General features: G+C 39.7%; 1 protein-coding gene and 1 long non-coding RNA gene across 6 annotated transcripts; one reads left to right on the forward strand and one right to left on the reverse strand.

The window, feature by feature from the left end:
- The first annotated feature begins 31,052 nt into the window (after nt 1–31,052).
- LOC131258340 (alpha-mannosidase I MNS5) lies at nt 31,053–204,943 on the forward strand. Of its 5 annotated transcripts, XR_009178064.1 has the most exons (17): nt 31,053–31,339; nt 46,315–46,357; nt 46,798–46,863; nt 46,978–47,039; nt 73,522–73,621; nt 73,790–73,972; nt 94,810–94,858; nt 94,940–95,119; nt 95,344–95,464; nt 121,482–121,563; nt 121,671–121,756; nt 135,662–135,762; nt 150,931–151,072; nt 151,200–151,350; nt 177,025–177,239; nt 177,597–177,810; nt 204,778–204,943. XR_009178064.1 is itself a non-coding variant. In XM_058259594.1 (16 exons), exons 1-16 carry the CDS (start codon nt 31,068–31,070, stop codon nt 177,598–177,600), a joined length of 1,857 nt encoding a protein of 618 aa, XP_058115577.1. In that variant the 5' UTR covers nt 31,053–31,067; the 3' UTR covers nt 177,601–177,993. The 5 variants fall into 5 exon arrangements, 4 of the variants coding, with proteins under 4 accessions (XP_058115577.1, XP_058115576.1, XP_058115579.1 ...); XM_058259594.1 differs by lacking the exon at nt 204,778–204,943 and having other exon boundaries at nt 177,597–177,993; XM_058259593.1 differs by lacking the exons at nt 177,597–177,810; nt 204,778–204,943 and having other exon boundaries at nt 177,025–177,496.
- LOC131258341 (uncharacterized) lies at nt 97,172–98,423 on the reverse strand. The gene is made up of 2 exons (XR_009178065.1): nt 97,537–98,423; nt 97,172–97,368 (listed from the first exon to the last, which is right to left on the reverse strand). It is a non-coding gene; the product is annotated as an uncharacterized LOC131258341 (long non-coding RNA).
- Nucleotides 204,944–288,358: the final 83,415 nt, after the last annotated feature.

Consider the following 288,358-nt stretch of genomic DNA (forward strand, 5'->3'; position numbering starts at 1 on the left):
TAGTATTCCTCATCCAGCTATATAGCTGCTGTATGACGTCATCAAGTTCTGTGGGTCCCGCATGAGGGATGTGTTAAATCCCAACTGTTCATCTGGGACCCACCTGATGTATGGATCTCATCCACGTCGTCCGTCCAACTAGAAGGTGAGACCCACCGTGGTATATGTGTTTTATCCTCACCGTCCATCTAGACGATGAGATCCACTATGACGTACGTGTTTTATCCACGTCATCCACCTGTAGACGGTGGGCCTTACCCCTGATGCATGTGTTGTATACACGCCGTCCATCTGTGGGGCCCACATGTGTTGTATGTGCTTTATTAGCACCGTCCATCCATGGAAGGTGGGTCCCCAACATGATATATGTGATTTATTCCACGCCGTCCACATCTAGACTGTGGGGCCCACCCTACACGTGGGGCCCCTGCATGATGTAAGTGTTGTATCCTCACCGTCTACGTGGATGGTGGGGACTGCCTCGATGTATGCATTGATCCACACAGTCTATCAGGTGGACCACACCGTAAAACCAGTGAGGGATTGAACGTCTACCATTGAAACCCATTTAGGGTCCCAGAAGTTTTGGATTAGTATGAAATTTGTTTTTCCACTTAATTCAGGTCATTGTGACCGTATGAACAGATTGGATAGAATTAAACGTGATGGTGGGCCCCGGTCCGGTGAATTGTTTAACAGCGAGAATCATCATCTCCACTGTTATTTGTGGTATGGTCTAGATGATCTTTCAATCATCATCTTCGCTGCTATTTAGGGTGTGGTCTAGATAATCTTTCGATATGATTCATTTTTGGGAAATGCTCTAAAATAGATGAATGGTGTAGATGGACTGGCTAGGTCGGTGGACCCATTGGTGCGACCCATGTGATGCAGTCCACTTAATGTATATGTGGCCCATGCGATGTGGCCCACTTGATGTATATGAGGCCCATGTGATGTAGCCTATTGTGATATGTGAGGCCCATATGATGAGGCCCAATGTGAGGTATGTGAGGCCTATGTGATGAGGCCCGATGTGATGTATATGTGGCCCATATGATGCGACCCACTTGATGTATATGAGGCCCATGTAATGCGACCCATTGTGATATATGAGGCCCATATGATGAGGTCCAGTATGATGTATGTGAGGCCTATGTGATGAGGCCCGATGTGATGTATATGGGGCCTATGCAATGCGGCCCACTTGATGTATACGAGGCCCATGTGATGCGGCCCATTGTGATATGTGAGGCCCATTATGTTGTATGTGAGGCCCTTATGTGATGCCATGGGCCCCACTATATGTTTGGCCCTATGAGGGCTACTCCTTGGGAGTAATGTTGATTGAATGTCCACATTGTTGGGCAATGATGGTTAAATGTCCACATTGTGACCTTTCATTAGGCCTCGTTAGGCTCATTCTTGATATGAGTAGGTCGTCTAAGCCTATCCTTGACATGAGGAGAGTACATCATCATCATATAATATGCTTAGTATAGCTCCACGATCCATACCCATAAGCATCATATGTATGCTTGTTATGAGGAGTGATTGATCACAACACAAGCCATTGGGCGGATTATTGCATGACTGGATAATAGGACTCATACATCTAGCATTTTGTGATATGACCATTGTACGCCCTAGCGACATCAGGGCCGTAGCCTTCACAGACATGTCGTGGGTGGCCAGATGGGACACTGAAATTTTTTTTCCACATAGGGTGCCATAGATGTCCCTGGGTGAAAGTTCTTAAACTCTCTTAGTACCAGAGGATGCCCCAACGTCTAGACCGAGTGGATATATATGAGCGCATGATGGCCGTATACCAGTAGACCGTGTGTCCCACTATGTTGTGGTCGGTTGGGAGGGGGTGTGGCCTTAGCCGCCTGAGGGAGTACGCAATGTTAGGTTGAGTCTGACCAGCTCATAAATGAGTCCGCTATCAACGAGCCGGGCAGATATTGGTAGGCGGATAGTGAGGTCTCTTCCACTTATCCAGTTGTACGCTTAATGGGGCGGCAAGTGGCGTGGAGTATACTAGACCCCGGTGATGATCCCAGAGACGTACGGTACTGATATGTGGACTTATTGAGCAGGAGTTGCATACTCAGCATTTTACTCATTCATTCTTTCATTTAATACCCACTCGGGCTGGTGGTACGTAACTAATTGTTATGTGTACCTTCATAATGGCTAGGATTTCGGTTAGGGCACACGACCAACCTGAGATCAGGAGTTTACCACATTGAGTTTGGCTATCCAAATTTAGGTATGAGATTGGTTTGGATAGAAGCCCCTTGTGATGGACCCCATAGCCTGCGATACTACGTACTATCATCCCGACTTCATACTCCAGCTTGGTCATTTCATTCGTACCACATATTGCATTGCATCCTCAACACATAGCATTTGGTTTACTATTCTTTTGTATTGCATAGCCTGAATAATGTTAATGGTATATGGACTTGCCAGGATCAGTATATTGCATTACATTTGCAGCATATGACATTATGGGTTGCTATGTTTCTGCATTTATATGGCCTAAATGAGGTTGAAGGTATTCGTGGACTCGTCAGGATTTGCATATTGCAATGTATCCTCAGTATATGAGATTTGGCTTACTATGTCTCTGCATTGCATAGCTGATCTACATTGCTTCCTCAGTAAATAATATTAGCTTATTATGTTTTTGCATCATATAGCCTAGATAAGGCTGATGGTATTTATGGACTTGCCAGCATGTTTCCACATTACTCTAATATTACATTCTGAGCACCCTTACCTTGCGCACACGCTTACACTACCCTCTAAGCTTTATATAAGCTTATGCATGATAGATGCGTGCAGGTGGCGTTAGGTCGCAGCAGCGTTGAGCTTGGAGTGTGCAGCTGTCTTCTGGAGCTTTGATTTTCAACATATGTATTTCCGTTTCAACACTGTATTCAACTGTTTATATTAGTGGATATGTGATGATGATGTTGCCTTTGTGGTTTGGGTAGACTTGTGGTTATGCTTATTACGAGATAAATGTACGTTCGAAAATCCTCCTTATAGGATCCCAAGATCAGAATCTAGCGTATGGGCGCTGGAAGCCGAGAATGGGGTACTGCGAAGGCTATCGGCTATCAGAAATTTTGTGAGCCCGGTTTCCGAGTTTGGGGCGTGACACAGATTTTCCATATTGAAGAGCGTCATGCAGTATGAATTCCACACACGAGCTAAAATTATGATAGCCTGCTATGTGTTAAACAATTTCATACGAACCGGACATGAGTCTAATCTACATGACGCTAGTATATCTTTTGCTGATGGGAGAGTAACCCAACACTGCATGAGGTATCAACGAATGATGAGAGGCAATGGTTGCTGCGAGTTACTCAGTGGGAGAAGGATGCTTGGATTCAAGTGTGCGATGATATTGCAACTTGAATGTGGGCGGGCAGATGTGCATCAGAATAGTAGGAATATATAGTGAATTATTTTAAGTTATTTTATGCAATCTTCTATACAATATGGACGCTAGTTAGTTGCATCTACTATTAAGTACTTGTCAATAGAATTATGGTCTTCTAAAACTTTGAAATATAATTCCGAATTAGTATGTTCAATATCTAATCATTCTTGCTTTGGTCATGTAAATTCTCATTGATCAGGGTTGACATTAGCTAAACTTCATCTACACTTGACATGTGCTGCATGCGTAGGTGGAATGACAGACTTCTGGTCTAATAATACATCGATACCAACACAATCACCAATTAAAACACCAGTGGTGCAAACTCGATGTTCCCCATGTGGGAAGACAGTGAAATCCCTCGTCGAGCCTCTATCCCGAGCACCAAAAATCAAATGGACAAGATCTATGGATTAAGTTCTTTTCGACACGTTGCTCGAACAGGTTGCACTGGGACGTAAAGCTGATAATGGTTTCAGGCGGGAAGCCTACCAAGCAGTTGCTGGAGAGGTCACAAAGCATACAGATATAGTTGTCAACTGGCAGAACGTGCAAAACCGGCTGAGGTTTTACAAAAGAGAATATAACGCCATGAAGGACATGCTGGCAGTCAGTGAGTTTGGATGGGATAACGAGCAAATGGTGGTTACGACTCCTGATGAAGTATGAGAGGAATACCTCAGGGTAAGATTTACAGAAATAGAGTTTACAGAACAATTTCTCCCATTATTCATGATTTAATGACGCTTAAATAATATCTACTTTATGCTGACTTACAACAATCTTTTATGGCTGTAATCTCACCCGCGCGCTAAAAGACTCTGCGAAAAAAGAATCAATAGAATGGAAGACCTTGCGGTTATTATCGGATCCAATCAGGCTACGGGACATTATGTGCAAGGAAGTACGGGTATGGCCGAATCATCCTCTCGGATTCAACAAGATCTAAATGAGGCCTGGAGAGACCTTGAAGATGATCTTGACGATACGATTAACCTCTCAGAGGATAACGTAGCAGACTCAACAAGGATCAATCACTTTTCATCGGATACTCCTTCGATGGTGAAAAGGCTAAGCTAAAAGTCCTAGAGGGGGGTGAATAGGACTATGCCAAATTTAAATTTAAATACGGAATTAAGAAAGAACTAGAACAAGATAGCACTTATCAATCCCAAATAGCAGAAAAAATAGCAACCTCAAATGCACAAGTATTGAGAGATTGATACAGATGTTGTTCTAAGGACAACCTTATACCAAAAACCAATGGCTTATGGTAGGACAACCTGATTTCTAGAACGGTCTATGTATCAAAGTCCCAAACCAATACAAAGGAATAAAGAATAAAACAGAAATAAATATCTACTGCTATTACAACATCACCACATGTGCAGAAAATAAATTACAATCATTCACCACAAATACATAATAATAAACATTCACCACAACTCCAGCAATTATAGTAGTTCGCTTGCATGTACACCAACCGTTAGAAAACAGCCACACAACTACTTCACTCCCAATATCCTCACCCACGGGATATTGGCTTTCACTATGAAATAGGTTTCCTTCACAATTGTGTTTTCAAAGGGCTACTATAATTAAAAACCCCACTCACTGAGATTTTCTAGCTATCTCAGTTAAAATAAAAAATGAAAGATTTTCTAGCAATCTTACAAACCAAATATAGAAAATTGAAATGTACTTATCTAAAGATTCTTCTTCTGATGAAGCCCGGTAGAACCAATTTGATGTAGATGTTCAATGTCCAAACTCACATATGAAAGGGTTCTTAAGTCTAAATGATTTTTAGAATAAATCAACCTAGGTTAGCTTGATTTGATTTTGATCTCAAAAAGGGTAAAATCAATATTCTCTTTTCAAAAGAAATAGAATTGGATAGAGATCACAAAATCAAATGCAAAACAGATATTAAAAGAATCTTAAATACTAACTGATTAGCTTCTCAAATGTGGGGACAAGTTTTCTCAGAGTTATGACTTGAATATCTTGGAATGAATTGAAAAGCTCTGAAAATCATCCTCAATTTATAGGCAAAAATACTGTTCACTCGACTGGCCTAGTGGTTAGCTCGACTGGTCGAAGGACCAACAGCATTTCAAAAATTCTGACGCGATGGGATAAGATTGCTACTCGATTGGTCGAGTGGCCTGCTCGACTAGTCGAGCCCTACACTCGACTGATCGAGTGGGACCCAAAAATGTTGCTGGACTTTGACTCAAGCCTGCTCGACTGGTCGAGTACTGTTTACTCGACTGGTTGAGCACTGTTTACTCGACTGGTTGAGTAGTCTTTAGGACTGGTCGAGGATCCAACATAAAATTTTAAAATTTCATAATAAACCTTGGACTGGTCAAGAGAATTCTTAGACTATTCGAGCCAGTACTTGGACTAGTCGAACCATGACTAGGACTAGTCGAAAAATGACCTATAAAATTATCAAATGACCTATGATATAAATGCAAATTGTATGACCTATCCTAAGGTCAATCTAGGGTCAAACAAACCTTATTTATGAGATGGAATCATCACATATCATTCTCTTGATGTAGTTGAAGCTTGAAGACTTGATCTAGTACTTGAACTTCTTGATGTTGTTCTTGAGTCTCTTGATCTTGTACTTAAACTTCTTGAACTTGAATTTAAACTTCTTGCACTTGTATTTGAACTTCTTGATCTTGTACTTGAATGTAGGCAAGGATGACATGGAGTTGATCTTACGGTAACAACTACACAAGATACAGATTCCAGAGGTTTTGACACTACAAAATTTGACAAACTTAGAAGCTAGATAAGATAACATTTATAGATGGAAAATCGCGACTCCCGTGGCACTCCTGCTCGAACATCCGATTCTGATGGAGCCGAGGTGAGACCGTGTAACACCCCGCACTTTTGATACGCGGGTGTTACCATTTAAACCCGTAATAATGGATGTTAACACTCGACTAAAAGACAACTTAAATCCAACCAATGCAGGATGGGACTCCCAGTCATCATTAAAGCCATCCATCAGGGGTCGTAGGAGCCGAGTTGAACCCGACATCAGTCAGAAGGGTAAACTCAACAAACACCTCAAATTAAAGCAGCTTTATAGATCACTTAATCAAGTCATGTTGGGACAATGCACTTACCATCAAATCTTGAGGATTAATTAGTGGCCAAGTAAGCACTCAAAGCCTCTCAAACCCCTGTTTAGCCGTCAAAACAAAGTCTCAGACCAATTTGACCATTGGGTCAAGATGTATGAGTCAAACAAGGCCTGAAATGTGCAACACGACCCACTTGGGCCTCACATTCACCCCAAGCTGGGCTAGGAACCCTACATAGGGCTCCTAAGGCAAATGGATGGAGTGGATTTATCACAAACATCACAGTGGACCCCACACAAGGTGCGAGTGCACCCAGGGTACTCCTGCATGAGGTGCACCGCTTGTGTCAAGCTAGTCAAACCATCTTTGACCGAGCTTCTTTGCAAAATAGCGGAACTCTCCCGCTAACGGTCATTTTTAATCAGTCTTTGGACTGCACCCAAAGTGGCCCACCCTGGCCACTATCTGGACGATCTGAACCGTCCATCTTGCTCATGGGTCCCGGATGACCAAAACCTTATAGGCTTTCGGGCCCATGCAAAGAAATAAAGAATCTGGATTGGAGCCGACCAAGGTTCACAAACGACTAAGATCCTCAAATTGTGGACCATCGGGGGCCAAATGAGCGGTTCAAAGCCAGTTTGGCCAGGCAATCCCAGCCGTCCACTCGCCATTTGGAATCGTTTCTCACTGCCAGAAACAACCGAACAAGGGCATGCACCAAGAGAAAGTAAAAAGGAGTTTTCCCATTTCGGGAAATGGTTACTGACGCATCTCTGGTCATCCCCTGGGCCACGTGGAGCCATCCTAACCCTTCACCTCAGGGTGGTACGAGATGGTGCGGAGAAATGTCTCTTCTCACGAGAAAATGGCGAGAATTCGAGTTTCTCATGAGATGAAGTGAAACGCACGTTTGAGGGCCAAAAAGTGGGCCCCACGCCAATCAAAGGCCCCATCTGGTCCGCCCAAATGGACCAGATCACACTAAAATATACTAGGGGATGGTTCGCTATTAAAGGCCACTTCATCTTCTCTGTTAAACCATCTGAACCATGATCACAAGAAAGGCCCCACCAAGGTTTAAAAAGCTACTTTTATGGTGGGCCAGGGCAGCAGCAATCCATCCTCATGGTTGGATGGACCCCAAGCATAATAGTTTTTCAAAAAAGGGCCCTTACAAGAGGAGTTGAAATCTTAACCGTCGGACGTCTCGCTCTCCTGTTTATAAAAGGATCATTGTTGCTCTCGGATTGCACACTAGAGCTTAAGAGAGAGAGAGAGAGAGGAGAGAATGAGTGAAAGAGAGGGAGAAGAGATCGGCTGGGTGACTTGGTGCTGCACTGCACCAACTCAGTTGCATAGCTCGGTCTGAGTTAGGTTAGTGCAAACCAGCAACCTCTCCTTTCCGAGTTCGGGCGCCGGCGAAACGAAGAAGATTACTACCATTAGGTAACGCCCAACCTCCCCTTCATTTTCCTTCATCCAACGGCATGATGATGTGGGAGTTCCGGTCGACTAAGGTTAGAGGCCATGTAGTGGGCCAGACTCCGTTAGTAACGCTGGGACTGAGCTCTTTCTTTGGGCCATTCGTTTGCTGGGTCCCAGCCAGCAAACCGAGCCGTTTCGAGGGCCACAATCTTAGCTGAGACCAGGCCAGGAGTCATGCCAAAATCGGGCCTCGGATAGAGCTAGAAACCAGCCCTCAATCTAGACTGAAACGACCTTTGGTGGGTCGTAAATGGAGCTGCAACAGGACTCAGATGGGCCTTGATTTAGACTAAAAGTAGGCCTCAACTAGGCTTGATTCAAAGCCTCGGTCGGGCCTTGAATCAAGACTAAATCAAGCCTCAGCTTGGCCTCCAAATTTGAGCTGAAAGTGTCCATCAGTCATGCTGAAAGTGGCCTTTAGACAGACTATGAAAATGGATCTTTAGTGGGCCATGAATGGCATCGGAATCAGGCCGTGTAATGGTTGAAATGTGAGCTGAAATCAGCCTCAACTGGGCCAGAAATTTAGCAGAAAACGGGCCCTTAATTTAACTGTGCAACTAGTTGAAGACATACCTCAAACAAGGCCCTCAATATACCCTGGTAACGACCTTTCAACTGGGTCGAGATCTGCCCCAAGTCAAGGCCAAAAATCAGATCGTTCTTGTAACATCTCGGAAAAATCCGTATAAGGACCCGAGTACCACCTCAGGCAGAAATCACCTAGGACCAAAACCTTTAGAAATTAGGTTAATGTTAGCAAGTATTAAACTAGAGTGCTTATGAAATTAGCACTAATCACTTTAAATATGATTTGCAAGACCCAAACCATACAGTATCATTGACGCTACGTTACCTTGAAATCTAGAATCTATCCCTAAACTCGGTTGCTCTTGGGAGCATACCGAAACTCCGTGTCGGACCTGGACCGCACGTCAAAAGTCTGATTACCCCAAAACTATATGGATATGATGCATTACTGGACTTGACAACCCCCTTGAAAATCAAGTCTTAATTGTGTCTAGAAATGCACAACTTGAGCCCGGAGCGAAGTGTGTGAGAAACGTGAAAATATTTAGAAATAAAATTTGAATTTAAGAAATCTGAGTCGTGTCACTTGTGTGCCAAATTTAAGGATTCAGAACATCAGAATCTAAACCAAATACACCCTCAGATCAGGAGAAATGTCCTACACATGTCAGCATACTTGTGACCTTGATCGAGTGAACGTGACCATTGAACGAAAACTGGTTCACCACGACTGATCTACAAACCCGATCGGAACGAAAATTCAGCCTGACCTAGATCCATGATCAGGGAGCTTAAGTCTAACCGCACGTGGAAAAGGGGCCACCAAAAGTGCTCCGTTGGACTGGAACAGTTCATATTTGGATGTAACCTAAGTATACCTTAGCCCTTGGGCCATTCCCATCAAACCTGGGCCTATATAAGGACCTTAAACCCTCTCTATCTCACCCCATACGAATTTGAGAAACGATAGGAGAGAGAGAAGAGAAAAGAGAAGGGAAAAGAAAGAAAGTGAGAGTGAGAGTTGGAGATTCTTCCTGGGATCCGATCCCGCTACTCCACGCACTCAACCGCCATTCCTGTATCGCTATACAGGTGATTTCGACTTTGTACTTAGGTAAGAAAACCTAACCCTAACTTGTCTTAGGATTTTTTACTAGTATAATAGATGAATTAGCTAACCTATTCCCTGTTATAGGTTATTGTGGTGCCGTAGACAAGACTTAACTTTTAAAAATGAGTTCGCTACGAGTCTACCTGTGAAAGGTGCGGACTATAAATGTTTAGGTTATGGTTTTCAAAGCTTTTAATGTCACTTAATGATTTATGACTGACTTGAATTGCTATCACATGCTTAGATACGTTGTTCCCGCACTTTACACATATATATGAACTATGTTGAATATTGTGTATTCTTGTGTTTATTGAAATGTTTGTATGTGTATGGATTCTGGATATGGATTTGTCATCATTAAATGTTGTAGACATATGGTTGAAGTACATGTGACAATTCCTTAGTTAAAGGATTTGCCTTAATCGTGCTATCACCAACATACGTCATGTATGTTGGAATATGTAGTCTAAGTGTTTGTAAAAATGTCTGAATGAACAAGTGTATAATAAATTATACATTATATGGGCGTTGAGAAGAGATTCTCAACTATCTTAATGATGTGTATGATTTCCTCCATATAACTTACATTCTTTGTCTGTTTTACTTAGGGATTACATATATGTGAATTCATGTTTAAGTTGAAATCCATCAAATGCTCATATGCTAGTATGATTGGAATTATTGATCCATTACTATTCTGATTAGCTTGTATGATTATCTGTTATAATTGAATGTGTTTAGAACTATGGAATAGTTCAGGCAATCGGTAACAGGCACTGAATAGGTGGCTGAGGTTGTTTCACCACATAGGACGTGATTGATGAATCCGAGCCATACTTAGGATGTTGGCAGTGGTTAGGCCACACAGAGTGATTACGCACTTCATGTCTATCAACTCAACGTGCGCTCATACTAGTCGAGCAGTGAACATACATAGTGACCCAATGTATGTTCACTATGTATAGACGCTAGTGCTTGAATCTAAGGTATCAAACTCACCAGTGAAAACCCCTTTAAACCTTGGTACCTCGATCCACTAAGACTCGTGAGCCGAATACGATGGTATGTGACACTGTATTCGAGCTATCGGCCTACACTGATAAGGTGATGAGCCCTTTGTAGTGACCTCGAGCGTACCCTAAGATTGCGTAGACGCGACGAGCCCTTACATAGCAACAGGAGTACACTGGGCCTGCATTGATAAGGTGATGAGCCGTTTGCAGCGACCTAGAACCGTAACATCATATGAGATTTACTAGGATTGATGACCCTAGATTGGATCATCGTTTGGGAATTGATATAAGGGAGGTACCCTAGCTTCCCAATCCTGCTGTATGAAAAGGACTAATAAGAACTTGGTAATCACGTTCATGCACTGCACTGCATATGTCGTTTGGCGTTGAGCAAAGCACTGAGAAAGTGACTGACATGCGCGACCGTTAGATGAAGATCGCAGAGGGAGTGCAGGCGAGGGCATGCATCATTTATTCATACTATTCTTGCATTAATCAGAGTACTTAGGAATGTTTGATTGTATTGTTTTATCATTACTGCTTGACTGAATTAAGAACATGTTAACTTTTGCTTTATTATTTCACTGAGTTGATCACTCACTCCCAAGTTACGGGACGGTGTTATACACACCAACTAGATTCTGTCTTAGCTACAGATGGAGACCCGACTAATGAGGTAGAGGCGAACTTCATAGACAATGAGGATGCCTTCTCATATATGCAGTATTCAGGTGGGTTTGCATAGATCGTTCTGATCGGCGGGGCTTTAGGGTTATACTTGTAATCGACGATTACCTTTTTGACATTTTTGTAATTTGAAACAATACATGTAATTATTGATCTGGCAATGCATACATACTTTGGGGACCTATACTGAGTTATAACGCTATACATATTTGAGTAAGTCTTCCGCTTGCGTATTACAACTGTCCCTAAATTATGTATTACTGATTTGGCTTAATCTTATTCATGTTTTATGCACCAATACAGACAACATTTAATCGTCATTAAATATATTGCATAAGTGATGCGTTGGAACTCAGGAGTTGGACTTCTACTTGACCCCGATTTTCAGGGCATTACAAGTTGGCATCAGAGCATGATTTGGATTAAACCAGACCTGGGTTATGGTCACACGACGTACGCTGACGCATTTCGACCTAGGTGGGTGCGAGAAAAATTTAGATACAAGCTTAGGATTTTCAGTTTCGCAGATTGGCGAAAGTTACCGAAAACGATCACTGAGAACGGGTCCGTACACATCCACGATCGCTTGAGACGACCCCGGATCATCCCTAGACCATCAATCGATGGGTTTAGACCATGATTTACCCAATCCTAGCCTTCAACAATCGAGAAAATACGTAGTTACATCAGAAATTAATCGAAATGACCCGAAACGACTCAAAACGGAGTCGGGGGCCAAACGAAACACTTTCAGGGGGACCCGGGGTGGGTCCCACATATTTTTAAAGTCCAGGGTACAGGAGGACCTCGCCCCATCGGCGAGCTATCGCTAGATAGTCCAGAGGTCGGCGTGGACCTCGCCGGTTCCGTGAGGCCTCGCCGGCTAGCGGGCCTGGTTGGGCGGGCCGGTTCGGGCCGATGCCCCTAAGGTGCTGTGTGGCCCACTGATGCATATTAGGTTGATTTTAAACCCTTCAAACACACCTCCCCTTCATAACCTACCCCTCCAAGCTTTCCTTTTTCTTCAAAAACTTTTGTATCTCTCTCAAATCTCTCCTCCATTCACCCATTTCATCATTTTTCTTCAACACATACACCCTCCCACCATTTTTCATCAAAACCCTCTCCTATCCCTCTCTTTTCCTTTGATTTGAGAGCACAAATCCCTCATTTGTGTCCCACATACCTTCAAGTTCAACAACCCTTCCTTTTTCCACCTATCTTCTCCTTTTCATGGCCTTGTTCGAGCTTGTGACGACTATTTTCTCGATTTCAACGCTTCTTTCTCTCATGGGGAAGAAGAGGACTCCTACGGATGAGGTCGGGCCTAGTCGCCCTACTCATTCAAGGAGGCCTAGAGGCGCCACTACTAGTGCTAATGTTGATCGGGAGATACAGACCAAGCAGGAGCTTGATCCCCAGGCTCCCCATGAAAGCATCCTCCTAACGAATATGCCTCATGGGAGATTTCAGGGTCGCAGGGTCCTCTTTGAAGCTCATATGGATGAGAGGCTCTTTGGGCAGTACCTGGTGATGGACCGCCTAGTTGAGGCCGGGTGGGGTCCTGTGTTCGAGGGTGAGTACCGTGCAAATGTGGGCACAGTCTGAGCCTTCTACGCCCACATTCGAGAGCCTACGTTGGAGCCCTTGCAGTTCAAGATCTCTGTTGGTAGAGATTGGGATATCACAATTGATGCTGGGTTGATAGCTCGGCTTATGAAGATGCCGCTTGGTGAAGTGCATGCAAGCGAGAAGAATTTGAAGAGTGTACGTGAAAGGGATAGCCGCATGTGATTCCTTTGTGGACAACTGGCTCGTTGGAATCTGAACAACAGTCTCCTAGCAACTAATATGATGAACGACTTTCGCCTGCTCCACCACATCTTCACGTGAAACCTGTACCCTAGGTGGAGCAACCGCAGCGAGTGCACCCGTCTGATGGTAGATTTCCTATACCAAGTGGGGTAGGGAGAGAAGCTGTGCATGCCTAAGCATGTTCTGCGACAGATAGTTTTTACCGCACGCTTCACTAGAGTGTCTGATTCGCTTCCATTTGGCCGACTCATATGCAAGATTGCACGTGAGTTTGGCTATAGACTTGGGGCGAAATTGCCGGTGTTGACCCATTACATCAATGAAACTACTCTCAACCAGATGAAAATTAGGCTACGGTAGCGACAAGCTCGCCCTGATGAAAGTGAGGACGAGACGGCTAGTGACGAGTATGAAAAAGAGGAGGAAAGCATAGATGAGATAGAAGAAGAACAGGAGGAAGAAGTGGAGGCTCAGGACACAGATGAGAGCTCCCCACCTATGGCAACAGGGCATGACCCTGATCGGGCTACTAGGGAAGCCCGCTTAGCTCGACTTGAGGAGGGCCAGGCTGCCTTACAACAGGAGATTATCGATGTTCGGGCCCTTGTGAAGCACAAGTTTAAGAAGGTGACTTACACCTTGAAAACTATCCTGTGTTGCCTGTAAGATAAGGGCGCCCCTCCTCCGTCGCCAGACTCGGATGTCTAGCCATCCATGCCGTTGCCCAGTAGTTTGTTTTGTTGTTGTCTTAGAATGTTTGCGTTTTAATGTTGATGGACCTAGTAGTATAGTAGGTAGGAAGTGTGTTTGTGTTTGGCAGTTGCTTTATGTTTGTAGTCTTGCTTCGTAATAGCTTATATGTGTTTCCTACCATGATTCATGTAATATGTATTTCATGTATTGTGACAATTTTGGTAAATAAAATGCATGAAGTTTCTTTAAACTGTGTGCAAATGCTGTGTGGTTAAGGTTATGAGCATGCTGAATCTGACTTCAGTTGCACCCTATGTTGTAGATAGGGAATGACACCTAAGGCCACATGGAGTACAACACAGCTCACTCTTGGCGATTCATTTGACGGGGCACCTCCCCTGAGCGATAGCCATACGGACCCTAGTTTGGGCCCGTCTCCCTCTGACACCATGCCGGACTCTCAGTCGACCACTGGCTCCACCAATGGGCCTACACCTGTTGTGCCATCGGTTCCAGAGCAGAACCGCGCGTCCTCCTCTAAGCCATCTGTACCTCAGTCGGCTCCCCCTACTGATAGGTTGGAGCAGATGATGTTGTTGATGCAGCAGCAGCAGGCACAGTAGCAGCAGCAGCAGGCACAGCAGCAGCAGTAGTTTTTGGCTACCATGGCTGAGATTTTTGCCCAGAGCATGGGTATGGCTTCGCCTGCTCCATTCATACCCCCTGCTGGGAATGCAGGTGCCAGCGGCCACTTTGAGCGATTCCAGCGCTTACAGCCCCCTACCTTTGCGGGTACTCACAGACCCGAGGAGGCCGAGTATTGGCTTGACCACATCTCTAAGATGTTAAAGCCACTGCACTGCACAGAGCCCGAGCAGGTGCAGTTGGTCACCTTCATGTTTGAGAAGGAGGCCAGCTTATGGTGGGATAGTGTCCTCCGTATTGTTGCGGTCGGACATATGTGGACGTTGACAGATTTTGAGACCCACTTCCATGAGAAATACTATCCCGTCACCTATCGCCACGAGAAGAGAGTGAGTTCCTTCACCTTCGACAGGGAGGGATGTCAGTGGCAGAGTATGAGAACAGGTTTACAGAGTTGGGCAGATATGCCTCGTTGATTCTAGCAGATAAGTCGATGCGTATACGGCATTTTTCTGAGGGCTTGCGACCAGATATCCGCTCGAAGATGTGCTGCGCTAGCATACCTAGCTATTCTGAGCTAGTGAACATGTCCATGAGAGCTGAGCAGGACAGGAACAGGCAGTCCCGTATGTGAGCACCGATGGCTCCTAGGTTACGACCAGAGATTCAGAGCAGACCATTCCTCGGGAAGAGGCCACGGTCAGATTCACCGCCGAGGCTGATGGCTTCACCTGCCCCTGTGAGGTGACCTAACATGTGGTGTGCCTACTGCAAGAGGTTAGGCCATACAGAGGTAAATTGCTTCACCAGGATGAGGGATAGCGGCTTCTCACCGTCCCAGAGGGTCAACTGCCCACTTCCCCAGGTTATATTGGCACCACCTCTACGCACGGCACCAGCTCATCCATCATTCCGGCCACCTATACCTTAATCTAGGCCGCCTCAACAGCCTATAGTACCTCAGCCCAACCGTTTTCAGCAGGCTCGAGTGCACTCACTTATAGTTGAAGCATCAGAGGCAGCACCTACGCCAGCTTATGATGTTACGGCACATATCCAAGGTACTTCAGTCTTTTTATTAGTGGACACCGGGTCCACTGTCTCTATCATATCGTGCGCAGCAGTCAAAGGGCTAGGGTTGGAAACTAGTCCTATGGTTGGGGTGAGAAATCTTACCGTCACAGGGACTTTCTCGGATGCTACCAAGATCTATAAGGGATGTTCGATAGATGTAGGGAGCGGGATAGTGCTCCTCGACTTGATTGTCACCCCATTACATTATTATGATGTCATTCTTGGTATGGATTGGCTCATAGAGATGAAGGTAGAGTTGATTGTGATTGTAGAGTGGAGACAGCCTATGGACCAGAGGGCACGACCTTTACTTTTCCGGTGCAGGTCAGTTGGCCCTATCGCATTGATTGTTATGCTTCTATGCTGGAGGACGCTCATGGTCCAGCGCTTCAGAACACTCCTGTGTTCCAACAGTTCTCAGACGTGTTCAGGAAGATACCTGGACTACCCCCTTAAGGCGAAATTAATTTTACAATCGACGTAGTGCCTGGTATGACACATGTATCTCTTCCGACCTATCGCATGGCTCCGTGTGAGATGGAGGAGCTGAGGAAACAGATCGATGATTTGTTGGATGCAGGTTTTATACGACTCAGCGTGTCTCCATGAGGAGCGCCCATGTTGTTTGTAAAGAAGAATGATGGATCTCTGCAATTATGTATTGATTATCGCAGATTGAACCAAGTGACGGTAAAGAACAAGTATCATTTGCCCAGGATAGATGATCTGTTCGATCAGTTGAAGGGGGCAAGGTATTTCTCGAAGCTTGACTTGCAGTCGGGGTATCACCAGTTGCGCGTCAGGGATGAGGATGTGCAGAAGACGGCCTTCAGGACCAATTTTGGACACTATGAGTTTCTCATAATGTCGTTCGGCCTTACGAACACATCAGCCGTATTCATGGATGTGATGAACAGGGTATTTCGGCCATTTCTATTCCGATTCATCATCGTGTTTATTGATGATATCCTGATATACTCTAAGAGCCGGGAAGAGCATGAGGAACACCTGCGAGCAGTCTTGGATACTCTGAGGAAGAACCAATTGTTCGCCCAATACAAGAAGTGCGACTTCTGGAAAGAGGAAGTCAAGTTTCTGGGACACATGGTGTCCAGGGAAGGGATAGCTATGGACCTCGCTAAGGTAGCTGCAGTTCTGGACTGGAAGCAGCCCAGTTCGGTTACCGAGGTGAGGAGTTTCCTTGGTTTGGCAGGTTACTATCGACAATTCATTCAGGATTTCTCGAAGATAGCTAGACCTTTGTCTCAGTTGATACGGAAGGATCTGAAGTTCGCGTGGAATGAAAAGGCGGAAGCAGCCTTTCAGGAGTTGAAAGACAAGTTGACGTCCGCCCCTATACTAGTATTGCTAGAGCAAGGGGTCAAGTATACGATATACACGGACGCGTCTTGCGTCGGTTTGGGCGGTGTTTTGATGCAGAAGGACAAGGTTATTGCTTACCTGTTGCGGCAGTTGAGGAAACACGAGGAAAACTGCCCTACGCACGACATTGAGTTAGCTGCCGTCATCTTTGCCTTGAAGATCTGGAGGCATTATCTCTACAGAGAGGAGTTCGAGCTCTTTTGCGACCACAAGAGCCTCAGATACATATTCACTTAGCAGGACCTGAATATGAGGTAGGGACGATGGATGAAAACCTTGAAGGACTTCAAGTTCGAGGTCTCTTACTATCCCGGTAAGGTCAACCTTGTGGCAGACGCACTGAGCCGCAAGAAGGCATTAGCGTTTGCGGCTGATGATAACAGAGTGGGATATGGTAGAGTTTTTGCGAGACTTTGAGTAGAAGCTCATGGTGGAGGAGCCGTATGAAGGCATCGCATATATTCAAGTACAGCCCCTCATTGATGAAAGCATTATCGCAGCTCAGGCAGATGATGAGCTGTTAGCGACGATGAGAGGGCAGATTAGTGCAAATGAGGACTCGGAGTAGAGGGTTGGTACGGATGGGGGCTTACATTACCGTGGCCGCCTATGCATCCCAAACCTCCCTGACTTGAGGAAGGAAGTTCTTGAGGCCGCTCACGATTCACGAATGACTATGCATCCAGGCAGTACGAAAATGCATCGTGACATGAAGAGGTCATACTGGTGGGACAATATGAAGGCTCACATAGCAGATTACATGTCTCGTTGTCTCACTTGCCAGCAGGTCAAGGCAGAGCATCACCGACCTCCTGGTTTGCTTCAGCCCATGCCCATAGCTGAATGGAAGTGGGACTTCATCTCTATGGATTTCATCTCAAGGCTACCGAAGACGAGGAAAGGGCATGATTCCATTTGGGTGATCGTGGACCGGTTGACGAAATCAGCTCATTTCCTCCCTATCAGAGTTTCAAACTTTGCAGACGAGTTGGTCAGATTGTACATCAAGGAGATTGTACGTCTACATGGAGTTCCCTTGGAGATCATGTCGGATCGAGACATGCGATTTACATCTATCTTCTGGACTCGCATCCAGGAAGCGATGGGTATAAAGTTGAAGTTCAGTACCGTGTTCCACCCACAGACTGAGGAGCAGACGGAACGGGTGAATCAGATTCTGGAGGATATGCTGTGAGCCTGTGTGCTGGATTTCAAGGACAGTTGGGATGACTGTCTTCCTTATTCAGAGTTCGCCTATAACAACAGCTTCCAGGTAAGTATTGGCATGGCTCCTTATGAGGCACTATATGGGCGTCCATGTAGGGCACCGCATTGCTGGGCAGAGGTTGGTGAGAAGAGCTTGATTGGCTTGGAGTTAGTTCAGGCGACTTCAGAGAAAGACGACATTATCAGGCGCTGACTTCTGACAGTGCAGAGCAGACAAAAGAGCTACGCCGATACGAGGCGGCGACTGCTAGAATTCGAAGTCGGAGATCATGTGTTCCTTAGAGTTTCCCCTATATAGGGAGTCCTTCAGTTTGGCAAGAAGGGGAAGCTCACGCCTCGATTCATTGGCCCATTCCAGATACTTGATCGAGTGGGTGCGGTAGCGTACCGCCTTGCTTTGCCCACACTACTTGCGGGCGTGCATAACGTGTTTCATGTTTCTATGCTGAAGAAATACGTTCCCGATCCTTCCCACATTATCAAATGGGAGCAGGTCCAGTTGAGTGAGGACGCTACTTATGTACTGAGACCGACGCGTATCCTAGACAGGAAGGAGAAGGTGTTGCGCAGCAAAGTTATTCCACTTGTGAAAGTGCTGTAGACGCATCACACGGAAGAAGAGGCTACTTGGGAGACAGAAGCCAAGGTTCGAAAGAACTACCCTCAGATTCTCGAGGAGTACGAAAGGGTACTAATTTCGAGGATCAAATTTTTCTTTAAGGGGGGTAGATTGTAACGTCTCGGAAAAATTCGTACAAGGACCCGAGTACTACCTCAGGTAGAAATCACCCAGGACCAAAACCTTTAGAAATTAAGTTAATGTTAGAGAGTGTTAAACTAAAGTACTTATGAAATTAGCACTAATCACTTTGAATATGATCTGTAAGACCCAAACCGCGCAGTATCATTGACGCTACGTTACCCTGAAATCTAGAATCCATCCTTAAATCCGGTTGCTCTCGGGAGCACACTGAAACTCTGTATCGGACCTGGACCGCACGTCGAAAGTCCGATTATCCCGAAACTATACAGATATGACCGCATTACTGGACTTGATAACCATCTTGCAAATTAAGTCTTAATTGTGTCTAAAAATGCACAACTTGAGCCCAGAGCGAAGTATGTTAGAAACGTGAAAATATTTAGAAATAAAATCTGAATTTAAGTAATCTGAGTCGTGTCGCTTACAGGCCAAATATAAAGATTCAGACCGTCAAAATCTGACCCAAATACACCCTTAGATCAGGAGAAATGTCCCACACATGTCGGTGTACTTGTGACCCTGATCGAGTGACCGTGACCGTTGAACGGAAATTGGTCTGCCATGATTAATCTACAAACCCGATCGGAACGAAAACTCAGCCTGACCTAGATCCATGATCAGGGAGCTTAAGTCCGACCGCACATGGAAAAGGGGCCACCAGAAGTGCTCCGTTGGACCGTAACAGTCCATATTTGGATGTAACCTAAGTATACCTTGGCCCTTAAGCCATTCCCATCAAACCTGGGCCTATATAAGGACCTTAAACCCTCTCTATCTCACCCCATACGAATTTGAGAAACCCTAGGAGATAGAGAAAAGAAAAGTGAAGGGAAAAGAGAGAAAGTGAGGTGAGAGTTGGAGATTCTGCCTGGGATCCGATCTCGCTACTCCACGCACTCAACCGCCATTCCTGTATCTCTATACAGGCGATTCTGACTCCGTACTTAGGTAAGAAAACCTAACCCTAACTTGTCTTAGAGTTTTTGACTAGCGTAATAGATGAATTAGCTAACCTATTCCCTGTTATAGATTATTGTGGTGCGGTAGACAAGACTTAACTTTTAAAGCTGAGTTCGCTGCGAGTCTACCGGCGAAAGGTGTGGACTATAAATGTTTAGGTTATGGTTTTCAAGGCTTTTAATGTCAGTTAATGATTTATGACTGACTTGAATTGCTATCACATGCTTAGACACGTTGTTCCCGCACTTTACACATATATATGAACTATGTTAAATATTGTGTATTCTTGTGTTTGTTGAAATGTTTGTATGTGTATGGATTCTGGATATAGATTTGCCATGATTAACTATTGTAGACATATGGTTGAAGTATATGTGACAATTCCTTAGTGAAAGGATTTGCCCTAATACGTGCTATCACCAACATATGTCATGTATGTTGGAATATGTAGTCTAAGTGTTTGTAGAAATGTCTGAATGAACAAGTGTGTAATAAATTGTATGTTATATGAGCGTTGAGAAGAGATTCTCAATTATCTTAATAATGTGTATGATTTTCTCCATGTAACTTACATTCTTTGTCTATTTTACTTAGGGACTACATATGCGTGAATTCATGTTTAAGTTGAAATCCATCAAATGCTCATATGCTAGTATGATTGGAATTGTTGATCCATTACTGTTCTGATTAGCTTGTATGATTATCTGTTATAATTGAATGTGTTTGGGACTACGGAATAGTCCAGGCAATTGGTAACAGGCACTAAATAGGTGGCTGAGGTTGTTTCGCCACATAGGACGTGATCGATGAATCCCAACCGTACTTGGGATGTCGGCAGTGGTTAGGCCACACGGAGTGCTTACGCACTTCATGTCGATCAACTCAACATACGCTCGTACTAGTCGAGCTCGTCAAGTAACCCGATTGACCCGATGTATGTTCACCATGTATGGACGCTACTGCTTGAATCTAAGGTACCAAACTCACCAGTGAAAACCCTTTTAAACCTTAGTACCTTGATCCGCTAAGAGTCGTAGCCGAATACGGTGGTATAAGACACTATATTCGAGCTGTCGGCTTACATTGATAAGGTGACGAGCCCTTTGTAGTGACCTCGAGCGTATCCTAAGACTGCGTAGAGGCGACGAGCCCTTACGTATCAACAAGAGTACACTGGGCCTGCTTGATAAGGTGACGAGCCCTTTACAGTGACCTAGAACCGTAACATCGTATAAGATTTACTAGGATTGACGACCCTAGATTGGATCATCGTTTAAAAATTGATATAAGGGAGGTACCTTAGCTTCTCAATCCTGCCGTATGAAAAGGACTAATAATAACTCAGTAATCACACTCATTACATCGCACTGCATGTGCCCCGGGTTGAAGAGCACAGAGGGAAGAAAACACGTCGCGACCGTAAGATGGTGTCGCACGAGGGAGTGTAGGTGAGGGCATACATCATTTATTCATACCATTCTTGCATTAATCAGAGTACTTAGGAATGTTTGATTGTATTGTTTTATCATTACTGCTTGACTGAATTGAGAACATGTTAACCTTTGCTTTATTATTCCACTGAGTTAATCACTCACTCCCACGTTACGGGACGGTGTTGTACACACCAACCAGACTGTCTTAGCTGCAGATGGAGACCCGACTGATGAGGCAGAGGCGGACTTCGTAGACGATGAGGATGCCTTCTCATATATGCAGCATTCAGGCGGGTTTGCATAGATCGTTCTGATCGGCGGGGCTTCAGGGTTATACTTATAGTGGATGATTACCTTTTTGACATTTTTGTAATTTGAAACAATACATGTAATTATTGACCTAGCAATGCATACATACTTTAGGGACCTTTACTAAGTTATTATGCTATACATATTTGAGTAAGTCTTCCGCTTACGTATTACAACTGTCCTTGGATTATGTATTGCTGATTTGGCTTAATCTTATTCATGTTTTATGCACTAATACAGATAAAATTTAATCATCATTAAATATGTTGCATAAGTGATGCGTTAGAACTCAGGAGTTGGATTTCTACTCGACCCCCGATTTTCAGGGCGTTACAGTTCTAGGCCATGGTGTAGGCCAAAAATAGCAGCAAAAATGCTGAGATCAGTCTCAGTTCTGGGCTGATGCAGCCCCTGGTTTAAGGCATGGGTTGGGCCAAAGGATTGCCATCGTTTAGGCCAGAGATTTGGGCTAAGATTCGGGCCAAAACCAGCCCCACAACTGGGTTATGAGCGAACCTAGTTCCAGTCCGAAAGGACTGGGCCGAGGTCAGTACTGTTGAGCTACGATCTGGGCCTGAACTCAGCCACACCACATTGAAAAGGGTGGGCCGCACCTGAGTTTGTAGCTCAGTGGGCCGCACCACACTAGGGCAGTGGGCCCTGTACATTTCCAAAAGGGGGCCACACCACATAACAGTGGGCCTCACCTTAAATCATAGTAGGCCTCACCTTAGATCACTATGGGACCAGTCAGGCCTTGATTTGGGCCACAATCTGGGCCGTGATTGGATCACACACCTGGGCCAGAAACGGCCCAGTCCGACTCAGACATTTGGGCTTATATTGGACCCAATATCGGGGCCTAGTTCAGGCCTAGTCCGGTCCTTAGCAAGGGGTGATTTTGGGCCCCGACTTGGGCACTTGTTGGACATAAGTCTATTGGGCCTGGTCACCTTGAAACACACCCAAATATTTATGGGACTCTTCAAACCCACATCACTTCATTGCATTAGCCTTGGGAATATTTGTCTATAACCTTAGGTGGTCATTTGCGTAGTTTGGGTCACAAGGTGTACATGGGGACGCGGATAGGAACGGTTATATGACCCTTCAAGGTGATGAGTTTCTCCTTGGGCTTTCCATCTCTAAGTTAGCTAAACATAGCATACATCAAATTGCTATCACTAGCTTAAGGTCCTAATAATTGTCGTGAATTTCTAAGTTCTATTAACTGTCCTATCTCAAATTCATGATTGATGTATTATGTTCATACTACATGCTAGGCTCATATGTTGGTTAATGAGTACCATTCATGAATAATGATCGTTATTCTTATGTTTAGTATTGTGTTGCTTTATAGTTGGTACTATAGTCTCATAATGACACATTAAAAATTTTACCACCATTATGTAATTCTATGCACCTTCATATAAGAACTTATGGTTGTGAGTCGCCTTAATATCTAACTCACAATACTATGCGTGGAGAACTCCACTATTGTATGTGAGCCACACTTGGGATGTAACTAGACGGATTGTGTGGAAAATAGGGCCCATGACTTAGTGTCATTTTGATCAAAGGGTTTTATTTAACATCCCAAGGTGGAAAACCACATGAGCCAGGGATGGTGGTTATGGGACACTATGCCCGAGATGTTGGCCTACGCTAGGTGACGAGCCCCCCGTAGTGACCATTGAGTTACTTAAAACGGCTGATTGTAATTGGAATAATAATGGTTTGGCTAATCATGCATTCATAGCATATTGGCGATGACGGGTGACTAATTCTGGATGTTGTAACATGTGCCATTAGCATCATTAGGGTATTATTTCGTTAGCTCCCAGACCACCGTCTATCGACCTATTTGTCTAACTGGATGAGCATTCCCAGGTCAATGATTGCATGGGTGACGAGCCCAAGTCCGAATGGATGAGCATTCTCAGGTCGTTAATTGCATGAGTGACGAGCTCAAGTCTGACTGGATGAGTATCCCTAGGTCGATGTGCATTCATACATCCATTCACTTAATTAAGATCACATCCTATCTATTTTAGAATGTTTTACTATTTTTCTTTAAACTATGTTTGTTAAGGCGGCGATGTGAAATCTTGAGGGGAATTTACACTGAGCTAGCCACTCATTCCTCTAATATCCAACCATACAGAGTATGCAGGTGTAGATAGAGAGGATGGCAGCACTGGTCCTAAGGGCCCGATGGTGGAGCCTGAAGATGGATATTATGAAGATGAGCCGCAGCAAGAAGCAGCTGATTACTTTGGGCTTAACCAGTAATAGTAGCATTTCTTACGTTTGATTTGATACATTGATACTCTTAAAATTTTGTACTATGGCCCCCAACTGAGTGGGCCAAATATTCAGATTTATATGATATTATCCATTCTTACTTATGCTATCACACTCTGATTTGATGTTTCTGCTAGTTTTCTGATTTATTAATTCTTGGGTTTCTGGAATGAGTCTCGTACTTGGGTTTTAGAAACCGGGGCGTTACAGACCGCATCAAAGAAACTTATGCGGCCTCCTCATCCCTGTGATGTACTCGACACCTCTCTTAAGACGGTTGCAGAGGCTATACGTGATTTTGGTCTAGGTAAAGAGGTGAATTGCACTAGCAAAGTACTTGATGTTTTGGAAGAGGTGCAAGGGTTGACCAACTCAGAGTTTATCGAAGTTGGTCAGCTGTTGAGTAGGGACGAGAAGCTGGCATCGTTCTTTGTCAGTCTTCGACCTGAGCACTGCGTCGAGTGGTTGAAGAAAACACTCCGTAATAACTTTAAGGATGCAGGTGTTGGGTCCGTTTGATAGGGAGTGGTCCCTGATTCTATTGATCTGTTTGTTTGTGGACTTATAATAACTTTTTTACATTGATGCTGATTTGTTTTTTTTTGGGACTGGTATATTTGGTATACAGTGTATACCAAAGTGACTGATGTGGCAATGAATACTTTGGGTTATTTAATATCTTTAATAGATGTAATCACATGCTTGCTGTGTGCACATTAAGACGGGTAGGACCACACACTTTGTTTGGAGAAAGGGTACGTACTTTGAACTTTCTTAATACATTTGATGTTAGACACTAATTTTCTGATATTGGTTGGACATTTATGCATAATTTTTAAATGCTGTCATATTAAAATACATGAATCTTATGCCATTAATGGACATGTCAATGCAGATGGCAAAAGAAAAGTACTACATTGTACTGGTGGGGCGTCAGCTGGGCATATATTTGTCATGGGACAACACTAGATTAAAAGTCGAGGGATACAGCAGAAGCAGACATCGAGCTTTTAGGAATTGGAAGGAAGCTACTGCATGCTGGGACAATCACTTCGATAATATCAGTGCACAGTCGGGACTTGGATGAGGATCTCATGCGGGATATGTTGCCGCATATTCTGACGAGGTTGACATCCATCATTCATCATCTTCGTCTATCCAACAGTGACCCGGGCCATGATTTCTAGAGCCATGTCGACTGATGATCCCGCCTCGTCTTTTTGAGAGAGATCTTGTGGACTTCTGATTGCCATCTTAGTTATTTTCTTTGCGTTATTTATTATTTTTAAATTCTAGGTATTAGTGGTTCTATACTTAAATTGAAGAATACATGTTTTGAATTGTTTCTATATGGTCTTCGATTTGATCACATGGGTAACCATTGGCATGGTCACTTGTTTAGTTTGGGCTACTTCACCTTGACTTTAATTATATCTCGACTCACTGTCATTTGGTGTGATCCACTGGATATGTGGACATGCTACAGGTGAATGTTTTTTAAATGTGTACCCGATTCTTCTGGTGTGGTCCACTGGGTATTTGGACGATAAGAATTTTTTTTCCTAACTTCTCATGCTATAACCGGGTAGTTATATTGGACGGTCCATATACCGCAATCTTTATGGCTGCACCACTTCATTTATGGACCTGGTACACGCCCATATGACTATAATGCCCCATATTGAGAATGGCGTGGTCCATTGTATATCTGGACCAGATTCTTTTTTTGTGTAGGATGCCAAGTCATCCTTGCATTAGATATATTGGACGGTCTGGATGACACTGTTTCAGTTTGTGCGGTCCATTGGACGGCCTAGATGACACTATTTCACATGACTGGATACATCGTACCCCTCATTCGGTTGGTATTTTATCAATCCAAATCTCAATCCTGGGATTTTAGAACTAATATCCAAACATTCCATGGGTTTTCGCCCAATGGATTCATACCATCCCATGCCACATCTAAACAAACTCACTTCCGTGATCCTAGGATATTGCAAATGACCCAAATAGACCTCTTGAACTTGTCTCGAGATATAGCAATGCCATGGATCTTATACCAATCCATTGACATCACCATCATTACCTTAAAAATTCATCCCATCCCTCTTAATCCCGTTCAATCCGGCCGGCTAAATAGGCCCTTTAGTAGTTGGAGCAACCACAATTTAGGTTCTCAAGTAGTTGAAGTAACCACAATTTAGGCTCGTAAGTAGTTGAAGCAACCACAATTTAGGCTCGTAAGTAGTTTAGAGCAAGTAGGGCTTATGCTAGCTGGCCTCTGTAACTCTTATGAGTTTGTTGAACCACCGCTGCCTGAGGAATTCACTTACCACAATCCATAGAGAGGGGCCCATTGAAGCTGCTAGAGCGGTTAGTAGATTTCGCATGATTTGATTTGAATCAATCTTAGGATGGCCCAAAATAGAATTCAATTGGCCCAAGAATCCTTTGGCTAGCTGGAGACAGGATTCGGCTAGCCTATGATTCATGAAAGTCAAAATTTCGCATTACTGGAAACTTGACTTGGGTTGCTCTCGGGCTGACCCGAGATGGTTCTGCTAGCTGAAGACAAGGTTGGGCTAGTTGACCAACCCTGAATTTTATTGTAAAAATGCAATAAGTTACAACTTAGAAAACCATTGAGATGTACTTTAACCTAGGGTCTTTCCTAAGGTATTTTTTACTCGTAGGTTGGTATATAATGGATTCTTCCGAGACTTCTAATCTTGAGATGTTGAGCGGCAAATTAGTCTTGAAATGTTGAAGTGAGCTGAAGTTCCATACAATATATGTTTTGTCTACGAAATTTAACAATCTACTTGTGTGCTTAAAACATTAGCACTTACAATATATAGATATTCTAATCTCTGACATATGTTTTTGATTGAAGCAACATGATTATATATTTTGATTTCATGTAAACTTGAAAACCTAAATATTTAGGTGTGATATGATCCCACATAGTTGTTATTCTTAGCCTTGCTTAGACAGTTTTGCAGGGCACAAGATTTAGTTGAGAAGTAGTGCAAAGCGAAGATCAAGGCTTAGTTGATTTCAAGTGTTCATTATATCAAAAAATTATATTTAATCATTCAGTACACTAAATAGTTGATTTCCAATTAATGTTGTAAATCATTAACATTTGATTGTAATTAAATTTTCTTTTATTTATGGTAATTGTATCTAGTTGAGGATGATTATAATTTGTTATATAAAAAAATCGAATAATTATAGTTCATGGGCCTAAGATTCGGGTTTTGAGTATTCTATTCAAGTACCTGAATTTTGGGGTGTGACATCTTGAGAGGTCTTCAGCCATTCCCTTTTATGGGGATGGATAAGACCTCCGACCAATGTCGTTAGAAATATTGCTCGAAGTGGGTATAAGAGTGAAAACCATGATGAGCAACACTTCCCATGGCATTGTCGGCACAGTCGTTTGTGTACGTCCTAGGCTATCATGATCATCTCAGTTCAAACACTCTGAAGATGAAGAATTAAGGACGAAGGAATGTCCAAAGCCACGGTATATGACAATCTGCTTTGGTTTTACATTCTAATCAAGGGTTTCCCCAAAGATGTAATTAAGGGTCCATGTCAAACCACAATATAGGATATATACACCCAAACATCAATGAAAGCCACCCAGTTTGACTTTCTTTGGGAATGTGACGGGTAGACACTTGCATTCATAAACAATAGACATTGGAACATCCAATAAACTATGGGGAACAATGGTAATCCCCTCATGCAACCAAGCCATCCAAAAGTCCTTGCATTGAGTTATCCTTCTTCCATGCCTTGTTGGCTAATTGACTATATGACGCCATTGCCTCTCATTGTTAACCCATGACACCAACTGGGGCTATACGAGACGTCTAACTCCCTATAGCCAACAGAGAGGTCAGAGTGTTACCCCTTGTTAGTTAATATTGCGCTTGACATAACGAGCATGCTATCCAAATGTCCTTGGCACAATTCCTTAGCAAGCAAATACACTCAACTCACAAAACACAAATTTTGCATCGACAAGGGGCAATCTTGTATTCCCCTTCCAGTCTTATGTCGACTAGCATTCAGATGCACAAGCAACATTCCAAAATATGAAGCATGTATGACTGCTTTTAAAGGAAGCCATCATCTTGGGCATGAAGAAGATGTGGGTTTTTGTTAACTCGTAACTCATTGTCAATCAAGCAATCAATGACTGGAAGACTAATGATGAGAAGTTTGTCTCGTATCAAATCTACTTAGAAAATATGATTGAGGAATTCAATGAGATCAACTTTATGTATGTGTCTCCCTCGAAGAACCAATTTGTCCATGCTCTTGCCACTATCACTTCCATGATAGAGATTCCAAGAGGCGCTGCACAGTCGGTTAAGAAGACTTGACATTCTACCTAGAGATCGAGGAAGTCAAAGTGCCTCGTAAAAATCACTCGTGGTACATAGACATCAAGCAATATCCCGATCTTATTCCGAAGATCAAACACCTTTGAATTTTTAAACCATTTAACGTTTAACTATAGAGTATACAATCATCGATGGTATCCTTTACAAATGGCCTTCCATCATATTCTATTGCGATGTGTGGATAAAACAAAGTATACAATCATCAATAGACAAGTACTTATTAAATGTAGTTGCAACATATATTAACTCTAATCAAACCTTTTAATTTGTGCAAAACCTTGTCTCTAACATACCCTTTGAAGATCAATTTGTTTGAGCAACCCTATTCTCCGATTAATGGTCACATGTTTAAGTAAAAAAGTAAACTTTATTGGAACTGGTAAAACTATTTCAATCAAAAGCGGATCACAAAGTAATTAACCATTTGTATGATCCTTCTATAGAAAGAACAAAAGGTATGTTGTTGCCATTTTGAAACAATTAAGGATCACAAAAGTAATATCTAATCTCAATGATTCACAATAAAGATAAAGGATATTGGAATAAGAAAATGTCATTTTCAATTATCTCTGTAACTAGATTAGAATGAGAAAGGAAAATAGATTTTAGATGAGATAAACAAAAGAAGTTAGAGACGGCTCAAGAAATGCCTATGGATTTCTTTTTCAGCTCTTTGATAATTATCCAACTTGAGTTATGAGTATGAATGAAAATTCTTTTTTCTTTTTAGAAGGATTTAGGAAAAACAATAAATTCAAATCATAATCTAATTGATGATTTTATGGATCCATTTGCCACTATATATATAAATTAGAATCATTCTTTTTTGAGTTGTACGAGGAGAAATCTCCTATAGGTTTATAGGGGGCATTGTTCATCAATATCCATCTCAATGAGCTATCTTTTAAGAAAAGAACATATAATTTATTTTTTTTAGTCCAGTAATTTGATAGCCCCATAATCAAATAAGCACGAGTTCTGGTTCATGGTATGCCTGAATTGGTACCTATAATTTGGACTGATTAATTTGAGTAATTCCATTTCAGATTTTATTACTTGGGCTGAACGTGTTGCACCACCCACAGTACTATGACTCACTCGACTCTTTTATCAGTTGAACAAGTCACCTGAGTTACTCGAAAACTCAGTCAGACCGTACCAAGTGTGGTTTACTTTTAACTTCCACCAAATCTACACCTATTTTGATTTGGTGGGCTTAAAAAATGAGCAAACTGGGGTGACGCCTGAGTTGACTTGGCTGTGAATTGGCCAACCTTACTTTTAAATCGTGACTGACCCTTCAACATAGGAGTGAATTCATTACACTAGTGGCCAGCTGCCCCCTGGATTCCTCTTCATGTGTGGTCTGCATATAAAAATGAGTCTTAGGTAGAGACCGGGCAAGAAGGGTTTTACGAGCCCACCCCCAACAACAGGACAACATGAAAATAGTAATTCTGCCCCGTAGGCTTATCTTTTGACTTCAGCATTAAAAAAAAGGACGACAGCTCAAGTAAAGGCCGCAGTACTCCATGACCTGGAAGTGCCCAATGCAGTTTGGCTGGTGACCTCAGCTATGTGTGCTCCACCATGTTGTATGCGTTTTATGCATGCCGCCCATCAATTTTCTGGCTCATTTTAGGGCATGAGCCCAGAAATGAGGCAAATCCAACTCTTTGTTAGACCACACTACCAGAAGCATATTAAATGAGGCAAATCCAACTCTTTGTTAGACCACACTACCAGAAGCATATTAAATGTCTACCATTGAAAACTTTTTAAGGATTAGAAGTTTTAACTCTTTGTTAGACCACACTACCAGAAGCATATTAAATGTCTACCATTGAAAACTTTCTAAGGATTAGAAGTTTTAACTCTTTGTTAGACCACGCTACCAGAAGCATATTAAATGTCTACCATTGAAAACTTTTTAAGGATTAGAAGTTTTGGATCATGTTGATATTATTATTATTTTTTCACTTTGCCAGGGCCTGTGTGACCTAATCAAAAGAGTGGAGGTCAAATGAGAATTTGGATGATCTGATTGCCACACGCAAGAACTTTTTGTTTTCCTACATTATAATTGGTCCAAGTTATCACTACATTGTAGCACTACTTCATTAAATACAATTTGTGATAATGTAGCTCACTCATATTGCGACAAATAAAAAATCTTGTTTATGCCAAGCAAGAGACTTCGACTCATTAAATATATATTACAGTAGTGGGAATTAGAAAGTTTTTAAGCCTGGATATTCAGGGTCCACCCATGTTTTGTATCTGCTTTATTTTGAGGCTCACTCAGAATGGATGAACAGCATGGATAAAACATGTACATCGTGGTGGGCCCAGAGATTTGACACGTCGCTAGCCAAACCGTGTCCGGAAGGGCCGGCCACGAAGGAGCTCTCTGGACCTCTCTGCCTGCCTCTGCCTGCGTGTGATCTGCACCCACAATAACGCCAATTCACTCATTATATGGGTCACAAATATGATTCGAGCCGGCTGCTGTCGATTGTTTTTCGGTTTTTCGTTTTTCGTTTTTATTTTTATTTTTAATGGCTCGCACGGCTGGTTTCTCGATTGGGTGATATTCGAGGTGGGGCCTAACCTTCCAAACGGTTTGGATGTTGTGCATACATGAGCCCTGCACTGGACACGTTAAAACGACTCGCTTTTATCCATCATTCAAAATCCAAGCTCTCCTCTTCGTCTCCGCCCTCTCATCCTTCGTCTGCTCATCTCTCAATTCCTCTCCCTATCGAACTCTCAGGGAAAATGATGCCAGCTGGACTTGGGATGTGGGCTTTCTTTCTTCTCGCCATCTATTCCACCACCGTCTCTAACGCCTCGCACATCACTTCCAGAGAAGCTGCTAGAAAGAAGATCATGGGCGAGAAAGTCCGGAAGATGTGAGTACAAAAATAATAAAGAAAGAGCGGAATTTGTTAGCAGCTTCTTCATGAATTTCATCCCCTCTCTCTGCCTCTCTCTTCTCTGAGCTCTCTTTTCTTCTGTGGTTTTTTTTTTTTCCCCCCTTTTTTCGGCCAAAGAGGATTTTGATGTTTTGCGGTTTTCAATTGGTAATTTCTCTTCTGGCTTATTCAGAGATTTTATTGATTCTGCTTATGGACAGATGCAAGGTGGAATTTTAGCCAAGCTAACTTAGAAACTAACTTAGATTTCATTTCAGCGAAGGAAATACTGAAGAACAATCTTGGAACTCGTATAATTCCAAGCTAATCCAACACTGAAACCTTTTGTAATCTGATCCAATTGGTTTATTTGTGGATCCAATGTGATGACATTGCTGACATGATTTTTTCCCCTTTTGTTAAACATCATATTCCACCGGTTATTTGCTCATGTCCAATCTTGTATGATCTTGGAATCCTTTGGGAAGGTGACTCAACATGCGTTAGGGCCCTTTTGGGTGCACTTCTTCAAAAGGGAATTTCCAGATTGCTTTTTCGGTGGACTCACCAAGATACTGTCTGATTGGTTTTTGACAAGTCAGTGTTTTAGCACCCATTTTTTCGAGCGTGAGATGAGAGGGGGGTTTGCAAAGTCCATTCAAATGCACATCATCAACTGCTACATGGATGATAACGGTATTTAGTCTTCAAACACCCCTTTGGATGGTGCGACCAAATGGGCCCTTAAAATGGTATTGGTACCAATATTGTATTATGCTGTTTAATGCTTGAACTAGAGCATTTTTATTGCACATTTGTAAAATCATAAAATGGTATCTCCATTATTTTGTATTCTTTATTTGACCTGGGGATGTGGATCCTCAGGTCTATTCTACATTTATTTATATCCCTGAACTAATGAGAATGTGCCCTCGAGTTCCTATAAACTCTTTTGTTAGCATGCTTCCGTCTTTTTTCATTTTGCTTCGGGGTTTGTTTAGAATTTGTTGAAGTCCCACCTTATGCTCGGACATATTTTTCTTGTGATTCCATAATGGAACAAAACATGCCTCTCTACCTTTTCCATGAAATCCCTCATTGGTGGAAGTGATGAACTTTTTAATTAGACTTTAGAAAATGGTCATCATATTTTCTGTGGTATAATCAGGTGATGAACTAGGGATTTTTCTTTTTGGTTTCCATTTTCACACGAAACATCCTACTCAAAGTTGTTGTCCTTAAAGGCTTTTGTGGTAGTTAATAAATCCTTTCCTCTTCAACGGATTAGGCTGTAGGCAATGTTTGAAGTATCAGTATCGCTACAAGTTTCATTGGCCAGGGATATGGAAACCAGTGTTTTAAATATCAACGATATCAGCCGATATATCCCACGATATATCTTGTATCCCACCTGCGTGATACGAAATGCACAAGTAGTGCCGATATATCCCACCTATTTGATCCAGTGAGCATTTCAATTTTCGATCCATGTTTTTGTTGTAAATCATGTTAAACTAGTGTTAAATGGTTACAAATCTATGATTCTTCATGTTTTCCATCAAAAATCATGGATTTGGAACTTCAATTTCGAGATTTGTGGGAGATGGGTCAAGTTGCGGAAAATTGAGAAAAATCAAAATTTCTCAATTTCTCACAAGTCAGTTGCAATCTTTGTATCCAAACACAAAATTAAACATATATTTAACATAATCTAGTGATTCTTCTTTTGCTTTTGAATGTATTACTTGTGTTTCCATGCATGTCTTCTTACGTTTATAAATTATATGAATAGACTTTGAATATACTTGCATCAGTTCAGTTGGAAAGCAAATATATTAGGACCCCATATAAAGGAAACCCCTATTAATTGTACTTTTTTTGTAATGTTTTGATTTCTAAGTGTGTATTGATGTCTTTTTCAACAATCCCTGAAGTTCCAGTGAAAAATTCGACCAATTTCCCAATGTTCCCATGTTTCCCAACAACAGCAATACATTACATGATACAACCGATATATCCCATGCGATAACCGATATTTATCCGTGTCCCAAGTGTGCGATACTTTACGCGATAACGATATTTAAAACATTGATGGAAACAATATTGATATCGCCAATAATATCGTCGATAATCGGAAATACAGGAAAGCATCGAGGAAACATGGAAAAACAATGGAATTTTTCAGTGAAACTTCAGAAGATGCTAAAATACACATATTTGTATATTTAGGAATTAAAAAAAATTGAAAAAAGAATGCATGCATAATTAGTTTCCATTTGATAGGGGCCTAAAGCATGTGCTATTGTAAGAAATTAATTCAACCATCCCATCCATCCCATCTATACATCCAACCATCCCATCCAACTATCCCACCCAACCATCCACCCAACCATCCATCGATATTCTAGAATATCAACAACACACTATATTTTGATGAGAAATCGTCGACAACTAGAAAGGAAACGAATTGTGGTCTTGATATCACCCATGTTATGATCAATGTTCGAGTTGTTGGTATCGCCACAAGTTTCGCTAGTTGTAGATAAATATATAATATAGTTATTGCTGATAATATCGCCGATAATCGGAAATGCGGGGAAAACAGGTGAAACATGGGGAAAACAGAGGAATTTTTCAATGAAACTTCAGGACATACCTAAATACACATATTTACATATTTAGGAATAAAAAAATTACAAAAAGAATCCATTACACAATAAGTTTTCATTTAATGGAGCCCAAAAAGCACGTGCTGCTGTAAGAAATCACTCTAGTAACCAAAATGAGTTTATTGTTGGTATCGCCACAAGTTTCGCTAGTCGTAGATAAAGATATAATATAGTTATTGCTGATAATATCGCCGATAATCGGAAATGCGGGGAAAACGGGCAAAACATGGGGAAAACGGTGGAATTTTTCAATGAAACTTCAGGACATGCCTAAATACACATTTACATATTTAGGAATAAAAAAATTACAAAAAGAATCCATTACACAATAAGTTTTCATTTAATGGAGCCCAAAAAGCACGTGCTGCTGTAAGAAATCACTCTAGTAACCAAAATGAGTTTATACACATGCAACTAGTATACAATAGTTATTATCTGAGTATGAGATTGGTGGACATTTATTGGATAGTTAAGATGAATAAATCCAACGGTCCTAGTTTCATAAAAAAGCATCTATGAAATGGGATGGTTTTAACAATCTGTCATTGGGGTAGTGACGTAGCTAGAGAGGGTTGCTCATTCCATTCAACTATTTCTTAATAAATATATGTCACATGTACAATTTTGAGGGCCCGCCCATGAAGAGTTACATGTAGCCGGAGTATAATAAAATTCCTATTTTAAATCTCTCTGTTTGCAAATAAGGGTAAATAGGTCTTCTTGCCCTCACATCCTGTACGTGGGATCCACCATGAAGATTGTGAGAAATCCACTCCGTCCATTTGTTTATCTAGTTCATGTTAGGGCTTGAGCATAAAAATTAGACAAATCCAAAGCTCAAGTGGACCTATTTACCCTTATTTGCAAACAGAGAGATTTAAAATAAGAGTTTTATTATACTCCGGCTACATGTAACTCCTCGAAATTGTAGGAAAAAGTGGGTAAGAAAATGCCTACCGTTGAAACCTCCCTAGGGTCCATTGTGATGTTTATATCCCATCCAGACCGTTTGTAGGGTCATTCCTATTGAGACGAATTGAAAACACAATAATACTAGCCCCAGCAAAAGGACCAAAAACTTTTGTAGCCCCAAGAATGTTTCAATGGTGGATGCTTAATCCACACAGATTCATGTCATGCAGCCCACTTGAGCTTTGGATCTGCCTGATTTTTGGGCTCATGCCCTAACATGCTATGAAAAATGGATGAATGGAGTGGATTTCTCACAAACATTATAGTGGGGCCCACCGACTGGTTGCACATAAGGTCGGACACTGGTAACAAGGAGCGAGGCTTGGCTGATACATGGAACCAATGATTTGGGAGGTTGAGAGTTGAGATAGGGAACCAATGTGTGTGGGACCTTGATTATAGGGCCCACCTCGATGTTTGCATTGTATATCCACACCTGTTTTGCCACCTTATTTTAGAGGATTGTCCCAAAAATTAAGCAGATCTAAAATTTCAGGTGGACATGGACCACTCCACTTGAAACAGTGGTCATTGACTATCAAAAACCTTTTGTGGGCCACAAAATATTGGATCAAGCTGATAATTGATTTTTTCCCCCCCTTTCATCCAAGACTGTATGAACTTATCAACAGGTTGGATGGTCAATAAACATTATGGTGGACCCTAAGAAGTTTTGAATGGTGGCCGTTCAACGGCCACTGTTTCTTCTGGTGTGGTCCACTTGAGATTTGTATTTGCTTCATTTTTTAGACCATTCCCTAAAATAAGCTATAAAAACAGATGGATAGCGTGGATATGCAATGCATACATTGAGGTGGGCCCTATAGAGTCCCACCTGCTAAGTAGGTTTTGCGGTCGTAAGGAGGCACCAGAGGAGATTAGGTGTGGGTAGGCTTGAGCCAAGACAGTGCCACACTTATGGTGGGGCCCACCTTGATGTATTTATTGTATATCCATGTCGTCCACCCATTTTTACAATTCATTTTAGGGCTTGACCCCAAAACTAAAGCAGATTCAAATCTTAGCTTGACCATCACATAAGAAACAGTTGTAATTGACCATTAAAACCTTCTCATGGGTCACAAAAGTTTTGGATCAACTTGATATTTGTACTTTTCCCTTCATCCAGGTTTATGTGATCTTATCAACAACTTGGATGACAAATAAGCATTACGGAAACATTACAGTGGGCCATAGGAAGTTTTTAATGGTGGAGCTTCAACCACCACTCTTTGTTAGAATGTAGTCCACCTAAGATTTCGATCTGCTCCTTTTTTTGGATATGCCTTATAATGACATGGAAAAACCTATGGACGGCATGGATTTACACTAAATACATCAAGGTGGGCCCACAGTGGGGGCCACACTGTCTTTAGTAAAGTTGCACTCGCACTGAATCCACTCCTTAAAGCGAGAGAGAGCTTTCATTTTTACGAAAGTCTCTCGTCTTCTCTAGAAAACGTGCAACGATAATGTGATTTTGATAGTTTTTTTTTTTTTTTTTTTGTGAAAAATCCGAAAATCTCTCTAGAAATTTATCCAATTTTTCAAATCTGAACCAAAATCCCCGTAATTCTCGCTGAAATCGGGTTCCCTTTCAAATCTATTATCTTTGAAGAAAAGAAAAGGTTTTTTTTTTTTTTTTAAAGGTTTTTCTTATCGCCGAAAATTCGACGTTCTCGACAACGATTGGCCCACCAAATCCAGCTAAAAGCCACTTCCGCAAATCTTGAGAAAAAATAGGTAAGAGAATTTTTCTGTAATTTTTTTAATATTTATTTTGAATCTTTGTAATGGTAGGAAGAAAATTTCGACGTCAACTATTTTTTTCTTCAATAAAATCGAAAATATCGCCAAAATATCGACAATATTTTGTATAGAGACAAAAAATTGGTGTCTCGGTGTTGCCAGTGCAGTGGCACAGATATTATTGGCGATAATTCAATAATATTGCTGATAATTTAAACACTGGTTACGATAACGATAATATCGCGATATTATCGATATTAATATCAACAAATTGAACACTACATAAAAGTCCATGAGACCATAAAAAATAATTGAAATGGGTTTTTTGTTTTTTAATAAACATATTTTTGGTGATATTGATACATCGATGATATTATCGAAATTTCGCTAATACGCTAGCGATACAAGCGACACCTGGAATTTACAAAATCGAAAATATTGGTGAAATATTAGTGATATTGATACATTGGAATACAAGCGACGCCTGGAATTTACACAATAAAAAATATTGGCGATACTTAGCAATAGCTGGAATTTTTTATACTACTGGTGTTATCGGTATCGCTTTATCGCTACTAGTGTTATCTGTATCTTCGGGCTGTAGATACGGATAATATTAGGGATATTTTGATAATATTAGGGAGATTTCGAACGATGGGTGTAGGAATACTAGTGGATTGATGTGGTAAGGTAGCATGGCGACTAAGATTTATGTCGTGTTGAACTTCTCACATTGGTTCATTTGGGAACTCATTAGGAGTAGGATCTTGAAGATAGATTGATTATCTGATGATATTTTCTTTGTCCTCGTTGCTCATTGCTTTTCCCACTACAGCGTGAAGCAAATCATCTTGTCTTCTTCAACAGATGGTTGCTTTTTTGTTACTTTCATTACTTGTCTTCTTCAAGCCTCGACTTCTTACTGTCTCTTAACTGCTTTAAGGTGGCAATCCTCCCATCTTTTTGGAATGTATTGTGATTTGTGTTCCATTTGATTGAAGAATGGCACCAATCCATAACTTGATCAACAATCACTGTGTTGATCAACGGTGGGCTCTTTACATGGGTAACGTGTGATGCATGCATAGGTTGAGTGTAAGATCTCTTAGCAGCAGTAATGAAGAAGAAGAAAGAGAGGAGAAGAAGGAAGATAGGTGAGCGAAAGAGATGAGAAACGGTGGCAAGGGGAGAGGCTTTGCTTGGACGCAAAACCTAATCTCTTGCTTATTATATAGCTTGCAATACGTGTGCAAAAAGTGTATCATGATTGATCCCTTTTAACGTGGGTTGGGCTTAGTATACAAAACCTATTCAACTGCTTTCAACAACTTATTCATCTTTGCGCAAAACTTATTCAACACTCTCCCTCAAGTTGGAGCATATACATCTATCATGCCCAACTTTTTACAAATATTTAAACCCTGTAAGTGCTCCAAAGCATTGTGGAAGATATCTGCCAGTTGCTCGTTAGTCAGAACATGTTTTGTGACAACTTTCTTAGATACAATCTTCTCTCTAATGAAAATGACAATTTGCCTCTATGTGCTTTGTACATTCATGAAAGATAGGATTGTTGGCTATGCTTGACGTTGCTTGATTGTTACAGTAGAGAGTCATAGGTTCTCCATTAAAGAGTCAGAGTTCCTAGAGGAGAGATCTTACCCATAGCAGGTCACAAACAACATATCCCATAGCATGATACTCGGCTTCTGCACTTGATCTGGCAACCACAGTCCGCTTCTTGCTTCTCCAATTTACTAGATTTTCTCTGACTAAGGTACAACATCCAAATGTGGACATTCTATCTAACACAAAGCCTATTCAATTGGCGTTTGCATAGGACTCAACTTTGAGATGTCCATGGGATTTGTAGAGAAGGCCATGACCTGGAGCATTCATCAAATACCAAAGGATACGTACATATGACAACATCCCAGTGTTGAACTTTTGGTTGATGCATAAAGGGGCTTACCACTCCAACAACATATGAGATGCCAGGGTGAGTGATAGTTAGATAGTTAAGTCTGCCAACTTGTCTCCTGTCCTATACCTCTTTGGGTCTTCAAATAGTTCTCTTTAATCATCAGTTATTTTTTTGATTGGATCCATTGGGATATCACAAGGCTTGCACCCCAACAATCTCGTTTCTTCCAACAGGTCCAACACCTACTTCTCTGAGACAACGTTTTTCCAATTGTGGATTTGGTCACCTTGATTCCTAGAAAACGCCTTAGAAGACTAAGGTATTTAGTCTAAAATTTTTCTTTGGCATGGTGCTTTATTTTTGATATGCCAACCTTATCATCATTCATGCTAATTAGATCGTCTACATCGACAACTAAAACCACCATGCCTCTGGATGTTTGCTTCACAAACACAGAGTGATCCAAATGACACCTGCGAAATCCAAAAGCTATCAATATGTGACTAAACTTCTCAAACCATGCTCTGGGAGATTGCTTGAGTCCGTAGATCGTCTTCTTGAGTTTACACACTTTTCCTTTACCCCCTTGAGCAACAAACCCAAAAGGTTGCTCCATGTACACTTCCTCAGTCAAGTCACTATTAAGAAATGCATTTTTAAGTTTAATCGATAGAGAGGCCGTGATTTGTTTGCTGCCATAGAAAGTAAACTCGGACAAAATTTAGTTTGGCTATTGGAGAAGAGGTCTCCTCATAATCTAGTCCGGTAGTTTTGTTGTAGCCTTTAGTAACCATCCGTGCTTTGAGAAGCATTCAATGGAGGGGGGCATTAGGCATTTAATTGTGTATACCCTCCTACAACCAACTATTTACTTTCCAGGAGGGAGAGATACCAATGTCCATGTTCTAGTTCGATGCATCGTGAACATCTCTTCCTCCATGGGTTTCCACCACCTAGGATGTGCTAGTGCATCATGGTATGTGGTGGGAATAACCTCACATGAAAGGGCTAAAATAAAGGCTTTGGAAGTAGGAGTCAAACGATAGTAAGAAACAAAGTTGGAGGGAGGATGAAAGGTACAATCAATACCTTTTTGGAGAGCAATTGGTAAATTGATATCTGATCAACAAGCCTCAATAAAAGAGGATGTCGGTGGTATGTGAGTGGAGTGTCTCTTCCTCGTCACATTGAGGCATTGGAACAGGATTAGTAGTTGGAGAGAGTGGGCTCCCAATGGTTTTGGAGTTGGAAGGAGCAATGTTGTTAAATGCGACCACATATTCGCATATGCGAATTCCCATATGCATATCGCATATGCTAAATGTGCGAGGATATGCGAGCGCATATGCGAAGTATGTGTTTGCATACAACATATGTGATCACACATTTGCCAATCGTTGGCACATTATTTTATTTATTTATTTTGCAAAAAAATGAACTATAGTAAGTAGTGTACTTTGTAACTGTAAGTTGTGTAACTATATTGTTGAATGTGACTTAGTGTTAGGGTAACTAAGTTGTGACTTATAACTTGTAAGTAGTGTTAGTGGTATAGTGTATAAATAATAAACGTTAAGATGTAACTTCAAAATTGTATTTGCACAATAAATAGGTTATTTGATTGTTTTGTTACTTAACTATATCGTTGAATGTTGAATTTGACGTACTTCATTCATTTTTTAACAAGTCAAAAACTAATTTTATATATGTAAAATTAGTATATTAGTTATTTATTAACTTAGGGATGTTTCTCCTAAGTTCTTATATTTTCCTACGTTTTTTTTTTCAAAATTTCCCCTTATTTTTTGTTTTTTTAATTTTAAAAAATAAAAAAATATGCGACCGCATATGCGATTGTGCGATCACATATGTGCACAGGCATATGTGACTGCACAAAACCGCATATGCGGTTTGACAACATTGCGAAGGAGATCATTGGACATTAATTTCTCACGAGAAAGTTCAGAATAATAAGGTGTATTTTCGAAGAAAGTAACAGCTACACTGGTTTAGAGGCGGCTGGGCGACTAGTAGTCGGATCATAGCACTTGTAGGTTTTCATTAGCGCTGCAACATAGCGTGTAGCGTATGCTACGTAGTGTAGCATAGTGAAAACGCTATGTAGCGTATGCAAGTAGCGTAATTCCCTAGTAGCATAAGCTACAGGGTATGTAGCGTATGCTACAGTGCATGTAGTGTACGCTACATGTAGCTTGGATAGCGTAAGCTACCTGAAATCTCATTTTTAAAGTGTTTTTTCTATGCTAGTTTAACACCTATTTTAAAATGGTGATGACTTTTACCTATGACACATGACACTACATTAAACTAATCTGGACCATCCAAATTGTGGTCTATACCATGAATTTTTGATGTTTCAATAAATAAAAAAGAAGTCATACTTATGGATGTCTAAAGGTGAAGAGAGAGAGAGAGAGAGAGAGAGAGAGAGAGAGAGAGAGAGAGAGAGAGAGAGATTTTGTATGGAAATAAGTGGTTGATGATCCAAATTCGTTGTCAAGAACTCATAGAAATTATGCATTTTGTAAATTTTATCATATGTTCTATTATTTTAATTAAAAAGATTAAGGATTGTGTAGCTTATGCTATATGCTATAGAGGGCCAAACGCCATGCTATACGCTACACACTATTTAAAACACTGACTTTTACCCCTTTTGTGTCCGAGAATAGCCAAGAAAAACACATTCAGTTGCTTGTGCGTCTGGTTTGTCGAATCATGGATAATTTTTCTAGACAAATGCAGTGCAGCCAAACACATGAATAGGCAAGGAAAATAGTGGGTCAATGTTAATTGGACAGAGAATGGAGTTTGGCCATGAAGAACATTTGAGGGCTGCCTAATAATTAAATAACAGGCAGTAAGGACTATGTAACTCCAAAAGCATTTTGGAACATGCATGTAGGTCAAGAGAGATTGTGCTACCTCAAGAAGGTGGTGATTTTTTCTTTCTGCTACACCATTATGTTGGGGCGTGTAGGTGCACGAGGTTTGATGGGTAATGCCAGCTGAGGCCAAACACTCATGGGATGGTTTAGATAAGTACTTTAAAGCATTATCAGTTCATAGACATTAAATTTCTATTTGAAATTGAGTTTTAACCTCAGTATGAAATTTTTTAAACATGTTAAACACCTTTGCTCCATCATCCATCATAAAAACCCATGTCATACAGGAAAAATCACCAATAAAAAGTAACGAAGTTCCGAAGTTATGCAAACTTGGGACCTTAATAGGACCTTACATATCAGAGTGAACGAGAGAGAATGGTGTGTAGAACGACGACTGATAAGTCTAGGCATATAATTAGAGTGATAATGTTTCGCTAATTGACATGCTTCACAGTCTAAGGTAGTAACATGTGACAAATTAGGTACTACTAGAGGCCACCCAACTCGCACCCCCCACTAATCATTGCCTTTGTGTTGAGGTCCTGAAACACGCAAGGTGAGGGATAAATGGTTATGGAATAGTTCAAATGTTTAGTCAATGGACTCACAGTGAGTAAACTAAGAGGGAATTTGGGGACAGCAGATGGTAAGGACATGTTTTTGCTTGGAGTGATTACTCTTTTCCCAATGACAGTGGATAGGGAGCCATTGGTAAGAGAAACTGGAGGATACTGAATAGATTCATCAACTGATGTAAAGAGAGATATATTACCTGTCATGTGATCGGTGACCCTTGAATTAATCACTCAAGGTGATGAACCATAGGATGCGGTTAGAGCATTACCTGAATTTGTGAAAAAGGTGGTAGAGGAAGGTAGAGACTCAGTAGTTGTAGTTCTTCTTAGAAGCTTTTCTAGATCAGTATGAGAAATCACCACTAAGTCTGTAGTGCCTGCTGGACTGTCATGTATAAGGTTGGGCCCTAGCTTTGTGAAGTAAATTCCAGCATTTTCTGATGGTTCTTTTACAGTAGACACAGAAGCAAGGCTGCTGGCTTTGTCCACTAGACTGGAAATCCGTAATTTCCAGTCACAGATTGGAGAATTTATGGCCTTAGTAAACAATGGTAATCAATGGATCCGCAGTGCAGCAATAAGATCTGTAAGTTCATCAAACCATGCAGCAAACAACGTATACTGGAGCAATACAATCTGCAGTGTAATAATAGCCAACAAAAAGGAGAGGGTAGCAGCAATACCATCAGTCTTTCAAGTGGGGCTTATGAACAATAACCAAAGTGCCGATCACAATGTGCTGATCAATACCGTCTCTCAATTTTCTGATCACAGCAATAATAATAGCCACCGAGCCAATAGTAAGAGTGAATCTCAACTAGAGATGAAATGTGCCACAGCCTGGATGATCAGTGTCAGCAATGAGCCATAGTCCGGAAAGGGTGAACAGTGGTGGATTAATGGCAGTAACACTGGTCACGCTGGGCCAGATGATTAACGCTGGGCTACCTCAGCAATGAACAACAGTAACAGCAACAACCCGGACAGTCACGTAGTGATCAACGATCACCACAATGGCCTTAAATGAAAGGCCCACAACAACCTACTGATCACCGATTACTTGATCAGATGATCCAAACAGCAGCAGCAACCTACTGATCAACAGCAGCGGCTATCAATCTCAACACAATCACGATCACAATGACCAGGGACAACGCACCAACATAGGGTGTGTGGACAGCGATCGCTATGACAGTTTCAGAAGCAGATTGACACAAACAGCAGTGGCAAATTGATCAGAAACAATTAGAAGAAGATTGGCATAGAGGATGATGCTGATCACAGTGTCTGTTCGAGGCGAATGTTGCACAGATGCAACAGTAGTAGCATCTCCAACAGCCGATCAGCAGAAATAGCAATCAGTAGCAGAAGCAACTGGCCACACCATGAAGCAGCAGCAGCAGTGATCTTGGAAGAGATCCCAACCAGATCTGGATGTAGCAGCGATCTTGGAAGAGATCTCAATCATATCTGTTTCGACAACCCAATTGGTCGTAACAACTTACACAATCAAATCAATGGAGAGCAGATTTTCTTCTTCACCATTAAATGATCATATCTGGTCCTTGTTTCGCTCTGATACCATGAAGAATGGCACCATAACCCGATCAGCAGTCCACCATGCTGATCAACGGTGGGCCCTTTATATGGGTAGCATGTAATGCTACCCATATTATTGAAATATCACCGATATTATCCCTATCCATATTATTGAAATATCGCCGATATTATCCCTATCTCCAGCTTGATGACACCAATAACACTGGTAGTGATATCGATAAGAGTGGTAGTCTCAAAAATTCCAAGTACCAACAATTTATCACTAAGTATCACCAATGTATCGATATCGCCAAAAATATATTTATTAAAAAACTTTCCATTTCATTTTTAAAATTTTTATGGGCGCATGGTTATATGCATTGCTCAAATTGTCGATGATAATATCAATCATATCGCAATATTATCATTATCGCAGCATGGGAAATGTTGAGACCACAATATTTCGTTTCCTTTCCAGTTATCGATGATTTCTCTGTGAAATATCGTGTTCTTGATATTGTGAAATATCGATTGATATTTGGATGAAAGGTTGGATAGATGGGATGGTTGGACTGATTTCTTATGACAACACATGCTTTTAAGCCGCCATTAAATGAAAACTTGTTATGCATGCATTTTTTTTTGCAATTTTTTATTATTATTCCTAAATATGCAAATACGCGTATTTTAATATCTCCTGAAGTTTCACTGAAAAAATCCATCATTTTCCTCATATTTCCCCTCATTTCTGGTTCTTGACGATATTATCAACGATATCGGTATTGTTTCCGTATCCCCAGCCAGCGAAACTTATAGTGACACCGATACTTTGAACACTGCCCGAGTGTAAGATCTCTCAGCAGCAGCAATGAAGAAGAAGAAAGAAGGAAGAGAAGGGAGATAGCTGAGAGAGATGAGAAACGGTGGTGAGAGGAGAGGCTTTGCTTGGATGCAAAACGCTTGGATGCAAAACCCTAACCTCTTGCTAATTATATAGCTTGCATTACATGAACAAAACATGTATCATGTTGGACCCTTTTAATGTGGGCTGTGTCCAATATACAAAACCTATTCAACTGCTTTCATCAACTTATTCATCTATGTGCAGAGCTTATTAAACAATGTCATGTATCATGTTGCAATTCTATTTCTAGGTATGGCATGCGTCTCTCCGTATGGAATCTTCAAATTCTATAATGATAAAAAAGTTCACCAAACTATGGGCATTGATGAGAAACCTGTTATCTGATTCGTTGATGTGATCTTATATGTTCATGGATGCCTTCTGTTTTTCAAGTTAATTTTTAAGAGATTTTATGCTAGTTCCTGGAAAAATAAGCTATAAAATCGGAGGTTTACCAAGCAGTATATTTCCAAAATAAGAGCTTATTTTTTTTTAGAATAAGCAAATAAGCTCTTATTAGTAGAGATGCCAAACGGCCCCTAAGTTTGTCTACCATCTCTTTCAAAACAATTTTTTTTTGGGTTATATTGTAGTCAGGAGTCACATGCATACGTACCCTCTAAGAATGCATACTTTCCCTCTACTAAAGACTCGAGTAGGGAGATGTTTCTTTGAAGCCAGCCTTTTTCAATCCCATCCATTGTGAATTGCAAAAGTTCATCTATGCATTTATCATTTTTCTAAATAAGTTTGTGAATAGTCTGCTGGAAGTCTGGAACACATGCTCTTGAAGCTTCTCCTTCATAACCTCCTACAACCAGATTGATGGCCGACTCAATCATTTCATGATTCTTGCGAGCATTGACATCAAATGAGGTGTTTTTGTTGATCATTTGGGAGCACTCTCCTTTTCCAAGACTTCTAGCTCTGTTCCCTTGTTAGAACTTGAGGTGATTCACTATGCCAAATCTGTCATTCATTTTCTTATTTGAAGAGTTGAGTGGCCTTGGTTTGTCCGATCTTTTTCTCACTTGTTCTGTAGGCCTTCTACTTTGAGGGCTTCTCTGATATCAAAATCATTCTTGGAGGGAGGGAAATTGCCTATTGTTTGGCTTGCCAAGTGAAGGAGGCACTCGGGTTTTTTTTTTTCTTTGTTCTTTTTCTTGCCATTTTGAAGCCATGCTTGTTGTTTTATGGAGGAAGATAACAGCAGAGCCAGATATGTTCATTTTTAGCTTTCTTTTTAATGTAGATTGTGATCTGACCAACCCCAAATTGCTTACAGAAAAAAGGAAAAAAATAAAAAGAGGAGTCTCCATTCTGTGTCTTAATTAATTATTCTCCGACCACTGAGGGACCCAAGATCATGGTGGCCTGGCCTGATGTACATGTACTCCATGTTGGTGCTCATGGGATGCTACTGTTTGTAAATGGTACCAAAGTCAACTCCATTTCCAAATTGCATTGCTTTTAGTCATTCAGTAGACTCCTAGTCTCTCTCTCTCTCTCTCTCTCTCTCTCTCTTGTTTTTATTTTTGGATTTGGATATGAGTTCCTAGGTTAGAAGGAGATCGTGATATGATTCAAGGGCAGTAAGGTGTAGTATCCTACGGTCTCGGGAAAGTGCATGTCAGTAGTATCAGTAGTGGTCTTTTGTACCATCTCTTTGTTTAATTAAGAGCAGTGGATCTCTTTCTTTATAATTCTGTCCTTTCTATTCCTTTTCAGGTTTTACCATGCATATGACAACTACATCACTCATGCATTTCCGGTCAGTAGCAGCTCCATAACTATCTTGCTGTGTTTTTCAATGAGAAATGCTGATTGGCACGCTCCTTTTGATATTAGTTCACATCAGGATACATATGCACATGATATATCCACAAGCTCACCATATATGGGAAATGGCCCAAAAATCAAGCTGGTTGGAAGATCCTAACACTCGATACTAGGAAAAAAAATGATCCCCACCCTCTTTTTGATCCCTGTCTCAGTGTAGTGCTGAGGATTGTCCGATCTGCCCGATTTATGGCTCCCGGCTCTTATATTGTGGGACCACTGGATTAGCCATCTGAATCTTGTAAACATGTAGCACATGTCCCCGTGGTATATATTTGCTAAAATGAATGCAATGAGTTCTGTAAATAGCACCACTTCTCGAATTTCTTGTTCTTGTGTGTTGGGTTAATTGTTGATTCTACTGCCGTGCAGCATGATGAGTTAAAGCCCCTTACAAAGACTTACACTGACTCTCTTAGTGAGCTCGGAAATCTGAAGGTGTTCTTTTGACAACTTATCTAGCACCTGCTGATGAAGTGAAATGATATAGTTAAGAAAAAGAAACAAAAAGATTTTGATGTTTTGATCATCTGCCTGTTTTCTCATTTTCAGCTTGAACACTTACCCCAGAACTATAATGGATCAGCCTTGACACTTATTGAGTCATTGTCAAGGTACACCATCCCTCAAGGGAAATCTCAGAATGTTAAGTTCTGGATGAATTTCTATGCACTTTGTTTCTTAGATCAATCTCAGTTCAACTACATTCATTTTTCTTAAATGTTTCGACAAAAACATGTTTGGTTTTAAATGAGTTCTAGTGACAAGCTTCAATGTTGCTTTAATAATATGCTTCATTAGTAACCGCTAAAGATTCTCATTTCTTTGTACCAATGTCATTTTGTGCAATTCTGGACACTGCTTATGTAGTTATACCTACTGCCTGCATATGTTCAAACGTGAACTTAGGTGCTCCAGTTGAAGGTTGAACATGCATATCAGAAAAACATGTCTTCGACGGGACATATTGCTAGTGCCTCCCCCTGGTTCAAAATATCAGTTTCTTTGTCAACCTGTAGTTTTTTGAAAGATAATGAAATTTATTGAAGAACCCACTGGATGACAGGAAAATAATACAAAGTAAAAACGAATTCGAAACAAAGATAAAAGATCAACAACTTTCAATGCATGAACGTAAAGGGGCCCAGTCCAAAACAAGACCCTTGATTTTGTGCATGACCTCTTCCACCATGAAGCTTTCAGTACAAAAGCATCAATTATACATTCCCTCCATATGTACCATAAGGAAGCCATAATAAAGAGCCTCCACATGGCCTTTCCAATCTTCCCAACGCCTCCCCCGTGCCAAGCCCACAACAAGTCGACAACCGTCTCCAGCATCAGCCAATGGTATGAAGAAGCACCAAAACAGACTCCCACGGTTTGTGGGCGAACGGAAAATGAATGAATAGGTGATCGATCGACTACGTGTTCTTCATGCATTAAGGGCAAATATTTGGAAGGATCAAGGATCTCCTTTGAAGATTATCCACTATGAGAACTCTCTTTCTCCCAACTAACCAAATAAATGCTGCTACTCTTGGATGGGCACCGTAAAACCACTGAAGGAAAGGGTGAGAAGGGCTGGAGTAACAAGGAATATCGATGATCAAACCATACTACGAGCAAACCAAAAATCAACCCGAGCTACGAGCGGACCATATCATCGAGTCAAGGAGCCGAGGATCAGGAATCACGTTCTTCAGACATTCTAAAAGTGCAGCAAAGTTCAATATCTCATCTTCCACCATGTTCCTACGACAAGGAGGACTCCACACAACTGCCCCGCTGTTAAAGAGGTAACAATCGGCAACCGAAATGAACTGGTTTGGAGCGTGAAGAGCCAATATGGGAAATAGATCCTAGAGTTTCTAGTCTCCGCACCAAATATTAATCCAAAAATGAATGTGACGACCATCTCCGAGGGCAAAAGCCACCCCTCTACGAAATACGTGTTCAATCGACACAATGAGCTTCCAAATACCCAAGGTGCTGTATAAGGAAGATCTCTTCACATACCACCCTCCCTCTTGATAGTCGTACTTGGATGTTATAATCTCCCTCCGCAGTCTCCCAAATTATGAACCAAATATCCACAACCATTTTCCAAGGCGAGCAAGATTTATGAACTCCCAACTTTTTTTACCTGGCCCCTTCTTCATCAATTGGCTTGCAAACTTCCTCCCATCTAAGCAAGTGAAATTTCCTGTAATTGGAGGCTCCCTTCCAGAGAAAGCCCCTTCTCATCTTTTCAAGTTTCGTTAAAACCGCCTTTAGACATTTGAACAAAAACATGAAGTAAATTGGCATATTGGCAAAGGAAATTTTTATGAGAAGAATCATCACTCGATAATCTATTAAAGTGAAGATTATCCAGTTTTGGCCTATTCCACATGTGCCTCGACAACAATTCCTCGAAAAAATTAATAATGAAATCACAAATCTTTTTTATTTCCACAATCTTCTACAACTCTCACCATCAACGTCAAGGTTGCCAATCCTATTGCTACGTGTCGGAGCGCTCACTATACCATGGAAGAAATGAGTATTTTTCCCCCTTTCTTAAACCAAGCTGCTCTAGATCTTTAATGCTACTTGATTTCTTCCTCTTTAGAACTATTAATATAATGCCCAAGTAAAATAGATCTCCTCTCTATCTTCTTTCGAAAGACATCCGACTTCTTCCAATTATTCGAAATCGTGAATTTGCATGGCCAAATTGTTGAACTCAGCCTCTCGGGTCCCAAGCATCTCCTTCTTCCAATTCTTGATCTTTTCATTCAAGAGTTTTAATTTACGAGCAAATCTGAAACTAGCGAACCCATCCTTAGCCAGAGAAACCCACCAATCGGCAATCAACTATTTAAATCCCTCTATTTCAAGCCAGGCCGACTCGAACCGAAAAGTCTTTGGTCACCAATCCTCGATAGGGGTCTCCAAAACTATGGGCCGATGATTAGAAATGGTTATAGGAAGGCCACTTTGGTTGACCAATATGAATTTCTCCAACCAATCCAAACAGTCCCCCCCTCTCTCAGTAGACCCACTAGTTCATGTCAAGCAACCTATTTTGAAAACCCTATCATGCTGGGAGTGATTCGCCCTCCAGAAGATCTCTCATGAAGACTGAACGATATTAATATCGCCACCGACACACTAGGGACCTTTGTCTAACATTGTTAAGCTCCACCCCAAAATTGATCTCTCAAGCTAATGAGAGCACAAACCATACACGGCTAAGAAAATCCACTTAAAACTTGAAGAGACCTTTTGTAGCTCCACGAACATAGAAAAAACACTAGCCAGACAATCAATTTTCCTCCAAACCTCGGAGTTCTAGGCCACAAGAATGCCCCTTGCTGATCCAATTGCATCATCAGTCACCCATTCCTTCTTAATCCCCCATAAGGAATCAAGCATGCCTTTGTCAACAGACTTTAAGTTTGGTCTCCTAAAGGGTGATAATATCTGCCTTTGATTTTCTACAAATCTTCTTAACCTGAGCTCTTTTGAGCTTACACCCTGAACCCCTAATGTTCCATGAAAGAATAATCATTGGTAATGAACCTTACCCGTTCCCACCCTCTTGCCTCCACTTGCTGATTTGGTAGAGTCATAATTGATGGAGCACTCAAGACTCAGAAGCTCCCTCCACCCCTTTGGTGGCCTTCTAGCCTTTGACACTTGTACTTTCTCCTGCCTAAATGCACCTTTTGCTTGGACAAATTGATGGAAAGCGATTACATATTCATTGCGGGCCTCGAAAGACATTCCGATCATACCCCCAACCCTTGCCAAGACGACCTTTGACCAACAAAATTGTTCTTTAGAGATACCACTCTCCCCTTGCTGGGATTTCACACACTTTATACCCGTGCCTATATGTTTCTGGCAAATCAACTCAGTTCCAGCTCGTGACTTTTTTGCGCATAGCGGGGTAATGAAGACGGCTTCGTCAAGTAAAGTCTCAGTTCGATCGTTTACTGCTGTGCAACTGATCTCCCTCCAAAGACTGCCATCAACTGCTGGTTAACAACTATCAATTCCCTAATAGGTGAGGACGAACCAAGTTGCTTATTGACAGTGCATGCTTTTTCGTGTTCGTTGAGGCGTTGTGGAAGGGGGGCGGTGTGACGCTTCGATTCTTCAAGAACAACTGCAAGGTAGTGGGGAGATCTTCACACTCAATGATCGCAACATGGGGATAGGGGTTTTTATAAACATTAAAGACCTCCACATGTTTTTGAAAAGCACACGAGCTGGAGAAGGTGATTTTTCCGCACTTGACGGAGATAAAATAATAGTTAGAGACGTGTTAGTCTCTTCAACTCCATGTATCACCATCTCATGCGAGAGGCTCAAACCTTGGGACCACGAGTCGACATTAAAATAACCCCTGATGCCCAGTGTTCGAAGTATCGGTATGGCTACAAGTTCTGCTGGCTGTGGATATGTAAACAATATCGATATTGCTGATAATATCGTTGATAACCGAAAATGCAGGGAAACATTGGGTAAGACATGGGGAAAATTGTGGAATTTTTCAGTGAAAATTTGGGAGATGCTAAAATACACATATTCGCATATTTAGGAATAAAAAAAAGTGCAATAAAAAATTGCATACATAATAATTTCCCATTTAATAAGGGCCTAAAAGCATGTTTTGTTGTAAGAAATCAGTCCAACATGCCATCCATCCCATTTATCAATCCTACCATCCATCCAATCATTCAACATTCCATCCAAACATCCATAGATATTTTAGAATATTGACAACACATGATATTTTGCCAAGAAATCATTAACATTTGGAAAGGAAACGAAAGATTGTGGTCTCGATATTGCGTATGTTGCAATAACGATAATATCGCGATATATTCGATATTATGACCAACAATTTGAACATTGCATACAACCATGCACCCATAAAAAAATTGAAATGGAAATTCTTTTTGATAAACATATTTTTAGCGATATCGATACATTGGCAATATCATTGAAATATTGCCGATACACGGGTGATACAATGGACACTTAGAATTTACATAGTTGAAAATATTGATGATACATTGGCGATACAAGCGACACCTGGAATTTACACAGTCCAAAATCTTGGTGATACATTGGCGATATTTAGCGATACATCGCCGATACCTAAAATTTCTGATACTGTTAGTGTTATTAGTATCGCTACTAGTTTTATCAGTAACACCTAGCTGGAGATACAGATAAATCGAGGATATTTTGATAATATCGGGGATACTTCAAACAATGCTGACGCCAGAAGGACAACATGACCATTTCCCTCTCTCTCAGTAATGCACGTGACCACCCACCCCCTCTCCTTCAATCCCGATCCGACACGCATGATGCTTGTCTACCGCAACGTTGTCAGAGTAACTAACACGTGATCCGCCATCTTCCCTAACGCTGCTACCATGGCTCACCTCTCATCTTCCACCCTCCCGCTTCCTCTAGATCTCCCCCCATCTAAGTGGTTGTCCCATGCTATCTTCTTTCTCGACCCAAAGATCCAAAATCTCTTCATTGATCGCGAGTTTTTTTTTTTTTTTTTTTTGTTTTACACACACACACACACTCCCACACACTCACGCTATAGTGGGATTTCACCACCTATGGATACTCGAACCCTTGACCGGGTGTTGAAACTCCTCGATTGCGAGCTTGACCTCCCTTGGATTAAGGGGAAGACCATTTCTTCCTCATGCAGATACAAGCCACCCTAACTGCATCCCTTTCTTCCATCGCAGCATCCACGAGGATCACCTCGCCCAAACAAGAACCCATTACTGAGAGGATTCCCGAAACTATGAACCACACCTATTCATGCCCAAAATATGAACAATACACCTACCTTTTAAGCTGCTTCAATGGCTTGTCTTTGTAAATGGATCCAACCATCAAGACATGGTCCATGTCCACCTTCGGGCTTAGCCAAATCCAAACCTTCATTGCAACAAAGGGTCTAATTGTATAGGAGTCCGTGGCTACACTGCAACCCTCCTTGAACCATGCCTTAACCATTGGCAATGTAGCGTTTGTTGTCATTTTTGCCAGTAAGGATCACTGGAACAAGGGAGAAGTCCATGTCTTCTTGATAATGTTCGGCCTGACACGGACCATTTGATCTTCACTGGCTTCCTCCGTCCATATCCATCTGTCCTCCCCTAGATTCCTTTTCCCCAACTCAGGAGATTGCAAGATCTCTCTCACCTCCAAATCCTCCAATCCTCCTCTGGCTCAAGTAATGACTGTTTTATTTCGGCTCAAGGTCGGACTCAGGAAGAGACTGCGAGACCTGCTTCCCTTTTGCAACAACACCTCCAAATGAAGTGGTATGAACTCCCCTTCCATGGCCAGAATGCTCAACCCCACTGCATTTCTCCCCACTTGCACTAACTTATGTCCTCTTCCCGGATCGATCCTACTTCTGAGACATTTCTCCACTTCTCTGTTTTTGACTTCAGGATTGAACTGGGCCTTTTGAATGAGAAGTTTCTTCCCCTTGAAGCTCTCCTCGTGTAGGATGTGGACCGCCTTCTCTACCTCGGTCTCCGTGCTCATATGAAGGAAGGCAAATCCTTAGTAAGAAGATGACGCTCTATCCTGGGGAATGACCACCTCCATAACCACACCAGCTCTCCCAAAAACCCTAGACAAGTTGATGGGGAGCCACTCCTTTGGAAATCCAGTGATGTAGAGAGTTAGATATTGAGAAAGCTCCGAGTGGTATGTGTATCTCAGGCCAGGCCTCTTCCTTTTCACTTCTGTCCAACCTTCAAAGTCACCATCGTCCGGCCTATCATACCTGCCCCCACCTCCTGAAACAGTTTGTTTACCGTTGACCTCCAACAGGCGACCAACAAGTGTGACTTCGACATCTTCCTGGAAGCCTCCCATTTTCTGCCTTTCTCTTCTCCTTTTTTCTGCCATTCTTGGTTAATGAATAGTTGCACCTTGCATGACGCATGAAGCGAAGCTGCAACCAATTCGAGTGTGTGAGCGGGGAAGCGTCTGTTTCAAAATGTTTTCAAGTATAAAAAGGTAGGCAGTGGGAACGCAAGTCACAGAATGTGATTCAAAGCAGGAGTGGCACTTAGAATAACCATGCAACTAACGTCAAGCTCAGATCGCTGCAATTAATGCAGATTTTGTAAACCAATTCATATAAGCTGAAACCATGCCTAAAAAAAATAACTATTCAGAAAATTATGAAAACAATGGAGGCTTCATGAAAATTATGAAAACAGTGGAAAATTTTGGCATCTCCAGTTCTGTTTCAGTGGGTCTAATATTGTTGAGTTGTACTAGAGATAATTGCTTGAGTGGATCTGAGTATATGAAATGTGCAGCATGAAGTTGAGACAAGTTTCAAACATAAAATTATGAGGCTTCTACATGCATATGTAGGACCATGAAACTTGAAACCATTCATACTTCTGATAAAATGGTCGCTGCTTGGGCCTTATACATGTTTGGATCCCACTTCCACCTAGAAACACACGAATACCATTTTCAAAACTACTACATAAAAAATTATCCTAACTCTATTTTCGAAGTGAGTGTATTGCAGCCCACTTTTCCAGATGTCATCCCTTGAATATGCTCCAACCTCCTCCCCCATTTAGCACATGGTTTATGTATCTTCTTGAACTTCTTGTCCAACACGTTATTAGCCTGTAAGATGCACTTGAATGGGCAAAAGAATCCATCTTTTGTTTGTTTAGTGTTTGCAATTTCACCATATTCTTCAAATGACCATCCCTAGCTTTAGTGAGAGTAAAAGTTGAATGAGTTAACATTGATATGTACAACAATTGGAGGTGCAAACCCATGTATAGGATGGTTTTGATAACTGTCTCAAAGTGTGTCATGACATAGGAACAAGGTATTAAAAAAAGGTAACTGTGGGAAACATTATGTGTTATGGGGCCAATACAGTTTTTTTAACCACTGGCTGTAGGCACTATTTCTATCATTGAATACCTTGTGTAGGAATCTAAACATCATTGAGAGAGAGATCTGACTGCTACCACAGGTGAACATGGGCAGTCCATAAATGGCCATGTAAAAGGCTCCCTCTATAAGAAGTCATCTCCCAAAAAGCACATGGAATTTTGGCAATGTTGAATGTACAGACATGCTGATCAACACAGGGAAGCTCCTGTGATGAAAAGATATAGAAGTCTCCCACCTTCCCTCTCCCTCCTTCCCTCGCTCACTTCCTCTCTACAGAGATTTGGGGGGCGGGGGTTGGTGGTGTTACCCTTACCTGCACTGCACATTGGAAAATCTCACTGTTAATGACTTTAGGCTATCCTGAGAGTTGAGATCCCATTCATATACGGATAGATTTATAAAAAGGTATTGCTCACTTTGAAACGCTTGCATGCCACAGTCAGGAACATCTAGAATTGTATTTCTGTACAAATTGAGTACGGCCATCATGACTTGTTAAAAATTCACTCAAAGTAGGTTCCATGCCCAATGTGAAATGGACCCATTACTTGTCAAATGAATTGTCATAAACATAACTGCTTGAGGTATTTCAAATGGTCAATCTAACCTATTAAACTCCTCATAATCAGGTTGCTTGTCACATGGTGGGAAACCTCATCCTTGTTCTGTTTTATTTTTTATTTTATTATTATTATTTTTTTGAAACAACGGTAATTTTATTTCTAAAGAGCCAAAGGCTCAGAGCTATACAAATATACAAAACTCGAGAAGATTAACTCACCCCAACATTCTGGGAACACACCCACTATCTTTGAAGATAAAGCCCATTCCATTGCTAGAGATTTGGCTTTGCTGAAAACCTGGTTGACCTGCCTCTTGCCATTTCTGAAACAATGCTCATTCCTTTCTAATCATAGAGCCCACATGCTTGCTAACAAACATAAATGGAATTTGGTGAAACCCATGAAATTCCGAACAATTTGCAAAAGAGCAATGTGGAAAAGGTGATCCACCGATTCCTCATCTCTCATACACATTAGGCAAATATTTGGTAGAATAAAGTTTCATTTGCGAAGATTGTCTATTGTAAGCACCTTCTTCCTACCCACTAATCACGCAAGAGTTGCCACCTTTGGAGGAGCACCATATCCCCTAATAAACACTGTTGAGCAATCCCCACCTCTAGAGATGAACTGACAAATGAGCATGTATAAAGATTTCACCGAAAACTCTCCAGACTTGACTTTTAGCCATTTGATAGAATCTGATTTTGAGATCATCGAAGATATCTTTGGCAACAAATCCAACAGACATAAATTCTGCAAACTCTTCATCATCCAGATTCCGCCTACATAGAGGAGCCCATACTATTATTTCTCCTTCTAGTGACAAATAAGTAGCAACCCTCAAATCCACTAATGCTGAAATCCCCGCCTATTGTGGAAAGAATTTGCTCAATTTTTGATCCCCTACCCATCTATCCTCCCAAAATCTAATATTCTTCACATTCCCCAATGTAAACTCAACTCCTTCCCAGACTGTGTTTTACGAGGCCATACCTTTCCATGATCATCCTTGTTATGATAAATTGTTATAAACACAAAGACATACACAACTATAAGGTCATTTCTTGAAGAAAGTAAACCCATCCTTTTAACATGGGGGTTTTACCAACGAAACAGTGAGATGTACTTCGTTTCAAAAGGAAACTAAAATAGGGGAAAGGAGGGTTTCAACTTGAAGGAGAATCAAGTTAAACAATCTGCTTAAGAAAGAAGGGAGACCACATCGTTTTTGAGATAAAGATTTTACCTTGAGGGCAAAATGGTAAGAAAGAAACTCGTAGAGTTGTGATATTATCATTTTGTTGCTAATTCTTCTTTCTAAAGGAAGAGCCTTCCGAAGTCAAATAATCATTTTTTTTTTCAGACTTCAATTTAGTGGAGGAAACTTTGCTCTAGAAGCTTTGAGTATATTCCCTATACTTATAATCTATGATGAGAAAAGGCTTTCTAGTTCTCGTTTTCTTTAAAAGAAAGTAAAAAAAGTTCTGTGCATCTTTACCAAATGGAACACTAGCTTCACCAAAATACAACATGCATTCTAGCCAGAGAAACAATAACACCATTGAAATGGAACTGACGAGGGCCCATTCGGATGTAGCAAAAGTTCTATCCCGTATAGCTTATAAAACATAGTGTTTTGTAGCTAGTTTGTCAACACTTTCTTTGTACAGTAGCCAAGATGGATGCCGACAACCTATCCTAAAAAATGAGGATAGCTTATCCTTAAAAAAGGGTGGGATAAGGTATCTTTGATAGCAATTCAGTATGGTACACCCTTGTGTATGTTGTTTTGTACACATGCATCTCTTGTGCCACAATTTTGATTGACGGGATGAGGGAGGGTGTAAATACAAAGCTAAATTTATGGAGAGGTTCTTTAGAATATAAATGATTTAAAATTAGTCGGACTAAAACAGAGTATATGGAGTGCAATTTTAGTAACAATAGAATTGGGAACGAGAATTGGTAAAGATTGTTGATCAAGAAGTTTCCCAAAATGACCACTTTCGATATCTTGGGTCAATAATTCGTAAGAGTGGAGAGATTGAGAAGGATGTTACCCATAGAAATCAAGCGGGATGGAAGAAATGGAGATGTGCTTCCAGAGTTTTATGTGATCGTCGTGTACCACTCAAATTGAAAGGGTAATTCTATAGGATGGCTATAAGACCAACCATTCTTTATGGGACAGAATGTTGGGTAGTTAAGGAACAACATGTCCCATAGGATGAGCGTAGCTGAAATGAGGATGTTGAGATGGATGAGTGGCAGGACAAGGAAGGATAGAATTAGAAATGAATGCATTCAAGGGAATTTCAAAGTAGTACCAATAGGTTAGAAGATGGGGAAAAGTAGACTTAGATGTTTGATCACATGCAATGGGACCAAGAACTGCACTTCGTACGAGTTGAAGGCTCTAACAGGGCAAGGGGAAGGCTTGAAAGGACATGGATGTAGGTAATAAGAAAAGACTTAATGACCCATGGTCTAGCTGAAGTTATGGCCATTGATAGAGTCGAATGGCGGAAAAGGATTCATGTTGCCAATTGCAGTTAATTGGGAATTAGGTGTAGATAATGATGATGATGGCATGTACGAATGTATTAACCTTCAAGCATCCCATGTGTGACATGTGCACGTGCGCCACATTTGCAATTGTCCATCTTCATTCTTCAAGCGCCCCACTTGTGCCACGTGTTCCAATATCAATCTTCAAGTGCCCCACATGTGACACCATCAATCTACCAGCGGCCCACATGTAGAACATGTTTGAATTTGCCAATATGCACATTTTCCAAATGTGCTGGATAATCCTCCTTATCCAGGGTGTTTGACAAATAACATGTAGGATAGGCGGTCCTTACTCATGCCTTGGTGGTAGACTCACAAAAGTTTCAACACGAGGTCATGGGTTTGAGCACCCGTTGTGGTGAAATCCCACTGTGGCGTGGGTGTGTGTGGGGTGTGCGTGCATGTGTAAAAAAAAAGGACAGGCTGTCTTGGTAGCCTATCTGGGATAAAACTTTTGTTGCCCTAAGGGCGCACCAATTTATCCAAGTGCTCACTAAAATTCAATTATTTTATGTTTTTAAAATAAATGTCTTATGTTTTGTTAACTCAACACTAGATCATGGATTTCCTCATAGATGGGTTTTCCTCCTTGAGGATAACATCTTATGATATGCTAAGGGCACACTAGATCATGATTATCTCATTGACTAGTGTTCCTTAAGACTTGACACCTAGAGTTGCTGATTGTGCTTTCAGTCCCTATAGTCATCTGTTAATTGCAGGTTACTGCATATTCCTCGTGCCCTCTCTAATCTCTTGCTATGCAAAGCAGCTGGCATTCTCATGCTCTAGAGTCAAAGCTGAACATCTCTCTTCCCTCCACCATTGCAGATACCACTTGGCTTCAATTCCTACTATGTTTTCCGTCTCTCTCTAAAAAATCCCTCGTAGTCTTGTTATGCGTTATTAACAACATTATTTTCAAATTTTCATGCACATGGGAGTGAAGCCTTTCTTTTATGCTAACACCAACCATTTTGAGACTTGGTATCTTTTTGGAGGAACTTCTCACCGGTGATGTGCATGATTGTTTGTCGTGGGGTACAAATTGCTAATGTCTTCATGAATGCACTACTTTATCTATGCGTGTCCAAAGGAAATGCAAGAGAAACAACAAATTCGAGGAAGAAACCTTTAGATTCGAGAGAAGATTTTCATTCAGCAACCAAAGGGTCTTGCACAAGCCTTCAAAGGGAAAAATAAATCTGCTGATGAAGATTACGCCGGCCCCTCAACAACATGGAGACAGGGTTGGACATAAGTGATTGGCAAGAAGAAACCGAGCCCACACCTTGGTTGTGTACCCAATGTATTGCCAACTATTTTCATTGAAAACTTCCTGTTAGCTTGCAGGAGAAGCAACTTCTATAACTGTTTGGCTGGTTCGTTCTCGTTGTGGAAGTTATTATCCCCCTGTGATAAGAAGATGGGATGGTTGTGGTTTCGCTTCTGTGAGGTTGTAGCCGGAAGAGGACCTTGAGAAAGTTGTTGCAGGAGTCCACGGCCGGACCGTTGAAGGAAGAATCTTGGTAGCGTAGAGGGCTTACTACGGCCCGGATAGAGCGAGGGTTTCCTCATCCATCATGGGGGATCGTCGAAAACTCCCCTTCTCAACAGAGGAGTTGGGCCAAGATATCTCTCATGACCAAGGTAAAAAGACTCGGGGGGTGGATAAACAAAGGGACAAACAACTACTAGACAGGGGCAAAACAAGAAGCATTTGGAGGCCCAAATCCTATGCAATGGTGGTCTTCGGCTCTGTAGGTCCTCCGATGGAGATAGAGGTAGCTAAGAAAGGGTTTTAGGATTATAGGCGGCCCTCGCAGGAATGGGCTTGGAAGGAGGTGCTTCAGGGGGGATTGTAAGTTTGTGTCAACCTTGAGATCCTCAATCGAACCAGGGGGCAGTTTGAATAGATCCTTATTGTCTTTACGAGACCTGGGATGACCCTGAGGGAGGTGTATATTTGGTTCAAAGCTTGCTATGGTTTGAAAGAGGACCTCATCGTTGAGCCTCTAGGTGTCAGTGAAAGCTAGAGTAGACCTTAATCAGATTTTAACTGCTAGAACTCTATTCAATTATGGCTCGGTGGTGGAGCTCGACAAATGGGTGGAGAAATCCTATTTTAGTGAGGCAGACATCTAGGATCTTCTTCTATGGGGTATACCTTTAGAGCTATGGGCTAATGAGGTTTTCATGACTGTGGGATTTTGCTTGGGAGTGGTGTTCGCAATTGACCTAGCCATTGTCAATGGTGAGGAAATTAGTGCGTCGAGGGTAAGTTGATTGCTCTTTGGATCGGGAAGGAGAAGGTAAGGTGATGGTAGGGGCGGTTAGGGAGTAGAGCTAGGGCGTGCCGTGTAGATGGGGTGATAAATGGAGTCGTAGAGGCGAAGAGGCTATTGCCGGAAACCTTTTCGTCGAAGTTGGTGGAGATGATGGTGTACAATCCACATACTCTTGCAGAGCTCGGAAGATTGATCGAAATCGTGTAGGAGGCACATGGCATCAATCGAAGTAGTTGGCGGGTACGTGTCTGCTAGGGGGTTTCGTTCACAAGCAGGAGGTGACGTGGATGTAGTAGCTCCACTTGTGGTGGAGGTTGATTCGGTTGGAAAAGTGCTTCTTTCTCAGGGTTAGAGTGAGGTTTTGGCTTCAGTTCGAGGATTCGTCGACAAGTAACAAGGAAGATGGTTGTGTTGCTTCGGACGGCAGGCCATGTGCTTCATTGGGAGACGAATTGGTGGGTCGGGAGAATACGTCTCTTAGAGATGGAGAGGGCGTCTTTCAAAGCGTCTTTTGATTTACTGCCTCAGCTGACCTCAGCTGTAGGCTTGGGTTGTTTTTTGGAAGTCAATCTTCAATTGACACATGGCTTAGAATCCCCCAATTGCAATGCTTTTTGCGCCACGTTTCTAGTCACATGAGTTTCATGCCTGACTTTTTTCGCACATGAGTGCGCTCGAATGCTCTTTCACCCATACCGACTATCCCCACACGTGATGCACTTCCTCTTTTTATCAATAATGGGCTTTTTCTTGATAGTTCTACACCTAATCCTCCAGATTCCTTGTAGAGGCTTCAACTCTTTCTAGGCTTGCTCTCCATGTCTTCTTCTTCTTCACGTTGGGGCTCCCTTGGTGAACACTTCCAGGCTAATTCTAGTCATGATCTAGTTGAAGTCCAGGACAATTTCTTCGAAGCAGAGGAAGCCTTCCAAGCAGTAGATGAGGTAGTTAGTGTGGAATGTTTCGATGATGCTCTTGATGTCACTTTGCTGCAAGTTGCTTGGCCCGTGTGGAGGATTCTACTCCATTAGGGGGTCTCAAGCCGATGTCAGAGAGCGAGTTTAGATGGTACAGAGATATGTTGGATAGAGTGGGGAGGTCAATAGGGATGATCTTTGGAGTAGAGGATGATGATGTTCACGAATTCATGAATTGTCAAAGAAAGGGGCCACGAGAAATTCTGCTATGTGATGCAACAGAAGGCTAAACAAAAGATGCCTAGGAGGTGGAGAGAACTGTTGAATCTGGACAGCTTTGTCAATTATGACACAAACAATTGCAGCACAGGAAGGGGAGGGGACTTCCTATCGAGTTTTAATGAAGGTTCTATGTTGGAATATTAGGGGGTTGGGAAGCCGAGACAAGAAAGCTTAAGTGAAAGAGGTTTGTAAGAAACACAAAGTTTATATCTTAGCCATTCATGAAACCAAATTAGGTGCTTTTGATGATGAAATCCTATTGTCGATTTCGGGAATAAAAAATAAAGGCTGGTTGCTTTGAACGTTGAAGGTTTTGTAGGGGGGTATAGTGGTGGCTTGGAATAAGGAAAGTTGGTGCATGGAAGATTTGCAAGTGGATTCTTTCTCGATATCAATAGTGTTCAAGGATACTTCTTCTCAGTTCAAATGATGGTTTACATCTGTATATATGGTCCTTGTATTCGAACAAGGAGACATCTGTTGTGGGCAGAATTGAACTAGATCAAATCTCTTTTCAATATGCCATGGTGTGTTGGGGGAAACTTCAACGTAATTAGGTTCACTCATGAAAAATCAATCAGAGGTCAAATCACAAGAAGTATCAGGGTAATGCAGGGGCATTTTCACACTGGGCTCGAGTGGGGTCGCCTGTGGGATGCAGGGGCACACTCGGGGTGGGTGACCCATGCGATTTGGGGCCCACGGGGGAGGTCTCGTGTTCGAGACTCCTTATCAAAGTTGATTAATCGCATTTCACACCGGGCTCGAGTGGGGTAGCCCGTGGGATGCGGGGACACACTCGGGGTGGGCGGCCCATGTGATTTGGGGCCCACGAAGGGGGTTCGGCCGAGGTCCTAACCCATGAGATAAAGGGATTAATTCACTATACTCTAACAGTTCGAGCTTTTAGAGCAAGTGGTTAATTGTCCTGCATCACAGGGGTTTTAAGGAGTGGGCCAACCAAAACAAAATGGTAGACATCCCGATGGGGAGCGTCAAGTTCACTTGGACAAACGTAAGGGATCTGTCGATCCTAGCTCTCCTTGACAAATTTTTGCTATCAGTGGATTGGGTGGAAAAATTTCCCCTCGTCGGTTTAAGAGGTTTACTGAGGACATGCTCAGACCACTGCCCAATTTTGCTAGAAGTAGAGGTAGAAAGTTGGGGTCCCAAACCTTTCCGGTTCGAGTTGGCATGGTTAGATGTGGACAATTTCAGGGAAATGATTAGCGAGTGGTGGCTATCCTTGAACATTTTCGGTATAGTGGCCTTCAGACTAGCGCATAAGATCAAACTCTTAAAATCTAAGCTTTTTACATGGAAGGACTTTATTGGGATTAGATCCGAAAAGGGTGACAATATTACTCGTCAGATCTGTGAGTTGGACATCAAGGAAGAAGGTGATGGGTTGTCTGAGGAAGATCGGAACATGCGACTGTTATTATTTATAGAGTATTCCAAAATTCTCGAAGAAGGGGAAATTATGTGGAGGCAGATATCCAGAGCATTATGGCTCAAGGAAGGCGACAAGAATACATCTTTTTTTTTTCCCCCCTCATAGTATTGCGAGTACACGAGTAAGAACCTATCACATTAGCAACACAGTGGTGGATGGGCATTACTTAGAAGAGAAGTCTGAAGTTTGTTCGACCATGGTCAAAATTTTTGATTCTCTCCTCAAAAGTGAAACCTGGAACATGCTCTTTTTGGACAACCTCTCATTTCCTCAGTTATCAGAGCTAGATAGTGAGTTGCTACAAAAACCTATTTGTGAGGAGGAAGTGAAGTGCACCCAAGATTCCATGGATGGAGATAAGGCCCGGGGTTTCGACGTCTTCCCAATAGCCTTTTTCCAATTGTTTTGGGACTTGCTTAAAAAGGATATGATGGATTTCGTTCAAGAATTTTGTCAGATAGGTAAACTTGCCAAAAGGATGGGGGCCACCTTTCTTGCGTTGATTCCTAAGAAAGGGAGCTGAGGTAATATCAGTTTTCCGGCCTATTAGTCTTATTGGGGGACCTTACAAGATGTTGGCTAAGGAGTTAGCTAATAGATTTAGACAGGTGCTTCCTATGGTGATTGTGGAGAATCAAGGGGCTTTTGTAGCTAATAGACTAATTCTGTACAATGCTCTCCTTGCTCATGGATGCATTGATTCAAGCATAGGGAGGGAACCAAAGGCGTGATTTGCAAGCTAGACCTCGAAAAGGCCTATGCAGTGTTCGAAATATCGATACTATCGGCCGATATATCGGCCGATATTATCGGTATCGCACCACGGATAGACGAAACACCCCCGATAACACCCGGAAGATACAAAAAATCCAAAACTTTAGATATCGTATAATATTATCGTCGATATCGTGCGATATATCGTCGATATCGTACGATACATTGTCGACATCGCCGATACAACCCACCCCGATTTAGATATCACGGTATTTCCGCCTCCATTATTGTCGAAAATCGACAAACAGAGTCACGGACAGTCACGGGTGCGTTTGCAGGGGACTCACAAGTCCCACTGTAGCCAACAACCCACGACGATAAAAAGCCGATGCCGTAGGTGGTGGAGAATAAAATTTTTTTTGAATTAGGAACAAAAAAAAAAGAGAGGGAGAGAGAAATCGGAGACATACCTGTAGCCGTAGGTTGTAGCAGTGATCGGAGGTGGGCCATTCGACAGGTAAGTAGCCTTCTCCCTCTTTCTTCGAATTTTTCTTGATATTTTCTTCAATTTCTCGGTTCCTTCGCTGATTGGAGCGTGCCTGTACGGATTTCTCGGCGATTCGGCGAGAAATCAGGCCGGATTTGAGGAAACGGAAGAGAAATCCTCTCCGGAACTCTCGCTACGTGAAGGAGAGGGAAAGCTCTTGCGACGGATGGGGAAAATGAAGGAGACGTGCGGGAGGGGTGAAACAGGGATCGGCGCATCGTGTGGTTTACTGAGCACGTTCTTATCGTACTCAGTAAACTCAGTTGGGCCCACCTGTAATGTATGTGGTCTGTCCATGCTGTCCATCTGTTTTCCCATCTAAATTTAGGGGTTTATCTCAAAACTTAGAGAGGGGCAGTGGATCATACCACATGAAATAGTGGTGAAACTGATTTCCACCGTTGAAACCTTTCTGGACCATACAGTGATGCTTATCAGTCATCTAAACTGTTAATAAGATCAGATAGACGTGGATGAAGGGAAAATATGAATTTAATATGGATCCAATCATCCAAGACTTCTGTGGCCAAAAAGGGTGTTTTAACGGTGGATGTTCAATTCAACTGTTTTGTAAGGTGTGGCCCATTTAAACATTATATATGGTTTATTTTTTGGCTAAAGCCTTGAAATTATCTAGTAAAATGGATGGACAGAGCAGATAATATACATAAATCGTGGTGGACCTCAAGAAATTTTTAATGGTGAACGTCACTCTCTCCACTGTTTTCTGTGGTGGGGTCCACTCGAGCCCTGGATCTGACTTATTTTTTGGCTTACGCCCTAAAATGATCTATTGAAATGGATGGATGGTGTGGATAGAAAAAATACATCATGGTGGGACCCACGCAACTTGGTGACGTCACTTGAGTAGCACGCATAAACAGGTTGGATAGTCCACGCAACAGCTGCGTTGGATTGTTGAATCTACCTCATTTTTGGTATTTGGTGTGGGCCGACCTATCATCCATACCGTTCATAACATCATTCCTACTAGGATGAACTGAAAACACAAATATTAGTCTGATTCAAAGTTTCTATGGCCCCACGAATATTTCAACTGTGGAAGTTCAGTCCTCACGTTTTCGGCCCACTTGAATATTAGATCCTGCTCATTTGTGGTCTCATGTCCTAAAATGAACTCACAAAATGGATGAACGGTATGGATTTCTCGTGAACATCATGGTGGGCCCCACTTAGGTTCCCGCGCAGGACTTGCTGTAAAGAAATCGGATTGCGTGCTGAGTTACTCAGTACGCTATTATCGTACTGAGTAACTTTGTTGGGCCCACCGTGAATGTATCTGGTCTATCCACGCCGTCCATACATTTTTCCATCTTATTTTAGGGGTTGAGACAAACATTTAAGCATACCCAAAGATCAAGTGGACCATATCACAGGAAACAGTTGGAATAATGATTTCCACCGTTGAAACCTTTATAGGGCCCACAGTGATGTTTATTTCTCATCCAACCTGTTCATAAGATCACAAAAACATGGATGAAGGGAAATCACAAATACAAGCTTGATCCAAAACTTCTGTGGCCCCCAAGAAATTTTCAATGGTATATGTTCAATTCACACTGTTTCCGGTGGTGCGGTCCAATTGAGGTTTGGATATACTTAATTTTTTGGTTAAAGCCCTAACATTATCAGGTAAAATGGATGGACGGAGTGGATAAAATACATAAATCAAGGTGGACCCCACAGAGTTTACTCAGTACGCAATCCGCTTCCTGCTGTAAAAGGCGAGCACTGATGCTCCTGGATTGTCTAGGAAAAAAGTGTGAAATTACTATTTTTCTGATGGTTTTTGGGTGAAACAAATGGGTAAAAAAACATCATTGTAGCTAAATGTTACTGATGTTACAGTAATAATTGGGAAACCACACAATCTGCTGATGTAATTTGGACAGATTCGAGGTCGTTTTGATATTTTCAAAAAAAAAGAAGAAAAGAAAAAAAAAAGGCGGGTACTTGGGTATTTAAAGGAGTATCTGATATGCGGCGGCAGTTTTACACTGCATACAACTCGTGTTTGATAATCCAAACCAATATTTTGTTGGAATCTACGGTAGATTGATATTTTATGAAAATCTTTTTGATTGGACAATCTTAACCACCTAGAAATGGATGGTTAAGAAGAGAAATAAATACCAATTGAAAGGTATGAATGTTGGTCGCTATGCCTTCAATCTTCCAATATGAGAGGATTTTGAAGCATGGTCCATCCAAATTGGGGCTCAGCATACCAATGGTCTGGCTTACTAGACCAATGGTCCCACTTGTAATAATTGAAAACCGGAGTATACTTCAGGTCACGTATCAAATCAAACGGTTGGACATGGTCCCAAATCCAGTGACCAAGACAAATTGGTTATCCTTTGTCTATAAATGCATTTGATTGGTCTGGTCCATCTTAAATATCCAATTCCATCCGTTGGTTTGGACTCCAATGTTGTTTCTGATCATCTGACGGCCACATTTTTTCAATGTTTAGATCATCAAATCAATGAGAATTTTTCACTATGGTCATCCACAATGGGGCCCACAGTGTGGACGGTCCAGATTGTTGTTTAAGCTTGCCAACTACAGATGCCTTCCAAAAGTAACCAAGGGCATATACCATAGTATAATCCATTTCATGATGCGAGATATATCAACTTTTTATATTAAATATGGTTACCTTAGGAAAAAAAAGGAAAAAGAAAAAAAAGAAAAAAAAAAGAAAACAAGTTTTTCCCATCTATTTTGAAAAAAATGCTCCAGCGCCTTCGGAGTACTGTAAGTCATAGTACTTCTAGTTGCACCATGATACTTGAATAGTCCAATCTATTGATCTGTACCATCCATTAGATGCACAATACATGTCATTGAATACCATGTAAAAATCACACCAATTGGGCAAATCTAAGCGTCCAATACCATGTAAGTGTGGATGGTGCTCTATGGACTATTCCTTAAAATAATCTAACAAAATGGATGAGTGTCATGGATATACTGCACATGCCCCAAGGTGGGCCCTAACAAGTACTAATATAATATTATTTTATAGATAAAATATGTCGGGAGGAAGAGGAGGTAGGCAACCTGATATAGGGTGGACGTACGGTCGGCCCATTCCCGATAATTGATTCGGGAGTATATGTAATTTGTGTGGCCATGTATCGAGGAGTGGTGGGGTAACCCGCTTAAAGGAGCATTTAGCGGGAGGGTATCGCAATGTTGTGGATTGCCCGAAGTGCCCACAGGATGTGCGAGAACAGATGAGGACCATATTGAAAAAAAATGTGAAGACAAAAGATGAACGACATGCACGGGAGAGGGAGATTAGGGAGGAGTTGGGGTGGCCACCATATGCAGGTGAGGATGATGTAGTGGATCTCGATAATGATAATGATCCCGAATACAGACGTGCAATTCAAGAGTCCATACGGGATCAGTGGGAGAGGGATCAGGATAGGAGGTGGGACACAAGTAGGCCTAGATTTGAGGGGTCTATCCATGAGCGTGGTGGGGGGAGTGGAGCAAGGGGGAGTGGAGCAGGGGAGAGTGTTAAGGGTGGATCAGGGGAGGGTAGTAGGCGGGGAGGAATATGGGGCATGGGCAGGAGTAGTAGCATGCGGGTACCGGATCTACCTTCAGATCCGAGGATGTACAAAGAGGCAGGAGGGACACAAAAGAAAATAAAGGAGATGTTTAGTGGAGGGGATGTGAGGAAAAAAGTTGAAAAATTTATAGCAAAATTTTTTATATACGATCAAATCCCCGCAAATGTCGTAGCAAGCCCGCACTTTAAAAATATAAGTGAAGTGCAGCCTGGGGGTGAGGGTGTGCAGCCTCCCACACCCGCCTAGATCATGGGGAAATACTTGGATGATGAACATGCAGAAATGAAGACATACGTTGATTCGTATCGGCTGTCATGGGAGATGTATGGCTGCACCGTCATGTGTGACGGTTGGACCGGACCGACAAAGATGTCGATTATAAATTTTATGGTCTATTCCAGGGGACGGGCGGTGTTCCTAAAGAGTATAGATGCGAGTAGTAAGATCAAGGATTTTAACTACATTTACAAACTAATGCACAACGTCATGCAAGATGTTGGGAGGAGAAATATTGTGCAGTTTGTTACGGATAATGGGAGTGCATTTGTTAAGGCGGGAAAGGATATTCAGAGCAAGTATCATATGTATTGGACTCCCTGCGCAGCCCATTGCATCGATCTCATGCTAGAGGCGATCGGGGATAGGCCATCGGTGAAGACTGTAATTACTGATGCACGGCTCATTACAAACTTTGTATACAACCACAGCTGGTTATTAGCCGCAATGCACGAGGTGTGGTGGGGATATAGTGTGCCCCGGAGCGACGCGATTCGCTACAAATTATATTGCCTTAAGTAGCCTTCTCAAACACAAACAGGGGTTATGAGAGCTTTTCGCCTCTCATGATTATGTAGAATGGAAAAAGAGGTTGACAAAAGTAACCTATAGAATTGAGGAGTTGGTGCTAGGAAATTCATTTTGGGATAAAGTGCGTGGTGTTGTGGGTATTATAGAGCCTATTTATGTGGTGTTGAGGATGGTGGACAATGAGACAAATCCGTCGATGGGGTTGTTGTATCCGTCTATACAGCTGATGAAAGCGGCTATCATGGTTAAAGCTCCCAATGCATATAAGTGGGTGCATGCAATAATAGACGATCGTTGGGAAAGGACGCTTTCTCACCCACTACATCAGGCCGGTAAGTACCTATATGGATTTTTTTTCCCATATGCAATAATAAATGAGGGTTGTATTGATGTGTATATGTTGGTTTTCAGCATATTTCCTAAATCCCAAATACCACTATAGCCGGAACCTCTTCGATGATAATTCATTAAAAAGGGCTGTGCATGAGGTGTACGATCACTTATTCCCCGACTGTCCAGGGAAAGGCACCTTTGTTAGTGAGGTAAATATGTTCCGCACTTACATTCTCCTTATCTTCATCTCAATCATTAAACACTTATTCTAGTTGCTATACACCATCAACAGATTGTTAAATTCTGCGACGCAGTTGGGATGTTTGGGTGTCACCCTGTAATGAAGTCAAGGAACGCCATGATGCCATGTGAGTCACTGTAGTAAACTTAACTTTTATATTATTTTGGAAAATCTAGGATAATGAAAGAATCTTATGATATGCAGGCGAATGGTGGTCCATGTATGGGACTGACTGTGAGGTTTCACAACGACTGGCTGTCCATGTGCTTGCACATACGGTGTCCTCGTCACCCTGTGAAAGGAATTGGAGTACATTCTCCCTCATACATACAAATAAACGTAATAGAATAGGGTATGAGAGGCTTCAGAAGCTAGTGTATTGTCACTACAATATGAAGTTACGAGAGAGGTTGCTCTGCTCGGAAAGAAGAAGAAAAGCACAGGAAGACCCACTGGACCTGATGACGGTCGGACAACATGCATATGCTGAGGATGCGGAGGATGACCTAGTTTACCAGTGGGTTAGGTCGGATGACTTGGATACCTCGGATGGGCGACCAGAGCCACATATTGCGGCAGAAGCAAAGACACAAGGGATTAATGTTGACAAACATGTGGAGCAGCAGAGGTCTCCTGATGAAGCATTCGACCCATTAACGAGGAGTCCGGAGGGCAGCCCGCGGCAGTCACTATCACGCAGGACACGTGGCGGGGAAACATTATCTGACACCGAGACTGAGTCAGAGAGATGCAGGAAATGAGTCCGGTGATGATGATGGCAGCGATAAGGGTGACGATGACTCTGATGACAGTAAGGATGATGATGATGATGATGGTGGTGGCAACAGGGATGGTGGCGACGCGGGTGGGAGTCAGGATAAGAGGCCTCTTAGTCCTTTTACCGGGGAGGAGAATTTTGATCATTCCACGCAGGACCCTGACCATGGTTCTCATCTAGGAGAACCACGACCTCGTCTTGTTTACAATAAAACATACACGCGTCAAAAGCTACTGCAGAAAAAGAAGACTCATAAACTTTCAGATTTTGAGGAGGAGCTGCTAGCAAAATGCATGAGGGACACAAGCGTTCGTGGCAAGCGAGGTGGCTCTAGATTTGGATCACGGACGAGGGAGGGGAGCTCGAGTTACAGGCCACAACATGAATCTGGATCACAAACACTGGAGAGTAGCTCGAGTTCTGTGCCACAGTATGGGCATGGATATGGACCTAGTGGATATGTGACGAGTGACTCCAGCAATTACGGCACATCATTTTTCAACCATGCTCAGGAGTTCACTTCTGCATATGGGCAGAGATATGAGCAGCAATATAGATATGACCAACAATATGGATATGAAGGAGCTTCATATGTGTCATTCCCAAATCCATATCAATTACAGACTGTGACGATTACGCAGTACCCACGGATGGGCGTATTGATTTAGTTCGAAGAGGATGAGTACCAGCGTTATGTCAAGGAGTATCTTAACTGGTACCACTCTACTATGACCTGGGCACAATATTGTCGATTTGTGGAGCAGCAGTACTATGCCCAGCCCCGTCGAGATGGAGATGATGATTACGAGCCACCGCGCAACTCTATGTGAGTCTAGACCACAACTAGTCCCCATCATTGATATGTATATTTATCAAATTTTACTTCTTCAGTTCGTATTTTGCTTTTCAATGAATTGGTTGTGTTTTCATACATGACTATGATATATTTATAAATATCATTCATTCAATTTAAATATAGTTGCATTAGTTCAGTTAAACACCGCATAACTTAGGACCCTATACAAAGGAAATTTATTATGTGCATCCTTTTTTTGAGATGTTATGATTTAAAAGTGTGTATTAAGGGCCTTTTTAACAATCCCCAAAGTTCCATTAAAAAATTCAACCATTTTCCCAATGTTTCCCCATGTTTCTCAAAAAGTGCGATAAACTATGCGATACAAACGATATATCCCGTGCGATAACCGATACGTATCTGTATCTCAAGGGTGCGATACATTGTGCGATACTGATATTTCGAACACTGGGCCTATGATCACGTGGGTTGGAGATTTTTGCTTTAGATAGTACAAAGGATTAGATGTGGTACCAAATGAATCAAATGGATGGAGGAGTGTATTTTGTCGTCTTCTTTTTCTGTGTTGGTTAACGGATCTCCTAAGGGACTTTTCAAAAGCTCGAGAGGTCCAAGACAAGGGGATCCGCTTTCTCTTTTTTTGTTCATTTTGGTGGCGGCATGCTCTCTAAAGGCCGAGAGGTGGGTCTTATCTCTGGTTTTCGTGGGTCAAGGACTGGATAAAGAATCTCTCACCTCCAATTTGCGGATGACACATTGCTTTTTTTTTCGGAAGTAGATGCAGCTATGATAGATAATCTTAGAAAATTTTGGGTTGTTACAAAGAAGTGTCTAGCCTCAAGATCAATATTCACAAAAGTGAGATGCTCGGCATTGGTCTCTCTCACGAAGAGACTTCTCTTTTTGGCAGCAAAGTGGGCTCTTTTCCATCAACCTACTTGGGTCTCCCTTTATGTGTGGGCACTCCTCCAAAGCATTTGTAAAATCAGGTGATTGAGAAATTTGAGTGGAGGCTGTCCATGTGGAAAAGGAGACGTTTAACTATGGCTGCTCGTGTTACTCTTATCAAGGAAACTCTCTCATTTCCTATCTACTTCATGTCATTATACAAGTGTCCAAAATCAGTTTTGTTGATACCTGACAAAGGAGGGATTTTCTATGGCAAGGAGTGGACAACAGTCACAAGTTCCGTCTTCTCAAATGGGAAGAAGTTCGCAAGCCGATCCATAAGGGAGGCATAGGTATAAGGGGACTTGGAATCCATGAATGAGGTTCTTCTTGGAAAGCGGCTATGGCGGTTCGGAGTTGAAGAAGGATCTTTTTGTGGAGAAAAGTCTTACAAGCCAAGTACGGTGTTGAAGCAGGGTGCTGGGAGACAAAAAAGATCCTTAGTTTGTCGTGCTTTGGGTATTTGGAAAGCGGTATTGTCAGTAGGCCATCTAGTCAAACCCAATGTTTCTTTCGCCCTTTGGTGTGGCAACCGTATTCACCCTGTGGACTATTGGTGCAGCGATGGCCCTTTTTGGAGGTGGAGTTTCCCTTTTTGGCATGCTTGTCCCCTGACAAGAATATAGCAGTGGCTAGTTACTTCTTTGCCAAGGCAGGGGGCGGGGTTTAGTGCCCTCCGTGTCGTAGGGCTCTAAATGATGATGAGGTGGACGATTTCGTAAGGCTTATGATGCGCCTACACAACATCTCCTCATCCCCTTCTTCCCCGAATAGCCTGACATGGAGCGCCTCCCCTTCTAGGATGTTTTCAGTTAAATCCCTCTACCAATCAATTCATCCTGCATCAAACGCGAGTGGAGGTGATATATTTTATGCCTTTTGGTCATATAGGGCTCCACCCAAGGTGGCTTCCTTTGTATGGTTAGCACATACTCATGATTGACAATCTTCAGGAACGGGCCATGATCCTCAAATGTTTGTCATATGTGCATGAGAGATGCAGAGTCCGTTGACCATCTATTTATTCATTGCGATTTTGGCATTTTGCCCACAAAATTTGGTCTCATTTGTTCAAGGTCTTCAGTTCAGCCTGGGTGATACCGTCATCAGTTCATCATCTGTTTAGGATGTGGCATGCTATGCAGCTCCCTAAATCTTTTCGGATCCTCTGGCGACTGTCTCTATTAGTTGTTCTTTGGAACATTTGGGGGGAGCGAAATGCTAGAAGTTTCTGCAACAAAGAATGTCCGTGGGAAGAGGTTATTTGGAAAATCAAGAGGGATATTTTGGAGTGGGCAATTTCATCTGCTAAAGTGGATTCTTCAGTTGTCTGTTCTTTTCTTCAGTTTAGCTAGTTATTTGGTGCCTTGTATTTTTTCCTCGGCTTGTTTTTCAAGCTGGTTCTTAATAAAATCATTTATTACAAGTCAAAAAAAGAAAAAGAAAAAAGAAAAGAAAAAAAAGAAAAAGAAATAAAAAAGAAAAAAGAGAAAAAAGAGAAAAAAGAGATTGTTTTCCATGGCATAGAAGCACGTCCATTGTCTCTTCAGATATTGTGAACTTGAAGGGGATTGTTAAGAGATGCCAAGGGTTTTTCTGTGTATGCAAGATTTGCTCGGTTGTGGAGAAGCTGATTAGTGCAGATAAGATTTTCCTAGGTGTAGATTAGGTTGAATAAGTTTAGGTGATGATTTGCTTTGGATCTGATGTCACCAACTCAACATCCTTACTTTCTTCCAGGATTGTACTGTGTAAGTACACTAAACATCTTCTGCAAAACAGTGAAATAGATTCTGCTTTCTAGGTTTGATTCTTTTCAAGTATTTCCCTTGTATATCTTTTTACCAATGACCTATATACTTCTCTCTCAGTGAAAGATTCCGGCACAACTAGTTCACATCGTATGCAGTATGGTGTTTCTATTAGCTAGTGGATATTTCATCCTAGATTTATGATCTTTCCTATATCTTGAGGTACTCATGTTTAATATGGATAGATGTTTTCTAGTTATTGTGATACACAAATATATTCTCATTTCCTCCAGCTGTTTCATGATAAATTCTATAAGATGAGGGCCTTATTTTGTGATGCATAGTGTGACAGTTCATATTCCAAAGTTATCTTCTTCGTATTTATTTTTGCCGAGACTTCATGATTGGCATAGAAATCATTGCCCAATAACATTTTATACCACAATAACTTTATATCAACATCAAGTAACTATACATTGTATATCTCTGCAGCCTTGTTGTATTGGGCAATGACACAGAGTTTGAAAGGGCTGTTCTTTGGCTTTCTGACAAGCTTACATTCAATGTTGATGCTCGGATAAATCTGTTTGAGGTATATTAATGGGACTCAGAATTCTTCCTAAAACTAAGAGAAAGTTTCATCTGGAATGATTTAGCTTGTGATTGGTAGTTACTGATTGTTATTGATCTTGCATGTTGAAGAAAGTTAAATAGACAGTGCTCTAATGTTCTTTTTGTCCCCCCTTTTGCAACTGTGTAGTGCAACATAAGAGTTCTTGGAGGGCTTGTTTCTGCTCATATTCTTGCAACTGATCCTTCAAACAGGTTGGTTCAAGGAATATACAAGAACCAGTTACTTAGCCTGGCTGAAGACTTGGGGCAACGTTTCCTATCTGCATTTAATACTCCCACTGGCTTGCCGTATGCATGGATTAATCTAAAGGTATTACCTAACAACATGCTTAGGTTAATCAGTAATTGACTTCCAAAACAATCTTTTATGTTATTATAATGTATTATTTGTTCGAGCTTCAAAAGAAAAGAATCTCAGTCGCTCTCTTGCAAGTTTATATCTGAGTCACCATTATAGCCTTGTGCAAACTAGTTTGGGTCATATATATATATATATATATTCTCATGGTCACTTGGCAAAAGTTCAACAACTGGATACCTACTTGAGATGAACTCACCTTTATCCAGGTTTTGGACCTGCTAGTGCATAGCTACCAGGTGGATTTTAAGCTTAAATCTGAATACTGTTGTCATTTTGGGATTTGTATAATGCCATGGAAGTATCGCAGATTGTGCCTAGCATGTTAGCACACTGATCTATCATTGAAGTTTCATAGACTGTGCCACACTTGTATTGGATAGTCTTATCACGGATGAGTCAGCCTATCCCCTAGTGCAAACACCAATTATGATCAATGTTCAAAGCATCGATATTGTTACATGTATTGATGACTGGCGGCACAAAAATATGTATCGCTATCGTCGATATAATTGTTGATGCTAAGAAAAATATTGCTGACCGAGGGAAACATTTGGAAAAAGGTGGAATTTTCTAGTGAAACTGGATGAGATGTCACAAGGCACATGTTTTCACATTTTGACATTTTGGCAATGTTGTCAAATTGCATTAGCTATCCTAACTGACTTTCCGAGTTTGTGCGCTTATGCGATTGCATAATCGTATGGGTGGTCGCACAGATCCCCCATACGACTTTTTCCTTTGAAAAATAAAAATATTGAAAAACAAGGAAAAATGGAAAAAAATTACAAAAAATGTAAAAAATAAAAAATACTAAGAGCGTAGGGAGTTTTTTTTTTTTTTTTTTTTTTATACGTATTTCATCAATATTTTGCTATATTTATTACATCTGTTAGACTATTAGAGACTGCAACAAGTTCCCTAACAATGTAGGGAAATAAATTAATGGTAAGTGGCAAAAGAAAAAAACTTTGGCGGTAATGGAATGGTACTGGGCAATTGTCAGTGGGGGTGATGCATGACCAGTGTTCGAGGAGGGATGAAAATCGACCGCGCAAGGAGGTAGCAGGGTCATAAACGATTGGGTAAGATGAATGGAAGGAGGTTTGCGGTCGGAAATCCAAATCGAAAACGAAACAGGCAATGGGAGTGTGCGTTCTAAATGAGTTTCGACACTTTTTGTTGTAGGATTTCCCAAGGGATGGATGCCAATAAACTTTGAGAGGGTTTTTGGGAGAGCTGGAAAGGTGATGGAAATCGTGATTCCGAGAGAATGAAACTCCTCGGTTCCATGTGGTTTTGCCTTTTTTCGGATGAGTTTGGAGGAAGAGGTGGAGAGAGTGGTGTAGATATTTGCGTGGAGAAAAATTCAAAGGGAGGCAACTTGAAGCGCGTAGGGCCAGATATGGGCTGGAGTAAAAAAAAAAAAAACAAACAGGGGAGGAAGATGGAAGGAGAAAAAACATCTGCACGCAGTTTGAGGTCGTTGAAATAGTTCAATCCAAACAACCATAAGTCGAAAACAAGATACCGTTTCAAATATGAAGGGCTTTGCAGTTCTGAAATCTTATAAGGATGCAGTAATGGAAAATACTTAGTAGAGGAGAAGATCAATATACAGAACATGGGTCTTCTTCTTTGCAACACGTGAAGGGTGTCTGGGGAGTGGCATTGGAGAAAGGGATGAAGGTGAGAATCCATGAAAATGTGTTGGAGGATTTGCTAAAATCATTTGAATTCTGTCTAGTGCTAAAATCATTTGAATTCTGTCTAGTGGCTACAGTGATGCCGGGAGTTTTGGAAGATGAAGTAAAAAATTGGCTTTCACAAATTTGCGGTGTTGATGCAGAAGACATGATAGTAAAGTTTCTGAAAGAGGACGTAATGTATATCTCACTATGCTCACAATTAGCAGTAGAGAATGTCTTAATGGCCTGTAATGAGAATCACGATGACACATTTAGGGGAGCACGAAAGTGGGAAGATTGGTCGGGAGTATGGGTGGGAGGAGGTTTGGTACCAAATATGGGTCCTATCATTGGAATTCTGGATCGGCAACGTATTCTTGGAGATTTGAGGCTATTTTGGATCAACGATGTTGATTGATGCCGGTTGGTATATTGTGACTTTCTTTTGGATATGTAAGAGTTTTGATTAGGAAGAGGAAAATCCAATTGGAGCCAGAGAAGATATGTATTATGATTGGTAAGGGAGGAATTCTCAGTGCTAATGCGGTGGGAGGAGTTGGAGAGGAATAAGGAACATGCTTCTTTCCAGTTGGTAATGGTGGAGGCTGTAGTGGTCGGCGAAGGTGCAAAAACTCGGTATGACAGCAGAGCACTGGATGAAGCAGGGCATGCTTGTCATGCGTTGGAGGGCTTTTATGTCTCTTTCAATGGATGTCAACGAAGAAATCGACACTTGGTATCGACATTCATTTCGTTGCAGATAGGGGAGGTGAGGTTGATGCTAGTATTGGTATGTCGACACGTGGTGGGGTGTTAAATGCAAAAGGAAAAGAGGTTGGAGTTGTAGCTTTCGAAGACGAGAGTTATATAAAGGAAGTAACGTGTGGAGGAAAGTCATGTGAGGAGAGTGCGAAGCATGTGAGTGAAGGGATGTTCATTGCCCATGTGGCTTTTCATTTACGTTGCCACATGTTCGAAGCGCCTCTCTCTTGCCTTATTTGAAAAAACAAGCAGTCAGCTAAAGATAAGTGCCTTCAAGTAGTTAGTGTGGAGGGGCAAATACAAGCTATGTTCTCGCTGACAAAGGCAGATGATGATGGGGAAGTGAGCGTCAAAGGAAAGAACATCCAACACTTTAACTCAAACTGTCAGCTAGCTGGCATGTCGTCGGAGGTGGAGGAAGCTGATGGTGGGGAGGTCATCATGGTTGAAGAAGGACAATTCTTGGTAAGGTATTAAACAACGATTATGTAATGTCCATTATGTAACGATAATGACACAACCGTTATGCGTTACGGGGCTGTAACGACGCCTCCCCAAAAACTGTTATTGTAACGGCCGTTACGAGGCCGTAACAGCTGTTACGCATAACAGTAAAAACAGGTTTTTTTTTTTAAAAAAAAAAAAAAATTATTAAAAGGGAGCCACTTTGTATCTTTTCTTCACATTTATCCTTTTTTTTTTTTTTTTGCTTTCTAAATTGATTTTGACTACTTTCAACCTATCTGTGAAGACTAAAACTTCAAATAAACAAAGTTTTAATGAGTCAAAAGCTCGAGTGGGCGTTGGGCCATTTTGGGGATTTTCGAAACAAAGGTTAGCACTTGTTTTTTCTTGTGATTTTGATGAGGACATCCGAGCACCAGTCAAAGTATGCTACAGGAGGAGGAGAGCCCCCATTTTTATAGGGCTAGGTGATGCATACATGGGGTTCTGTGGGTCCAATTCGAGTGCCTGGCCCGTTGAAGACCCCACATGCATGATTATGTGTAACGCCCTGAAAATCGGGGGTCAAGTAGAAGTCCAACTCCCGAGTTCCAACGCATCACTTATGCAACATATTTAATGATGATTAAATGTTGTCTGTATTAGTGCATAAAACATGAATAAGGTTAAGCCAAATCAGCAAAACATAATCCAGGGACAGTTGTAATACACCAGCGGAAGACTGACTCAAATATGTACAACTTTACAAATCAGTATAGGTCCCCAAAGTATGTATGCATTGCCAGGTCAATAATTACATGTATTGTTTCAAAATACAAAATGTCAAAAATGTAATAGTCCACTACAAGTATAACCCTGAAGCCCCGCCGATCAGAACAGTCTATGTAAACCTGCCTGAATACTGCATATATAAGAAAGCATTCTCATCGTTTGCGAAGTTCGCCTCTGCCTCATTAGTCGGGTCTTCATCTGCAACTAAGACAGAGTTTGGTTGGTGTATAAAACACCGTCCCGTAACGTGGGAGTGAGTGATCAACTCAGTGGAACAATAAAGCAAATGTTAACATGTTATCAATTCAGTCAAGCAGTAATGATAAAACAATACAATCGAACATCCCTAAGTACTCTGATTAATGCAGGAATGGTATGTATACATGATGCATGCCCTCGCCTGCACTCCCTCAGTGATCTTCATCTAACGGTCGCGCATGTCAGTCACTTCCTCGTGCTCTCTACACATCGCCAAACGGCACATGCAATGCGGTGCATGAGTATGATTATCAAGTTCTTATTAGTCTGTTTCATACAACAGGATTGGGAAGCTAAGGCACCTCCCTTGTATCAATTCCCAAACGATTATCCATTCTAGGGTCGTCAGTCCTAGCAATTCTCATACGATGTTACGGTTCTAGGTCGCTGCAAAGGGCTCGTCACCTTATCAGTGCCGGCCTAGTTTGTACTCTTGTTGCTACGTAAGGGCTCGTCGCCTCTACGCAGTTTTAGCATACGCTCAAGGTCACTACAAAGGGCTCGTCACCTTATCAGTGTAGGCCGACAGCTCGAATATAGTGTCCCATACCACCGTATTCGGCTCACGAGGTTGTGTTGCTCACTGGACACTACGGGGAGGCTCGTCACCCCAGCGTAGGCCGACAGCTCGACCACGGTGTCTCATACCACCATGCCCGGCTCATGAGTCTCAGTGGATCGAGGTACCAAGGTTAAAGGGGTTTTCACTGGTGAGTTTGGTACCTTAGATTCAAGCAGTAGCGTCCATACATGGTGAACATACATCGGGTCAATCGGGTTGCTTGACGAGCTTGACTAGTACGAGCGCACGTTGAGTTGATCGACATGAAATGCGTAAGCACTCCGTGTGGCCTAACCACTGCCGACATCCCAAGTACGGCTCGGATTCATTGATCACGCCCTATGTGGCGAAACAACCTCAGCCACCTATTTAGTGCCTGTTACCGATTGCCTGGACTATACCGTAGTCCCAAACACATTCAATTTTAACAGATAATCATATAAGATAATCAGAGCAGTAATGAATGCCTAATTCCAACCATACAAGCATGTGAACATTTGATGGATTTCAACTTAAACATAAATTCAAACATATGCAATCCCTAAATAAAACGGACAAAGAATATAAGTTACATGGTGGAAATCATACACATCATTTAGGTAGTTGAGAATCTCATCTCAACACCCATGTAAAGTACAATTACTACATGCCTGATCATTCAGACATTTCTACGAACACTTAGACTACATATTCCAACATACATAGATTAATTTACTTAAAACGTATATTATAGCAAATCCTTTCACACAGGAGTTGCAACACATATAACGATCATGTATTACCAAACATCCATTATAACAGGTACTAATCATAATTTCATATTCATTCAGACATTTCAAAAAACACAAGAATACACTATATTCAACATAGTTCATATATATGTGTAAAGTGCGGGAAACATTGTGTCTAAGCATGTGATAGCAATTCAAGTCAGTTATAAATCATTAACTGATATTGAAAGCCTTGAAAACCATAACCTATACATTTATAGTCTGCACCTTACGCCGGTAAACAAGTAACGGATTTGTTTTAGACACTCGGTCTTTGTCAACGGCGGATTGGCAACCTATAGCATGGATTAGGTTAGCTATTTCATAACTTACACTATCTGAAACCCTAAAACAGACTAGGGTTAGGTTTTTTTTACCTATGAACGGAATTGAAATCGCCTGTATAACGATACAGGAATGGTGGTTGAGTGCGTGGAATAGCGGGATCGAATCCCAGGAAGAATCTCCAACTCTCACTCTCACTTTCTTTCTTTTCCCTTCTCTTTTCTCTCCTCTCCCCTAGGGTTTCTCAAATTCGTATGAGGTGAGAGAGAGAGGGTTTAAGGTCCTTATATAAGCCCAGGACTGATGGAAATGGCCCAGGGCCAAGGTATACTTAGGTTATATCCAAAGGGCGTCTGTTTCAGTCCATCGGAGCACTTCTGGTGGCCCCTTTTCCACCTGCGGTCAGACTTAAGCTCCCTGACCATGGATCTAGGTCAGGCTGAGTTTTCGTTCCGATCGGGTTTACAAATCAGCCGTGGCAGACCAGTTTTAGTTTAACGGTCACGGTCACTCGATCAGGGCCACAAGTACACCGACATGTGTGGGACATTTCTCCTGATCCGAGGGTGTATTTGGGTCAGATTCTAACGGTCTGAATCCTTATATTTGGCCCGCAAGCGATACGACTCAGATTACTTAAATTCGGATTTCATTTATAAAGACATTCACGTTTCTCACACACTTTGCTCCGGGCTCAAGTTGTGTATTTCTAGACACAATTAAGACTTGATTTCCGAAGGGGTTGTCAAGTCCAGTAATGCGGTCATAACTGTATAGTTTCGCAGTCATCGGACTTTCGACGTGCGGTCCAGGTCCGATACGGAGTTTCGGTGTGCTCCCGAGAGCAACCGGGTTTAGAGATAGATTCTAGATTTTAGGGTAATGTAGCGTCAATGATACTGCACGGTTTGGTTCTTGCAGATCATATTTAAAGTGATTAGTGCTAATTTCATGAGTACTCTAGTTTAGCACTTGCTAATATTAACCTAATTTCTAAAGGTTTTGGTCATGGGTGATTTCTGCCTGAGGTGGTACTTGGGTCCTTATACAGATTTTTCCGAGACGTTACATTATGCATCTTTGAAGGCCCCACACTGGGAAGATGCATGTGGGCTACCTAGTCGGATAATTCTGACCGTTGGATCATCATCATTGGACATCTTGATCGTGGGTCACTAAATATTTTAGTTTATTTGGTAGTTGATATGTTTTGTTATTTTTTTGGTTTAGCTTATATTTTTGCTGAGATTAGGGAGTTAGGAACAAAATTTATTTTATTGAGCGTCTTTATGTGAAACTTTTTATCTGAGAGTGTCTTTTTGTAAAAAGTCTTTTATGAGACTACATAAGGCTTGGATGTCCACACCCTAGACATTATTGCATATGAAGTAAAAAAAATTCTCTTTTTCTTTGCTTTGTGATGAAGTAAAACCTCGTGTATGAAGTCTTGTGAAGCCATGGAGTGATTCCATCTTATCTTTCTTATTTTCTTCTTTCAAGGTAATATCTACACTTTTCTTTTCTCTCTCGCTACTTTCCTCAATATCTCTCAATCCTTCTCCACTCCTTAATTTTCTTTGTTTTCCCTAAAACCCAACCCCAATCTCCTTCAAAACCCATCTAAACCTAAGCTACTTACACCTAGGGGTGTACACGAACCGAGCTAGCTCGGTTAGCTCGCTCGACTTGACTCGAAAAAGCTCGATTCGACTCAGTTCAAAGCTGAGTTCGAGCCGAGTCAAGCTGATTTTTTGAGCTCGAAAATGAGTTCGAGCTAGCCCCAGCTCGAATCGAACACGGATCGAACTAGTTTGGTGACTCGATTACTTTGATATTGATGTTGCTCACCAAGTGTTTGATGAAATGACTCAACGAAGTATGGTTGGTAGCAAGGAAGGTATGTACATGAAATAAATACCCTTTTTTCTTGGTTTTTATGTTGCTTAAAGGTGTTTGATAAAATACCTTGAAAACCATTGCTGCTATTTCCCATACAGTGGGATTTTGAAGTTGCAGTCCAGGTGTTTGTGGAAATGCTGCACAGGCAAACTCAGCTTGAGGCTCGAACTCAGCTCGAGGCTCGAACTCGACTCGAACTGGTTTGAGCTGAGCTGGCTAGTCAGGCTCAAGGACTGAGCTGAGCCGAGTTCGAGCTGAGGTCAGCTAGTGGCCGAGCCAAGTTGACTTATTCATTTGCAATTTAGGTTCGGTCTGGGGATTTGGGGTTGTCAGTTGGAAGTTGTTACTTGTGGCGGTTATTTAAGTCTTGTAAATCTGTAAAGTGTAAGTGTGTTGTAGTTTTGTTTTTTTGTAAAGTAGTCTGGGGATTGTAATTTGTAACTTTTATTTTTTAAGAAGATGGTGGGCGGGGCTAACAAACGGAAAGTGGTTATATTTGGATGGCAGTATTGTGAGAGAGTCGGGGGGGTGGATTAATACCTGGAGGAATCATGTGAGCAAAGCAACATTTGGCACATAAAGAAGGATAGGTTGCAGGGTGCCCTAGCGTGCCAAAAGAAATAATGTTATTGATGCAGCAAAATTTGCAAGAGTCGAAGCAGAAAGAAAAGTATGATGTAGAATAGAAGATATGATGCTTTTGATGTAGCCCTTGATAAGATTTTCGGTTCTGGATTTGACTGCATAGGCGTTGGTCCATATGATATTGTTGAGTCCGGTGATGATTTTGATCGGGAGGTCACATTAGCATGGAGAGAGTGTGCGCACTGCCCACGCCGAAAAGATACATCATGACGTGTTCCTGTGGAAGATGTGGTTGGTGATGTGATAGAGCCCGAGAGGCTCTTGTGTGATCCAATTCTCTTTAGGAAGGAAATGACAAAATAGAAAAAAATCAAACAAATGTGGACCGGAATTGCAATTGAGAAGCTTGGGAGGGTAGCAGCCAAGCTATTTTACATGGGCAACATGCCTTCAATGTTGCCAACTCCTCATACTGGCAAGTGGTGATTGATGTAGTTGTGGAGGCAGACGGAGTGAAGGGATCCATAGCTCGTGACCTTAGGGGGAAGTGGACGGATGTAGAATATGAAGATGTAAAAGAGTAAGTCACCACCTTCAAACCCATTGGTAGACCAGAGGATACACTATTATGTGCAATGGTTGGACTAGCCCAACCAAACTTAGTATGATCAATTTCATGGTGTATTGCCACTTGGGTACAATATTTCATAAATTGATTGATGCATCGACTGAAATCAAGAATGCATATTATATATTCAGCCTTATGGATAGGATGGCAGATGAGATTGGAGAGGCAAATTTAGTGCAAATTGTGACCAACAATGAAGCAAAATACAAGGCAACAAGAAGAATGTTGATGGAATAGAGACAATTTATTCGGGCCATCATGTGCCGCGCACTGCATCGATCTCATCTTAGAAGATATTGGAAAGAGGAAGAATGTCATAACATTAGTTGAAAGGGGAAGGGAAGTAACAACATTCATCTACAACCATAACCTAGTCATTGCCATGATGACGAAGCACACAAAAGAGGAGGGAGCTTCTTAGGCCCGCGCCAACAAGATTTGCGACAAACTTTATAACCCTTCAAAGTTTACATGAGCATTGGGGAGAATTATCCGAGATGGTTTGCTTCACGAGATTGGCTCAATACAAAATACAGGAAGAAGACATCAGGGACACATGTCGATGTTGTGACAACTATAAGGGATAACGAATACTAGAAAAGTGTTGCAAACATCCTCAAAGTGATAGAACCGTTGATGAGAATCCTTCGTCTTGTCAAATTGGACATGGCACCTACCATGGGCTTCATCTACAATGCCATGGATAAGACGAAGCTTGCTATTTAGCGGGATTGTAAACACTATATGATTTACTGGAAGATGATCGACAAGCTTGGATGAAGCAGCTTCACCGTCATTTTCATTCAATAGGTAAATTCTTTGTTATACATTTATTATTCTCATCTTTGACCCATTAAATAAGTTAATGGATATTAAGTTCATTATTGTAATGTAAGATACTATTTAAATCCAAGATACAGATATGCTCAATCATATGTTGAGGACGAGAGAGGTTCGTATCGGGCTTAAGAACATGGTAAAAAGATTAGAGCCCCACTTAGGCAGATAAGGGCGTTGAATGAAGTATTGAGGTACACTATAAAAGTCTTTGGTCTTTACATATTGGTATTTAATTTCGTTATCTCCGCGCTTTGAAGTTTTAAAGTCTTTAATTTTGTAATATATGATGTATCGTCCACAGTTAGAAATATATACACCACGCCAGGGCAGTTTCTCCGATGCCATTGTACAAAAGGCAAATTGTTAGATTGCTCCAGCCTCCAGGTAATAGACTGACATGTCTACAAATTGTACAATCTAATGTAAGATTAGAGCCTGATAGTTTACTAATTAATATAAGTTTTTTTTTTTTCCTTGATACAGTTGATTGGTGGATGCATTATGGAGAGAGCTCTCAGGTCAATTGCAATCAAAGTTCTGAGCTGGACAACTTCTTTCTCTAGCTATTCATTCAAAGAATAGAATAGATTATAGACTAGGATGTTGGATCGCCTCGTTTATATGCATTACAACATGAAGCTGCGATTGCAGAATTCAAGGTGTGTGAATTTAATTGAAGATGACTTCTGTCGAATAAGCTCGGACCACATTTACAATGAGGATGACCTACTACTACCTTGGTTGGAAGTAAGAGAGAAACAAGTAGAAGAAGACAATGAAGAAATCAAGATCAATGATCCAGAAATACGCGCAATGCAGCAACAGAGTCGTGCAATTGTCTTGGATCCAGAGAGGTCTACACCTCCTCAAGAGAGGGTAAGTAGCAACAATAACGAAGAAACCGAGATGAATGATAGTGGCGACAATGATAATGATGATGCACCTACTGGTCTTGCTACTAGTGTTGTCCAAGCCACTGTACAACCATTTTTACATCATGAGGCCAACTAGCATCGACAGACTAGAGGAGGCCGCAGTATGAGTACATTGAGTCACGATACGTGTAGCCAGAACACAGGGGGAGCATCATGGAGAGGCTAGCACTAGTGGCACAACAGGAGATGGAGCACTTGGACATCAAATCGCTAGTGCTTATGGATATGGATATGATGAGTCATATGGGTATGGCCAATATACAGAACCTATTGATGTACATTTATGTTAGGCTAGTCTTGTTCGAGCATTACAGTCAATATATGGGTTATAAATATCCGTATCTGGATCCAAGCTCCACATTGTCCTAATCTCACTCTCAGTCTCAGTACGAGCAGGAACAAGGCCAATGATAGGGGTATAGGTACGATTATGGTGAATACGGGTCGTCATCTAACACTTATTCTTACCCAAATTTCACACAACAAATGCCTAGTGGTAGTGAGGATTGAGCTCATTCATCCTCGGGATTCCTTGATTTGGTCTTCCCCACAAGATCTGGTTACTATGGATATGCGGCTCCTCCACAGCCACAAACGCAGCCGCATCAGGACGACGATGACGTAGAGGTCGATCAACCACATGGAGCAAGGTTTTCTTTCTGGTGATGATTGGAGTACTTGATTGGTGTTGGTGGTATGTGTGATCGACACAAATGGTGTACTGTAAATTATCACTTTACAATAATAATATTTTTTTAATTTTCTATTTATAACACCTCGTCCCTTCTCCAATCCATTAACTTAATGTGTTACTTATATGATATCTTTATATTACATCCATGATCCATCATTATTTAATTGATACTAATATTATCTTATCTATATTGAATCATTGATAAAATATATTTAGGAAATGAAATATAGGAATGTTGCAGCCAATTAAAGACTGTCAGGTTTGTAAAATTAATAGACAGGCCAAGACAACATTTTCACCAAAGAGTGGACCCATCATAAACATATTGCAAATCAGAAAAGAATACATACATGCAATCCTCTTATTAAATGAGATTTCCCCATATTTTTTTCAAAATTTTCTGTAAAAAAATAAAATAAAAATCCAATTGTTATGGTGGGTGTAACAGTTGTTATCTGTAATGGTAACGGCAGTGCCTGTTATGGGTTCAGTTACCGTTACAGAATACCTTGATTCTGGGACCCTTTGGTGTACAATGAAGATTAGTGGCAAGCTTCTAGCTTGGCGGAGGCAGATAAAAATAGTCAGGGAAGAATCGAGCCCTGTGTACGGGTGACATCAGCAGAATGTTTTGAGGTTCAAGAAGTGCAACCGTTAGTAGAGGTAAGGGGATTAGGGAAATCAGGAAGAAAGGAATTGGTATAGGTGCTGCAGAGGTTTCATCAGGGAAGATGATGCAGGCTGGGAAGCACAAAAAGAAGAAACTAACAATGGCCCAGGGCATGTGATGCATAAAGGGGGTTACATATGAAATTGCTAGGCTAGTGGGTGTTACATTTGGAGAAAGACCAGTGGATTATGTCGACCTATTTTTATTTGTAGATGACAGAGGGAAACAGAGTAGGATATGGCTAGGATGGGAGTGGGAATGGGTGGAAGCAGGGATTATTTGGGTCTAATGGTTTGTAAGATGAAGATAGCTTCTTGGAATATACGTGGGTTGGGATGTCCGAAGAAAAGACTACAGATCATGGATTTGTGCAAAAAAATATAAATATAAATGGTTGCGTTACAAGAAACTATGATGTAGTCTATTTGGAGTAAAGAGGATGGTTCCCGGGACTTTTTTCGATGTCTTTGTTACTGAGAGGACTCGAATGGTTTTCACTGGATATTTATGGAGGTGTATGGACTAAATAAACTAAGGCTAATGCTTTAGTTATGGGCTGAGTTGGCGACATTTCGCAGTAAATGGCTTTTACCTTGGTGTGTGGGAGGGGATTTTAATGTGGCGAGATTTCCTAATGAAAAGTCAAATGGGGGCAGGATCAATCATAGTATGAAAGATTTCTCAGATTGCATAGAAAGAAATGAGTTGGTGGATTTGCCCATGGGTGAGGTAAAGTTTACATGGTCTAATGGGCAGGTGAGGCCTACGATGTCGAAACTTGATATATTTTCTTCTCTCCCCATAATGGATAGAGAAGTATCCGCTTGTTCACTAGAGAGGTTTGTCAAGACCAATATCAGATCGTTGTCCAATACTCCAATTATACTTGAGATAGATGTGGAGGATTGGGGTCCATGGCCGTATAGATTCGAACTCGGTTGGTTAGAAATAGAGGGATTCTCAGCTCTGATTCAAGAATAGTAGTCCTCTTTTCCGGCTTAAAGAAAAAACAGGAAGTTCTCTGTTTCACAAGTTAAAAAATGCTAAAGGGCAAGATTAATGGGTGGAAAAAAGTGTTGGGTGCTCGTGAGGCAGAATCGGCGAATCTATTTAAGGAAATCCAGTATCTTGATAGTAAGTAAGAGATTGGTGAGTTATCAGAAGAGGGTAGAGCGCGGAGGGAATTTCGAAGTGCAAAATATAACATGTGGTTGAGGGAATAGGAAATTAAATTAAGACAATGATCTCGGGCTCTTTGGTTAAAAGAAGGTGATAAGAACACAATTTTTCCATGCGACAGCAAGTGCTCGAGCTAGGGTGAACAAAATTAAATTGGTGGTAGTGGAGGGAGTAAATTTCGAAGGTAAAGATAAAGTGTGCTCAGCAATAGTTTAATTTATAAGCAACTGTTGTCAAAGGAACTGGTTACGTCCAAAGCTAGATAGTTTGTCTTTTGACACAATTTCAGAGAGGTGGAAGACTCACTTGCAAAAGCTTTTTCAGAAGAGGAAGTTAAGAATGCAATTGTTGAATTGGATAATGACAATGCACTAGGGCCGGATGTTTTTTCAATAGCATTTTACCAAAAATTTTGGGAGCTGGTGAAAAGGGATGTGATTGATTATGTTAATGAATTCTATGAGGAAGGTTTTATTGCCCCGAAGTTAGGTGTGGCATTCATTGCACTAATCCCCAAAAAAGAAGGGGCGGATAACTAAAAGGATTATAGGCCCATTAGTTTGTTGGGCGGGCCATACAAGATTTTGGCAGGCTTCAAGATTTGAACAGTAATTGGGGATGTCATATCTTCGTCTCAAGGGGCATTTGTGGTGGGCGGTAGATAGTGGACAATGCGCTAGTAGCGAATGAATGCATTGATTCAAGTAATAGGGGAGGCTTGAAAGGGGTGGTGTCCAAGTTAGATATTGAAAAAGCCTATGATCACATGGACTGGAATTTTCTCAATTATTTGTTAGATTGGCTAGGGTGTGGTGTCGAATGGAGGGCTTGGATTTGCGCTTTGTGGAATCAGTTAAGTTATCAATTTTGATTAATGTTTTCCCAAATGGTTTTTTCTCTTCTTCTAGAGGTTTTAGGCATGGAGATCCATTATCCCCATATTTGTTTGTGGTGTTGATGGAGGCCTTGATTAGAATGATTGATAGAGGAGCGGTCGTGGGCCTTATAAGAGGCTTCAATATTGATGACTTGGACTTTAATATTAACCATTTTCAGTATGCGGATGATACTCTTCTTCTGTGTGAGGCAAACAAAGAAATGGTGGACAATCCTCGTATGATAATTATTTGTTTTGAAGTGGTTTCAGGCTTAAAGGTAAACATTAATAAAAGCAAGCTATTGGGAGTTGGAATATCAAAAGAAGTGGTGGCATCTTTCACTAACCTTTTCTGGGCCTTCCACTATGCTTAGGTAAATCGATGAAACATCTATGGGACAAAGGTGGAAAGATTTCAAAAAAGTAAAAAAGAAAAAGAAAAAAACAGAAGAAGTTATCACAATGTAGAAGTAGGCAGTTATCATTGGGCGGGAGGCTTTTCGTAATCAAGGCGGCAATGTCGAATCTCCCGGTTTATTTTATCTCGTTATCGAAATGTCCAAAATCGGTGTTGACCAAATTAGAAAAAATAAGAAGGGGTTTCTTGTGGCAAGAAGTGGAAGGAAAGCATACTTTTCATTTAATGAAATGGGATGATGTGTGTAAGCAATGGGGTGGGGGGTTGTCACCGTTGTATATATCCTCTTTTCTATGGAAGTCAGTGGCGTCCATAAAAAATAAGGCATGGGAAGGGATAGGACTTTTGTTAGGTAATGGGGAAAAGATACGATTCTGGGAGGACACATGGGTGGGGGATAAAAAATTGAGTGAGGTGTTCCCTAGGTTAGCAAGGGTAGTGGTAGAGTGGAATGCCGTGGTGGCATGTTGCTTTCACATGTAAGGGGAAGAAGTTATTTGGTTACCCCTATGTAGAAGGAACCTAGATGAAGGTGAGTTAGAAGAGTTTATTGATTTGCTAAAGCTTCTTTCTAGGGGTTTGCCCAGTGCTCAATGAGTCATACTCGTTCTTGTGAAAAGAGAAATCTGCAAAGTTCTCAGTAAGATTTTTTTCAAGGTATTAAGTAGCGCAAGTAATACTAATGGAATTAGTCAGTCCACATATGTATGGCATTATGGTGCTCCTCCTTAGGTTGTGTCTTTCGTATGGTTAGTAGGATATAACAAAGTGCTAACAGTCGATAATCTTCTCAAGAGAAAGATGATTATTCCGAATGTCTGTGTGATGTGCTACCAAGACGAGGAAATGGTTAATCACCTATTTATACGTTGCCCATTTGCAAGAGCTTTATGGGAAAACTTCTTCAGGTTGTTTGATATAGTATTGGTGTCTCCACATTCCATTGGCCAACTCTTACTAATGTGGCATGGTTGTGTTTTTGGAAAAAAAAGGAAGTCTGAAGTGTGGTGGCTTGGCTTGCTCACGAGGATATGGTTCATTTGGTTGGAAAGGAACAATTGGTGCTTTCGGAATTGGGCAGGGCGAGCTTCAGAGTTGTTTCAGAGGGTAAAATCAAATGTAATGGATGCGATGGCATTAAAGGTCCTTCTACTTGGCTTGAGTTGTAGTTACCTTGTTGGGTCATTGTATATATTTGTTCTTTTTGGCTTTGGCTCCATAAATAAAATTTCCTCAAATGTAAAAAAAAGGGTTTACAAACAATTACTCAAATGAATACATATACTAAAAGAAATGAAAAAACAACATCAAAATTTTATTGATGTAGAGATACATTATGCAAGTTCAAAAAATAAAATAAAATAGGCTATACACATTGATCCCTCATCCATGTGGCACATCTCTACCATCATTGGCATCATCATTGTTGTTGCCATCATCATCAGAGTTATCTCCTTCTTCGATCTATGCTTCCTCTAAGTTTTGTTTCTTCGTCATTGGTTCCTACGAGTTGTTCAACCAAATTCATTGGTTGGTCATCTTCTTCTTGTATCTCCTTTAGCTCGTCTTCTTCCTAACCATGACTGTGACTCGCCAGCCTTCTCGCCCTTTGACTTGAACTCTCTGTAGGTGCTGATCCAAATGCCACATCTTCTACATGGGCCCACGTTCAAATTTGAACTATTACCACCTCGAACGTACTCTAGTTGTGCTCGTAATCGCTTGCAGAACATGTGAGGCCAAGAATTTTCATGGCCAGTTTCTGTAGTCCCAGATCCTTCTTGTTCGGGTCCACTCCATACATTCCCTACCAGTCAGCCGATTAAATAACAGTTAGAGTAAGTTAGACTCGACTTTGTAGTTTGTAAAAAAATAAATAAAAATCCAAGTTAAAAGTAATTAACATGTTTATACGTGGTAATTTCATAGTTCTATGTTGGATGGTTGTCGATTAAAAGTCCGGATATCCTATCATGTTCATACCTATTTGGAACCATTCTCTTCAAAACATAATGAAATCCTACCATATGCGTCACTTCCACCTCACTTCGATTTATGATAGGATTAAGGATGTAGGCAACCAAATACAAAGGAAATGACATTTGACTGCCCCATCTTGTTGTCAAAGAAGATGTCTTAAATCTTCTGGGTTGCTCGACCGGTCGAGTGGGTCGCTAGGCTAGTCGAGGCCATCTCGACTTGAAGTCCAGTGAGCACAGATTTTTGGTGTCCGGGCCGCTCGACCAGTCGAGGGGATGGCTCGACCGGTTGAGGGTGTCCCTCGACCAGTCGAGGACTAGGCTCGACCAATCGAGGTTACACATATTCCAGTTCGGATCTTGTGCGGACTGCGGAAATCTGAGGCGGTTTTGCAAGGGTGCGAAAGGGAAGTTTCCTAAACTATAAATAGGGGTCCCTAGGACTATTCTAAGGTATTCTAAGGCTTCCTAAAGGTATTCGAAAGGGTTTTAGGGTTATCAAAGGGTGTAGCAAGGGTGAGATTCGAGGTTGTTCGAATCGGGTAAGTCCTCTCTCTTTGTAATTGATGCTTTCATAGTGGAGATATGTCGCTTTGTGCCATGGTTTTTTCCCGAAAGGGTTTTCCACGTTAAATCTGTGTGTTCTCTTGTGTGTGCTTGGTGCCATTGGATTACTATCCTAGATCTAGATCTGTGTGGTTCTGCAGGCCAAAATCCCAACACATCTTTTATCTATTATATGTAATGCAAGCTTATAATCACGTTCTTTATAATTAAAGTGTTCCATAAATTTTGATATAGTCCTCTACTCTCCATCACATCATAAACATATCCCATTCCTTGCTTCTCATCATCGTCTACCAATCTAAACGAACCTACTAAGGGTTTTGAAGATTTTAATGCCCTTAGTACTTGTGTCTAGAACGATTGCGAAAGGATAATTTGTTGGTCTAGCTTTTCGTTGGCTTTCTTTGACCAAGGCTTGTTATTCCAATTAGTTGATAGTGCAAACCTTCTAAGCTCAGATTTTTTCGCACACAACCTCTGTGGTGCTAACGAGGCTGTTGCAAATCGGGCAAGGTATGTAAAAACAATTATGTGATGGCCGTGACGACCATTATGTAACGATAACAGTGGCCACCGTTATGCGTTACGGGGTCTTAACAACTATTATATAAAAAATGACCGGTTATGGCCCTATAATAGTCCAAGACGGGGCCGATACAAGTTTTTTGTTTTAGAGAGAGAGAGAGAGAGAGAGAGAGAGAGAGAGAGAGAGAGTAATGGCCTTTACGACCTTTACGACCCATATCATAGTTGTAACAGTGGTGGCTGCGACAACCACCGTTAATGTTATGGAATACCTTGAAATTGGTTGATGGTGGGCCAAAGTAAATTACAACGAATGTGTTTTCTCATGTTATGGAGTAGAAGGGCATGTTTGTACATAAATGTCATTATTTTTTAGCCCCAGCAATCACTTTAATATATAACCTACCTATATCCTCTAACATTAAATCTAAACAATGTGCTGCGTATGGAGTCCAAAATAAAGTCCGCCAACTACATAGGAGATTGCGTTGTTCGTGATAACTTGGACAACATATGCTTCTTTGATTTACTCAACTACACCCTTTAATAATTTAAATAAATATTCAACCATTTAGAAATGGGCCGATGCATCCACTGACTTAAAAAACATGGTCCCAGCTGGACAATTTATGAGAATGTTAATTAATGTCTGACGGGATCTATGGCTCCATCCATCGGCTATTAGAGTGCATTCATAAGTTTTCTACACGTCTTGAAGTTTATGTTGAAAGGTTGATAGTCGAATAAGGCCCATTGGGTGCAAGTCCATTAATAAGGTCCATTGGGCACAAGTCCATGTAATAAGGCCCTTAGGTCCTATTCATGTTTTTACTATTATAACAGTAGAGGGCTAGTGTTTTAATATACCCTAGGCATCTCATGTTCTTGCTTGCTCGCTCGCTCTCTCTCTCTCATTGTTTCTCTCTTCTTTCTTCTTCTTCTTCTCCTTGTAGCTTCTCATAGCCCCTCAAGATTAGGACCATGTAGCCATTTAATAGTTTCTAATAAATTCAACCTATGTTTTTAGGTAAGTCTCCCCTACTTTATTATATGAAGATGCCTTTAGTCTAGGTCTAAATTGACCTATTGCTTCAACTGTTACGTTGAAGTTTTTCAATTTTACTGTGTTGAAAGCAATACTGGCTTGGTATAACCATTTAGCAATGCATTTGATTATAATTTTCCTATATTTATTATTATAACGGTTTTCTAATGTTGTTTGAGTGAGTCCTTTACTCCTTTGGTTATCCATATCCTTGGGATGTGGTCTACACCATCTATCTAAGCTCATGAGGTCTTTTGGGTGCTAGTGGTCTAGAGCATTTAGTCGATATAGGGGTAGGGATAGAGTGATCATCCATGTCCAAATCAACATCAATATGTTCATTGACTTCTTGTTCTTTAAACTCTTCTCTAAGCACCGCATTGTTATGCCTTTTTATAGCATGTTTTTCTATGTACTCCATAATTTCCTTTGGATCTCTGGAGTAACATTGGGACGTGCTCTTGCATTTGATCTGGCATCTGTGTAAGGTGTTTGCTTCTGCCGTCTAATGCTTTTGGTACTTTACAAACCCACAAATGTTACATACTATGTTGGACTTTTCGGTAGTGCTATGGTGGTTCCCATACTTCCAACCAGGGCCATTAAACTTGGGTTTCAAAGAAGATTATTGGGAAGGAGAAAACATAATGATATTGATGTAATGTAATTAAATTGTTTAATCAATTATACCATATTGAAATCGAGGGAGCCATGATCCTTCTAGCTTTGTAGGAGGGAGAGACTTCTAGTTCTAGCCTGGTAGTTGTAGAATGTAGACTTGTAGGAGATGGAGCTTTCTAGCCTTGGATTGTAGGAGATAGGAGAGACAGAAAGATAGTCCTGATTTTTGAACTTGTTGCCTTGTAAGTTTTAAGTTGTAACTTGTCGGAGTGCTGGCCTTGTAACTTGAAAAAGATTCTTGAAACTTGAAAGAGTGTGAGTCCTGAATCTTGAAACTTGAAAGAGTGTGAGTCTTCTACTTAGCCTGGACATGAGAGAGAAGAGTAAGAGGGTTAAGAGAGAATAAGAGTAAGCATTAGAGTGTAAGAGAGAGTAAGAGAGTTTAGAGGGAATGAGTGTAAGTATTAGATTGAGAGAGAGATGAGAGTATTAGAGACAGTAAGAGAGTAATGTAGTTGTTTTTTTTTTTTTTTCGCGGGGGGGGGGGGGATTCATTCTAGTGTATACCTATCTACTATGTAGCACATAGGTATTGATACGTGGGTAGATTGTGACGGATGATATCCAGGCACTGTAAACTGTCCAAATTGTGAATCCCACTTTAGATGGTGAACAATATATTAATGTACTTATTTAAGTCCATGCATGTGGTGGATAATCGGGTGGGGCATACACCTGGTTGATGAATGATCTTATTTGACATAGGTGTGCCACCAAAAAACTTTGATTCACTGGAGGAGCATGGACCGGGCCAAGGCTAACCTCAGCCAGGCCCTAGCCTGGATGTAGGAGCATTTCTTCACGATGATCCCTTGTTCATTGTGCCAACTAGTTTTTGTGCACTCTGCTAACACAGTCATCGAGTACCATCACAACGTTATGCATGTACTACACTAGTACATGATCAGTTACGAACACCATTCTCATGGACGAGGATTTTCAGGTCCTATCTCTCCTGTTACATTAGCTTAACCGCATGCACAAGCCCTGATACAATATCTGTGATCGATTACATGGATCTAGCCATATGATGCATATAAGCATAATGTGCAAGATGCATTTGAATACACATGTTCCCAAATAACAACCATGTTGCATTGATTATATAAATTGTAGTTCAGATCATGGCTTAAGTGGGTACTTGATTGGCTTTCAAGGGCACAAAAACCAACAATGCAGCCATCACGTCATGTGATCTCTCCCTCGGCCTATTGGCACCAACTGCCTCATTCCATGTGCTTGTCTGTTGTTGATCATCACTTGTCCACTTTCAAATGCCATCTCTCTTAAGCCCATGAGTGTTACAACCCCTTCATAACCGTACTTTGATGCCACTTGTCATGCTCCAAGTACTTCCACATGCATAGACTGTGGAACACATACTCACATGAAATATAGTTCTAAAGAATCACTTTTATTAGACTATTCTAACCATCCTATACATTGCTTGGAAATGAATGGCTAGGTAAATGAAATCCAACTTATGGACAGATCATCCAATTGGCATGATCTTTGCATGGTTTCCCATGAAATATGTGCTTGACGTAATGGACTGTCCGGATTGATTGATTGGACTTCCCAAGTGTCCTGATGCAAATGGGAGTACTGTCTCATTTCTCTTTTTAAAGTTTCAGCATAGGATGTTGGTTTGTTTGTGTATGGGACTTTTTGACTTGATGACAATGTGAAAATTTTGGGATTGACAGTATGGAGTGATGGAGAATGAAACCACTGAAACAAGCACATCAGGATGTGGTGAGGGGGCTGACCATTTACAATCTAAGATGTAGTCAATATTCAAAATGCATGGCTTGCTGATTTCATTTCTGAATTCAGGTTCACTCATCCTTGAAATGGGAGCATTATCACGATTGACTGGTGACTCTAGGTATGAAGAAGCAGCTTTGCGTGCTCTTCGTAAGTTATGGAGCATGAGAAGTCCATTGAATCTCCTTGGCACAACACTGGATGTGGTCACTGGGGATTGGATCGAGTATTCTTCTGGCATCGGTGCTGGTACATTCTCATGCTTTCGATTTCTATATGACTAACTGACCACACTGAAGTTCATTTTGTATTACTTGAAGAAATGCCAGTTTCATGGCTCGTTGATTAAAGATTAGTCTTTTGATTCCTTTTGACATTCAAATGTTGTTGTGGTTGGAATTGGTTTTCTACTTCTCTAACCACTTAATAAATTTGGTAATTTGTACTGCTGTCTTCCATGTGATCTCTTGCAGGAGTTGATTCATTCTATGAGTATCTAATCAAAGCCTACATTCTATTTGGAAGGGAGGAGTTTTGGGACATGTTTCATTCAGCTTATCTTGCGGTGCAGAAATATTTCCGGCATGGTCCATGGTGCAGCACTGAGCATATCTCTTCCAGTTTGGGTGAATGTTTTTAGATTTCTGCTTATTCACTTTGTTCCATGAGCCACTTTCCTTTATTTCTTACTTGGCTTCAAATTTCCGAAGTACAATAAATTCTAAAACATTTTATACTTACAAAATATACTATTTGAATGTCTGCTAGTCTGAATTACAAATTTTAGAATTGAAATATGAGAGAAGAAATTCTGCTTATGCTAGTCGCTTGTAATCTCAAATTGGATGTTATGTCCATTGTTTGGGATACTTTGAAGAATGCAAAAATAGCTATGAGATTTAATTCTGGGTACTCACATTTTTTTTGCTTAGTATAAGCTGTCTTTGCGTAGTATGTAATGAAATTGGCAGATCCAATGTTGCAAATCAAAATAGTTGTTTGGTGATCTCAACCAGGAGTAACATTCATTATGTTCAGTTTCATAATCCTATCTTGTATCAAAGTAATTAGTTCCCTTGTCTCATTAATGTACTAATTTGGAGTAATCACCACCACCATCATCATCTAAGCCTCCTCATCCCAATTAATTGGGGTCGGCTACATGAATCCTATTCCGCCATTCCACTTAATCAAGGGCCAAACCTTTAGTTAGACCATAGGCCATCAAGTCTTTTTTTTTTTTTTTTTTCTAACTACCTCCATCTACGTCCTTTTGGGCCTTCCCCCTGACCTTTTCGAACCTTCAACTTGTACCAACTCACTTGTTCTAAGTGGTGAGGTTCTGGTTTCCGATGCACATGACCAGGCCATCTAAGTCTACTATCCCTCATCGTATTACCTATTGGTGCTACTCCTAGGTTCCCTTGAATGCATTCATTTCTAATTCTATCCTTCCTCGTCTTGCCACTCATCCATCTCAACATCCTCATTTTAGCTACACTTATCTTATGAACATGTTGTTCCTTGATTGCCCAACATTTTGTCCATAAAGCATGGCTGGTCTTATACCTATCCATAAAATTTCCCCTTCAATTTGAGTGTTACATGATGATCACATAAAACTCTAGAGCAAGGTGTGCCAAAACGGTTACGTATCGGCCGTTACGGCTGATACTTAACGGTAACGGTGGGAACCGTTACGCGTTCGGGGTCGTATCGGCCGATACCCGATTTTGTACCCGTATCGGCCGATACGGGCCCGTTACGGGGTGTAACGGCCGTAACGGGTTGTTACGGGCCTGTAACGGTATTTTTTTTTTTTTTTTTTTTTTCATTTTAAGCTCTGTTTTTGCTGTTTTTTTGAAATCTCTTGTTTCCAAACTGTTTCTCACTCCTTCTACTACTAATTTCGACCAACCTTGGCTAGGTATTTAAGGTAAAAACACGTTATATTACAGATTTTTTTGAATCAAAGCTCGATGGGCCATTTTTCAGAAATTCGTCAAAAATAGGTATTTATACTTTTTTTAATATGTTTTGCTGTTTTAATCATGTCATATGATGTGTTAATTATAGTAGAACATGTCAATGTGCATTTTACAGATTTGGGGTGCCATTTAATAATTTTTTTATTTTTTATTTTTATTTACGCATGAATTTTGGCCCCTTTTTTTAAAATTCAAAAAATCAATTTAATGGTTGTTTTGCTGTTCTAATCATGCCATTTAATGTGTTAATCATAGTAGAACATGTTAATGTGCATTTTACAGATTTGGGGTGCCATTTTATATTTTTTTCATATTTTTTTCTATTTACGCATTTATTTTGGCCTTTTTTTGAAAATTCGAAAAATCATTTTTTAATGATTCCTTTGCTGTTTTAATGATGCCATATGATGTGTTAATCATAGTAGAACATGTTAATGTGCATTTTACAGATTTGGGGTGCCATTTTATATTTTTTTCATATTTTTTTCTATTTATGCATTTATTTTGGCCCTTTTTTTGAAAATTTGAAAAATCATTTTTTAATGATTCTTTTGCTGTTTTAATGATGCTATATGATGTGTTAATCATAGTAGAACATGTTAATATGCATTTTACAGATTTGGGGTGCCATTTTATATTTTTTTAAATATTTTTTTCTATTTACGCATTTATTTCGACCCTTTTTTTGAAAATTCGAAAAATCATTTTTTAATGATTCTTTTGTTGTTTTAATGATGCCATATGATGTGTTAATCATAGTAGAACATGTTAATGTGCATTTTACATATTTGGGGTGCCATTTTATATTTTTTTAATATTTTTTCTATTTACGTATTTATTTTGGCCCTTTTTCTGAAAATTCGAAAAATCATTTTTTAATGATTCTTTTGCTGTTTTAATGATGCCATATGATGTGTTAATCATAGTAGAACATGTTAATGTGCATTTTACATATTTGGGGTGCCATTTTATATTTTTTTTAATATTTTTTTCTATTTAGCATTTATTTCGGCCCTTTTTTTGAAAGTTCGAAAAATCATTTTTTAATGATTCTTTTGCTGTTTTAATGATGCCATATGATGTGTTAATCATAGTAGAACATGTTAATGTGCATTTTACATATTTGGGGTGCCATTTTATATATTTTTTTTATATATTTTTTTCCTATTTTCGCATGAATTTTGGCCCTCAAAAATAATTGCAAACACCTAAATGTAAGATATTTTCATATTACATTCATTCTAATATATCTATCATTGATAGTAGATAGTTAGAAAATTAAATATATGAATTTTGTAGTCAAATTCAGGTTATCTGTTTCATAAATGCATTAGACAGTCCGATACAACTTCTCACCAAAGAGTGGACCATTACACCACCATAAACATGTTCCAATTTATAAATGAATGCATATTTGGAATGCTTAGAATATTCCGGATTTAATCCATATTTTTTCATATTTTTTTGGCAAAAAAAAATTTTGTGCCGTTACGAGCCGTTACGCCCCCGTATCCGTATCGGTTTTGGAGGTCACCGTTACGCCAACCGATACCGATACGGGACACCTTGCTCCAGAGGCACATCTCCATTTCTTCCATCTAGCTTTAATTCTATGGGCAACATATTTCTCGATCTTTCCACTCATGAATTATTGAGCCAAGGTATCAAAAGTGGTCATTTTAGGACACATCTTGGTCAAATCTTAACTAATAACTCATTTTCACTCCTATTACTAAAATAGCATTCTATGTACTTTGTTTTAGTACAAGTAATTCTAGATCTTTTAGATTCTAAAGCACCCCTCCGTAAATTTAGCTTTGTGTTGACGCCCTCCATCTTGTCAATCCAAACTATGTCATTTGCAAACAACATACATCATCGGATCCCATTATGCAAATGTGTCGTTAATTCATCCATAACCAAAGCGAAAAGGTATGTGATCAATATTGCTGACCCCTAGTGCAAGTCTACAATAATTAGGAAATCACTTCTCTCCATTGTCCTTTATTACCACTCCCTCATACATATTCTTAATCATGTCACCGTGTCCTCTTATCACTCCATTTTTCCGCAACACCTACCAGATTAACTTTCTAGGGACTCTATCTCATTTTTTCTATAAGTCAATAAAGACCATGTGGAGATCCTTCTTGCTTTCTTTATATTTCTCCATCAATTATCTATGTAGGAAAATAGCTTTAGTGGTAAACCTCCAAGGCATGAAACCAAATTGATTTTATGATACATTCGTTTCATGCCTGAGTCTCTGTTAATCACCGTCTCCTAAAGTTTCATATTTAATTCCATGATTGTTACTGCAGCTTTAAATGTCTAATTTATTCTTATAAATAGGTAACACGATACTTTTCCTCCATTCATCTGGAATTTTCTTCGTTCTTACAATCTTTTGAACAATTTTGACAACCAAAATAACCCAGATCTCCCATACACTTCCAAACATCTATTAATATACCATCTGGTCCAAGGGCCTTTCCTGTTTCATCTTTCTCAAAGCTTCTTTCACTTTACATATCCTAATCCTTCGAAATTAGTTGTGGTCTCCATTGTTATTTGGCTTTATGGTTGTTTCTATCCCTATGCTCCTAGAGTGGTTGTCATCTAACAAATTTGGAAAATAGCTTCTCCAACTTTCATTGATCTCATTGTACTTTACTAGTACCTTCAGTTATCTTTTTAATGCATCTAACATGATTTAGGTCCCTACCCTTCCTCTCTCTCATTTTTGCAAGTTTGAAGGTATCTTTCTCACCTTCTCTTATGCCTAATCTACTACAAATATCATCATAAGCCTTATGTTTAGCCTCACTACTTTCTTAGCAATCTTTTTTATAGTTTTATATTATTTAAAATATTTGTCGTTTCTAGTCCCCTGTCAGGCTTTGAAACATGAATGTTTCTCGTGAGCATATTTTTGTGCATCGTCATCCACCACCAAGTTTCTTTGTATGATTGGGTTTTCCTTCTAGATACTCTTCAAACATCTTTTGCCACTTTCTTAATGCACTTAACCATCTCATTCCAAATAACATTTACTTCTTCCTTGACATTCCACCTTCCTTCTTTCATTAATTTATTTTTGAATAACTTTGTTTTTCTTCTTTTAAATTCAACTACCTAGTTTTTGGACACCTATGAATTTTACTCCTTTTCTTCTATCTCTTAATGTAAATATCCATAACCAATAAATTTTGTTGTGCAGTTGACTCCCTCTTGTTATAACCTTTCAATCCTTACGTTTTGATTGTTTTGTTTTCCTAATTGGAATGGAATCTATTTGTCTTGTATATGATCCACTTTTGTAAGTTATCAAATGTTTGTCTCTCTTTTTAAAGTATGTGTTTTCTAGAGTTAGATTGCCATATCGAAATCAAGGATAGCATCCCCTATCTCATTTCTGCCCCAAAAACCATATCCTCCACATGCTCTCATATCCTATACTTTCTTTTTCTACATGACCATCCAAGTCTTCTCCTACAAATGTCTTCTCTCTTGCTCCTTGTTCAGATTTCCTTGCATTAGTCCATACATATATTCCTACAATTGTCTCTTGGTTCTATTCTTTAACCCTACCTATGGTGTATATTGACTAATAATATAAAGGTATAGAGGTAACCAGTGTTCGAATTATTGGTATCGCTACAAGTTTCGTTGTCCAGGGATACGAAAACAATATCGATATCGCTGATACTATCACTGATAACTAGAAATGTGGGGAAACATGGGAAAATTGTGGAATTTTTAGTAAAACTTTATGAGATGCTAAAATATACATATTTGCATATTTAGAAATAAAAAAAATGCAAAAAGAATGCGTACATAATAAGTTTCCATTTAATGGGGCCTTAAAGGCATGTGCCATCATAAGAAATCATTTCTACCATCCCATCCGGTCTATTTAACTATCCGACCATCAAATCCAACCTACCATCCAAACATCCATTGATATTGCAAAATATCAACAACGCATATTTCACTAACAAATCATCAAACAACTGGAAAGGAAATAAAACATTGTGGTCTCAATATCACGCATGTTGTGATAACGATAATATCGAGATATTATCAATATTATCAATGGCAAATTGAACACTGCATACAACCATGTGCCCATAAAAAAAATTTTGAAATGAATTTTTTTCCAACAAACAAAATTTTGATGATATCATTATATTGGCAATATTATTGAAATGTCGCCGATACACGTGATACAAGCGTCACCTATAATTTTCATAGTCGAAAATATTGGCGATACATTAGTGATATCGATGCATTGGCAATATAAGTGACACCTGGATCTACACAGTTAAAAATATTGGCGATACTTAGCGATATATTGTTAATACTTGGAATTTCTGATACTACTAGTGTTATCTCGCTGAGTTGGAGATAAAGATAATATCAGAGATATTTTGATAATATCGGGGATAATTCGAACAATGGCAGTAACGGTGGGAACCTTCACGCATTATGGGGCCATAATGGCTATTATTGAAAAAATGGCATTTAAAGGTGCTTACCAGCCTTTATTATTATTTTTTTAATTTTGGGAAATCAAGTTAGGAAAACTCTCCTATTACTTAGGGCAAAGCCTAAAAAGTTACAAGCGGGGCGAACCCCTAGGAGAAAAAAAGAAAAAGAAGCAACCCGCACCCTGGGCGCAAGGGAGAGAAGGGAAAGACAAAAAAAAAAAAAAGGAAAAAAAAAAGGAGAACGCCGAAGGGACAAGAGAACTCATAGCCCGAGCTAGGCATATGAGTAAACTGACAATCTCGATCTTAGCGATAATGCGGAGTGAAGAGCTCATGGGGTTAGCGGCAAGCTTAGAAATAGATGTACGTAAGTGGCCCGAAGCAATACCAGCACGGCTAGTGGAAGCAATCATAAAGGAGTGCACTCTAGCAAAAAGACGCATCTCCTAAGAGGAGTGAGGACCCACGATGGCTACAAGGCTCTGAATATTGTGCACCAGGATGCTAGTACCTGCAATATTAGCGGAGTTAAATTTAGATATGCCTTGAAATAGAGTTTGGAGGCACTTATCCTGAATACTTTGCATGCCCATATCTTGGACAATCCCCCAAATTGGGCGAGTAGAGGGTGGATCACAAAGGAATCCAACTTTAGTTCTAGAGATCTCAGCATAAGCAAGAGTCCAACACGGGTTAACTCGTTCTTGGATATTAGCTTGATGAATAGGCGTTTGCATGATGGAATAAGCTGTGGGGAGATCCCAAGCAACAGAAACTGCATTAGGAGCCTTGGCAGAATAGTTGACCCAAAAAGGAATAAGATCCTAGCTCTCAGATCCCAAACACTGTTTCTAAAGATGGTTTCCTTTGGAGTATGTATAATTCTTATTAAAGATACAATTTCTTAGAATGATCACACGTGTGACATGATCACGTGTGGTGATCTTGATTGGGTCCGGTCTTTATGTATTGGGGGATGTGTACATGAGCCTTTGGCTCTTTGGTAGTGGGTTTTTAACTATTAAGGGTATTCTTGCAATTTCACATTTTTAAGTGAAGGCCCTAATATGATAAAACAAGTGGTGGGACGTGTGGGGTTGCGAGAGCATCCCATTATCTCTCATTTTTTTCTCCTTTTTTGCTCCCTTTTTTTTTCTTTCTTTTTCTGCAAAATCAACATGGTATTAGAGCTATGTTGATTCATTTTTCTTCTTGATCTCACTTCTTGATCTTATTTTTCTTAAATTTTCATTCTCTCCGGTGGGAAACCCTAACGTGTTTGGGTCTGATGTAACCTAATCTCTTCCTATTGTACCCCTACGTGATGGGTAGTGAAATCGTGTTTAATAAAGGTGTGTAAGGCTTGCTTTTGCATTCTACTCGCGTGATGCGACAAAGTGGGACATCTTTCATCTACTGTGCAATCTACGACAGTTTTGAAGTATGGAATCAGATTTGAAGGCTCAAAATTCAAAAGTTTTATGAAGCTCTCCTTAATTGTGTGGATTGAGACAAATTAAAGCTTGGAAGTAGGTATTGATTTAGTAGGTCAGTTTGTTGAAGGATTTGTGTTCAAGAAAAAATTATTTGTTATTATTAAGATGGATTCTAAAAATGATCCCAAGAATAGTATTTTATCCTCATTGGATTTGGTGCCTCTCTAAACAATATCAACAAAATTGAATGGCATGAATTATTTACGGTGGGCCACATCTGTAGAAGTTTTTCTGACTGGAAAGAGAAAAGGTAAATATTTGACATCGCCTAAACTTAATATTGTTGTGACAGACCGATGACTGGGTGGTGGAGGATGCCCAAATTAGGGCATTGTCGTGGAATAACATGGAACTACATATCAGTGCCAATGTAATTCTCCTCAAGATCGCCAAAGATGTCTGGACACCTTGAAGGAGATGCATTTTGGTGAGAAAAACTTAATCCGTATTTATGAACTCTTAAAGAATGTATTCGCATTCTAATAGGAAGATAGAAGTGTGGGAGAATATTATTCTGTCCTACGCGACATGTGGGAAGAGTTGAATGTATACCAACTGTTGTCAATAGTTTTTGAGGTTATACTCAACGCAAATGGAGGAATTTCATATTGCTAAACTCCTCTTTGGCCTTCGACCCGAGTTTGAGCTTGTGAAGTCCCAGATTCTTGGAGGTAGTTAAATTTCCTCAGTGACAGAAGCGTTCGCCAGAGTTTAGATGACAACTGGAATGTCTACTCATAATTCCACCTCATTAGATCATTTGGCTTTTATCTCCACATCGGGCAGAGGTGATGGGGGAATTCGAGGTGGTCGTGGTCGCGGTAGTAGATTTGGAGGTGGCGGTGGTCATGGTCATGGCGGCAGTAATGGTCGTGGTCGCGGTAATTGTCATTGCACGCATTGTGGCCTCAACAATCATAATGTTGATTTATGCTAGGATTTACATGGGAAATTTGCTTGGGCTAATCAAGTCAACTCACTGGAGGATAGTTTAGAAGATTATGTATCCAAGCCTGCTACTCCTGTTAAGCTTAGTACTTTAGGTGACATAGTCACTATGTCCAAGGAAGAATATGCCAAGCTTCTGAAAAATCATTCCACTCATGCCTCTTCCTCCACTGCTACCCTTGCTTAGTCAGGCATATCTTGTCCTACATATTTTGAGAGTACTCCATGGATTATTGATTCTTGTGCTTTCGATCATATGATCGATAAGCGTAATTTGTTGTCCAAAGTAGTCCAGTCTTTCTCTATTTCATTTGTCACCCTTGCCGATGGTACTTCAACCAATGTATCAGGTGAAGGCACTGTGCGTCCCACATAAGATCTCTCATTGTCTTCAGTTTTGTATATTCCCAAGTTCCCGTTGAGCCTCTATAAGTAAACTAACCAAATTCCTTGATTGCTCTGTCAAATTTCATCTTTCTTATTGTGAGTTTCAGGATCTAAGGACGGGGAGGATGATTGAGAGGGCATGAATCTAATGTACTCTACTATCTCAAGAGTGGAATGACCGGAGTTGGAGCCGCATTGCAAACTAACATATCTCATCATCAATGGCATTCCAGGCTTGGGCGCCCATCTTTAATTAATTTGAAGAGTTTTGTCTCGTCTTTGTCCTATGCGTGTAAGTTAGAATGTGAAGCTTGTGAGTTAAGTAAGTATCGCATTGTCTTTTCTATCACATGAAGATAGAGTTAGTGATAAACCATTTTATTTGATACTTTTAGATGTTTGGGGACTCGTTCATATTTTTAATTTATCTAATTTTAAATATTGTCATCTTTGCGGATGATTGCTCTAGAATGACATGGTTATATTTGATGAAATATCGTTCTAAGGTGTTTTTGTGTTTTAAAGAATTTCATGCACAAATCTGAACTCAATTTGATGCTAAAATGTGTGTTCTAAGATCAGATAATGCCGAGTACACATTAAATATTTTTCATTCCCATCTCTGATCTTATGACATCATTCATTAAACGTCCCGTGGACACACTGCAACAAAATGGAGTTGCAGAGCATAAAAATCATCATTTGCTTGAAGTGGCTAGGGTATTATTATTGGACTTGAAGGTTCCAAAGAGTTTTTGGGGTGATGTCATTTTAGTTGCATGTTATCTTATAAATCGAATGCCCTCGTCAGTATTAGGCGGTAAAATTCCTTTCTGTCTTGTATTCCCAGCGTTCTCCTTATCTCTTCCTCTTAAATTTTTTGGATGCATATGTTTTGTACATTAATTTGATTATGTCTCGGATAAGTTTGAACCCAAAGTTGTAAAGTGTGTGTTTTTAGGTATTCAAATACTCAGTGTGGCTACAAATGCTATAATCTTATCACCCGTAGATGATATGTGTCCACGGATGTCACCTTTTTTGAAAATACTCCATATTTCTCAGATAATGGGAAGGCAGTACAACTTTTCAAAAAACTCTACCACCCTTGTGGTGACAGACACAAATTTACCTGGAAAGCAAGCCATCGAGTCACATCTAAACCCACCACCATTGCAAGCCTACTTTAGATGTTCTATGAGAGTACTGAAGTGCCTAGTAATTTGCTCTCCGCTAGTTTTACCAATCCCTTTGAATATCCTCCTCCTCAATCTCCATTAGACTTGCTGAATGAAACTGGTCAACCTAAAGCTATTCAACATGGTATATGCTTTTGTACTCTACATCCTCTGTCTAATTTGGTTTCCTCGAATGGTCTATCCCCTTCATTTCAACACTTTGCTTTGTCCTTGTTGTCTGTGTTTGTCCCTCGATCGTTTCAGGAGGCTCTTCATACTTGTGGGTGGAAAAGAGCCATGGAAGAAGAAATAGCTGCGCTTCATCAAATCCAAACTTGGACTTTGGCTAAGTTACCTACAAGCAATGTTTTACATATCGTTATCACGTAATGTATCTCACCCTTGGGATACGGATACATATCGGTTATCGTATGAGATATATCGGTTGTATCGTGTAATGTATTGTTGTTGTTGGGAAACATGGGAACATTGGGAAATTGGTCGAATTTTTCAATGAAACTTCAAGGATTGCTAAAAAAGACATCAATACACAATTAGAAATCAATACATTACAAAAAAAAATGCACATAATAGGGGTTTCCTTTGTATGGGGTTCTAATACATGCATTGTCCAACTGAACTAATGCAAATATATTCAAAGCCTATTCATATAATTTATAAATGTAAGAAATGTATGGAAACACAAGCAATGCATTCAAAAGCAAAAGAAGAATCATTAGATCAGGTTACATACACGTTTAATTTTGTGTTCTGATACTAAGATTGCAACTGATTTGCAAGATATTGAGAAATTTCGAATTTTCCAATTTTCCGCAACTTGGCCCATCTCCCCCACATCTTGAAATCAAAGCCTCCAAATCCATGATTTTTCATGGAAAACATGAAGAATCACATATTTGTAACCATTTGACACCAATTTAATGTGATTTATAGCAAAAAAATAGATCGAAAATAAAAAATTGCTCATCGGATCAAATATGTGGGATATATCGGCACTACCTGTGCGTTTCATATCGCATAGGTGGGATACAAGATATATCGTGGGATATATCGGCCGATATTGTCGATATTTAAAGCACTGCCTGCAGGGAAACTTGTAAGAGGGTGCAGATGGGTATATATGGTGAAGTACAAGTTTGATGGCACTGTGGATCATTTAAAGGCCTGGTTGGTGGCAAAAGGGTATATTCAGACTTTTGGAGTAGACTACTCTGAAACCTTCTCCCAGGTGGCCAAGCTTCATTCAATTTGTGTGGTGATCTCTATTGTTGCAAATTTGGACTAGCCTCTATATCAATTGGATGTGAAGAATGTGTTTCTTCATGGTGATTTGCTTGAAGAAGTATACATGCAGCAACCACCTAGATTTGTTGCTTAAGGGTCTGATAAAGTCTGTCGGCTAAGAAACTAAATTTATGGATTAAAGCAATCTCCATACGCGTGGTTTAACAAATTTAGTAAGGTGGTAATTCAGTATGGGATGAAATGCAGTCAGGCTGATCACTCAGTCTTTGTTGGGTAGAGTGAGACTTGCACTCTGGTTCTTGTTATGTACGTGGACGACGTCATCATCATTGGAAACGATGGTAAATGTGTATTTGAGTTGAAGAAGTTTTTATGGCAACACTTTTGTACAAAAGGATTTAGAGTATCTTCGATACTTTCTGCGTATTGAGGTAGCTTGATCAAAATTGGGAATTAATTTATCGTAAATGAAATATGTTATGGACATGTTAGAAGAGACAAGTTTACTGGGGATTAAGCTGGTTACAACTTTCATGGACACAAACTATAAGTTAAGTGCAGATGAAGGAGGCCCGTTTGATGATCTAGGCTGATATTGCCAATTGGTTGGTAAATTGATTTATTTAACCATGACACGAACGGATATTGCTTATGCAGTCAGTGTAGTTAGTTTATGCAAGCCCCTCGTGTATCTCGTATGGAAGCCGTGTTCCGCATACTTAAATAATTGAAGGGCGCTCCAGGTTGTGGAATTCTCTACAAACGAAATGGACACCTTAGACTCGAAGGATTCTCTAATGCAGACCAGGTTCGATCACCTTCAGATAGGCGATCCAACACATTTTATTATACCTTTGTAGTAGGTAATCACGTCACGTACACCCTTACGTATGTATCAGATGAAGAAGCGGGCCACGCCGATTTCCCTGTGGCTAGGCGAGTACCCATGATCGTGGTGAAGACCCCATGTGCATGTGCGAGCATCTGGAAGACCCTACATTGGGAAGATGCACATGGGCTCCTTAATGGAGTGATCCAGATCGTTGGATCGGAGGGGCGCGCCGATCGGGCCATTGGATTGCATGGATCACATGATCGGGCCATTAATCGTTGATCGTCCACATCAGTTTTAGACTTTATCATATTTTAGGATTTAGTTTTTTATTATTTTATATTCGGACACATTATGAGTGTTTAGTTGATTTTATTTAGACTAGGGCTAAAGTTCACAAGACGGATTTTTGTAAATTTTGGAACTTCTTGAATCTATAAAAAGAGGAGGGCGTGTGACCTCTTTTACCTTATTAAATTTCGTGATTAAAAAAAGAGAGAAAAGCTCTTGCTTTTTTCTCCCATCTTCATGCGATTTGAAGATACTTCCATGCGATTTGGAAGGAAGATTGGTGCGAGGCTAATCTTCATCAACGGAGGTGCTAGGTCTCCATCTATCCCAATGCCATCTTCTCTTTTCTTCCCCATCAAGGTATTTTCTTCAGATTCTTAATTCTCCCATCCCAAATCTGTCTTCTCCAAAACCTAACTTTTCCATACCCATCCACAATCCAAACCCTAACCGACCTAAATCCATCCTCCCACGCCACACGTGTGCCTGTATGGCCACACATGTGAATCACACCTGCCCCTTTTGGTTTCCCACCATCTTTATATCAAAACCCCTTTCTTCCATCCCCGAACCCTAACCCCTAAACCTAAAGTTCCTAATTTTCCTAATTTCCTAAATTACTCAAACCGTAATTTTCACCCTAGGTTGCATAATGTTTCCTATTTTGGAATAGACTATACCATATGCTAATTGGATGTCCCTACATCTATTAGATTCTAATTACTTTTATTTAATGATCTTGTGTTACGATGTTGGTAGCTTAGGCTAGGATTATGTATGATTTTCTTTTGATGTTAATGATATTTGTGATGAATATAGCGATGTTTGTGTTTTTTCATTAAATATCTTAATTCGGCTATTTGATCTCACTTGTTATCTAGGTCATGCATCGGTCCTGCATTAAATTTGGTATCAGAGAGCAGTTTTATCGTAAGGTCTGTCTATTGTTAATCCGTCTTTGTGGTGAAAATTTTCTACAGAAACCATTTACCCAAAATTTAAAAATCGTCTAGCTTTTGGGTACTCCGCGTGACCAGCTCTGTGAAGGGGACATATTTTGTTTAGGCAACCCTTTTTCTAGGTTTTATTGAGTCCCCATATAGATCTAGGGCATATAGGATTTTTGTGTCGCATCTAGGTTAAGATTCACATCAAGGGTTTCCTTTTAGAGTTTCCTTTTGTATGCCCATTCGTTCAGGATGTGGCTTTGGTCTACATCCCACTATGAATCTAAAGCAGATTGTCGAGGCCCTTAATGCTATCAATAACCGTCTACATCCCACTATGAATCTAAAGCAGATTGCCTAGGCCCTTAATGCTATCAATAACCGTCTGACAACTATTGAAGCGTACAATAGAACCACTTCCACTCAATTAACCGCGACCAATGCGCGCGTCAATCAGCTTGAGGCCTCCTTACAGGTAAACCCCGACATTGGGGAGGACGTTCAATCTCAGGCTGGAAATCAAGTTGATAGGCGAGAGCATGATCATGGCCAAGGTGTTGGCAGTGGTTGAGCATGCGGGCCACCACCACGTGAGAAGCGTTATGACCGTTATGATCAAGATGCACAAGTCATGAATGGTGTGAAAGTTGACGTCCCCAGTTTTGATGGTCGCTCGGACCTCAAAGCATTCCTTGATTGGTTGGTAGACATGGACCACTATTTTGAGTGGTATGAAATGTCTGATGCTCGTTGAGTGAGATTTGCTAAGATGAAGTTGGTGGGCTACGCCAAACTTTTTTGGACCAACATGGAGCGTAAAATTGAAAGGAAAGGAGAGCCCACGGTTGTGCATGGGGCCAAGATGAAAGAGGTCCTTATAGAAAAGTATCTTCCTTTTTCTTATCGTCAGAGGCTCTTAGACCAGTGGCAGGTTTTGCGTTAGGGATCCATGACTGTTCCAGATTACATCGCTAAGTTTGAGGAGTATATGATGCGATGTGACATTGAGGACCCGATGGTTACATTATCCAGATTTAGGATGGGCCTCCGATTTGAGATCCAACGAGAACTTTATTCTCGTGATGTTGGTACATTGGAGCACATGTATCAGTTGGTGCAAGACATTGAACACTACCTCAAGGCACCAGTTAGTAGGTGTTATGATTCTCGGGATCCAAGTGTCAAGATTTACTCTCAAGGGTCTAAGCCTAACATAGGGAGTCAGTCTAGGCCCCAAATTGGGTCCCAACCCAACCCTAGAGATGTCGAAGGAAAGGGGATAGCGAGTGCTAGCTCTAGGGGAGGTGAGCAAATGTAATGCTTCAATTGCCATGGGATTGGTCACTTTGCGCATTAATGTCCAATTGTCCATCGAAAGAGAGGAACAAAACCCTGGTAATTGACGATAGCGAGGAAGAAGGAGATGAACAAGGCGATTTTGAAGAAGAATTTTATCAGCCCAACATCAATGGTGCTAGTGATGAAGAAGTAGAAGGAGAAGAGACCATACCACTTATAGTAGTCAGGTGCGCCTTGACCAATGCTAAGGAGAATGATGATTGGTGTCGGACTACGATATTTTACACATGCAAAATGTGTAGAGAAGAATTGCAAGGTGATCGTCGATAGTGGTGGTTGTACCAATGTGGTCTCCACTAGCACTTTGTCCTGTTTGGGGTTGAAACCTAAACCGCACCCTCAGCCCTGAGTGTCATGGGTGGGATGCATCTTTCATACCTGTTACCCAGCGATGTCTTGTGCTCGTTAATTTTGGATTCTATTCAGATTCGCTGTGGTCCGATGTCTTACCTATGGATGTTAGACACACCATTTTGGGATGGCCTTGGCTATTTGACCACGATGTGTTGATATATGGCCGCTCAAATGTATGTTTATTCATGCATCAAGGGAAAAAATTATCTCTAGTTCCTCTCCCACCAAAAGGCAATGCGGTGAAGCAAACTGAGGGGAAGTCGGGTAACCCAAGGGATACGAGGAAATCCCAACCTAAGTCTCTCTATGTAATCAGCGCCAAGGAGTTTGAAAGAGAGAGGGAGTCTACGGTGGATTCGATGGGGTACGCCTTAGTGGCGAGAGAAATTACACCTGAGGTTAGTGTAGAGGGACCCCTTGAGGTGAATCCAATTATGGATGAGTTTCACGATGTATTTCCAGAGGACTTACTAGATGAGCTTTCACCCATGAGGGACATCTAGCATAGCATCGATCTTCTCCCTAGGTCGACTCTTCCAAACCTTCCTCATTATCGAATGAATCCTACGGAGCATGCGGAGTTGAAGAGGCAAGTAGATGAGCTCCTCAGAAAGGGTTTCATTCAAGAGAGCATGAGTCTGTGTGTCGTGCTGGCGCTTTTCATGCCCAAGAAAGATGGCACGTGGCAGATGTGTGTGGACAGTCGAGCCATCAATAAAATCATGGTCAAGTACCGGTTTCCCATACCATGTCTTAATGATATTTAGACACGATGGCTGGTGTCACGATCTTTTCAAAGATTGACATCGAGAGTGGATATCACCAAATACGTATACGCACAGGAGGTGAGTGGAAGACAACCTTCGAGACAAAGGATGGGCTAATGAGTGGCTAGTCATGCCCTTTGGCTTGACTAACGCCCCGAGCACATTTATGAGAGTGATGACCCAGGTGTTGAGAACCTTTATGGGTAAGTTCCTTGTGGTGTATTTTGATGACATTCTTATTTATAGTACATCAAAGGAACAACACCTCTAACATTTGAGGCAAGTTTGCGAGGTCCTCAGAACTGAAAAGCTATATGCTAACCTTAAGAAGTGTACATTTATGTCAATGAGCGTATCTTCTTAGGGTTCATCGTATCATCTGAGGGCATGAGAACGGACCCCGAGAAAGTCCGTGCCATAGTTGAATGGCTTGAACCGCGCAATATTCATGAGGTGTGAAGCTTTCATGGCTTGACAACTTTTTATAGGCGGTTCATTAGAGGATTTAGCTCCATTATGGCTCCCATCATGGATTACATCAAGAAAGGGGAGTTTGTATGGACTAAAGCTGCCTCTAAAGCTTTTAAGGAAATTAAGGGCAAGATGAGCGAAGCCTTTGTCATGTGCCTTTCAGACTTTTCTAAAGTCTTTGAGGTCGCATGTGACACATTTGGGGTAGGTACAGGTGGCATGCTCAGTTAGGAAGGGCACCTCGTTGCTTATTTTAGTGAGAAGTTGAATGTAACGCCCCGACTTTTCAGGACCCAAGTATATGACCCGTTTCCTAAAAACCTAAGTGTTAACCTAAGAAGAGCCAAATTTCATATATAATCTTTTTCTTTTATCAGAGTTAACAGATAAGTGTAGGATGGACAAGTCAGCATAAAGAAAAATTTTCATTTACATTTAGAATACACAAGAGGTTGCCCATAATGACTTCTACAAACCAATGTCTCCACATTGGCAATTACATGATTACTTACATGAGAAATTTAAAAACATCTAAAACATATAAACGAAAGCCGCAAGATCGCGCAGCTTCCTTGATAGGTACAACCACATATCCTTGGCCACCAAGACGTCACCTCATCAGTCTGAACCTGCATATCACTTAAGCCACCTGTGCTACCTGTACGGTTATATATTTGATGGATGAGTGGCCAACTCGGTGTGAATTCCCCTCAAGATTACACACCGCCACATTAGGTAAGCATAGTTATAAAACACAACATACAAAACAGTACATGATGCAAGTCTTATTAGATGCATGGATGTGTGAATGCAGTCACGCCTCGGGGATGCTCATCCGTGCGGAATTTGGGCTCGTCACCCATGCGAATCATTGACATGGGAAAATCATCCAGTCGGAACAATAGATCGATGGTCGGTGGTCTGGGAGCTAGCGAAACGATACCCCGATGATCCTAAGGGCATGTGCTACATCATCCAGAATTAGTCACCCGTCATCGCCAATATGCTATGGATGCATGATTAGCCAAACCATTATTAGTCCAGTTACAATCAGCCAATTTAGATAAACTCAAGGTCACGGCGGGGGCTTGTCACTAGCGTAGGCCGACAGCTCGGGCATAGGTCCCATAACACCATCCCCGGCTCATGAGACTACCATCTTAGGATGTTTAATGGAACCCTGTCGACTAGTGGTCAATCATATTATAGTATATGAGGCTTACCATCGCATGGTTGTACGGTATAAAACATCGAACCCATATAGGGAAAATACCCAAAACAAAGCCACATAGGGCGATATCAAAACAAACCACATAAGGCAATTATCAAAATAAGCCATATAGGACGAGTATCAAAACCATGCGATAAAAGACCATCCTTGAAAACCATTGGACACAACAACCCTGGATGGTAGGCCCACATCAATGGTCAATTTGAATCAACATTCAATAACCACTAAGCTGAATGTCCATTTTAATCACAACCAATCGGGTTACATCCCAAGTATGGGTGTACATTTATAGATGGGGATTTCCCACTGATGTACCAGTTTAAGCTCCATAAGCAATCCACAAATAATCCACAAGCATGAATAAATATGCAGGATAAACGTTAAGCATGAAATGTAGCAATTCAATTCCAATAATTAACACATCTGACTATGAAATGGAGATATCAATTTTAAATTAAAATAAGAACTATAACTTAGGCTAATGAGAAGATGGAAAGCTCAAGGGGAAGAATCATCACCTGTAGGGTAGTGTTTTCGAACTCGGTCCAAGCCTTCTTGTAGCCCAAGGTCGCTCAAGGAATCTCCTTAAAATTATAGTTTATGTTTGTCAGGTATTTCTACGGTTTTGTTCAACCAACAAGAAGGTTCAAAGGAATGCAACAACAAGGCCTTTTAGGCTTGTGCTAGGCCTACGATGTACTTATTCAAGCAAGGTGGTCCAACTGGGCTCAAGATCATCCTTACCAGGGGTTGAACTGGTCCTTACACATGGACCTCATATGTATCCGGTGGGCCCCATGGATGGGTTTGGGTTACACACAAAAGAAATTACTTCAATAGTTGTAAGCGTAACGCGTGTGTCATAGTACATTATCATCTTTTGGGGCACATGGCTCACTAATGGTGATTAGCATTTTCTAACACAACTCATTTGTTTAAATATAGTTCACGTGAATCGGCACTGTCCAATTGTAGTTCGGGTAATTCAATGCTGCTCAAATACGGTTCAGCACTATCCCAATCATTTCCTAGCATAGCAGCACTATCCAAACATTGTCCACATAAGTCAGCATTGTCCAAACGTTGTCCAGCACCGTCCAGCACAATTTGGACGGTGTGGATGAAATAAATACATCATGGTGGTGTGACTGGCTGGGATGGACGGTATTAATAAAACACATACATCATGTATGGGCCCGCTGAATTTGTTGACGCCATCACAACAGCTACATGCTGTTGGGGCCCACAGAACTTGGTGGCATCAATGCAGCAGCTAAAGCTGCTGGCTGCAATGGGCCCACCGTTCAAAGGCTGGACGGTGTGGATTAGAACAGATGATATCAAGGTGGGCGCCACACGCTACCATGGTGGGTCCACGTCCAATGAATGGAAGGTGTGTACAGGATACATACATCTCAGTGGGGGCCACACCACTGTCTTGACAGGTGGAAGGAGTGGGTATACAATACATACCCCAAGGAGGGCCCCACACAGATGGACGGAATGTTTAAAACATATACATCAAGGTGGCACCATGGCATCGTCCCAACGAATGGCGTGGATGAAGAACGGATTCATCAAGGTGGGGTGCCACCAGCCCACACGTGTCACGTGTGGGGTGGGCCCCAAGCGTCCAACGGACAGACTGTTTAAATAAAACACGTACATCATTGTGGAATCCCACGATCACGTCCAACAACTGGACGGCTTGGGATACATCGTGCCTTGCGATCAGAGCCATGGAATTGGCTTATGTATGTAGCAGTTTGTTGTGCAACGCTGGCCATCTGATCACAGAGGTGGGTCCCACGTGGGGCCCACCATATATATTTTATATGTGTATGTCTATACTATCTTATTTATTACTATTTTATTCTCATATATTTACTCTCTTTTTTTTTTTTTGTTAATATGTATAACAATCTTCCAGCACTGGACGGTTTGAACTTGGTGCGGCCCATTGTAGCTCAATGGTGCGGCCCATTGTAGCTCAATGGTGCGGCCCACCCATATTACATGTACATCTATATTATATTATATAAATAAAATATTGTTTTATTTGTAGAGTGCACGTCCCGGGCCTGCTGCCCGTTTTGGACGGCCCACCAATGTGCAGCCCGCATGATTTTCCTGCCCGTTTGGTGAGGCCCAACTGCAATTTGGTGAGGCCCAACATAGTGCAGCCTACCATTGTTGTCAACGTGCACAGCCTCCTCCCTACCTGCTGCATGCCGTTTTGAAGCCACTTCCGGCCCCGATTTTTAGCTCGATCATGGCCCACCCCTGGCCGTTTCTTTTGACCCATATCAGTGCCCAATGAAGCCACGGTGGCTGCCGTTTCTTTCTGCCAAGAAACGGCCTGAACAGGGGTGTTTTCACCCTGATTTTCGGACCGTTTCCAGTCCGATTTATGGGCATGCTGCAGCTCTTTTGCGGGCTATTTCTAGGATGGGTTTCAGCCCTTAGCTGGGGCCATTCTCATGCCATTGTTTGGCCCCAAACAGGGCCCGTACTCAGGCATGTTCGGCCTTAAAACAGGGGCGTTTTCAGGCCACGTTCAGCCGCAAAACAGGGCTGCATTCAGGCCCTGTTTGAGCTCTACCATGGATGGATTGTTGGCCCCCAAACGTGGCGCATACAGGCCCTATCACTACATGAAATGAGGAAGAAAACAGATAAAAGAAAAGAAACAAGAAGATGGAAGTTTTTGGGTCATTTACCCGGCCGAGCTCGGCTCCACTGTCCCTCTTTTCTTCCTCTCTTTCCTCTCTGCTTTCCCCTCCTCTTTTCCTTCCTTTCTTTTGGTGTGGGATCCTTAAGGCAACAATGCCCATTTATAGGCAAGGCAAAGCAGCCACCGACGGCTGTGCCAGCTCTCTTCAAACCATAAATGGGAAAGCCTCAGTTCCTACGTTAAGGCTCTTTCTAGCCATTTTTGGCAATGATGAGACCCTCCCCTAGCTGGCTCATGGAAGGCCTGGGTCCACTGGTTAATGGAAGGTTTGGCTTGTAAGAGAAGCCATCCGATTGTCATCTCCTTCGGATCTCAGCTGTTCGTGAAGGGAATGGGCGGTCCAAACCCATCTCACTCGTTCCTATGCACGGGCCCAAACCCCTATACGGTTTCGATCAGGGGACCCACGTGAGTGAAATGGACGGTTTGGATCGTCTGGAAAGTGGCCAGGGTGGCCCACTTTGGGGTTTGAAAATCCTTGGTTTCAAATGTTTGAAAATGGCGGGAATTTGGTTGTTTTGCAAAATGGGTTCGGTCAAAGCTTGTTTGACCGACTCACCTTATCCAGTGTACGTCATGCATATTATTGTGAGGTGTACACGCACTGTGCATGGCCCTGTAGGCGATGGTGGTGGCCCATCTACACTGTTCAATTGCTTCACGGGTCATTCCTGGCCGTCCTGGTCCACTTTGGGTCGATGATGAGGCCCAAGTGGACCGTTACACCTCTCGAGGCTGTATTTGGCCCATATAATGCGATCTGACGGTCAGATGGGCACGAGGTTATGTTTCAACGGTGGAACAAGGATTCAAGGATTTCCAAGTGCCTGGTTGGCCATAATTTATTATTCTAAGGTGGTTAGTGGATGCATAGTGTCGATGTGACTTAGTTAATTTTGTTGATAACTTGCTTTAATCTAAGGATTTTCTGACTTTTACCCTCCCGGCTGGTGTTGGGTTCGACCTGGTTCATTTGGAAGCGTGGTGGTTGGCTTTATCATTGAATGGGAGTCCCGACCTACACGTGCAAAGTTTAAGTTGTCTTGTTTAATCGTCTTTAATCCCTATAACCTGGGTCCTTAGGGGTAACACCCGTGTACCAAAGGTACGGGGTGTTACATTGAATGAGGCAAAGCAACGATATTCCACCTATGACAAAGAATTCTATGTGGTTGTCCAATCCTTGCACCATTGGCGGCATTATTTATTACCGTAAGAATTTGTCTTGTTCTTTGACCACGAGGCCTTATGTTACCTCAGTTCCCAAAAGAAACTAAACCCTAGGCATGCTAAATGGGTCCAATTTCTTTAGGAATACTCTTTCGTTCTTAAACATAAGGCTGGGGTCGAGAACAAACCTGCTAATGCCCTTAGTCATTGTGTGGCGCTACTCCAAAGTACGAGAGTGGAAGTGACTGGGTTTGATCGACTGAGAGAAGAGTATCCTACATTCCCAGACTTTGGTGAGTTGTATGTGTCACTGCGAGACAATCAGTCGACCGACAGTCGCGGGTTTGTCATTAGCGATGAGTTTCTATTTAAAGGTGACAGACTCTGCATTCCTCGTACCTCCCTCCGTGATTTCTTAGTTTGGGAACTACATGCAGGAGGGGTAGCTGGTCATTTGGGGAGGTGACAAGACTATTGCCCTTGTGGATGATAGATTTTATTGGCTAAGTTTCAAGCGAGATGTAGCCAAGATTATTGGGCAGTATGGGACTTGTCAATTGGCAAAGTAGATGAAGCAAAATACAGGATTGTATATGCCTTTGCCAGTACCCCATGCTCCGTGGCAAGATATTAGTATGGATTTCGTGTTAGGCTTACCAAAAGCTATCAAGAAACACGATTCCGTATTCGTGGTTGTGGGCCGTTTTTCCAAAATGACCCATTTCATTCTGTGCTCGAAAACGTCAGATACCTCCAATGTGGCTAAGCATTTCTTTGGGGAGGTAGTGTGTTTACATGGTCTACCTAAGACCATAGTATCTGATCATGATGTACACTTTATGAGCTATTTTTAGAAAACACTATGGCACATGATGGGGACAAGGCTTCAATTTTTATATGCCTATCACCTTCAAACAGACGGTCAAACTGAAGTTGTCAATAGGAGTCTTAGAAATCTGCTTAGATGTCTTGTGGGTGATCACATCCGAACTTGGGATACCGTTTTGCTTATAGCCGAGTTAACATACAATAGTTCCATCAATAGGTCCATAGGCATGAGTCCATTTGAGGTTGTGCATGGCGACAAGCCTAGGAAACCCGTAGATCTCATACCTATGTTTGTGTCCCATAGGCCATTTGAGTCCGCACATGAGTTTGCACGTCACATACATGAGTTGCATAGTGAGGTCAGGAATCGAATTAATGTAAGTAATGAAAAATACAAAACGTTTGTTGATTCTCATCACAGGTTTCATGAATTCTAAGTAAGAGATTATGTCATGGTTCGCATGAGGATTGAACGGTTCCCACATGGGGCTATTAAAAAGTTACAAGCGCGTAGCGTAGGACCATATAAAATAATGCAGAAATTGGGTCCTAATGTGTATATAGTAGACTTCCACCTACCATGGGAATTAGTTCTACTTTTAATGTGGATGATCTAGTACAATACAAGGGTCCTGCTACTTCACCTTTTGATCAATCCACAGACCATGATCTAGTCCCAAATCCATCCCCCTTACCTGACCAATCATCCGAGCCATTACCACCTTTACCTTCCTTGCCTGCTCGAAGCGAACAGATAGAAGACATACTGGAGCAGTTTCCACTCGACATGGAGGATTTCAAAAATTCCTTTTCAAGTGGAAGCACAGGTTGATCTCCGACAGTACATGGATTACAGAGGACAAGCCACAACATTTAAATCCAGACATTTTGAAGCGTTACAGGAGTTTTAGTCCGCCAGAGCCGAACTCTTCTCAGCCGAGGAGAGTTGATGAGGACATCATGTACACCCTTACGTACATATTAGATGAGGAAGCTGGCCGCGCCGATTTTCCTGCGGCTAGGCGAGTACCCGTGATCGTGCTGAAGACCCCATGTGCATGTGCGAGCATCTGGAAGACCCTACACTGGGAAGATGCACATGTGCCGATTTATGGAGTGATCCAGACCGTTGGATCGGAGCGACGTGCCGATTGGGCCATTGGATTGCATGGATTGCATGATCGGGCCGTTGATCGTTGATCGTCCACATCAGTTTTAGACTTTATTATATTTTAGGATTTAGTTTTTGATTATTTTATATTTGGACACATTATGAGTGTTTAGTTGATTTTATTTAGACTAGGGCTAAAGTTCACAAGACGCGGATTTTTGTAAATTTTGAAACTTCTTGAAACCTCTACCTCATTGAATTTCGTGATTAAAAAAAAGAGAAAAGCTCTTGCTTTCTTCTCCCATCTTCATGCGATTTGAAGATACTTCCATGCGATCTGGAAGGAAGATTGGCGCGAGGTCTCCATCTATCCCCACGCCATCTTCTCTTTTCTTCCCCATCAAGGTATTTTCTTTAGATTCTTAATTCTCCCATCTCAAATCTTCGTCTTCTCCAAAACCCAACTTTTCCATACCCATCCACAATCCAAACCCTAACCGACCTAAATCCATCCTCTCACGCCACACGTGTGCCCGTATGGCCACATGTGTGAATCACACCTGCCCCTTTTGGTTTCCCACCATCTTTATATCAAAACCCCTTTCTTCCATCCCCGAACCCTAACCCTAAACCTAAAATTCCTAATTTTCCTACCTTCCTAAATTACCCAAACCCTAATTTTCACCCTAGGTTGTATTAGGTTTCTTATTTTGGAATAGACTATAACCTATGCTAATTGGATGTCCCTACATCTATTAGATCCTAGTTTCTTTTATTTAATGATCTTGTGTTACGATGTTGGTAGCTTAGGCTAGGATTATGCATGATTTTCTTTTGATGTTCATGATATTTGTGATGAATATAGCGATGTTTTTGTTTTTTCGTTAAATATCTTAATTCGGCTATTTGATCTCACATGATACCTAGTTCATGCATCGGTCCTGCATAAAAAACTCTTATCATTTGATGGCTATTAAACATTGTTTAGCTCCACCTTTGACAAATAAGTGGAAACCCTAATATAATCCTGATTATCCCTTGCTTCTAATCCTACCTGTTTATTTCAATAAAACATAAAAAATGAACAATACCCTTTGAATCCTATCGTAGCTATGTAGATTTTTGTAAATTTGCATAACTCACTAAAATGGTATTGTAATCAGTGTGCTGAAACAGTCATGTAATGGCTTCGCTGTATCGGCCGATCATTTTATGCTATACGCCATACGGGCTTGAATCGCTGAGCCCAAAAAAACACACCGTAACAGTCGTTACAGGGCCACAAACGCCGTTACAGACCTGTAACGGTTGTAATGGGCAATTTAAAAAAAAATTACATCTTCTCTCTCTCTCTCTCTCTCTCATTATCTTTAGAGAAGTGAATACTAGCCTGCTTTGTGTCCATGTCAATGTGTTTAAGAAGTAAAACTAAAAGTCCACCCAACCAATTGGACTATAAGTTACGTTCATTTGGCAGATAACTTCCAACATTTTCTGTGTGGGAAGTCCACTTCATCTAATTAGTTTGCCCCATCACGAGCGTCACCTTTCGCAAAATTCAGGCATATCCACTTACCGAGTGGACCTAGCTTGAATTTTTTGCTACTTGTCAATGGCTAGAAATTTTTGTCTATGGTATGGCCCACCTAATGAGTAGACATGGATTAATTTTGCACTAGGTGGCCCTTCTTTTTGGGCCAATCTATTGGAAATGTTGGATTTCACATGCACCTAACTAGTTGGAAGTTATTTGCTACGTGGACTGTAGCTTGTTTTCTAGCTTGTTTTCCAACTAGTTTGACTTGCGAACTTCTCTTTTTCCTTATAAGATGCTCTGCTGGTGCATGAAACTTGATACAGTTGCACTAAAAATTTGTTCATGTGGCATGTATTAAATCAACCTAAATCTATGAAAATGTGGAGCTTGCTGTTGCTAATTCACAATTTCAAATGGGACCAATTTCATTTTGTTCTTACTTTGTATGATCCCAAAAACTGACCAAGTTGTGGAACTCTAAAAGGGGAACTGCTTCAACTAACTATATGATTGTTTATCTGATCAAGAATGCACATCAGGACAACTGATCATCTGTTGGATTAATCTAGACTCTCAATGTGGTTCACATCTTTAACTGGACAATTGGATAAACCATATCCTTGAACTGGACCGTTGGATGGGCCTTATCTGGGATTGATATTGATTGTTTTTCTGATCAAGAATGCACATCAGGACAACTGATCATCTGTTGGATCAATCTAGACTCTCAAAGTGGTTCACATCTTTAACTGGACAATTGGATAATCCATATCCTTGAACTGGACCGTTGGATGGGCCTTATCTGGGATTGATATCCTATCTAGAGGGCTGGTCTATGGTTGAACATTATGTGTAGCCATCTTGTTGTATCACTTTGCTCAACGCCAAATATGTCAACTAACAATTGCAGGGATAGTGTTTTTTGTAAAGGGAGGGGTGGGATGGAGAGCAGGTGGGTGGGAGAAATTGAGGATATGGTCTAGAGCCTCGATTTCTTTCCTAGACTATTTTCGTCAGTAAAAAACTGTTGCTTGGATTGTTAATGTTAATATCTCTATTATAATGTGATGGGACGTAATTGCCGAACAATCTTTATTGTCTGCCTAGATTCTGTGCTTGTTGGATTTTATGCTTCATGTGGCTCTCTGACTAGCATCACCTTGTTACTTTATGTTTTGTTCTTGAAGAATTGGTACAAACTGAATTATTGTGTTACTTAATTTCAGGTACCATGAAGCTGATATGAGGACAGGAAAGGCAACCTATTGGCAACTTACAAGCCTTCAAGCATTTTGGCCTGGTCTTCAGGCAAGTATTTGAATACCTAACTTCTTCCTGGATGTTTAAAAAGTTGTTTGCTCTGTCTCTTGACAAATATATATATTTTTGGTTTTGATCAATATGTTTCAAAACAGGTTCTTGTTGGAGATATTTCAGCTGCCAATTCATCACACCGTGAGTTTTTCTACTTGTGGGGGAGATTTGGGGTGCTTCCAGAAAGGTGAACTTGGTTTTAATGTCTTCCTTGGAAATGTTTCTTCTCACTTTCTGTGAAGAAGAAATTGTAAATCAATGGGTAACTGTGTATTCTTGTCTCACCAAATGATGATTTAGATAAACTTCTGATGTTGACTTGGAGATACATATTTAGTTGATGTAGCTTTATATAGTCATTTTCAATAATTACATTAGATTACATTACTGCCATTTTTAAATGCTTCCAACTTCCGCTTAGCAAAACTAAGAAATTTCTGCCAACAAGAATCTTCATGTTTTCTGTATTGCCTTTCACCTCAATTAAGCGTACAGGGCAGATTTTTTCTCTGCATTATTAAATTTGCTTTTTATTTTTTATTTTATTTATTTATTATTATTATTTATTATTTTTTTTTTTAGTACAAGAACATTCTGAGAGATCACACTTTCGGGATAGATAACAACAAATTTATTTAGAAGTTCACAACAAATTGAGAAAAGAATACAGCCTGAACTCAACTAAAAAAGAGAACAATTTGCAGCCTTTGCTGCATTTACATAGACGACCCAATCTAAAGCAAGACCATTAATTCTCCTAATGACCTCATCCATGCTTGCACACTCGTTCTGGAACTAGTGTCCATTCTGAGCTCCCCAAATAACCCAAAACATGGCAATGATGATTAGCCTCCACTTAGCTTTTCCAGCTTTGCCTACCCTTCCTGCGTGCCAAGCCCACAACAGGCCTTCCACTGACTTTGGCATCACGCAGTCGGTATGGAACAAACACAAAAAATGCTCCGAAGTTTGCGAACAAAAGGGCAATAAACAAAAAAGGTGATCAATCATCTTTGCTTTCTCCATATGCATCAGAAAGATATTGGGGATAACCAATGATTTGAACTAATGTCCTTTGAAGATTAGCAACTGTAATAACCCTCTTTTGGCTCGCTAACCAAATAAAAATCACCACACCGGGGGGGGGGGGACTAGAACCATTGATGAAACGAATAAGGCGGGCTAGAACTGCGACGTGGCTCACTAATCAAGCTGAAAAGGGATCTAATAAAGAACTTCCCTGAGCTATGCACCGACCAAATCATCGAATCCACATCTTAAGATGAAGGTTGTATACTCTTAAGGTGGTCCAATAACCCAACAAATTCAATAATCTCCTCACTCATCATATTCCTGCAGCAAAGAGGGTTCCACACCGCATAATCACCACAAGTAGAATAACAATCCGCCACAGAGATGAAACAATTGAGAGCAAGACGGGCCACTCTAGGGAAGAATCTTAAAGCGTTTGATCACCATACCAAATATCCACCCAAAAACGAATGCAATGCCCATTTCCAAGCGAGAAAACAACCCCCTATGATCCGTCACCTTTACTGCTTTCTAGATGCTAGAAGATCTACAAAGAGAAGGCCTCTTCACAAACCATTCTCCCAATCACCCTCTTGCATGCCCTACTTGCCAGTGATAATCTCCTTCCAAAGCCTTCCTGCTTCGGTGCCAAATCTCCAAATCCACTTTCCAAGAAGGGCTAGGTTTATATCATCTAAACATTGAAGGCCAGCACTAGTCCCTCCTCAATCGGCTTGCAAACCTTATCCCATCTAAGGAGATGAAACTTCTTAATATCCTTAGCTCAATTCTAGAAAAAAAAACCTCTTTTCAACTTTTCAAGCCTATCCAAAACCAATTTGGGACATTTGAAGAGAGACATGAAATACATGAGCATGTTAGAAAGGACCACCTTAATAAGAGTCAATCGACCTTCCAAGGACAAATACCGGCACTTACAAGTAGTTAATTTCCTTTCAATCCTTCAATAACCTTATCTCAAAGGTGCTTAGCAAGCTCCCAATGCAAAGAGGCAACCTTAAATACGTTGAAGGACCCATATTTGCATGTGATTGGTAGCAATACCTAATTGTTGCTTGATATGTATGAGGGAGGTAGAATCAATGGATCATCTATTTATTCATTGCGCTTTCACCCGAAAGGTATGGGAAAATTTTATCGCCTTTTTTTTTTGTATTCCTTGGGTGTTGCTAAGGTCTATGGTAGGAGTTTTGTTAACTTTGTCAGGGAGTGGTATAAAGAAAAAGGAAGTGATGGTGGCGATTCTATGGGTTATTTGGGAGGAGAGAAACTGGAGGTGTTTTCAAAACAAGAGTAGCTCGGAGATTGGCATAGCTGGCTGATGGGAAGGATAACACCCAAATGTAGGCACCTTCAATCTAAGCATGAGAACTACAAATAAAGTAGAAAGAGAAATCTAAATTTTTTATTCACTTCAAAGGTGCCTTGAGACTACTCATGTAAGGCCCTTAAATAGGCTCCTTAGACGTTTAGAGAAGGTACGTTCATAATGTCATTGCCAACCAATGACTTATTACAAAAATGGAAAAATAATAAAAAGATGCTCAAGGGATAAGAACGAATTTAGAAGATTTGGGTGATTGATTATTGCATAGCTAGCTGATTGATTTTGCATGTTAGCTACCTAAATAAAAGGCTTGGGCATCCTTATTGATGGGCCCACTATGGGGCTTGGGCCTGGTTCATGGTCTTTGGCCTAGTTTAGCCTGCATCAGTCCTCCTCGACGTGCACGAACTTGACTCTAGCGAGTTGATGGCCTAATATTGCTCATAGTAGTAGGATTTAGGCGCTAAAAGTTTGTAGCTATGATCCCTGTAGCATAGGGGAGAGGTCATCCTTGCCAACAAATGTGAAATTTTTGGCAACCACCTTGGTGCGTGGAGATGATCTAGTCATTGAGAACATCAATGATCGTATCTGTAGGTCACAAAAATGTTGAAAGCGTGATAGCTTGTTCTTTGATACAATCATCAGTATAGTGCTCACAATAGAGGAAAGATCTATTACATTAATAGTATGACTGATAGGTAAATCTGGTAGGAGATCTAAAACATAAGCATTGCCACCGATCTTCCTTATGATTTTGATGGTCTTGCATTGGTAACTGTTTAGGATGAATGCGAACCATAACCATGTCGCCTTTTGCAAATTTGATAAAAGAGCATCTTGCGTCTGCATATTGCTTATAACTTCCATTACTTGCGGCAATATTACGTTGAACTTCGTCATGGACCTACTGCATATGATGGATGAATTCATTACTTCTACGCTTTGTCTTGACTCGATGGGTAGAGGAACCAGATCGATTGGAAAACACGTGCGTATAACAGTTACTCCTTGAAAAGGTGACATCCTTGTGGACAATTTGACTGAGTTATTTTAGGCAATTTTAGCCATGGGTATTTCTAGGTCCCACATAGCTATATGATCACGTGCAAGACATTGTAATAAGTTGTCCAAGTAGCGGTTAACCACTTTCGTTTAACCACCGGTTTGGGGGTGGTAGGCAGTAGAGTACTGAAGCTTGGTCTTCGCAATGTTTTAAATAGCCGTAGTGTGTTGCGTATCGTTCAAGCGTCCGTATCGTGTAGCTTACATACTTCTATTTTCTAATTTAAAAATAGAAAAAATACGATAAATAGCAAGAATGTTCAAACAAGTTATAAATGATCATTTATCAAAAGCCAATCTACATATATAAACCAAATCAAATAATTATGACATCAACAACTTTCTAAGCAAACCTATACGCACGCCACAATGGTCCCCATGTGGGTCACACCATAGAAAACAATGCACATTCATCCATACACACACTACAACGGTCCCCACGTGGGCCACAACATAGAAAATAATGCACATCCACCAGTATGCACATCACAATCGTCCCCACATGAGCCACACCATAGAAAACAATGTAGATCCACCCATACAAACACCTCAGTGGGCCCCACGTGGATCATACCATAGAAAACAATGCATAACCACACATAAATAAACTCCAGAGTTTAAATTATCGACAATATTGTCGAATTATTGCCGATAATTTCGGTATTGCTGACCTCTTGAAACTGAAAACCCCATATTTTCTCTCCTGGATATCAGTGAGATTTTTCCAAATATCGCCGATTTTTTTTTTCTTCAAATTTTTGCACACAAAATCAAGTTGTAAATACTGGAAAATTAAAAAAATTAATTCAAAATTTAGAAATACCTCTTTCTTGAAGATCGAGAAGTGATTGGATGGTGGATCGAAAATGTTTGTTCAAAAGTATGTAATAACCCAAAAAATCCAGGATTTTGGCGAGCTTTTTTCCAATCTTGTTGGGATTTTCCATCGAAAACCGAATATGCGTTGCGAGCTTAAAGATGCTTTTGCGATTCTAGGTTAAAAAAATCGGGGTTCTCTTCCCCTTCTCTTTACAGACGCGAATTGAGATTTTAGGGTTTCCTTCTTTCCCTTTTGTTTATGACGCAAAAGAAATCGGGGTTCCTTTGTTTATGACCCAACTTAAGTTGCAACCTTGTATCCGTGCAATGTGTGTGACTCTGTGGGCTCCACCTCAATGTACGATTTGTATATCCATGCCATCCATTTGTTTTGCCAAGTCATTTTAGTGCATGCACCATAAAACGAAGTAGATCTAGATATCAGGTGGACCAGACCACAAGAAACAATGGTCATTGAATACCCACCATTAAAAGCTTCCTAGGGTCCACCATAATGCCATCTAAGCTGTTCATAAGGTCCCACAGACCTGGATCAAGGGAAAACACAAATATCAACTTGATCCAAAACTTTTCTGGCCCACAAAAAAGTTTTTAATGGTCCATGACCATTGTTTCTTGTGGTGTGGTCAGTGGTCCACCTAAGATTAGGATATGTTTCATTTTTTTGACCCATGCCTTGAAATGATCTGGAAAAATGGATGGACGACATTAACATAGATATGAAACACATACATTATGGTGGGCCCACGAACAAGTCCCACCCACATCTCTTGTTCAACGGCAACGTGCGAAAGCCTTTTGCAAGAACTTCATGCGGTGAGAGGCTAGGTGGGGCCGTGGGCGCCACTGTGATGTTTATTAGAAATCCACCCCATCCATCTGATTTGCCATATCATGTTAGGACATGGGCTAAAAAATGAGGCATATACAAAAATCAAGTGGGCCACATAACAGGAAACAAGTGGATAGGGAAATGCCTACCGTTGAAACCTACCTAGGCTCCTGGGCTCCATCGTGATTTTTATATGCCATTCTATCAATTCATAAGGTCATCCTTATTGTGATGAACTGAAAACGCAAAAATGTTAGCCTGATCGAAAACTTTTGTGGCCCTGCGAATGTTTCAAGGATGGGCGTTCAATCCACATTGCCACCATTTGGTCCACTTGAGTTTTGGATCTACCTCATTTTTGGGCCCATCTCCTAACATGATCTGGCAAAACAGATGGTTGGGGTGGATGTCTCAAAAACATCATGATGGGCCCCACAGTTTCTTGTGGCAGGAAGTTCATGCGACAATCTGCATGCGGGTTGCGTGAGTTTGGCGACAGTGGAACCAACAATGTGGCTGGGACCCTAATTGTAGGGCCCACCTCGATGCATGCATTGTACATCCGCGTTGTCCATCTGTTTTGCCAGCTTATTTTAGGGCATGGTCCCAAAAATAAAGTAGATACAAATTTTAGGTGGACCACACGATCCACACCACATGAAACAATGATTATTGCCCATTAAAAACCTTTTATGGACCACAAAAGTTTTGGACCAAGTTGATATATATATATATATACATTGTTCAAATTGTCGGCGAAAAATCGATAATATCGGCGATATTATCGGTGTCGCCAAGCCGGCGATACCGAAACCCCCTAGTTTCGTTTCTCTTCCAATTGTCGGCGATTTTTCGGCGATAAATAAAATTATCGACGATAAATAAAGTTATCGGCGATAAATTCGCTGTAGCTAACCCACCGAAAATTTTGGGAGTGCGTAAATATGAAAAAAATTTAAAAAAAAAATGAAGAAGATGAAAAATCATTCCGATCCATGTAAGAGGATATTTTCGATACCTTTAAAAGAGGATTCAAAATTTGGAGGTAGCACACCAGTCGATCGATCGTCGAAATCCGTGCGTTGTTCTTCCGTATGTAAAAAAAACTTCGATTTTTCCTTTTTTTTCTTCAAATAAATGAAAGATTTCAAAGAAGCGGCAATTTCGGCAAAGAATCTTTCATAGATGGGTGGATATTTCCTAAATTTTGGAGAGAATTTGAGAAATTTCAGGGATTTGAAGGATTCGAGGGCTTCGGAAGATTTTCCCCAAAATGGTTTCCCGCATCCGAAGCTCCCTTTCACGGGATGACCACACGTGAGACATGAAGTGCTCACTGCTCTGTGGGCCCACTATGATGTAATGTGTTTCATTTACGCCGTCCATTTATTTTGAAAGATCATTTTAGGTCATGAGCCGTTAAATGAGTCAGATCCACATTTCAGGTGGACCACATCAAAGGAAACAGCGGTGATTGAACGCTTACCTTTAAAAACTTTTTAAGGCCCACTGTAACGGTTATTTGCCATCCAACCATTTGATTAAGTCACACAGATTTGGATGAAGGGAAAACACAAATATCAGCTTGATCGAAACTTTTGTAGCTCCCTATGAGTTTTTAATGGTGGCCATTCAATAACCACTGTTTCCTGCCATGTGGTCCACCTTAAATTTGGATCTATCTCATTTTTTGTCTGATGCCTTAAAATGATCTGCCAAAATGAATGGACGGTAAAGATACACAACTGTTGATAAGGCCCTACAATGTTTATTTGACATACAACATGTTAAGAAGGTACACAACTGTTGATAAGATCACGTGACATTTATTTGACATCCAAAACGTGTTGATAAGGTATACAACTATGGATAAGGTCACGTGATCCTTGGGCCCATAATAATGTTTCTGTGATGTTTATTTGACATCCAACGTGTTGATAAGGTCACGTGACCGTAGATGAAGGGAAAAAAATAAATCTCAGCTTGATTCAAATTTTTTGTAGCCCATTAATGGACAATCGCCACTTTTTCCTTAAGGTAGGGTCTAATTGAAAATTGGATCTACTTCATTTTTTGCGGTCATGCCCTAAAATAATCTTAAAAATTGGATGGACAGCATGGATATAGAAGACATACATCAAGGTAGTCCCCACACTAAGGGTTACACCGTCTCATGTGAGTTTGCACCTAATCTTCATTAGAGTGTGTGACTTGGGTGTGACCCCAGAACCAGTGGCGTGGGTGCCTATAGGGCCCACTTGTTAAGGCGTGATTTAAAAAAATTAAGAAGATATAAATTACAGGTCTTCCACACTACAGGAAATAGTGGTTGAATGCCTACCATTAAAATTTTCCTAAGGTCCACAGTAATATTTTTTGACCATCTAAGCTATTGATAAGGTCAAACAGACCTAAACAGACTTGAATGAAAAGAAAAAAAAAAAAACACACACACACACAAATATCAGCTCGATCCAAAACTTATGTGGCCCACAAAAGGTTTTTAATGGTCATTAACCAATGTTTCCTATGGCGTGGTCCACACAAAATTTGTATCTACTTTATTTTTTAGTCCACACCCTAAAATAAGCCGGCAAAATAGATGAACGTCGTGGATATACAATGCATACATTGAGGTGGGTCCTACAATCAAGATTTAGACGATGACTACAAGCCACCTCATCACTCCATGTAAGGATGAGGGATGGCAAAAAAGGTATGCTTTGTTAGTTCATTTAATTTTACATATCTTAATTATTGTACTATAGTTGCATTTGTATTATATAAATTTATTTTGGTTACTATTTGAGTGATTTTTGTGACAACGCATGCCTTTTGGCCCCCATTAAATGGAACTTCTAATTTAATGCATTCTTTTTGCAATTTTTTCATTCTTGAATATGTAAATATGTGTATTTAGGCATGTCCTGAAGTTTCATTGAAAAATTCCACCATTTTCTCTATGTTTCCCCCATTTTCCCTGCATTTCCAGTTATCGGCGATATTATCAGCGATAACGATATTATATCTTTATCTCCGGCCAGCGAAACTTGTAGCGATACCGACAACTCGAACATTGTATATATATATATATATATATATATATATATATATATATATATATATATATATATATATATATATTCCCTTTCATCCAGGCCTATTTGACCTTATTAACATGTTGGATGGTCAATAGAAATTACAGTGGACCCTAGGAAGTTTTTAATGGTGGGCGTTTAATGCCTGTTGTTTCCTGTTGTGTGGTCCACTTGGAATTTTTATCTGCTTCATTTTTATGACCATACCTTGAAATAAGCTAGCAAAACAGATGGATGGTGTGATATACAATGTATACATCAGGGTGGGCCCTACAGTCAAGGTCCTACATACTGACACTACTGGTAGTGACACTGCTACTAGACGGTGCTCTGTGGGCCCTAAAATGAGTGAAATTGAACCATCCAAATTAGGTTGCCCTGTGTGGATGTGATGGTTGGATGGATGGATAGATTTGATGGGATGGATGGTTGGATAAATGGATTGATGGATGGATGTGATGGTTGGTTGGATGGATGTATTAGTATGAGCAGAGAATGACTTCAACGTTGTTGCCAACATGTTAAGCAGTGCCAGATAGGTGTGTGTGTGTGTGTGTGTGTGTGATTTTTAATTTTTTATTTTTTTTTTGTTTCGTTTATTTTTACATGTCTTAATTATTGTATGGTAACTGCATTTGTATTATATAATTTATTTTGGTTACTATTGAAGTGATTTCTTTTGCGTTACATGCTTTTAACATCTATTAAATAAAAACTTATTATGTAATGCATTCTTTTTGCAAACTTTTTATTCCTAAATATGCAAATACATGTCCTAAAGTTTCATTAAAAAATTCCATCGTTTTCCGTGTTTCCCCCTTTTTTCCCCACATTTCTGGTTATCGGCGACAAGCCAACAATGATATTATATCCTTATCTCCGGCCAGCAAAACTTGTAGTAGTACCGACAACTCAAACACTAATAAACACCACCTAAAAAAATGAAAAAAAATTGCATAACACCTATGCTACAAATGTTGCACAATAACTGCCATTTTAAAAGAAAAAATGAAAATAAAATATCAAAATGACTAATAAAGTTTCATTATAAATGAAAAGAAACTCATTAAGGGGCAAGAACATACCTATTGGAGGCTCAAGAAGAGATTCAATCAATTAAAACTATGAAAATTGTAGCTTCGTAGCCAGACGGATGTAGAAAGGGGGAAATATGATTTCTCTGTCGTTTCAAATCCAGTGTTCTTGAAAATGCATCAAATGGACCTTTTGCAAGTTGCAATGATCGGCCAAAAAATCCCCTTAAATGGTCTTCTGGATTGACAAACTCGAAGAAGAGGAGAGGTTGCATCGGCTAGGGTTTGAAAATGGTTTTCAAAAACCTTCTCACGACTTCTTTCTTTTAACTTTTTGCTTTTCTTTATAATGTGAGTTCAACAAATGTTTTAACAAAAGAACACTGATGTTTAAGGTTAAAATCAACAAATCAGTATTTGGTCTTGGTTTTACCTTATAAATTTCTTTAAAATATGAGTTTCTAACTGTTTTACATAAAGAAAAGTAACGAAAAAAATGTTGCAGTGTAGCGTACGCTACCTACGCTACATGCTATGTAGCCATAGCATATGCTACGACCCCTGTAGTGTACACTATAGGGGATTTGCTCTATTTGGCTGCGAAACGTAGCGCTATGCTACTGCTACACTACACACTCTATTTGAAACACTGGGTCTTTGTTGCCATCTAAAGAGTCAATTAAATGTTCATCTTTCTTTTTAATGTATGCATTTGCTAAAGCAAGATCATATGCCTTACCGAAACCAAGGAGAGCCTCCCCCATTTAATTTCTTTTACCAAAACCATATCCACCATCTATCTTTCAATTCCTCTACCATGTATCTTTTGTTTCCTCTACTATCTTTTCCTACATGATCATCTAAGTCTCCTACAAATATCATCTCGTACTCTCGTCTCCTTAAACGTTTTCCTCTCTGCAACTCATACAATTCTTTGTATTACTTTATGGTAGTTTTATTTCCCAAGTATCGAAACTTGCACATTTTATGAGGATGGGTCCAAACCCAAACCCCACCTATTTATTAAATGTGTTTAAAATCTGAACTCAACCCAAACCCAAACCACCTTGCTAATTTAATTAGAAAATATAAAAATGTAAATTAAATATAAAAAATATTGTCATTTGGTATAAAGATTAGTGTTTAAAATGTCGCCGATAATATCGGTGTCGCTGTACTAGCGACACCGAAACCCCATTTTTTCGAATCGCTTCCAGGTTTCGCTGATAATCTCGTCGGATTGTCGGTATTTTCAAAATCTCACCGATATTTCGTTGTTCCCACCAACCACGGGTGGGAACTGTAGCCAACAATCCCCTTTATCGATAAAAGGGGGTAGTTGTCGGCGATAAAATCTCAAAAAACTCAAAAAATACCTGTTATTTTCGTTCGGATCTGGAGGAAAACATGGATTCACAGCCTTGAGTGCAAATCGGCAATTTCCGGTAAGATTCAACCCCAAAAATTTCAATTTCTATTTTTTCCGTCGAAAAATCCTCTGCAACTTCTCGAATCGCTTGCGTGCTGAGATCTTGAGGGTTTTTTTTTTTTTTTTTTATTATTTGGTATGAGGGAGAGGGATTTTCGAGTTGAAAATTTGGAGAAATTGGTGGGAAGGAGATGAAATTTTGAAATTTGAGAGGGATTTTCGGGTTTTAGGTAAATTGGGGATCAGGCGGGTGTAATTTGGGGATCGGGCGGGCGTGAAATGGGATTGCGTACGTAGTTACGTACGCTCTTAATGTACTGAGTATACTCTGTTGGGCCCACTGAGAATGTATCTGGTCTATCCATGCGGTCCATCTGTTTTTCCATCTTATTTTAGGGGTTGAGACCAAAATATAAGCATACCTAAAGATCGAGTGGACCATACCATTGGAAACAGTTGGAATAATGATTTCCATCGTTAAAACCTTTTTAGGGCCCACAGTGATGTTTATTTCTCATCCAACCTGTTGATAAGATCACATAGACATGGATGAAGGGAAAACACAAATAGAAGTTTGATCCAAAACTTCTGTGGCCCCCAAGAAATTTTCAACAGTAAATGTTTAATTCATACTATTTCCTACAGTGTGGTCTACTTGAGGTTTGGATATACTTCATTTTTAGGCTCAAGACCTAAAATTATCTGTTAAAATGGATGGACAGAGTGGACCCCACAGTTGAAACCTTCCTGGTTGAGCAGCTCAAGTGAGTTGTACTAAAGGAAAATGTGGTTAGGGAAATTCCTACCGTTGAAACCTTCCTGGGTTCAACAGTGATGTTTAGATGCCATTCGTGCCGTTAATAACGTCATTACTATTGGGATGAACTGAAAACAAAAATATTGGCATGAATCAAAACTTCTGTGGCCCCACGAATATTTCAACTGTGGACGTTTAATTATCACGTTTTAGGCTCACTTGAGCTTTAGATACGGTTCGTTTTTGGCATCATGTCCTAAAATGAACTCACAAAACGGATGGACGGAGAGGAATTTTCACAAAGATCACAGTGGGCCCCACTTGAGCTTGCTGCACAGGAAGGAAATCTGAGTCCCGCGCTGCTAAGGGGCGTGGATGGAAGCGGATTGCGTACTGAGTACAGTAGCACGCTAAGCGTACTGAGTAAACTCTGTGGGGTCCACTGTGATTTATGTATTTTATCTAGTCTGTCCATCCATTTTACAAGATAATTTTACGGCCTTAGATCAAAACCGAAGGATATACAAGGCTAAAATGGACCACACCACAGGAAACTGTGTGAATTGAAGTTATACCATTGAAAAATTCTTGGGGGCCACAGAAGTTTTGGATCAAGATTATATTTGTTTTTTTACTTTCATCCATGTTTGTTTGATCTTATGATCAGTTTGGATGAAAAATAAACATCACTATGGGGCATCGAAAGGTTTCAATGGTGGAAATCATTATTTCCACTGTTTCCTGTGGTATGGTCCACTTGAGATTTGTATAAGCTTCAATTTTGGGCTCAACGCCTAAAATGAGATGGAAAAACGTATGGAAGGTGTGGATAAACCACATAAATTCACAATGGGCCCAACTGAGTTTACTCAGTACTATAAGAGCCTACTGAGTAACTCAGTACGTAATCCGATTTTGGGTGGATTGGCTACTGATACAAGCTGTAGCTAAAGGAAACAGATTGGCTACGCCCCTGCCACCAGCCATTCTGTGGGCCCCACCATGATGAATGTGTTTCATCCATGCCGTCCATCTATTTTTCTACATCATTTTATAGAATGATACCAGAAATGAGGTATATAACAGTCTCAAGTGGACCACATTATTGGAAACAGTGTTGAATAAACTTCAACCATTAAAAACTTTTTGAGGGCCATAAAAGTTTTGGATCAAGCTTATCTTTTTTGAGGGCCACCTCGTCACTCTATGTGGGGATGAAACCGCGCATTTATTTTGTAAACTGGTCCAATATGGGCCAATATGGGCCCCAATATTGGAAAAGGTGGATGGGTTGGAAAATGTCAGCCAAGTTTTTCAGAGTCGCGCATTTATTTTGTAAACTGCGGCCCACCTAATCCGTGGACCACCTTGATTCTTGGAAAAGGTGGATGGATTGGATCTGGGACTGATCATGAGATGCTGGCACATGTGGTGTGTACATGAGCTTTATTGCACATGTATGTGGGCTTAGCGACGTTGATATAATTCATACATACATATAGACATGCATGAACCATAAAAAGGAGGTGGGCCATATTCATTACCCATTGGGTCCTACCCAACAAACCCAAACCCAATGTGTTTAATTTCGGGTTAACAAAACATAACCGAACCCAACCTGTATGGGAACTGGGTGAACCTAAACCTTGACTTTTAGGGTTTGGTTGGCTGGTCGTCAAGTTTTGCCACCCCTAATTAAACCTGAAAGCAGTGTTTTAAATATCGACGATATCGGCCGATATATCCCACGATATATCATGTATCCCACCAGTGCGACACTAAACGCACAAGTAGTGCGATACATCCCACATGTTCGATCTAGTGAGCATTTTCGAATTTTGATCCTTTTATTTTTTGTAAATCATGTTAAATTGGTGTCAAATTGTTACAAATCCATGAATTTTCGTGTTTTGTATGAAAAATCATGGATTGGGAGCTTCGATTTTGAAATTTGGAGTGGGGCGAGTTGCGAAAAATTGAAAAAAATAAAAAATTCTCAATTTATCGTAAGTCGTTTGCAATCTGTGTCCAAACATCAAATCAAACATGTATGTAACATAATCTAGTGATTCTTCTTTTGCTTTTGAATGCATTGCTTGTGTTTCCAAATGTCTTCTTACATTTATAAATTATATGAATAGACATTGAATATATTTGCATCAATTCAATTAGACAACGCCTAGATTAGGACCCCATACAAAGAAAACCTATTGTGTACGTGTTTTTTGAAATGTTTTGATTTATAAGTGTGAATTGATGTCTTTTTTAACAATCACCGAAGTTTCATTGAAAAATTCAACCAATTTCCCAATGTTTCCCCATATTTCCAACAACAATGATACATTACACGATACAACCGATATATCCCATGCGATAACCGATACGTATCCGTAGCCCAAGAATGCGATACGTAATGCGATACCGATATTTCGAACACTGCCTAAAAGTAACCACTTTATATAATAATAGAAAGAAACATTTTGACATGTCAATCTAAGGCTTTCTTTTAGTCGTCTTCTGCATTACTTAGTTTTATTTGTTTCCATGCATCAGTGTTAAAAAAAAATGTTTCCGTGTATCCTTTCGTTTTATTTATGAAGTTAAACTCATTGTAGTGGATTCCTTTGTGTGATTAGGACTTTTTTCTGGCCTTATAGGTATCTACTGGATCAAGAAATGCTGCATCCTACAGAAAAATATTATCCTCTAAGGCCTGAACTAGCAGAATCTACATTCTATCTTTACCAAGCAACCAAAGGTATCATAATTTGGTTTATCAGCATGATTGATTCTTAGCCGTACTTAGCAACATAGGAAGCTTTACTTCTCTTTTTGCTCCATGTATTTTTATTTTTCTCAGCAAATGAATAAGCCGAGGGGAAATGAATAAAATAGATTCAAATAAGCTTGTGAGTGGCTGGAGCAATACTTCTACATGAACGGCCACTTCATTCATTCTCTTCACCAACATACTTTGTCTTTTGATCTGGAACTGAAATTGAAAAAAAAACAATCCATAATTGTCTGAGATTCTATTGAAAGAATGCACAAATAGTGTTTCATCTATTACCTCTAGCTACACTTCTTTTTACCACTGATTTGACCTGTTTGGCTCATTCCATATACTCACAAAGGGATGAGGAGTCCATGCCAAGGTTTTTATATTTTGATCCAAGAATGTGTTTCATGGTTCTCTTTAAATAAAGAGCTATTTGATACTTTGACTGGCTATAATGGTTAATAGGTAGGCATTTGGAAATTGTGCACATTACATACATTAACTCAAGTTAGACTGTCCAAATTGTGGGACCTATAGATGGGTCATCGTACCGAAATCAGATTGGTTGAACAGTCTGAAACTGTGATTCGCATAAATGTTTTTGCCAGATTTGGGAATTTGTCTAGCTTTCATCTCAAGTGTTCAATAAATGTTCACCAATCTACTGTTTAGGTAATCAAAAGTGTAATTTTTTTATTTATGATCCATCTAAAGTGAAGATAACCATTTAGATGGTTTACTTTGAATTATTTGTGTGCCATGTTTACTATTTAACAGTGCTTGCATACCAATCATCACTCTCTACCAGAATATCAGAGTTTTCTCGTAAGTAAAACAACGAGGATAGAGTATTCTGTCCAATATAATGCAGACTACTGACTGTACTCTTTCATAGGTACAATGATCAATGACATAAATTTGCCACCATATACTGACAATCGAACTAAACGATTATTTCAACCAAAGCTGGACTTTTTGTAGTATTTCATAATATCAAATAGCATAAAGACTTTGGTTATCGGAGTTCTGTAATAAAGGCATGAAGAAGGATCGTGATTTCACAACTACATCTTGCAGTCCACCGTACTCTTTTTGAGAGTAAATTTTACTGAGTGCCCCTTGGAGGGGCTTCTTTGAAATTGAGGTTCTTCTAATTCCTCATAGTCGCTATCGATATTCCTCAATTGTAACGAACGATTAATTTTCATTATTTTCTTGGTTTTGAATAAAAATGGTACTTATTAATGAGGTAATGGTCATCACTCTGTAGAAAGTAAGAATGATCAACCAAAAGTATATCTCCACACAATTATGATGAGGGAAATTTATGCTTGTGATGTATTATGATGGAGACACTTCATAATAAACTCCATTTTAATGTTTTTCTTTCCTTTCCATAAGGGCATGTTTGGCCGGGCCCTGGATGTGGTATTAGATGGGATTAGGAGGGATGGGATCGGCAATATCCTGGGATAGGAATGACGAGCCAAACAGATCCGGTGAACTTGTCCCAGGATATGAGCAATCCCATGGATCTTAAGACAATCCACTGACATCACCATCATTACCTTAAAATTGATCCTATCCCTTGGTTGGATGGATTGGAAGGTAAAATCCCGGGATATACAGGGCGTGCCAAACAAACCCAGTGAACTCGTCCGGATATAAGCAATCCCATGGATCTTAAGACAATCCACTGACACCACCATCATTACCTTAAAATTGATCCCATCCCACCAAATCCCATGGGATCGGTCCGGCCAAACACGCCCTAAGTTTGTAGGTGGTTGGTTTTGTCTGTTTTCTAAAGGTTAAGAACTATTTATGCATTCATTGGATAATATTATCACTGCCCTGTGTTGGGTTGGGTTGAAAGATACCTTTTTTTTTTTTTTTTGTTAGCTTGTTAGTTCACCCCACTGTCAGTTCACAGTTTACTGTTAGCCACCCCCACTAGGGAATCGATACCAAGTCTATAAATATAAATATAAAATCACAACTCATGACCTTATCCTAGTCATAAACTAACATCTACAAATGTATGATATGTTCTACTTCAATGTTCTTTTGATTAGTTATATGTCAAAATATGAAGTCAATTGAGTAAATCAAAATATGTTGATGTGTAGAAATTTAGTAAGCAGAAAACTAACACATGTTGTGGTCCAATATCTTTATCGTTGCCCCATTATCTTGAGGTCAGTTCCATTAATCAGGGTAGGGGTTTTCTTTTAACCTTTTCTTAAGATATGACTTAATGGAGGCTTGTTAGTCTCAAATGAAACCACTAGAATGTACCTTTACATGCGTTACATGTGTCAACCTTCCATGAGTTTGAGACATTTGAGCTGTGCGCAAGGTGTCCCACTGTGCACATGGCCAGTCTAGAAAACAAGGTTAGTCCACTGATCAGGCATGCATCCCTCGTATATTGTATGTGGTTTATACCTACCCATTTGTTGTTTATTTGTAGGTCTGGCTTGTCTGATCAATGGACTGGTCTGATCCATGTTCTAGGTCATTTGCACTATAGGACCGACCTACTCATGATTCAAAAGTCCAAATTAGGTGCTAGGTTGATATGCATGTCCTGCGTAAAGGTGTCTGGAGAGGTCGTTGTAGGTCTAACAAATTTCAACTTAAAATTTTAGAATTAACCGGTTCAATTCATGTGGAAAGGAAGAGCATCCTCACTATTGACAATCGTCAAAGGAGATCTATAGTCTTGCCTCATTTTCCTTATGTGTATGTTGAATACGGAGAAGATTGATAATCTTTTTATTCATTGCCCTTTTGTGCATAAAGTTTGGGAGCATTTTCTGTGTCTGCTTAATACTGTTTGGGTAATGCCGAAGTCAGTGGAAGACCTTCTGCGTGCTTAGCATGGGGGAGTGGGAAAATCTGGGAAAGCCATGTGGAGTCTAATCATCATGGCCTTGCTTTGGGTGTTTAGGTGCTAGGAATGCTTGTTGCTTCCAGAATGAGAGAGAGAGGCAATGGAAGAGGTTATAAGAGAAATTAAAGGCCTTGTTTTGGGGTGGCAGTCAGTGTAAAAGCAATAGAAAGGCATTGGTGGTTGCTTGTGCTTAGCATATTCAAGTCTGTTTTTCAAGCAGAGAATTAGAAGGGAAGTTGTATAGTAGGAGTGATCATAGATAGGGATTGCTTTTTTGAGAAAGTGAATCACTCACTTCTTGTTTGGGTGGTAAGTGGACGGTAAAACGAATTTTTTTTTTTTTTTTTTTTTTTTTTTTTTTTTTTTAATTTATTTATTTATTTTTTTTAAATTTCTTTGTTAGAAGTGGAAGATTCGTCTTCTTTCCCATTTGACGACAAAATTACTCACATGGGCTGGTTGACCACCTCTATTTTTATCGTGTTCTCAAACTCCAAATTCTCCTCGACCAATAGGCTTAGGGATACTCTATTATTGGTCATCACCCTCCAAGTCATGAAATTAAGTTGCCATTTAAGTTTTTGTTGCAAACTTCACCACATTTGCAATTGTTCAGATTAATTGTAGAGACTTAATTTCAAATAGGTAGTCTTAACCTACCAACCAGTGGAGTTGTAAGGATCTGGGCTTTTGGATCAATGCTTTGAGCTGCTAGCAATCGGGATTGATGGATTGCAGACCTAGATAATGAGATCATGAGATATGGACCATCAGATCTTAGGGAATGTGTCAATGTACAGATGTGATTAAGGACTATCATGGATGCACTTAGGCCGTTGGATCCTTGGTGGGTAGATTCCAAGATTGCACACCTCTAGAAGTGGGTCCCTCCTGCTATATAATGCAGGGGCATTTTCATATTGGGCTCGAGTGGGGTTTCCTGTGGGATGCAGGGGCACACTCGGGGTGGGTGACCCATGTGATTTGGGGCTCACAGGGGAGGTCTCGTGTTCGAGACTCCTCACCTGGGGTGATTAATGCGCATTTCACACCGGGCTCGAGTGGGGTAGCCCGTGGGATGCGGGGACATACTCGAGGTGGGTGAAAAGGCCAAGCTTGGGGGGGTGAATAGAACTATGCCAAATTAAAAAATAAATGCGGAATTTAAAGAATGATAGCACAATCAAATAGTAAATAAGCACAAGTAAATAGCAACCTCAAATGTACTAGTCTTGAGAGGTTGATACAATCTTAGGTCTAAGGACAACCTAACGCCAAAAACCAAAGGCTTATGGCAGGACAACCTTACTAGAACGTTTGTAAGTATCAAAAACCTAAACCAATAAAGAGGCAAAGGAAATAACAAATAAAATAAACTAAGTTATTACAACATTCCCACAAGTGCATATAATAAATTACACCATTCACCACAAATGCTGAAAATAAATTACAACATTCACACACATAGGCACATTCAATCATCCACCACAACTCCAGAAATTATAGTGGTTCGCTTGTGTGTACACTAACTGTTAGAAAACAGCCACACAAGTACTCCACTCCTAATATCCACTCCCTCGGGATATTAGCGTTCACTATGAAAAAGGTTTTCCAAGGTTCACCTTAAAACCTTCACAATTGTGTCTTTGATTGGGCTTACAGAATTCCAAAAACCCTACACTTTGAGATTTTCTGGATCACCCCAGACAAACCGAAAAGAGATTTTTCTGGCACAACTTCAAAAACCAAAAAAAGAATGTACAAAATATAAATGTACTTCTCTGGAAATTCTCCTTTGAAGAAGCCCGGTAGAACCGATCTGATGTAGATGAAGATGTTCAATGTCCAGTCTCACAGATGAAAAGGTCCTAGTTCTAAATGATTTTTAAATTAAATCAACCTGGGCTAGCTTAATTTGATTTTGATCTCAAGAAAGGGGAAAACACAAATCCCTTCTTAAAGTAAGATTGGAATAAAGATCTCAAAATCAAATAACAAAAGCTAATTAGAGAGAATATTAAATGAGCACAAAGTAGCTTAAAAATATCACAAACTTATCTCTTAGAGTGGTGTCTTGATTTTGCTTTAATGAATGAATAAACTCTGAAATTTGTGCTCTATTTATAGGTGAAAATATTGTTCTCTTGACTGGTCTAAGGGTCGGTTCGACTGGTCGAAGGACCAACAAAATTTCAAATTTTCTGGCGCAATAAGATAAGGTCGTTACTCGACTGGTTGAGTGGCCTGCTCGACTGGTCGAGCCATGCACTCGACTGGGACCAGAAAAGCTTGTTGGACTTTAAGTCGAGCCTGCACGACCGGTCAAGCACTGTTCACTCGACTGGTTGAGCAGTCTCCAGGATTGGTCGAGGGTCCAACAGAAAATTCCGAAAATTAGCAACAAACCTTAGACTGGTCGAGAAAACTCTTAGACTGATCGAGCCAGTACTTGGACTAGTCGAACAAGGTCTTAAGACTAGTCGAGAAAATGACCTATAAACAAAAGAAATGACCCACAAAAAATATGTAATGACTATGACACAATCTAGGGTTATCCAAACCTGTTTGCGAGTAGGAACACTTGAAACATCATTCGCTTCAAATTCTTGAATACTTGTGATACTTGAAGCTTGAGTTTGAACTTGAGCTTGAGTTACGCTTGAGTTCTTGAATCTTTAGCGTTCAGTAGTTGAACTTCAATCTCGAACTTGAGTTTATGAATATGATCTTGAAACCATGAACTTCAACATGCTTCACTTCAACTTGCAGATGTGGGCAAAATCGATGAAGATCTAGAGAACTTAAGAGTGTATGAACTTGATCACTTCAACTCAAAGCATGATACAAATACTAAATGGTTTGGCACAACAAAATTTGACAATTCAACGGGTGCTAGATTTACACAATAGCATTTACAGTGGGTGGCCTATGTGATTTGGGGCCCACGAAGGGGGTTCGGCCGAGGTCCTAAACCCATGAGATGTGAGGCCTAGGCTATGAGATAAAGGGATTAATTCGCCATACTCTGACAGTTCGAGCTTCTAGAGCAAGTGTTTAATTGTCCTGCATCAAATTGGTATCAGAGCAGGAGGTCTCGTGTTCGAGACTCCTCACTGGAGGTGATTAATGCAGGGACATTTTCACACTGGGCTCGAGTGGGGTAGCTTGTGGGATGCAGGGGCACACTTGGGGTGGGTGACCCATGTGATTTGGGGCGTACGGGGGAGGTCTCGTGTTTGAGACTCCTCACCAGGGGTGATTAGTGCACGTTTTACATCGGACTCGAGTGGGGTAGCCCGTGGGATGCGGGGACACACTCGGGGTTGGTGGCCCATGTGATCTGGGGCCCACGAAGGGGTTCGGCCGAGGTCCTAAACCCATGAGATGTGGGGCCTGGGCTATGTGATAAATGGATTAATTCGCCATACTCTAACAGTTCGAGCTTTTAGAGCAAGTGGTTAATTGTCCTGCATCACTATAGCTCTTGATGTGAGAAAGTGTAGCAAATGTGGTTGCTTCAGGATTGCTTTTCCTAAACTAAACAGTGTTTAGGTTACATGGCCATAATCATATAAAGCCATGGGACAGGCTTTGCGTGACACACCGTCTGCTGTAGGTTTGTACTTGGAAGCTGCGCAACAGGCTGCAACAAACCTTCCATAGTAGGCATGAACCCACGATAGGGTTTTTGCGAAATAGGTTGTGTCACATGTTGGGTTTTGCAATACACTTTTCGGGTGTTTTCTAGAGAAGTTTTGACCTCTAGAGAGGCCTTAAGTCTCACCCTTATTAGAGAGGAATTACTTGACTTTATGCTAGTCGAAATACACCACCAGCATCATAGGAGCCATTGTATGCAACATGATTTTTTTTTTTTTTTTTCCAATTGAGTAGGGGAGTTGAATAGCTATGAAATCCCACACGCGATGATAATGTTTTGGTTTGGAAATTTGAAGTGCTTTGAATTTTATTAATGCAAAGAATAAGCTATTATAATGAAGCCTACCTCCTACCTCTATTGATGGGTTCTTTGATGCTCTAAGACATGCTAAACTCAACCCAACTGACCGCTCGGTGGGTTGTAACTTGGACTCTAAAAGCAATGATAACGAAGAAATGACAAAGCAACAATGATTTCGGTGCTATTGCAAGCATGTGTCATGGATGACATGGATGTCACGGGCTTCAAGAGCTTGTTGCGGTAGAGTTCTAACTCTTGATAGTTCACTTCACTGATCGTTTCCCCCTATTTATAGGTCAGGAGGCCATTGAAGTGATAAGGGTCACATTTTTATGTTTTGCCAAATCTTGTTGTTTTTTTTTTTTTCCTTTTTTTGGAAAGATTCCCCATTTTAGTTAACCATTGTAACTACATGTTGCAGGCTGTCTGTCGCTGGTGACACAGCCTATTGCGATAAGCCTTGTTGCAGAGTAAATTTGTTTTCCCCATTTTAGTCGAAGATTGTAACTATATGTTGCAGAACTCATGGTATAGGCTGTCTGTTGCTGGTGACACAACCAACTGTGATAGGTCCTGTCTTGCTGACCCTAGTATGCCATGACATATGTTGGGATGCTTGTTTTTGTGTTGGTTTTGCTTCTATCACTTGTACATTGATGTGTGGATGTTCTTGTCGTACTTTTGAACCACTAGATTGACTTTGGCACTGTAGAAGATGGACTTGAGAGCTGAATTTGTGCCTCCGAGGCTTTTTCAGCTCCTGACTGGAGATCTGGCTATCGCTAACACTTTTTATGCATGAACTTGTGTCTGGCTTGTGGTTAAAGGTGTTGTTGTCCTTGGTGTACTATTGAACCATATTATTAATCCATCAAAGCGACACTGAGTTTGGAGGTGTCAATCTGTTGCTGTGGAGGTCCTGGTGTGTAATATAAGATGATTCAGACATTATGAACAGTTTGGATTGTCAATCAGATTCCTTGTTCGTCACCATAAGCAAGATCGCCAACAAAAGTCTGGTGTTGTGCACCATATGCATGTGAAGAGGAATAAACATAATATCTAAAATTGTCTCATGGGGCGATCCACGATCAGGTTGCAGAGTCAGGAGCACCAATTTCTTGGCTTTTGTATGGGATGCTGCTTGATATGTCCTGGTCATTTCGAAGGTCCCATAACGTTGTTTATGATTTTCTCACTATCACCAGTCTTTAACACCATTTATCCCTTCTTCTGCTTCATCCTGTGTAGTACCATCTTTTTGTTCTTCATCCTCTGATTCTTCTCCCCAATGTAGTCAAAGGCACCATGCAAAGCCCAAGCACTGCCCCTGGAGTGCCTGAAATGCCTAGGCACATGCCTGAAGTTTGCGGGCGCATTTACAAAAACATAATTAATATTAATATTTACATTAAAAATATGATAAAGATTAATATTAACATGTTTATAGGTGTATGCTGATTTTTTAATCTATCAAAATGAACAGTAATCAACGAAAGTAAAATAGAGCTAAGTCAATTAAACAAAATCAATGTACACACTAAACCGTCTTTTTATCAAACTAATATTGATAACCAGCTAATCAATAACCATTAATCAAACCCAACGAGGTTTGGGCGAATGGTCTTCACCATAGGTTTGCTCCCTATAGGTGAGGGTTCGATTCCCCTCCTTGGCTTTACCTTATACATGTGGTTGTGGGTGATTGCGTGTATCCGCGGGGATTAGTCTCACTTCAAAAAAAGAGGTAGGGATAACCATTAATCAAACCATCCATGAAACTAGTCTACTACCAAAGTAATAACGATTAATCAAAAGTGAAAGCTAGTCAATATATTATTTAGAGTTTAGGTAAATAACAAATTTTAAAACCATGACCTTAACATCCAAGCCTCAACTCTTAATTCCCTTAAACAAAATAAACTACTATTTACCCAAGCAAAACATGAATCACTAGTCGTCATTAGGAAATTCTCTGTCCTTTGATGTGTGTCCACCATCTTCAATGTCATCTCCCTTCTTGACATATTCTTCTTCCTCCATTTCCTCGGTATCAATCTCCTTATCTTTTGGTTCGATGTTTTTATGCCTTTGCAATTGTGATCTAGTACTTGGAGCTAGATCAAGGACCCAACGACATCCTCCATGCGATCCCAAGTCAATCATTGTATTCGCCCACTTGATCATCTCCTTTTGCAACTATCCACTCATTGCAATCATCAATCTTATGCATTGATATTAGATCGATCTTGCCACGATTTAGGTATTGTGCTCGAAGATGTTGATTGCATTGAACAAATATGAGATCATTTAGCTACTTCTGATCTAGCCTGTTCCTCCTTTTGTTGTGGATCTGCAATTTTTAAAGAAGTTAATGAGTAACTTAAAACAACACGAAGCAATAATGGTTGGCGATTAAAGTAGTGTTTTCACTTTTCATCATCAATATCGACGGATGTATCGCACCCTTGGGATATGGAAATATATTGGGTATCGCATGGGAGATATTCGATGTATTGTGTAATGTATCACTGTTTTTAGGAAACAATGGGAAATTGGTCAAAATTTTCAATGGAACTTCAAGTGATATTAAAAAAATACATTATTACACACTTAGAAATCAAAATATCATAAAAAACAAGTGTATATAATAAGTTTCCTTCATATAGGGTCCTAGACTATCCACTGTTTGACACAAGTGATGCAATTATATTCAATATCAGTTCATATCATTTTCAAATCTAAGGCTAAACACACACACACACACACACACACACACACACACACACACACACACACACATTTATCAGTGTTGCAAATAGCGCCCGTAGTGTAGTGGCAGTGTACACTATGTAGCATAGCGTGGCTATAGCGCTACGTAGTGTCCTAAATAGCGTACATCCCATGTAGCGTACACTATAGGGGTCGTAGCGTACGGTATAACTACGCAGCGCGTAGTGTAGGATACAATGTATTTTTTACTATTTTTATTTTTCATGTTTTCTTTGTATCTAATGTTGAGGAATGTGACACTTGTATTGTACTTGATACTTTTAACCTATGGGATTTTTATTTCTTTTCATAATTGTGACTTGTGGTTTCAATTAGACATTATTAATTAAAGTGGTTTGCGTAGAAAGTTGTTGATGTGATAATTATTTGATTTGGCTTATATATGTGGATTGACTTTTGATAAATGATAACTAATAACTTGTTTGAACATGCTTATAATTGATAAAATGAATTATCTTTTAGGCATTTTTACAATTTTTTCCTTTTTCCCACTATTTATTATATTTGTCCTATTTTTAAATTAAAAATAGAAGTATCGTGTAGCTTATGCTACATGCTACATATTTATGCTACACGCTATAGAGGGCTAAGCACTATGCATCACGCATAACGCTACACGCTATCTATCTATCTATCAATCAATCTATCTATCTATCTATCTATATATATATATATATATTCAATGTTGTCGTAATCATTACCGGATCGTAAGTCGTAATCGGGTCTTAACCGTATCATAAATCGTAAGATTTTTTCTTTGGATTTTCATTAAAAAAATATCATAATAAATACAAAAAAAAATGTAAATAAATAAATAACACTTTTTAATCTGATGGACCCCACTTTGGGTCCCTAGGTTCACAGATGTGATCTCTTTTAACAAGAATGCATGGCTCAGATGCATGATACTTATCTTGTCCATGTCTCTTAAGAATCTACTTGATCAAACAACGCCAACATCTAGTCATGAACCAACGAAATAAATGGCCCCGTTCATTTATTATGGGATTATATCCCATTATAGATCCTAACATGCAACTTTGTATATAATTCCCACTAAATCATCTGAAAAAGCCTAACATTTTCTTCTTTTATCCCATTTTGGGATCTTGGACTACACATGTCAGAATCTAGGCTCATGGTGGTTTACATTATCAAACCCAAATAAATGGCATTGACAAAGCAATTTGGGCATGATCTAGCATTGGTTGTCTAATGGTCCTCATAATAGGTTTAGGGGATTTTGCCTCTTATTCAATAGACAAAAATCGATCCTACTCGATGTGGTACATAACCTTGGAGGATTACAGCCATTCAATCTCATAAACCACACCCTTGAAGTGAAAGATCAACTAAACTATGTTGCGCATAGGAGCTTGGAAGATGAGATCTAGACGCAAGGTTTCTAATGCTTTTTCCTTGTACGACCACTCCATGCTGTTAAGAGGGCATTTGGAATTACAAGAAAATATATACTGTGATATATATTCAAAATTAGTCAGATTAAAACAGAGTATATGGAGTGCAATTACAAGGAAGGTCATTGGAATCTAAAGGATATAAAATTAGTCATACTTAAAAAAGTGTATATGGAGTGCAATTTCAATAGGAGCGGAAACAAGTAGTTAAGATTGCTGACCAAGAAGTTTCCCAAAATGACCACTTCTGATATCTTGGTTTGACAATTCATGAGAGTGGAGAGATTGAGAAGGTTGTCGCCCATGGAGTGCAATTACAAGGAAAGTCGTTCGAATCCAAAGGATTTAAAACTAGTCAAATAAAAAAAAGAGTATATGGAGTGCAATTTCAATCGGAGCAGAAACGAGTAGTTAAGATTGCTGACCAAGAAGTTTTTCAAAATGATCACTTCTGATATCTCCGGTTGACAATTCATGCGAGTGGAGAGATTGGGAAGGATGTCGCCCATGGAACTCAAGTTGGGTGGAAGAAATGGAGATGCGCCGCTAGAATTTTATGTGATCGTCATTATCCACTCAAAACCAAAAGGGAAATTTTATAGGATAGCTATAAGACCAGCCATGGTTTAAGGGACAGAATGTTGGGCAGTTAAGGAGAAACATGTTCATACGATGAGTGTAGTTGAAATTAGGATGTTGAGATGGATGAGTGGCAAGACAAGGATAGAATTGGAAATGAATATATTCGAGGGAGCTTAGGACTTAGGAGTATTACCAATAGGTAATAAGATGAGGTTATGTAGACTTAGATGGTTTGGTGATGTGCAATGAAGACTAAGAATTGCCAGTTAAAAGGAGTGAGTTAGTACACGTTGAAGGGAAGTGGATAGAGATAGTAAAAAAAGACTTATCTATGGTCTAATTGAAGTTATGCCCCTTGGTAGAGTAGAATGGTGGAACAAGATTCATGTTGCTTACCCCAATTAGTTGGGATAAGGCTTAGATGATACTGATGATATATACTGTGATATAAAACTTTTGCTGACATCGTTCATCATTCCAGACGTGTCAGCAGATGAGTGACTTTTAGTCTGAAAACAGTAAGATATCGTGGGGAGAAATATTCTGTTCTGAGCTAAATATTTTATCCCCATGGTATCTTCTTGTTGTCTGTCTAAAAGACAACCTCACCCGCAGACGTCTCTGTAATGATGGGCAATGTCGCTGGGTGTTTTATATCACTATATACATTTTATTATAATTTCAAATGACCCTAAGATTTCTCAGAAATCAGACAAAAGAAGCTTTTATTTCTTTAACATCAGTCTTGCTACTTTAGTGATTTTACTTATGCCTTACAATGATATACCTATAATGCAAAAACCAGTGTTTAAATTATCGGCGATATTATCGAATTATCGCTGATAATTTGGGTATAGCTAGAGTTGCGACACTGAAACTCCCTATTTTCGTCTCTCTTCCTAATATCGCTGATTTTTCGGCGATTTTATCGATTTCTTGTGAAAAGTCCAATTGTCAGCAGTGTTCGCAATATCGTCGCAGTCCAACGATACGAAACACGTCAGAAGAAATATTCCGAAAAAATCAGAAGAGAGAGAGAGAGAGAGAGAGAGAGAGAGAGAGAGAGAGAGAGAGAGAAACTTTCAATAGGGTGGATTTCCGCACCTGTAGAATAGATTGCCCCGATTGGAAGCTGCATTTGGTGGGCCATTTGAATCGAAGCTCGCTATTCGTAGGTTACTGTAAAGAAAATCTCGATTCCCTTTTCCTCTTTCTTCTATTAGATTGATACTTGAAAACGGAATTGATTTAGGAAGGAAATGTGAAAAAAAAACAAAATCCAGAGAAATCCGGAGATTTGGGGAAGATTTCAGGGGTTTTAGGGTCTCTTGGATTAAAAGAAAGGGTTCGGAGCCCTTTTTTATCGGGCACGGATGTGCTACTGACGGGTTGAGTAGCCAGACTGGCTACTGAAGTGACATCACCAAGTTCTGTGGGTCCCACCATGATGTATGTTTTGTATCCACACCGTCCATCCATTTTGAGAGACCATTTTAGGTCATAAGCCAAAGAATGATTTAGAACCAAAGCTTGAGTGGACCCCGCCACAAAAAAAAAGTGGAGAGAGTGACGCCCACCATTAAAAATTTCTAATGGCCACAAAAGTTTTCAATGAAGCTGATATTTGTGTTTTGCCTTATTTAATGTTTGTGTTAACTCATAAACAGATTGGATCTCAAATAAACATCACGGTGGACCTTAAGAAGGTTTCAACGGTGAGTGTAACTCACTCCACTGTTTTCGGTGGTGGGGTCCATTATAGTTTTGGATCCGTCTAATTCTTTGGATCATGCCTAAAATGTTCTCTCCAAATGGATGGACGGTGTGGATACAACACATACATCATGATAGGACCCACATAACTTGGTGACGTCACTTCAGTAGCCAGTCTTGCTACTCAACCTGTCATAGATAATCCACGTCCTTTTTTTTATCGGGCACGGCTACACGAGGCACGTAGGTATCTTTTCACACTTGTAATGGGCCTCCAATCTGAACGTTTCATGTGATGCGGCGTCACATGAAACTCCCAGAGGCCAAATTTTACCCTGATCTAAAACTCTGGTGGGCCATAGCAAAGAAAGATGCAAATCAAGGGAGAAAAATGTTTTCTTTTATAATGGCCCACTGAAGTCTTAGATGAAAGCAAAAATTGAACTATAGAGGTTTCATGGAGTGCTGCATCACCTAGACCGTTCAGATTTTGGACTCACATCACATATGATGAGTTCTCAAAAAGTTCTCACGATATCTTTGCTTATGGGAAAATCGGCGTTGGCGCAGATCTGGAGCCTGGTGGTGCATATCTGGAGCCTAGAGATGGATGCTCCTGTCAGGGCTCTATAAGGCCCACCATGATATATTTGTTTTATCTACACCATCCATCCATTTTAATTTGTTATTCTAGGTAATGAGCCCAAAATGTAGCCAGATATGAGGCTCAAGTGGTCCACACCACATGAAGTTGTGGTGGGAATGATATCCACCATTGAAGCTTTCCTGGGGCCCTTCATGATGTTCGTTTTCCATCCAATTTGTTCATAAGGTCTAATAGACTTGGATGAAGGGAAAACATAAATATTAGCTTGCTCCAAAACTTATGGGCCCCACACAGTTGACTCAGTACGATGAGCGTATTGATTTATATGATGTGTACATGTGACTTGTTTGGATCCGTGGATTGATGGGTCCATGTTCTGTGGGGCCATCATAATGATAAATATTTTATCAATGTTGTCCATTTATTTTGATAGATAATTTTAAGGCATGAGTCCAAAATGAGACAGATCTGCATCTCAGGTGGACCACACTAAGGGAAACAGTGGTGATTAAATGCTCACCATTAAAAACTTCATTGGGCCATTGTAATGTTTTTTTTTTTTTTTGGCCATCCAACCTCTTGATCAGGTCACACAGATATTGATGAAGCGAAAACTCAATTTAGATTATGTTAGATTTTGCCACATGTACATCTCTATCATGCAAAAACCACATTGATTGGATAATCCAATCCATCCTTGATTTGACATCTTTGAGTTCATTTACTTTTACGTGTCTTAATTAGTGTATGCCAGCTGCATTTGTAATATATAAACTCATTTTGGTTGCTATTAAAGTGATTTTTTATGGCATCGCATGCTTTTTGGGTCCCATTAAATGAAAACTTATTATGTAATGTATTCTTTTCGCAATTTTTTATTCCTAAATATGTAAATATGTGTATTTAGGCATGTCTTGAAGTTTCACTGAAAAATTCCATCGTTTTCCCCATGTTTCCCTTTCCCCGCATTTCTGGTTATCGGCGATAACGATATTATATCTTTATCTCTGGCCGGCGAAACTCGTAGCGATACCGACAACTCGAACATTGGCAAAAACTGATTTAAACATAATAGTACTCCATTTGGGCAAGCTACGGCTCCATTCTTATTCTGCACCTATTATTACTGTGAGTTTTTCTGCAGCTTGTTCAATTAATAATACTGTTGCCTTTACAGATCCTTGGTACATGGAAGTGGGTGAATCAATTGTAAAATCTCTCAATACCTACACCAAAGTGGAAGGTGGTTTTGCTAGTGTTAAAGACGTGACAACTATGCAACTGGAAGATCATATGCATAGTTTCTTTCTAGCTGAAACGTGAGCAATTCTAAATCTTCTGGCATGAAAAAGTGTGCATGTTTTCATCAAATGTTCACATGTTGCCCACACTGACTAAAATGTTTTACTTGAAATAATACCTGTCTCTCTCTCTATCATTTCTCAGGTGCAAATACCTCTATCTTCTTTTTGACGATTCATTTTTGGCTAATCAAAATTATATATTTACAACTGAGGGTCACCCTCTTCCTATACGAAGCTCTTGGCATGCTAAGTTTTCACAAGACTACCTCCTAACTAATTGGAGTACCATCAAGGTGTTCATTCTTCCCTCTTCTACACCTCTATTTCAATTACATCACGCTTTGAGCTGTCAAAGTTTGACAAATAATTCTTGCATGTTTGGTTAAGTTTATCCCTATCGTCTCCAATTGAAAATTGTAGATCCCGTAAATGAACAGTTAAGATCTGCCAATGTGTAGTTTCTTAACTACTTTCATGTGTTTCCAATGTTTCACTAGAACGGAAATCTAGTTAACTAAGATTCCTCATGAAGATTTTAACAAAATTTGTGAGTGAGAATTCCTTTTTCTTAAGCCGTTTACTGCACATTGTCTTTGTATTTGATAGCAGTGTTTTAAGTATCGACGTATCAGCCGATATATCCTATGATATATCTTGTATCCTGCCTGTGTGATACAAAACACACAAGTTGTGGGAGATATCACACATGTTCAATCCGGTGAGCATTTTCAATTTTCAATCATTTTTTTTCCTGTAAATCATGTTAAATTAGTGTTGAATTGTTATAAACATAAAAAAAATCATGGATTTGGAGCTTCGATTCGTGATTTGGAGGAGATGGGCCGCATTGCAGAAAATTGAAAAAAAAATAAAAAATTCCCAATTTCTCGCAAATCAGTTGCAATCTTTGTGTCCAAACATAAAATCAAACATATATGTAACCTAATATAGTGATTCTTCTTTTCCTTTTGAATTTATTACTTGTGTTTCCACACGTCTTCTTACATTTATAAATTATATGAATAGACTTTGAATATACCTGCATTAATTCAGTTAGATAGCGCATAGATTAGGACCCCATGCAAAGAAAACCTATTATGTACACTTGTTTTTTGTAATGTTTTGATTTATAAGTGTGTATCAGGGTGTTTTGTATCCGTTACGATACGGCCGTATCGGCCGATACATAACGGTAACGGCAACGGCCGACACCATTACGCGATACGGAGTCGAAACGGGCACCCCCCCGATTTTGTGACCATAACTGCCGTTACGGGGCCGTAACAGCCGTAACGGGCCATAACGGCTGTTACGGGCCTCCAAAAAAAAAAAAAAACATACCTCTTTTTCTTTCTTTTCTTCTTCTTCTTCTTCTCCTTCTTCTCGGACTGCGACTGTTGCGGCTGCAGCGATTCTTCTTCTTCTTCTCTCTCTCTCTCTCTCTCTCTCTCTCTCTCTCTTTTCTTTTCGGTTTCCCTCTCTCTTCTTTTTCATTTTGGCATCGAAAACGGAATGGACTGCGTGGCTGTTTCACAACCATTAACAGCCACGCACTTTAAATTTGTTTTTTAACGTGCTCTGCGGTGCACGCTGAACAGTGCAAGTGCACCATTTTGTTACATGGGGCCCGTCTTAATTTATGTGTAGTATATCCATGCCGTCCACTGTAATGTTTATTTTCCATCGAACTTGTTGATAAGGTCACATAAACTTTGACCTTGATGAAGGGATAACACAAATAGTAGCTTGATCTCTTGAGAAATTTTTAATGGTGGGAATTAAATCCTTATTTTGTGGTTCACCTAAGATTTGGATCAGCCTCATTTTTTGGACCAGGCCCTAAAATAAGTTGGCAAAAAGGATGGCCCACATGGATATACAACAAATGCATTGAGGTGGGCCCCACTTTTAAAGGAATACTCACTAGTGGTCTACCGAAGATTTAGATCTACCTAAATTTTTGGACCATGCCTTAAAATGAGTTGGCAAAATAGATTGATGGCATTGATATATAAATACCTCGAGGTGGCCCGCCTGGCCCACTAGTGGTCCACCTGAGATCTGGATATACCTTTTTTTTTCCAGTTGTTTTTTGAAATAAGACCATTTGATATTTTTCATTTTTCACTGTCGAATAAATGTCCACCAATCCATTAGCGGGATAAGTGCCAATAGATTGCATTAATTTGAGGTTAGTTTGGGCCTTGGGGCATCAAATGGTCCCCGAACCAGCCCCGAATCGACAATACTATTTACCTCAATTTAATTTTAATTTTTAAAAAAGATTTATGGGGGAAAATGATATCAAATTGTTAGGTATATGAATTACATAAGAGGATACAAAAGTCCCTAAACTCTATATATTGAAAAAAAATGCATGTGAGTCATGAAGTATGCAATGCACTAGTACTATAAATAAAAGGAAAACTTGAAAATATAAGATGTTTTGGTATTACATTCATTATAATAAATTTATATAGATATTGTATAGTTAGAAAACTAAATATAAAAGGTTTGCAATTAATTCCAGGTTGTTTGGTTCATAAATTTATTAGACAGTCCGATACAACTTCTCACCAAAGAGTGGACCGTTACACCACCATAAACATGTTCCAATTTATAAATGAATACATATTTGAAATGCTTACAATATTCCGGATTTAATCCATATTTTTTCATATTTTTTTGGGAAAAAAATTGCACCGTTAGGGCCGTTATGCCCCCGTATCGTCGTTACACCCCCGTATCCGTATCGGTATCGGTGGGCACTGTTACGCCAACCGATACCGATACGGAATACCTTGGTGTGTATTGATCTCTTTTTTAACAATTACTGAAGTTTCATTGAAAAATTCAACCAATTTTCCAATGTTTCCCCATGTTTACAACAACAACAATACATTACGCAATACAACTGATATATCCCATGCGATAACCGATACGTATCTGTATCCCAAGGGTGCGATACGTAACACGATACCGATATTTCAAACACTGTTTGGTAGTTTCATAATGTTTAAAACTTGCACACTGATATGTTGTTAAAATCTTTTACTCACCGACTCAACTCAAAATTCGGTAAGTCAACTCAAACTGACGATATTTCGAGCTGCATCTTTGAGAAACTCGGTCACGAGCTTGACTTTGGTCCAAACTCGATATGACTTGTCGAGTTGGTTCAACTATGTGGTTGACTCGATAGGACTCGGTATGACTCCAACTAAGTCAACCGCTAAGTCTAGGGTCTTTTAGTAATAAAAAAAAAATGCAGCAAACGAGAATCAAATATGTGTCGGTGTGGTTGGAGTGCAACCCTATTACCAATGATCCACATGTAGAAGTTATGATTTTTTGTGGTTAAATTTATGTGTCATCGTTGTCGTCATCATAATCAGTAGAGAATGATTTGATGATGATAATGTGAAGAAGAGATGAGAATATTGAGAGAGAGAAGGAGAGTTTGGGAGAGATGATGTGTTAGGCTTACTTGCCCTAACACATAATATTTTATTATAATAAAGCATATAGTACACTGCAGGAGAAGAGGAAAGTGTGCACATGCATTTACACTAAAAGGGGCCACTAACCACATACACAATACACTAGCATTCTCTATGAAAAGGCCAAGCTATATGTCCTAGAGGGGGTTGAATAGGACTATGCCAAATTAAATATTTAACAGCGGAATTTAAATGAATAAAGGAAAGATAGCACTTTAAACAAGTCATAGTACGGAAATGTAAAGCAACCTCAAAATTCAAGTCTTGAGAGGTTGATACAAATGTTGTTCTAAGGACAACCTTGCACCATAAAAACCAAGGGTTTATGGCAGGACAACTTACTAGAACGGCTTAAGTATCAATATCTCAAACTGAAGAGGAATAAAAAGTAAATAGCAGGAATGAAAGTCTAAACTATTACAACATTCCCCACAATGCTTGAAATGTAAATATTACAACATTCACATCCACACATACATCCCACAAACTTGAATAATTAAAGATATAGAAAATAAATCACACATCCACAAAACACAAAGAGTTATAATGGTTCACCTGTGTGTACACCAACTGTTAAACAACAGCCACACAGCTTGCTACTCCACTCCTAATATCCTCACATAGGAGATATTAGTGTTCACTATGAAAATAGGTTTTTCTCAGGTTCACCTAAAACCCTCACAATTGTGTCTTTCTAATGGGCTTACACAATTCAAAAACCCCACACTCTGAGTTTTCTGACTCTCCTTAGATAACCAACACTTAGAGATTTTTCTGGCTTAATCTCAAAGAAACCAAAAACATAGAAGATTTACACAAATGTAAAATACCTGGATTTCTCCTTTTGTAGCAGCCCGGAAGAACCAAATCGGAGTAGAAGTTCGAATAGAGAAGTTCAATGTCCAATACTCAGTTGGAAATGGTTCTAAGTTCTAATTGATTTTAAATTAAATCAAGTTGGGCTAGCTCTATTTGATTTTGATTCCAAGTAGTGGAATATTACAATTCCTCTTTCAAATCAGATTGGAATGCAGAAACAAAATCAAATATAAAAAGCTAACAAAAAAGAATATTAAATATGCACAATGTAGCTTAAAAAGAACACAAACTTATCTCTCAAAGTGATGCCTTAATTTTACTTTAATTTGATATAAAACTTTGAAATTCGTGCTCTATTTATAGTTGCAGAAATCGCATCTTCGACTAGTCCTGTGGACACTACGACTGGTCGTAGGACCAACAACATTTTGAAATTTTGAGCGTGATCGGATAAAACCGTTCCACGACCGGTCGTAGGCACTTCACGACTGGTTGTGACTTGCCTACGACTGGTCGTGAGAAACCAGAATTCATTGCTGGAGTTTGAGGCGTAGTTGCAGGACTAGTCGTGAACGAGTCGGCACTGTTCACACGACCGGTTGAGCAGACTCCAGGACTGGTCGTAGCTCAACTAAAAAATTCTGAAAGTTTGCAACAACTTAGGACTGGTCTTGGAATTTCTTGGATTGGTTGAGTCAGTTCTAGGACTAGTCGAACAGAGTCCAGGACTTGTCTAAGAACAGACCAAAATACATATAAAATAAGCAATTGACTTATGTATCCGAAATGACCTACCCTAAGGTCAATCTAAGGTCATTCATACCTGAGACATGAAGTATGAACATTGAACATTCTTTTCTTCAGATGATGGATGATCTTTGAAGATCATGAAGCTTTAGATCTCGACGCTTGATGAAGCTTGAAAGCTTGAACTTTGAGTTGTACTTCAGAGATCTTTGGAAGCTTGAACTTGTAGTTCTTACGTTGTACTTCACCTTGAGTCTTGAACAAGATCTCGTAGCTTAAAAACTCTGAAGCTTTAGAGAAGAGAACAATGTACTTGATCTTGCAATTCTTGAAGTAGATCATTGTACTTGACTTGAAGCATTGTCCTTGAGCATGAGATACATTGCCTTGAACATATATATCAACGTGCTACACAAGACACAGATTGTGGTTTTGGCACAACAAAATTTGACAATCAAAGGAGCAAATAACCATAGCACTTACAATCTCCCCCTTTGTCAAATTTGTGACAAAACACACTCAATAAAAATAAGAGAATCATCTCAATAAAGAATCATGCACTAGTTATAAAAGGAAACCAGTTACAGCCTGGTTGAAGAATCATGCACTAGTTATCATCAACTAGCACACATCATCATGAAGTAGGCAAAACACCTCCTTACTTACTCCCCCTGAATAGCACATATAAATCTATAAAAATTATGCAAATTATGCTATGCTACTACCCCACATCCATATCCATTCCATATCCTTAAAGAATCAATCCAAAGAAATATTTCTCCCCCTTTTTGTCACAATATGACAAAGGAAGCAAAGAAGAAATGGAAGAGGAAGACTTAACAAGGGAGTAACAAAGGAGTTAATTATGCAAGATATGAAAGACATATAGAAGCAAATTCAAAGATCACATATCGGTAACCAAAGTCAACCAAAGTCAGTCTCACAAACTGAAAGAAATCAAAGTTGTATAAGAGTTATTACAGACCATAGGATAAAAACACTTAATCAGATCCTGAAGGAGTAGGTATGGTAGGATCAAGTTGATGAAGGCCCTTGTTTAAGCGCCTAAGATACTTGCGCATATATTTAAATTGTAAATCATGGGCAACATTCATGTTCTCTACCTTCTCCTCAAGTGCACGAAGACGAGCATCAAAATTGGATGGCTCATAGTCAGGATCGTTTGCAGAGTCTGATTCAATTTCATTAAAAATGTCATCCATATTTATATCATCAGGAGGAAGATCGCTACCTTCTTCTACATTCCTTGCTTCAAATCCACCACCGCCCACATCCACTTGTCCAGGTGCCAATTCCAATTTCATCTTGTTTATATTTGAATTGTTGAAAATAATATGATGAATATGAGCCTCTCCAACAGGCATAGCAACTAGCATGTGAGTAGCTAACATAGTCATAAGATAGGCAAATGGAATATCACTGTGTCCAGGATGGAGACGAAATTGAATGATAAAAAGACAGATCAAAGATGGAAGACAAACTTGAGTACCAGAGACGATGGAATGCAAAACCCGAACCATAAAGGAAGTCAGTTCTGTTTTGTTACCAGAACATGGATACAGATTTGAAATGAATATTCGATGAAGAACTCTGTATTTGGGTAATAAGTACTTGGAAGCAAGCGCATTCCCTTTATGAGTCCATTGCACATCCATGTTACATAATACTCTAGTTAGTACAAGTTTTTCTGATTCAGAGGGTTTCTCAACTAAAGTATGAATAGGAATACCCTCATCATTAACAAGTATGTCCATTAGATCCGAAATCAGATGACAGTCTATATCAAATGGACCTTCTCTAGTAGCTATTTTAAACGTTAAATTCTCAGTCGAAGAATCAGAAATGCAAGCAAACATAGCCTGTGCAATAGATTGGTATGCTGGCCCAACCCAACGTAGGATGTTAGCCCAACTTATAGATTGGAGAAGTGGAAGCAGACCAAAAGGAGCAATGTGTTCAAGATCAACAGGTCGCTCAACAATAACATTGCGTATTCTTAAATCTCGCACATGTGAGGGATCATCTTCGAGTGACCGAAGATGGCGCCTTGTTAAAGGAGTCGATCTACATGAGGAAGCACCACGGGAAGTTTTCTCTTTCCCTCTAGCATCCATTTGCAACAAGAAAATCAAAGAAACAAGGAGTTGCAAAAGATGTGGAATGAGTTTTCTCAAAAATAGATTTGGGTGAAGAAAACCCCAAAATCTTCAAGGAAACATGAAATCAAGCACTCCAAGGAAAAAAATGAAGAGATTAGAGCTTGAATCTACAAGAATAACTGAAATAATGCACTAATCTTGATGAATCAAACAGTTGGGTACGACTAGTCGTGCTACGGCCCGTTGGAGAAGATAGAGGAAATGAGGAAGAAAGGGTTTTTCCCCAAATTAAAAGGTCTAGCGCGCTACACGACTGGTCGTGGGTCTTCCTTGATCGGTCGTGCCATGACTGGTCGAGTACATCCTCGACTGGTCATGCAAAGACAAAAACATGCATTCTTCACATAATTCTGAAATTTAAAATTATAATTTAATAAATATATAAACTATAATACAGAAATGCATGAATAATCAATTTAAATTACACATACCAAGATCAAATTTCAATTTATTAAACTTGCTATTGTCGAGCGGTTTAGTAAAAATGTCAGCAAGTTGAGTCTCGGTCGGAATGTAATCCAAAGAGATTGTCTTTTCTTCCACTAATTCACGAATGTAGTGATATCTAATGTCAATGTGCTTGGTTCGTGAATGCTGAGTTGGATTTTTAGATATATTTATCGCACTGGAATTATCACAATATAAAACCATTGAATCCTGTACAATTCCATAATCACTTAACATTCTGTTCATCCATACAAGCTGAGTACATGCATTTCCAGCTGCGATGTATTCAGCCTCAGCAGTTGAGAGTGATACGGAACTTTGCTTCTTGCTAAACCAAGAAACTAAGCAATTTCCAATATAGAAACAACCACCACTGGTTGATTTCCTATCATCGATATTTCCAGCCCAATCAGCATCAGTGTACCCTGCCACCTGAACACTAGGTATCATATGGATACCAGAGACCCAAATTAGCCGAACTTGTGACATATCGCATAATCCGCTTAACAGCAGTTAGATGAGATTCTTTAGGTTCAGATTGATATCTAGCGCAAATACCAACACTAAAAGCAATATCAGGTCTACTTGCAGTTAAATAAAGTAAACTGCCAATCATACTACGATATAATTTAGGATCCACATTTTTACCTGTAGAGCCTTTTGAGAGTCTTAAAGTTGTACTCATAGGAGTATCAAAATTTTTCCCATTCTCAAATCCAAACTTTTTAATTAAGTTCAGATCATATTTGGTTTGAGAAATAAAAATACCATCAGGTTGTTGTTTTACTTGCAACCCTAGGAAATAATTCAATTCCCCAACCATGCTCATTTCGAACTTAGATTTCATTAAATCTGCAAACTCAATAGTCATGTTAGTACAGGTAGATCCATAAATAATATCATCAACATAGATTTGCACTATTAAGAAATGATCATTATGTTTCTTAACAAAAAGAGTTTTATCAACACTTCCCATTAGAAAATTATGACTTAGTAGAAACTTAGTCAATTTTTCGTACCATGCCCTGGGAGCTTGTTTCAAACCGTAGAGAGCCTTTTTTAGGCGATAGACATGATCAACATTCTTAGGGTCTTCAAAACCCGTTGGTTGTTCAACATAAACTTCTTCATGCAGATCACCATTTAAGAAGGCACTCTTTACATCCATTTGATAAATTTTGAATTTTGTAAAGCAAGCAATGGATATAAATAGTCTGATTGATTTAAGACGAGCTACTGGGGCAAAGGTTTCATCATAATCGATGTCTTCAATTTAAGTGTACCCTTGTACAATCAGATCAGCCTTGTTTCGAATTATATTACCAAGTTCATAAGACTTATTTTTGAAAATCCACTTAGTTTCGATAATATGTTTATCTTTAGGTCTAGGAACAAGATACCAAACATTATTTCTTACGAATTGGTTAAGCTCTTCTTGCGTCGCTACAATCCAGTTTTCGTTAGTAAGAGCTTTTACGTTAACCGGTTCTATCTGGGATGTAAAGCACAGTAATTACATATATCTTCTAGTTGTCTATGATTGCGCACACCAGTGAGAGGGTTTCCAAGAATCTGAGTGGTTGTGGATCTTTGACAGTCCTCAGTTCAGAGTTATTTTGACTTGATTAAGTATCTGGTTTGTCAATTAAAAGAACTTCATCATTATCTGAACTTGTGGCAGGTGTATTCAAGTGATCATCAATGACCACATTAATGGGTTCTTGAATAACACCGGTCCTTTTAATTCAGTACTCGATATGCTCGACTGTTCAAAGAATATCCTAAAAAGATCTCTTCATCACTTTTAGTGTCAAACTTGCCCAGATTTTCACGGTCACGTAAAATATAGCACTTGCTGGCAAAAACTCGAAAGTATTTGACAGTAGGCTTCTTATCGAACCACATTTCATAAGCCGTTTTATTATAAGTTTTACTTGTATAAGCTCGGTTGATTATATAGCATGCAGTATTTACAGCTTTAGCCCAAAGATTTTTAGGGAGCTTCAAACTATTCAACATTACATTTGCCATTTCTTGAAGCACTATTTTTTCTTTCAACAATTCCATTTTGTTGTGGTGTTTTCGGTGTAGAGAATTCATGTGATATTCTCCGATCACAACAGAATTTCTTAAAACTGCTATTCTCAAATTCAGATCCATGATCACTGCGAATCTTACAAACTTGAAAACCTTTTTCCGTTTGAATCCGTTTGAGAACCCTTTTTACTTCTTCAAGGGTTTCTGATTTATCCCTTAAGAAGGCTACCCATGTGAATCTGGTAAAATCATCAACGATTACCAAAATGTATTTTTTGCCACCTCGACTCTCCGTCCTAGTAGGTCCTATAAGATCCATATGGAGAATCTCGAGTGGTCTTGATGTGGCATTGGAGTTCACCTTTTTGTGAGAGTTCCTTGTTTGCTTGCCAATCTGGCATTCGCCACATATTTTGTCTACTTTCTGTAATTTAGGTAGACCTCTTATCAGTTCTCTTTTGCTCATTCTATATAGATTGCGGTAGTGTACATGTCCAAGACGTTTATGCCATAACTCAATTTCATCGGTATTGACCATGTAATACAATTGATCAGATGAGATAGAATCACTTACGATGTAACAGTTTTCAGAAATTCTACGACCAGTTAATATTACTGAACCCTTTTTGTTTAAAATTTCACACCCTAGGTTAGAAAATTTTACGCTGTGGTTTTTATCGCATATTTGAGAAATGCTTAACAAGTTATGTTTTAAACCTTGTACATATAAAACATTCTCAAATAAAGGGAGATTAAAAAGTTGAACCGTACCTTGGCCAATAATCCTACAGTTGTACCATCACCAAATGTGACTGAACCATCAGCCATGTCTTTAAGATCGGTGAATAGACCTTTATCACCAGTCATATGCCTTGAGCATCCACTAAGTACCACTTTGAATGACTTGTAGCTTTGAAAGCCGTGTGGGCAACCAAGCAAGTAACCTTAGGAATCCATTTCAAAACTATTTTGGGTTTTGGAGTATAGTTGGTCTTCTTATGTTTGTAGTTATTGTAAGAATGACCCACTGAATTAGATTTTAAGAGCTCCTTAAGCAAATCAACTATTTTTTCAGCTAAAGGGTTTCGGTTCTGATTATTATAGTTGATATGGTTACTTTTAGGTTCAAATCATTGAAATGTTTTGGTATTTTTAGAAAATTTTTTATTAGAACTTTTCTCTTTTGAGTTTGAGGACTCTCCTTTTACAAACTTAGGAGGAGTATTCTTTTGTTTAGGAGGAATATATCTATCGTAGCCCAAACCGGATCGGTCGCCACATTTTCTTGATCCAGATAAAAGTTTTTCTAACTTTGGATCACCTTGGGCATACCTCCATGGGTCCTTTGAACTCAAAAGTGAAGAGACTTCAAGTTTTAAGTTTTTCATTTTCAGATTTAAGGTTTTCAATAAGGGAAGTTTTGAAATCTAAATCGCATTTGCATTTTTCAAAACAATTTGAAATATGGGATTTTTCTAAAATAAGAGAATCAAAATTTTCTTTAAGCTTTGAAAACTTTTCTTTTTAAAGTTTTAATTTAACAGCAATTTTACAACTTTCCTTGTAAAGAGCATTATAAGCATCTTGACGATTTTCTTCATTTTCATGATCATTGTTCAGATTTTCTTCACGTGTTAGATCATCATTATCTGAAAAAGTGAACTTGGCTAGAGTCATAAGGGCTTTGACTTCATTGCCCGACTCAGTTTCAGAATCTTCTGATTCAGAAGAAGCTTCAGAACCGGAAGATTCATCCCAAGTAGCCAACATACTCTTCTTTTTGGGCGTGTCCTTTTTAGGACACCTGTTTGCCAAATGCCCATATTCTTGGCAATTGTAACATTGACTGTCTTTTAATGATTTTCAAGTTTTACATTTAAATTTTTTCTTATCATTAGCTTTTTGAAAATCAACTCTCTTTTTACTTTTGAAAATTTTGTAAAACTTTTTCGCTAGAAGGGCCATATCGTCTTCTGAGTTTTCTAAATCAGAATTGCTATTGTTTTCTTGAGAAACATTTTTAGAAGATTTAAGGGCAATTGATTTTCCTTTAGGAGCTTTAAAAGATAAGTCATAAGTCTATAAAGAACTAACTAATTCTTCTACCCTTATATTGTCCGTATCACGAAGTTCCCGGATCGCGGTCACCTTTGAGTTGAACCGTTCAGGTAGTGAGCATAGTATCTTTGCACACACTTTACTTTCTGGGATTTTATCGCCAAGAACCTACATAGAGTTCACAATGTCATTTAATCTAGTATAGAAGTCCATGAACATTTCATTTTCTTCCATATGTATTTCCTCAAATTTGGTTGTGAGGATTTGGACTTTAGATTTCTTGACAATTGATGTTCCCTCGTGTGTCATTTATAAAATATCCAAGGCTTGCTTTGCAGTATCACAGGATATAATTCTTTTGAATTCCTCCGGTGATAGTGCGCAAGTGATTGCATTTAGTGCTTTTGCATTGGCACTACTCTCACTTTTTTGAAGAGTGGTCCAAGAAAAATAAGATGAGATTTTCATAAATTTGGATCCATCGATACCAGTTACTTCAATGGTAGGAGGGGTCCATTCAGTCACTGTGGTGCCACACACTCTCATCCATGAATTTTAAGAAAATTCTCATCCTGGCTTTCCAATAGGCATAATTGGAGCCATCAAATGGAGGAGGCCTAGTGACCGAAAGGCTATTAAAATTTGACATCTTATAAATAGCTTAGATCGATTAGCTCAGGAATTAAATCCAAAAAAAAAAAAAAAAAAAAAACCAATTAGAACGAGCTATTAGGCTCTGATACCACTTGAAAAGGCCAAGCTATATGTCCTAGAGGGGAGGTGAATAGGACTATGCCAAATTAAATATTTAACAGCGGAATTTAAATGAATAAAGGAAAGATAGCACTTTAAACAAATTACAGTATGGAAATGTAAAGCAACCTCAAAATTTAAGTCTTGAGAGGTTAATACAAATGTTGTTCTAAGGACAACCTTGCACCATAAAAACTAAGGGTTTATGACAGGACCACTTACTAGAACGGCTTAAGTATCAATATCTCAAACTGAAGAGGAATAAAAAGTAAATAGCAGGAATGGAAGTCTAAACTATTACAACATTTCCCATAATGCTTGAAATGTAAATATTATAACATTCACATCCACACATACATCCCACAAACTTGAATAATTAAAGATATAAAAAATAAATCACACATCCACAAAACATAGAGTTATAATGGTTCACCTGTGTGTACACCAACTGTTAAACAACAGCCACACAACTTGCTACTCCACTCGTAATATCCTCACACAGGGGATATTAGCGTTCACTATGAAAATAGGTTTTTCTCAGGTTCACCTAAAACCCTCACAATTGTGTCTTTCTAATGGGCTTATGCAATTCAAAAACCCCACACTCTGAGTTTTCTGACTCTCCTCAGATAACCAACACTTAGAGACTTTTCTGGCTTAATCTCAAAGAAACCAAAAACATAGAAGATCTACACAAATGTAAAACCAAATCGGAGTAGAAGTTCGAATAGAGAAGTTCAATGTCCAATACTCACTTTGAAATGGTTCTAAGTTTTAATTGATTTTAAATTAAATCAAGTTGGGCTAGCTCTATTTGATTTTGATTCCAAGAAGTGGAATATCACAATTCCTCTTTCAAATTAGATTGGAATGTAGAAACAAAATCAAATATAAAAAGCTAACAAAAGAGAATACTAAATATGCACAATGTAGCTTTAAAAGAACACAAACTTATCTCTCATGACATGGTGTTACTTGGTGCTAATTGATGGTAAAAGGAAGATTGATGATTTTTAGGAAAAAAATAAATCTGATATATATATATATATATATATTCAAAATTTTAAGAAAATTATAAAAAAAAATCTTACGACATACAGTACAATTTGTGATTCGATACAATTCAACCCCCATATGATTTATGAAACGATAACAATTTTGGCAACATTGCTTGGAAGCTGCTTCTAGACAGTTGTTTATTCTGTTAATTTGTTTGAAAGCTGCTAGCAAGCATCTTGTTAGCCATTTATGAGGTTCCTTTTAAGTCAGTTTTCAAAGATTTCCCTTGTAAACTGCACCTTTATATGAGTAGGTTATGTAATGTCAAAGATATAAATTTTATTTTCTAAGGGAAAGCATCTCTTCCCCTTCCATTATTATGTGAGTGCTTGTGTTCAATTTCTCATTTCATGAGAAAAATGAGAAATTGATACACTTCATGAGAAACTATTGCAAACCTATGCATGGGTGATTGTGCCAGCGAGATGCCCTCGAAAGGTTTGGAGCAGATGAAACATTTTGACACATCATACCTTACAAAGTTGTCATTAAGTGTTAGATTAATCCTAGGGGGTCGCATGCATCAAGTTCTCTACAAATATCTCTTTGAGAAATCCCTGTGTAGTTTGTTCTCTCAAAAAGAGAAGCTTGTAGTCACTTGCAAGAGGAGTCGAAGTCTCAGGTTGGAAGTTCAAGACATTACATAATCATGGATCATCATGTGTATGTTGATTTGGTGATCAGGGGGAACGTTGAGCTCCAATGAAGCTTGCAAGTGAATGATTGAAAGATGAGATATCTTTGTAATATGTTAAACAGGATAAATATGGGAAGATCTTTGTAGCATGTTAAGCAGGATAAAAAATCTTCACAATAGTAAGTATGGTTATTAGATATCCTACATGTATTCTTATCTTAAGGGCCAAGACCTATGGAAAACAATAGTTAATGCAGATGCCAATCCCTATTAAGTACTAGTCGGAAAAAATGTAGAAGCATTGGTCATGAGGATAATGTATTGGGAAGGTATTATTTTTTCACCTGGTGAAGCATTAATATGAAAAGGAGTTCTAAGAGCACATTGTGGAAGCAAAGACCTCGAAAGAGGCTAAGGACCATTCTGATGCTCTGTTCTCTTGAGAAAATTATTCTGGCTTTGAGAGAATGAGATTGACATGCTCACACAAGGTTACATGTTTTCACGTCAGTTAATAGAATGCTTTAGGGACCATTCTGATGCTTCTCTTGAGAAATTTATTGTCTCTGAGAGAATGAGATTGACATGTTCATACAAGGTTATATGTTTTCACGTCATTTAATAGAAGTCATCGATATATGCAAGGAAACATCCCTGCTGGATGTTGACTCAATCTGCAAGTCGTCACTCACAAATTGAAGCCAGTGGCTTTCATTGCATTGGCAGGTGGGTAGCCAGTTTGACCTATGTTGTTTGAGCTATATATTCTGTTGCTAAATATAGAAACCTTAGCAGGGTAAGTGGCGATTCTGATGATGAAGTAAAGCAAGGAGTCTCTTTTCTCTGGGAAAGTAGGTTTTTCAGTGAGTTCATGTTTGCGTCAGATACTAATGTACGCATATCAGGACCCGACTATCGCAATCTGTTTAAAATCCTTTCGGGTTTAGAAACAGTCCATATGTGAATTATTGTATGCGAATCTGTTTGGATTCAGGTATACCAGCAGGTCCTATTTGGTTCAGTTTTGAGTAATATAATTCTGATGGGTTTTGGATCTGGAATCAGATCTAGAATCTTGTTTGGGTTCATAACAAAAATGCATTTTGTAAGGTTTTTAAATAATAATTATAATTTTTTGGAATAGCATTATATAGTAACTATAATTAAAAAAGGATAACACAAAAGAATATTTGACCCTGGTCCTACCTGAAATCTGGACCCAGATCTGACATAAATTGGAATGGGAGTTCATGCATGCACGGATCTTGGTACTCATTGACAGCCCGTAGGAAAGAAGCCTAATTTATATTCTAATAGCAGAATCAACAAGGTTCAAAAGTTAGATAGTCACCTCACGAAAGGAAATGCATGTATGTCTCTGTGAAACAAACCACAAGGCATATTGTAGGTGACTAGGTGTGCAACGTTGGATCAGTTCGCATGCAAATTTGCAGTGGAAGTTTCTGAGGGAAACATTGTCCAGGTCAGTTCTCATGGTGAGATAGACCAAAGAGAGAAGAATGGCAAGGATTGCAATGTTCATGCCTTGTTCACAGTATCTCTTCTATTGAGAAGGAGACAAAGCATTACGCTTTGATGCCAATAGCAGAAAGCTATCTACACAGTGAAGATGGAGTTTATGCCTCTGTACCACCTCCAACAAAGAGAAGAGCATGATAGGATTAGGTAAGGGACAGTTCGGATGTATAAAATTAGTCACTTTGTGAATTTTTCAGTTTATTAATCGTTACCTTCATGAAATTGTAACTTTACAATTTAACAACCTTTTTTCAGTTGCTTAGTGTCAAATTCATAATTTGTTGGGTTTTTTTTTTTGGCTGGTCTTATCAAATTTACCTTTTGAGAGGGTGTGGACGTCAATATCTCTCCTCCTTTAAGAATCACTTTCATGAAACTATCCAAACTGTCCAATCAATGGCCATCAATATTGACAGTCCATGTCAATTATTATAATATAAATGGCCCAATCATGGACATGAGCTGTCTATCATATGGGATGACATCGATTGGATGATCATAATCAACATATCAATGGCTTCCAAAATTTAAGGTAATAGCAACAAAATAATTCAAATGATTTATCTAGATGGCTCATCGTGATGTCCTATGAAATGAATGGTCCATGTTGATTGTAATTGAATAACTGAATGGTTCACCCATCATGTGGACTGCTCTTGGGTTGCCTCTTTCGTATATCTCCATCTATTAGCTGTCAATAAAGTGGATGGAAAAATCAAGTACAAAAAAGGGGTCAAACATTGATCCGGATCACTTGTCAAATTCTACCTTGAATTGGCAGTATCTCATAAGATTCACTTCTATCCTAAACATCCAATTGGTGGACAATAAAAGTGGAAGCCCAAATCAGTTAAAATGAAGTAGTCACATTAGTTGGACCATCCATAATGCGGGATCCACCTTGGATTACGCAAGAGAAATGATTTTATTCAAACAATCCAAACACCTAGTAAGTGATAAGTAACACATAGTTCTAATCAATTATGGTAAAAATGTTCAAGTGAGATCTGGACCAAGGTATTAAAAAATGGTTATGTAACAACCATTATGCAACGGTAACAGTGGGTGCTGTTATGCATTATGGGCTGTAATGTCTATTATGGGGAAAAAAAAAACCAGCCGGTATGGGTCCGTAACAGTCTGTTATGGGACCAATACAGGTTATATATATATATATATATATATATATATATATATATATATATATATATATATATATATATATATATATAAAAGAAAGAAAGAAGAAAGAAAGCCATAACAATCATTGCAGCCTATATCGTAATGGTAAGACGTGGCCAATGTTCGAAATATCGGTATCGCGTTATGTATCGCATCCTTGAGATACAGATATGTATCGGTTATCGCACGGTTTATATCGTTTGTATCGGGTAATTTATCACACTTTGTGGAAAACATGGGGAAACATTAGAAAAATGGTTGAATTTTTGAATGAAACTTCAAAAATTGTTAAAAAGAGCTTAATACATAATTTTAAATCATAACATGTAAAAAAGAAGCGCACATAATAGATTTCCTTTGTATAGGGTCCTAAGCTATGCATTCTTTGGCTGAATTAATGCGACTATATTCAAATTGCATGTATAACGTTCAAAGTGTATGTGATGATCATTTCATCAAATGCTCCTAAATACTTCAAAATTATTTTAAATTGATGCTGGTTGAAGGGACATTTTGAAAAGAAAATAAATTAATATTTTAATAATTTTTTATTGAAATTTATTTTAAATTTTCCAAAAATTGACAAGGACTTGACAAATTAGTAGATCAGCCCTCATACATGCTTAATTTCATGTTTGGAGTGCAATATTGCAAGAAATTGGGAAATTTTCAAATATTCTCCAAAACAGACTACCTACATTCAAATTTCGAAATTAGAGTGTATGTGATGATCATTTCATCAAATACTCCTAAATACTTTGAAATTAGTCTCAATTGACAGCTGGTTGAAAGAAAATTTCAAGAAAAACATGGAGATCGTGAAAAACCAACGGATATCGTAATCAAAGCGAACTCCATGATTTTTCATGCAAAACATGAAGAACCAAAGGATTTGTAACCATTTGACACTGATTTAACATAATTTCAACAAAAACAAGGATTAGAAATTGAAAATGCCCACCGGATCAAACGTGTGGGATATATCGGCACTACATGTGTGTTTCGTATCGCATAGGTGGGATACAAGACATATCGTGGGATATATCGGCCGATATTTAAAACATTGCACGTGGCCATTATGGCCACTGTTATCATTACCGAATACCTTGATCTAGACCGACTGTGACATTGACACCTCAAATCTCCATCTCTTATGAATTACTTTGGTCGAACGATCCTAACCATCTGATTGATGATAAATAACCAGAGGTTCATCTTATTGATGACAAGTAACCAGAAGTTTCAAGTTGATTCCAGTGATTAATTTAGATTGTCCACTATGGTAGCCACATCTTGGATTGCCCATGCCTGTCAAGAATTACATTGATTAAACAATCCCAATCATATGATCAATTCTAAGAAAATGAATGATCTATGTTGATGATGAAAAAGGCCTAGTCATTGATTAATATTGTTCAGTGTTCACAACTGTGGGACAAACCTTCGATCGCCCTTTTCTCTCGAGAATCACTTTGATGGGATGATATTATCATCTGATCAATGGCAAACTAAATGGGCAGTCTAGATTGGGTTATGGTGAAGGACCAAACAGTGTAATGCCCTGAAAATCGGGGGTCGAGTAAAAGTCCAACTCCCGAGTTCCAACACATCACTTATGCAACATATTTAATGATGATTAAATGTTGTCTGTATTAGTGCATAAAACATGAATAATATTTAGGCCAAAACAGCAATACATAATCCAGGGATAGTTGTAATACGCAAGCGGAAGACTTACTCAATTATGTATAGTGTTATAACACAATATAGGTCCCCAAAGTATGTATGCCTTGCCAGGTCAATAAATTACGTGTATGGTTTCAAGTTTCAAAATATCAAAATGTAACAGTCCACTACAAGTATAACCCTGAAGCCCTGACGATTCAGAACGGTCTACGATAACCTGCCTGAATACTGCATATATGAGAACGCCTCCTCATCATCCTCAAAGTCTGGCTCCGCCTCGCAGGCTATGCCATCATCTGAACCTACAACAAGGTCTGGTTGGTGTTTAAAACACCGTCCCGTAACGTGTGAGTGAGTGATCAACTCAGTGGAACAATAAAGTAAAGGTTAACATGTTATCAATTCAGTCAAGCAGTAATGATAAAACACTACAATCAAACATCCCTAGATACTCTGATTAATGCAGGAATGGTATGTATAAATGATGCATGCCCTCGCCTGCACTCCCTCAGCGATTTTCATCTAACGGTTGCGCATGTCAGTCACTTCCTCGTGCTCTCTACACATCGCCAAACGGCACATGCAATGTAGTGCATGAGTATGATTACCAAGTTCTTATTAGTCCTTTTCATACAGCAGGATTGGGAAGCTAAGGTACCTCCCTTATATCAATTCCCAAACAATGATCCATTCTAGGGTCGTCAGTCCTAGCAATTCTCATACGATATTGCGGTTCTAGGTCACTGCAAAGGGCTCGTCACCTTATCAGTGCAGGCCTAGTGTACTCTTGTTGCTACGTAAGGGCTCGTCGCCTCTACGCAGTCTTAGCGTACGCTCGAGGTCACTACAAAGGGCTCGTCACCTTATCAGTGTAGGCCGACAGCTCGAATACAGTGTCCCATACCACCGTATTCGGCTCACGAGACTGTGTTGCTCACTGGACACTACGGGGAGGCTCGTCACCCTAGCGTAGGCCGACAGCTCGACCACGGTGTCCCATACCACCATGTCCGGCTCATGAGTCTTAGTGGATCGAGGTACCAAGGTTAAAGGGGTTTTCACTGGTGAGTTTGGTACCTTAGATTCAAGCAGTAGCGTCCATACATGGTGAACATACATCAGGTCAATCGGGTTACTTGACGAGCTCGATTAGTACGAGGGCACGTTGAGTTGATTGACATGAAGTGCATAAGCACTCCGTGTGGCCTAACCACTGCCAACATCCCAAGTACGGCTCGGATTCATCGATTACGTCCTATGTGGTGAAATCAACCTCAGCCACCTATTCAATGCCTGTTATCGATTGCCTGGACTATTCTGTAGTCCCAAACAAATTCAACTATAACAGATAATCATACAAGCTAATCAGAACAGTAATGGATCAACAATTCCAATCATACAAGCATGTGAGCATTTGATGGATTTCAACTTAAACATGAATTCACACATATGCAGTGTCTAAGTAAAACAGACAAGGAATATAAGTTACATGGAGGAAATCATACACATCGTTAAGGTAGTTGAGAATCTCTTCTCAGTGCCCATATAAAGTACAATTTATTACACACTTGTTCATTCAGACATTTCTACAAACACTTAGACTACACATTCCAACATACATGACGTATGTTGGTGATAGCACGTCTTAGGGTAATTCCTTTCGCCAAGGGGTTGTTACACATACAACTAGCACAAACACACGACAATTAATCATGGCAAACACGTTCAAATTTCATACGTATACGATACTTTCTACATATACATGGAATACATTAAACTCAATATAGTTTATATATATCAGAAACGCGATACAAAATCGCATTTGGCATGTGAAATTGCACCCACATCAGTAATAAACCATTAACAGACATTGAAAGCCTTGAAAACCATAACCTATACGTTTATAGTCCGCACCTTTCGCCGGTAGACTCGTAGCGAACTCAGTTTTAAAAGTTAAGTCTTGTCTACGGCACCACAATAACCTATATCAGGGAATAGGTTAGCTATTTCATCTATTACAATAGTTAGAAACCCTAAAACAAGTTAGGGTTAGATTCTGTTACCTAAGTACGGAGTCGGAATCGCCTGTATAGCGATACAGGAATGGCGGTTGAGTGCGTAGAGTAGCGAGATCGAATCCCAGGAAGAATCTCCAACTCTCACTCTCACTTTCCCTCTTTTCCCTTCTCTTTTCTCTTCTCTCTCTCCTAGGGTTTTCTCAAATTCGTATGGGGTGAGAGAGAGAGGGTTTATGGTCCTTATATAGGCCCAGGTTTGATGGGAATGGCCCCAGGGCCAAGGTATACTTAGGTTATATCCAAATATGGTCTGTTCCGGTCCAACGGAGCACTTCTGGTGGCCCTTTTTCCACGTGCGGTCGGACTTAAGCTCTCTGACCATGGATCTAGGTCAAGCTAAGTTTTCGTTCCAATCGGATTTACAGATTAGCCGTGGCGGACCAGTTTCAGTTTAACGGTCACGGTCACTCGATCAGGGTCACAAGTACACCGACATGTATGGGACATTTCTCCTGATCCGAGGGTATATTTGGGTCAAATTCTGACGGTCTGAATTCTTATATTTGGCCCGTAAGCGACACGACTTAGATTACTTAAATTCGGATTTTATTTCTAAATATTTTCATGTTTCTCACACACTTTGCTCCAGGCTCAAGTTGTGCATTTCTAGACACAATTAAGACTTGATTTCCAAAGGGGTTGTCAAGTCCAGTAATGTGGTCATAACTGTATAGTTTTGCGGTTATCGGACTTTCGACGTGCGGTCCAGGTCTGATACGAAGTTTCAAGATGCTCCTGAGAGCAATTGGGTTTAAGGACGGATTCTAGATTTCAAGGTAATGTAGCGTCAATGATACTATACAGTTTGGGTCTTGCAGATCGTATTTAAAGTGATTAGTGCTAATTTCATAAACACTCTAGTTTAGCACTTGCTAACATTAACCTAATTTCTAAAGGTTTTGGTCCTGGGTAATTTCTGCCTGAGGTGGTACTCGGGTCCTTGTACGGATTTTTCCGAGACGTTACACATAGATTTCGAATATTTATCATGTGCCCCAACTTTGATTGTTAATATCTCTCAAGGAACCTTTTGATTGGCAAATCCTGATCATTGGATCAATGACCACTAAAACTTATACGCATCTATTATAAAGGTCCCATAACAATTTGCACTGGCCATCCTATGGACCTCATAGTTTTTTTGCTCATTGTTTTTCAAGAATCACTTTGATCTGGTGACTCTAAAAGACCCAAAATGTTTATAGTAAAAATTGGGTGATGAGCTCAAGACCTTTGTATTGACTGGAATTGGTCAATTCATTGAGGAATTTGATCGTTTTCTTTTTCTGTTCCAAATCTTACACTACGTGAATTAGGCCCCTTTTACTAACCGCCTACGTCATGAATTTGTTAAGAAATGCATGCCAAATGCTTCAACTGCATGCTTCATGATTTAGGCAATTAAGAATTCCCAAATTCATTGATAAAAGAAATTTTCCAAATTCATGAATTAGATGTCTATCCAAACAACTGGTAATTGACTCATGATGCGCACATCAACTAATAGGTAGCATGAGTAAGTTCATTAAGCTGCAGAATTATAAAGTAATTTAGTGTTTCCTATCTAGTAATTGACTTTACATAAGGGAATTCGTCGTCATCATCATCGAAGCCTTATCCCAAAATTGGGGTCAGCTACTTCGGGAAACGGAATTCAAGTTCTAAAAAATGTTTATCATGTTCCTTGACCAAAGACATATTTAGTGCCAGTGTCAAAAGTTATGGTTATTGGTTCGTCTTCTTTAGACCTTCAAATGTTAAGGTCCTGGTAGACACTGATTTTCTTGAGCATGTAATCATGGAAGGAATTTGAATCTTTTGTATGTATCTGTACCTTACAACATTATCATAAGCCTTATCTCAACTGCCTTTACAACAAATATTGTAAAAAAACCTCTTCATCAGGAGTGGACAGATCTTTGTTGTGCATAAAATAATGACCATATACCAGGGTGTCCCGTGTCCGTTACGATACGGCCGTATCGGCCAATACGTATCGGTAACGACAGTGGCCGTTACGCGATATGGGGCGTAACGGGGCACCCCCCGATTCTGTAGCTGTAACGGCCGTTACTGCCCCGTAACGGTCAGGGCGTAACAGTAAAAAAACGGCCATTTTTTTTTTTTTTTAAACTTTTTAAGGTCTGTTTTTTTTACTTTTTTTGAAACTTTTTTCTTCCAAACTCTTCCTAAATCATTCTATTGCTATTTTCGACCACTCTTAGCTTGATATTACAGATAAAAACAACTTATATTAAAGATTTGCTTGATTCAAAGCTCCGTGGGCTATTTTTCAGAAATTTCTCAAAAATAGGTATTTATATTTTGTATTCAATATTTTGCTGTTTGAATGGTAGAATATGATGTGTTAATCATAATAGAAGATATTAATGTCCATATTACAGATTGTTGTTGTCATTTTATATTTTTTTTATAATTTTTTTCTATTTACGCACTATTTTAGGCCTTTTTTTTTTTAAATTCGAAAAATTATTTTTTATTGAATGTTTTGCTGTTTTAATGGTAGAATATTATGTGTTAATCATAATGGAACATATTAATGTCCATTTTACAGTTTGTTGTTGTCATTTTATATTTTTTTTATAATTTTTTTCTATTTACGCACAATTTTCGGCCCTTTTTTTTTTTAAATTCGAAAAATCATTTTTATTCAATGTTTTGCTGTTTTAATGGTAGAATATGATGTGTTAATCATAGTAGAAGATATTAATGTGCATTTTACAGATTGTTGTTGTCATTTTATATTTTTTTTATAATTTTTTTTGCGCACTATTTTCGACCCTTTTTTTAAAAAAAAAAATCGAAAAATCATTTTTTATTGAATGTTTTGCTGTTTTAATGGTAGAATATGATGTGTTAATCATAGTAGAACATGTTAATGTCCATTTTACAGATTGTTGTTGTCATTTTATATTTTATTTTTTTATAATTTTTTCTATTTACGCAGTATTTTCGGCCCTTTTTTTTTAAAAAAAAATTTGAATATATTACACATGTAAGATATTTTCATATTACATTCATTCTAATATATCTATCATTGACCGTAGATTGTTAGAAAATTAAATATATGAGTTTTGCAGTCAAATTCTGGTTGTCTAGTTCATAAATTCATCAGACAATCCAACACAACTTCTCACCAAAGAGTGGACCGTTACACTACCATAAACATGTTCCAATTTATAAATGAATGTATATTTGGAATGCTTAGAATATTCCAGATTTAATCCATATTTTTTCATATTTTTTGGCAAAAAAAAAATTGTACCGTTATGGGCTGTTACCCCCCTGTATCGCCGTTAGACCCCCTGTATCCGTATCGGTATCAGAGGGCACCGTTACGCCAACCGATACCGATACGGGATACCTTGCCATATACTAGCGATGGTGAAGAAGTAAATGGTTCATGGTGTACCATTCCTAGTAACATGAGATGGGGCATTTTGTGCTAGATCTGTTTGGTAAAACATGCAAGTTACCAATCAGAGAGTGGGAGGCACAACTGTTGAGATTGCTTGAACTTATTCTTTTTGATGTCTTTAGGAGAGTGTCTTCTCCCCCATGACTACTGATATATGTTTCGGTGCATCCCTTGATGGATGAATCAGAAGTATTCTGCAAGTTCGAGCAAATATCTTGTTGGGGAATGATTCAATCAAAGAAGAAATTTGTTGCGATCACGCAACGTGGTCAGTCTAAATGGTGAGGATGCACCAGATCTTTCTAGCTCACAAAATAATGGCTCAAGATCATGCAATGGTAGTACTTAGAAATCATGGAAAGCTGCGGAATCACGTATTCACAGCAATTCCTAAGACAACGCACTATCTCCAGCTACACCAGTCAAGCTCTACATCCCATCATTGCATAAAGGATCACATGTTGGCACCAGTTGCTCATAAGAGAAACATATGGAAACTGAGTATCCCATTGAAAACACACATGATATCCACAAATTGTCTGTCTCAGAATGGTGATCATAAAAATTCCTTCTTGGCCACAAATCACAACATTGACATGGTCATGTATCTTATAACAATGTTCTCGTTCCTTTTTTTTTTTCTTCTTATTTTTTTCCCCCCTCTTTACTTTTTTAAGATTAACAGGAAAGTTTATTAAAAGGAAATGAGAGAAGAAGAAAAGAGTTCCCCAACAAAGAGGAAACGTCTATCATTGTGCATTTTTCAAAATATTGTCTACATCATGTGCCTCTCTATTATGATATACCTAGTTTCTATTTAAGTTACAAACGTGGATAAGAAATCTGTGTGCTTAATATGGGAGTTGAGTTTGGCAACAGCAAGGATTGGATATGGGGGTTCCATTAAACCTGAAAATTTTCAGGGTATGGATATGACAAAGATTGGTTAAAAATCTTTTTATAATCATCTTAAAATATTTCTTTAACAATATCACAGACTGGGCCAATAGCCCTGCTATTACACTGAATCTAAAATATATAGCTAGCAGGTCTAGAATTTAAACTTGACGAGTCATGACTTTGTCTTAAGGTAGTGGGATTTCATGTCCTTATCCTGGTATTTCTAGAGGGTCTAAGTGTCATATAAGGAAACTATTATGTGTGATATTCCACTTTTGCATGAGTGTTGTGCCGGGGGGGGGGGGGGGGGTGTTCTCATAAAGGGACAATTATGTGCGGTATTCCACTTTTGCATCTGCGTGTGCATGTGGATAATGGTGCTTTTAGAGCTTTATGTGGGTGTGTGTCAGGATAATGGTGCGTTTAGAGCTTAGATTTGGAACTCATCTCATGTTCTTGTGGTGGCTTCCCAGCTGATGCAGTCATGTCAGGATGGATGATGTTCTTCATCTCAGATTATTTGGAATTTGTGTAGCACATTTTGGATGGTCTTTACAGTGTTGAATGCATATCCAGATTAGAAACATGCATTCTCAGATCTTTCTACAAAGCTTCTAATATCATCAGAATCAGAGCAAGAAAGAGAGCGAGCGAGCCAAAGAGAGGGGGAGGGAGGTAGACACCTGTAACACTTCCATAAACATTATTCTCTGTTTGTGATGTGCTTTAAGTTGCTAGAAGAAATAAGTGGACTTGTTATTTTCAGGTAGCATGATGTCTGTGTGGCCAGCTTTCTTCCTAGTATTTGATTTTGTTTGCCTTTCTCGTTCCATGGGATCATATCTCCTGATAGACTCTACACTGGACAAATGATGAAAAAATAATGAAATTGTCTCCCCTGTGCAGGGTGAAAATCAAGCAATTCGTGCAAGTGCAATGTCATTGCAAGTCTGTCCAGATACTCTAACCTTTGGAGGAAATGGTGGTCCTCGTGTTGAGAGTGCTTGCCATGTTTGTGATGCCCGGTCTGATCACAGGTGTAGGACTGATGAGGAATGTGGTGTTGATGCTAGCACTTGTAGGCAAAGAACTTGCAGTGTTGCTGGATACTGTGGATTGTGGTATTTCATTTCATCACTCTAAAATCTGTTCTGTGCTATGACAATCCATTCTTTTTAGCTACACACGGGATAAAAGCCCAAAATCCTATCATACAACACTAGATACTTGATTCTGCACATTCCAACCCGAGATATGAAACATTGTATTCATATTTATTTGGTAGATCCCCTTGGAAAACAGTATCTGTTTTGCATGTGCGCGTTACGCTTAAGAAATTATCTTTATCAGCGCAGTTCGATTTCATAATTATTTATCAGTTTTGGTATTGATGGGTTACTATCTTTTACTGTAACACAAATTTCATCACTTAACATTTTTTTCCATGGTGGGTGGGTTTTGGAATGTTGATATTTTAGGTGAGTCCAGCAATGAGTAAACAAGCCACGGTACCAATGTAGCTCCAAAAAAACTAACCTCCCTGGAACACCAAGACTAATGCAAAATTGCTGGCAGCTCCACGCTGGATTCTGGATGTGGCAGGCAACCATATGTATCTGGAAGGGAATGGTGTGGCGGACAGACTATCCACCTTCTACCTTTCATTGAATGGACTACCACTCCACCTGACTGGTATGTAACTATTCTGTCATCGCCATCGTGACAAATATCACCGAAATTTTGAAAGTCTTATGCAGAAAATTCATCAAATGATATGTTATGTGAGATTTTCAAACTATCACTTTTTTTTTCTTTTTTTTTTTTTGCAAAATTACTGCAATTTTAACAAAATAAATATTGAAATTTTTAAATAAATTAATTCTTACCCATGATTTGAAGAGATTTTTACCACACAATTCCTCAGGAGTTCTCATTTTGCCAAATAATGCCACCCCTCCCTCCCCCTCCCCCGAAATCAAAATTACTGAGCAGTGCTTTTTTACCAAAGAACATACCAAAATGCCCTTGATTTTATTTTCTTTAAAAAAGTAAAAGTTGAGAAAGGTGGGGGCCACAATGGCATGTGTATAGCTTCCAACATGTTCCACATATACATAGCACCATGAATGATCAGATGAACCAAAAATCTGGCTGTTTAAATCATTAGATGAGCTACACATGAATTTGGATATTTTTGGGTAGTGTAAACTTGGTTTTTATGTTGTGGCCCATGTTTCGATTATCTAGATTTTTGGTTCATCTGATTATAATAGTTAGTTACATTTATTGAGCGAGATGTCGTTCACATACCAAGTTAGCCCCGCAATTCTCGACTTTTCCTCTTTGTAAAGAAAAAAAAAGAAAAAAGAAGGGTTGTTTGGTCCTAAAGTATGGTTAGAATCATCAAACCAAAGTGGTACTTTGCAATTATAAGCTATTCAAAGTGGGGATCTATTGGATGGATGGTTCAAGATGATGATTGAACCTATTTTGTTTTTCTGCTCAATCTTGATAGTCCATTTTCCATGTATCGATTGGATGGTTATAATCATCCGATTGGCATGATTTTTTGTAACGTGGTTTGTGCCTAGATTTTTGGGAGAATGGGTGGTCCATATTGATGATTGACATCCCACGTGTTGCTTAAAAAGCTCAGGGCATGTTGCCAGTGTCCCTGTGAAGGTGGGGATATTAGCAAAATGAAATGTAAGAAAGTAAACTGAAGAGAAGTATTGGAAAATACAGATGACTAAAACTAGAAATCCCCAAAAATTCGAAAGTCCCACATTTTCAAGTCAAGTCACCCAGTGGCTAGTGTCCCTAGTAGATTCACCAATTTGTTGATATGCATATGGAGGGGCTCCCCACTTTTCTTCTTTGTGATGGTGGTGGGTAGTGACTTGCAAATAATATGATTGGCTTGGAATCGCCACTTGCCGATGGACTAGGAATCTATGGTTAGCTAGATACTGTAGAATCATAATGAGCTAGGGAGTCGAGGACTCCCATATTTGAATGACTCTTGCAGTTCGCAATCGCAGATTCCGAGAAAAGGGCCTCAATGATGGAAAATGAAAGAATTAGGCACCATTTTCCGCCCACACAAGTATGTGGTCTTATACTTTGTGAGGTTTAGGAATTTGAGCCGTGCCAAGCTCGACTCGGATCGACTCGTGTACACCTCTACGTGACAGTATCTCACGGGCTGTTGGCATGGTAATTTCTATAATTTGGTAGAAAATCAAGAGTAAGCCAGCGAAAATCCAATTTCTCTGTGAGGTTTAGGAATTTTTGAAGATTTTAATATCTTAAGAGTTATCGTTCAACTCAGCTACAGAGAAGATCTGAAAATGAGAAGGATTATTGCTCAACTATAGCCATAGCCAAAGAGACGGTTATTGTTCGACCTCTGTTTTGAACCAAGGAGTCAGTTATTGCATAAAAGGTGGAAAAAATCGATTCCTGAATCTTGTTATTTCAGGATTTGATTGCTGGGCAAGATAGAACATACATTGGGAAATAGATAAAAAGGAAAATGCAGTGAAGAATGTATAAGAAGGGAGATGTTGCAGCGTAAATAAAGTATAAGGTTATAGGAGAACTAACACAGGGTGATTGTGCACTAAGAAGACGTGAGAGGGAAAAGAAAAGACCCGAATTGATTGGATATTTTAAATCCTGACTTTACTCCATTAAATCTGAGTTGCTAGGAAGACTCAGATTACTTGGATTTTAGGTTTGGATGGCTTGGATTGTTGGGACGTAGGGCTTAGATAGCTTGGATATATATAGATGGTTTGGATGATCATCTCAACCCGCCTTAGGATATTCGTGGTGTAGAGAAATGAAGGGGAATGGGGTATTTATAGATGACCCGAATTGCATTTTAATAAATAGTGGGAGTTTGAAAGGCAAAATGCCATGTCATATATTCTGATTTGCTGTTGGAACCCCTTGAGAACACGTGACAGTAGGGCTGTACACAAACTGAGTTAGCTTAGCTCACTTGACTCGACTCAAAAAAGCTCGATTCGACTTGGTTCAAAACTGAGTTCGAGCCGAGTGGAGCTGATTTTTTGAGCTCGAAGAAATTTCAAACAGAGTTCGAGCTTGCCCGAGCTCGACTCGACTCAGATCAAACCCAACTCAAATCGAACTCGGACTAGTTCGGTGACTCGGTTACTTTGATATTGATGCTGCTCACCAAGTGTTTGATGAAATGACTCAACGAAGTGTCGGCTGGTGGCAAGGAAGGTATGTTTCATCAAACAAATGCCCATTTTTCTTGATTTTGATGTTGCCTACAAGGTATTTGATGAAATACTTGTAAAACCGCTGCTGGTGTTTTACATACAGTGAGAATTTGAAGATGTAGCTGTCCATGTGTTTGTGAAAATGCTGCATGGGCGAAGTCGGCTTGAACTGGCCCGAGCTGCCTGACCGAACTGAGCTGAGCTGACTTCGAGCTAAGGTCAGCTAGTGGCCGAGCCGAGTCGAGCCGTGCCAAGCTCGACTCGGATCGACTCGTGTACACCTCTACGTGACAGTATCTCATGGGCTGTTGGCATAGTAATTTCTATAATTTGGTGGAAAATCAAGAGTAAGCCAGCGAAAATCCAATTTCTGCCAAAGGTTTTTGCCTTGGGTTTCATCAACAACACTTCGGTCGACTACCTTGGGTCAAAAGGAAGTGGTGGAAATTGAATCTCTGCTACTTTGCTGGACCTGAAATTCGAGACTGGTTCACCAATGCCTAGAGCACAAACCACGGTTGGGGAAAAAAAAAAAAGAAGAGTTTTTGCCTGCATAAAGAGGTTTTGGCCCTAATTTGGTGTTTAAATGGTTCTAATGAAGCTTGGATCGGTTTGGATTTGGTTGGAAAATTTTTTGGTGGATTTTTGGACTTGAAAGTGTTTCTATAGATTTTGATAGTGTTTTTAATAAGGTGTCAGGATGCATGGTCGATTGTAAGGTTTGTGGATTCGGGTTCTAAGATTTTAGGGTTTTCAGTTTGATAGGATGGATGATGGTAAACTGATTTTGCATGGTGGGCGACCTATTGGATCTGGTCTATATCAACTTACGTGTTAGCCGATCATCAGCTGCTCGATATCAACTTACGTGTTGGGCAATCATCAGCGGCATTTAGTAAATACTGAAGAGATGAATCCTTATAAAATTATTAAAATTAAGTGGACCTGATCTTTTGATCAGACTTCAACTGGGTCCAAGTTGATGGAGTGGACCTGAACTTACCTTTGGTGAACCTAATTTTAACGGCTGAGATTCAAACACATCATCTAATTACTTAATAGGGGATGTGGATTTCCTGCTAAAGCCTTTCCCATGAACTTCGGGTGGGGCCCACCGAGATGTTTGTGAAGAATCTACCGGTCCATCCATTTTGAGAGCCCATTTTTGGACATGTGATCACACGAGAGGGAAAACTGGGGAAAGAAATACCTACAGTTGAAACCTTCCTGGGCTCCACATTGGTGTTGAATATGCCATTCAAACTGTTTATAATGTCATTATCACTGGGATGATGTGAAAATACCCAAAAAAAAAAAAATTCTTGAAACAAAAATTTTATGGCCACAAGAATGTTTCAACGATTCACACTGAAGTGGGCCGAAAATTTGATGACTGAACTTTCACAGTTGAAATATTCGTGGGGCCACAGACATTTTGAATTAGTGTACCATTTGTATTTTAAGTTATCCCAGGAGGAATGACGTTATGATTGGTACGGATGGCATGTAAAAATCATCCTCGACCTCATGGTGGTTTCAACCATAGGAATTTCTTTACCCACCTTTTCCTATAGTGTGCCCACTTGAGTCTTTGATCCTTACATGTTCTAAATGTGCTCGCAAAACGGATGGACGGTAGATTTCTCACAAACATCACTGTCCGGATTTCCTACTGAAGCCTTTCTCAGAAGTCCTGCGCAGGGATGCTGGGTGGGGCTCACAGAGATGTTTGTGAGAAATCCACCCAGTTCATTTGTTTTCGAGAGTTCATTTTAAGACATACAACGAAAAATGATATAAAATGATCTGTATCCAAAACTTAAGTGGATCACACGAGAGTAAATAGTGGGGATTCAGTGTGAATCGTTGAAACATTCTTGCGGGCATAAAAAATTGTGTCGAGCAAATTTTTTTTTTGGTATATTCACTTCATCCCAGTGGTAAGAACTTATAAACGGTTTGAATGGCAAATAAACATTAAGGTGGAGCCCAGTGAGGTTTCAACTGTAGGAATTTCTTATCCTAATTTCTCCCCTTGTGTGACCCACTTTAGTGTTGGATCCAACTCATTTTTGGTCGCATGTCTTAAAATGAGCTTTCAAAACGGATGGACGGGGAGGATTTCTCACAGACATCTGAAATGCTTTAACAGAAAATCCGTGTCCTACGTGAGATGTTTGTGAGAAATCCAACCTGTCCATCCATTTTTCGAGATCATTTGATGATATGTCACTGAAAATAAATTGGATCCAAAACTCATATGGGCCACACGAGAGGAAACAGTGGGGATTTAGTGTCCACCGTTGAAACATTAATATGGCCACATAAGTTTTGTATCGGTCAACTTTTTTGGTTTTTTCACTTCATCTCAGTGAAAATGACCTTATAAACGGTTTGGATGGCATATAAACATCAAGGTGGAGCTTAGGAAGGTTTAAACGGTAGGCATTCCTTTCCCACTGTTTCATATCGTATGGACCACTTGAGTTTTGGATCTTCCTCATTTTTGGTTAAATGTTATATAATGTGCTCGAAAAATGGATGGACGAGTTGGATTTATCATGAACATTAGGGTGGACCCCACCTTGCATCCCAGCGCAGGAGCTTCCTTTGGCAGGAAATTCCTCTGCGAAGGACCTAGAACAATCAAAATCGGGTGGGATCCTTTGCGGTACTGATTGACAGCCTAGGCCACTGACGTGAGCGCAGACACAACAAAGTACACGAATCCAAGCATTAGAGGGCAGGGCTACTCTGTTGCGAGAGCTTATTACTTACTGAGTAAACTCTGTGGTGCCCACAGCTGATATTTGTCTTATCCAAGCTGTTCATCCATTTTAACAGCTAATTTTAGAGGATGAGTTCATAATTGAAGCACATCCAACATTCAAGTGGACCACACCGCAGGAAACAGTTGGGATAATGACGTCGTCCACCGTTGAAACCTTCTAAGTACCCACAGTGATGTTTATATGTCATCCATCCAAACTGTTCATAAGGTCACACAGCTATGGATGAATGGAAAACACAAATATAAGCTTTGATCCAAAACTTCTGTAGCCCTTATAGAAATGTTCAACTGTAGGCATTCAATTTCCATTGTTTCCTATGATGTGGTCAACTTGAGGTTTGGATATGCTTCAATTCTGGGCTCATGTCCTCAAATGATCTGGAAAAACGGATGGACAGTATGAATAGGACACAAATATGACAGTGGGCCCCATAGGTTTTACTCAGCATGCGTACGTGCTCATGTTGCGCGACGCAACCGTACTTTCCCATTACGTGCTCTGGACCTTTCCATGAGGTAGACCAATTTTAGCTCAGGAAATGGCTGGAAAATCAACAGGTCAGCCATACGTGTTGCTTAAACGTAGGTCCAGTGGTCAGTGTCGTTAACCATGCATTTAACATAGACAAGTAGCCAACACGATGCTCTAATCAACGGACGCGGATTAGCTACTGACAGGTTGAGTAGCGAGACCGCTACTGAAGTCACGTCACCAAGTTCTGTGGGTCCCACCATGATGTATGTGTTATATCCACACCGTCCATCCATTTCAAGAGATCATTTCAGGGCATGAGTCAAAAAACGAGTCAGAGATAAAAAGCTGTAGTGGACCCCACTACAGAAAATAGTGGAGATAGTGACATGCACCATTGAAACCTTCCTAAGGTCCACCGTGATGTTTATTTGAGATCCAACCTGTTCATAAGTTAAAAAAGACATTAAAGAAAGGGAAAACACAAATATCAGCTTTATCGAAAACTTTTGTGGCCCTTAGAAGTTTTTAATGGTGGGCATCACTCTCTCCGCTGTTTTCTGTGGTGGGGTCCATTGGAGCTTTTAATCTGAGTCATTCTCTGGATCATGCCATAAAATGTCCTCTCCAAATGGATGGACAGTGTGGATACAAAATATACATCATGGTGGGACTCACAGAACTTGGTGACGTCGCTTAAGTATTGAGTCTTGCTACTCAACCTATCAGTAGCTAATCCGTGCCCCTAACCAACCTATTAGCTCATTTGTCACACAATTGGTGGGGCCTGCTGCCACGTGTGATATGTGTGGGCATGCTAGAACCGGTTGTGCAGCTCAATTCCAACCGAACAACTAATGCCAAGCGCCAAGATAGGTAGATATGTCAGACTTAACCACTTAATCGTATTTGACCGAGATATGAGAAGAATGGTCACTTATTATTTAGCCACTCGTAAGATGTTGTTTAAGATAATCAGGTGATTATCAGAGAGTAGGATTTATCTTTCAAAAAATGAGTTGCATGTTGCCTTTTATATGAAAGGACTTTCATATACAAAAGCAAACAAAAATAAAACACTTATCGTCAATTGCAAGGAGTAACTGCAGTGCACCTTTTTGAAAGAACTGCTTGTATTACTATAGAGATTGTCCAGCATAGGAGCATATACTTATGTTACTGCTACTTCTAATGTAGGATTAAGCTATGCTAAGAAATGTAAAAGATAGATTATGTTAAGAAACATAAATGATAATAATTGGGAGATTTGATTTGTTTGATTGGGTTGGTATGAGATGACTGCTTCGTTAATCTCCTTTATTGTTTATATACTTCTTCCAAATAGCTGTCTAGATACTTCTTCCCACGTTCAATCGGTTACAACAACTATTTCAATACCACTCCGGCCTTCTAGACTCTTCTTTGATACCTGTCCTGGTAACCGTTCCTCACTTAACCATGTTCCATCTTTCACTACTCGACTACATTCCGTCTTCAGATGACATGTATTATCCAACCAGCGCCAGCTATTATTTTCGTAACACGCACCCTAAATATCTTCAAAGATCTTAGGTGTGCTATATACTTCTCGTACAATGACATGTGTCCTTTTCTAATTGGTTCTTCTAGGAATAGTAAAAAAAATATGGTACAACATTACCCCTACATCGCTTTGCCTTTGGGCAGAAAGGTGAAAGCACTGGTGGTCTGTTGCTTAATGCAATAAATGTGATCGGCCTTTCCTTCCACATGTCAGGTCCCTATTGACTCTGCTCGGTCGAGATGAAAACCAAAATGATGGTTTTACTATTCTCATGGTTGTTATTGTGACACATAGAAAATGATCAAATCGTACGAGGAGTCATGATTATCCTTTCATGAATGTGCATGTTCCTGAATGATATGTCTGCGTTTTTTAATTCATTTTGATTTTTTCATGCATCTTGTTCCCATATCCCTTTCTTTTTCTTCCAAAATCCCTATAACCACCATGACTGCTTTTTTATTCTTTGCTTTCTTGACACTCCATTAGGAACATTTCATCAGAGAATTGGACAATCTATCTTCCAACATCATAGAAGATATCATCTTCGACATCCCAGCGATAAAAGTAGAACATATCGTTCACTTGGACCAACCTTCCATCCTGAAATTACTCATCAAGAGATTCCAACGATAGACCAGTTCTTTCCAGGATGTCCAGGTGAAAAACTATTACTACAATCCAACCTTTTAGATCCCGCGTAGCCCAGAAACATGCTGATACATGGAGATAAGCCAACATTTATGAATGCATCAGGCTATTTCTTATTGAATTTCTAGCATACAAATCTCTCTTTACTGTCACTTCGACATTTTGGAGCCCATCGACTAATACCTTTCACTTTGGATGCAGTCTTATAAGTCTAACGATCATTGATGTCTATGTCTTCACTCATCTTCTTCCTTAGTGAAGCAATCTTCTCAAGTTTTGCCCAAGACGACAACCATTACTTCGACCTTCTAGACAAAAATGGAAGAGCTTACTCCACTTTCATGCTTATTCAGAGACATAATTACATTAAAGTCAATGATAAGGAACACGCAACATTCCCATTGATGTGGATTTGTCATTATTTACTCTGCGTGAATGCCGTAAAATCATGAAAGAGTATGTTCATCTGACCAAGGCGCTAGCTCAAGGATGACAACTAGCTCTCGCTCCGTTTGTACTCGGTCATTTGTATCGTGACATGTATGAAACAACAACCAAAGGTTTTTACACAACAAGGGACCTCATGGCTTCTCCAAATGTGTGTGTGAATATTTTCATTCCTTTACTCGTAACCCTTCTACTCCTTCCAATCTCCATTCTTCCTATGGCCAGCGCAATATCCTTTATCCTAGGATCATCTGCATGTTTGTAGAATTCATAAACTTCTTCTTCTCTCTTCATAACAATAAATCTAATCATTCTTTCTATCCCTTCCAGAACAAAGGTTTCGACCCTACCTGGTTCACCAAAAAGGACTGTGAGCTGGTCGACATTGTCACAGCCAAGAACAGAGATTAAGCCTGGAAAGTTACCTCATTTGCAGAGATCTCTCTTATTGTTGCACCGTGAAAACTGATGTCAATGCCAAGGTAGGGTTTAAGCAATACTGTACCAATCTTCTTGTTGGTCAATTCGGCTTAACTCAATGCATTCCTTACCTTTTTCCTCACAAAACTCCCAATCAACCTCCCCATTAAAGCTCGATTGTGGAGTCGGTCGACCTTTATCACACTCTTCACAACAATTTTTAGATAATTTACGCCACTTTTAAATCGCCTATCTTCCAAAGTTGTCTGTAATGCCCTGAGTTCCAACGCATCACTTATGCAACATAGATAATGATGATTAAATGTTGTCTGTATTAGTGCATTAAACATGAATAAGATTACACCAAATCAGCATATCATACTCTAGAGACGATTTGATTACGTAAGCGAAAGACTGTGTTAGATATATAAAGCATATAAGTGGTTATAAGTCCCCAGAGTTTGAACATGATACTAGGTTAAATAATTACATGTATAGTTCCAAAATATACAAAATGACAAGTAGATTGTTCAACTAATTCGTATCCCTGTATCCCCGTCGACGCAACTCCAGGTCTATATAGACCTGTCAGAGAGTTGCATGAAGGAGAACTCCTCCTCATTGTCGTAGAAGGCCGGCTCCAACTCGTAAGCCTCGCCATCATCTAAAACTACAATAGAGTCTGGTTGATGTTTTAAAACACCGTCCTAGAGTGAGAGCGAGTGATCAACTCAATGGAGCTATAAGGCAAAGGTTAACATGTTATCAATTCAGATAAGCAGTAATGATAAAGCAGTATAACAATCATGTCCTAAGTACTCTTGTTAATGCAAGGATGATATGTATTAATGATGCATGCCCTCGCCTGCACTCCCTCTGCGACATCATTTCACGGTCGCGCATGCTAAACTCCCACTATGCTCAACTCCCACGCCAAAGGCACATGCAATGCGGTGCATGGTCGTGTTAGCTAAGTTCTTAATTAGACCTATTCATACAGCAGATTCGGGAAGCTAAGGTATCAATTGCCCAAACAATGATCCATATAGGGTTGTCAATCCTAGTTAATCACATAAGATAGGCAAGTTATAGGGGAACGTCACCTCTGATTTTAAAAAAAACAGTGGACAGGAAAGTTCAGGTCACTACGGGAGGCTCGTCACCTCGGCGTAAGCCTAGTTTATACTCGAGGTTACTATGGGAAAGGCTCGTCACCTTAGTGTAGGCTGACAGCTCGAATATAGTGTCCCCTACTACCGTATTCGGCTCACGAGTTTGGTTTGTTCACTGGACACTACGAGGAGGCTCGTCACCCCAGCGTAGGCTGACGGCTCGAACACGGTATCCCATACCACCATACCCAGCTCATGAGTCTTAGAAGATCATGGTACCAAGGTTAAACGGACTTTTCAATGGTAAGTGGTACCTTAAATTCGAGTAGTAGCGTCCATACATGGTGAACATACATTAGGTCAATTGGGTTACTTGACAGGCCCGATTGGTACGAACACACCCTAAATTAATTGATATAGAGTGCATACGCACTCCTTGTGGCCTAACCATTGTCGATAATTATTGTACGACTCAGATTCATCAAACGTGTCCATGGTGGCGAAACTGATTCAGCCACTCAATTGGAAGTTGTTACCGATTGCCTGGACTACATCGTAGCCCCAATCACACTCCAAAACAATAGCACTCACATATGGTAGTCATAACAGTATTGAACAAACAATCTAAGCATTGCAACCATTCGAGCATTTTATATAACATATAGTGAACATGACATCATACACATACATTTCATACATAAATCACGTAATTAGATTTAGGTTATAAGAAGGAATCTATACCTGTAGCTAAGATAGTTGAGAATCTTATTTCAACACCCTTATAAAATACATTTCAATCAGCATTTTCTCATTCAGGCATTTTATCAAACACTTAGACTACACATATCAACATACATGTAATAAATTTGTCATAACATATATTGTAGCAAATCCTTTCACAAAGGAGTTGTCACAGATACAACAATCATGTATTCTCAATCAATAATCATGGCAAGCACAAATCATGATTCCATATTCATTCAAACATTTCAACAAACGCATGAAATGCATTATATTCAACATAGTTCATATATATGTATAATACACGGAAAACATCGCATCTAAGTACATGTGACAGTAATCAAGTCAGTCATAAATCATTAACTGACATTGAAAGCCTTGAAAACAATAACTTAAATGTTTATAGTCCGCATCTTTCGTCGCTACGTCGATTACGGACTTGGTTCGTACACTACGCCTTTGTTTACGGTACAACGACTACTTATAACATGAAATAGGTTAGCTATTTTACTGATCTACCTATTTGAATACCTAAAATAGATTAGGTTTAGGATTCCTTACCCAAAAATGGAGTCGAAATTGCTGGTATAACGACATAGAAGAGGGGATTCAACACGTGGAGTGGCTGGAATGAATCCCAGCAACAAACCACAACTCTCTCTCACTTCTCCTCACTCTTTCCTTCTCTTTTCTCTCTTCTCTCTCCTAGGGTTTAGCAAATTCATATGGAATGAGAGAGGGGTGGGTTAATGCCCTTACATAGGCCCAAAACTGATGTCAATGGCCCCATGGCCATGGTATACTTAGGTTATAGCCAAAGAGTGGCTGTTTCGGTCCAACGGAGCTCATCTGGAGGTCCATTTCCTACATATAGTCTGGAGAAAGTTCCCTAGCAATGGATCTATGCCAGGTTAAAGTTTCGGTCTGATTGAATTTATAGATCAACCGCGGAGGACCAGTTTCAGTTTAACGGCTATCGTCACTCGATCAGGGCCACAAGTACACTGACATGTGCAGAGAAATTTTCCTGATACAAGGGTATAGTTGGGTCAGAATTTGACGGTCTGAAACCTTAAATTTGGCCTGCAAGCGAACGACCCAAATTACTTAAGTTTGAGTTCATTTTCTAAAGATATTCGCGTTTCTCACACACTTCGCTCCGGGCTCAAGTTGTGCGTTTATGGATACTATTTGAACTTAATTCCCGAGATGGTTGCCCAGCGCAGTAAGGCGGTCATAACTGTATAGTTTCGCGGTAATCGGACTTTCAACGCGCGGTCTAGGTCCGATACGGAGTTTCAAGATGCTCCCGAGAGCAACTGGGTTTTGAGATTGATCCTAGGTTTTTAGGTAATGTAGAGTTAGTGATTCTACTAGTTTTAGATCTTACAATTCGTATAGAAAGCGGTTCAAGTTAATCTACCGATTAATTCAGTTTAATACTTAAGTAATTTTCATCTAATTTCTAGAGGATTTTGGTCCTTAGGGATTTCTACCGAGGTAGTACTCAGGTCATTGTATGAATTTTTTCGAGACGTTACAATCTACCCCCCTTAAAGAAAAATTTCATCCTCAAAATCAGTACCATTTCATACTCCTCGAGAATCTGAGGGTGATTCTTACAGAACTCGGCTTCTATTTCCCAAGTAGCTTCTTCCTCAGTGTGATGCATTCATAATACCTTCACAAGCGGGATGACCTTACTGCGCAGCACCTGTTCCTTCATGTCTAGGATACGCGTTAGTCACAGTACATAAGTAGCATCTTCACTCAACTGTACCTACTTCCATTTAATAATGTGAGAAAAGTTAGGAACGTATTTCTTCAGCATCGATATGTGAAATACGTTGTGCATGCCTGCGAGTGGTGTGGCCAAAGCAAGGCGGTATGCTACTACACCCACTCGATCTAGTATCTGGAATGGGCCAATGAATCTCGGCGTGAGTTTCCCTTTCTTTCCAAACTGGAGGACTCCCTTCATCAGGAAAACCTTCATGAATACATGGTCCCCGACCTCAAACTCTAGCGGTTGCCGCCTCGTATCGGCGTAACTCTCTGTCTACTCTGTGCTGTAAGAAGTCAACGCCTGATAATGTCAATCTTCTCTCAGGTCACCTGTATTAACTCTAGGCCAATCAAACTCTTCTTGCCAACCTCTGCGTAGCAATGCGGTGCTCTACACGGACGCCCATACAATGCTTCGTAGGGAGCCATGCTAATACTCCCCCGAAAGCTGTTGTTATAAGTGAACTCAGCATAAGAAAGACAATCATCCAAACTGTCCTTGAAATTAAGCACACAAGCTCACAACATATCTTCCAACACCTGATTCACCCATTCTGTCTGCCCATCCGTCTACGGGTGGAACGCGGTACTGAACTGCAGTTTCACACTCATTGCTTCCTGGATACAAGTCCAGAAGATAGATGTGAATCGCGTGTCTCGGTCCAACACGATCTCCATAGGAACTCCATGCAGACGTACTATCTCCTTGATGTACAGCCTGGCCAAATCGTTTGCTGAGTTTGAGATTCTTATCGGGAGGAAATGAGCTGATTTCGTCACTCGGTCCACAGTCACCCAAATGGAGTCATGTCCCTTCCTCGTCTTTGCTAACCCTGAGATGAAATCCATAGAGATGAAATCCCATTTCCATTCAGCTATGGGCATGGGCTGAAGTAAACCAGGAGATTGGCGATGTTTTGCCTTGACCTGCTGGCACGTGAGGCAACGAGATACATAGTCTGCTATGTGGGCCTTCATGTTGTCCTACCAGTACGAGTGCTTCATATCTCGATACATCTTCGTACTACGAGGATGCATCGCTATCTTCGAATTGTGGGCAGCTTCGAGAACTTCCCTTCTCAAGTCATGAAGGTTTGAGAAGCATAGGCGGCCACGATAATATAAACCCCCATTTATACCAACTCTCCATTCTGGGTCTTCACTGTCGCTCATTTGCTCTCTCATATTTGCCAATAGTTCATCATCTTTTTGAGCCGCAATAATCCTATCATCAATGAGTGGCTGTACACGAACGTTTACGACGCTCTCGAACGGCTCCTCTACAGTAAGCTTCTGCTCAAAGTCTCTCACAAATTCTACCTTGTTCCACTCATCTATCATTAACGGAGCCGCAAATGCTATCGTCTTCTTACGGTTCAACGCATCTGCCACAAGGTTAGCTTTGTAAGGATGGTAGGAGACCTTGAACTTGAAGTTTTTCAAGGTTTCCATCCATCATCGCTGCCTCATATTTAGGTCCCTCTGCGTAAATATATACCTGAGGCTCTTGTGGTCGTAAAAGAGCTCGAACTCCTCTCCATAGAGGTAATGTCTCCAGAGTTTCAATGCAAAGATAATGGCCGCTAACTCCAGGTCGTGCGTAGGGTAGTTTTTCTTGTGTTTCCTTAACTGTCGCGATGCATAGGCAATAACCCTATCCTTCTGCATCAGAACACAACCCAAACCAACACGAGACGCGATGGTGTATATCGTATATTTGACCCCTTGCTCTGACAATACTAGCACGGGTATGGATGTCAACTTGTCCTTCAGTTCCTGAAAGGCTGCTTCTACCTTCTCATTCTAGGTAAACTTAAGGTCTTTCCGAGTGAGCTGAGACAACGGCCTAGCTATTTTGGAAAAGTTCCTGATGAATCGACGATAGTAACCTGCCAGCCAAGGAAACTCCTTACTTTCGTAATCGAACTGGGCTGCTCCCAGTCCTGAACTGCGGTCACTTTAATAAGGTCCATAGCTATACCTTCCTTGGACACCACATGTCCTAGGAACTTGACTTCTTCTTTCCAGAAGTCACACTTCTTGTACTGGGCAAATAACTGGTTCTTCCTTAGTGCATCAAAGACTACTCGCAGGTGCTCCTCGTGATCTTTCCGACTCTTGGAGCATATTAGGATGTTATCTATAAATACAATGACGAATTGGTACAGATACGATCGAAACACCGGTTCATCAGATCCATGAACACGGCTGGTGCGTTTGTGAGTCCAAATGACATCACAAGGAACTCGTAGTGCCCAAAGTTGGTTCTGAACGCTGTCTTTTTTATGTCCTCATTCCTGACGCGCAACTGGTGATACCCTGGCTGTAAATCGATCTTAGTGAAATACTGTGCCCCTTTCAACTGATCGAACAAATCATCTATCCCGGGCAAAGGATAGTTCTTCACTGTTACTTGGTTCAACCTGCGATAATCAATACACAATCGCAGTGATCCATCCTTCTTCTTTACAAACAACATGGGCGCTCCCCAAGGAGATACACTCAGTTGTATAAAGCCTGCATCTAACAGATCATCGATCTGTCTCCTCAGTTCCTCCATCTCACATGAAGGCATGCGATATGTCGATAGAGATATAGGTGTCGCACCAGGCACTAAATCAATGGTAAAATTGATCTCGTGTTGAGGAGGTAATCCAGGTATCTTCCTAAACACATCCGCAAAATCTTAAACTACTGGGGTGTTCCCAAGTGTTGGACCACCAACATCCTCTAGCAAGGTAGCATAACAATTAATGCGGTAATTCCAACTGACCTGAACTGGGAATGTAAAGGTCATGCTCTTAGGTCCATGGGCTGTCACCACCCTGGTATCACAATTAATCTCTGCCTTCATCTCAGTGAGCCAATCCATATTGAGGATCACATCGTAATGACATAGCGGGGCAATAATTAGGTCAACGAGTATTATTCTGCTCCCTAAGTCTATCGAACAACCCTTACACATCTTGGTAGTGTCTGAGAAAGTCCCTATAGCGGTAAGGAGTCTCAACCCAACCATAGGACTAGTTTCTAACTCTAGGCACTTGACTGCTGCACATAATACTATAGATATAGTGGACCTGGTGTCCACCAATATTAAGAAAACTGGTGTACCTTGAATATGTGCCTTGACTTCGAAAGCCATCAGTGTTGTAACTGCTATCTTGGATGCTTCAGCTGCAAGTGAGTACACATGAGCCTGTTGAGAATGGTTTGGTTGTGGTACCATAGGCCGTTGAGGTGGCCTAAATCGAGGTGCAGGTGGCTTGTAAGAAGGCTGTGCAGGCGGTGCTAATCATAGAGGTGGAGCCGAGATAGCTGGTGGCATCTGACGATTAATCTTCTGAGGGGGCATGAAGCCGTTGTCCCTCATCCTGGTGAAGCAGTAAGTGTCAGAATGGCCCGACCTCTTGCAGTAGGTGCACCATACATCAGGTCGCCTCGGCTGTGTCAATAGAGCTGTAAGCCGAGGAGGAGAATCTGCACGTGGCCTCTTACCAAGGAACGGTCTGCTCGACAAATCTGGTCAAGGCCTAGAAACCATAGGTACACGTGTACAGGATAAGCTATCCCCATCCTGCTTAGCTCGCAGGGATATGCTCACTAGCTCAGCATAGTTGTTAATGCTAGCGCAACACATCTTCAAGCGGATCTCAGGCTGTAAACCCTCAGAAAATCGACGTATCTTCATCGACTCGTTCATTAGGATCAAAGGAGTGTATCTGGCCAGCTCCGTGAACCGTATTCTACCACAGTCATCCCTCATTGTTAGAGGCGAAGGAACTCTCCTTCCTCATTATAGTAGGTGAGATGGAAATACTTCCCGTGAAAGCGTGTCTCAAAAGCCTCCCATGTCCATACATAACTAGGAGCAACGGTCTGAAGGATGCTATCTCACTAGAGACTGGCTTCCTTCTCGAACATGTAGGTGACCAACTCAACCTGCTCTACCTCAGTGCAGTGCAACGGCTTTAGCATCTTAGAGATGTGGTCAAGCCAATACTCGACCTCCTCGGGTCTATGAGTACCCGCAAAAGTAGGAGGTCGGAAGCGTTGAAATCGCTCGAACAAGCCGCTGACACCCATGTTTTCAGCAGGGTGCACAGGTAGTGTAGGCAGAACCACATTCATGTTCTGGGCAAGGGCCCCATCAATGGTGGTCCAAATCTGCTGCTGTTGTTGCATAAGGAGCATCATCTGCTCCAACCTATCAGGAGAAGGAGCTTGATGCATGAGGGGCGTCGATGAAGACACACAGTTCTGTTCTGGAACCAGTGGTGCAAAAGGTGTCGGCCCATTTGTGGGGCCAGTGGCCGGTTGAGAATCCGACATAGTCTCGTGATTCGGGCCTAAACTGGGGTCCGTGTGGCTACGCTTAGGGGAGGTGCCCCGTCAATCGATTTGCCAAGTGTAAGGCGTGCCGTACTCCGAGTGGCCTTAGGTGGCATTTCCTATACACAACATAGGGTGCAACATGTGTAAGGTTTTACATAACAACACTCAATTTCTCAAGCATTCTACACATTTCATAGCGAAAGGAGCTGCATGCATTTCATTTAACAAAATTTGTCACAATACATGAAATGTAGTTTTTTTTACATGGATCATGACCGAAGATACATGTGAGCTAATATAACAAAGCTTTAAACACCAAACACACCATTAAATCTACCAAACTACTAAGCCTATCAAGGTTATAACATAGGAAACAGGAAAGTAAAGAAAACCCAAAGACGACCACAACATAGGATTAGTCGTCAGAATCTGGTGATGGAGGAGGAGCACCCTTGTCCTACATGCAGCACAGTAGAGCCTTCAAGGTGCGAGACACCTTCTTGAATTTCTATTTCAGGAAGGTCCTATTCTCTTCAAGTTCGGCCTGGGTCTCTCTGACCTCCTATCGCAGTGCGACCTGGCCCTCCTCAATATGAGCCAAGCGGGCTTCTAAAGCAGCCTGATCGCGGTGGTGCTCATGCGTAGCAGGTGAAGAGCTCTCATCAGAGTCTTCGGCCTCCTCTTCTTCCTCCTCCTGTTCTTCCTCTTCTTTACTTCCTTCCTCTCTTTCATTTTCATCCTCTTCTTTGTCACTTTCTTCCTCTTCACTTCCCGTCTCATCCTCACTCTCATCGAGTCAGGATTAACGTTGTCGTGGCCCAATACCCATGTTGTTGAGAGTAGTGCCGTTGATGAAATGGATCAGCGCAAGATTTTCTGAGCCAAGTCTGTAGTCGAATTCACGAGCAAGCTTGCATATAAGTCGGCCAAATGGGAGTGAAATGTCTGTCCTAGGAGAGCGTGCGGTCTGAACCATCTGTAGTAGTACATATGTAGGCAAGCACAACTTGTCTCCTTGCCCAGCTCTGTATAGGAAGTCTACCATCAAACGCGTGCATTCGCTATGATTGCTCCACCTGAGATACACATTGTATGTGAAGATGTGGTGGAGCAGGCGGAAGTCAGGAGTCATCTTGGATGCCAGGAGGCAATTGCCTTGATTCCAGTGGACCAGTCGGCCACAAAGAAATCGTGTGCAGCGATCTCTTTCACGCACACTCCTGAGATTTCTCTCGCTAGCATGTACCTCTTCATGCTGCATCCCCATGATTCGGGCTATCAAGTCCACATTGACAATGGCTTCCCGCCTTCTCACAGGGATAGAGAACTATAGAGGCTCCAGTAGTGGCTCTTGTATATGGGCGTAGAAGGCTTGGATAGTGCTCTCATTCGCACGGGACTTGCCCTTAAATATGGGACCCCAATCGGTGTCCAATAGGAGATCCATCGCTGGATAAAGCCCAAATAGTTTCTCGTCCACGTGTACTTCAAAGAGAACCCTACGGCCTTAAAACCTTCCATGTGCCATATCCGTCAGTAAAACTCTTTCGAGAGGAATCTAGGGATCGAGATCTCACTTTGTCCTTAGCTCTTGATCGACGCTTGTGCTAGCCTCGGCGCCTTTCTGCCTTCTTGAACGGGTAGGGCGGCTAGGCCTGACTTCATCCGTGGAAGCCCTCTTCTTTCCCATGAGAGAAAGAAGTGTGGAAAGCGAAAATATGGCCGCCATTAGCTCAAAAAGAGCTATGAGAGTGAAACAAAATGGAGGGATAGGATGGGTTGTTGGACCTTGAGATTTTTGAGATACCAAGGAGGGTTTGTGTGCCCAAATGGGAGGAAAATAAGGGAGATATGAGATGGGTTTGAAAGGAATGGTGGGAGGTGTATATGTAGTGATGAAGAAGAAGATGATATGAGAATGGAGGGGAGGTTTGAGAGAGAAAAATGGGATTTTGGGAGATTTGGAAAGCTTGGAGGGGTGGAAATGAAAGAAATGAAGCAAATGGGGAGGTATAGGGGGCCTCCACACGCGTGTACAATGGCCGGCCCGCCCGGCCCACTGTCCGTGGACCGCGAGGCCTCGCGGTAGGGGCGATGCCATTGCGGTCCACTAGACATGTGGGTGATGACATCCCCCTCAAGGGGTACCGAAAATGCGTGAGGTCTACCTTGGTTCCCCCGATTTGCACCGTTTAGGCCCCCGAGTCCGTTTGAGATGTTTTTGGAGTCCATCTCACGTATATTCACGCGTTCCAATCATTTGAGTGTGGAATAGGCTGAATCCTCATCTAAACCCATCAATTGACGGTCTAGAAAAGAATTGGGATCATCTCGCATGATCACAGATGCTTACGGGTCCCGTTTCAACGGTCAGTTTCGCCAGCCGGTGGAACTTGGAATCCTACGTTCGTTTCTACATTTTATTGCCCCCCTCCTAAGTAAAAGTACGTCAAAATTTTTCGTGTTACCATAACCCAGGTCCAGTTGAATCCAAATCATGCTCTGATACTAATTTATAACGCCCTAAAAATCAGGGGTCGAGCAGAAGCTCAGCTCCCGAGTTCAAAGGCATCACTTATGCAACATAGATAATGATGATTAAATGTTGTCTATATTAGTGCATTAAACATGAATAGGATTACACCAAATCAGCATATCATACTCTAGAGACGATTTGATTACGTAAGTGGAAGACTGTGTTAGATATATAAAGCATATGAACATGATACCAGGTTAAATAATTACATGTATAGTTCCAAAATATACAAAATGACAAGTGTGATGTTCAACTAATTCGTATCCCTGTAGCCCCGTCGACGCAATTCCAGGTCTACATAGACCCGCCAGATAGTTGCATGAAGGAGAACTCCTTATTGTCGTAGAAGGCTGGCTCCAACTCATAAGCTCGCCATCATCTGAAACTACAACAGAGTCTGGTTGGTGTTTTAAAACACCATCCTAGAATGGGAGTGAGTGATCAACTCAGTGGAGCTATAAGGTAAAGGTTAACATGTTATCAATTTAGACAAGCAGTAATGATAAAGCAGTACAACAATCATGTCCTAAGTACTCTTGTTAATGCAAGGATGATATGTATTAATGATGCATGCCTTCGCCTGCACTCTCTCCGCGACATCATCTCATGGTCACGCATGCTAAACTCCCACGCCAAAGGCACATGCAATGCGGTGCATGGTTGTGTTAGCCAAGTTCTTAATTAGACCTATTCATACAACAGATTCGGGAAGCTAAGGTACCTCCCTTTATATCAATTGCCCAAACTATGATCCATATAGGGTTGTCAATCTTAGTTAATCACATACGATAGACAAGTTATAGGGGAACATCACCCCTGATTTTAAAAAATAGTGGACAGGCAAGTTCAGGTCACTACGTGAGGCTCGTCACCTCGGCGTAGGCCTAGTTTATACTCGAGGTCACTATGGGAAAGGCTCATCACCTTAGCATAGGCCGACAGCTTGAATACAGTGTCTCATACCACCGTATTTGGCTCACGAGTTTGGTTTGTTCACTGGACACTATGGGGAGGCTCGTCACCCCAGCGTAGGCCGACAGCTCGAACACGGTATCCCATACCACCATGCCCGGCTTATACATCTTAGTAGATCGTGGTACTAAGGTTAAACGGGCTTTTCAATGATAAGTGGTACCTTAAATTCAAGCAGTAGCGTCTAAACATGGTGAACATACATTAGGTCAATCAGGTAACTTGACAGGTCCGATTGCTACGAATGCATGCTAAATTGATATTCATGGAGCGCATACGCACTCCTTGTGGCCTAACCACTGTCGATAATCACCGTATGACTTGGATTCATCAAACGTGTCTGTGGTAGCGAAACTGATTCAGCCACTCGATTAGAAGTTGTTACCGATTGTTTGGACTACATTGTAGCCCTAATCACACTCCAAAGCAATAACACTCACATATGGTAGTCATAACAGTATTGAACAAACAATCTAAGCATTGCAACCATTCGAGCATTTTATATAACACATGGTGAACATGACATCATACACATACATTTCAACATAAATCACGTAATTGGATTTAGGTTACAAGAAGGAATCTATACCTGTAGCTAAGGTAGTTGAGAATCTTATCTCAACACCTTTATAAAATATATTTCAATCAGCATTTTCTCATTCAGGCATTTTATCAAACACTTAGACAACACATATCAACATACATGTAATAAATTTATCACAACATATATTGTAACAAATCCTTTCACAAAGGAGTTGTCACACATACAACAATCATATATTCTCAATCAATAATCATGGCAAGCACAAATCATGATTCCATATTCATTCAAACATTTCAACAAACACATGAAATGCATTATATTCAACATAGTTTATATATATGTATAATACATGAAAAACATTGCATCTAAGTACATGTGACAGTAATCAAGTCAGTCATAAATCATTAACTGACATTGAAAGCCTTGAAAACCATAACTTAAACGTTTATAGTCTGCACCTTTCATCGGTACGCCGATTACGAACTTGGTTCGTACACTACGCCTTTATTTTCAGCACAACGACTACCTGTAACATGAAATAGGTTAGCTATTTCACCGATCTACATATTTGGATACCGATAACAGATTAGGGTTAGGATTCCTTACCTAAAAATGGTGTCGAAATCACCGGTATAGCAACACGGAAGAGGGGATTCAGCACGTGGAGTGGCTGAAATGAATCCCAGCAACGAACCACAGCTCTCTCTCACTTATCCTCATTCTTTCCTTCTCTTTTCTCTCTTCTCTCTCCTAGGGTTTAGAAAATTCGTATGAAATGAGAGAGGGGTGGGTTAAGACCCTTATATAGGCCCAAAACTGATGTCAATGGCCCCATGGCCATGGTATACTTAGGTTATAGCCAAAGAGTGGCTGTTTCGGTCCAACGGAGCTCATTTGGAGGTCCATTTCCTGTATACAGTCCGAAGAAAGTTCCCTGGCAGTGGATCTATGCCAGGTTAAAGTTTCAGTCCTATTGAATTTGTAAATTGACCGCGGAGGACCAGTTTCAGTTCAATGGCCATCGTCACTCGATCAGGGCCCCAAGTACACTGACATGTGCAGGGAAATTTTCCTGATCCAAGGGGTGTAGTTGGGTCAGAATCTGACGGTCTGAAACGTTAAATTTGGAATGCAAGAGAACAACCCAAATTACTTAAGTTTGAGTTCATTTTTCTAAAGATATTCGCATTTCTCACACACTTCGTTCCGGGCTCAAGTTGTACGTTTCTGGATACTATTTGAACTTGATTCCCGAGATGGTTACCAAGCCTAGTAAGGCAGTCATAACCGTATAGTTTCGCGGTAATTAGACTTTCGATGCGCGGTCCAGGTTCGATATGGAGTTTTAAGATGCTTCCGAGAGCAACTGGGTTTTGAGATTGATCCTAGGTTTTTAGGTAATGTAGAGTTAGTGATTCTATTGGTTTTAGATCTTGCAGTTCGTATAGAAAGCGGTTCAAGCTAATCTACTGATTAATTCAGTTTAGTACTTAAGTAATTTTCGTCTAATTTTTAAAGGATTTTGGTCCTTAGTGATTTCTGCCTGAGGTGGTACTTGGGTCATTGTACGAATTTTTCTGAGACGTTACATTGTCCCTGCCAAATTATCACTTTTCATGATTAGTGGCAGAATTACTATAGTAAATTGGTTACTGAACCTATGGACTTCATCATCGACTTTCCTCTTCTACAAATGGGAAAGAGAAACACATGGTCGAGAAGAAGAAATCAGTGACCGAAGAGAATAAAAAGAAAAATGCACCGAAACCAGCTACATCTCAAAGCCAAAGAATGACGCAGTTTCAGAGAACATCAGCTACTCCGACCACCTCTCCTTCAATGATAATAAGAGTGGTCGATCGAACATCTCGAAAGCACATATGACTGGCCATGGATGGGTCTCGAGGAATGCCTTCGATTGATTGAACTCCCATTCGATAGGATTGAAGACCAGTTCGATGACATCGAGAAACTCCAGAAAATAGACATTTAGTTGTTGGACGTTTCTAGGCACCTTCGATTGAACCATGATCTTTAATTGATCAGAAGTTTGCTCAAGACCCATTAACAACCTGTTGATGGGATTGAGATCCACTTGAAAACTATTGTTTTTAGGGCCATGTATTTTACAACAACTTAGTACATGTTTTACCTTAATTTATCATATTCTAATTTGGCTCCGAAGGCTATGTGATGATCAATCAATGTTTACCCATAAAAATTAAGATCATATATAGGCTAAGATTGTTTTGGATCTAAGGTTAGGATCACCAAGACACCTCATTTACCTATTCTTCACTCCTTAATGTTCCATGTCTTCTTGTGTCATCGTCCTTCAGCTTCCAAAGGCTTAATGACTATATGATACATGAACTCACGTGATTGACAAACATGTGCATAAATAAGTGCACTAACAATCTCCCCCTTTTGTCAATTATGTGACAAAAAACTAACCTATATCTTGTCATGATCCATACCAATGATAAACAAAAAAATCTCAATTATTACATGTCCAAGATTACAATGAATTACAAATTAAAATGCAGGACTTGAGACATGTAAACTGCTCATCTATAATTGCTCCCCATATCTTCATCAATTCCTTGTAGCAATAAACTAATACTGAAAAATAGAATTCAACTTGTTTTGATGGGACTTGATCTTTCTATCCCTTTTTGTCAATATTCAACAAAGAGACAATTCCATAGATATATCAATTAAGCATAGAAAATAAAAAGCTCTATAAATCATGAAATTTTCAATACTAACAAGGGAATGTAAGGGTGCATATTACATTAAAAACAAGGAGCGTGCTTATTATGGTCATTTAAAAGATATATGATTTGAAATGTAAATGACCAATGACAGTCTAACATTAAACATATGATATTAAAATCAAACAACTTTAACTATAAATTATCAATAGCAATGAGACTATAATCCTTTGGTTTAACTATTAAGCACAAAATGAGGCTTTAATTCTCATATTTTTCAATTTGGCTCAACAATGAGGCTTTATTCATTTAATTTAACTATTAATCCCTCGTAGACCTTCTAAGGTCACCTATCCCTTTTCACAACCCAATTGGGTGTGAATTTCTTAGGACCTAGATTATGTTCAGGAGGGGGGATGATTCTCCTAGATGCATCTTCCTTAGGTGAATTCTTAGTTGGAGATATATATTCGGTAGGTAATTTAACTATATGAGTCATACCCTGATTATCATTGCCCTTGATTAGTATTCTCTTCACATTTTTATTAAGTTGGGCAATTAGTTTCAACAACACCTTCATCAATCGGTTATTTTAGGAAGGGTTGGAAACTCTCTCCTCTTTTTGACAATCATCTAGGAATGCTTCTCCATTGGTCTGCCAATTTCTCAGTGATATCATATTTACTAGTTTGGTTTATAACTAGGGTAGATTGGGCCCTTCTTAAGATCAAACACTCGAATTTTAGGTTCTGAATATCTCCATAAACATGACACATAAGAGAGGCTCTCGATCTACTTCTTGAAACAAATGAACCCTTTAGGACTACTAGAGGGATAGAAGTTGTAGCAATAGTATTCCAATTAAGTTTAAATCCTTTATTATCCCCAAAAGTTTCACCCATATCAAAAGATTTTACTAATTAGTTCATTTCCTTAGGTAACCTTGATTTTCTCCTTATAGTTAGACATAATTCAAAAGTTTTTATTGGATCAACTCTAAGAAGTTAAGCCCTTCAAGAGTTATCTTGCTCTAATACCAATTAAAATTGCATGGAATAGTCTACCACAGTGCGTGCGGAAGCTTGGCGAAGCTATAGAATTATGGCTAAGTCTTAGAAGAGGGTGATTAGGACTAATTTAAATTTTCTTTCCTAATTAATACAATTTACCAATTAAACTAATTAATGCAAAATAACACTAAGACTTCCAAGCTAAAGTGGGTCCAATCACATAGATTACAAGTGATATGCTAATTAAGCAACTAGTATATATAGATATTGCTTTACAAGTTAAGTACCTAGCATATAATCCAATTCAAGCATTCATATAGTTTAATTAAACAAACATATAAGCAAGAATAAAATTATACTCAAATGACAATCATAAACATAAGCATGTGTAGTGGTTCAGTTTCCCTACTCCACTCCTCACTCCTGATGGATGGCCTCTCATCGAGTGTACCAGTATTCACTGTCTTATGAGTTTTTAATAGGTTCCCCCTAACCTTTACAAGCGTACACTCCCGTCGGAGGACTTACAAATGTACACTCTCATCAAAGACCTACACAATGACTTATCAAGTGTACACTTCCGCCAGAGGCCTACACAAAGACTTACACGCACTCACATGTGTTGGTGGCAATACGGTCCTACACAAGAACCTACATGAGTTTGAGTCACAAACTCTATATTCAATTCTACATAAGGAAAGAGTATGTGGACTCTTACAATTGACAACTTATTTGCCTAATTGAGCACATTTTGTAGCACCTTACTTGAGATGCTTATTCAATGCTCTCCTATACATGAATTAACTTCTCAATTGCTCCTGAGATTGTTTATGCCGATGCTTCAGCTCTTACAAGTATTCGCCTTGCATATGATGTGTTAATGAGGTGACCAAGGCAAGGGAGGTAATGTAATCTCCTACAACTTATGGAAATATTGTAAACCTATGGGATTCACCTTGATGGGTGTCTAGAGAGTTTAGACAAGGATTTGACTATTAGGCTCAGTGTCTAATCTATAAAAAGAGGAGTGTTCATCCACATCTTTATAATGGAACATAGAGTGCTCATTAGAGTGAATAATCATAAGAAGATTGGTATGAAACTCTTTGGTATAGAATCTATGGTGATGGATATGAGTAGAAAATCACCTAGGCTTCTAGTGCACAAAAAACCCATCCAAATACACAAGAACCGAATGCCTTATATAAAGGAACTGAGTTCAACGGTAAAAAAAAAGGGGTAAAAACAGCTCTCTTGATTAAATGCATCAAGCAATGCCTTCGATTGATCGAACTCTCATTCAATGGGATCGAAGACCAATTCAATGGCATCGAGAAACTTCAGAAAATAGGCATCGATCGAACCCTGATCTTTTATTAATCAAAGGTTCGCTTAAGACACATCGTTTGCCTATCGATGGGGTCAATATCCACTCGAAAACTAATATTTTTGGGCCATATATTTTATAGTAGCTTAGCACCTCTTTTAGCCTAACTTATCATGTTCCAATTTGGCTCATAAGGCTATGTGATGATCAATCAAGGTTTACCTATAAAGGTTAGGATCATCTATAGGCTAAGTTTGTTTTGAGTCTAAAGTTAGGGTCACCAGGGCACATCATTTACCTGTTCTTCACTCCTTAATGCTTAATGTCCTCTTGTGTCTTCGGTCTTCAGCTTCCAAGGGCTCAACTGACTATATGACATATGGACTCATATGATTGACAAAATAGGTGCACAAACAGCTAGCCCCTCCAAGAAGGAACAACTTGTTCCAAATACTACAACTCTTCATCTCATCAAGAGAATTTCAGACCTTTGCCCTCTTCCAAGTCACATTCCTAAATTTTTCACTGCTCGAACCGTACCAAAAACTTCATCCATAATGACTCGGGGTGACCGAGTCATGAAGAAAATTCCAGTTATTTCTCCTACAACCAATGTTGTTTCTACCTTTGAAAAATATTATAAAACTAAGTACTAGTCAGGAATACCTCCCTCAAAATATTCTTGAGAAATGAAGCAAGCTTATAAAAAGCACATGGAAACCAGTTTCAACCGAGCTTGGAATAAATGGGAGAAAGATTAAAAAAGGTTGAACGATCCCAACCTTCCTCTCAATCATTATTTCAAACCTTATACACCAAATCCAGCACCTTTTTCTCTTTCTACTCTTTCTCTTGCAATGGCCATCAATAAACCCACCAAAATTCAATCAATGATCGACCGATACTACACCTTCATTGTCCGTTCTAACCTAGGTGGACATTTTCCCCTCATTTCCTATTTATTTCGCATTCTTTACCTCTTCTATTTTTTTTTTGTCTGGTGCAGAGTTGAGAGAAGTTACAACTACTGAAAAAGAAGTTGTTCCTATAGTAATCTCACCTCCTCAACAAATTAAAGGAACTACCACCTCTGCTGCTACGGGCGAATATGCAAATCCTATGGTGGAACTCAATGGCTCTAATTATGAAGCAACTACAAGTAAAGCGCCTCGACCGGATGGAGACAATATTGGAGATACGAAAATTGTCCAATCACTGGAACCTTTTCGTGTTTCCTTTCATTACAAGGCTCCATTGACTATTTTTTTTATTAAGAAAATGATGAGCCACTTGTGTTAACATCGCAGAATCCCAGACTAGACGCGTCTTCTCATTATACTCCTGCATTGACCAATTGCTCTATACCATCCTCAGGCCCCATTGGACAACTTATGTAAGGTCTGTATCCTAGACTGTACTGTTCTAGAAGCTTCCGCGGTGCTCTCGGTCAAATTTTGGCAACCCGTGACCTGTATCCAACATTTGTGCACGAACCTAAGTCGCGTCCTGTAGATCTAAGTCGACTCGACCTGAGACTTGTACCCTTGTAACTGCGCCATCGCTGCGTCTCGCGCACCGATGCAATACCCAGGCCAGGAGATGTGGGCCCGCGTTCATTCCGAAGAAATGCCGCGTGTTGTGAATTCTGAGGGAATCTCTACGACCTATCCCATCAATTAATCAATCAAGTACACACCCTATCTCAAGTACATCACCCATACCCCATACCCCATACCACCTTACCCTCTCACAACTCAACTCTCTCTCTCCCCACCCATCCCTCTTTTACCTAAATTTCAAACAAACCCATACCTCTCCATCCCCTTCCTTACAACACCCGTTCCACCTATCCCTTATCATCCCATCTCCTCTCATTCTCTAAGCAATCTCCCAACTCCCAAGAGAGCTTCCAACGTCCAAGCTTTCCTAAAGCCAAGTGTGGCCCACTTTCCTACCCTCTCATCTCTCATCTCAACCCTCATCAACCTCAATCAAGATTAAAGACAAGAAACATAGGAGTCCAAGGAGCTAAAGAAGAAGGCCGATAGGTGGGTGATCCACTGTTGATTTCAAATTTTAGGGCCCACTTGTTGTGGGACCCACTTGATGTATGCATTATATAAGAGATGGGCCCATAGTGGCGGGGTCCCTCCATCCCCCGTCTCTCTCTCTCTCTCACGTATGGATGATGATGTGTGTGTGTGGCCCACCATGAAGCATATATCTTATCTATGCCGTCCACTTTCGTGAGACCCACCTGATGGAAGCGTTGGGTGGAAGGAAGGAAAAACACAAATATTAGCTCTTTCTTGAGCTGGTGGGTTCCACACGTGGGACCCACTTGATAAATGAATTGGCTAGTGGCCGTTGCCATGTGGGCCCCACCTTATCTGACGTACGAGTTTTATCCACACCGTCCATTAGGGACGGTGGGATTTCACCGTGGAATTTCGTCCAGTACATTGGACTATTTTTTTTTAAAGAATATATAAAATATAATATATATATATATATATATATATATATATTTATATATAATATAGCATATATATGAGAGGTGGGCCCCATGTGGGACCCACCCATTTAGATGAAACGGCCGGGGTCCCAGACGTTAGCAAGTGGTGGACCCTATGTTTTGTAAGGTGCCATCCACACCGTCCAGCACGCTGGACGGGTGGGATCCACCATAGATGTATATGTTTTATCCATCGTCCATCTGGATGGTGGCAGACGGGGCCCACCACTGATGGGTGTATTACATCCAAACCGTCTATCCTTTTGACGTGCTCATGGGCCCCACTCTGATGGATGGGTCGTAGCCCCACAGTCCAGATGGCTGGATGGTGGGCCCCACCCTCTGATGCATGTGTTGCATCCAACCGTCTATCCATTTGGTGAGACAGTAGGATTGAACGTCTACCATTGAAACCCCTTTGGGGTTACAGAAGTTTTGAACCAACATGATATTTGTTTTTTCTCTAAGTTTAGGTCTTTATGACCTCGAATTGGCTGGATGGAAAATAAATGATACGATGGGCCCATTGAGGTTTTAACAGTAGAAAATCATTATCTCCACTATTATTTGTGGTATGGTCTAGATGATCCTTTTGATATGATTCATTTTTTTTATAATGCTCTAAAATGATCTCTAAAAAAATAAAAATAGATGAATGGTGTAGTGATACGACCCACTTGATTCAGCCCATTTGATGTGGCCCATTTGATGTATTTGGGGCCCATTTGGTGAGACCCGATGTGATGTACTTGGGGTCCATTTGATTCAGCCCCAATGTGGTAAGTGAGGCCCTTGTAAGAGGCCCAATTTGTTGTATTTGCGGAGGCCCAATGTGATGTATTGCGACCCATTTGAGTGAGGCCCAATGCGATGCATATATGGCCCATGAGTGAGGCCCATCGTGATATATATATTAGGCCCTTGAGTGAGGCCCATGGTGATGTATATTAGGCCCATATGAGTGACCCATTGTGATATAATTTTTGGCCCATTTGGTAGGGCCCATTGTGATGTATTTCTGACTCATTTGGAAAGGCCCAATGACATGTATTTTTTGGCCCATATATTGCGGCCCAATAGATATATATGGGGCCCATGTATTGAGGCCCATTGTGATGTACATGAGGTCCATGAGTGAGGCTCAATGTGATGCATATGTGGCCCATGAGTGAGGCCCATAGTGATGTGTATTAGGTCCTTAAGTGAGGCCATGGGCCCACGATACATTTGGCTCTATGTGGGCCACTCCTTGGGAGCAATAATGGTTAAATGTCCACATTGATGGGCGATAATGGTTAAATATTCACATTGTGACCTTCCCTTAAGCCCTTTGTTAGGCCGATTACCGATTCTGATTGTCGAGGCTGATTCGGATTATCAAGGCTGATTCCGATTGTCAAGGCCGATTATCGAGGCCGATTATTGATACCAATTACGAGTATATCATCTGATATCGATTATGAGTATGTGATAGCATAACATCATGATACATGCCCATACGCATCATCTGTATGTTCGTTATGAGATGTGGTTGACCATTGCATTTGTCATTGGGCAGGTTGTTATGAGACTCTCTGATAGGTGGAGATTGTCTCACATGAGCGCAAGGTATACGCAGGATTGATGCATGACTGGATTGTATGATTCATGCATCTTGCATTGTGTGTTGTGATTATTGTATGCCCTAGCAACATCAGGGCCGTAGCCTCCACAGTCATGTCGTGGATGACCAGATAGGACACTGAAAATTTGTTACTAGCATCGGGCCGCCATAGATGGCCCTTGGTAAAAATTTTTAAACCCTCTTGGTACCAGAGGACGCTCCAACATCTAGACCGAGTGGATTACATGAGCGCCCGAGTGTCGAATACCAGTAGGTCGCGTCTCCCACTGTGTCGTGGTCAGTTGGAAGGGGGTGTGGCCTTATCCGCCCGATTCGTAGTGGGTAAAACTAGGTTAAGTTTGACTAGCTCATAAATGAGTCTGCTATCAACGTACCAGGTAGGTATTGGCTAACTACTGGCCAGGCGGATAGTGAGGTCTCTTCTACTCACCTAGTTGTGCACGATGGGGTGGCAATCTGGTTTGAAGTGTACTAGACCCCGGTGATAATCCTAGAGATGTAAAGTACTGATATATGGACTTATTGATCAGGAGTTACATACTCATTCATTCATTCACTATACACTCGGGCTGGTGGTGCGCAACTAATTATTGTGTACCTTCGCAATGGTAAGGATTTTGGTTGGGGCCGCGACTAACCTGAGGTCAGGGGTTTACCACATTGAGTTTGGTTATCTAAATTTAGGTATGGGACTGGTTTGGATAGAAGTCCCTTGTGATGGACCCCATAGCCTGCAATACTACGTACAATCATCCCGACTTCACTCCAGCTTAGTCATTTCATTCGCACCGCATATTGCATTGCATTCGCAACATTTAACATTTTAGGTTACTAGGTTTCTGCATTTATATGGCTTAGATGAGGTTGATGGTCTTTGTGGCTCGTCATGATTTGCATATTGTATTACATCCTCGGCATATGATATTTAGCTCTCTATGATTCCGCATTTGCATGGTCAATCCGCATTGCATATTCTGATATTGAATGATTTATAGACCTGTCAATATTTTCGCTTACTCTGATATCGTATGATTCATGATCTTGCCAGTATTTTTGATATTGTATGATTATGGCATTGTATTGAATACTTGACACTTATCCTTTATACACACTTACACCACCCTCTAAGCTTTCTATAAGCTTAAGCACAATAGATGCGTGTAGGTGCATTAGGTTGCAGTAGCGTCGAGCTTGGAGTGTGCAGCTGACTTCTGGAGATTTGATTTCGATATACGTATTTTCCTTTTAGCACTGTAATCAAATGTTTATATTAATGGATATGTGATGATGATGTTGCCTTTATGATTTGGGTAAACTTGTGGTTATGCTTATTACGAGTTAAAAGTACGTTGGAAAATCCTCCTTGTAGGATCCCAGGATCGAAATCTAGCGTATGGGTGCTACGAGTCGAGAATGGGGTACTACGGAGGCTGTCGACAATCAAAAATTTTGTGAGCCCACTTTTCGAGTTTGGGGTGTGACAACTTCCTCCCGTCATAGATGCTAGACTCCTAGTGATTGTGGATGAGGAAGAAGAAGAACCAACTCGGCCAGCTGATATGCCATAAATAACTACCCCTTGCCGAGAAACAACCAGCAAGGTTGTTGTGACGAACTCCACTACTTTCACCATATCTAAAGTCGTCAATCCTTCGAAGCCACCATCTGCTTCCACTATGACACAAACTGAGATATCATTGTGGCCGAGTCTCCTCTACCTTCCTTAAAATTTTAGTAAATCAAGGATGAATTACAACCTCTCATACATTCAGGTTCATAGAGGTTATTTTCACAGGGTCGGTTGAGAGACTTGTATTTCTCGTCCAATGCTATCAAGTATTCTCTCACTTGGATGGAACCATCTCGACCAAAGTACCTATACTTCGTGAGCTCCTAGACTTTGTACAAGAGTATCACGAGATCAATGTTATAGTCGAGAAGATCTAGGCTGAACACTCGGTCGCGAACTTTGAAGTGATACAGGTTAGTGCTGCTAGAGAAAAACTTTCTATTGCATACACTAAACTGAAAGAATCTAAAGTGGAAAGGGTCGATCTTATTGCCCAGATTGTGACATTAGAGGAGCAGTTAGATGCTTTGAGGAAACGTCGAGAAGAGATAGAAAAGGTTTGTGGGGAGCAGGAGAGAGATTAACACTCTGGTCGACTTCGTCTAGGATAGAACATCACCAATTGGTCAATTCAGACGTGTGGCCCTGATGAGTCAAGCAACGCTTACCAAACAAGTAGCTAGGCAGGAGAGGATAATGGAGATGATCTCTTATTTTTCTTCTTTTCATTTTTTAAAAAATTATCAGTCTGTAAAATAATTTGGAATTTATAAAATCAGCCATACCATAATTTTTGTCTCTTCATTCCTCTCAGCCATCTTTCTTAGTTTTTTTTTCTTTGTATGCTATATAGTGTAATTGCCATGGTGACATAGCACTGGAACGAGAAGTCGCATGCCATTTTTTTTTGGTCGAAGTAAATGCCATTGTGGCTGCATGTCCCAACTCCTCGAAAGGTGGTACAGTCCCTTGCATGTCGTTACTGCACATCACCCTTTCCATGATGCATCAAATGTGGGAACGATCCCTACCCTTTAATATCTATATAAACAACACTTTTACCTTTCATTTCTTCATGAATTTAGACTTCCTCAATTTCTAAAGTTTTAGAACTTTCCGCCAACATGTCTTTTATTGTGGTCTCTTCTCCACTTTTTCAGGTTAAGGCCTTTCTGAAGGAGATCTTCTCTGACGACCTTGAATACTACGGTCAATCATCCCTTCTATTCGACATATATTTTTTCATTAGAAGCTGCCTTCACTAATGCACCTTTGGGAGAAATCCTAGAGACTTTGAGGACACTTCATCGCCTTGGGAACACCTTCTTTGAGGTTGAATTTGAAACTTAGTGCATCCTTTGCCTACTGAAACAATGAGCCTCCATCTGAGAAGAAGCATGCCCCCTCCCCAAGAAATACGAGGTGGCCTAAAACGAATGCCTTCATTGGAATTGGCAGCATTAGTTTAGCAAGATGTGTTGCGAGTTCTCTTAGTCCAGCGTAAGGATATGAAGGACGACATCAAGGAGACGAAATGCCTTTACCCTGGAAGAGATCGCTCCAACTCCTAAGAACTCTGGGCTTTCATCAACTCCCAAATTGGTATTTTTCAATCTTAGTCATAGGAGAGCAGTGCCTTCAAAAGTGAGGCAGAGACTAATGCCATGATCATCGACCATCGCATGGATGAAATCACACAGTTCTTTAAGCGCATCGTGATCGAAGGGAAGTCCTGGAAGAACAGGAAATGCCAGGTGGATGACACCAAGGCACGTGCACATGAAGAATTTGAAGAAATCAAGTCATCGCACACCTGAAGTACTCACTCGGTTAGGTCTCTGTTTTCTTTTTCTTTATATATATATATATATATATATATATATATATATATATATATATATATATATATAGATAGATAGATAGATAGATAGATAGTTGGTCAAGGGCGCACATATGTTTTCTTCTTCCGCATTAATAAAATATTTTTCTATTCAATGCTTTCTTCTTGACTATGTTAGATTTCAATTTATTCTTTAGCGGTAAGGAATTATTGCTTCAAGTATTATTACTCGGCCTGACCTTGCACCATTTCCCACATACTGGGATGATAGGTCTTCAAGAATTTCTCATTAATTGGAGCCTTTGCAACCTTTTCTTGCATGTCACAAAGGATATAAAATCCACCTCAGAGAACTTTGACAATAGTGAATAGTCCATCCCAAGTGGGCAATCATTTTTAAAAGTAGTGTCCTTAGACTCCAATGTTAACACCACCTTCCAAACCATGTCTCATTCTTTGAAAGCTTTTCCTTTACTCTTTTGTTATGGGCTTGAGCAACCCTAGCCTTGTTGGTTTTAATAGAATCTAAGGCCTTCAATCATGTCTCATCTAGCTCCTCTAACTCGATCAACATGGCTTCTGTAAACTCAGCCGTGGTTAAGCCAGCCTGGTACATAACCCTTAGGGATGGCATAATAACCTTTAAAGGCAATACTGCATCATGCCCATAAGTGAGTGCGAAAGGGCTTACCCCTGTACAAGTCTGAGGTGAATTCCGGTCAACTCACAGGGCTTCAAATAATTTAGTATGTCATTCACATGGATTATCCTCGATCATCTTTCTCAAGATATTTTTTATGACATTGTTGCTAGCCTTGGCTTAGTCGTTAGCCGGTGTATAGTAAAGCATTGAATGTAGTATTTTAATCTTGTACTGTTCGGCCATCATTTTGACTTCTTGGGATGAGAATGTTGCACCTTAGTCCAAGGTAATAGACTTAGGAATTTCAAATCTATGAATACTGTAGATCTCGATAAATTCAATAATTTCTTTATGGTTGACTCCCTTCATGGATTTTGCTTCTACTCACTTAGTAAAATAATTAGTGGCCTCTATGATAAAATTGTCTAGTTTTGATGAAGGCGGATTGATTTGGCCTATTAAATTAATGGTCCACCCTAAAAAATACAAGGCTTAACGATAAAATGCAACTTGACCGCAGGCACATGTTGTATCGGCCCATGTTTCTAACATGCCTTACACCCCTTAGCATATTGGATATAGTTGGCCATAATTTTCAGCCAAAAATACCCATAACATATAAGCGTGAGCCTCCTCTTTCTTCCAAATTGGTGTGCTCCACACAACACCTCATGTACTTCGTCCATGGCTAACATGGCCTCCTTTCGGTCTAAGCATCATAATAACAAGTCATCGGCCCCCTTTCTATATAGTTCACTATCGACCATGACGTAATTATGAGTTATTATTCAGATATCCCTACTGGGTTTGGCCCGAGGACATTGAATATAGCCCATGATCGGAGTTCTCCAATCGTTTTTATTTATCTCGGTCTTATAAATTTCCGGGGTCGATTCCCTTTAACAAATTGAGAGCAAAGACCTCTTTTGCACATAAAGCATTCTCTGATTGGATCCTTAGGCAATTCGGAGTCGAGCTAACAATTGTGTCATCTCATTGGCATCAACATTGTGTTCTCAAGTTACATGCCTCAATTTGACCTCATCAAAATTATCCATCAGCTGACTCGTTAGGGCATAATATGGCAATAGTGCAACATTGGTGCACTTAAACAAACCTGCCTTTGCTTTATTACTAATTGTTAATCGCTTATTACTGATATGTTCCGTACACCTAATTCTATCAGCATTTTCAACCTGATCACCAAAGCTTCATATTTGTCTTGATTATTGGTATATTCAAATTCTAATTGGAATGCAAATTACTGCCTCTTTCCATCTGGGACGATTAAAATAATTCCTGCTCCTGATAATTTGTCGGTTCTTAAACCATAAAAAATGAGTTTCCAAGTCGTCAAATATACCTGATATAAGTCTAACGCCTCTAGAGGAAGTTGACTTTCTATGTCGGACGGATAAGCATCCAAAAATTTTGTTATGGCCTGTCCTTTTACTGCTCTTTGGGGCACATATTTAAGATCAAACTCAGATAAAGGTAACACCCATTTGTCGATTCGGTCATTCAAAATTGGTCGATTTAACATTTATTTCACTATATCAATAATTGTAATTATATTAATTGACTCGGCCTATAAATAATGTCTTAACTTAGTAGCCATAAAATAGAATGACAAGCACAAATTTTCTTTTTTAATTACAGAATATCGTCTTTCAGTATCTAGCAGCGTTCAATTGAGGTAGTAGATTGCATGCTCTCTTAGATCATCATCGTCTTGTGCTAGTAGGGCTCCAATTGACTATGGAGAAGTCGCGACATGCAGCTTAAGTGATCAACATTTAACTGGTGGCATCAACACTACTGGCTTTATTAAGTATTCCTTGATTTTATCAAAAGCCAATTGATGTTCCACTTCTATCTGAATTCATCTCATTGTTTCAACTTCACTAATAGAGAAAACATGTTATTTTTTCCTACACAATTAGAAATGAATCTGCACGTAAAGTTAACTTGACTGAGAAAATGTTGCAACTCCGTTTTGTCCCAGGTGGCTGAGCATCGATGATCGTTCGTGCCTTGTTTTGATTTATCTCGATCCCTCGTTGATGCATAAGGAATCCTAGGAAGTTGCTGGTCGAGACTCCAAAAGCACACTTAATGGGGGTATTTTCAACCTTTAAACTCTCATTCGCTCAAATGATTTGTGCAAATGGGCAAAATGCTCTACAATATTGGATGACTTGATCACCGCCTCGTCAATATGTACTTCCATGAAGTGGTTAATCATATCATGAAAGATAGCATACATTGCCTTTTGATAAGTAGCCCTGCATTTTAAAGACCAAATGGCATAACCATCCAACAAAAAGTTCTTAAAGGTCTAGGACATCTGAATATTGTTTTTGACACATCATTAAATGTTATGCTTATTTTGTTCTCCCGAATGGCATAACCATCCAACAAAAGGTTCCCAAAGGTCCAAGACATATGAATATCGTTTTTGACACATCATCAGGTGCTATGCTTATTTTGTTGTCTCCCAAATGCCCCTTCATAAAAGAAACCATATGATGCCTAGCTGCTTGGTCGATCGGTTGATCGGCCATTGGCATTGGATACTCGTCTTTATACGTGGCTTGATTTAAATATCTAAAATTGATACATACTTGAAGCTTACCGTTTTTCTTAATGACTAAAACCACATTGGAGATCCATTCAGCATATCTGATGAGCTTGATGAATCCTACCTTTAATAACTCTTCGATCTCCTCCTTTATTTTCTGGGTAATCTCCATTGTCATTCACCTATGTGGTTGTTTGTGTTGTCGATAGCCTTCCTTTATCAGTAACCTGAGTTCAATCATGTTTCAGTCTAAACCAGGCTTCTTGTGGTAATACCACATGAAAAAATCAACAAACTCTCTGAGCAGATCAGTGAGCTTGGCCTGGGCTTGTGGTTCTAACAAACCGCTAATGAAAGTCAGCTTAGGATTTTGCTGTCTCCAAATTTACTTTGCCCAGGGGATCCTAGACCCGGGCTTGAGAATCATCTAACTTTTTGGGAGCCTTCTTCAGATACTTTAGATCTATGCCGTTTTCGGCCACCTCATCTGTCATTATTACAGTTTCGGCCAGGTTAACAAAGCAACCACTACAATATTCTCTCGAGCTCTCCTTAAGGTTCTTTATTCTGACTGGGAACTCGATCATAAACTTGGCCGTAAACTTGGTCGTCCTCCCATCGATTGATGGTGCACTTATCATGGGATCTCTTCTATAATACAGTGTGGAACTGCTTGACATGGTACTATAATCTTCGGTAGTTCATCATCTAGGCATATCATGATAGCAATATTTTGCAGTATATTGTCCAGATGAATTGCAGTAAATATTCTGCCATGCCCTAAATTCAGGAACCGGGCTCACAAAATTTCTAGCCATCGAATCCGGAGCCGACAACCTTTATAGTACCCCATTCTCGGATCCTAGCTCCCATACGCTAGGTTCCGATCCTAGGATCCTACAAGGAGAATTTTCAGGGTGATTTTTGTTTTGTAAAGGAGCATAACTACAACAAGTGTACCAAGTTACAAAACATCATCACCACATATCCACTAATATAATCTTTGAGTATAGTGTTGAAAGAGAAATACATGATATAACAAAACTTTAAAAGATCAAGCACATGCTCCTACCTCAATGCTGTTGCGGTCTAGCATAACCTGCACATGACAAATGTGCATAAGCTTACTATGAAGCTTAGAGAGTGCGTACATGTGCAAGGCATGTGCCAAGCATACAAATGTCAAAGTAAGCGGAAATGATGGAGGGCTAAACTGGCAAGTCTATAAATGATGTTAGCCATACCAAAGCTATGCAATGCAAGACCTATATGGCCGAATGTCATTGCTAAAAATGCAATACAAACATGTTAATCCTCAACTAGTCCATATATCAGAATAGTTCATTGCTGGAAATATCACCGCGATTTAGTACACTTTAACACTGGCTACCACCCATGACGCACATGACTCAGTGAGTAGAAAAGACCTCACTATTTACCTCGTCAATGGTATGCCAATGCTCACCCATTTATGAGCTGGTTAGACTCAACCTAGCTTACAACCCCCTACCCTCAAGTGAATAAGGTCACACCCCTTTTCAATCAACCATGACATGTGAGAATGCGGCCTACTTGTATTTGGCGCTCGTGCGCTCATGTTATTCACTCAGTCTCGACGTTGAAGCATCCTACTGGTACCACGGGGGTTTAGGAATTTTCACCCAAGGACATCCATAGTGCCCTAATGCTAGAACGGATATTTTCGGTATCCAATCCGGCCATCCACGATATGCCTTTGGAGGTCGTAACCTTGATGTTGGTAGGGCGTAAGTGATCGTGACACGTAAGATGCGAAATGCATAAGTCATACCATCTAAGTCATGCATTAAACCTGCGTGTACCGCGCGATCATGTGGGACAACCCTATCTCATATGGAATCCCCTAAGTATTTCAAGCCGAAAGGCATATGCTATGATCAGTCATTATTCACAACATGCATACAAATGATGCGTATGAGCATATAACTAGGCATGATATCTTTATACTAAGCATGTTCTTAGTGTGTCCTATTAGGCCAAGTACGCTAGCATGTTATCAAACATATCAGGTGATAATGGGCCTTAATTGACACATCATATACAGAGAGTGGGAACTGAATAGTAGGTCCCACTAGAAATATAGAAGTCTATGTGGTGTGGCCCACGTTAGACAAACATCGGCTCCTCAGGTAGCCTATAAGGCATGAGTAAAATACATATACTAAGGTAGGGTCCATTAGGAGTGAACCGGATGGACACCCACATGTACAACATGTGTGTCACTAGGCTACCAATCCATTTGGGAACATGGCCCACTAATGATATCCCAAATTAATCAGATTATTAATGACGTCACTATAATTACTTTAGTAAGATGATCTGCACCGTTGATCATTGCTAACGATTACAATTCATTGGTTAGTCACTATGATGTGATCCTATGCTTATAGCCATCTGAGTCTTAGGATTTCATCATTTCAGGCCAGGTATATGCTTAAATGGATTTAATATAACCATAGTGTCAACATTCAGATGCCCACTAATTAGGGATTTGAATCCAGAATGCCAAACATAACTAAAAATCAAAGGGATCCATGATCCAGGGATTCCCAAGTCCATGAGGGTTTTAACCCCACATTTCCCTGGTGCGGCCCACCTAAGGTTTGGATTGGCTTAAACTCTTGGGATTATGGTTTAACATGACCCGAGAGAAGGATGGGCGACATGGATGGAACATAAACCTCAAGGTGGGTCGCACAAGTGCTACAAAAAAATGGGCAGCAATCCCTGCCCACTGTTTCCCCCTAGTATGGTTCGCCTAGGAGTTGGATCATCCTAATTTTAGGGCTTAAGGCCTAACATAATCCGGTAAGACGGATGAACTGCATGGATGAATTACACACATCATGGGGGTCCCATGAGTGGGCCCCACTCCCATGTCACTGCTGGGCATCCACCCATATGGGCATTAGTAACAGTGCCTACATGTGGCTGGCATCCAACAACCTCTTATTTTTTTTGTTGCACTTCTAAGGTGGGTCCCACTTGGATAATCTGACTCATTCACCATGTATTCCAGGTTGAGAGAAGTCTAGTAGGCTCTAAGTTGGACTAATTTGGATGAACAAAGACCCCACAACGGGCCTTGGAAGGTTTCAATAGCAGGATTTTGTTTCCCTTCGTGCGGCCCATTAAAGACTCAGATCTGCCTCATATTTTGGCCCAAGGCCTAAAGTGATTTGGAGAAGTTGATGAATGGCACGAATTATGCAAAAACGATTATGATGGGTCCCAATTATGAGACCCATACCTGGCCAGAAAGAGTTACCAGCCAGCACGCATCAACGTGCTTGGCCCTTTTTTTTCTTTTAATATTATTATTATATATATTTTTTTGTTTTGGATACACTATCAAAGTGGGTCCCATGTGGATGATCTAATCCATCCACCATGTAGGTCAATTGGATTGGAGGCCATGTAGGTTTCAACAGATGGACATTGTTTGCCTTAGTGCCTAGATGGTTAGATTAGCTAGGTTTTTGGGGCTCTACGGCCAAAATGAACTAGGAAAATAGATGGGAGGTGTGCATCTAAGAAATACATCATAATGGATCCCATGAGTAGAAACCCACCCCACGGCTCCCATGCAAATGCGTTAGTGACGTAGGCTTACTAACCTCATATTCTTCACACAGTGTGGCCTACTTGGGATGTGGATTGGCTTAGAACTTGGGCTCAATGACCAAAATGGTTTGATTAAGCGTATGGATAGAGTGGATGGGACACATACATCAATGTGGGTCCCACGAGTGGGGTGGACATTCCTCCAGGTGGAATGTTGCTAAGCAACAACGTCCAGAGACGCTGCTAGCATCCAACAACCGTGGTACTGCCCTTCCCTCTTTCTTAGTTGTGTTTAGGGGTGGTGGGGTCCACCTTGACACATCTACTCCGTCCATCAAACTGTTCAACACATGATGGGCCAAGGAGCTTGCATCAATTTGATTTTTAATGGATTCCCACCATCTAAATATGTGCAATCTCTAATCAATAGTTTAAATGGAAAATAAACATTATGGTGGGCCACATAAGGTGGTCCACGCAATGATAGCGTATAGGGCATACTTTTCAACAACGTAGCCCACTTGTGGGCCCCACAACACCTTTAAAAGTTAGAAAAGATAGGGAAAGAGAATGAAAAGAAAAAGCAAGGGGAGGGGATCTGGCCATCGGGGTGGCCCCCCACTACTATGGGGTCCACCACATACTTAATACATGATCAAGGTGAGTCCTACCCTTGTGGGCCTACCAAAATAGAAAAACCACAAAGAAAGGGAAGGTCTTGATCCTCCCATGCACTCACAGTGATGATGGAAGGTCAGATCGGGCTGGATCATCGAACGAACAGCTTGGATGGTCCTAGATCCTCCTAGACTCCTCTAACCCTCAAAATTACCCTCAATCTCTCTCTCTCTAATCTCTCCTAAACACTCTATTTTCTCTTAATCTCTCCCTTTAATCACTCTTTAATATTTTCTCTCTACTCTAATCTCTTTTCTCTCTTTGTTCTCACTCACATTTGCTAGGAAGATTTTTGGGGAAATGAGAGGGGTTTGGGATTTTTTGTGGTAAAGCTTTTTGGGTAGACAGGTAATTGTGAAAAGAGGGGTAAAATGGAGAGAAAAAGAAGGAAAAATGATGGCTAGCATGGGTAAGGGTATGAGTTGCATGAGAAAGGTATGAGCTTGTTTGACTAATGGGGAGAGAGTGACATGAGTGATGGATGGGTTGATTGATGGATTGATTGATTTGACAACATTGAGATTTGTCTAAGTGGAGCCCGCAATATACGTATATTGCGTGGTCCACCTCAGATTATGCTAAAAACTATAACTTCTAATCTGGGTATCGCAATAGGGCATGTCACGCGGCCTTGGAATTGCGACGCTTGCACGATCGCTAAGGTACAAGTCTTGGAGTGTTGTGGTAGTAACATAGGGCCGCGATCAAAACTTGTCGATCTGGTTCATCGGGAATGTGTTGGCACTGAAAATGAAGCGTACAGTCGGCCTCACAAGGTTACGGGTCTTACATATTCCTGTTGGACACCCAATTTATTTCTCTCAGTGAAATGTATCGACCCAACTTCATCTCTATAGAAATATGCCTCGGCCACATTAGATGTAGCCAAGAATGGCTTATTGTTGGCCAACACCAATTCAACCTTATCTTGGTTCCATAAAATTATGAACTGGTGCAAGGACGATGGGAAACATGAGAAAGTGTGTGTCCAGTCTCTCCCCAACAAGACATTGTAATTGGATGAGGTGTCGACTATAAAGAATCGTCCAACACTTTCTTGGTTCCCATCATCAACTCGATAAGCAAGACAACACGTGTTTTTATTATCCCCCAGTAAAATTAATAATTGTGACTTCAGTTGTGACTAGGTCGGCATCGCTCTTTCCTAATTATGTCATCGTTTTCATAGAATGTTCGCAGTTGCCCCATTGTCGACCAAGACTCTGGTGACTGGACATCCCTCTAAATGGATATATATATATATATATATATAGTCTTCAAGTGTTAGGTCATGGTAATGGTAGGTCTTTCTATGACCACTTTCTCAAAGCATGTACCTGGCTTAATGGTGACAGTTGATATGTTTTTGATCCCATCCTCAAGGTAGAAGGAACCGTGTTGTGTTATCTCCAGAGGACCAAGTTCTTCCATGTCTTTTACCATCTCGTTGGGCTGAGATGGCTTAGCCTAAAAACTCAATGGGAGTGTGATCACCTTATTACAATCCACCATGACTGGTGGTAATGATCCAAATGCTATTTTGGAATTTAGACATTGCCCCCTTGGTGTTTCCAAATTTTTTTGCTATTCAACACTCTTGGTAGTTGGTACAGTACTTAGGTAATTCATAATCGAAGCTACCCGTACCTCTTTAGGGCTAGGTGAGGTTTCTTCTAACAATTTTGTTGTAGCAAGAATCTCTTCAATCAACAAGTCATCGCCCAAAAAGCACTCATCGATGAGATACTCAGTCGAACCTTCAAAGTTTTCAGTATCTTTCCTATCTTCTGTGTTAATCTACGGGCTTTCCAGAACTAGATCATTTAGGACAGGTTTTACTAGCAAATTGATCATATTCACATTTAATTGCTCATCCCCTATTTTAGGAATCCTCAGCGTCTGATGTGGTTGCATGGCCACTGGCTAAGGCTCATTCTTCATGTAGGCTAATTCTCTTCGCTTAGCAGCTTGTCGTCTTTGCTAATGCCCCTTTTGAGTGTGAGTCATCCCTTCAGGTATAGCTAGAAATTTGGGGTGACTAACCATCCTGCAGACCTCCTCCTAAGAAGGGTGAGGTATGACCATTATATGTCTTAATGATGGAGCTGGCTGAGAAGGGTCAATATGAGGTCGGTACGTTCTCCATTGCTGGTAGGAGTTTGCTCCTTCGATCCTCTGTAAAAACCCAGGTTCAATCTGACTAGCTGAATCAAGTAATAACTTGGTTGGCCGGATTGCCCTTGTGCATTGACTGCATAGGTGTGGTTCAAAGTTGATTGGTGGTGATGCTCTTGGCTATACTTCTGCACTTATGGCCGCCTGCCCAGACGTATAGTGTCTCTTGCCGAGTTGTCATGCCACAACCTGGTGATCGCAAGGCCTAAGGTCAACCTTCTATCACAGTCAAGCCAGTTTCTAAAGATTGACTGTGGCCATGTTGATCTCCAGGTTAGGTGGAAATGGATCAGTATCAATCAACATTGCTTCCTTTACTTTCTCAAGAAATTTCAGTAATTCCCGGTCCATATTGTCCTAGATGATATTCCTCAAAACCACACAATTGCTAATGGAGTGGGAATGGGTTCCATGCCACTTATAATACTCAAGTCTCTTTTAACTCTTTGACCATGGGTATTTTATAGTTAATGGGAGTTTTAATGAATTTCTCAGCCAACATGATATTAAAGATTTCGTCGGCTTGGCTAATATCAAACTTATATACCTTATGAGTTAACTATATGATCGGCATAGTTGCTTCCATTCTAACTAATGCCGAACACACAGATGGCTTCTTAACCACTACTTCAGGCGTAATTTCCTCATAGTTAGGACCATAGTAGTATGCCCTACCTGACAAGTTCTTTTGTATTGCTCCTTCCTAAAGAAGGGCTTGATATCAGGATACTTTTTTGTCAAATCGTATAAATTCGTAAAATTCATTCCGAATTTGTTTTTTGCAAAGTTTGTATTCAAAACCTGAAAAGGCCAAGCTAAAGTCTTGGGGGGGGGGGGGGGTGAATAGGTCTATGCCAAATTAAAAACTTAAATGCGGAATTAAATAAATATAAATAAAGATAGCACTTAAACAATTTCACAATGCGGAAATGAAAAACAACGTCAAATGTATAAGTATTGAGAGGTTGATACAGATGTTGTTCTAAGGACAACCTTAGACCAAAAACCAATGGTTTATGGTAAGACAACCTAATTCCTAAAAAGGTCTGTGCATCAAAATCTCAAATTGATACAGAGGAATAAATAAATAAATAAATAGCAAAGAAAATAAACTAAGCTATTACAACATTCCTACACTTACATAAAAAGATTATAGCGTTCTTCCACAATTGCATAAAAGGAAATTACGACATCCACACAATGTCACAATCAATCATCTACCACAAGACCCGAAATTATACTGGTTCGCTTGTGTGTACACCAACTGTTTAGAAAAATCGTCACACAACTACTCCACTCCTAATATCCTCACACAATGGATACTAGCGTTCACTATGTAATAGGTTTTTAATGGTTCACCTAAAACCTTCACAATTATGTTTTTCAAGTGGGCTTACACAATTCAAAAAATCCCACACTTTGAGTTTTCTGGATCACCTCAGACAAACCAAAAGAAACAGATTTTTCTGGCACAATCTCAAAGAAACCAAAAGAAAGAGATTTATAAAACTGTAAAATACTTATCTGGATATTCTCCTTTGATGCAGCCCGGTAGAACCGTTCGAAGTAGATATTCAACGTAGATGTTCAATGTCCACACTCACTGATGAAAAGGTTCTAAGTTCTAAATGATTTTTAGATTAAAATCACCTTGGGCTTGCTTGATTTGATTTTGATTCCAAGAAAGGGGAAAACAAAAATCCCTTCTTCAAATAGGATTGGAATGTAGAATACAAAATCAAATACAAAAAACTAATTAAAGAGAATATTCAATGAGCACTAAATAACTTAAGAATATCACTAACTTATCTCTCAGAGTAGTGTCTTGATTTTGCTTGAATTGAATGAAAAACTTTGAAAATCATGCTCTATATATAAGTGCAGAAACTGTTTACTCGACTGGCCTAGAGGACAGCTCAACTGGTCGAAGGACCAACAAAATTTTGAAATTTTGGGTGCGATAAGATAAAACCGTTCTATGACTGGTCGAGTGGCCTGCACAACCGGTCGAACCCTGCTCTCGACTAGTTGTGTGGGACCCAATTTAGTTGCTGGACTTTGAGTCGAGGCTGCTCAACTGGTCGAGCAGTCTCCAGGACTGGTCGAAGATCAAACAAAAAGTCCTGAAAATAAGTAACAAATCTTGGACTAGTCGAGGAATTTCTTAGACTGGTCGAGCTAGTATTAAGACTAGTCGAACATAGGCTAAGACTAGTCGAGAAATATCCTATACACTTATAAAGTGACCCAATTAAAGTATGTAATCATTATGACCTAACCTATGGTCAATCTAGGGTCATTCATACCTTATAAGCGATGTATGAACATTGAATCTTCTTTTGCTTCAGTTGATAGTTGTTCTTGACGTACACGAAGCATGACATCTTGAAGTATGTTGAAACATGAACTTGTAACTCTTTGAAGCTTGAATTTGAAATGCTTTGAAGCTTGAACTTGAGATACTTGACTTGTATTTCATCTTGAGCTTTAAGTACCAAAGTAAAGAACTTTGTCTTGACATGGATGAAGCTTTGAAACCTTTAACTATTGAAGCTTGAAAGATTGAACTAACACTTGATGTTGAACTTGAACTTGAACTTGTATATCTCTTGATCTTACATTCGAAGTTCTTGAGGTAAAGACCTTTGTTCTTGTACATGAGATACATGATCTTGAATATGTAGAAGAGCTACATAAGACAGATTTCAAGAGGTTTTGGCACTACAAAATTTGATAATCATAGGAGCTAGAAAACATAGCACTTACAATCTCCCCCTTTGTCAAATTTGTGACAAAATACACTTCAATATAACAAGATATACATAATACGCACAATAAAGAATCATGCACCAGTTTTAACCTGGTCAAAGAATCATGCACCAGTTATGAACCGGTTAAAGAAATATGCATCAATATTCTCCCAACAATACTCCCCCTTACTTACTCCCCCTTACAAAAAATAATGGTGGCTACCTATCCACATTCCACATATCACAAGCATGATAAAATTCTTCCCCTTTTTATCACAATATGACAAAGGAAGGAACCAATAAAAAGATAACGAGAGTAGATAAACAAGGAAGTAAAAGAAGAGTAATGAGGAAGAAAAAGATTAATGAACAAGATAATCAAGATAACTAAATCCAAAAGCAAGCATGTTCAAGCATGTCAAATACCATAGAACAAGAGAAATTTAAGTAGTTTAAAAGTTATTACATATGAAAAATTTAACTACTAATCCGAACCAGAAGAAGGAGTAGGTATAGTAGGATCAATTTGATGAAGTCCCTTGTTAATGCGCTAAGATATTTGTGCATAAATTTAAATTGCATTTGTTGGGACACATGCATACCTTCAACCTTCTCCTCAAGAGAGCGCAACCGCACATCATAATCAGATGGCTGATAATCAGGATCACTAGCAGAGTCAGATTCAAGTTCATCAAAAATGTCATCCATATTGACATCATCTGGAGGTAAATCATCCTCCTCTTCATTTACATCCGCAGCTCCACTAGCACCCACATCAACTTAGCCTGGGGCCAACTTCAAATGTATCTTGTTAATGTTAGAATTGTTGAAGGGTAGTTGGTTAATAGGAGCCTCTCCAACAAGCATAGCCATTAAGCTATGGTGGCTAACACAGTCATAAGATAAGTGAAGGGAACATCGCTGTGACCTGGATGGAGACGGAACTAAATAATACTATAAAAAATCAAAGAAGGAAGACATACAGAGACTCCATCAATAACAGAATGGAGAATACGAACCATACATGTAGTAAGTTCAGTTTTGTTACCAGATTGAGGATAAACATTTGAAATGAAAATCTTATGAAGGATTCTATATCTGGGTAACAGAAACTTAGAGGCGAGCACATTACTAGTACTCCATTCCGCTTCTATCTTACATAAATCCTTAATAAGCATTCGCTTCTCAGTTTCAGAGGGTTTTTCCACTAGAGAACTAATGGGAATACCTTCATCATTAATTGGAAGGTCCATTAAACCAGAAATAAGATGACGGTCCACATCAATTGGACCTTCTTTGGTCATAATAGTTAATGTCAGATTTTCAATAAAAAAATCAGTAATGTACATATACATAGCCTATGCAATGGAGCGGTATGCCAGCCCACCCCAATGTAGTATGTTATCCCATCCCATAGACTAAAGGGGAGGAACAACATCAAATGGAGCCAAATGATCAACGTTGATAGATCGTTCTACTATCACATTACACAATTGAATATCCTTCACATAACTAGGATCTTCCTAGGGCGACCGAAGGTGGTGCACTATGATAGGAGCCGAATGAGATAAAGATGGACCACGAGATCTTTTCTTCTTATTTCTACCATCCTTTTGCAATAAAGAAAGCAAGGAATAAGTAGATTGCAAAAGAAGCAAAGTGGATTTATAGTAGATTAAATTTTGAGTAGAGAATCCCAAAAACTAACATAAAACAAGAAATAAACCACACGAATGAAGAAAATGAAGTACAAAGGAGTTGAATCTACAGGAAAATCGAAAACAATGCACTAACCATGGAGGAATCGAAGATGGGTTCGACCGGTCGAGGTAGGGCTCGATGGAAAGAAGACCCAAATGAAGAAAAAGTGATTTTTCCCAAATAAAAGGCCAAACCCATGATTCACGACTGGTCGAGTACATGCTCGACCGATCGTGCTAGACTGGTCGAGTATGTACTCGACTGGTAGTGCACCTCACAAAATTTATAATTTTTCATAAATTTTAAAATCTGAAAAATTTCAAAATAAAAATATATACATTATGATACAAAAAGACATAAATTATCAATTCACATTGCACATACCAAGATCAAATTTTAATTTTGCAAACTTGCTTTTGTCAAGCGGTTTCGTGAATATGTCAGTTAATTGATTCTCGGTTGGAATATAATCCAAAGAAATTATCTTGTCTTCCACTAATTCACGAATATGTGATATATAATGTCAATATGCTTGGTTCGTGAATGATGGATTGAAGTTTTAGAGATATTAATTGCGCTTGAATTATCATAAAATAAGACCATAGAATCTTGCACAATTTCATAATCGCTTAGCATTCTTTTCATCCATACAAGCTGAGTGCATGCATTACCTGCAGCAATGTATTCAGCCTCAGCTGTTGAAAGCGATATAGAACTTTGTTTCTTACTTAGCTAAGAAACTAAATAGTTCCCTATATAGAAACAACCATCACTGGTTGATTTTCGATCATCAACGTTACTAGCTCAATCAACATCCGTGTAACCAGCTAATTGCACACTAGTATCATGTGGATACCAGAGACCAAGATTTGTTGAACTAGCGACATATTGCAAAATGTACTTAACAGCAATTAGATGTGACTCTTTAGGGTCAGATTGATATCTAACACAAATACCTACCTTAAAAGCAATATTAGGTCGGCTCGCAGTTAAATAAAGCAAACTACCTATCATACTACGATAAAACTTAAGATCCACACTCTTACCTGTAGAGTCCTTTGAGAGTTTTAAAGTAGTACTCATTGGAGTATCAAAATTTTTCTCACTCTCAAATCTAAACTTTTTAACTAAGTTCAGAGCATATTTAGTTTGAGAGATAAAGAAACCATCAGGTAGCTATTTGATTTGCAACCCTAGAAATAGTTTAGTTCTCCAACCATGCTCATTTTAAATTTAGACTTCATAAGATTTTCAAACTCAACAGTCATGTTAGCATAGGTAGATCTATAGATAATATCATCAATATAGATTTGCACTATTAGTATGTGATTATTATGTTTCTTTACAAACATGTTTTATTAACACTTCCCATTATAAAGTTATGACTTAGTAGAAACTTAGTCAACTTTTCATACCATGCCCTGGGAGTTTGTTTCAAACCGTAGAGTGCCTTTTTTAGGCGATAAACATGATTAACATGTTTAGGGTCTTCAAAATCCGTTGGTTGTTCAACATACACTTCTTCAAGCAAATCGCCGTTTAAGAATGCACTCTTTACATCCATTTGGTATATTTTGAACTTTCTAAAACAAGCAATGGATATAAATAGTCTGATTAATTCAAGATGAGCTACTGGGGCAAAGGTCTCATCATAATCGATGCCTTCCATTTGAGTATACCCTTATACAACCAGCCTAGCCTTGTTTCTAATGATATTACTAAGTTCATTAGACTTATTTTTCAAGATCCATTTTGTTCCGATAATGTGTTTATCTTTTGGTCTTGGAACTAAGTACCACACATCATTTCTTACAAACTGATTGAGCTCTTCTTGCATCGCTACAATCCAGTTTTCGTCAGTAAGGGCTTGTTTTACGTTATCCGGTTCTATCTGAGATGTAAAGCACACGTAGTTACACCTATCTTCAAGTTGTCTACGAGTGTGCACACCAGTGAGAGAGTTTCCAAGAATTTGATTAGAAGGATGCTCTTTAACTATCCTCAGTTCAGTATTATCTTAACTTGATGAAGAGTCTGGTTTATCAATTAAAAGAACTTTATCATTTTCTGAACTTGGGACAGGTGTATTCAAGTGATCGTCTATAACCACATTAATGGACTCATGAATTACACTAGTCCTCTTGTTAAGAACCCGATATGCTCGACTATTTAGAGCATACCCTAAAAATATCCCTTCATCACTTTTGGTGTCATACTTACCCAGATTTTCTTGGTCACGTAAGATGTAGCACTTACTGGCAAAAATGTGAAAGTATTTGACAGTAGGCTTCTTATCAAACAACATTTCATAAGTCATTTTACCATTAGATTTTTTAGTGTAAACGTGGTTAATTATATAACAAGCAGTATTTATGGCTTCAGGCCAAAGATTTTTAAGGAGCTTCATACTATTTAACATTACATTTACCATTTCTTGAAGCACTCTATTTTTTCTTTCTACTATACCATTTTATTGGGGTGTTTTGGGCGCAGAGAATTCATGTGATATTCCCTGATCACAACAAAATTTCTCAAAACCACTATTTTCAAATTCTGATCCATGATCACTACGGATCTTAGAAACTTGAGATTCTTTTTTCATTTGGATACGTTTAAGTATCTTTTTACTTCATCGAGAATTTCTAATTTGTCTCTTAAGAAGACTACCCAAGTGAAGCTGGTAAAGTTATTAACAATTACCAAAATGTACTTCCTGCCACCTCGACTCTCCATTCTAGCTGGTCCAATGAGATCCCTGTGGAGAAGTTTGAGTAGTTTAGATGTGGCATTGGAGTTCACCTTTTTGTGAGTACTCCTGATTTATTTACCAATCTGGCATTCACCACATATTTTGTCAACTTTCTGTATTTTGGGTAAACTTCTTACCAACTCTCTTTTGCTCAATCTATACAAGTTGCGGTAGTTTACATGTCCGAGGTGCTTATGTCATAATTCGGTCTCATCGGTATGGACCATGTAGCATGATAGATTAGATGAGCTTGAATTACAAACAATATAGCAATTTTCAGAAGTTCTGCGACTAGTTAATATTACAGAACTATTTTTATTTAGAATTTCACAACCTTGGTTAGTAAATTTACACTATAATTTTTATCGCATATTTGAGAGATCCTTAATAAGTTGTGTTTTAATCCTTCTACATATAAAATATTCTCAAATAGAGGGAGGTGAAAGAGTTGAACCATACCTTGACTAATAATTCTACAATTGCTACCATCTCCGAATGTGACTAAACCATCAGTCATGTCTTTAAGATTAGTGAATAGACCCTTGTCACCTGTCATGTGTCTGGAGCATCCACTGTCTAGGTACTACTTTGAATGGCTCGAAGCTTTGAAAGCAGTGTGGGCAACCAAGCAAGTAACCTTAGGGACCCATTTCATTACAGTCTTGGGTTTAGGAGTATAGTTGGTCTTCTTATGTTTGTAGTTGTTATAAGACCGACCCATTGAGTTAGATTTTAAGTGCTCCTTAAGTAAGTCAACAATTTTCTCAACTAAAGGATTTCGATTCTGTTTTTTTATAGTTAATATGGTTACTTTTAAATTTTAAGGTTTGAAAAGACTTAGCATTTTTAAAATAATTTTAATTTAGACTTTTCCCTTTTGAGTTAAAAGACTCTCCTTTCACAAATGTGAGTGGAGTATTCTTATGTTTGGGAGGAATACTTTTGTCGTAGCCCAATCCAGATCGATTGCCATATTTTCTGGATCCGGATAAAAGTTTTTCCAACTTAGGATCACCTTGGGCATACCTCCATGTGTCTTTTAAACTCAAAAGTGAAGAGACTTTTAACTTTTCATTTTCAGATTTTAAGTTTTCAACAAGGGACGTTTAGAAATCTAAATCGTATTTATTATTTTCAAAACAATCTGAAATGTATGATTTTTCTATGACTAGATTATCAAAATTTTCTTTAAGTTTTGAAAACTTTTCTTTTTGAAGTTTTAGTTTTACAGCAATTTTACAACTTTCCTTCTATAGGGCATTATAAGCATCTTGAAGAAGAAGATCTTCTTCATTCATAATCACTATTCAGATTTTCTTCACTGGTCGAATCATCATTATCTGAAAAAGTGAACTTGGCTAGAGTCATAAGGGCTTTAACTTCATTAGCCGACTCAGTTTCAAAACTTCTGACTCAGAAGAAGTTCAGAGCAGGAAGATTCATCCCATGTAGCCAACATACCTTTCTTTTTCGGTTTGTCCTTTTTAGGACATTTATTTGCTAAATGCCCATATTCATGGTAGTCGTAATATTGGCTGTCTTTTAAAGATTTCCAAGTTTTAGATCGAGATCTTTTCTTTTCAACAAGTTTTTAAAAATCTACCCTCTTTTTACTTTTGAAAATTTTGAAAAACTTTTTAGCTAAAAGAGCCATATCATCTTCAGAATTTTCTAAATCAGAATTGTTATTTCCTTGAGAAATAACTTTAGAAGATTTAAGGGCAATGGATTTACCTTTATGAGCTTTAAAGTTTAACTCATAGGTCTATAAGGAACCAACTAATTCTTCTACCCTCATATTATTCGTATCACGAAGTTCCTGGATTGTAGTCACCTTCGAATTGAACTATTTAGGGAGTGAGCATAGTATCTTTGAACAGACTTTACTTTCTAGGATTCTATCACTAAGACCCCCCCATAGAGTTGACATTGTCATTCAATCTTGTATAGAAGTCCACGAAAGTTTCACTTTCTTCCATATGTATTTCCTCAAATTTGGTTGTGAGGATTTGGACTTTAGATTTCTTGACAATTGTTATTCCCTCGTGCGTCATTTCTAAAATATCCCAGGCTTGCTTTGCAGTATCACAGGATATAATTCTTTTGAATTCATCCGGTGATAGTGCGCAAGTAATTGCATTTAAAGCCTTTGCATTACCACTACTTTTACTTTTCTGAAAAGCGGACCAAGAAAATAAGGTGAGACTTTTATCGTTTTAGATCCATCAGTGCCAGTTACTTCAGTGGTAGGAGGGGTTCAATTGGTCACTGTGGCTTGCCACATGCTCTTATCTATGGATTTCAAGAAAATCCTCATTATGGCTTTCTCATAGGCATAATTAGAGCCATCAAATGGTGGAGGCCTAGTAACTGAAAGGCTATCAAAATTTGACATCTTAAAAAGCTCAAATCGATTAGCTCAGGAAATTAATCCAAAAAATAAAGAAAGCGAGCTATGAGGCTCTAATACCACTTGAAAAGGCCGAGCTAAAGTCCTAGAAAGGGGGGGGGGGGGGGTGAATAGGACTATGTCAAATTAAAAACTTAAATGTGAAATTAAAGAAATATAAATAAAGATAGCATTTAAACAATCTCACAATGCAAAAATGAAAAACAACCTCAAATGTACAAGTATACAGATGTTGTTCTAAGGACAACCTCACACCGAAAACCAATGGTTTATGGTAGGACAACCTGATTCCTAGAAAGGTCTGTGTATCAAAATCTCAAACTGATACAGAGGAATAAATAAATAACAAAGAAAATAAACTAAGCTATTACAACATTCCCACACTTGCATAAAAAGATTACAACATTCTTTCACAATTGCATAAAAGGAAATTACAACATCCACACAATGTCATAATCAATCATTCACCACAAGACCAGAAATTATAATGGTTCGCTTGTGTTTACACCAACTGTTTAGAAAAACTGTCACACAACTACTCCACTCCTAATATCCTCACACAGTGGATACTAGCGTTCACTATGCAATAGGTTTTTCATGGTTCACCTAAAACCTTCACAATTATGTCTTTCAAGTGGGCTTACACAATTCAAAAAATCCCACACTCTGAGTTTTCTGGATCACCTTAGATAAACCAAAAGAAAGATTTTTCTGGCACAATCTCAAAGAAACCAAAAGAAAGAGATTTATAAAACTGTAAAATACTTATCTGGATATTCTCCTTTGATGCAGCCCGGTAGAACCGTTTGAAGTAGATATTCAACGTAGATGTTTAATGTCCACACTCACTGATGAAAAGGTTCTAAGTTCTAAATGATTTTTAGATTAAAATCACCTTGGGCTTGCTTGATTTGATTTTGATTCCAAGAAAGGGGAAAACAAAAATCTCTTCTTCAAATAAGATTGGAATGTAGAATACAAAATCAAATACAAAAAACTAATTAAAGAGAATATTCAATGAGCACCAAATAACTTAAGAATATCACTAACTTATCTCTCAGAGTAGTGTCTTGATTTTGCTTGAATTGAATGAAAAACTTTGAAAATCATGCTTTATTTATAAGTGCATAAACTGTTACTCGACTGGCCTAGAGGACAGCTTGACTAGTCAAAGGACCAACAAAATTTTCAAATTTCGGGCACGATAAGATAAAACCGTTCTATGAATGGTCGAGTGGCATCCACGACCGGTCGAGTGGCCTGCACAACCGGTCGAACCTTGCTCTTGACTGGTCATGTGGGACCCAATTTAGTTGCTAGACTTTGAGTCGAGGCTGCTCGACTGGTCGAGCACTATTCACTTGACTGGTCGAGTAGTCTCCAGGACTGGTCGAAAATCCAACAAAAAATCTCAAAAATAAGTAACAAATCTTGGACTGGTCGAGGAATTTCTTAGACTGGTCGAGCCAGTACTAAGACTAGTCGAGAAATATCCTATACACTTATAAAGTGACCCAATTAAAGTATGTAATCATTATGACCTAACCTATGGTCAATCTAGGGTCATTCATACCTTATAAGCGATGTATGAACATTGAATCTTCTTTTGCTTCAGTTGATAGTTGTTCTTGACGTACACGAAGCATGACATCTTGAAGTATGTTGAAGCTTGAACTTGTAACTCTTTGAAGCTTGAATTTGAAATGCTTTGAAGCTTGAACTTGAGATACTTGACTTGTATTTCATCTTGAGCTTTAAGTACCAAAGTAAAGAACTTTGTCTTGACATGGATGAAGCTTTGAAACCTTTAACTATTGAAGCTTGAAAGATTGAACTAACACTTGATGTTGAACTTGAACTTGAACTTGTATATCTCTTGATCTTACATTCGAAGTTCTTGAGGTAAAGACCTTTGTTCTTGTACATGAGATATATGATCTTGAATATGTAAAAGAGCTATACAAGACATACATTCCAAGAGGTTTTGGCACTACAAAATTTGACAATCATAGGAGCTAGAAAACATAGCACTTACAAAACCATGCTAGGTAAGTTGTGTGAACTTGGTCTCAGTCATGACTACCTTATAACGACTTTTTGCTCGCTTGACCTAGGTAATGGTTTTTGATCGATTCACCAGGTAACTGATAGAAATGTGCAATGTCAGTCATAGAAATCTCCTTGTCCTTGTGAAAGAATTGGGCGTGGAATTTCTCCTCCATCTTTTGCCAGGTCTGGATGGAGTCTGGCACCAAATTAGAATACCAAGTAAAGTCCATTGTAGTTAAGGAATGGGTAAATAGTTGTAACTTATGATAATTATTGTTAGCCAATTCGCCACATTGCATGGTAAACCAGCCTATGTGCTATATGGCTAATTGACTAGTCTCACTAGTGAAAAGTACAAAGTCTGGTTGATAATTTCTAGGCAGTGAATATTACAAGTCAATCCATTCAGGATAAGGTTTGTGATGTACCAGGGTAGTAGTGCGGCCGAGAACTTGGCACATCACTTCTTAAACCAGTTACATAACTTGATCGTGATCTAGATGTTGTGGTTCAGCCATTGGTGCCAGATCTGGACCAACTGGGTATGGTTCCCCTTGTAAAGTGAATTTCGAGGGAAAGGGTGCTCCACAAGCACTCATTAATTTCTAACTTTAAGGATGAAGTTTCTAGCCTCCTACTCAGGTTGCTTGAATTCAGCAGGTGGAGGCTCATTCCACATACCTTGTGTCGAAGCAAGATGCATATTCCATTGTGGGGGAGGTACTGGCAGTACTGATGCCAAGTTTCCCACAGAACGAACCTCAACATTTTACTGAGGTGCATTAGGCATCATTTCATCAAAGATAACAAGGATAACCACCATTCTGTTCAAGTTCTCTGTCTGGATGGCCATCTACTTGTTGAAGGCGTTTGTCTGAATTCGTGATTGTTCAGCCTGAGCTCACGCTTGCTCTGCTTGAGCCCTCCTTTGGTTTGTAATATGTTATATTTGTTAATGCACCTAGTTTGTTAATCACGTACGTCTGTGTGTCAGGATGTCAGTTAATCCATTGAAAGCTAAAGACCAAGACACAAGAAGAGTGGAGCATCAAGGAAGCAAAGAATAGGTATATGAGGTGCCTTTGTGACCATAACCCTTAACCCAAAACAACCCTTGAACCTTTAGACAATCCTTATCTTAATAGGAAAACCTTGAGTGATCATTCCTTAGCTTTAAGAGTCTTATTGAAACATGATAAGATAGGTTATAGAGGTCCCGAGCTGCTGGAAATCAAACTGCTCAAAACTAGCAGTTTTAGTGGTGTGCTTGTGTGAAGCTCGATTGATCGAATCGATCGATCAAACATAGCCGAAGAAGTTCAACAAGCAACTGGCCTAAATATGATTTAGCTTAGGTACTTGATACACGAGCTCAAAGGATCGAGCAATCTTTGATTCCTCTCGAGCAATTGAGCTTGATCAATCGAACATGGCCAAAACAGTCCAACGAGTTCATTGGACCATTTTCGGCCTAGCTCGATCGATCGAGGACCAGACTTAATAACTCAAGCATAATTGTTGGAGATTCATTAAAGCCTTTTTGTTATAAATATTACATTCGGATCTTTAGGCAATTAATGCATTTTTTTTTTTATAAAATAGAAGTTTAGAAGATTCTTCACTCACATCCCACATTCCAAGCCTCTATAACCATGATATCTAAGTCATCTTCCTTATGATTCATCACTTAAAAGAAGATTCTAACCTCAATGAAGAAAATAAACTTAGTCTCCACCTTGTTCTAGATATTAGACTTGAACAAATAGTTAAATCCTTGTCTGAACCCTTTAGAACACCTATCTAGGTGAATTCCCTAAGATTACAACCTTCCATTAGTTGTAGGAGATTCACTCAACCTTCTATCACTTTGGTCACCCCAAATGAGCATCACATGTAAGTTGTTTGATCTTCGAGCTGAAGCATTGACAACGCATCGACATCAACAATCGAGGGAGCAAAAGGAGAACCAATTGAAGCACGGAAGATCATCGATCATGCAACCCGAGACGATGCATCAAATGGGCTCAATTTGATAAGTAATTGTCATTTAGTGAGTCCACACTCTCCTTGTGTAGGATTGAGGGCAAGAGTTTATAACCCAAACTTGATAAGTTCTTGCGCAGGACCTAGGCTCTTGTGCAGTGCCGAATTAAGATAACATGAGGTTGTAAGTATTTGTCTTCATGGGAGCCTTTGGTAGGAGTAAACATAGGTCATTGGACTAGCACTGAGGTTATTGGTTAGCTGATAAAAAACCAACTCAAATCTCTTGCAAGAGCTTCTAGCAGGAGTGTCCACTAGGTCCTTGTGGAGGGCTGTAAAGGTTAAAGTTGAACCTGATTTAAAACATCCGATAGTGAAATCTGGTACACTCATTGGTTGAGTGCGTCTGTCAAAGTGGAGTACGGAAACCAAACCATCGTACATTCTTGTGTTTGGGATTGTTATTTGAGCATTTATTTAATTATGCTTATGTGATTGATTGATGATTTATATGTATACGTGATTGGATGAATGTTAGGATTTGATAGTTAGCACATCCCACACATACACATGTATACTATCATATATAGACTAGTTGCTTCATTGGAATATGATTTGTTGGCTTAGAAGCCTTAGTGTTAAATTGCTTTACTTAGTTTAATTTGAATATTAGTTTAAGTAAGGATTTATGTGTTAATTGGCTAAATTTTTATTTGATCCTAGTCACACCCCCTTCAGGACATAGCCATTCATTCTATAGCTTTGCCAAACCTCTGCGTATAGCTGTGGTATCCTACACCACATGCAATTTTAGGATTTTCATCTACATATCGCACAACCCAACTAATGTTGTCTCAAGAGGGTCACTCCAAGATAAGGATGCCCTGTCCTCGTTTAGAGGATCGGGAAGTGGGTTTAATGGTGAACCCAGGAGCTCAGGTACTGGTTGCACATGCTTCTCCTCGAGTGGAGGCAATATAGAAGGTGTCACGGGCTTATTAGCCCCAGAAGAGTTTCGGGTAACCCTTCGGCTTATATTTCCAAGGTTGGATTAAATAACTGAATTTAACCAATACATTTACCAAATTAAGTGTCCCACCATGCGTGCAAAAAATTGTTGCCTCTCAATTTCAACTTTGGTCATGTGTATATGTGCGGGTGTGCCAGAACTGACTGTGCGGCTTGATTGGTCACTTATACATCAAACTTAACCATATATGATCGAGATCCAACAAGATCGGTCACTTATTCAACCACTTGTAATTTAAGATAATCAGGAGATTATTAGAGGGTAGGGTTCGTCCTTCGAAAATGGGTTGAACATTGTCTTCCGTACAAAAGAACTTTTAGATACAAAAGCAAACAAAAAAGAAAACACTTACAATCAACCACATAGAGTAACTACAAAACACCTTTCTGCATTAGTTGCTTGCATTACGATAGAAATCATCCAACGATGAGTGTAGACTTAAGGTTATCGCTAAGGATTACAACTACTAGATTACTATTACTACTAGTCATGTAGGATTAAGCAACTGGTTACATTAAGGAATGTAAAAATAAATAAATTATGTTAAGAAACATAAAGGATAATTGATAAATTTGAGGTGTTTAATTGGATTGGTATGAGATGACATGCTTCATTAATCTCCTTTTCTATTTATAAGCTTCTTCGAAATGGCTATCTAAATGCTTCTTCCCATGTTCAATCAGTTACAACAACCGTTTCAACACCACTCCGGCCTTCCATACTCTTCTTCGAGACTTGTCTTCATAACCATTCCTCACTCGACCGCGTTCCATCTTTCACTGCTCGACCACATTCTGTCTTCTGATGACGTGTATTATCCAACCAGCACCAGCTGTTATTTTCATAACAAATTCCCTAAATATCTTCAAAGATCTTAGGCATGCTCTATACTTTTTGTGTAACGACATGTGTCCTTTCCTAATTGGTTCTTTAGAAACAATAAAAAAATAGGGTACAATAGGGCCCACCAGATGAAAGGCCTAGATCTCATCCATAAAGTTACACATTAGTCGAACTAAGTTGAGCTTGGCCAAGCTCGGTATGGCTCAGTCAGTAGCTAACCTTAGCACAGACTTGGCTCAGTCATGGAGCTTAGCTGTCTAGCTCAGCCCAGTTTGGTCAGCAACTTGAACCAGTTCAAGCCGAGTTTGGGCTCAAGCTTTTGAGCCAAGTTCGAGCTCAAGCTTTCAAGCCAAGTTTGAGTTTGTCATTTTGATCCGAGTTCGTGCTTTCGAGTTCGATCTATTGAGTTTTAGTCGAGTTTGAATTTGATTTCAAATTCAAGTTTGAAGTTGAACATAAAACTAAAATTATAAAATACAATTATAATCCACTATAATTACATCCATCATAATTACATTGTTCACAACATTAATATAATATCCTCCATAAGAAGAGTACCTTCCTGGCATATAATTATAGGCTCCTGCATCATTGTTTGATCCATCCAAGCTACTATATAATTTTTCGTAAACATATTGGTTCATATCTTTTGAATTAAAAGGTGAAAAAGAGTTTTCCTCCATGCTCTTTTATAGTTTGAACTACAATTTTCAACTTTTTTTGTGTGAAGATTTGTAAATAGTACCCAATGCCTTATAAAATTCACTGAGATGAGCGAGAAACTTGAATTTGTTACTCTTCTTCTTTTTGCTACCCATGCTCAATCTAGCTTCAACAATATGTTGTATTGGAGGACATCGTTGCTGTCTAGAAGCCTCTTCCATAATACGTTTTAAGGTGAGTTAGAGTTGCTCTTCTCTCAAAGCTCCTAATCTGGCCTCCTACTCCGCCTCTTCTATATTAGTTCGTCATATACCAAAAGGTTTGGATGGAGTGAAATGCTTCTTATTTGAATCTAAAAGCGCCTAAAATGAATTTGGACCTCATTTGAGGCTTTAGGGCACGATTTTGCATTACCACCCTGACATGCCATGTCTAGCCAAGCCGATTAATTTTGTGAACAAACTTTGCCCCATATAAACCACACACAATCTTCATTCTTTCAGACCTTAGCGATTCTGGGGAATCGTAGTGTAAGACCCGTCACCCTATGAGACCTTCTGTATGCTTCAACTTCGACACTGACATGTTCTCGGCAGACCAGATCGACGAGTTTTGATCATGACCCTATTTTAGTACTACAACACCCCAAGACTTGTACCATAGTGACCGCGTGACACTAGATTAGAATTTCAATTTTGGCACAACCAAAGGTGTGTCGCACAACGCATGCGGGCCCCACTTGCACAAATCCCAATATTGTCAAATCAATCAATCCATCACTCATGTCTCTCTCTCTCTCTCCACTAGTCAAACAAGCCCATGTCTTGCTCATGTAACCCATGCCCTTACCCCATAATTAGTCATCATTCTTTCCTTCTTTTTCTCCCCATTTTACCCATCCATCTTCTTCTTACTCCCTCCCTATCCTAAAAGTTCTACTATAAATTCCCTAAATCTCATTTCTACCAATTTTCTAGCAAGAGTGGAGAGAGATTAAGAGAAAGAAAAAGATTAGAGAGGATTATGGTGAGATTAAGAGACAGAGAGAAAAGAAAGAAATATTAGGAGATGGTCTAAGAGAAAAGAGAGAGAATTAGGAGGGATCAAGAGGGTAAGAGAAAGAGAGAAGAGAAAAGAGAGATTAGATGAGATTAGGGGTGGAGAGGAGCTTGGTGGACCATTCGATCACAATTATAAGTTGATCTAACTGTTCATCCTTCGAAGTGAGTGCACGTGAGGATCAAAACCCTCCATTTCTTTGTGATTTATCTATTTTTGGTGGGCCTACAAGGGTGGGACCCACCTTAATCATGTATGGAGTGTTTGGTGGACCCCATAGTGGCAGGGGCCTACCTCGATGGCCAGATCCTCCTTCCATTGCTGTTCCTTTCCCTTTCCCTTTCCCTTTTCCTTTCCTCTTCTTTGATGGTTTTATAGGGCCCACAAATGGGCCACAATGTTGGAGAGCATGCACTGCACGATATCACAGCGTGGGCCATCTTATATGACCCACCGTGATGTTTATTTTCCATCTAAACTTTTTGATTAAATCTCATATTGATGTAGAGTGGGTCACGGACACTTTCATGTCCAAGATGGATTAGAGAAGGCCCGATCGGAGGCAAAAGTCATCAAGACTGTTGAAACCTTAAAATAGGCCTATCTCGCAAATTGGATTAAGTTACTTGACATACGATATATGATTTTGGGGTAGGACGAGCTACTTTAGCCTGCCTACGCTGAATTTGCGAGATTCCATCATATTGACGGTCAAATTCCATGTTTATTTCCATTTTTAATATTTTTAATAAGTTTTGGTTTGATTATAACTCTTCATCTATTAGGCTTTAGGATTTATGTCCAACATTAAAAGTTTTTAGAAAAATTAGAGAATAACATGGTTAAGCCACATAGGACACTTACTATAAATAGAAATTTTACTATTTATAGTAAGTTATGAATTTTATAGAGTTTTAGTTATAGTTTAATTCATAAACTTCTTTCAAGTCTTAGTATCCCTATTTAAAGCATTGTAGACTCGTTTATCAATTAATCAATTTATGAATTTTCATGAACATTATTTCCATTTTCTTGCCTTTTCCTCATGGATTCGAGAAGTCTCTGTGAGGAGTGCAGAGAAGCTTTGTGGATTCGAAGTAGTTATTCTTGAGGAAGACGGTGATCAACCTCATCATGTTCATCCCTGAATCAATTGGTATAGAGGGAGGACTCCCCTCGGGCCGATGGCAAACAATGAAGGTATGAACCAAAATCTTGTGGACGGTGATCCAAGGATTCGTTATCTTTCAGAAAGAATGGAAGCTTTCCAACGGGAGAATCAGTTGACCATGCAAGGGCTGCAGGCAACCCTCAACCGCATTGCAGATGTGCTAATTCGACCCCAAGCCAAAGGCGATGCTCAACCACCTATGGTCATTGTATAAAATAATCCCGATTTCCGTAGATCACCCATTGATAATGGTGAATTGCAGGCCACCATTGTGAACATGAGGAAGTCATTGTACATGCTAAAGGTAGAGATAAATTTACAACGGTACAACATCTTTCAAATAAGGTGCACTACATACCAAAAAGTTTGCAATGTGATCAATGATGTTAGGATTGATGAGAATTTCATGTCGAAACCAATAGTGGAAAAGCTACAACTGAAAACATAAAGGCACCCATTTCCATACACGATTGGATGGATCAAGGAGGTTAATAAAACAAAGGTAACCAAACGATGTCGTATATCCTTTTCCATTGGTAAATATTATAAAGATGAAGTAATGTATGATGTAGTCGACATGAAAGCTTGTCACATGTTACTTGGTCGACCATATCAATATAATATTGATGCTACACATAGAAGCCGGGATAACGTATTTATATTTATTAAAGACGGTAAAAAGATTATCCTCGCCCCTATGGGAATGAAGAACCAATCCAAGACTTTTAAAGTGGAGGGAGAGTCTCTCATCACTAAACATGATTTTGTTAAACAATCTAAGGAAACAAGAGATGTAAATGCATTAGTTGAAAAAGAAAAATATATGGAGCTTGTGAACATCTCAGAGGATTTAAGACTAGTGTTGCAGGAGTTCAAGGCGATTGTGCTCATTAAACTCCCTAATAAATTGCATGTCATACGGATACACAAATCATTGAGGAAGGAGCTGGTGGGGAAGGATGAACGGCCAAGGATCGTAGTTAATCTTTGGTCGTGAGGCGATTACTGTACACCCCATGGAAGGAGTTACATCCACAGTGACACAATATATTCCGTATGCGGTGCACTACCAACAGCAAGGTCTATGATGTAATAATAGACAATGGTAGTAGCAAGAACGTCGTCTCAAAAGTGATGATGGACAAATTGCAGCTACCTATAACAAAACATCCTTCCCCTCACTCAATTGGTTAGATTAAAAGGGTGGATAAGACCAAAGTAATTGAACAATGCACTATCTCATTTTCAATTGGTAAAACTTATAAAGATCAGATACTTTGTGACGTGATTGACATGGAAGCATGCTATATGTTACTCGGTCAACTATGGCAGTCAGACCGTGATGCGACCCACCAAGAGTGAGACAATGTTTACATCTCCGTTAAGGACAGTCGAAAGGTAATCCTTGCCCCTATAGCACCATAGAAATACCCTGAAGCTTCTAAAGTGGAGGGGGGCTCCCTCTTGACCATTCGGGATTATGTAGAAGAATCCAAGGAAATCGACGAGGTATGCATTGTAGTGGTAAAGGGCAAGGAATCGAAGCCTTTAGACATTCCTTCAAATTTAAAACCATTCTTGAACAACTTTAAAGAAGTTTGGCCCAAAGATTTACTTGATGGATTGGCCCCCATGAGGGACATTCAACATCACATAGGCCTAGTCCCTTGGGCTAGTTTGCCTAACTGCCCTCACTGTCAAGTGAGTCAGAAAGAATGTCAAATTTTACAAGCACAAGTGAGAGAACTGATCCATATTAGCCAAGTCAAGGAGAGCATGAGTGCATGTATTGTGTCAGCTCAAGAACATATGGCCAAGTACAATAAAATGGATAATAAACATCAGCGTAAGAAGTTAACTGAGAATCATGAGCTAAGTCCCTTGAATAACTCGAGGACGAGTTTTTTTTCAAGTGAAGGGGTCTAATGTAGAACGTGTCACATATACGTTCCTATCATGGTTGGACCAAAAGAAGTTGGACTGTAAATTGACCGTAACTTTTGATCCGGGTATCATTACTGCACACCTGACTGAGTATTAAGAATCGAGGTAGGACAAGTTCTGTTGAAGTAGAGGGGACTGATGTAGAGCGGGTCGCGGACACTTTCATGTCCAAGATGGATTAGAGAAGATCCGATAGGAAGTAGAAGTCATCAAGACCATCAAAACCTTAAAATAGGCATATCTCACAAACCGGAACGAGTTACTCGACATACCATATATGATTTTGGGGTATACAAGCTACTTTAGCCAACCAACCTAGTTAAGCCGGGTTACCCATGCGGAATTTGCGAGATTCCATCATATTGATGGTTGAATTCCATGTTTATTTTTATTTTTCTTTTTTTAGTAAGTTTTGGTTTGATTGTAACTCTTCATCCATTGGGCTTTAGGACTTGTGTCCAACATGGAAAAATTAGGAGAATGATGTGGTTAAGCCACATAGGACAGTTACTATAAATAGAAGTTTTACTATTTATAGTAAGTTACAAATTTTAGGGAGTTTTAGTTATAATTTAATTCATAAACTTCTTTCGAGTCTTGGTATCCCTATTTAAAGGGTTGTAGACTCGTTTATCAATCAATCAATTTACAAATTTTCATGAATACTATTTCTATTTTCTTACTTTTTCCTCATGGATTTGAGAAGTCTATGTGAGGAGTCCAGAGAAGCTTCATGGATTCAAAGTAGTTATCCTTAAGGAGGACGGTGATCGACCTCATCACGTTCATCCTTGCATTAGATATACTTGGATGGTGGATATACACAAAAACCGGTTTGACTCAAAGTTCCTTGGGCCCAACGCAAGCCGGCCTATTGTATAGATAGTTTGGATCTCTCATGTGGACCTCATAAATAAAAAATGTAAAAGAAAAGGGGGAGAGGACCATCCAGACGCTAGACGTTCTAAGCATCAGAGACATCCAGCGTCTAGACACCCGACTCCAAGAATGGAGGGAGAGTAGGACCTCCACTCATGGGATCTATACTGTCCACCCATTTTTCCAACCTATTTTAGGCATTGAGCCTAAAAATGAAGTCGAGCTGAATCTCAGGTGGGCCAGACCATATTAGTCAATGGGTTGGAGAGCCCAAGCATTAATGACGCCTTCCGCATGGAGGAGTTGGGGGGGTTCCCACTCATGGGACCCACCTTGATGTATTATATAGATCCACACCATTCACCTATTTACCCAGATCATTTTGACCACTGAGCCTAAATCTCAAGCTGATCTAACCATTAAATGGATCACACAGAGGTGACAGCGGTACTAGGAGCACCCCTCACGTTAGCCATTAGGACGTGGGGGTGGAGGCATCCCAACCGAGGACCCCAACTTGATGAATATGTTTAATCCGCGTCATCCACCAGCTTCTACAGATCATTACAGGCCATGGACCAAAATATGAGGCAAATCTAAGTCTCGAGTGAACCGCACTAAGTGAAACAATGTCCAGCTATTGAAACCTTCTAAAGGCCACAGTGAGATCCCTGTTCATACAAATCAGTCCCAGTCAGAGCCCATTAGACTCCTCTCGAGTTGGCCCATCCAATGAATGGATCAGATTGTCCGAATGGGGCCCACTTCGATGATGGAATTCAAAAAAATAAATGTTCTCCCTTTCTTCGTACTCCCCCTATTTCCCTGCATTACCATTATCATCAAAGCAACGTAACACACATAATGGTGGAAAATATTATTCTCCCCCTTTTTAATAGTCATTGGCAAAGGGCTAGCAATATAAGAAATATACCAAAATAACTGAAGTCTGAAATTTAACAAGCATATTTGAAGATAGGGACAACGTTCACATAATTTCATATAGTAATGGAATGTAGATTGAGAACATGATGTGATGGGGAAATGCCATGTACATATATATACCAAAACAAAAGTGACTATATCTATTGGCAAAAAAAATAAAAAAAAATCATCATTCAGCCAACAAAAAGAACTACCCCAAGCATGGGTAAAAACATAATCTAGAAGCCCTTATGGGCATAAATATCCCAACAAATAGCATCATTCACAACCCAAGAGCCTAAGTTATGCACATACATCAAAAATAAAATCTCAACCATTCACCAACATGTACACACCTGTGCCTGGTGGACCACATACACACATGTGTCAGTGAATTCAACTTTACACAAGAGCTTAGGTCTTGCACAACAACCTATCGAGTTTGAGTCATAAACTCTTACACTTAGTTCTATAACGCCTTGCTTGGGTTGTTTGAACGTTGCTCTCTCGTGCTTCAATTAGCTTCCCTTGTGCTCCCCCAATCAATGATTTCGATGCTTCAGCTCCTATGATCATTTGCCTTGCATGCGATGTATCAATGAGGTGACCAAGATAAGAGAGGTGGTGGAATCTCCTACAACTAATGGATAGTTGATTTCCTAGTTAATTCACTCAGATGGGTCTCCTATAGGATTTAAACAAAGATATGCCAATAACCTTAGTTTATAATCTCTAGAGAATGCTGGAGATCAAGTGCATCTTTATAATGGAGGTTGAAATCCTCATTAAAGTGGTAATCTCAAGGAAGATGACTTCAATATCATGGAATTGAGTCATAAGATGAGGGATATGAGTGGGGAATCACTTAAGCTCTAAATGTGCCAAAAACCCATCCAAATGCCCAAGAACCAAATGTTCTTTTTATAAGAAACTGATTTGTAACGGCTAGTTAACGGATCTGTGATGCAATCGAAGGTCCTTCGATGGGATCAAATGTCCTTCGATAGGATCAAACTGCTTGTCGATCCCACAAGAAAATTCATGAATTTATTTGTTTGGTTGTTAGACTATTTTTTCGATTGGATCGAGTGGTCCTTCGATGTCATCAAGACCCATCGATAGACTATCGATGGGATCAAGGACCACTTGAAAAATGTTGTTTTGGGGAGGTATGATTACAATAACTTTACACTTCTTTTAGCCTTATTTATCATGTTTCAATTGGGATCTTAAGGCTAACTTATCATGTTCCAATTAGGCTCCTAAGGCCAAGGGATGATCAGTCAAGGTTTACCTATTAAGGTTATGATCATCTAAAGGTCAAGGTTGTTTTGGTTATAAGGTTAGGGTCACCAAGGCACCTTAAGACATATGTTTCTTCACTCCTTGATACTTCATGTCCTCGTGTGTCTTCAGTCTTTCACTTTCAAGAGCTCAACCAACTACATGACATACAAACTTACGTGATTAACAAACAAGGTGCATGAATCAGTGTACTAAAAAAGTTTAGTTGGAGAAACGGACCTACTGCCAATTCAAGCAATAATCTTGATGTGCCTTCTACTAGTACTCCTTATGTGCCACCACCAAAGAAGACTTTAGAGAATACATTGCAAGCATTCATGAATGGACAAACACAATTAATCAATCCACCATGCAAACCTTGCAAAAGCTCAAAACTTCAATTGAGAGAATAGAATCCCACCTCAATGCTAGGGAAAAATGGACTTTTCCAGCCCAACCACAATCAAACCCCAAAGGTCGATATGAGGTGGCTGATTCTAATTCTCCCAACTCTCATGTTGAGCATGCTAAATTTGTCACCACCTTTAGAAGTAAAAAAGTGATTGATAAGGAAATTCCAAAGAAGGTTGAACAACCTTAGGAATCCGAGAAATCTAAGTGTGATGATAAATCTAGTAATGTCCAACTTGAAAAACAACATGAGCAAAGTCCCAAGGTGGTGCCCCTGTTCCTTCAATGATTGCTCTCATCCAAACGCCTGATGATAAACAAGATATCTTGGAAGTTTTCCAAGAGGTGAAGATCTGCTACCCTTATTGGATGCCATCAAACAAATACCATCATAAGCTAAGTTTCTAAAGGATCTTTGTACTATAAAGTGAAAGGTTAACGTACAAAAGAAGGGCTTTTTTTTATGGAACAAGTCAATGCTATCATTAAACACAACAACCCCCATATATATATATATATATATATATATATATATATATATATATATATATATATATATATATATATATATATGGAAATGGTATTATGAGGTCGACCTCATGGGAACTTCCCATGAGGTCGAGCCATGAAGCCCCACCGTGATGTGTGTCAAACATCTACCCCATCTGTCAGATGCACTATTCTATGGTGGGCCATGGGCTTAAAAATCAAGTCAATCCATGACTTGGGTGGACCACACCACATACAACAGTTGAGAGTGGTTACCCTTCCATTAAAACATTCATAATCATTTATTGAGTCCACCGAGATGTGGTTCACAAATCCAACCCATCCATTATGTGTGTCCCACTGGATGAGGGGTCAGACCAAGTTTCAACTGATTCAAAACTCATGTGGGCCCCACCAAGTGATTTTATATGTTTTAGACATATCTTCACATGATTTTAGATGGTATGGCCCACCTAAGTTCCATATATGGCTGATTTTTGGGATATCTCATAACCTAAAGGGGACCCATAAAATGCACGGTGTTGATGCTTGGCACACATCACGGTGAGGCCCACACAGCTTGAACTCATGGGAAGTTCCCATGAGGTCAACCTCATAGTACCATTTCCCACATATATATATATATATATATATACAGAGAGAGAGAGATAAAGATCCTGGTAGTCATACTATTTCCTACATCATAGGAAATTTCTAGATTGAATAAGCAAGATTTAAGGGCGAGTGTTAATCTCATACCTTATTGGTGTTAGTACACTAATTCGTGCACCTTGTTTGTCAATCATGTGAGTCATTATGTCTGGGAGTCAATTGAGCCCTTTAAAGGTGAAGACTAAAGACACAAGTAGACATAAGCATCAAGGAATAAAGAATATGTATATGAGGTGACTTGGTGACTTAATCCTTAACCCAAAATAACCCTTAAACCTCTAAATAACATAGCCACATAGGTAAACTTTGTTGATCATCCATTAGCCTTAGAAGCTCAATAGGAATATGATAAGTAAGGCTAGAAGAGGTGTGAAGCTGTTGTGAAATCATATGCCCAAAATAATATTTTTTGAGTAGTCCTCAATCCCATCAATAGGATACTGTAACGTCCTAGAAAAATCCATACAAAGACTCGAGTACCACCTTAAGTAGAAATCACTAAGGACCAAATACTTTAGAAATTAGACGAAAATTATTAAGTGTTAAACTAAATAATCAATGGAATTAGATTGAACTACTTTCAATACGAACTGCAAGGCCCAAAACTAGTAGGATCGCTAATGCTACATTACCTAGAAACCTAGGATCGATCTCAAAACCCAATTGCTCTCAAGGGCGCATTGAAACTTCATATCAGACTTAGACCGAACGTTGAAAGTCCGATTACTACAAAACTATATGATTATGACTGTCTTACTGGGCTTGACAACCATCTCAAAAATTAAGTCCTAATAGTATTTAGAAGTACATAACTTGATCCCGGAGCGAAGTGTGTGAGAAACGCGAATATCTTTAAAAAATGAACTCAAACTTAAGTGATTTGGGCCGTTCGCTTGTAGGCCAAATCTAAGGTTTTAGACCGTCAGATTCTAACCCAACTACACCCTCGGATCAGGGAAAATTTCCAACACATGTCAGTGTACTTGTGGCCCTGATCGAGTGACGATGACCGTTGAACTAAAACAGGTCCTTTGTAGTCGATCCACAAATCCGATCGGACCGAAAACTTAACCTGACGTAGATCCATTGTCAAGGAACTTACTCCGAATCGTATGCAGAAAAGGGGACTTCAAATGGGCTCCGTTGGACCGAAACCACCACTCTTTGGCTATAACCTAAGTATACTATGGCCATGGGGCCATTTGCATCAGTTCTGGGCCTATATAAGGGCCTTAACCCACCCCTCTCTCATTCCATACGAATTTCAAACCCTAGGAGAGAGAAGAGAGGAAAAAGAGAAGGAGAAAGTGAGGAGAAGAGAGAGAGAGTTAGAGATCGTTGCTAGGCTTAGATCCCACCACTCCACGTGCTGAATCATCCTTCCCGTATCGTTATTCCGGTGACTTCGACTCCGTTCTTGGGTAAGAAATGCTAACCCTAATTTGTTTGAGGGATCTAAATAGAGTAAGTGATAAATAGCTAACCTACTTCATGCTATAGGTTACCGTTGTATCGTTAGCAAAGGCAAAATGTTCAAACTGAGCTCGTTACGAGTTTACCGATGAAAGGTGCGGACTATGAACATTTAGGTTATAGTTTTCAAGGCTTTCAATGGCAGTTAATGATTTATGACTGGCTTGATTACTGTCACATGTGCTTAGATGCAATGATTTCCGTATATTACATATATATGTGAACTATGTTGAATATAATGCATTCCATGTGTTTGTTGAAATGTTTGGATGAATATGGAATTAGGATTTGTGCTTGCTATGATTATTTGATTGAGAATACATGATTGTTGTACTTGTGGCAACTCCTTGTGAAAGGATTTGCTACAATATATGATATAACTAATTTATTATATGCATGTTGATATGTGTAGTCTAAGTGTTTGATAAAATGCATGAATGAGAAAATGCTTGTTAAGATGTATTTAATGAGGGTGTTGAGATAGGATTCTCAATTGCCTTATTTATAGTTCCAGTTTCCCTCATGTAACCTATCTCGCTATTTCGTGATTTATGAAGGAAATGCCTATATATGTTAACATGTGCACTATGTGTTTGATAAAATGCTCAAATGAGTATTGTACTTAGATTGTTTGTTAAATTCCTATATGATTATCACATGTCTCCATATGCTGCATTTGAGTATGATTGGGACTACTACGTAGTCTAGGCAATCTGTAATAAATCCTGTTTAAGTGGCTGAATTAGTCTCGCCACATTTGATGCGTTCGCTGAATCTGAGTCGTACGATGTTGTTGACAGTGGTACCATGTCGATTAATTCAGCGTACGCTCATACCAATCGAACTTGTCAAGTAACCCGATTGGCCTACTGAGTGTTTACCATGTATGAACACTACTACTTGAACCTAAGGTACCCCTTACCAATGTAAAGACCCGTTTCAACTATGGTACCACGATCCACTAAGACTCATGAGCCGGGCATGGTGGTATGAGACACCATGGTCGAGCTGTCAGCTTACATTGGGGTGACGAGCCTCTCCATAGTGACCAGTGAGCAAACCAAACTCGTGAGTCGAATACGATGGTATGGGACACTATATTCGAGCTATCGGCCTACACTAGCGCAACCTAGCTGTGGTCCCCGGTCGGGTTGGTGACGAGCCTTCGAAAATAGACTGTCAATTGGTAGGGTGTTAGTGAAGTGACCACGAGTACAAAATAGGCCCACCCCGGCGTAGCCTGGCTATAGTCCTTAGTCGGGTTGGTGATGAGGCTTCGAAAATAGATTGTCAGTTGGTAGGGCGTTGGTGGGGTGACCTCGAGTGTGAATTAAGCCTACGTTGAGGTGACGAGCCTCCAGTAGTAACCTACAGTGTAAACTCGTGAACTTTCCTATCGTATGTGATAAACTAGGATTGACGACCCTAGATGGATCATTGTTTGGGTTAATGATATAAAGGGATGTACCTTAGCTTCCCGAACCTGCTGTATGAATAAACCTAATTAAGAACTTAACTAATCACGCCCATGCACCGCATTTGCATGTGCCTTTGGCATTGGAGTTGAGCATAGAGGAAGGGGTGCATGCCACAATCGTGAGATGATGATGCAGAAGGAGTGTAGGCGAGGGCATGCATCATTACTCATATCATCCTTACATTAACCAGAGTACCTAGGAATGCTTGTTGTATTGCTTTATCATTACTGCTTGACTGAATTGATAACATGTTAACCTTTGCCTTATAGCTCCACTGAGTTGATCACTTACTCCCACTCTGTGTTAGTGTTTTAAAACACCAACCAGACTCTGTTCTAGTTTCAAGGGATGACAAGGCTTGCGGGATGGAGCTTGTCTTCTATGATGTTGAGGGGGAGTTCTCCTACATGAAACTCTCTGGCGGGTCTATGTAGACCTAGAGTTACGTATCGGGGTTACAGGGATATGGATAGATGACATTACACTTCACCATTTTGTATATTTTGGAACTATACATGTAATTGTTTAACCTGGTGACGTTCATACTTTGGGGACTTACAATCACTTATATGCTTTATATACATATCATAGTCTTCCGCTTGCGTAAACTAATTATCTCTGGAGTATGATATTCTATTTTGGTATAATCTCACTCATCTTTAATGCACTAATATGAACAACATTTAGTCATCATCATCTATATTGCATAAGTGATGCGATGGAACTCGGGAGTTGAGCTTCTGCTCGACTCCCGATTTTCAGGGCGTTACAGATATTGATGGGAATTGATCTAATCGAAGGTCCACTCGATTTGATCAAAGAATGAATCTAGCAACAAATAGACATATTTATGGACTTTTTTGATGGGGTCGACAAAAGGTTTGATCCCATCGAAGGCCATTTCGATCCTATCTACAGAGTTATTAACTAGTCATTTTATAGCCGTTGCAAATTAGTTTCTTATAAAAGAATATTTGGTTCTTAGACAAACAGATAGGTTTTTGGTGCAATACAAGCTTATGAGATTCCCCACTCATATCACACATTCCTAGCCTCTAACTCCATGAGATATAAATCATATTCCTTTTGATTCATTACTTCAAAGAAGATTCTAACTTCAATGAAGAATATGAATTTGATCTTCACCTCGTTTTAGAGATTATACTTGAACCAATAGTCAAATATCTTGTCCAAATCTTCTAGAACACTCATCTTGCTAAATCCTTGAGGTATTATAACATTCCCATGAGTTGTAAGAGATTTACCCAACCTCCTATCACCTTGGTCACCTCAATGGAGCATTACATGCAAGATATTTGATCTTGGAGCTAAAACATTGACAACACATCAACATCAACAATCGAGGGAGAAAAATGGGAGTTGATTGAAGCATGGGATAGCATCGATCAACTAACCCAAGACCATGCACCAAAGTGGATTAATTTGACAAGTGTCATTTAGTGAGTTCATACTCTCTTTCCTTGTATAGAATTGAGGATAAGATTTGTAACACAAACTCGATAGGTTCTTGTATAGGACCTAGGCTCTTGTGTAGGGTTAAATTCATTGGACACAGGTGTGTACATGTTGGTCTCCGTGGGAACCTTTGACGAGAGTAAACATAGGTCCTTGAATTATGATCGAGGTTATTAGTTAACCAATAGAAAAACCAACTAAAGTCTCTTATGGGAGCCTTCGGCGGGAGTGTATGTTAGGTCCTTGTGTAGGGCTATAAAGTTTAAAGGTGAACCTGATTAAAAACCTCCGATAGTGAAATCTGGTACACTCATAGGTTGAGTGCGTCTAGCGGGAGTGGAGTAGGAAAATCGAACTACTATACATACTTATGTTTGAGATTGTCTTTTGAGCACTTGTTTAATTATGCTTATATGATTGATTAGTGAATTATATATATTCATGATTTGATGAATGTTAGGAGTTGATAATTAGCACATCCCACACACACATGTATACTATCTTGTTTATAAACTAGTTGCTTCATTAGAATATGATTTATATTCTATGTGATTTGACCCTCTATTGGCTTGGAAGCCTTAGAGTTAATTACTGTACTTAGTTTAAATTGACACATTAGTTTAAGCAATCGTGTATTTAATAGGCATAAATTTTATTTGGTCTTAATCACCCCTCCCCCCTCGAGGACATAACCTTCATTCTATAGCTCCACCAAGCTTCCATGTGTAGCCCATAGCCCACCACCACATGTAATTTCAATTAGTATCAGAGTAGGTAGCTCTTAAAGGGCTTAACTGCTTTGAGTTGATCTAAAGAGTTTAAGAATGATGTCTACCTAAAGGGGGAAGCTAAGGCTACCTAAAGAAATTAACATATTTGTAAATGTAGTATAGGTAAGCCTATTGGGGATAATAGATGATTTAAACTTTATAGTTACATCTTTGACTCTACCCCTCCAGTAATCTAAAGGGACTTATTTACTTGAGGAAGTAGCTTTAGAGCATCTCTTATGTATCATGCTTGTGGAGATATTGGGCACTTTAAATTTGAATGTAAACTTAAAAAGGGCCTAATCCACCTCAGTCCCAAACTAAAGTGAAAAATTCCTCATGACTAAGAACTTAACACACCAATGGAGAAGTATCCCTAAAGGATCACCATAAAAGAAGAAAGAGTTTTTAACCATTCATAAAAAGACTGATCGGATGGAGGTGTTGTTGAAACTAAATGCCAAGCTTAATGAAAATAATGAATCAATGCTAATCAAGGTAGGACTAACATAGATAAATGTAACGACCTTGGAATTTTTGTGCTAATCTTTCCTTAAGTAGTTGTTTTTGGGATAATTAGTGTTATACTCGATTGCTTGTGAAATTCACATCAATCACTTTAAATTGTATCTGCATGGCTCTAAACTTGTAGATTAGTTAGCGCTACGTTACTCTGAAACCTGGGATCCATCGCTAAATCCAGTTGTTCTGGGGAATTTTTGGAAGATCTGGATCAGACCTGGACCGCGCGTCGAAAGTCCGATGGCGATGATCTTAGGCTGTTGCGGTCACCGAGTTGGGCTTGACCATCACCTCGAAAATCAAGTCCATGTGATGTTCTGGGTCGATTTGATTGAGCTCGGAGTGAAGAGTGTGAGAACGGTTGGATATTTAATAAGTTTTTATGAAATCTGAGTTGTGTCGCTTGCGCGACGATTTTAAGCTATCTGACCGTTGGATTCTGACCCAATTTCACCCTCTGATCAGGATAGTTGGCCCAGGCATATCCTAGTGCTTGTGGACCTGATCGAGATTCCATGACCGTTGAATTGAGTGTGGTTCGCCACGGCTGATCTGAAGAGCCGGTCGGTATGAAAACTCAGCTTGACCTAGATCCATGGTCAAGGAGCTTAAGTCCGACCTTTCATGGTTATAGGCCCACCAGAAGTGCTTCGTTGGATCGAGAAAGGCATGCTTTGGTTATAACCTAAGTATACCTTGACCCTGGGGTTATTTTCATCATTCTGAGGCCTATTTATAGTCCTTAAACCCTAGCCCTCTTTTCCATACGAATTTTCTCTAACCCTAGCTTGGAAAGAGAGTGGAAAAGAGAGAGAAAGTGAGAGAGATAAGTTGGTGAATCATCTTGAATTCTTCTTTGTTCTTCTTCATCTTTGAACCTTCACTTTGAATCGTTCTTCTGACGATTCTGAGTTCAATTTGGGGTAAGTTAACCTAACCCTAACCTGTGTTAGAGCTTAGATTAGTCTTGGTGTTGTTGTATCTCATTTCTATCCTTGTTTTAGGGTATTCTTTCGCCGTTGACGAAGACAACTCGTCTAAATCAGTTCGGTGTTTCTTTTCTGGCTTAAGGTGCGGACTTTAAGTGTATAGGTTATGGTTTTCAAGGCTTTCAATCCCAGTGAATGATTTATTCTTGTTATGGATGAGATTTCGCATGCCAAATGTTGTGTTTACATTGCTTTCCTGATATGCATGTGCTATATTGAGATTTGTGTATTCTATGTGTATTTATAAAGTACCGTATACGTATAAAGTATGCACTTATGTTTGCCATGATTATTTGTCATGTATGTATGCTAGATGCATGTATAACAACTCCTTGGAAAAAGTAATTGTCTAAATGCATGTATTTCAACATACGTCATGTATGTTGTTCCATGTATGCTAAGTGTTTGTAGAAATGCATCAATGATCTAAGTGTAACTTCTTACACTTATTGCGGCGTTGAGAAGTGATTCTCAACACTCCTATTGATGCGCATGATTTCTTTTATGCAAGTTACATTCCAAGTTCTTTAAATTCAAGCATCTCCTATGCTTACATTTATGTTAAGTTGATATTCCTCAAGTGCTTATGTACCATGATTTGAGTTGTTGTTCCATTACTGTTTTACATTCCTCATGAGTATCTGTAGTAGTGTAATGTGTGAGACTATGCCTTAGTCCAGGAAATCGGTAATTGACCCTATGTTCATGGCTAAGATTGCTTTCGCCACGTAGGACGTATTAGACGAACCCGAGCCGTATTAGAGTTGGCGGCAGTGGTTTGGCCACGCGGAGTGTTTGCGCACTCTATGTCATTCAATTCAACGTGCGCTCGTGCTAGTCGAGTTCGTCAAGTAACCCGATTGTCCGATGTATGTTCACCATGTATTGGACGCTACTGTTTGAATCTAGGGTACCGAACTTACCAGTGAAATCCTATTAACTATGGTACTCGATCCGCTAAGACTCATGAGCCGGACATGGTGGTATGGGACACCGTGGTCGAGCTGTCGGCCTACGCTGGGGTGACGAGCCTCCCCGTAGTGACCAGTGAGCAACTCAACTCGTGAGCCGATTATGGTGGTATGGGACACTATATTCGTGCTGTCGGCCTATATTGATTGGTGACGAGCCCTTTGTAGTGACCTCGAGCATACCTGGATACCGCAAGGAGGTGACGAGCCGAATTGTGGTAGTAAAGGCATGAAAGGCGTGCATTGATTGGTGACGAGCCCTTTGCTACGACCTCAAACATACGATCGTATGAGATGTCTAGGACTGACGACCCTAGTATGGATCACTGTTTGGATGGTGATATGAGGAAGGTATCTTAGCTTCCCAATCCTGCTGTGTGAAATGGACTAATAACAACTTGGTAATCATATCCATGCACCGCATTTGCATGTGCTTTGTAGATGTGGCGCACTTTGAGGCGATGTCATGCGTAACGTAAGATGAAGACGCTGAGGGTGTACGTGTGAGGGCATGCATCATATTGCATACATCCTTGCATTAACAAGAGTACTTAGGATTTATTTAATTGTTCTGCTTTATCATTACTGTTTGATTGAACTGATAACATGTTAACCAGTGCCTTATTGTTCCACTGAGTTGATCACTCACTCCCATGTTTCTGGGATGGTGTTAAACACTCACCAGACTCTATCTTAGGCTCTGATGTTGCAGATGTGGATGCGACTTCTGAGGCAGAGCGGGAGCTGGATGATGATGAGGCTGCCTTCTCCTATATGTAGTTTTCAGACGGGTTCTAGCGAGCCTTGGTCTGATGCGCGGGATCTCTGGGATTATTTTTGGGAACTTAAATGATGTAACTTGATACTTATAATTTTGTTAAATAACACTTTCATACGATCTGGCTTGTATATGTATTTCAGGGATTTACACTTGTACACATACTTTTCTATAAGTCTTCCGCTTGCTTTATTCACTTATCCCTGAATCATATCTGCGTTTTGGCTTAATCTATTCCATGTTTTATGCACTAATACAGTCAACATACATCTATCATTAAATATGTTGCATAAGTGATGTTTTGGAACTTGGGAGCTGAGTTATGCTCGACCCTCGAATTTTAGGGCGTTACAATAAATCACCTACCGAACATAAATCTCTAACTAGGAATTCACCTAAGGGAGATGAATCTAAGAAAATTATTCCCATCTTGAACATAATCCGAGTCCTAGGAAATTTATACCTAAGTGGGTTGTGCAGAGGGATAGGTGATCTTAGAATGTCTATGAGGATTTATTGTGAAATTTGAGAATTTCACCCTTAAGCTTGTGCTCTATAGTTAAATCTAAGGGTTCTAGCCTCTTTAGTGTGAGCACTATAGGAAAATCTAAGGATTTTAACCCCATCTTATGCTTAATAATAAAATTCAAGGATTTATAACTTCATTTATCTTGATAGTTTAAGCTTTAAAGTTGTTGAATTTTGGTATCATATGTTTTTAGCTTACACTGTCATTGGTCATTCCTAATTTGATTGGTATATCTCTTAAATGATGATAATATGCATGCTCCATGTTTTAATGGTTATATACACCATTTATTCTCTTGTTAGTATGTGCCTTATAATTGATAAATTTGTGACTTATGGAGTTTTTCCGATTATGTTTTTATTGGTATATTTATGGAACTAAACACTTTGTCAAATATTGACAAAAGGAGGGAGAAAGATCAAGTCCCACCAAAACAATGAATTTTGTTTTATAGGGGAAGCAAGAATGGGAGAGCATTACAAGTGTAACATATTTTAGTATATTTGAGTTATAAATCTATTTATATTTGACATGTAATATTTTGTGTTGTTTTGGTATGTCATTGATTTGGACCATGACATGGTCTAGGTCAGGTTTTTGTCATGTAATTGAAAAGGAGGAAAATTATTTGTGCATTGATTTGTGTACCTTACTTATCAATCATGCAAGTCATTGTGTCAAGGAGTCAGTTGAGCCCTTGGAAGCTAAACACTGAAGACACAAGTGGACATGAGCATTAAGGAGTAAAGAACATGTATATAATGTGCCTTGGTGACTATAACCCTTGACCCAAAACAACTCTTGAATCTTTAAATGATCCTAGCCCTATAGGTAAACCTTGTTTATCATCCCTTAACTTTAGAATCTTAATTAAAGCATGATTAGTAAGGTTAGAAGAGGTGTGAAGCTGTTGTGAAATTGTATGCCCAAAACATCAGTTTTCAAGTGGTCTTCGATCTTATCGACAAACTGTCGATGGGACTCGATCCAATCAAAGGTCCACTCGATCCGATCAAAGAATGAGTCCAGTAACAAATAAAGATATTTCAGAATTTTCTCAATGGGATCGATAGAGGGTTCGATCCTATCGATAAAGCAGTTAATTAGTTGTTTTATGGCCATTACAAATTAGTTTCTTATAAAAGAGCATTCGGTTTTTCGGCAAATGGGCGAGCCTTTCGTACAATAGAAGCTTAGAAGATTCTCCACTCATATCATACATTCCTAGCCTCTATATCCATGAGATCTAAGTCATCTTACTTGTGATTCATCACTTGAAAGAGGATTCCAACCTCAATGAAGAAGATAGACTTGATCTCTACCTTGTTCTAGAGATTAGACTTGAACCAATTGTCAAATCTCTTATCTAAATCTTTTAAGACACCCATCTAGGCGAATCCCTTAGGCATTACTACCTTCCCATGAGTTTTAGGAGATTCACCCAACCTCCTATCACTTTGGTCACCTCAATGAAGCATTGCATGCAAGGTGTTTGATCTTGGAACTGAAGCATTGGCAACGTATCGACATCAATGATCAAGGAAGCAAAATGGGAGTTGATTAAAGTATGAAAGAGCATCGATCAAGCAACCTGAGATGACACATCAAAGGGTCTCAATTCCACAAGTAAATGTCATTTAGTGGGTTCATACTCTCTTTTCTTATGTGAGATTAAGGGTAAGAGTTTATAACCCAAACTCGATAGGACCTAAGCTCTTGTGTAGGGCTAAATTCATGAAACACGGGTGAGTACGTGTTAGTCTCCTTGGGAGCCTCCGGCGGGAGTAAACGTAGGTCTTTGGACTAAGATCGAGGTTGTTGGTTAGCTGATAGAAAACCAACTAAAGTTTCTTATGGGAGCCTCTGAAGGGGGGGTGGGGGTGTATGTTAGGTCCTTGTGTAGGACTGTAAAGGTTAGAAGTTAACTTGATTTAAAACCTATGATAATGAAATCCAGTATACTCATGGGTTAAGTGTGTCCGTCAGGAGTGGATTTGGGAAACTGAACCTCTCACATGCTTGTGTTTGAGATTGTCATTTGAGCATGTATTTAATTATGCTTATGTGATTGATTAGTAAATTATATGTATTGATTAGATGAATGCTAGGAGTTGATAGTTAGCACATCCCATACATACATATACACTATCTTGTTTATAGATTAGTTGCTTCATTAAAATATGATTTGTAGTTTATGTGATTGGACCCTCTATCAACTTAGAAACCTTATAGTTAATTGCCTTGCTTAGTTTAAATTATCACATTTGTTTAAGTAAGCAATTGTGTGTTTGATAGACATAAATTTTACTTAGTCCTAATCACCCCTCGTCTAAGACATAGCCTTCATTTTATATCTCTGTCAAGCTTCCACGCGTAGCCCGTGGCCCACCACCACATGGAATTTCAATTCAATATATGAGCAATTAAGACTTGGTGAATTAAAACCCATCAAGACAACTTTACAACTTGTTAATCATTCTGTGATGATACCAGAAGGGGTGGTTAAAGATGTGTTAGTCTACGTTGATAAATTCTACTTCCTAGTAGACTTAATTGCCTTAGATACCTAACCTGTTATGAATACTAACACTTAAATTCTTGTCATCCTTGGACGTCCATTCTTGGAAACTTTAAATGTCATGATCAATTGTAGGAATTGGGTTATGAAACTCTCCTTTGGCAATATGACATTAAAACTGAATGTCTTTAATATGTGCAAGCAACAAGGGGATGATGATGAGGTCCATGAGGTTAACATGATTGATACACTCATGGAGGATGAGCACATTTTAACCAATGTTTTTGATCCCTTAGAAGCATACTTGGTTCACTTCATTGATTATAATGATGATATGATTTTAGATGTTGTGAATGCCTTGTTGATTCTACATCGGTGCTCGAGACTAACTAGTGGAGGCCTTCCTTTGAAAATCTTTCCTTTACTAATTTTACATCTTTACCGTCTAGTATTGAAGTACCAAAGCCTGGCCTAAAACCTTTGCCTTTCGATCTTAAATATGCATATTTAAGTCATGAAGATACTTTTCCAGTGGTGATCTCTTCCCACCTTAATAAAGACTACGAGAGTAAATTGATTTCTATTCTCAGAAAACACAAGAGTGTCATAGGATTGACAATTACAAATATTAAGGGAATTAACCCCTTGATTTGTACTCACAAAATATACCTCAAAGATAATGCTAAAACTTTTAGACAACCACAACGTCAATTAAATCAAAACATGAAAGAAGTGTTTAAAATCGAGGTTGTTAAGCTACTAGATGTGTGTATCATCTACCCTATTTCAAATATCCAATGGGTGAGTCCAACTCAAGTGATTCCTAAGAAATTTGGAATTACCATAGTCACTAATGCCAACAATGTATTAGTACCAACTAGAGTCACTATAGGTTGGAGAATGTGCATTGACTATAGAAAACTGAACATGGTTATTAGAAAGACAATTTTCCTTTACTATTCGTTGATCAAATTTTAGAAAGGCTAGCTAGTCATTCCTACTATTATTTCCTCGATGGCTACTCTAAGTACCATTAGATAGAAATTGCTCTGAAAGATCAAGAGAAAATCACATTCATATGTCCTTTTGGCATCTTTGCATATAAAAGGATGCCTTTTGGGTTGTGTAATGCTCATGTTACTTTTTAAAGATGCATGCTTAGTATTTTTTCCGATATGGTTGGGCATATTCTGAAAGTCTTCATGGATGACTTTTCTATATGTGGTTGTTCATTTGATGAGTTTTTAAATCATTTAATATTGGTCTTAACAAGATGTGAAGAGAAGAACCTAATTCTCAATTGGGAGAAGTGTCACTTTATTATTTGAAAGGGAATTGTTCTTGAACATATCATTTAGTCCAACGAAATTAAAGTGGATAAGACCAAAATTGATTTGATTGCGAACTTGTCGACCCCTAAAAGTGTAACCTCCCAGATTTTTGCTATTTTGGATTTTAAAAAACCCTTGAAAATTTTCATTATAATTAACGTATATTGTAACTTACTAACCATTAAGACTCAATGTTAGTGTATACATAGGTAATAGCATTAAAGAACTATACAAATTCGATTAATTAACTGTAGGAAGCTAACGAATCCACCTGATCACTTAAACATTGAGAATAGCTTCATGATTTGTTCATCTAGGGCCCAAATCTAGACAACCTATCACTGACTAATCGATACAACCGTGACTAAATAAAGATGTACATAAACCTGAGACAAGTAGGGGTCGGATCTTAATTAACAAACCAAAGTAACTCAATTATCCTTTTAGTCTAAGAACCAACGGCTTAGAGTGTCTTTGATTGAATCGCCATTTTCACTAATTTTGAATAGGCCACACAACAAACTTAACTAATTCAAATCCTAATCATTGCGGACAAGAAATCTAGATTCCCAATTCATTCTAGAAATGACCTAATTATTCAAACAAGCTCTATACCGCTCGTTAGTGAGCCATTAAACCAGAGACTATAGAAAGACATTCGTCTCAGTGGGCTTGACGTCCATCGCGAGACATCGAGCCGAGGTCACATCTCGAATTACTCAACTTGGACCCACAGGGCAAGTGCATGAGATGTGTGAATAACTTATGTAAAAACCTGAAATTTAAGTGAAACTAGCCCAATGCTCTTTCGCTAAGTTGTAACTTTCAGACTGTCGGTTCAAGTCCAAATTCGGGGTATCGACTAAAGATATTTCTCCACACATATTGGTCTAGCCACAGCCCCAATTAATCTTTAGTGAAGTCGATCTAAGTTAAGGCCTTCCTAGTTGATCGGTATGCTCGATCATCGTATATTTGTGTCTAAACAGAGATCACATTGTTAGACACCTATTCCATGGCGTAGATTGACCCATATGCCTTCCGTTGGGTATCATTAGCGGGAAACAACCTCCCTTAGGGTTAATATAATGAGTAAAGGGCCATTGGTCCATTTGCACCACTTCTGGTATTATAAATACCCATTCATTTCATGCCCCCCTCTCCCCATACGAATTTTGAGCCTAGCCTTGGAGGAGAGAAGAGAAAGAGAAGAAAGGAGGAGAGAGAGAGTAAGCTTGGAAGTGTGAGGGTTTGTGCACATTCACCCTCTCATCCCCCTCTATAGCCACATTACCGCTCACAGATCCTTTGTGGAGTTCTCTCAGCGGTGATTGGAAGTAAGAAATAAATTATACTCTATAATCTAGTCTTTTGGGTTAGATTTTCTAGTCTTTACAATGGTTTGTGTGATTGTTTAGGCTTTGGTGAATTTTCTCTATAACCCTAATCCTAGGAGCACTTTGAGTCGGACGAATCATTGCAAAGGTGTGGACCATTATCTCTAGATTATCATTTATCGACCCTTGAGGGTCTCAGTTGATGATTAGATGATTGTAGATGAATTTGTGCATGCTAATAGTTAACATTTTGATTTGTCTATAATATATGTTATTACTTAGATATGGATGCTCACATGTTTGATAAAATGTCTAGGTGATTGAATGTGTTGTTTTATGCATGCTCATATGTTTGATTGAATGCTCAATTGAATGTGTTATTTTGTTGATGCCCACATGTTTGATAAAATGCCAAAGTAGATGTGTTGTTTCATTGATGCTTTCATATTTAATAAAATGCCTAAGTAGGTGTGTTGCTTCTATTGATGCTCACATGTTCATTGCAATGCCTAAATGGTTGTTTAGTAGAACTTATGCTATAATTATGTGAAGTAGTACTTAATCCATAAAGATACTTATGATTGCTACGATGTTGGGTTAGTTGGCTAACCGCCAAAATAAAAGGGATGGCCCGAGTTAGGGCGGCCATCCTAGGCTTATTCAATATACCCGGGTTGAACACGGACGACCGACGGTAGTTGGACTACATGGGATGCTTGCACATAATACCGATTGCACCGGGGTTCTCCAAAGTCAAACAAATTGGTCCACTAACCGACTGATTATGTATGTTCACAGTGTATGACATGACTAAATTGAATATAGGATACCCCATTCCCAATAGATGAGTCTATTCATAACCGTTAGCGCGATACGATCCCATTAAGACTCATGAGCCGAGCATGGTGTTATGAGACACCATGTCCGAGCTATCGGCCTACGCTAGGGTGACGAGTCTCCTCGTAGTGACCAGTGAGAATTAATAGAGGTGATAAATCATTGTTCGAACGGCCCCTGTCAAATTACTCAGTCGATGATTCCATGCCAGAGTACTGTTTAAACGACCTGGGCATGAATGAAATTGGGTGACGAGCCCTTTCCTTTATATTTTTTGGTTTTATGTGACAAGGTTGTACTTCGTAACTGAGTGATCATACTCAGTATTTTGGTGACGACTCATACTGGGTTGATTCTCATACATTTAGGTATCATGTCGTACCTTTAGAATCATTGATTTGTGAGATAAATGAGTGACACTTAAATTTGGATCAAGGGACACTGGTGAGGAGCTGCTACATGCTGTAACAAGCCATGTGATCCAGATAAGGACTAGTGATATGACGTTGGTACCCAAGCTTCACCAATATGCTGGATAAATGGAACTTAATAATTACTCGACTAATATACGCATCAATCGCATTGTATTTGATAGGATGTGGCGATTTGGCATTGGAGTCACGTGATGAGGGAGTGTTGGCATTTGTGAAATAGGCGTTAAAGTCGCTTGTGAGAGAGTGTTGTTTGGAAAGATCATGCATCATGTTATATCTTCATATGCGCTTTTAACAAGAGTATTTAGGAATTGTTTGATTTCTTATTTTATCATTACCTATACTAATTGGGTTGATAACATGTGTAACTTAGAACTAATGGAACCACTGAGTTAGCTACTCACTCCCACCTATGACAGTGTTTTAAAACACCAACCAGGTATATCATTGATGTTAGTACTAGTGAGACCTCAAATGGGTAGGCTTAAATCGACTTGTGTCACCACCGTTATGTTTTGAAGGATTCAGAATAAACTAAAAACTTTACACTCTAAATATCTTCGGTATGTATATTGTGGCTTGTATAATCCTAATTTGGCCGGACACCATTTTTCAATTGTACATTGACTATTTACTCTATATTTATTAATTTTTGTTATCTCTAGCTCACTTTGGTTCCGCTAAGTTGAATTACGTATCTCTAATTATTCGTGTGCGAACTTAATGTGAATTAGAATGAAGATACATGCGCATTTTATTAAGTTAACACTTGAGAACTCAAGATCAAAGTCTATGTACTTGGATGCCGATTTTCAGGGCGTTACAAAAAGCGTACGTGACATCCAATCCTTCTTAAATCATGATGGATTTTACAAGAGATTCATTAAGAATTTTAGCCATATCTCTTTATCATTAAGCAATTTCCTTCAAAAGGACACCCCATTCATGTGGAGCAATGACTACTAAGAAGCTTTCACAAAGCTCAAGGGCATGTTAACCATTGCACTAATCTTACAACAACTCAATTGGAGTATTTATAACGCCCCGAAAATCGGGGGTCGAGCAGAAGCTCAACTCCCGAGTTCCAACGCATCACTTATGCAATATAGATAATGATGTTTAAATGTTGTCCACATTAATGCATTAAACATGAGTGAGATTATACTAAAACAACATATCATACTCCAGAGATAATTAAGTTTAGCAAGCGGAAGACTGAGATAAGTATATAACGTATAGAAGTGTTTCTCAATCCCCAGAGTATGAGTATGTTACCAGGCTGAATATATACAAGTATTGATACAAAATTTATAAAATACAAAAATGTAAATGTTCAACTAATCCTTATAGTCCCTGTAATCCCATCGATCAGTACATGGTCTACGTAGACCCACCTAATAGTTGAACGTAGGATAATTCTTCCTCCTCATCTATGAAATCCCAATCAGTAGCATAAACATCGTCGCCACCTGCATCTACAATAGAGTCTGGTTGGTGTTTTAAAACGCCGTCCCAGAGTGGGAGTGAGTGATCAACTCAGTGGTACTATAAGGCAAAGGTTAACATGTTATCAATTTAGTCAAGCAGTAATGATAAAGCAGTACAACAATCATGTCTTAATTACTCTTGTTAATGCAGGAATGATATGCGTAATGATGCATGCCCTCGCCTACACTCCCTCAGCGACATCATCTCACGATCGTGCATGAAAAACTCCCTAAATGTGTGCTTCCTCACCAAAGCACATACAATGCAGTGCATGGTCGTGTTAGCCAATACTTAATTAGATTTATTCATACAACAGATTTGGGAAGCTAAGGTACCTCCGTTTATATCATTTACCCAAATGATGATCCATCTAGGGTCGTCAATCCTAGTTAAGCACATACGATAGGCAAGTTATAGGGCAACATCACCCCTAATCTGAAAAGCAGTGGATAGGCAAGTTTGTGAGTTTACATTCGAGGTCACTAAAGAAGGCTCGTCACCTTAGCACAAGCCTAATTTATACTCGAGGTCACTACGAGAAGGCTCGTCACCTTAGCGTAGGCCGACAGCTTGAATACAGTGTCCCATAATACCGTATTCCACTCACGAGCTTGGGTTGCTCACTGGTCATTACGGGGAGGCTCGTCACCCCAGCGTAGGCCGACAGCTTGACCACGGTGTCCCGTACCACCATCCTTGGCTCATGAGTCTCAGCAGATCGTGGTATCTGGTTGAAACGGGCTTTTCATTGGTAAGTGGTACCTTAGATTCAAGCAGTAGTGTTCATACATGGTGAACACACATTAGGCTAATCGGGTGACTTGACAAGTTCGATTGGTATGAGCGCATGCTAAATTAATCGACATGGAGTGCATACACACTCCTCATGGCCTAACTACTGCCAATAATCACCGTACGACTCGAATTTATCCAACGTATCCATTGTGGCGAAACTAGTTCGACCACTTGACTGGAAACGGTTACCGATTACCTGGACTATGTATTAGTCCCAATCATATTCAAATACAATAGGCATTCATATGTGATAGTCAAAACAACATTTAACAACCATATTGCACATGTTATCATACATAGGCATTCCATCTATAAATCACGTAGTATCAAGATAGGTTACATGAAGAAAACTGTAACTACAGATAAGGTAATTGAGAATCCCAACTCAACACCCTCATTAAATACATTTTAATAAACAATTTCTCATTCAGACATTTTATCAAACACTTAGGCTACACATTTCAACATAAATGTAATAAGTTTGTTATAACATATATTATGGCAAATCCTTTCTCAAAGGAGTTGTCATACGTACAAGAAACATGAATTCTAGATTAATAGTTATGGCTAGCATAAATCATAATTTCCTATTCATTCAAACATTTCAACAAACACATGGAATGCATTTTAGTATACAACCTGGTTTACACATACATGATATATCAAAAATGTCGTAACTAAGATCATATGGCAGCAATCAAGTCAGACATAAATCATTGCTGACATTAAAAGCCTTGAAAACCATAACCTACGCATTTATAGTCTGCACCTTTCATTGGTATGCTCGTTACGAACTCGGTTTGTACACCACGTCTTTGTCTACGGCACAACGGCTACCTAAACATTGAAATAGGTTAGCTATTTCGTCATTTCCTCTATTTGAATTTCTAAAACGAGATTAGGGTTATGATTTCTTACCCAAATTGAAGTCAGAATCGATGGTGTAGCGACGGTGGGGTGGCGATTCGGCTTGTGGAGTCGTGGGAAAGGATCCCAGCAACGATCTCCCTATCTCACTCTCTTCTCCTCACTCTTTCCTCTTCTTTTCTCTTCTCTCTCCTAGGGTTAGAGAAAATCGTATGGAATGAGAGAGGGGTGGGTTAAGGGCATTATATAGGCCCAGAATTGATGTCAATGGCCCCAGGGCCATGGTATACTTAGGGTATAGCCAAAGGGTGGCTGTTTCGGGCCAACGTAGCCATCTGGAGGTCCATTGCTCTCATACGGTCTGGAGAAAGTTCCCTGACAATGGATCTATGCCATGTTAATATTTCAGTCTGATCGGAATTATGGATCGACCGTGGAAGACCTGTTTCAGTTCAATGGTCATCGTCACTCGATCAGGGCCACAAGTGTACCGGTATGTGTAGGGAAATTTCCTTGATCTAAAGGTGTAGTTAGGTCAAAATCTGATGGTCTGAAATATTAAATTTGGCCTGTAAGCGAACGACCCAATTCACTTAAGTTTGAGTACATTTTCTAAAGATATTCGCGTTTCTCACACACTTCGCTCCAGGCTTAAGTTGTGCGTTTTTGGATACTATTTGGATTCGAATCCCACGACGCTTGTCAAGCCTAGTATGACGGTCATAATCTTATAGTTCTATGGTAATCGAACTTTCAACGCACAGTCCAGGTCCAATACGGAGTTTCAATGTGCTCCCGCGAGCAACTGGGTTTTGAGATTGCTCCTAGGTTTTTAGGTAATATTGAACTAGCAATTTCAATGGTTTTGGGTCTTGCAGATCGTATAGAAAGTGGTTTGAGCAATTCTCCGATTTAAATCAGTTTAGTACTTAATTAAACTTCGCCTAAATTCTAAAGAATTCGGTCCTTAATGATTTCTGCCTGAGGTGGTACTCGGGTCTTTGTACGAATTTTTCCAAGACGTTACAGTATTTCTATTGAACTGATATGTGATGCTAGTGACTATGTTGTTTGGGCGATTTTGGAAAAAAGAAAAGACAAGAAGCCCTTTGTTATTTACTACGCAAGTAGAACTCTAAACAATGTCAAATTAATTACTCCACTACGGTAAAGGAACTCCTTGTCGTGGTCTTTGCACTTGATAAGTTTAGATCTTGCTTGATTAGATAAAAAATTATAATTTTCACCGATCATGCGACTATTAAGTATCTTCTTGCCAAGAAAGATGTCAGGCCCCGTTTGTTGAGATGGATTCTTCTACTCCAAGAGTTTGATCTTAAGATATGTGATAAGAATGGAGTAGAAAATGTAGTGGTTAACCACTTGTCTCACCTTATACTTTCTTATTCCATGGAGACAACACCCATAAATGACACATTCCCTAATTAACAACTATTTTTAGTCTTCCAATTACCTTGGGTTGCGGACATTGCTAATTATCTTGTGACAGGTAAAATTCCTACTTATTAGATGTCATAAGATAACAAGACATTTTTCACCGAGGTACGCAATTTTTTCTGGAATGATCCATATTTGTTTAAATATTGCCTAGACTAAATAATAAGGAGATGTATTCTTGACCACGAACAAACCAATGTCATATACTTTTGTCATTCTCATGCATGTGGTGGACACTTTTCTACTAAGAAAACCAATGCAAAATTTTGTAGTGTGGTTTCTATTGGCCTTCCATATTTAAGGACACCCATGAGTTTTGTAAAGTGTGCATGTGTTGTCAAAATTTGAGAGGAATTTCTCATAGAAATATGATGCATTTCAACCCAATTCTGATTGTTGAGGCATCGATTTCATGGGACCATTCCCCTCATCTTTTGGATTTCTTTATATCATGTTAGCTATGAGTTATGTACAAAATGGGTTGAGGTGATTCCTTATAAAACCAATAATCACAATACAATTTTATGATTTTTTTTAAAGAAAATATCTTGTCTAGATTTGAAATGCCTAAAGCCATTATTGGTGATGGAAGATCTTACTTTTGTAATAAATGATTTGAAGCCTTGATATGATACATGGTATTACACATAAAATGAGTACTCCCTATCACTCATAAATAAGTGGGAAAGCTGAAGTTTTAAATAGCGAAATTAAGCACATCTTTGAAAAAAAAAACAGTGAATCCAGATCATAAGGATTGGTCTCATAGACTAATCGATGTGTTGTAGGCTTACTATACAACATATAAAGCCCATATTGGAATGTCTCCTTATATACTTGTATATGGAAAGCTTGTCATTTGGCCATGGAGTTAGAACATAGAGCTTATTGGGCTATAAAAAATTCAATTTCAACATTGACAAGGCTATCTCACTTCGAAAAATCCAGCTTGTTCAAGTTGAGGAGATCTGGAATGAAGCATATGACAATGCGAGAATTTACAAGGAACAGATAAATGTATTCCATGATAAGAATACCTTTCGAAAATCATTTGAGCTATATCAGAAAGTTCTCTTTTATAATTTTAGACTATATCTATTTCCGACTAAGTTGAGATCTAGATGGATTGACCCTTTCATTGTTAAAACTGTTTATCTGTATGGGGACGTTGAGATTGAAAAACTTTTGAATGACAATATTTTTAAAGTGAATGGACAAAAGGTTGAAGCCATTTGTTGAGAAGTTTATTTCAAAGGAAGAGTCCATACCTCTGGAAGATCTTGTTTATCATAATTCGTCTTCTATTCTGATAGAGATCCATTTTTAGTGCATATTAGTAGAGTAGGTTACTTTTCTATTTTTGTCTTTTGTTTTTGTTGTCTTACCGACTGAGAGATTTTCAACACTTACAGTATTCATCATCTCATGTAGTCTCTACCCTCTACTTGTTACTTTTTAGTTACTCTCATATTGCTTCTATTTTTCTGTATTCACTTTTCAACATTAAGGACAATGTATTATTTAGGTTGAAGAGTGGGTTTCCTATGGAAAGTTCTTCTAATCTCTGTCTTATTTCTGTTTTGGGCTAATTTTTTTTTAAAATAAAATTAAAAGTATGATTTTTGTGTATTTATGTGATTCGAAAGTAGTCTAAATACAAGAATGATAAGGCACTTAGTTATATTTAGTGTTCGAATGGTCTCTGATATTATCGAAATATCTCCAATATTATCTCAATCTCAAGCTCAGCGATACCGATAACACTGGTAGCGATATCGATAATGTTGGTAGTATCAAAAATTCTAGGTATTAGCAATGTATTGCTAAGTATCACCAAGGTATCAATATCGCTAATGTAATTGCCAATATTTTCAACTATGTAAATTCTAGGTGTTGCTTATATTACCAATGCATTAATATCACCAATGTATCACCAATATTTTCGACTATGTAAATACTAGGTAATGCTTGCATCATAAGTATATCAACGATACTTCAATAATATAACCAACGAATTGATATTATTAAAATTTTGTTTATTAGAAAATTTTTTATTTCAATTTTTTTTCATGGGCACATGGTTGTATGTAGTGTTCAATTTGTAATTGATAATATTGATAATATCTCGATATTATCGATATCCACAATCTTTCGTTTCCTTTTCAATTGTTGATGATTTCTTGGTGAAATATTATGTGTTGTTGATATTTTACAATATCAATGGATGTTTGTATGGAAGGTTGGATAGTTAAATATGTCGGATGAGATTGTTGGACTGATTTCTTATAATAACACATGCTTTTAAGGCACCATTAAATGAAAACTTGTTATGTATGCATTCTTTTTACAATTTCTTATATATCTAAATATGCAAATATGTACATTTTAACATCTCCTTAAGTTTCGCTAAAAATCCATCATTTTTCCCATATTTCCCTGCATTTCCGGTTATCAACGATATTATCGGCGATATCGATATTGTTTCCATATCCCTAGCCAGCGAAACTTGTAATGATACCAATACTTCGAACACTAGTTATATTGAATTCGAAAGTCTAGAAATTAGTATATTCGTAGAAATTGAAAGACGAGTTCTTATTATTAATTCTCTTATGAAAATTTTTAAACATTGATGAGTCATGAATTTCATTATTCACATATAGCTTACACTGCTAGGTTCTAAGTTTGATACAATATTTGTTACCTAATGATTGCTATAGTGTAAGGAACCAAGCCCGTTGAACCTTAACTATCTACTTTATTTGTTTCTCTGAAAAAAGAAGGATACATTGAAAATGGCTAGTTATTGTTTTGAAAAGAAAAAAAAAAAAGAATAAGAGAAAGAAAAAAGAAAAAAGAAAAGTTGTTGAAGAAAGAAGAAAAAATTGATATTTTGACTTTGAAAAAAAAAAGGAACGAAAAGAAGATTAAATAGAGGGAAAGCCATCGCCGTGAAAAAGAAAATTAAGAGTAAGTTGAAATTTCTACTAGGTAACTAGTGAGGTTTTGATTTAGTGTCTTTGGTTGATCTGCTCACTGTTGATGATTATTAGAGTAACATTATTTTAGATAACTGAATTCTATTGGTGTTAAGTTTAAAATTCACTGAGCACCATGATACTTAGTGTTTGGATTTTTTCCATTTGATGATTTGTTGAGGCATAAAAAGAGAGAGAGAGAGAGAGAGAGAGAGAGAGAGAGAGGCAACTTCTGTTGCACGCAAAGGCATTGTGCGCTAAAAGGCTAGCCCGCACAGTGGAGTCAGCATAATGGAGACTGCACATTCGAGTCCATACAGAGGGGATCGACGCACAATGAATACCGCACAATGAATACATGGCATGTTCACATGTGTGAGAGGGTAATAAATAACCCATGACCCCTCTAAAGGGATCATTAACACCAGGTTTAAGAAGAGATGAAGGAGAGAAGTAGACCTTAGAGAGAAAGAGGTAGAGTTTGCACCTATTGTGCAGAATAAGTGTTGTGTGGCACACAACACCATCAACGCACAACAGGTTGTCATGCACAACAAGCTGCAGCACACAGTGCTGCCAGCGCACAGTGCCCTCTAGCACAGTATTCCAATGTACAATGCTCTTGCGCGAAGTCCTATCAGCATACAATGATGTTTCTCTGTCAAAGTGACATATTTGTGATTTCTCCAGCAATTAAAGATCAACAAAAAGCTTCAGGTTTGATTAAAGGAGTAATCAAGATATATGTCACATTTGCTTTGTATTATGGTTCTATAAATATTCTATTTTGGAATTAAAGGAGAGAAAGGATGTAAAAGAATTCAGAATGAATAAATGTTGTGGTTATCTTCTTCATCTTCTTTTGTTAATTAGTAAGTGAATAAAATCCCCCAAATCGAGTGTATTTGTTTCTTGTTCGAAACAAAATGGCGACTCTGCTGGGGACTCATTGTATTCACTTGATCTTAACTTAAGAACTGTGCAAAGGACAATCATTACTGTTTGGCGTCTTTAAGGCACCAAATGGCAACTCTCGGTGGGAACATCCTCCCTTTCATCTCCGAAATAAAATATAACTTCATTTAAGTACTAACTTGTGCCGTTTTGTAATATGAAGAGATTCGACAGAGAGAGAGAGAGAGAGAGAGAGAGAGAGAGAGAGAAGATATTACAACTAATCAATGGCAATCATTCAGAAAAATATAGTCTTCTACTTCACTGCGACAGGGTTCGTCGTCAAATATGTTGATGAACAAGCTGAATGTCGTAAAAGAAGAGCAGCATTAACCAAGCATACAAAATTACAAGTAGTTGTTGCAGTCATAACCGTTTCACCGGTAGCACAGGAAGAAAGAGATGACTGGATTGTTGTTACTCGTAAAAGGATAAGGACCTGGAACATCACTGCTGCAGGAACGAGTTCACCACTGAGAAGAGCTAGGGGACCGATAACGCAAAATATAGCCAAGAAACATCCCGAACTCACTCCACCAGCAATCTACCCTAGGCAAGTTGTCATTCCTTCAGTGATGCAAGATTTCCCTGCCCTGCTTACCAAGAATTCCCGGTGGACAAGGGAGCAAAAGGGCAAGGCTCTACTGATGAGCTCACCAGGATCCATGTCACCAATCTCCACATCCCCTCGATCAACTGCCTACCATGAAAGTACATATAGATCATACGAGTCTCGTCTTTCAGCAACTCCTATAACGTCAATACACTCTCATTCGGCCTCGACTACCGCCTCGTCAAGGAATGGAGAGGCTGCTGTTTACATGGCTGAGACAAATCGAGGGTCTTCCCCAACTACAAAGGATCGCATAGCTGTAATGGTAGAGGCACAGAAATCACTAATGGAGGAATGTAAAAACTCCAGGAGGCCTTGGGGATTCTTGCGCATAATGAAGCCTAGATGATGGCACTCCCAATGACCAATAACACAAATGAACGAGAACAGCACCCTGAAGGGTCACAGCCGCCGAGGACTGGGTCACATGGATCTACCCCCACAATGAGAGCAGTGACATAAGAAGAGGTATGATAAGTTATTGAAGAAGCAGTTAGGTCAGAAAGAGAACGTGAGGCATAGGAAGGTTCCGATATCGAACGCCATACCCGAAAGAAGTAGAAGATATCCCGTTCCCGAACAACTTCAAGCATCCTGATTTTTAGAAATTCAATGGGGATGGATTACCGGAAGAGCATCTGATGCATTTTATTATAAGTATGAGGAATTTCTCCATAGATCCCTAATATTGCCTTCGGTTATTCGGGTCTTCTCTGACAAATAAATTATTTAGATGGTATTCTAGCTTAGCACCTGGGTCGATAAGGACGTGGGAACATATGCAAGACGTGTTCATGTCAAATTTTTTCTCATCAGAACGAGATGTTAGTATCACAGAACTAGCTTCGGTAAGACAAAGAGAAGGAGAGCTAGTGAAAAATTTTATAGATAGATGGAAGACCTTGGGGGCTTCTTGCAGGAAATAACCGAAAGAAAAAGAATAGGTGAAAATGTGCCTGAATTCTATGAAAACGGGAGTGGCATTCGGTCTCACCAGTGCCAACATCAGGACCTTCCGCGATTTGTCCACGAAAGTGCACGCCTTAGAACTGATGACTCGAAAAATGCCAGCGTTCAATTGTGAATTGGTTAAAAGAGGACCCCAGAAGTTGATCATAAATGTGGTTGAGCATGAAGAGAATCCAGGACGTAAGAGAAGCAAGAGGTAAAAGGATAGAAAGGAAAGAAGAGTTAAATCGCCCCAAGGGAAGGTTTTATGACAAAAAAACTCCGATCATTGAATTCTCATGAGGGTTTTGCATTTGAAAAGGAGGACGTACTTCCTATGATGAATCAGTTCCTAAAAGCAGGAACAATCGAGCTGCCCATGTCAAAGCATCCCGAAGAAGTGTCCAAAATGAAAGAAAGAGACTTCTGTCATTATCTCCGCATAGTAGGGCATCCGACAGAGAATTGTTATACATTAAAGGATATAATACAAATAATGATAAACAGGGGTGAGATAATAATCGAAAAAGAGAAAGAAAGAGACAGAAGAGCAACAACAAATGTACTCACCATGCGAGAAGACTATCAGGGAAGGACAAGAGCGAATAATCTGAAAACAATGGGAAAAGTTGCAGTAATTACCTTGCGATCAGGGAAGAAGATGGCCAGCCCACCAAGTTCGAATAGCAAAAAATCAAAGACAAAAGTAGTCAAGAATCATGCCAGCAGCAGTGGCAGCGGCGACAAAGGAAAGGGAAAGGAGACAAAGAAAGTGACTTATGATATTATAAGCCATTTGAAAGGCATTCCAGCTTGGTTAAGTGTCTATGATGCTCTGAAATTGTCGGAAGACTCCCGACAAAGCCTGATTAAAGCCTTATCTGATGAAGATATAAGAGGAGTCTGCTAACTTAGATGGAGAATGAGAAGCGAGGAGATTGTATGCCAGTTATTTCCTTCTCCAATGACGACCTGGTTTGTGACGGGAAACATAATAGACCATTAATGATAGTGGGTCACATTCGCGGTAAACAAGTAAAGTGAATCATGCTCGATAATAGGTCTGTTGTAAACCTATTGCCATTAATGATGTTGAATGAATTAGGTTATTGACTCTCGAACCTACGCCCTGGTGGAATGATGATATAGGGCTTTAATCAAGATGGACAGTGTGCACTTGGTATGATCACAATAATGTTGGAAATAGGAGAGTTGAATACAAATGTTGTCTGCCACGTTATAAATGTAGTGACGACATATAATCTCCTTCTGGGAAGACTATGGATGCACCAGTATGGCATCATACCCTCTACCTTACACCAGTGCTTCAAATACTGCAAAGATGGGGTGCAACACAAAGTGCTAGCTAATGTGAAACCATACACAGAAGCTGAAGCCTTTTTCGCAGACGTCAGTTATTACGATGCAGTTGCTAATGAAGAAGAAAAGAGAAATGATGAGAATAAGGGCCCAGAAAATGTTTTCATGGAAATAGTGAAGGAAAAAGAAACGGAATCATCTACAACAGAAAAGGCGAAAAAGAAGTTCTATTTTGTGCCAAAGCATCTGCGACACCCAGGACAACCACCATTGACATTACTGTCACCAGAACAGATGAAAATTCTGCAGTCTAATTACATGGTACCACTCCCGTATGTTGAAAGGAGTAAACCATTTCCTCTCATCCCAAAAATATTTCATGTTAAGCCCAGCGCAAAACACCCAGCGCCAATTGAATTATACGCCCCCTCAAAAGTAAAGATAGAGGAAGCAGTCGACAGTGATATGAGGCATGGAAAATTAACACCTGAAGAACTTGAGAGATATAGTCTGGCAAGTCAGAAAATCATGAAGAAAATGGGCTTTGATTACGAAGAACTAATTGTCTTAAATCATGGAAAGGGAATTCAGATTCCGATCGGAGTCAATCAGAAAAAACGAGAAACATTCCGAGGACTGGGAGCAGAAGCTTCAGTAAACATGGTAACAATCAACCAGATGGAGGAAACAGACTCCAAAATGATCAGAAAGCCTAAGACAGCTTCGAAGAAGATAGAAGACGAGGGGCAACCGACGATTGATAGTTTGAGAGAGATAAATTTGGGAACAGAAGAATAATCACGGAATACATTTATAAGTACCAGTTTGCCAAAGGAAGAAGCTAATCAGTATATCAGTCTTTTGAAAGAGAACAAAGACGTCTTTGCTTGGACATATGTAGAATGCCAGGCCTAGAACCATCACTGGCAATGCATCGGTTGAATATCTCTAAAGATAAAAATCCGATCAAGCAAACACAAAGGCGATACCATCAAGATTTGGTCCCTAGGATAGAAGAAGAAATAAACAAACTAATAAAGGTCAAATTCATCAGAGAAGTCAAATACCCCAAATGGATGTCGAATATAGTCCCAGTAAAGAAGAAAAATGGGCAGATCGGGGTTTGTGTCTACTTCAGAGATTAAAACGAAGCATGCCCGAAAGATGATTTTCCATTGCCGATCACCGAACTACTAGTGGATGGTACCACACAATATGTTGTCATGTCTTTCATGGATGGCTACATTGGTTACAATTAAATAAGAATGGCACCTAAAGACGAGGAGGCAACAGCTTTCAGAACTCCCTTGGGAATATATTGTTATAAAGTTATGTCGTTCGGTCTCAAGAACGCGGGTGCAACGTACCAAAGGGTGATGTAAAATATATTTCAAGACATGATGCATAAGCATGTTAAGTGTTATGTGGACGATCTGGTGGTCAGGTCAAACCATCAGGAGGAACACCGTGAGCATTTGGCTTCAGTCTTCCTCTGGGTCAGAAAGAAGCAGTTAAAGATGAATCCAGCCAACTGTGCATTCAGAGAATCATCAGGAAAATTCCTTAGTTTCATTGTAAGACATAGAGGAATCGAGATCGATCCAGAAAAAGTTAAGGCTATTCGAGATATGCCACCCCCGAAAACATTGAAAGAACTGAAAAGCCTGCAAGGTAAACTAGCATATATTTACCACTTTATCTCAAACCTGGCAGGAAGATGTCAGTCATTTCTCATTTGATGAAGAAAGGAACAGAATTCATATGGGACAAGCCCTGTCAGAATGCCTTTGATTCAATAAACGAATTGTTGAAACAACCTCTAATGTTAACAGCCCCGGAGAAAGGAAGACCTCTTATCTTGTACATATCAGCAGCCAAAAATTCATTGAGAGCCTTGTTGGCGCAAGTAAATGAAAATGGGAAGGAAGCAGCACTCTATTATCTAAGTCAGACTTTAATAGGTGCAAAATGCAATTATACGCTGATTAAAAAAGTATGTTTGGCATTGATATTCGTAGTCTAGAAGTTAAGACATTATTGTCTATCCCATGACATAACTTGATATCTAGAGCAGACCCCATCAAGTTTTTAATGACAAGGCCAATGTTGTCAGGAAGACTAGTGAAGTGGATGTTACTATTATCAAAATATGCGATTACATATGAGCTGACAAAAGTAGTAAAAGGGCAGGCAATGGGAGATTTTCTAGCAGCCCATCCTGTGACAGATAGTGAAGCCATTATCGATGAGTTTCCCGACGAGCAAGTCATGATGACTGAATCACCAAATTCTTAGCAAATGTTCTTCAACGGTGTAGCGTGAGCAACAAGAGAAAGTGTTGGGGTGATATTTATCACCCCCAAGGTGATTTCTTGCCTTACTCCTTCACGTTGGGCATTGTATGCACAAATAACAAAGCTGAACATAATGCCCTTATCATTAGAATGGAAATAGCCAGCGAGCTGAAGATAAAGACACTACGGATTTATGAGGATTCCAAGCTAGTCATAAATTAGTTGACGATTGAGTTTGAAACCAGGAAATAAGAACTTCTGCCTACTGTCGAAAAGCACAGCATTTGTTGGAACAATTCCTGTATGATGCGAAGGCATATGCTTTGGCTAGTTTAGTAGTAGCGCTATCTTGCCCAAATCGAAGCCCCCTACAAGTGACAATTGAAGAAAGAAGATTTTTGCCTTCAGCAAAAACAATCAGTGAAACTATGAAAGCGCTCCCTATATCGTGTTTAGAGGTGACAACAGATGATTGGCGTCAGCCTTTTGTCGATTATCTCAAGTACGATATCCTGCCAAAAAATCCAAAGATGAAGTTGCAGATTAAGAAGAGATTGAAAAGATTCATCATGTGTAATGAGGCGTTATACAGAAGATCTTATAATGAAATACTGCTGCAATCCCTGAGTGAAGAAGAAGTAGGTCAAGTGCTACGAGAGGCACATTTCGGGGAGTGTGGGGCACATCAGGTTGGGCGAAATTTATTCCACCAAGTGCACCGGATGGGATATTACTAGCCAACAATGTTTAAAGATGTCATAGACTATGTGAAGCGATGCCACGAATGTCAGATTCACAGGGATATTATACATGTACTCCCTAAAGACCTTCATCAGTCGGCTACTTCCTGGCCTTTTGCTGCATGGGGACTCGATGTCATTGGCCCATAAATCCGCCATGGTCCAGAGGGAAATAGCATATATTGGCAGCAACAGATTATTTCTCCAAATGGACAGAAGTAATTACGCTGTGAAATGTTAAAGAAAAAGATGTTGTCAATTTCATCCAGAACATAATAATCTATCGTTATGGCATCCCGAAGAAAATCATCACAGATAACGACACTCCTTTCAAAAATAGGGGGATGGAGAAGTTATGTCTCAAGTTTAGTATTCACCATTCATTCTCAACACCTTATTATCCACCAGCCAATGGGTTGGAAGAGGCATTCAATAAAATAATTGTAAAAATATTAAAGAAAACAATGACCGAGAATAAGCATGATTGGGATGAAAAGCTGCAAGAAGCTTTATGGGCCTATAAGACCACCCATCGGATGGTGACACAAGCTACCCCGTACTCATTGGTTTATGGTGTAGAGGTCATTGTGCCGATCGAAATGCAAGTCGTCTCACTTAGAATAGTAGTGCAACAGTCAATTATAGATGATGAGAATGCAAGAATAAGATTAACAGAATTGGATCTGCTTGACGAAAACAGATTGGCAGCTCAGCAGCGATTGCAATTATATCAGGCCAGGATTTTCGCTGCCTTTGATAAAAAAGTTAAGCACCGATCCTTTAAGAAAGGAGACATGGTTTTGATGTTAAAAAGACCAATAGTGGTCACTCGTAAGACAGGGGGCAAGTTCGACCCTAAATGGTATGGATCGTACGTCATAACTGAAGTCTATTCTAATGGGGCATACAGGGTAACAGATCAAGATGGATGAGGCATTAGCATACCGGTCAATGCTCGCTTTATTAAGAAATATCGTCCCTAACAATGGGAAAGATTTTGATCTAGAAGATAATCAGAAAAATGCTTTTACATCAAAAGGGGGCAATCACAGATGAAATGATGAAACAACCTTTAAAGGTAGAGCCTTGTATTCTTCTTTCACGAATGATGAATAAAAGGTGAATTCTCAAGCATATCAAGAGCAAACATCAACCACTATTTCTAAAGTCGCAGCCATCACTGTCATTATTGGTCACCTAGCCATCACTGTCATTAATAGTCACCTATCAAAATTGTTATTATTGCCAAGCTAACTGAATAAAAAGACAGATATCATCAGATTATTATGGAAAATAGAAAGCAACAGTGATATATCAATTATTGATTCACCATTCATGGCAATAGAACGATGTATAAGGCCAAGCACATGCAGATTCTTATGACAGCAAAGGTGATCCATCATCTAAGGCAGCTTAGCCAAGCTGTATACGGCCAACTACATATAAGACCTATATATTATCCAAGTTAGCAATGTGGAGCCAGCGGCCCTAAAAAGCCCGTATAGGCCACATCACGTGCATACCCATGCGGGCAGCGGATGGAGCCAGTGACTAAAAGCCTCAAAAGGCCAGAAGTCTTCAACGGCCAATTACACGTGAAACTAATGTCGTCTGTAAGCTCTCCGAAAGTGTCATAGATGAGGATGAAAATACCCTCCTGTGAATGGGTCTTAACTTACAGATGAAGAAAAATGGAGAATAGAATAAGACCCCCCCCCCCCGATCCTTGGCTTGATTTCAATATTAATTCATGAGGACAAGGTCTCAATAAACGCACCCTCATTGATGGATTGGCGGCCCTGTATTTGGTACCAAAGGTAGCTTTGTGCACCCCGTGAACTCTAGAGAGTTACTATAGCCAACCCTGCGCGTAAATCTCATTGAGTTCATAGCCCTGGTAGCTTCACTGAGCCTCTCTGTTGGACCGCAGATTGTGAACTCCTCGGCCGCGATAAGTCTAGAGAATTCAGGAGAGTTAGAGAGACCATTCGGGTAAGACCTGACTCCAACTACTTATGAGTCTAAAAAACTGTAATTGATCCACTACTCAAGAGCTTAAACTATGTGCAAAACTAACTCTACTAATTTTAAAATGAAATAGTTCTGCCCATTGAAATGAACATCATATAGGATCGCTTTACGATACATAAATATAAATGGTAGATATAATAAAGCATGAATATGAAAGTATCGCATCAACATGTATTCCAAAATTAATTATTGTATTATCAGTAATATACTTGGTTCAAATAAAACACCACAATCTATCTATACATCAAATCACAAAAAGAAACAAAAAGAAGCAAAGAAATTTACATGAAAGATGCAATTCTGATAGATCCTCAGATATGTCTAATGTTGTTACATAACGTTGTAAATCCTCTTTTAGAAGAATTTGTGCCATAGTGGTCATGTGTTCAGCCTCAAGAATAATCTTAGCCTGATCAGGAATGCTGGCCAATTCTAATTCCAAAAAGGTAGCACCTTCCCTATTCTTCATTTGTTCAGCCTTCTCGATATCAACAATTTGAGTATTCGTTTCAAGCTCCCCCAAGATTTAACGAATATTCAACTCCTCTGCTTCTTTTTTACCCTTAAGTAGCATAATCTCTCTCTCCAGAAGGGCAATTTGGTCATCAATGATCGTCTTATTTCTATTAGAAGCTTTCAACCTCTCATGAAGAGATTGACTAACAGCACCACAATTAGAGAGAATGTGGTCTAAATGAGAAAGTTTGTCCTTAAGCAGCGCTAGCTCTTTTTGATGGTTCAGAATTTCTGGAGCAATGACTACACCTCTTGCTAACTCTAAATTTTGGGTGGAGTCATAAAACTGTGATAAGGAATCATGAAGGGATTGGACATTGACATGCGCTAGACGAGCTGAGTGGTCAAGAATGGCCAAGGCACTGTCTAAAAAGGTCCACTAGGCTAGATCTTTAAAAGCGCTTAATGTGACAAAGATTGCGTTCTTGAAGAATCCCAACATGAGAGGTGACACCTTCTCCAATGAAAGTCTATTAAAAATTGTAGCTACTGAGTTAAAACCTTCAGACCCACTTGGAGTTGGTACAACCGAATCTGAAAACAAAAGAAGAATTATAAATTTTAAAAAAAGGATACATATATATATATACATATAACGATGTAAAGAAAGTGAGAAGAAGAAAAGAAAGTACATACCCTGTCTAGGGGCAACTGCAGAAGTAGCTTGAATAGAATAGGTTCCTAGTGCTGTAGATCTGGGTGCGTCTGTAGCCACGGCAACATTGAAAGAAATCTCCTGAGCCCCTCCAGTACTTGAGTCAAGAGTCATCGGAGTCAAAACGTCAACTGGGTTAGAGAAGAATTCCAAACTCCAGGCTACTGGTTGGATAGGAGGAGGGCGTGCAGTAGGAGGTTTATCAGCATGAATGGGGGCATCAGATGTTGCGGTGACCATCGGTAAGACTTCTTCTGTGCTTTGAGGAAGAAGTATATTTTCCATCCCTGTTTGAATCTCTGATGATTGGGCTTCTGCTTCCCTTAATGTTGATGCTTCACGAGCAATTACATTGGCGGCTTCCACGATACATGGAAAATATGAGGCATCAAAAGAAAGAAAGATATTTGTGCCAGGAGAATAGCCAAATTCTCTTGTTCTTCTTCTAAGGAGGTCATCGTGATCGGAAGAGGGACATCAGGATGACTGATCTAGGTGTCAGGAGGCAGAGATTTAGCCCTAGCCTCATCCTCTTCTTCAATATCTATGTCAACCTCGGTTTCTTGATTCTATAAGATGTCTCCTTCGTTGGTCAAGCTTGTAGAAGAAGACTTATCGCTGTATGAAGTGTTAGCCGAGTATTCCGATGAACTATCTTCTTCTGAAATAGTTTGTTTCCCCTTGTAAGCAGTCTTCACAGGGAGAAGATGGGCGCTTCGAACAGGAGAAGGGGCCTATTGTGCCAGAACTTCAAGAGACAATGACTTAGCACGCAAATGAGTCATAGGAGATGTAGTAATAGTGACTCGATTTGTAGCAAGGGAAGCTATAACTGTAGCACGATCTATAATAGGAGAGATTGTAGTTGTTGCATCACCCATGGAAGAGACGACCGTGGTGGCTACATGGTTAATGGCAAGAGAAGTCGCGGTTACAACAGGCTCTGTAGCAGGATAGGTGACAGGAGCAGGATTGGCAATGGATTTTAGCCAGTTTCCCAATCAAACTCTTGGCCTTCAGTGGGAGGTCCCTCTATCTCCTTCATTAGAACGGTGGTGTGAATGTGGTTGAACAGACGTTGGATATGGTCAGCGAAATTGATGATAGAAGGAGCAGGTTCCTTAAAGAAGAAAGAATAACCTTCAGCAGATCTAGGTTTTTTCCAAGTGTGAGTCTCAGCTGGTTGTGAGTCTAAGGGTCCAGCAGTATTTGGGGAGGCATGAGGTCTTTTAGAGCTAGCCATTGGAGATATGCACAAAAGTCAATGAAGAAAATTAAAATCATGGAAAGTAGTTTAAAATATGCATAAGAATATTAAGTCCCAGAAGTTGAAAGAGTGGAGCAAATCTTGCTGTGTGCAGAGGGGCAAGTAAGTTCTAATTATGTACAAGTTTGCACTGTGATCAAAGTTCACTGTGCACAAAGTTCATTGTGCGCAGAGTTATTAAGTGCAAAGAGGCACTGTGCAGAAAGTTCATTGAGCACAGAGTTATTGTGCGCAAGGAAGTGTTGTGCACAGAAAAGCATTGTGCGCTACTTGTTATTATGCACCGAAAGGCGTTGTGCACTACCTATCGATGTGCGCACAACGGAAACTCCGTTGTGCGCAGGGAAGTTCAGCACGCAAGAGACTTGGTCAAGTAGGAAGTGAAGAAAATAGTGAAGGAAATGAGCATTGACCCTGTATTTATAGACTGGCACGAATCCAGTGAGCGCAATCTATTATACGCAACTCATTGCACAAGACATCATGCGCAAAATTGTATAGAGCCCTCAATGAAGAGAAAGGAGCAAAATTAATTAGAATATTGAAATGTTGATCCCACATTTTTATTTTTATTTTTGTAGATAAAAAAATCAATAAAAAATGCAGGATCAAGGGGGCATCTGTTAAGGCATAAAAGAGAGAGAGAGAGAGAGAGAGAGAGAGAGAGAGAGAGAGCGCTAAAAGCCCAGCCCGCACAATGGAGGCCGCACAATGGAGACTGCACATTCGGTTCCGCACAGAGGGGATCGACGCACAATGAATACATGGTTCACACATGTGAGAGGGCTATAAATGCCCCATGACCCCTCTAAAGGGATCATTAGCACTAGGTTCAAGAAGAGAGGAAGGAGAGAGGCAGACCTTAAAGAGAAAGTGTAACGCCCTGAAATTCGGGGGTCGAGCATAACTCAGCTCCCGAGTTTCAAAATATCACTTATGCAACATATGCAATGATGGATGTATGTTGTCTGTATGAGTGCATAAAACATGGAGTAGATTAAGCCAAACTACAAACATAATCCAGAGATAGGTGAAATCTGCAAGCGGAAGACTGAAGAAACATATATGTATATCTATATAAGTCCCTGAGATATGTATGCTTTGCTAGGTCATAATTACAAGTGTTTGTTTCAAAATATAAGTATCAAAATGAAATTATCTATTACAAAATATACCCAGAATCCCCGTAGCTCAGGACACGGCTCACATGAACCAGCCTGAGAACTGCATAAAAGAAAATGCGTCCTCGTCATTCTCACTCCTGCTCTACCTCAGGGGTCGCGTCATCATCTGCATCTAAAACAGAGTCTGGTTGGTGTTGAAACACCGTCCCAGAATGTGGGAGTGAGTGATCAACTCAGTGGAACTATACAGTAAAAGTTAATATATTATCAATTCAATCAAGCAGTAATGATAAGGCAATATAATCAAACACGTCCTAATTACTCTTGTTAATGCAAGGATGTATGCAGAAATGATGCATGCTCTCGCCTGCACTCCCTCAGCGTCTTCATCTTACGGTATGTATGACAACCTCCCGCAGTGCTCCACGACGCCAAAGCACATGCAATGCGGTACATGAACATGATTACCAAGTTGTTATTAGTCCTTTTCATATAGTAAGATTGGGAAGCTAAGGCACCTTCCTCATATCAATTCCCAAACGGTAATCCATTCTAGGGTTATCAGTCCTAGACAATCTCATACAATATTGTGGTTCTAGGTCGCTGCAAAGGGCTCGCCACCAATCAATGCATGCCTATCATACCTTAGTTACTACCCTAAGGCTCGTCACCAATCAATGTAGGCCGATAGCATGAATATAGTGTCCCATACCACCATAATCGGCTCACAAGTCTGAATTGCTCACTAGTCACTACGGGGAGGCTCGTCACCCCAGCGTAGGCTGACAGCTCGACCACGGTGTCCCATACCACCATGCCCGGCTTTGAGTCTTATCGGATCGAGGTACCATAGTTAACGGGATTGCACTGGTAAGTTTGGTACCCTAGATTCAAACAATAGCGTCCATACATGGTGCACATCCACCGGGATAATTGGGTTACTTGACGAGCTCAACTAGCACGAGCGCACGTTGAGTTGAACGACATGAAGTGCGGAAACACTCCGTGTGGCCAAACCACTGCCGAAAACCCTAATACGACTCGGGTTCGTCAAACACGTCCTACGTGGCGAAAACAACCTCGGCCACGAACTCAAGGTTTGTTACCGATTCCCTGGACTATTTCATAGTCCCAAGCACATTCAAGTATAACAGATATTCATACCGGCAATTCAGAACAGTAATGGATCAATAATTTTAATCATACAAGCATGTGAGCATTTGTTGAATATCAACTTAACATGAATTCACACGTAAGTAACGTCTAAGTTAAACAGACAAAGAATATAGATTGCATGGAGGAAATCATACACATCATCAAGATAGTTGAGAATCTCTTCTCAACGCCCATGAAAGTACAATATATGACACTTATTCATTCAGACATTTCCACAAATACTTAGATTACATATTCCAACATACATGACGTATGTTGGTGATAGCTCACCTTAGGACAATTCCTCTTGCCAAGGAGTTGTTACACATACAACTAGCATAAACATGAGATAATTAATCATGGCAACCACATACTCATATTGCATACGTATACGATACTTTCTACATATACATGGAATACACAAATCTCAATATAGTTCATATATATCAGAAACGCAATACAAACAACGCATTTGGCATGTGAAATTGCACCCACAACAATAATAAACCATTAACCGACATTCAAAGCCTTGAAAACCATAACCTATATGAATATAGTCTGCACCTTAAACCAGGAAGTGCGCAACAGATCTGATTCAGACGATAAGTCTTCATCAACGGCGACTAGACAACCTAAGGCAGGATTGAAATGAGCTACATCAACACTTAAACTATTCTAAGCTCCAAAACAGGTTAGGGTTTGATTGACTTACCCAAGAACGAACTGAGAATCGCCAGAATAACGATTCAGATGCGATAGTTTAGGTACGTAGAGTAACAGGGAAGAATCTCAAGATGATTCACCAACTTCTCTCACTCTCTCTTTTCCTCTCTCTCTCTTAGCTAGGGTTTGGAAAATTCGTATGGAATTTGAGGGTGAGGGTTTAAGGTCTTTATATAGGTCTAATATTGATGAAAATAGCCCCAGGGCCAAGGTATACTTAGGTTATAACCAATTCGGGACTATTTCAGTCCAACAGAGCACTTCTGGTGGTCCCTTTTTCCACGTGCGGTCGGACTTAAGCTCACTGACTATGGATCTAGGTCAGGCTGAGTTTTTGTACCGATCGAATTTGCAGATCAGCCGTGGCAGACCAGTTTCAATTCAACGGTCACCAAAACTCGATCAGGTCCACCGGCACTTTGACATGTATGGGTCATCTTCCCTGATCTGAGGGTAAATTTGGGTCAGATTCTGACGGTCAGAACGCTTAAAATTGGCACGCAAGCGACACGACTCAAATTTCTTAAATTCATATTTAATTTCTAAATAATTTCACCTTTCTCACACTCCTCACTCCGGACTTAAGCAAATCGTCTCAGGACATCATCTAGACTTGATTTTTTGAGGTGATTGTCAAGCCCAATAAGGTGATCATAATTGTCTAAGATCATCGCTATCGGACTTTCAACGCGCAGTCTAGGTCTGATACAAAGTTTTCAAGTACTCCCGAGAGCAACTGGATTTAGCGTTGAATCCTAGATTTTAGGGTAACATAGCGCTGACGATTCTACAGGTTTTGGGTCCTGCAGATCAAATTTAAAGTGATTGGTGCTAATTTCACAGGCAATCGAGTTTAGCACTAGTTAATTCACATTTAACTTCTAAAGGCTGGAGTCCTAAGGGAAACCTGATTGAGGTTGTGCTCGGGTCCTTGCATAAAATTTTTCAGGATGTTAAAAAAAGAGGTAGAGTTTGCATCTGTTGTGCGGAACAAGTGTTGTGCGACGCACAAACTATCAACGCACAACAGGTTGTAGCACACAACAAGCTGCAGAACACAGTGCCCTCCAGTGCACAGTGCCCTCTAGCACAGTGTTCCAGTGCACAATGCTCCTGCGCGAAGTGTGATCAGCATACAATGATGTTTCACCGTTAAAGTGACATGTGTGATTTCTCTAGCAGTTAAAGATCAACAAAAAGCTTCAGATTTGATCAAAGGAGTGATCAAGATATATGTCACATTTGCTTTGTATTATGGTTCTATAAATATTCTATTTTAGAATCAAAGGAGAGAAAGGATGTAAAAGAATTCAGAATGAATAAATGTTGTGGTTATCTTCTTCATCTTCTTTTGTTAATTATTAAGTGAATAAAATTCCCCAAATCGAATGCATTTGTTTCTTGTTCGAAACATGATTAATGCTTGAACTCATAACTTGATTGTCTATTGAGCATACTAGAATCTATATTAAAAATTAAATTAGCATTATTCACAAAGCTTTGTGTCTTAGAAGTCATTTGTTTAGGTTACGTTAAGGTTACATGAGTATACAAAGTTAGCCTTTTAAAATGAATTTTTAGTCTTGAATTTTGAAATCTTTCACATATTTTGCTTGGGACTAACAAAATGTTGGTTGGGGTATGATAAGTGCTAAATATTATATATTTATCTTCAGTTTTGCATCCTTTTCCGTTGTGTTTGAATGGTTAATTGACCTAATTAGGTGATTTTTCATAGTGCAAAAGAATTTGGAAGTATGAGAGAATATAAGCCGCTCAAGTGATTTAGAAGCTCAAAAGAGAAGAAGATGCAGGATATTTCAAGTGTTGAAGAACCCAAGTATAGATCAACTGTGCTTCCAAGTGAGAGGTTATCTATTGATGTTGATCAATCGAGGATTTTTCAAAATTTCCAATTTGGTTGGTGGACAATTTTTTGCACCTTCGTTTTAATCAAAAAAAGGGTTCAATCAATCGAGAAAATACCAAAATTTTAAAATTGGTTGTTGGACATTTTTGAACACTTTTAATCGATCGAGAAGGAGGTTTCGATTGATCGAAGGTTCGATCGATGCTGCGCATAAAAAAGCATAAGTGCATAAGTTTCAAAGTCGGTGGACATAAGCTATTTAAGGAGGTCCGTGAATAGAACATAACCTAAGTTGTGGGAGAGGGAGATAGAGAGAGAGAGAGAGAGAGAGAGAGAGAGAGAGAGAGAGAAAGAGGGCTAAATGGAGCTTATTCTTTTAGTTTTATTCTTCATTTTCTTGTTCTAATTTAGTTTTTCATGTTTTTCTTTCCTTTTGAGATTAGTTTGTTAGCTATACTTGACTAATCTCTTAGCTAAGGCTAAGGTGTGAACCTTTTAATGGAATTTTATTGTTAATTCATTTTTTTATTCAAGGATTATGGTTTTATTGATGAATTGAGATTGTTTTTATTGAATTTTTAGTATTGGTGAAAGTTTTAATCTGTAAAATCCTTTAATCTGTTGTTCACTCCGGATATAATAGATGCTTAGAATTCCCTGCGATCAACTACTTAGTTCATTATGAGAGATTCGTCAATTGATATTCATATCATATTTTGAAAATTATTCTATGGTTTAATTACTTCATATTTCGATTGGAAAGAATTATTATTCGGTTCCAATTGAGTTATCAAATTGGATTGACGAATTACAATAAGGATTGGTTAAAAGTGGATCCCTAATGCCTAAATGTTTATTTATTATTGATTGTTTTAAAGAAATTCCAATTCATCATAACGTGAAAACCTAAATTTCTACTTTGCTTTCTAGTAGTGTTCTTACAATACAGTCCTTGTGGATTGACCTTAATCTTACTGAGTATATACTACTCTGTAACCCTACACTTGGGGTAGCATCTGAACAGTGCATACTGATTGCTTGCCTTCAAGTGCAGAGGTACATAAGTAATATCCTGTGAATAAAGGGTCGATCCCACAAGGAGATGGTTTAGGAGAATGAAAAAAATCAAATGCAAAACTAAGCAATGAAACCTAAAACGGATGTAATGATTTTGAAAGTTTTGAAGGTATCTCTTTTAAATGGAATTCAATTAAATTAAAAACAATACCCAAGCTTTAAAGTTTCACACATAGGTTAATAATCCATAAATTATGATGACTTTAACAAGACAATTAGGATCCGATCACTATGGTCGGCCTAATCGGAAAATAAAACAGTTCAAATATTTTTAGTAAATGATATAAGAGATTAAAGAATCACGGATTAGCACCATTAACATATATTCTCAAGCACTAGTGATTTTAAGCATTCAATATCCAGGAGATAATGAATCAAACAATGTAGCAAGTTGAGAATATCTCTCTAAGAAATCTAATTAATCCAGGTTAAGCCTATCCATTAATATGGATCTCAAATGAGAATAAAAAACCTAAACCTAGATAACTGATAACATGCCTACACCATTCATCTCATCATTAAAAACAATCAGTCACTATAATTTATAAAATCATTAAACCAATGTACTTCCCTTTTAGCTTAGGCTAGAAGGAATTAGAAAAACATAATTAAATTGCAAATAGAAAGCAACAAGAAAACAAGAAAGAAAAGAAAGATTTAAAAACTTGTAAAGAAAAATAATTTCTATAACTATGAAACATGAGAGCTCCCTAAAAACCCTAGATATGCCCTCAAAAACCCTAGATATGCCCTCTAAAAACCCTAGGAAACCTCTATTTATAGCCTAGCTTGGTTACTTTTGTAAAACAAACTCTATTTACACAATCCACATAGACACCGCGTTACACTCTGCATGATTTCGGTAGCACCGAATTTGTATCTAAAATTGTATGTGCAGAGTACTTAGGTAGCAGTAGGTAGTACCGAAGTTGCTACCAAAGCTGACTTCGGTGGCATCGAATTAAGCTTAGGTAGCACCGAATTAAGCTATTTTCTTGCTGAACTTTTTTATGCAACTTCAGTGGTACCGAAGTTGGCTTAGGTAGTACCTACATTTCTTGTTTTTTTCCGTTGTTTAACTTGTGCTTTTGTCAATCTTTTCTCCACCCTTTGTACTTGGTTTTATTGGATCTTTGACATAAGAATTCTCTGTTCTTGGCCCCCTAAGATTCCTCCTTTTCCTTGGTGATTCTTGAGCATTAAATTCATGTTTTTAGCATTCTTTTCAATCCAAGCTCTCAGATTTACCTTACAACACAAACATGCATAAAACATAACATTAAGCAGTATCATGTTCATAAAATCAAGATATAAATGGGTGAAAATATGCAACATTTGAGTCTCAACACACCCCCAACCAGCATTTTACTAGTCTTGGGCAAAATAAGCGAAAAGAAATTTCAAATAAAAATAAGAATATTAAAACAAAAACAAAAATTCTAACTATACCACTTTTACAGGTAATCTCGATTGCATTTAGCATATGCAACAAGCCTTTAAACCCATAGGTTTTTCCTAGTGGACGAGTTATAGTCTCGTGAGGGTTTTCAGAAATGTTACCTACAAACATTGAAAACATGAAAAATAGTTCAAAACTTAGAAATTTATATAATTATGCCTCCATTCATCATATGAATTCCAAAAACAAAGCAACACTTATTGTAAGTCTGAAGTTAGTTAGAATCTCAATTTCCTAATCCATTACATCCTTGAGTTTAGAGACCTAATCAAAATTTAAAATAGTTATGACCCAATATACTTAAGTCCTCAGTAACACTAATCTAACTTTGAGAAATATGCATGTTCCCTATCCTAACTCCTTTCAATCATCCCAAGAATATAAAATCTCTAGTTATCTCATTTCCTTCATGCCCTTTCTTCTTTTATCATCATATCCTCATTATTATAGACCACCCTTAGATGAAGATTCCAATTGAGTTTGCTTTATAACCTAAGGTATTGTAATTATAACGGTAACAGCACTGGATACTTAGGTATCCTTACTTCAGATTATTGACACGATTGTTATGG

Source organism: Magnolia sinica, chromosome 10 (assembly GCF_029962835.1).
Source record: "Magnolia sinica isolate HGM2019 chromosome 10, MsV1, whole genome shotgun sequence".
Classification (NCBI taxonomy): Eukaryota; Viridiplantae; Streptophyta; class Magnoliopsida; order Magnoliales; family Magnoliaceae; genus Magnolia; species Magnolia sinica.

Bases quoted from the DNA above. Each gene is read 5' to 3' on its own strand.
- LOC131258340 (XM_058259593.1), top strand. From the start codon at position 31,068: ATGAGCCCTGCACTGGACACGTTAAAACGACTCGCTTTTATCCATCAT. The intron at 46,358-46,797 runs GTCAGTAGCAGC...ACTGCCGTGCAG, and splicing joins ACATCACTCATGCATTTCCG to CATGATGAGTTAAAGCCCCT. The intron at 47,040-73,521 runs GTACACCATCCC...ATATCTCTGCAG, and splicing joins CTTATTGAGTCATTGTCAAG to CCTTGTTGTATTGGGCAATG.